At 36.9% G+C, this 288,358-nt stretch overlaps 2 protein-coding genes across 2 annotated transcripts; one reads left to right on the forward strand and one right to left on the reverse strand.

The window, feature by feature from the left end:
• Window positions 1-21,975: 21,975 nt before the first annotated feature.
• SPATA17 (spermatogenesis associated 17) lies at window positions 21,976-107,600 on the reverse strand. The gene is made up of 10 exons (XM_005523326.2): window positions 107,533-107,600; window positions 103,801-103,890; window positions 101,565-101,646; window positions 96,009-96,059; window positions 90,310-90,413; window positions 72,766-72,889; window positions 55,461-55,661; window positions 50,174-50,325; window positions 41,758-41,896; window positions 21,976-22,056 (listed from the first exon to the last, which is right to left on the reverse strand). Exons 1-10 carry the CDS (start codon window positions 107,598-107,600, stop codon window positions 21,976-21,978), a joined length of 1,092 nt encoding a protein of 363 aa, XP_005523383.1.
• Window positions 107,601-107,779: 179 nt separating this feature from the next.
• GPATCH2 (G-patch domain containing 2) lies at window positions 107,780-229,142 on the forward strand. Its single transcript, XM_005523327.3, has 10 exons — window positions 107,780-108,085; window positions 116,933-117,646; window positions 122,171-122,232; window positions 129,333-129,515; window positions 130,629-130,708; window positions 194,093-194,157; window positions 196,784-196,823; window positions 199,615-199,685; window positions 213,473-213,555; window positions 225,471-229,142. The coding sequence occupies exons 1-10, from the start codon at window positions 108,030-108,032 to the stop codon at window positions 225,638-225,640; spliced, it is 1,524 nt and encodes a 507-aa protein (XP_005523384.1). The 5' UTR covers window positions 107,780-108,029; the 3' UTR covers window positions 225,641-229,142.
• The last annotated feature ends 59,216 nt before the right edge of the window (window positions 229,143-288,358 follow it).

Genomic DNA, 288,358 nt, shown 5'->3' on the forward strand with positions numbered 1-288,358 from the left:
AGAGATCCTTCCTGAACAGTAGTATAAAGGATAAATATACTTTGGTGCAAACAAGTTGGGAGGGTTTCTATTCTCAAAGTACAAGAGAATACGTAATAACAGTCATACAATTCCCAAAAAGTGATGAGACACTATTAGTTCCAGTCTAATAACAATAATGTAGTCAATATTAGAACAAGTATTACTGTTTGAAAATAGGCAGGGTGATTTTGACATAAATGTGTACATTTGCAAACCAATGAAATACAATTTTTTAAAATAATAATAATTCCTTGTTTTTTCTTATATAATAACTTCCTGGACTGATATATCGGTGTTTGATTGTTTTTCCAACCAAAGAAGGACCATACAATGCTTTTCAAACCTTGGACAAGAAATATAACTATACAGCTGTCCATAGATTATAGCATCAGAGCACATAAGGAGTTAGAATCGGGAATTACAGCTAACTTCAGACTGATTCAATCAATATGTCAGATCATAAAGTACCCTGATATCAAAATCATACTCATATTGTGGATCAAGTTACTAAGAAAAGGGTATTAAATAAAAAATCATTATTAAAATCCTGTTGGCAGATATGAAAATGGCCAGTCATCAGATGTCTTTGTTTTCCAGCTCCATACCAGTTCAAAGTCACATTTGTCTGTCTCCACAGGAAAAGCAGAAGTCAAAGAACCACCTTGGATGGCAGCACTTTTACTCCCTTTTGACCTTCTTTTTTTGTTTTTTTTTTCCAGTTCCAGGCTGTTGTTCAAATGAGATTGGCCTGCTGACTGGAGAACAATGCTGGTGAGTCTTCTGCCTCTTCTGCATTTTGCCTGTAAGGCTACTTGAGTTCAGCACTGTCAAGTTTTCCTCAGCAGCTTCCTTAGCTGAGTGTGTAGATATGTGAGCATGTGCCTCGGGAACATGTCCTTAGTATTAGATTCTGCTAATGGAACCAACAATTTCTAACCCAAAGAAAGACTTTCCCTATTTGCCAAATGAATAAAATGTTCCTCCACGTGATCACACACGAAGCCCCCACAGAGCTGAAAAATCATCCCTTATGATATCAACCCTCCTCCTTCATATCTTCAGCTCTTACCACCATGCCAGGCTCAAAACAGTTTCAGTTCTTTCAATCAGCTCCCCAACAACTGCAACCTCAGCATCTGAGTTCTTTCTTAGCAGCTATTCTGTATGCCTGAGCCCAAATGCCTATTCTTGAAAAGTTACACTGCTATGCATGTTACTCAATACAATAGTTACTCAGCACTATTAGCTGAGGTATCCACAGGTAACCCATCTATTGGCTTATGACTTTCAGTGGCAGAACTCAAATGAGTAAATTGGAATGAGCAAATATTGCTAGCAGAAGGGAAAAAACTTTGGTCATGAAGTAAACTTACTATATGTACACATTGAAAAGGTCTTTCCTAAAGCTTGGTTCTAAAAGAATCCTACATTGACAAGACCCTTTTCCCAACAAAATACAACCTGAGGTAATTACCTCAGCCTGGGTGCACATAAAAAATATGAGGCCTTTCAGGAAAGGAAAAATTGACTGGGTGTCATGAAATTGGATTTGCCAGATAGAGACACTGTTTCAGCCTGGAAACTCACTGATGTGGAACTAAAAGCAGTTATTTTTTAAATTTCTGCACCTATGGGCTGGTCAGGGGCCACATTTGTATAATTCACATAATGTTTATGAAGGCATTTCAATTTTTGGTTTTATTTTTTTTATATGTATACAGGCAAAAAAACTATATCAATTTGTATTTTTTTCCTTTCATCTTCTTCTATTCCTCCCACCTACATTTTGGGGCTTTCATTGCAGTGTTGGGACAGTGAAATGAAGTGATGTAAACAGGTGACCATAGGTTGACACCCTTTCCTCAGCACCAATCTTGACATTGCTCTTGCCACCATGGTCTATTCTATTGTATGAAGGTCCATTTTAGCTATTTCTGAGAATTTCAGCAATTCCAGCATATCTCATGGGAGGCTGCTTGGCCACATAACAGATTTTTCCAATAAGAATTTTTCCCTGATGTGCCCAATCTAAATTTTCAATTTCTTATTTTCATTCCAGTAGTCCTTATTGCACTTTAGTGTACTTTTCTGTAAATCTTTATTCCTTTTGTTTTTTTCCATCCTACAGACCATTGCAAACTGTTAGCTCATCCTGCCTTACTTGTTGTTTAGCCAAGATTTCACTTTGTATCATCAGACCTTTCAACCTTAGTTTCAGTGAAGAGCTACTAACATTTCAAATATTGACTTTGCAAATATAATAGTTCTTTCATAATGAGTTACTCCACACATAGCAGTTTGCATGAAAATTTAATAATGATGCTTTATCTTCTATTCAGAAAAACAGTCACAGTCAAAGAATATTTTTATCAAACTATAACAGGCTATTTTGTAATTTGGAAGAGAGCATAACTTTCCAGGAATACAATGAAATGAGTTTGAGGTTTTTATTCTTGAGTCTGAGATTTTTGTTCTATGTTGTTCTCTTGGAAATCTGAATGCTATTGATTACTTGTCTGATTTGTAGTATTTCCTGTTTCTTATCAGACAAACAAGGTTAGCACTCCAGACAATCTCCCCTCTTACAGTTAGGCACTTAAAGTCTAATCCTTTGAGTCTTTCTCCATGCACAGAAAGCTAGGGGATGCTCTGTGCAGCACCTTCCTCTATGAACAGACCTCACTGCCCTAAGAGACAATGCATGAATGCTGATGCATTCTTCAGAAAGGACAGTTCTCCATTCCTCTTTGGTACTGGTCTATGTTCACCTTTCTTTCCTGTGGTGATGCACATTTTTGGAGTATCTACAGTACATCTAAGAGAAGTCCTTGGTGTCAGGGTGAGCTCTGGAGCTGTCAGATCCACTGAACTCAGTGAAACCTAGTGCTGAACAGAGAGAAGGCAGAAATTACTCTGAGCTGAAGATGAAGCTCAGGTGAAGTTCCTTCCTAAACAACCTACAGTATTCAGGTTCTGACCCAAAGCTTCTGGAAATCAGACTGCTTTCCTTTTTGATGTTGTTATTATCTGTGGCAGCACAGGAACTCCAGTCCTGAACCAAGGCACAGGCAGAAAGAGACTAACTGTACCTAAATTACCTTCTCTGTACTTAATTTATGCTGATGCTAAAGTTTGTTCTCCCAGGACCTTCCAAATATAGACATGAACCCCTGTTTCCTTTGGAAAGCTGAGAATGTCTCCCCTCCAGAAGGTTAGTGCTCCAGTTTATAACCTTGATATATTGTCTGATCCTAACCTTGTTATTTAATTAAGTCTGGGCTACGGAGCAGTGCAATTCCAAGGTGCTAAGACTGTATTCAGTGAAGATGGGGACATTGCTCTGGCTTTTTCAAGAGAAAGTAGCAGCGTAAGGATGAGTGTTTAAACCCACTGCTAATTATCAGCCACAGGAATTACTTTTAGTATTATAAAGCCTTTTATTCTTCTTTGCTTCCCATAAAGAAAGATTCAGCTAATTTAGGAACCTACACAATTATTTTTAGCAGTGATTAATGGATTAATCTAACCATATGGAATTAGCGTATTAGTCTCAATATTGCATCAGATGTCAGATTATTTTTCTGGTTTAGGGCTTGGAGAGTTCATAGAACTGTTCTGGGGAGGAGGGAGGGGTTTTTCCCCCTTTTCTTTCCTGCTTTTGTTGTCATTATTTTTTGTTTTGGCTTTGGATTTTCTTTTTTAGTACAGAGTACTATTTTTGGATCATTCTGCAAGCCTTACCTCTCCTCTCAGTCTCATCATAGAGATTTTTCCAGGAACAGTGAGATCCCTGTTAAGAGCTACAGGAAGGCCTTTTCACATATTTTTCCACTCTTTTTTTGTCATTTATGGCCCTTTAAAATGACATGAAATAAGTTAGCTGAAGGTTGCTGACATATCCAGCATTTACTACATTTACATTACACGTTTAGACAAACCTGTTTTATGTATAGTGGCAAGTTGCTTTGTCGTTTTTTTAAGGGAGCTATTCCATGTTGATCAGATCTTTTAAATGATAGAAGTGGTCCCACTGGAGATGGATTAGTAAGCAGAGGGTAGATGAGGCAGTCAAAAGCGCAAACTGCAATTTACCACATGGTCTGTGTAATTTATCACACAAACGTCTCTGACACATACATGGTACGTGTGTATCCTACAAGTTTGATTGTGTTGTGCTTATCTACTTACTGAAGATGTTAGCCAGCCCTCTCCCAATCCTGGAAAAAGGCTAAGTTGTACTAGAAGTTTGTTACTATTTGGTCTACAAAGCACAGTGTAATAATAAAAATATTTAAAACAGAAATTCTTTCTGCTGAGGATCACCACAAAATTTATATTAAGACAGATGCTGAAAATAAGGCTCACCCTCAGGTTAGATACGAATGCACAAGAAAGAAAAATATAACCTTAAGAACCTGACACAGGTTAATTTAATCAGAAAATACTCAGTGTGTGTCTACACAACCTAAAGGCAGTACTGCATAGAGGTATCTGTGCTAGCTAATGCATAGAGATGTATTTTTCATGGTCTGCAGATAACTGCATGGATATTAATGAGATTCAGTCATTTCTGCTAGAGGCAACATTTCTCCTAGATCATTTTATTTGTTCCATATTGTTATCTAGTGCTGCATCAAAAGGGTTTAGTTTGCTGGAGTTTCTTCAAAAATTACAGTGTGAAAATAGTGCAGGCATCATGCTGTGTGCACCTGATAATGTTCTGCACCATCAGTAATTCCTACAACACTTTGTGTTATTATGAAAACACTGAACCAGAATCAATGCTTTCATAGAAAGAGCCTATTGTTTAAAAAAATAACACATATATTCTATTTGTTTTTCTACTGTGACTATAGATCCCATATAGCTCCTTCAACAATGAGAATACTACCAGTAAATTGTGAATAGTCACTGCTACTTGCTTACATTTAAATGAAAAATAAATTCTATACGTGTTAAGACAACACTGTTCACATGAAAATAAACATGAGAATAAGATACTAGTTTAAAGACAGATTTTTAGTGATAACTTAGAAAAGGATTCATAATATTTTGCTATTTGTTAACATTGTTCGATTATTGATTGAAAATGTTTTTATGTGCAGCAAGGAGGAAATCCAAGTTCTAGGATGAAAAATACAAAAGATTTTTATTGTCTGACGTTTGACTAAAGGGATAATACCCAAGACAGATCAAAATTAAATTGCTTGAAAAAGGCATGGGTTATTGCAATTCTTTAAATACTTAAAAATACAGTAGCCAAACAGAGGATGACTCCAAAAACCTCAGTTGAAATAACCAACAGGATTTGTTACTCCTACCTGTATGTATGTGAGCAATAAATTATTTACCATTCCAACTAAATTGCTGGTGAAAAACGGATTAAACACTGCACCTTGTTCTATTTTGAAGGAAGTACATTTCACATAATCCTCATATTCAATGTTGCAAACCATGGAAAAGTTGGATTTTAGGACAAATTTCAGAATTCAGATGAGTTTTGTTTTGTGGAGTGTTACGAAAATGATGTGTACCAGTCACCATATGGATTCAACTCAAGGTTTCTGCATAAACCAAAAGATAGGTTCCTTTATGAAAATACTTTTTATTAATAATTGTACAGCTTGAGCTGGCTGCTTCTCCAGATGAGCCCCCCCCCAAAATAAACAACCCTGGGTAATTCTACCTTTACAATCCAAGTTCCTTGCCTCTCATGCAGTAATTTATGGATGAATAGTAATATTAAGGTCTAGTCTTATATTTGCTGTTTCGTTACTAAGGTGTTCTGTAGTTACCTATTCAGTTGCAGTATGGTTGCTGATGAACTGGTACTTAAGAAACCAACTAGAGTTGCCAGAGGAAGCTTGTGACATGCTGTAAGTTTAATTATGTTCAATTCATTAACACAATTAGAGCTGTAAACAAATCTATCGACACAGCCAGAATCACTTAGAAACAGCTAGTAAGTCATAGATTACAGGGACTTGTTCTCCATCCCTACATGTTGAGCATGATTCCCTGGCAAAATGCAGCAGTCAGTCATTTGGGAACACAGATTTGATGACAGAGGTTTCCTCTTTTCCCTGGATCAGATTAGTCATGTTTCAGGAGAAAGGCCTAATAATGAAAAAGTACCTGAAAGCAAAGTCCTTTACATGCACTGACATCATGTAGTTGTGAATGATTCCTTTGCTGGATTTACCTAATGATCTGTTTGTTGATAAGGGGGAGATATATTTCAGGTACAGAACTTGATCAAAATTAGAATTCATGTATATTTTGTGGGACCCCCCTCTGAGAGCTTTAGTTTCCTTCTGAGCATGCATTTGTAACAAAGTCAGAGAAGTGACTGATAGGAGATTCAAGGAGAAATGTATAGGAGAGGTCTAAGGAGAAAAACAAAAAAGCTTCCTGAAATTTCTGCTCACTAAATTTGCCACAGCACCAATCCACTCCCAAAACTCCCAAGAATTTCTGCAAGGTCAGAATACTCCTTGTGAAAGCCTTTTGATGCCATTGAAACTTCAGCTACTTCCCAGCAACCTGACTGCACTTGGGCAGGATTGCTTATAAATCCCCTGGTTGTTTTCCCAGGCACACTGTGATAAGTGAATCAAGCAGATGGAAGGAACTTACATGAAGTATTTTTGGGCTGCCTTCCCCTGTCTGTAACTTCATTTTTCTGCTCTTCCTCCACCTCACAGGTTAGGAAATTTAAGGAAGTGAGCTAAGGTGGCAAGTGTATCTCCACTTTTGACTGTGAGAAGCTTGTGTGAAGGGTCCCTTCTAATCACACGTTTGGGAAATAAGTTCAGGTCAAGTCTGGGTAGTGCCAAGTTATTCCTAAAGATTGTTGAATGGTCCCAGCTTTGTAACTTACAGATGATGAAAGAATAGTGTCTTTTATTTTCTTTAATATAGTTTTAAAAGCTTTCACCTGAGCTTCAGGGACTGGAATAGTCAGAGATAAAATAGTAAGTTTCACACAAGTTTGCTTCTATCAGGCAGCTAGGAACAGCCTAAAATTCATTGCCACTGGGAAATCTACTTACAGAGGTGTGTAGTGAGGCTTTTCAGGTGTAAAAATCATATAAACCTTTTGTAGGCACTTAAAATATGCTAATTTCAGACATATATATAATAATATAGTAGAACTGTCTGATCTACCTTAATTGCACTATTAAAAAACATATATACTGTACATACACTATTTCACCAGCAATCCATAGAGCATCTGAGGGCTTTTAATAGCTATCATAAAAATAATAATAAAATATGTAAAGGATAAGCTACCATGAAAATTGCAGAGTAAAATGATGAGCTATGTATTTTTGTATTTTGAGATTAAGTATCTTACATGTATGTTATGGTGTTACATTCACTGAACAGGATGTATTCAAGGGTTAGGTAACCTGGTGAGTTAATGCACAGGCTTTCACATCAGAAGCTGAAGCCAAATTTAATTTTGGTTGTAAGTGATTTGCGTTTTGGTAGGTTCCACTTCTTAATGAATCTTTCAAGCAGCATAAGTATGATGAAGTTTGGTATAATTCATCAGAATTAATCTTTCCTGCATGGGAAGAATCCAGGGTAAGTGTATCTGAGGCCATGAAAGAGGTTGCAATGGAAAAGCTGAACTGCAGTGTGACCAATTATGCCTTTAATGTTATTAAGCAAATAAAAAATAATTCACTGAGTTGCTGCTATGAGTATTATTCCAGATCCAGTAATGGCCTGGTGGTAACAGGCAGCCCTGTTTTAGCATGAACGGAGAGACTGAAGAATATGATTATCTGTAATTACTCACACATCTCACTGTGCAGCTCCAGGAAGAGGTCCCAGGCCAACCCCAGGCCTGGGGTTAACCCAGTTAGTTAGTTAGTCAGTTAGTTAGTTAGTTAGTTAGTTAGTTAAACCCAGCACTTTTAGGTACATATACTCTAGTGCAGGTTCATGTGTCCAGTCTGGGAAGCAAAGCCACACTCTGACTATACCATCTCTGTTTTGCACTGCACTGCACTGTCCTTTGTTGGACACATCTTCCTGATTTGCTCATCTTCAGGAATTCCTTCTACAGCACTGAAATGCACCAGCATAAATCAGTGATGACTCCAGAAACCGATTTACCTGGTTTCTTTAAAAACCAGAAAGCTAAAAATACTTCACATTTGTAAACAAACCAAAGCTTTCAATCTGTCATTATGCTTTTCAGTGTGTTAACCCTAATATTTTTCTTCCCATTCACTTTGTGCATCAATCTGCCAGTGCATAACAACAGAAAGTCACTGTCGATCTCCCATTGCCATAACTGTGGCATGAAACCTCCCTCTCACGATCAGGGATACAGCTCTGCCCCTGGCTGCCCAAATTCAGGCTAACCAGGCTAACTTCTTGCCTACAGCAAAAGAACTGTGTCCGCTTGAAGTTTGCATCAGCAGAGTGGCTGAGACCAACTCACATGCAAAGAAGCTGATTGATGAAGCATGATGCATCCCTTAATTAAGCAGAAGCTACTAATAAAAATGAACTTACTGGATGATTTGTGTGATTCTTGCAAGGCAGCCATATGTGCTGCACACTGGTAGTGGGAAAGGGTGGTATGCAGCTGATGCTGGGAAAGTACAAAAGAGGAAACTTGTTAAGGGAGGCAGTTTGGGTGCTGTCACTATTCAGGGCAGTTTGTAATTAATGCCCTCCTCGCTTATCCTTGTTTCTGTGATAAGTTGTCCTTTCCTCTCTCTCTGCACCCTCTCAGCATTAGTCCTTGCCATTGCTGCTGCTCCCACATCTATTTTTACTTCTTCTTTAGCTGTGACTGCAGCATTTGGGGGGATAAAATTCCTTGAATCTGCACATCTGTTCCCCTTTCCGTGAGCCATAAGCATGTGTGTGTTTGTCTCAGCAAACCTTCACAACAGTCGGGGTCCAGATGCCTCTTCCTGTGCTTTTCTACAATACTTCACTACAGCATTTTCCAAGGGAGCTGGAATGGGAGCACACTTGAAGCATGGAGGAGGAGGCTGCTGGAAGTCCTTCTCTGTACCATTGGCCACCTGCAGTTGCTTTTCCCAAGTATGCTGTTCACCTCTAAGATCCAAAGTGGTTGCAGTAAGATGGTACAACCTCGTAGGGTTGTATTGCCAACTAATCAACTAAATAACAGCCTAGAGGTCAGGATGTTGTAAAAACATGGCAACACTTCCTTGGTTACTGTCCATGATCCGCAAGAATTCCTGCTGCGCACCAGAGATACGAGCACAGAATTTAAAGGGAGAAGTGATGTGTGACGCTTGTATCCTCAAGCTCCCCACTCCATATGTCTGAGAATTAAAATATTCCTTCCAGATGTGCATTCCTTTAACAGGCTGAAGAAAACTGACTCTTTCACCTCATTTGCTTGGGGGACATGATAACATCTTCATGCAAATACTCTTTTTCTGCAATTGTCTGCAGTAAAAAACAGCAAAGAAATCCCTTCTTCAATATAGTCAATCCACTTTTATTAAAGGCAAGCTAGAAATGAGTGGCGAGAGCTGTGTAGGAAAAGAATGTGAATTTAGCACAAAACAAGAAATACTGTCCTTAACACATGTGATAACAGGCCTTTCATTCTGCAGGGCACAGCTAAGAGCGCAGCTGTGATGTTCAGTTTCCAATGCCATGTTTGAGAGAGATGTGACCCTAGCAAAGGGAAACCAAATGGCCTGAAATCTAAATGGCAGCAAAATGAAAGAACTGGGCTTCTTTGGTCTAAAGAAAATTTTAAAAATAGGAGGGATATATAGGAATCATCTTTCTATTTGTAAAAGGCACCTGATTAAAAAAAAAAAAAAAAGAATTAACTTTTTTCCATGTCCTTGGTCTATAGAACAAAAAAATAGTAAGATTGGATTGGAGCAGTGTTGATTCAGAGTTAAGCATTAGGAAAAACTTTCAAACAACAAGGATAGTTAAACACCAGAATAGATTGCCTAGGGATGTTTTGGAATCTCTGTGATTGGAGCTTTATAAGAACAGGTTAGACAAACATCTGTCAGGAATGATTTAGGTATAGTTGATCTTGCCTTGGGGTAGGGGGATGAACTAGACGACCTCTAAAGGTTCCTTTCAACCCTCTTATGATTCTATAAAAAAACTACAGGAAATGATTGCATGTAGAATTGAGTTTGGCACCTTTTAGTAAATCTCATTGTTTCTGCTTTTCTGTTGTTCGCTTTGCAGCTCAGCCATGCTGAGGACTCCAGGTTCCAACAAGAATCTTAAAAGGCTGTTTGATGCCAAGTAGTGCTCTGGTTCTTTTACACCGTTACATTTAATTAGGGTTTCTAATTAATCTTCTCTGTGTATTACATTGTATCTAGCCATCAATGTTAATAAAATCTTTGCTTAGTTTAAAGATTCTCTGAAAGTTTTCATTTGGAAAGTGAGACCATCTGGCCTCTCTACCTCACTAGGATTAGATTCTGGGTAAGGCATACTCCATCTGTTTCTGAGATTCATGTACATATTACACAGGAATGTGTTTTGGGGTGAGGCTAAGGAGGGATTTCATTGCAAAGATAACTAAGATACAGTCAGATCTGTCTAGAGAATCTCTTTGATATTCTTGATGCAAAAAATAGGAAAACTTCCTTTTCAAAATGTTCTCAACATCTCTTCAGAGAAGGTCTATTTATTACTTCCCATTGTATGAGGTGAAGTTCTCCACTGAGGATATACTTCAATCCTGAACATATGTAGCACAAAATATTGAAATGGTAACCACTGAGGTTCCCAGGAAAGATTCCTCAGCCTACCCTGACGAGTCCCTGACAGACTGGGAGCTGTGTAACTGTGCTCCTGGCCAACAGTACAGCGGTGAAAACAAGCCCATATATTTAGTTTGTGAGCTGGGATGAGCCTGACTCCACCTCCTTCTTCATTCCTTCAGATCTTAGCACCCACATATATGGTCTGGCATTTTTTAAATAGTCAAATCAAATGCCTTGGTTTACTAAAAGAATCCTATATCTGATTTGGTATTGAACCACAGATTATACATTGATATATAACAGGAATATCTCTTTTCCAGGTCTTCTTTATTCAAATTTGTTTGCCACATTCTATAGCCTGTATTGTCAGAAAAAGGCCACATCCTGTTGGATTCTCATACTTCTTGACTGGAACCCACTGAGAGAAGAGCTTTTCAAAATAAAACCACTTCATTAAAAATTGCTGTGAGTATGTGGAATTTCTTTTTTTTGTGTGTCCTGGTTTTCTTCATGTGCAGTTTACCAAACAACACAGCCAACAAGTAAACAAAAATGAAACAAGATGCAGAAGAGTTTTGAAAGGGGAGAGTATGACAATTTAGCTCCTGGATGCAAAGAATCATTATCTACGGCTTAGCTTCCTTAGCATGGCCATTTAGAACCTCAGTAGATAACAGTGACTTTCATTGATACTGGCAGATTTATGGGGCCATCATTAAAAAAGAGCAAAGTGGCCTTGATCAATGTTTTCAATGGATGAGGTACATACTTGCTTTCCATCAATATCAGACATGCATCACTACTTTTCCTGCCTGTTCTTTTTTTTTTTGAGAAAAGATATAAATTGTGACCAAGGGAAGACTAGATCTTTTCTTGAGGCTCTGTGCTATAGTTTTTCAGTGGAAAAGACAGAGATCCACACAACAAAAATTTGCTCTGCTCTGCATGTAATTCTTTTCTGACAGGTTCCACTTCAGGTCCCCAAGTAAAGATTCAGATTATTTGGGCATTGATAATGGTATTTTATATTTTGGAAAAAATAAACAAGATTATTATCTTTGATGCGTAAGAACAGAGAGGGTATCTGTCTTAGAATCCTTCACTGACTAACAAATACAAGCAGGCTTCATTATCAGAAGGGGCATCATTGGGATCTCAAGAATAAATAAAGTTATTTTCAGCTTCTGATTGCAGCTGACATAGAAATAACTTTTCCCTTTCTATAATGTTGGGTTTTAGGTTTACTTTTTTTAAAGTCAGTTCCATCAAAAAATTGCAAAATGTTAAGAATATCCAATTTTGCAAACAGTTTCAGCAACCCATCAAAGTATTATGATGGAGAGTTGCAAAACACACGCCGGCTCCCTCTGAGGTTTGAGGAGTGGTTAATAGCAAAGGGCAGCAAAGAGTGTCTGAATAGCCCAATAAACCAAGGCAACCATTGCATCAGGCCCACAGACAGGACCCTGACCAGGGTTAGCCCCATCACTCTGACCTCCCTTCTCAGCTGGATTTTAAATCTCTCTTGTAAAGCCGTTTTTTTCCTACTTATAAAACTTTGAGTAAAATAAAAATAAATGTTGAGCAAAATCCTTTTGCCATCTTTAACTTTCTCTTGTTAGAGAATATTACTCAGTTGTTTCTAAGAATATTCATTTAAAAATTCTGCATAGATAGTGCCAAGACTGATCCCTCCAGTCCTTGCTTCTGACTCCTAGATAGCAATAAAATACTTAATATTTGAATTGATTTGCTAATTCTATGTGACAATCTGAGTAACAGATGTATCAGCTAAATGTGTTCTTGCTGTGAAGAGACAGTTTATCAACATATTTTGAGAAAACAGCATGGCCAGACTCCTTTTATCAGTGTAAAAACTGGGGCAGCCTACTAGTTCTCAAGCTCAGCAGAAGGTTAGTAGTGACTTGTTCAAGGTGAATCTTCTCTCCATCTATCTTTATGTGCACATAATGAGGAGAAAATCTGAGACTTCCAAATTTCAGCTGTTTATATGAGCTCTTCATATTTATAATAGAATCTGAGATTCCCCAGAAGAAAGAATTCTCAAGAATCATTGGCACACACATTTTATTTTCTTCCCAGGTGGACATAAACCTACAATTATATTAAAAAAATAAATTATTATTTCTGCCTAGCTGCTGGACTTTGAGATAAATCTATGAGTAACAAAATTATATCAAACATTCACAAGACTGAAACACAAGTCTCACTTTGTTCTAATTTCTTAAATTATCAGAACAATTTTTTCACCCACGAATAGATTAATAGATTAATAGAATCAGCTTTGTAAATAAATACTTTTACGCTCTTTGCCAATTCTGTATCTGCTCTTTAAAAACACCTATGCTGTAAGACCTTGTTTTTCCAGCTTGAGTGCTCTCAACAAGGATAGCTGTGAAAATCTTTTGCATCTGACCACCTTTACAAGTTTGTCTATATCAGTCAGATTTCTGCAGAGCAGGAGCAAAGATCAGTGAGAGGTGAGGAGGTACTGTTAAAATCTTTTGATATTTGGAGCAATCATTATTGAAGAAGAAACAAACAAGTGAAAGAAAATTAAAGGGGCCAGAAATAAAGATACTCAAATGAGCCAGATTTTATATTTGTCATTTGTGGGGATCTCAAGATGGTATCATGGGAGAGATTTTCAAAAATTGCAGTACTGTCTGAATTCAAGCAAATTGTTAATGTTAAAGCCCTCACATATGCCTGCCCTTACTCATAGCTTCTAAAACCTCCCACAAAAGGGCTATGCTTGCACAATGTGCTTCTTTGCATTTTTAGATATGTAGATAAGTAAACCTACCAGAAACATTTTAAGTCAGTGGAGACACTCTCCCAGCCCAGATGTGGTCAACTACCAGGCTGCTACTGAACATCAAATGAACTTTCCACATGCTATCCCTAACAAAGCTATGAATTTTTGAGTTCATGCATGGGGAAATATTGCAGCGCTCCTAATTCCCAGCTGGCCACAGATCTGTAACTTTTTCTTTGTTATCCTGACAGAGATGTAAATATGTTATACTCTGAATCAGCGAAAGCACCTTGTCCCTTTGGGTACAATTACACTGGAGAAGGAATCTCCACTGTAAAAATAGAATTTTTTTACTTCTCCACTGTAAAAATAAAATACTGAACAAAAATATGTACAATTGGAAATCTTTCAAACATCTCAAAGATAATTATTAAACTGATTATTATTGGGTGATTTCATCTCAACACAGGAGCTGTGATAAATTAAATAAGCATATTGATAGTTTTTATGATAAATTAAATACACCATCACTGTTTTAACATTTCTAGAATGTGCTGGTGGTTAAACAAAAATAAAAATTTCAGAGCAATGGGAGCAAGTATTCTTATTTTTTAACAAGAATCATAACTTATTGTAAACGATCACATCTCACCGTTTGATGATGCATTTGTATAGAGTCATCAAAAACCTTTCCTGATTCTTGGTGTTCAGCAACAGCTGTGAGATATATGACCATGAATAGAAATGAATGAGAGCTAAATCATGTGTTAATCATTGCCAGAAGTAGGTCAGACATAAGCTCTCTCTCGATGCTAACAGACACAGCTGTCTGTCACAGTCATCCTCCTCAACTGTCATTAGATGGCAAGTGACAAACTAACAAGTTGCAGGAGCTGTGGTACCCGGCAATGGAAAGTGGTCTCAGTCACAATTCCTGCCTTCTCATGGGCAGCATGACTTTACAGTGAATTCTTTACCACAGAGATCTGGCTTTGAGTCACTGTGCATAGATTAAGAACTATTGCCATTATTGCCTTGCACCAAGCACTCACTGCCCAGAACTGACATTTCTCTTCCATTTTCCTGGATAAAGTGAATAAGTGGATAAAATGAAGCTTGGATAAAGTGTTCCCAATATTTCCAATAAATGTCACTAGCTGGTCTACATGAGCAGGACGGTTTCTACAGTTCTTCCAGTCACTACTTTGCTCCTTTGCAATGGCTGTCAAATTTCTACTCTCTTTTCCCTTTGAATTACTTTCCTTTTTCTTTTAATATCAGAAACAGGAGCAGCAAACAAGAGGCTCTATTCTGAATAAGACACATGAACATTTGTGAAACTGTAGCAATGTTTATCCCTATAACAGATCCCTGCAAAAATGTAATGGGAGAGCTGTACAAGTGAGTATGGATATAAATACATATACACACATATAAGTTACTCTAAACCAAAACCATAGCCCTAGCCCTAACTCCCAGTATATCCCAGGTGCTCAGCATGCTCATTCCCAATCCTCCCAGTTGCCCCAGCATGTTTCCAGTAGCACCCAGTATGATCTCTTTCACTCCCAGTATAACCCAGCTGCCTCCAGTGCACACCCACCATTCCCAGTTGCTCCCAGTAGCACCCAGTATGGTCCCAGCCTCACAAACAAGTGTTTGAGCTCACTTAAAGGATCACCAGCAAGGAGATCAGTAATAACTTGATTTAATATTAAGTGACAGCACGACAGAGTTCATTGGCAAAGGTTTTCTCTGCTACTTATGAGATGGTTTAGGCACTCTGAGAGAAAAAAAAACCACAGTCAATCAAAACAGAAATAAACTGAGAACTCGGGTGGGGATGTGTTTAGGTGCATGTGACAAAAGGATAGAAAGGGCAAGGACAAAAAAGAATATAGCCTAAAGGCTTAAAGGCAATCAAAAGAACTTCAACTTGACTTATAATTTAAATTTAACAGTTTAGCAAAGGAACAACACTAGACAGCATATAACTTAATTTATAACTTAAATTAACTTACTTACAGGCCTAACTTAGATAACTAATTACTTGAAAAATAAAAGTAATCATCTGGACTAACTAGGATTTAGGATTATTCTTAATTTTAGAAAATATATTATAACATATGTTGATATATTCTGAGTGGGAGTAAGATATAAACATAGTCAGACTAAGAGTCCATAATGATTATGTTTATGGCACTGTCAAAGTTTTTTTTAAGAGACTGATGAAAGTCAGAGAGCCTCTTCTGTTTCAAATAAATGTCCAGGTTTTGCTTAGGAACTACACAGACTGCTTTAGAATACTCTAGTCGCTCTGCTGTCTAGAGCAAAAGATTGATGACAAACCAATTCTCTTTTCATCTGCAGATGACAACACTTGGTGGTGGAGGAGATAGAGGATGTTAAGAGAGAGAGAAATATTGCAAACACAAATATTGTTGTTCCATAGAACATTTTTTATGCCATTATTAGCATACCTAATGTACCTATGATGCAGGGGAAATGGATCCAGTGGGACGATAAAAGAAAAGCTCAAACAAAGAAAACCATGGGGTTTTCATTCCATGGAATGATTCTTAGATGGTACAGAGGAATCTCACCTATCTGATGATTTGAAAAATAGGAAAAATTAAGCCAGGAAATGCCTTCTGAACTAAAGAGAGATCCCTGTCAACAACTCTTTGGTCAGTGCCAAAACACAGGTGACTACTAGGCATGAGTGAGATTATTATTGCTGCAAAATCATAAAGTGTGAGCAGCCCATTTCCTTTTCTTTTTTACATGCTATGCCTATTTCCTCCTCTAACCAGTGATCCACTGGCCCAGATTTGGGCAAAAACACCAGTGAGGAAAACCAAGAACAATCCTACTCAGGCAAAAGAAACTACATTAAAGGCACATTCAAACAAAATTTAGCACCTGTTTTGTTTAGTTATGAGTGATCTCAGCTTCTCTCCCTCCCTCCCTCCCTCCCTTCCTTCCTCCCTTCCTCTCTTCCTCCCTCCCTTCCCTTCCTTCCTTTCTTCTCCTTTTCCATCTCTTTCTCATCTTTCTTTTCTTTCTTTCTTTCTTTATTTTCCTTCATTCTCTTTCTTTCTCTTTTCTTACTACTGAGTTGCTCAGACTTTATAAACCTGAAGAAAAGTTGATACAAATTGACAATAGAAAATGATCTGATGGAATCAAGTGAAGCATGTGGACAAGGAATCACCACTGTAACATGCTACAAACTTTGAATAAGTGAGAAGGTGACTAAACTTGGTCTCACCTTCTTCTCACAATAGTGCACAAGATATATCTCTCTCAAATTTATAAGCACTTTCTCTTCCTAAAAACTGAATCATTGTGAGCATGTCCAGACTGCAACTGCCCCTTATTTGTACCATGACATACAGAATGTAAAAGGTTGGGGTTTTGAGATTGTTGAGTATCTTCAGCCAAAACAGGAACATTAATTTTCACTAGACAGAAAAAAATAAATTAAGAAAGGGGGTTCAGTTTGGGATAATTCTGATCTAGTTTGTACATGTTATTAGCCGTTAAAATAATCTAAACTTGCATTTTGGGACATGACCATGTCATGTACAATAGCAACATTAAATGGATTATTTTTTAAACTAAATGTTATATATATGGAATCTCAAAATTTTTCTTGAAGTGGCTGAGTGATTTATCTCAAGAGATTTCTGCACTTAGGAGTTTTTTTTACTCAAAGATGCTCAAAGGAAGCAGTTTAATGCAAACTCTCAATATGTCACATTTTGGCATTGATTGCTTAATGCAGCAGCGCACAAATGAATTGCTCCACTGCATCCTCTGATCATGAATATGAATCGGAGTACTATAAACTGAACTCAATGTACTGCTAAGTGACTGCATCTGATTGTGCCAGCAGCCAGATGATTTTCTCATTAATGAGCTGAACTATTAAAAGATGGAAGAATATGAAGCCAAGCCAGCATTGCCTGAGCCTTTTTGCTGACATACTTCCAGGCCTACCAGAAAGCTTTGTCAACCAGTGAAAGAAAATTAATCCCAAAAAAAATTTTTATGAATGAAGACAAATAAAAGTTTCAAGGCTCAAATTGTGTTTCAGATTACATGGATGCGACTCCCTTGTAGTTGTAGTGTTTCTGTTTTAGTATGGGACAACCCAGATTTTGATATTAAGGAATTATGCCCCTCCTTTGCTTTTCAGTCTCTGCTATTCTGTGCATAAGAACCCATGGGTGCCTGGAAAAGACAGAGAACCTCATTCAACTAGGCAGAACTTCCAAATTCATTAAACCAAGAGCCACAGATTTATGGAAGGCATGTGGCAAACACACCCTTTGCAATAACAGTAAGCTGATTGTTATATCAGAAAAATATCAGAAATATTTTTAATTTGGATATTTTCAGAGCATTATTCAATGTCAACCATTGATGTGTAAAAATCCATTATTGTTTGCAAACATCACCATGATACTTTGCAGTTTAAATATGATCCCATCTCAGTTGGAAGCACCTGCAGTACAAGTCCAGAATGAGGCACGTAGATCAGAGTAGCAGAGCCCATAATATTTCTTAATCTCAGGTCCTATAGAAATGTGACATGTGGTTAACAACAACAACAAAAAAAAAATTAAAAATTTTAAAAAATTTAAAAACAAAAATTAAGAGCATATCTGCAGGCACCACCACTACTATGGCAAATCTGCCTCTAGAGGGCATTGCAAGCTAAATGTTTTCCCTGGCAAGTGTTGAGAACATCTTGGATCAGCCCAGAAGGCAGTTCTTAAATTGCCTAAATTAAGATATTCTGCTGTGTTTACAACATCAGCTATGTAGCAGTCAAAAAACTATTAGGCAGCAATATTGAAGGATCTTTAATCCGCTGAGCAATAGCAGATAGTTTTGGTAAAAATAGAAGTTACCAGACATTTTCTAATATACCTGAAGCTTCTCAGGATGAGACAGGTTGTGAACCAATTTTTGCACATAGCTGTTCCCTTTTAATGACTTTGCCTGCATCTTTCTATGAGCTCTGCCATCCCCACAGGTGGTTGAATCCAAAGATCATTGGTCGTTAGTAAGGAGGTGCAAAGAGGCTTTGAATGCTTTGCACCTGGCATGTAGGCCATGCACCTGATACAAACCAAATAACATTATAATTTGACTCTCTCAAGATCTATGATAAAATGAGAAATACAAATTTCTCAGATATAACTGCCATCAAAGTATTATGTTCCAGGCTTTTTGAGTGTAAGACAAAAATATCTAAGTGATACATCATGAGATGCTCTGATAGTGAGCTGTTAGGATGGGCTCTTCCCACTTCAGGCCGTTTTCTAGAGGTCTTTTTAAGCCTCTGCAGACATGCAGTAGGAAAAATCCAAACTCTGTTTTTTATTCTCCTCTCTACATGTGAACAAAGTCAGTTCAAATTACAAAAGCTACCTTTCTGCTGCTGAAAAGGAAGGAACATTCTTGTCTTGCTGCATGCTGAAGGCCATATTTTGTTGTTACAGACAACAGCAATCAGGTGCTTTGCTAGAGTTTGACTATGGATGTTTTACTATTCACATTTGTTTGACTACAATTAACTGAAATACATTCAGTACATTCTTTTTTTTCCAAGACTGACATTTGTCTATTTCCCTACCATCACAGTGATTCTTTTTGATTTTCAGGCACTGTTGTGAGAGTTCTGCTAAATGTCATAGCCAACAACATTTCTAAGAGGATACAAGTCTTGCAGGTTCTTCAAGGTTCAGGAGTCCCTTACAAGTTTTCAGAGTTCTCAGCTCATTTCTTGGTTCCTTATTTCCTGGTGCTATTCTGTGTGTTAAGATTTTGTACTTTAAGAATAGATTTTAATAATAAGATAGAAATGTCTTCTCTGAAGCATGTTATAAACCAACAGTTTTATTAATAAAGAAAACACAGAATATATAACATGTTAAAAATACAATATACTAGAAAAATATATTAGAAAAAGCAGTTTGGTAATTAAAACAGAAGAATAAACTATATCAGGAAGAAAGTTACACACGAGTAAAGTAAAACCACTCACACAATCAGTATTTATACTGACAGTTGGTTACACAGTGATACCATCAAATTTCTTCCTGTCTTGTTCATTATATTACTGCAGTGAACAGAAATGTAAAAATTTTAGCTTTAACTGGCTTTAGTTAAAATTCTAAGTTTGCAACATGCAAACATTTCTATTTAAGCAAAATAGTCCCTCTAGAATAATTATCAAGTGGTTTGTGTAAATGGAAGTGCTGAATGTATTTGATGAGAAATAAAAGGGTTCTGAGGTTATACTGTGGCCACACAAAATAATGTGGATGCTATAGGCCCATGAATGACAAATTTTGTTTGAACTCCAGATAAAGAAAATTGGATTCCTTGTGAAATGCAATTTGCAAAAGATGCCCAAAATCCAAACCCCACAGGTAATACGTTTGCTACTTTATTAGTTTTGTGGGTGTTTATTTATCTAATAAAGTAAGCATACCTGGTTTTGTGTAAGAATGTTTCTGGTTATCTGCTCAGAAATAGAAAAGTTTTGGGGTTTTTTTTGGTAAGATGAGGAAAGGTGTGTGTGTATCAAACAATTCCAACTGGAAGTGTTGGGTTTAATCTCCCCCTGTGCTCTGGTCCCTCAGCCACGTGCACCACCACCCTGCAGTACAGGCTGCGTGGGAGGCTTTGCTTTGTCCTGGGGTCAGAGATACTGAAAGGAAGAAAGAGAAAGAAAGATTAATCTGATAAAGGCATTGCCATTTCTAATCGGACTGATGGGAAACTGCAGTAGGAAGTTAAAGAGGCAACACAGGGTGAATTACTGTGATGAACTACTTGAAAGCTGAAGCAATCAAATAGATAGCTCTCACATATAAAAATTACTGTGCCATCTTTATTCATCAACAGTTTTGCACAAGTGTCTCATTGAAGTGTTCAGTCCCTTCCAGGGACAACTAAAGCACTCTGATACATTGGATCAGATTAAATCTTACCTAGAAAACTCAGCCACTGGGGTGGCTGCTTCCTGCTTCCCAGACTTAATTTCTCATAACAGAAATAAACTTTTAAAGCTTGAAAATAACAAACTCCAAAAAGTGATACCGGTACAGCTCTTGCAACCTGCTGGAATGGAATTGGAAGGGCTTTTACTCTGGTGTGTGGTAGCAGTAAAATCTTTTCACATAGGCTGAGAGATGAAAACCTATAGAAGGGAAATTTGTGACTCTTGGTTCATAGAATCAGAGTGGCTGGGGTTGCAAGAGATCTTAAAGATCATCCAGTTCCAACCTCCACACCATAAGCAGGCACATCTTCCACTAGACCAGGTTCAGAAAATATTCATACAAACAGACATTGAGGTTTTCTTCACATTTTTAGAGGCCAGAAGAATCCCATTTAAAAAAAAAAAACAACTAGTAATAAAAAAGCCTACTACTGAGTAAGAGATGAACAGACATATTTGCTTCAAATATAGTCAAATGATATAAAAAGCAAATACGGTATCATAGAAAATTCAGCATTAAATTCCTGTAAAGATTCTCTCACATGATTTTAAGAACCAGCTTATAATTTGATCTTTAGATATGCTGAGATCTTCCCATGATGCTGAATTCTCTGAGACTTGTGAAGTGGATGGGCTCTGAGGATACTCAATATTTTGTAGGACTGCTTGCTAATGGACAGAGGAAATAAGCATCAGTTTTGTGTCATCAAGTGTGTTCTTCTGACCAAGCATCATACTATTTTGTACTCAAGGCATATGGGATAGGAGTAAATGTGCAGGTACTGATAAAGAAAATTAAATAGAATTAGAGAAATTGACCTCGTAATAAAGGTATCTATGTTTTCAGAACTTTACCTTTTCAAAACTTAAGTTCTTTCACCCACAGAATTACTAACAGGCTTTTAAATAATATTTTCCACGTAAATACCTATTCTGCACTTCTGAAGTCATGGATCAGTCAAGGATACTAACACTGAAGATGAAGAACAGTGATGGACCAGATACATTTATAGTTGTGAGGAAAGAAAAGACAGATAAATTTTACACTTTTTTCTTTTTAGTGTTAACCTCACTTACAAACATGTAATAAATAAATGTGGTTCCAAGTATTTTATTTGATGACTCTGATTTTGCATCCCAAATTATTTATACTAAACAAAGTACAGCATTTGCAGAAATAATTTCCTTAAGATAATACTTTTTTTAAAAAAATTAATTTTTATAAATCTTGGAAGCCATATTGCCTAAATTTCAAGCAAAATCAATTAAAATTACTTCAGACAAAGTATACATCACACAAAGAGTATTTTTTGGAACATTCAGTCACCATGCTGCTGTGTATTTGCTGAAATAAATTTATTGACTACTTTTCATAGTCTTATAGTTTGTAGTTTTCTGGACATTTACACTATTTGTCCAGTGCTGGAATAAGTTTTTCCAAACTTTTCGAAGAGAACAATCGATGAAAACAGTGTTTCAAAGTCCTAAAGAAAAGAGACAAAAAAATGATGTTAGGCTTAAATGGGTTTGCCTTTTTTTTTTCTTTTTAAGATATTTTAGAGTCCTAAACGTTGTCTTCTAGTTACATTTCATTACATAAGATAGAATGCAAGTTATGCAAAATAGTGAATGTTAAATATACATTTTAACATTAAATTAATATTACCTTGAAGAGGACCAAAAGAATGGATTTAGTTGAAAGTAAATATGTATTTCAAACTCTCAGCAACTATAAGAACTGCAGAAATTTCCTGCTCTAGAAACTACATTTTACAGTCCTTGGTAAATCATGGTATGCAGAGGTTTATTCTCCTCCCTGGCAACCAGGCAGGTTAAAGAAAGCACAATAGCCTTGCTATATTTTAACTTTTCCACTCTGGTTAACACTGAAATAAATGTATTAAAACAGCTCCAAAAGAAATGGTAATAAAATGGTAACAAAACAAATATATATTAATTAAGTATTAGTGGCAACAAATTGATTAGGAGAAGCAGGGTGATTCCTGAACATGTTTTTTTTTCCCAGGTAAAATTCTTGCTTATCACATTAAATTTTTTAAGTGCAAATGCTTAAAAATCTAAATTGAATGAGGGAAACACAAGTGAAGCTGTGCCTTAAGAGTGCAATGTCAGTTCAGCCAACAAACAAGAATGTAAATCAAACTAAGTGTTCCAAACCATATTTTGATTTCTCTACTTACTAATAAATACTCATGGTAAATGATTAGCAAGTCCATCATATTTAAGGTAAGGTTTTAAAGCCTTCTTAATAAAATTATCTTCTTTGAACCTGAAGTACTGAAGATAGTATAAAAATAGAATATACTTGGTTTGTATTAAAATGGTTTTTACTTTTAGACAGTAACATGCCACACATAAATTCTCAGCTTTCTAGGATCTGATGATTCATTTTTAAGAAGTTGGTCTGAATACTTTGTACTGTTTTCTATTGCCAGCAAGTATCTCTGTGAAAGTGAATGAAATTGAATCGTCTTCATGGAATGTTTGAGGCCATGAGTGAATGAAAGCAAAAAAGTTTTATCTTTTCAACACATTTCCCAATTTGAAAAGTTTCATTTTCTCTTTAAGATAGAATGATTTTTTTAATTTTTTTTTTTAATGACATGAAACAGAATTATCATTCCCTGGACAATTTGGACTTGGCTACTTCACAGACCACAGTTCAGCTGTATCTCAGCAGAGCACCTCTGACTTCTAGTAAGCTTCATGCAAACACTTGTTGGGCCCACCTGCATTTAATCTGCATTGCATGTTGCCAAACTGAGACAATATCATTTCTTACATCTCATACTTAAATTGTTTATTATGATTCCTCCAAAATTCTGATGCATAAATCTTAAAATAATAAGGTAGACATACATTAAAAATAAAATAATCCATGTGTGCTGTGAAAGTGAGTACTATCCCATTCCTAAATGATTCACAAGATTTACTTTTTAATGTTTCTCTATGCCTTGTACTGGCCCATTTCTTATTCAACAGAAACAGCCTATTTGCATATTTTCATATTAAACTTTTAGAATGGCAAAATACTCTAATTTTCAGTGTCTGTTCCAAATCACCAGCACCTTCTTACCACAAGAAAAGTTGTCCATATAATTATTATAATAAATATTATGATATCTCCAATACAACTGCAAATGGTTTCCTTCTAAAGTGACGCTAGTTATATTTAATTCAGTAAATTAACCAGAATAATTCTGTTCATGGGAACGGAAAAATCAACAAACAAGCCCTAGTTGCTGAGAAAGCAAGCAGATAATCCAGCAATAATTTAGGATTAAGCAGTAATTCAGAGCAGAACATGATATCCATTGTTTTTAAACAGGAAGTATTTTTTTAATTAACATGCAGGACAGTTACATACAGCTTAAGAAATCATGAACAGTTTGACAAGTGGTGAACCTTGAGTGAGACAGGGAAACCAGTGAAACCTGTGCACCCCCCATATCAGGATAAAATCAGGAATGGGAAGGCTGAGCATTGCAGAGATCTTCATTTGCTGGAGCAGACGGCTTTTGCTATTAGGATTCCTGGCCAAACAAAAACAATTGGCTGCCAAAATTAGCTCCTTGGGACGATTTAGGAGCCTTTGAAGTGAACAGTGTTTTTGAGTTGGAACTAAGCCCAGGTCCAGCTTCAGACTCAAATCAAAATGACAAAGAGGAAATTTTTTGTGCCACACACCCCCTCAGTGTAAGATTACTTTGGTTTGGCAGCTGTACTGTTTATCTTGTTATTTAAAACTATTCCACTAGATACTCACAACTGAGCATTTAAACAACTGGCTCTGATTATGACGACAGCATTTATGTTTGACCACATTTAGGAAACATTACAGAGTCTGATGGATAAATAAAAGCATGCTGGCTTTAGAGTTACATGAATTAAAGAAATTTAGAATGTACACTAGGTAAAAATTGCATAGCATGCATATAAAATATAAATACCTTTTTGGGAAACAGATCTTGTTTCTATTTTTTCTGTACTTGAAGATAAAGATTTTAATTGGATTCCAACAGAGAGATAAAGTAAGGCCTGAAAACACCACCTGGCCTTGAAAGATCTACCTCACAGAATAAAGAGAAAGGAATTGGAAGCCAGGTTCTCACATCCATCTTACACGGTGGTGAAATGACCACTCAAAACATGCAGGGAACACAGTGATGCACTCCTCATTGATTCTGATAGGAATCATCTTGAATTTAAGCTGTTTGCTACATAGCATAGAAGTTATGAAGTTATGTAAATAATCCTTCTGAAGAACATAGGTTGTAAGTGGAGAAAAACAGGCTTCTTCAAAATTATTTTCACCATCAGTTACTCTCTATTGGTAGTTAAAATGAATAGACTTACAAATATGAAGTCACGCATATTGGTGAGATTGACCTTATAGTTTTGCACTCTCAAGACCACAGGAGCAAGGAGCTGAGATTTATGGAATTTTTCCACAATGCATTCTTAAATCATGCTATATAATTCTCAGCATCAGAGATCTGTAATTCTCAGCAATGAGACCTACTTTGAAATTCCCGAAGTTAATGTAACACTTCCTTTTTAAACTTGTCCAGCTTTGACTCCTTTCACTCTAGAAAATTGTAAGTGATTCAAGTTCAACTGACAGAGCTTAACAAGACCTATGGATCCTTTCAATATATTTGGCTACTTGAGCTTGTGAGCTCATCAGTTCAAAACAATGGAGTCAAAAAAGGTGGCATAAAGCCACCAAAGATTTGTCTCAATCAGCACTCTGATGTCATAGATTAGACTTGCCAAATGGTTACATAGTCTATATCTGGAATGTTATTAAAGCAAATTCCAAAGACATTTTTCATCTGACGATGCAGTCTTACATAAATACAGATCACGTACAAACACTGGCAAATGAACAAGACCTTGTAGACCTTCATATTGGTTTGGAGGCCTTTGAAAATGACTTCTGTGATATTCTAGAAACAAACTTGTACTAACAATGTTTCTTTCCAAGCAATTTTGAGAGTACTGCACGATATCCCGTAATGTAAAAATGCAGTTCAAAATGAGATAGGAATTACAATTGAGGATCTTGGAAATTTAATGAAGTAGAAAGTCAGCTGCCTCAGACCAAAGCAAGAACAGACAAACAGCAGTAGTGTATCTACTCTCAGATTTTAAGGCCAGAGAGCACTATTATTACCATTTATTCTCAGCTCCTGCATACACTCTTCAGGTAATTTCATATATCAAATCTCTGAAGTCCATAATAATTATGAAACTGTTAAGCATGTGATAAACCTGGAACAATAAGCATGCAATAAACTCACATTATCTGATTTACAGGATATAACAGTCTTTCCTTTCTCTGTAATGACAAAACTTGGGTTTGCTGAATAAGTACAGATTTGGTTGCATGAATTGAGATTAAATTTATGTTAGGTTGTACAAATATAGATTTCCTTCATGGGTTAGTAGAAGCAGTATGTGCAGAAGTTTCAAATAAGAATTGTGTAATGAAAAGTATATACTGAGATGCAAAGCATTCCATCAATTGAAGATATTCAGAGCAGTGAGTCCTCTTCTGAGTCAATGAAAAAGTACTAAAGACAGTGTATAAATGCATTATGTCAACCATGACACCATGTGCTGTGTAAAAGGAGAACAAATCCATGAAAAGTTTGCATCTCAGAAAAACTTTTGCAGTACTGGAATTGTAGCTGTTGCTCCCATAGAGACATTAGGCCTCTTCTATTCTTCTCTTTATAAAACACCTATTCTGAATTAATAAAATTAATTAACAGTAAATTCTGTTAGTTATTAATGGCAGAAGGAATAAGGAAAAATTGGCACAGCTGCTGGAATCATAATTCTATCTTCATGCTACTGAGTAGTAAAACCAGGAAACAATACTTTGAAACCAGTATCCACAGATACACACCAAGACCTTAGAGGGCACAGTGGGAAATTCTGCACAAATTTCCCAGCAGGAGGTATGCTCTTAGTATAAGCTAAGCCACTGAGCACTGTAGCTTTCCCGCAAAGCCAGGAGACATCCCATGTGCACAACTCCTTTGGAAACCAGGCAGCACTGCCAAGTGTCACTGCACAGCTCCAGTCCACAACCCCACCTGTTTAACACTAAGTGGTCATATTTAAGTGTTTCCTATGATCCTAATGCTTGTAATAGTAAAATTAAAGTTTTAAATTGAGCTGTCATAGAAAGTCTTCTGACCTGTTAATAGACACAGAGGTCTCTAACAAGGAAGCAAACCACAAACAGCAAGCTGTTAGACAAGTAAAATGTTGATCCAGCTAACTTTTATTCTCAGCAAATTTATCAATACTGGTTAACAATACTTCCAACTAGTACAGGGCCTTCTGACATGACAAAATGAGTGTAACAACCCATTCTGTCAATACAACACAAATGTCATTTCAAGTGCTCAAAACCCACTAAGCTACCCTAAAAAAGATTGATTTATCTGCTCCAGTGTTTCTTTGGGGCAAACTTTTCTCACAACTGAAACCAATTAGTGGGCCTGGCACTTGTAGTGCAAAATGTAGGTCAGCATCAAGTAATAAAAAAGTATTGACTTTTCTCTGTCTGTAAGCAGCATGAAAGGGGTGCCATGGCCTTGTCGTATATGAAAAGAGCTCCATTAATTTCACTTATTTCAACCAGGGCTGTCAAATACTAATGCTTCTATTGCACTTTTCACACAAAGTACATTGACACCAATCCTGGCACCAGTGTAACAAGTTTACAATATTTCAGTCAGCGAAAGGGGTACTATAATTTTTAATTCCCTGTAGTACATTTAGTCTCTTTAAGCAGCACTGCTCATAAGACATACTTAGAGATATGAGCTGGGACATTATTAACAGGTTCATACTTCTTCCCATGGGCAACAGAACCTATTCCTTGGCCACAGCTTCAAAAGCTAATTAGCCAGAAAGTTCAGGACAGAGTTGTTTGGCACAACTCTGTTTTTGTGGCTGGTGGGCACAGACTGCCAGCTTTACTTTCTGCTGTGGAGAAAAAAACCAAAATCTAGGAAGAGGTCTTCCATGACTTAAGGCTATAAAATTGAAAAGCTAATGTGTTAACCAATTGGGTCAACCAGCCCCTTCAAAAAAGAGATAATAACAAAAGCCTGGATCTTGCCTTAGGGACTGGATCTCATTGTGTCAGCATAGAGATATTGACTCCCAGGGAAAAAAATCAGAGTTCCCTGCCCACAGCTGACAAGTGACCACTGCTGTGATGAATGGGGTAGAATTGCACCTTTCTCTATTTAGCTTACCAACAGGATGCAGAGGAGAAGGAGGAACCAACATCTATCTCCTCATTCAACTGTCTACTACTGCTACCAATTTGAAAACCTCTACATTTTGTTCTTTCTGGTAGGAGCAATAAAGTTTTCCTGGAAGCACAGGATATTTTATGAGCTTCTCCATAATGTGGATAGACACAGAAGAGGTCAAACTGACTCAAAATGTTATGATCTTGTTTCCCTCTATTTTCTGCAATTTGCCTTCTAAACTGACTTTTCTTTTTTTCAAGTGAAGTTTATGGTTCTTGTTGACAAGCTTGAGGGCTCTGAGTGTGATGTCTAACTCATTCCCTAATTACCTCCTGCAAATGCAAACATCACCACCAACAATAAAACTCTTTGATTTAAAAAGACCGGGTGACTATGGTAGAAGGCAATTTTCTACTTGCTTTAATGACTTTGTAAGTCTTACCCTTTGAATCAACTTGCTATTAGATCTTAAAATAAAATGATATTGTATAGCCATAATAAAAGGAAACTTTATAACCTTCTGTGTTACGCTTACATCAGGCAAGTTTTTTTTCTATTTGTTAGTTTTAGTCTTTTATTGACATTATGATAATGTGTTGTAAAAAAGAATCAGGAAATTATGTTCACAGTAGGAAATTTAACAACACTATTTTAATATCCTATCTTCCAAACAGAAAGAGAAAACATTAATTGCTACTTAATTTATGTAACAAACATTTCATTATTTTTACACTTAATTTTTCATGGATATTTATGACTATCACTGACTCTTACATGTTTTATCTTTTATGAATTAAAAATGAGGAAGCCAAGCTCAAGCACTGCTTGTTAGGAATTATGAAAGATTTTTAATGATGGCTCATGAGTTTGTAAAACCACTGACTTGATAATCACATAGGTTTAGATACTTTCTGTGTGATGTGTCAAATATGAACAGCACAGCCATGTGTGCTCCCCTGGGACAGCCTAACATGGAAATTACTACTCCATTCCTCCATTTCTGGAGTATTTGGAGAATGAAGTGTTCTGCTACTCATTTGTGCTCACTGAAGTTTCCTTTCATAGCTCAACAGCTAATTGTGCTAATTTATTCTTTGGATATAGCCGGAGACAACTGACAGAAATGAAGCTCTAAAACTTCTTGTCCTCATCTGTGCAAGGAAGGAGACAAGGGGTTCCAGGCTTGAAAAGAACCTATTTTAGCTCTTGCATGGTTAGAAGCAGTTTGGACAAAGGAACAAAAGCATATCCCCTTTCATAGCTACACAAATTAAGCTATGACATGACAAAAAATAATTATGTTCTTGAGAATGCAATAGTTTGAGCCACTGTACAAGGAAAGCACAACTATTCCTAAACAAGTAAGATATTCTGTGATAGCCGTGTTCATTAAGGATTACAAATATGTCAACCCCTACTGTCGTTTCTCACATGCAAAATCAAATTATCTCTGGGCTTTGATGGAAGTTTTATACAAGGAAGGACAAAGGAAAAAAAGGAGAAGAATTTGGTCCAGTAAATTACTTTCTCCTGTAAGTATTGCCTCTGCAAAATTAACCTGGGATCTGAAACTAGGCTGTCTTTTTTGTCATGTGTAATATAACCAGCAATGAAGATTTGTGGTCCAAATTTGCATTTTTTACATTTACTTAGTACCCTGCAGTCATTGTGGTTGCCCAAGGGGAAGGAAGTGTGGAATTCCCAGCTGTACCCTGTATGTTCATTTATTCAATTTATTAATGATCTGCAAGCCAAGGCACTGTCTGGTCCTTCCTCTCAAACATGGACTAGCTGTACTATGCTTTAGAGAGAAATACATTCTCCCTTATAAATAAAAGTTCAGTTAATTAATTTCATTATGTGTATAAAGCTAATCTACAGGAGAATAAGTCACCTTGATGTAGACACTTTCCAGGTACTTTTAGACCTGTTCAGAGTCAGTATCAATATTACAAGTATAGCTTGCCACACAAAGTTACGGTGGGTGCTATACCACACTTTAGGCAATGTTATGAAACATCACCCAAGCTCTGTTCTGAATGTCTGTATATGAACCAAAACTGCCAAAGACAATACTCTGTTTTTTCAACTATGTAGCCTTTTTTTACAAGTAAATTAAATTAAGAAACCAATGTGAATTTCTCCACAAGCTATTTCATACTTGGATACCCTTGAACTTTACTGAATCTGGGCTAAAAAACAAATGTGCAGTTGAAATAGTTCAGTAAGTATTCAGAATCCCAAGAGGTGTTTATTTGCCATTGTCATGCAAATATCTCTTACAGTGTATTTTAACAAAATATTTTGGAAGAGGGGAGAAGAAGTCCATCTTAATCTATTTAAAATGTATAAATAACATTGTCAAAAATGAAAACACTCTAATGAGAAATATATAACCCTTTAAAGAAGTTATTAAATCTGAGGTGGAGACTAACACTACATTCCTGTGTACAAAGAACCCCACAGACTTAAAAAGCAGCTGATGAAAAAAAGTAAAGGACTTATTTTTAGGACAGTACTTGTATTTTTGAATTTGTATTTTCTTGTCCTGTCCATCACACACACTCTGCTAGCAACAGGACTTGAATTAAAAACTAGTGCACTTAGGGATAAACGTCTTGACTTAGGCCATTTGTAAGCTCCCCCTTCGTTGTCTAATCTGTTCAACTACCACATTCTCTTTCCAGCTGAAAATAAGCCAGTGCCAAGTGCTCACTGCCAAGACAAACTCTGAACCACTTTTAACCTGCTAGACTAATGCCAGAAAATGTTTAACCTGCCAAGATCAAGTTGCAACTCTCTCTAACTTGCCAAAATCATGCCACCAGGAGTTAAGAAGGAAAAATTCTGAGTTGAAATCATCAAATCCTTGAAAACATTTATCTTATTTGGCTTCTGATATGCAGCAAAACCATTACTTCAGTTAGATTTCATCTGGCTTCACATGGTTCTGGATGATACTTTCTAACCTGATTGTTTTCTGTGATGAAATTACTAGACATGCAGATCAAAGGAGAACAGTTGATGACACTGTCTGGCTGAGCTTTAACAAGGCTTTCACACAATCTCCCAGAGAATCCTTTTAACCAAGCTGGTAAATTATAGTCTAGATGTGCAGACTAATAGATGTAACAGCTGCCTGGAGTCTCAGGTTCAAAGAGTAGCAGTGAATGGCTTCTCCTTAACTGGAACCTTAGTACCAACATATTTTCTCAGGTGCTGTCTTGGGGCCTATCTTAATATCTTCCTCAGTGACCTAGAGATGGAGAAGGAATGCTCTCTCCTCAGGTTCCCAGATTCCACCAAAGTAATGGGTACCATGGAGACATTGGAGGGCTGTCACTCAGTGATGCAGACAGGCTGGAGGAATGGCCTGACAGAACTTTACAAAACACAGGATGGACAAATGCACAGATTCACTCCAGAGCAAAGCAGACTGAAGGCTAGCAGGCTGGGCAGCACCTCTGCAGAAGAGGACCTGGTGGTCCTTGTGGGCAACTGGCTAAACACCAGTCAGCAATGTCTCCTAGCACCGATGAAAGCTAAAGCAAAACCCGGTTTTCCTCTCCAGAAATACAAGCTACCTTCAGAAGAGACAGAAGTGATCAAACAGGAATATTTTCTCATTTTGCAGGCAGCTTACTTTGCAGATCAGCTAACCCCAGAGAAACTACTCATGTCCCATCCAGTGTTTACAAATGCTCTCATTAATCAATAAAATGGGAACAAGAGCTTTTAGACTAATAGCTATTGTTATTTTTTCTATGTGTCTTTACTCATATATGATAACATATCTTCTTTATGTGTCATGTTTTCAGTGGCACTTTTTCTTCTGTGTAAATCCACCAGTTCTTTGATACAGTTCAGGAATAGCACCAGCTACAGTGATTGCTCACTCAGGTGCCACAGATTTGTTTTGGCATTAGCACGAAGTTAGTTCTGACAAACTTGCTGATTAGAAGCTTTGGGGAGAAAAACAGCTGGTATTTATAGCCAAACATTTTTACAGATTCAACACTGTTCAGAAAAATGATATGGATTACACTTATTAGCACAAATTTTAAAAATAGATTGCTGAGCAATTCAAAACCTAAATCCATGCTGCATTGGTTCTGATATGAATACAAGTTATGTGTATAGTAAATGCAACAACTTATGTAGTGATATTCTGTAGTGCATAAACAAAAGTTTGTTTCATTTTTCAGATAGATAGCTTCTGAACTAAATTCAACACTCTGCTGGCCACATCGAGGAAAGAATTTAGCCTGAGACTTTAACATCTATGCCTTTAATGTCTATACAGAACTTTCAACGTATAGCTGAGTATGATTATATCTTATAAATTAAGAGGAAGTGGGAATTTCTGCAATGTTTTATATGCTAATTTATTCATTGACAGTGTAGTAGCAATATAAGTTATACTGTAAAGTTTCCCATACTTCTCTGAGGACTTCAGATTTAAACTGAAGTGTGGAAATTCTTTAAATAGCAATGCATTTTGGTCTTCCTTTTGCCAAAGCCTTGGGCATCTACAAAAACTACAAATCATGCCAAACTCTTTGAGTGATATATGGAGGACCACAATCCACTAGGAAATAAGCTGAGACGAAGTCATTCATTCCATTTGGGTCTTTCAGTGGGATTTGAACCATCCAGCCCACAAACCATGTCTCATGAGATTGCAGTGTACATCCAGCCCACAGTAATAATGATTCATATACATATATGTGTATATGTTTTATTGCTACTTTTAGCTGGATTAAAAGCAATATATCAAATTTTATATTTCTGCTTCTTTTATTAGCTTTCTAGTACTTGATCAGCTGATAGAGGCAGTAATGAAATGTTTTTTTATAAACTGGAGTTTGTAAGTCCTGTGCTGAGAATGTAATATTTCAAAAAATAGCCTAAGCTTTGGGGAAAAAACCAATTACAGAAACAGCATTAAAAATGCCAAGCACTGGGCAGAAGCAATTCTGGATCAGTTTAAAAAAGTGATTGATGAAACTCTAATCTGAGCTGAAGGAACAGTTTCACGACAAGCTGTGACCATTCCACACACTTCATTAGCTGCCATAATTAGCCTGGTGTTTCAATTTGTTAGAACTGGTGGGGACAATTTTACTCAGAATGCAAACATCAAAAAACAGGGTGCCTCAGACTTCAGAAGAGGCTGATGAGAAGCTTTTCTAGTCTCTGTTAACTAAAAGATTAATTACAGCTGATGGGAGGCTGTACTCTGATTGTCACTCTGTCTATGTGCATTACTTTTAGCATTAGAAGAAAGACACGGTTGACACTACACTGCTCAGTCAAGCAGCTTTGCATTAGTATACAAAGTCTGATAATATGTTCTGTTTTTATTGTTTCTCTTTTTTCCTTTTTCCCCTCTAAGTTTGAGACTCTCATATCTAAAAAGTTATTCTTTAAAAGAGCAGGGTGTCTGGTTGGTAATGGTAAGCACTTATCATATATGCTGTCATTCATTCACATGACTACAGGTCAGAAATTCTAACATGTCTCAAAGCTACAAGCTGGGAATAGTTTTAGTTCCTATTATTGCAGTCAAAATGTAAATTCCTACTAAAACAGTCTCATTATGAGAAACAAAACCAATACAGTTATGAAACTGGTACTGTGTCCTTCAGTCTTTGTACAGTACTCCTCTACCTGAGGTGTGGTTACCTCTATACATGAACTTATCAAAGCTTGTAAGGTTATTTAAATGGAAGTGAAGTTTGAATTTGAAGTGCAAATGTTAGTCCTGAATAATTCCATAACTTTCATTCTAGAACATTAAGACATTGCAAATCACCTGCTCATAAAAACACTCCTTATTTGGATATGCCTTTCACTTTCCTACATGGAAAAGTGAGATCAACATTGACTGTAAGAGATCAACAAAGACTGTATAAGAACAAATAATATAGCTTATCATGGTGGAATATCCTTTTAACCTGAGTTTGTAAAGGGCATGTTGAAACCAGCTCTTTATTGCATTAAATGAATAAACACTGAAGTGTATTCTAAAGTGAATATATCGTGATTTAAAATGGGAAAATGAGTCCAGAATTACTTAAAAAACATAAATTTTGAAGAAAGAAGCATTAGAAACTTACATCAAACCATTAAGACAACAAGCAGTCTGTACTACTTTCCATGTCTCATTCATTCTAACATAACTGCACAAAGCTTTTACTGTGGTTTTTCCAATTAAAGAAAGGTAGGTTACTCCAAAATATATTTTTCTGCACTGAAGTCTTACTGTTTTGAGAATAATGTACTTTTGCTCTCTGGAGAGAGCATCAAAACAAACAAAAACCTTTCTTTCAACTTGGGCTCATACCTGGCATAATATCTTGGAACACCTATGAGTGTTATTAGCATTTAAATTATGAAACTATACAATCACAATGAGTCAGTGTAGCAAAATCTCTAATTCAGACATCATTTCAAGATGCAACAGTCTGTAGTCCTGAGTGAACCTGTTGCAAGGAAGTCATCAAAATATGTGTCTCTGATCTTAGACATCAATTTTGCAAACTCACCAGCAATGTACATTTAAAGATGAGATTTAAAAAGTCTGTTCTTCTGAGAAAATGGGCAACACCATTTTTCCTAGAACATTATCTGAATGGTGTGTATTTAAATATGTATTATAATCATTATGGGCCAGATCCTTACCTGTTGCCAATTAGTCTAGATCCATGGATATATCTCAATTATGGTAGGTCTGAGGACCAACTCTCAAACCTGCAGTTTTCAACAGTTGTATGGCCCATGTAATTCTCAGAGGATTGTGTGAAAAGCTTTTGGTTACCTTAATTTCAACTCTATTTAACAAGCACAAACAAGGTCTTGGTGAGTATTATCAAATAATAAGTAGCTTGCTTTTGCAGGCAAGTTTTATAAAGAATTTCAAAATATAGCCTTTTTAATTTAATATTGCAGCAAATTGAATTGAGTTGAAATACATTATGTTTGACATACATATAAAAAAAATCCATTTAATTCCAAGAATACTGAACAGTACTGAGCAATACTGAATCAAAACTGATATGAAAAGGCAAGGCCATGGATTTCCCAGTTTAGTGTATGGATTTTGAATTCCAACAAACAAAATCATATCCAAATAGTCAACACCTAAAGGAATATAAACAAATTATGTGTAACTCCAGTATCTTCTGTTTCTAGATTAATTGAGGGGTTTTTTTGCAATTTAAAGCTGTGTCACTAATTACTGTAATGTACACTAAGCATGTATTGAAGGAATTGGGAAAGATACTCTATTTCTAAAGAGTTTCTGATTAAATAAGGGGCCTTAAAATGTTTAAGCAATGTGTACAAGAGGAATTATTTACAAAGCTTAAACATACATACTCACAGAAATACTGGTTAAAGTTAACTCTTACTAAAAAAGCAAGATTTTCTTTTATACCACTAAGATGCAAGTTACATTATTAAATGAGAAAGGTAGGCAAAGCAAGGCATTTATCATCCAACAGACAAATGACAGAGGATTCCTAGTTAGACAGTATAATAAGTGCCATCTAATTTTCTCTTTCGAATCAATTTATTCTTCAAAGCCTTGGATCATCATCAAGGGACTGCATTTTCCCACTGAGAAATTACAGAACTGAAAATCAGGTTTTATAAAATATTCAACTAGTTGCCCACAAACCCTTAAAAATAACCACTAGAATGGATTTTTTTAGACTAGTGGTGACAGTATCTCTTCTAATGCAAATAATTGAGTGGTTTGACTCTTCTCAGACACTACTTTGTAGCATTACTTCAAAATCAGACCCTGTGACTCATCAGTAACCACCAGAAAGTTTTTTCACCCTTCCAATTATCCACAGATTCTTTTCTGCGTTTAGTTGAACATTAGCCAAGGGTAAATTTTGCATGGTTTAATTTGATTCACAGTGTTTACCATCTTTCTACAACCAAGAAAATAATTTGAAAGCTCAGTGATTGTTAATAATAATTAATAATTGTATATCAAGCGTAGCATTTTTCAAAAGCAACCCAACAGTGGTGACCTAAAGGATTTTCTCAAAGAAAACAATCTACAGCTCAAAAACCTTTCCAGTGGAAGCACTGAAAGTGATCTTTATAAAAAAATGTAATTCTGTAAATATGACACAGTCATAAGGAACCTGGAAAGGTCATTATGTAAACTGTCAGAAGTTGGAATTGTCATTTTCTTTCCTGAAAAATGAAATGGGTTCATCTTAAAATATGAGATATTTCATTCTAGTCCTCTGAATTTGAGGTGTTCCATTTTTGGACACGGCATACTCCTGCTTTTCTTAATCAACAGAACATCATGACATTTGACAAAAAAAAAAAAACAAAACAAAAAACAAACAAACAAAAAAAAGATTAGAAGTTGCCAAAGTGACTTTAAGATACTTTTTGTTACCCAGTTTCAGAGACCACCTGCTGATTAAATTGTTCTGTGATATTAAATTGGGAAACACTGCTCTTTTTCTGTACTACCTAATCAGGTAGGCAAACACCTGAGCTCCAAGGAGCTCACAGCATTGAAGAGTAATGCTGTTCAGGGTATCAACCTATGTGAAGGCAGGGAATCATTCAGGTTGATTTTCAGGTGATGATACATGACCATTCTGACTCCAAGTGGTTCTTCTGAGAGCAGAAAATAAATGCTACAGGTTAGAAAATATATGTTACAGGGTACAGACAGACTTTTCATGAATAATATAGTAGATATTGTTGTAGGACTAGATCCTTGGATTTAAATGATTTGGTTTGGTGCAGGACTCAGGATAGAAAAAGAAGTGAGAGAAAGTAGTGTTTTTTTGGAAGCAGATAGTTGATAACTCAATCTAAGAGTTCAGTTGGAGCATCTGAATAGATACAACAAGTCATGCTAGCAGTAATAACCATTCAGGAACCATGTCATGGGCTGGGGATTGCTGGAGTGCATCCCATTTTGGCAACAAACCTTATTATCCCTGACTTGGCTCATGAGGAAACCAAGATTGGAACAAGCAAATTCTTACAACCCATCTAATAATTCCCTTATGACTGCTACATTATGTAAGATCTGTATTGTCTAGGAAAACACACTGAGGTTGGATTGGGGAATTAGGAATCTGATATTCCAAATATGTGCTAACACTTCTCATGTACATTAGTAACTTCTGTCACAAAGCACACTGGTAAATATGGGCTTTACAGTTTTAAAAAGTATTAAAGCTGACAGTTCAGATTAGCCAGTATCACAACATCTTATCTTGAATAATCTTCTTTTGTAATTAAAATGAAAACTAGCAAATTCCTTTGATAAAAATGAAATCACAGTCTGAGCGAGAAAGAATTTAAAACTTCACACAAATCATGCCTATGATCTCAAGTCAAATCATTGGAAGGTAAGAAAAATGGAGTTAAGGTGGAATTTAAGTAAATTTCAGTATAGTCAGGGATGGGAAAGCACAAATAGTGTATCAAAAATTCTGCCTCACAATGACATCATCCACTAGACATGACTGTTTTATGTGTTGAGATAGAACTAATTTTCAAACAGAAAAAATCTCTTCCCACCCCCAAGATTTTTTTCTGTTTTCTCTATTAACCCAGATTGAAAATCTGTCAGTTCTTGGACAAAGAGCCAAATTTATGCCTACTGTAAAGCAGTGCAACTATACTTTTCATTATACATATGTAACATTCTTTATATAAATTCTGGCTTGGAATATGTACTCATACTTGTTTTTGTCTGTTATGTATGTCATAATTTAATTAAATACTTCTGAAACTTCATGCAATCACAGTTAAAGGTAATCACTGTTGAACAAAAGCAACTGAAGCTGTTGATTGTGCCTTTATCTACACTGGCTGAATCCGAGCCTGTAATTCTCTGCCTCTGGTGACAAAGATGGAAGTGATATAATTTATATATGGAACAACTATTGCCTGCTACGCAGTACAGTGTGAAAATGCCAGCAGTGTTGACCAGAGTCCTGCTTCCACTGCTCCACCAAAAGAAGAAATGTGCTGGTGGTGAATTATGAGGGCTATTTTTCCTAGCCCAGGCAAGGCCATAATAATCAGAATTATTTGAAGTTGATATTTGATTAACGCTGGCAGTACTCTATAAGTGATTTCCACTAGTCAACATGTAATTATTTAATTATTTCCCATTATTAATGGAATGAAACAATTCAAAACAAACAGCTAGAATGACTGTTTTGCCAGAAGCTCATAAGCATCAATTCATACATGTAGAAATCTTACTAAAATTATATCAAGCTGGCCTGTTGAACTTGAAAGGCATATTTTATCCCAATCAATGCATGAAAGTAAAATTATCAATAGCTAAGGCATGTTTCTCTGCTGTACAGTTCAGCTGTAATGATCCTCACACACTGCACTTGCACATCAATTATGATAATCATAATCACGGTCGTTAAGCTGAATGTTCATTATTATCAGGATGCTGGTGACAGCAGATTCAATCATCGGGTGCAATGGGCAGGCAGTCACAGACCCACCCAAGTTTCTGCAGACAGCGTTGTGCCACATTAAATCTACGATGTGTTCCACATCCCACTCCATTCCAAAAGCTGTAGACGGTAAAGGTCAACTTTATGTTCTGTGCAATATGCTTAGGTTCTCTAAATTAATTCTTTGCAGTCCTGGGTATTTTTATGCTTTGTAGATAATAAAATCCTGTTTAGGGCCAAAATGCCTGTGCAAATAATGAAACTGTGATTCAGTTGTACTGTAATTCACCTATAATAAGGCATCAGAGAGAAGAATTTATCAGAATGGAACATCTTAAACTATCACTTCCTGAATTTTACAAATAAGAAAACATTAAATGCTGTCATTAAAGTCAGTTTTCTAAAATGCATATGCAAACTAATTCAAATACCGATTAAAGACTGTAAGCTTTCATTTCTGCCTCAGCAAATATGAACATATGTGAGTGTTTTGACAGCTGAAAGACTATAAAGACTATGGTTAGCTATTTGATCCCTTGACTGTCCACCTACATTGGAATCTATCACTGTAGATTAAATTCCTAGTGACTAGTACATTTTTTACATTGTAATTTCTCATATTAATTCTACCAAAGGCATTGAAAAGTATTTATATAGATAATGTAAAACTTAAAATATATAAGCATTTTTATGTTTTATACTGATTTACTGAGTAAACTAACTAGATTCAGCTTCACTAAAGGCAGTGTTTCCATTCCTTGTTTATTTATAATGAAGAATTAGAACAGAACACTTCTTCCCTTAACTCAAACTTCTTTGAAATGTAAACGGAGTGAGATAAAATTTTCAGATTATAACTAGATGAAAAAAAAAAAGAACTACTAACTTTTCCTCACATAGATATGGTAGTAATTATGTTTAGAGGAAGTCTGTGCTAATACTGCTTCATTTTCCAGAAGATATGTAACAAGGTAATATTTTTCATTGTTGCTCATTTTGCTTCTAAAGTAATTATATAATTTACATACTAATCTTTTTGTGACTTGAATTAAATTGCATAGCAATAAACACATGAAAACCTCAGGAAAATACAACTAGAACATGCTCGTGCACACACACACACAAAGAAACTTTTTGTATTTAATATTAAAAAAAGCCGGCTAATAACAGCTAACATCAAATAATACCTCAGCAGTTCAGGTGGGTCACTGATCCTCTGACCACTGACTTCACTCCTTGGAAGAACTTACACAGTCTTACCAGCAACAATACAAGAAACTTGTTTAGCATAAGACTGTCAGAAGCTGAGTAGAGATCAGTTTTATCAGCTACTCAGGTTGTAATAGAGGTGGCATCCACAAAAATATAACCTTGTGGTAAACTCAAAGGCGGGTTGTGTTTAGCAGACAAACTATTAAGCAAAGATCCATTTTTTTCTCAAAAGTATTTTTTAAATGCCCTTTTGTCTTGTGATTCATTAGAACAGATCATTTTTTTCATAGGACTGATGTATTCAAAGTTTTCATACAGTTTAGAAATAAGAAAGTGACATAGAGTTCTATCAAATTTAGCAGTTAGGAAAGTATGACCTCACACCTGCCTATAGGCCTTTTTCCATTAAATTGCCATGAGGAGCTTGAGGTTTTGTGGTTCTTTTCGAGTTTTTTCCTGATAATAATGACCCATTAAAGCAGTAGGTATGTCATAAATAGCCCTTTTCTCCTCTTATCTCTCTGCTAGGGTAAGTGGCTCCTAATGGAAGCTTCATATTGATTTAGAATTGGGGTTGGAAGGCTCTGTGTCATGTTGGGTTAATGTATACAGCTATTCACCTCCAGAGATTTAGGTTGATATCTATCCAAGAGCACAAGTGAGGTTTTTTTTTGCTAAGCCCATAGTTTATATATGTGTAATATGACATACATTATAAATATCTTTAGATTTTTGATATCATCATCTGAGCCTGAGCAAGAACTACTAAGAACTGGAAAACCAAGTCTTTACAGGACGAGTGCCAGAAATAAGACATAAAGATCTTTTTATACATCATACTTATGCTGTGGGTCTTCAGCCAGTCATATCTTCCACTCCTTGCTTTTGAAAGACAAATTCAGATCTTTTTGTTTGATTGTTGATATTACATTTGCAAGGAGATATCATTAATGCATACTGAAATACCAAAATTTTACTCTTAGCTAATTTTTAAACCTTAAAGTTTTGTGGAAAAATCTTTTTAAAATGTTCCTTTTCAAACTAAAATTCCTTGGAATTTGCTTTATATTTACAAAGGTTAAACAGCTTTCAAGGAAATAATTTATCATATCTTACAAAATCACAGAATTCTTTAGGTAAGAAGAGTCCTCTTGAGATCACCCTCTACAGCCTCCCTACTCAGCTAGAGCAGGTTGCCTAGACTATGGATATATCCAAGGATAAAGATTCTACAACCTCTTTGGGCAACCTGGGCCAGTGCTCTGTCAACCTCACACAAAAGAAGAAGAAGAAGAAGAAAAAAAAGTGTTTTCTTTTTTTTAGATGGAATTTCATGCACTCCACTTGTGTTCATTGACTCTTGTCCTGTCACTGGATACTACGGAGTCTGAGAAAAGTTTGGGGTCCTGTTCTTCCTTCAGTCTTATCAGGTGTTTATGCACTTTAATAGGCTCTCCCCTGTGCCTTCTCTTCTCCAGAATGACATGCTCCAGCTGTCTCAGCCTTTACTCCTACAAAAGATGCTTTAGTCCCCTAACTATATTGTAGAGAGTGCAGCACAGAGCCGAAGTCCATTATCCTTTTTGTACTCAGAAATTTTAAAGTGATTAAGATACCTAATACAAATAGAAGTAATGCAAACCCTACACAAACGCATGTTCTGAGAAAAATTACCTCTTGCAGCACTACAAAACCAGACATATATGAGATGCTCCTGACAAAGCAGGCAATTATGTCTTCTTAAAATAAAAAACAGCTATTCACTAGTTTTAAGATTTTTCTAAAGAGTGTGAGCAGTAAAATATTGTGTTGTTTTAATCAGGTTTTGCTATAATTTCCTGAAGGTTTACCCTAATGTGTAAGAGTAAATATACAAACTCTCTTAAATCAGAAAAGGCAAAACAAACAGAATGAAACCTAGCAAAATGTATGTAATGGGAGCTTTACTTAATCAGGATCTTAAAGCCTGATCTTGTAGGACCAACAGGTGTTGGGTTTCCTCAATTGAACCTGGCTGAATTTACCAGAGTCAAGGAAATCTCACATCTCATCACAGCTCTAACTACGTGATTTTATAACATGCTAGAAAGAATCCCATTGGACTGCATGATCTCTGGATCATACTGAAATTCACTTAGTTCTAATAAGATAGCAATCTAAAAAAGTAAATAAATCCTTGATTTTTGCAGTGACTTACTTTGTCTGCTATCCACTTCTTAGGATATACTTCTCTGAAATATTTAGTTCCATAGGCTTCTTGTCCATATTTGCCTGACTTACAAAGTGATGGCTCATACTTCTCATCATTTTTATGATATGAAGAAAATGGCAGAAATCTGAAATTCAAGAATATTTTAAAATCATTTATGCTCTTCTCTAGGTGCCACATGATTGATGTAAATCAATGCTGCAGGAGATGTCACAGACACATGTTGCTGATATTTTTCAGTATCTTATTAATGTTCCCTCTTAGTATTGTGAGAAAATTACTGCAATATCTCCTGCAGCTTCTTTCAGATTAAATTTGGAGCAAAGAGATAGTGAGTTTCAGCAGGATAAAATGAAGATTTTGTGTACAAGGTACTAACTTGGTTCACTGGCATGAGTGGATTATCACTTTGTCTGTATCTGCACTAAGAACTGGTGGGATGTGCAGGACGATCAGGGTGCTCCCTTTGCTGGGAGGTGCATGCTGATACCTCAGGTCCTAGCAGGCAGTGCAGCTTGTGCCAGCTGCCAGTGGCAGGCACCCCCCATGCACGAGGACAGAGATCACCTCTGGAGATAGACATCCTTTGGTATAACCAAAGCTAAATAAACCAAAATCTCATTTAACAGAGCAGAAACTTGCACATGCTTGTAAACCACAAAACTAAGAAATTGTTTCTTCAGAATTCACAGACTGTGTACTTCACTCTTAAGTTATAATTAAATCCTAAATAGTGATCTTTTTGAGACAGGTTCTTTCATTTTTGGTCATAATGATGATGGACTTGCTGCTTACATAGTGCTAGCGAGCAGTGAACCTGATGGAAGGGGTTTTCAGATGGATGTCCCTAACTGTCATGGACAACCACGGGGTTTTTGGGTAAGTTCCACAGCAAACTGTAGGAAGGAAGGTGAAAAACATCTTGTATATACAAGATTGGCAAGACACCCTAGAAACACATCTTAGTTCCTTCTATTTCAGTTTCCAGGAGAGTCATGAGAGCAAACAAGTACATTTTACTACAAAGTAAAACATGGGCAATTAAATTTATCATTGCTGGTATTCTGAAAAAATCAACATGTTTTCTTAATTCTAGAAGTGAAGGAAAAAATATATGTCAGTAAAATTAGAAAGATATGCTTCAGAAGTTTAAAACATCACTTTTAAATGCCATGACAAGAAGTGTAGTTAATTAGAACCCTTCCTTAGCTGAAAGCTTTTCAGAATCCAGAGTCACTATAAGAGTTAGGCAAACAAAATTTTGATTAAAATAAGGATTAAAATACCCTTTGTCTCTCAGCTGACACAGCTGATACAGTTATTTGACTAACTGATTTATCAGAAACTGTTTGAGTGGTTTTTAAAATTATTTTCTTTTCACCTCATAAAAAGAAATGGTTTTAGAATCTTTCCAGCTATATCAACTTCTATCACATGCCACAAACAAATGTCATATAAAATTAGTGAAAGGAAAACCCTGAGTTAGCAGACTTTTAAATAATAAAAAGCTATAGTAGTAGCATGTGTATACCCATGGGAAAGGACACCCTCACACAAGACAGATTAGGGTACTTGTAATGCTAATTTGCACATGGGATGGACATCACACACACACAAAAATTAATGTGGCCCCAGTGTCCCAGAAAATACATCGAAGGTGCTGTGAGCTGGCTGCTCCACTTGCAGTTTTTATCACCTCTGAATTGCATTTTAATAGTACATTTTTCTTTTGTTCAGACATTAAAGAAAATTGGCTTTCTCAGGGGATTGAATAGCTGAGAAGACAAGGCTTGCAGTTTTGGGATTTGCCCGTATATGCACAGAATTTAGTTGAGACATAGCATTTATAATTTAACATGAATACCATGTCTGTAAAATTTATACACAAAATTATTAAAAAACCTTGAGGACAGCAGAAATAAATTATTATAGTTTTCCTTAAGAAATTTCTATATAGAGGTTTTGATTTTACTGTGGGTCAGTTAATCTTTGTCTTTTTGCCAAGCAAATTCTCAGAGTAAGTTAGGTTCTACTATGATTCCAAAAAACCCTCCAAAATTAACACTTTGAGACACAGCTAGCAGTATGTTCTTTTAAATGAAAGAACAAAAATGTAATAAGGTGTAATACAAGCTTTTTCTTCCCTTTATACTTCTGCTCTCAGAGTCAGGGGGCATATCCTTAAAGTGATGATGCTGTAGCTACAAGAAAGGATCACATGCTTGCAAATTCAGTGTCTGCTTAAAGTGAGAATTTTTATTATGTGAATAAGTAATTAAAAAAATTACAACAATTTTTTGTGTTAAATAGGGTAACCAAATTAATGGGAGTAATACAAAAGTCATTACACGCCCCCAACCAATAATAATAGCAAGAAGTAATAGCACGGCAAAACACTTCAGTAACGGTTTTATGTTCTGTAGCTCTTTGTATACACCTGACACAGCTTTTCCCAAAATTAATAACAGTATGTGCTCTGCAAGTGATAGAAGAGAGTGATGGAAGAAGAAAGTTAAATTCAGGCAATGGCAGGATACCATTATCAACTGTACAAGTTTAGATTTCAATAGTTTAGATTTCAAAACATTCACTCATTATTCCTACATCTAGGTTTCAGCTTTTCCTTGTGATTTAAGTGTAAATTCAGAAATTCTTAAAGGTTTTCAGTAAACATGACAGAGGCAGAAGTACCAATCATAGAAGGATTAAATTCTGTATTGATGTTTTATTGTGCTGTAAGACAAAGTCAGTATAAGCTGAGACTACCCAAAATATTATTTAATGGAAGGTAAACTTTCCCCAAATAGATATATTGAAAAGTTTAAAAATATTTAATCTCAGCCTGAATGAGAGAGACGCCAAAGAATACATTCAAAGTGGGGAAAGGTTTGGAACCAAAAATGGGGAACCACAAGTGGCAGTATTACTCCTACATAACCTGAGAAGGACCAGGACCAAGGCTGGCTGTGTCACTGGGGATGAAGGCCAGCTGCACTGCTGCCAGGACCCCTCTGTATTGAACCTAATTAGCCTAAAAATACCTAGAAGCCTTTGCTTAGTAGCCAAACCAGGACCTGACAGCTGCTAGAGGTATTTAAATTTTAAAGACACCACAGATATTTATTGCTAACAAAAATAAACATTGTTTTATCTGTCATCCTTTGCTGGACCTTCCATCTACTATTAATTTCACCTTTCTAATCCTTTTGTCCCTCACACATTTACACTCCCCCTCCATGATTTTTGTTCCTGCATTCCTTACCTACCATTTCTTCCCTTTAGTCTGTCTCTTTTATTGCAATCTCTCTCACTATTTTGACAGGATTTGGAAGAGGCCTTTTAGATGCTGAATGTTTCCCAGTTGGGTTGACAGAGATGACAGAAGCAGCAGCAGGAGCTGGTTTCTCGTGTCTATGGCAGTGTGAGAGGAGCACAGCACCGCAAGCAGGAAAGACAATTTCACAGGTCCATCACCGACTGCTGGGCAGCAGTGTCTCAATCCTATATGGTACTTACCAATAGGACACAGGACAGAAGCAGGACTTTTTATTGAAATTTAAATGACAACAAAAAAACAGAGTGGTCCTTCAGCATATTCTCCAAACCTGCCCATGAAGCAGAATTCCAGCAGTCTAGTGGAGCAAGCAGGTGATACTGATCCCAGAAATGCTTCAAAACATACCCAGACTTCTAAGAACTGCCAGATCTGCTGGACTGACACACATGCTGCACTGCCAGGGCACAGTTAGAAATATAAAACAGAATACTGCTTATGTGGTTTTTCAAACTTCCATATTTTTATATACTGTACATTCTTGTAATTTAGTAGAAAAGATGCCAGCAAAATATTAACCCTATGATATTGTTAAATTTTTATCTAAAGTGTTTTTATACAATAGTAATTCAATTCCTTGTTGTCTTGATTTAATTCAAATAAGACTATTTTATCTCACTTTGAAGAACTCCATGACCAATTAGCTCCAAACAAGCCATGCTTCTCTATCAGGAATCTGTGAATATTTTATCTTCTTTTTTTTTGCATTCATAAAACATTACATCAGTTTTAAGCTTTCAAATTTGGATTATACCTGAAGTAATTTTTTTATCAAATCAAATAGTGTCTATCTTTTCACTTGGGGAACAAAGAAGGAAGCATAATGGTTTTCCATAGCAAAACAAGTGCAGCAGGGCAGACATTATTTAGTTTATAATGTGTGTATATTAAAATCAAAGTGTTAGACACAAGAATAAAGATTATATATTTTATTTAGCATATCAAGTGACATTATCTGTAGTGCACTGTTTTTGCTATGAGAAACCTACTTGGGTGCATCAGTACAAACACTGTTTCTGGTAATATACTAAATACATGGTTTATTGGAAAAGTATCGATTACTTTGATTGTAACATCACTAAATCTAAAAATCCTCTGGCCATTTTTATTTAACTCCTGTCTGCAAAAATGTAAAGTGGCAAATAAAAGCACAGTCTAGTTCTTGTAGGAAGTAAAAGAGATCCCTTCTACAGCAAATTCCAGAATTTCTTAATTATACACAGACTTATTATCTGTATCCCCAGTGCTATAAAGTACCAGAACTTCATTAGAAAAATTAAGATGGAAAAATGAAGGCACTACTTTGTAAACTTCCAGTGGAAATTAGCTGGAAGAAGCAGAGGAATACTGGATCAAAAGAGGGTAATCATGCTTAACTGTGCCCTAGAGCACCCGCATGTATAATACGATTTGCACAGTAACTACCTCTCCTATTACTGCTTGTTTGGAGTATTCTGTGTTAATGGGGTTAGCTAATTTAGTATTTTAACTTAAAAAGACTCTGCTGATTAATAAATGTTGCACACTGTGCTAGTAATTAAAATAAATGGAAGAGTTACAAATAGAAGTTGAATTGTTAAGAAAACATTATCTGAAAATATATGATAATCCCTGTTTATCATAATACAATAACAGTCCAGAAAATATGCAAATTGCTGAAGTTGCAAAGCATATAAGAAACTAAGTGCAATTTGAAAAAAGTTTTCAGATATGTTGTGTTTGTTTGACATAAAATGTACTAGCCATTTTCACTGCAGCTAAGTCAGTAAAATATTTTATAACTCTATAAATGAAAGATTTTTTTTTTTAAATTCTAAAACTTAAAGTGACCTGCATTTTAAGTTTTCTTACCATTAATACTAGGCAGCACAGCAGCACCTGAGCTGCTGTAATGAAAAGCACCATCTTGCTGAAAATAAGCCCATGAGGAACCGGGCGCTGCTGTATTCACATGGCACGGGAGAGACAGGATGTGCTAACATTGCTGCACATGAGTGAACCAGTGCGGCCAAGACCAGGCTGTGCATCTCCAGCACAGCACCGGGCACAGACAGAGCCAGAAGCTGGGATGATGTTTCTGATGTCACACCAGAAGACTACAAAAAATTAGGAAACTAAGCCTTACACAATTGCTATCACCACACTGCATCTCGTTCTGATGTTTGTTGACTTCATAAAGATGTTTATTAATATACTTTGAAGTATGAGGCATGTTATATGAGACAGATTTCATCAGAGTTAATGAAAATAATTTACATTTTTGTCCTCTGGAAAATTAGGCCAGCATGCGGCTGCACACAAGTGAGGAAAGAACTTCTTATGCTTTGTCTAAATCCACTGGACCCAGCAGTTGGTGTCTCAAACTAGACACTATATTAAGTGGCCATCCCAAAGGAATGCAATTGTCATTCCTATCCATGTGGAGGGGGAAATCACTTCATTTGTATGAAAAATAGCACAATAAGGTAGTAACAGCTTCAATTACATGAGAAAAGGGAATCATTCTTATTAGACTGGATTGCCCAGTTGCTTTTCCGTTATAGAATAGGAAATTCCAACAGTTGCTTTAAGCAAGCACAGGAATATTCTCTTTTGGTTTCATTTGTACTGCTTCTGCCTGCCTCACTCTCTCACAGCTTTTCCAAATTTTTTCTGCATTTTGTCAAAAGCAAGAACTTTCTTGCCATTTCTTTAAGAGCTTGCAGTACTCATCCTATCATCCTGTAAAAATTGCTTTTAAGAACCTTTATAATCAGAGGTGTGTGAGAATTCTGAATGTTGCTAAAAATTTCAGGTATACATGCCAACAATCTTTCTGTCTTAAGAGATCCCACACAGTAGTCATTCTAGAAATATACATATCAAGGATTCAGTCTGTCATTTCATGCAAACACAAGCTTTCTCAAAAAAATACCACATACTTCTGCTGCTCTTTCTCTACTTATTTTCTAAAACAGAAGAATAATCAGCATAGGAAGCACTACCAGGAAGAAATAAAGTCCCAAAGTACACAATTACATGGCAAGAAACAGAAATTTGTCAATTCATAATAGACACTGCTGAGAAAAAACTACTGTAGAATCTGAGTAACCCTTTGCTGGCTCCTCCCTGGAGACCAACATCCCACACAGCAGCTGCAGCATTGCTAGTGAGCATTAGTCCTGGTGATGACCTGCAGCTCTGTCATCACCTTTTCAAGGTTACAGATGTGACCCTTGCATGGTTGGTTGAATAAGAAGCACAAATGGAATGATCACAGCCTGAAAATGTATAATACACTTTGCATTTAGTGTGCATGAAGCTGAGAATCATTGATTGTTGGGACATTGCTTCTGTGCATTAAGGATGGAATTAAATGCTTCCTTAACCATAAGGTAAATAAAGACCCCACATCAAATAATATGTACCAAAGTTGGAGGCTCCAAATTTAAACTGTACAAGACCAAATCTTCACAATTCCCTCACTGAAGAGTCAGTGAAACATTTATTGCAAGGTCTGACCTTCTGAAAGTGTTGACAGTAATGTCTGGGGTAAACTTCATCAAATAAAGACTGGGCAATATAGTTATGCCTATAAATGAAGAACATCAGCTATCCTCAGTTGGAATGCATCAATCACAACTAATTCAAGGAAGAAAACATTTTAAATGAGAGGTAGTGTATTCATTACTACGTAGTGATAGGGGTTATTTTAAATTTCACCAGCAGAAATTAGATATAAAAATGAAAAGAAAAAAAGCACAAATTTAAGCTGAGATGTGAAAATTAAGCTGTTTCCTCCTCCTCACACCAATAAATGAAAGAATACAGAGAGAAATAGAAAAGAGAGTATATGTTTACTTGTAACTGAACTCCGTTATTATACTGGTATTAAAGGAATAAAAAGTGCTATCGCTCACTAAACAAACAAACAAAAAAAACCCACCAAAAACATTGTCCAAAAGTGAAAAAGTAGTCTAAATAAAATATTTTAATTTCAAAACCGTTTTTGAGTAGCATTTTCATTCAAAGATATTATTAATATTAAATTGGGGGAAATGGTCCAACAATAAAAACATAGAAGCTAAACCATGTAAACACAATTGATTCTGGCAGTCTTAAGTCCCAGTCTTGAAGTTTACACATAGCAATATGGAGCTGATAAAAAAGTGTGAAAGAGATCAAAGATAGCAAAACATCATGTGCCAATGAACATAGGCTGCTCATGAGGAAAAGTGATTCCCTTCTGTCCTGAATTCTGGTATTGAAGGGCCAAAGGATTGCCAAGAGCAATGAATTCAAGGGAAAGGTTGGCAAAACATAATTCTTTTTCTATTTAACTACAAAGCCAGAGAAAGGGACTTAGCAGGCTTTTATTATAACTGGACAAAACAGTGTTTAACAGTCCACCGTGCCAAAAAAAACAAAAACAAAAAAACAAATGTTTTGGCAATAACCTTAAATCATTTGGGACAGAAGCCTTAATCCTTTGGGATGGATTATGCCTGTATTTGAGATTTTATGGAAACTAACTGGCCTGTCTGACACTATTACAGCTGCTATGGCTTAAGAAATCAAACTGCTTCAAAGATGATTCCAGTTTTTGTATCATGTTCTAACATGCAACATATGCTCCCTCCCCTTCCAAGTGAGCTGTGGTACCCTTCTGGGAGTGAAAACAAGTCTCATTGGCATGCAACACCATTTTTCCTCCCATAACCAGTAAGTTCCCAGAATATAAAGACTGAAACAGTATTTTTTTCCTTGGCAAGATGCATGTGGCAAGACAGAAATTGCATTTATTTTCTTATTTCCCATTAAAGCCGTCTGTTGCATCACATATTATTATTATTGCAAGTACTTTTACAGATTCATAGATATAGATGGCACATGTCACACAATTACAAGATAGGGTCTCTGCCCTGAGCAGTTTATAATCTAAGGACACAGAATTTAGAAGTATATACATAAAATGTTTTCTAGTAAGCTGTCAGGTTTGACATTTCATTTTGTCAGGCATGAAAGGTTTCTGAAAGCAACGGAATAAAGAAAACATTCTCACAACAATATAAGAAAAACCAAAGAACTCACTCATTGTCATGTAAGGGATTTCTCCATTCCTCCCTTTGTGTTGCCTCTTTGGCCTTGGCTGGTGGTGAATACATTGATTCTCTTACTCGCAGAGTTGGTTCCAAAGGCTTGTAGCGCTGCTGCAACACTTCAGCAGGATTGCGGAAAGGCCCCTGAAAGTTGTAGGATAGTACAAGTATTTTATTTTGGGGTTACAATTCTTTCCTTTCTCTCTTTTATTCATGGCATATCATTGATGAAACACAACACAGAATGTTTGGGAAGTGTAGCAAGACTCTTCCTACAAAATAATTAAAGCACTTTGTTTTGGTAGAGACTTACATAAAGATTGATAACATACTCTAAGGCTTCAAAGAGAGTGAGAAATGTGCACTGCAAATTTATTTAACTACTAATAAAGACTTAGTATTTTAAAAAAATATGTTGTCAGAACTGATTAGGAAGATATTGTCTTTACTTAGAAAAACATATTGGTGAAATAAAAAACAAGCATTAACTATATCTAAATTCTACTTGAGCAGAAAACTTAAGTATTTCATTTGCATAGAAGAAACTTTAAAGAACATGCCCTTTTAACTATAAACCTACCTAGAAGGGAACTAAATGCACGGCTTAAGATACAATTCTTCTAACGTAATTCATTACTTCAGTATTATAGGTGTATAGTTCATTTCTGAAAAGTCTAATTTCACATTAACTCTGTAATTCTTAAAAATACATGTCTCTTTTTCCCAGAGTATAATGTTTAATAACTGATTGTATTGGTATCTACCATTTAACAACATGGACAAATAGCAGCAGGAAGTCGTCTCCCGTGCTGCTGAAGTGACATATCCTATATAACTCATTTCTAGCATTAACCCTTAAGAACTTACCTGGAATATAATTAGTGCCCTGTGCCACTCAGGACAGTTTAATGGCAACCCCAGACCTAAAACTATTACCAATTAATTTTTATTTTTGTCATTGTTGATCTTGCAATGAACTAATAAAATATTTTGAGTCTATGAACAGACAAAGAATCCTACTCACTGCCTTTATTCTTAAAGATATCCTTCTTTAAATAGGTTATCACTAACAAGTCACAGCTGGAGTTACTGCAAGCACTGAGTGAAGACTGTGGGGCTAATAAAAAGAAATGATTCACGCCTCATTTATGTTCACTTATGTTTTACATTAATAGAAACCAATAATAGGAACCAGTTACCATAAAAGTCATGGACCGTAAATAACACAAATGGCAAATAAGTATCATCTAGTACTTTTCACAGCTGGACAGGAGGATTGCTATATTTGAAAGTATTTAATGGATTTTTATTGGAATTTTACTTTTTAAAGGTGCAGCACCAAGATTTGGAGATCTTTTTGAAGGTCCCAGTAAGCAAATGAGCATAGTATTTACACTTCATGAAGATATTTTCTTGCTTCTATTTGATAAGTCTGGGTAAAAAAAAAATTCATTTAAAAAGAAAACAAAAGTCTTCAAAAAACAGAATGAAAAGTGAGAGGATAATCAATATTAGAATAGGCCACTAAAACTAGTCAACAATGTTCTAGTGATACATAACCTGATCATCAAGTTATAAAAAACTTCAAAATTCATTATAAAAAATTAATCTTCTTTTACAAGATGTTTGCATTAAGTGGATATATGGCAGAAGGAAGAAAGAAAAGTACTATTACCAAATAATATCAAGATGAATATATTTGCTCCTAAAAGTAGGCTTTCAGAATATTGTATTATTTCTTCACTGAAAAATATTGGCTCATATTCCTCCAGGATAAGTGCCAAATAAGATAGCCAAGCAAGGGGTTTTCTCCACCTTTAATTTCTACAACCTAACTAGAAGTTAGATACATACAAAAGCCCCCAGTCTATAGTTCAAATAAAATTACAACTTCTAATAGGAGAGGGGAAAATGATGTAACTAAGCAAAGGTCCCTCAAAACAAATCTGTGTCATCACTAATGAAAGCAGGGTGTATATAATAATACATAATAAATAAAAATAATTCTAAACATTCCCTGAAGATTTTTACATTTCTCTGAATAATGTATTTGAAGAAATTTACTTAGTAATAAGGACCTCAGGAATGTATCTTAAATTAAGACCTCTAAAAAATCCATGTGTCTATTTGCATTTTACAAGACTAAGACTTTCGGAAGCTGTGGTAGAATGATGCTTAGAAATGTTTTCAAATAGACAATTCTTGGAAGAATTTCAGGCATTCTGCTTCAAAGGGAAATCTTTCTGCGGAGGTCAAGGTAGGAAAGGAGGGGAAGGAGTCAACCAACAATTTTTACCCTGAAGGAAACTCATACAGCTCTAAGCTCTATGTTTGGAATTTGTACTGAGTAGCATAAATCTTGATACCAACTGATTTGCCAAATAAAGGTTAGCAGAACAGAATTACTATTTTATCATACCATCAGAAAGTCATGATAAAAAGTATGATCCACATGAAATTATGCATTCCTCACTGTCTCCATTCCACAACAGATAACAGCATGCAAAAAAATCTAAATGGTAATGTGCATTCTGTTACTAATGTCTTTTAATGAATAGATGACTGGTTTTTGCATTATCTGTGTTTCTATCAAACTATAATTCTAGTTAACTCAGTAAAAATGATAGATCTAATTCATGTAGAAGCATCACTAAAACGTTTCTTTTAAATATTCTACCTTACACACACAGAGCTTACCTACTAAACACTAAAAACCCATTTCCCTATGAGAAAACTGAAAATTATTTTTTTTTCTTTTAAACATATATTATTGACATCCTCATATAAAACATACAAACCTATGGGCAATAAAAATTTTAGATACCTGAAAGAAAGTAACAAGTGGCTCACAGTGAGCCAGACAGATATTAGAAAAAGAAGCTTGGTGATAAAAAGTGTCACCACAAAGAACTAGGACACAAGTATATCTAGTAATTAAATTTCTTATTGTCACACCAGACAACTTTCAGGAGGATGTGTTCTGATGGGTTTTCATTTCCAGCTGTTTCATCAGCTCAAACCAGTGTCCTTTTCTTAGACATACAACCCTAAATTGTCAAAGTGTTGTGCAGGGATTTAGCCGTGTGACTCCCATTAACATCAATAAGAGTCGGGCAGCTAAATCCACGCGCTGTGCTTTGAAAATTTACCCCACAGTGTACATCCCAGGGTGCTGAAAGGATTAAAGTATTATATAGTAAATTCCCTCTTTGAGGTGCAGAAAATAAACAGAACTCTTCTGGTTTGTTCTAAAAGGCTATCTGTGCATGACTGCTGTGCGTGCATCTGAACATAGAAAGGTCTATAAAATATTCCAAATCCAAGCAGAAGCTTGTAAGATACTTTGTATACAGTAAAGCAGTTTTGAAAGAGCAGCTTAACAATGGAAGAACTGTGACTTCCCTATTTATTTAAAAGCCTGATTCCTGTACCATGTCCACAAGGCAAAATCTTTCCTCTTTCCTGAGAGACAATGCAACCAGTCACATCCTGCTCAAGGACTCTTATAGCCCTCTTGGTCCCAGACGGTAAAGCTATAATGTCATGTTTATGTCAGCTCTAAACTCCCTGATCACCCAAACTGCTTGCTGGCTCACACTTTGTCTCAATTCTACTGTGAGTCAATGAGGTCATTCTATGAAGAAGCTCGAGCAGTCAAGGTAGGGAAGGAGGGACAAAGGTAGCCCTGAAGTTGATTCTTACTGTTATAAGCAGAGGGCTCACCTCTACTTCTCAGAGGTATTCTCACAGGCCTGCACCTTCTTAGAACCACAGAATCATAAAGGTTGGAAAAGACCTCAAAGATCATTGAGTCCAAACTTTGACCAAACACCTTGTCAAACTAAACCATAGCACTAAGTGCCATGTACACCCATTTCTTGAACATTTCTGGGGATAGTGACTCCACCAGCTCCCTGGTCATCCTGTTCTAATGCCTGACCACCCTTTCAGTGAAAAAAATTTTTCCTCATGTCCAGCCTGAAGCTTCCCTGGTACAGTTCGATGTTATGTCCTCTTGTTTTGTGACTGGCTCCCTGGGAAAAGAGACCAACCCTCACTTGGCTTACAGCCTCCTTTCAAAGAGTTGTATAGAGCAATATTGATTCAGAGGAGCAAAACACCATTAAAGATATACATACATTGCTTATTTCTCAAATTGTTACATTCCTGAAGATAAGGTAATAGCTTCACTGAAAGTTGCTATGAAGAACTCATTCAAAAGTATTTTCTTTCTAAGCAAGATACAGATAAGGAAATTTAAATATAGAATGGAGTACAAAAAGGGAAAATTTCAGAGGTTCTGAAGATGTTGTATCACTCAAAGTGAAATCAGCATGGAAAGTGCTTGTGTGAGCTAAGTAGGAGATTCAGTAGATTGGGAAAATTGAAAAATTTTTCAGAACAGAGGGAAAGACAGAGTATTTCTATCCCAAAAGTAAATGCATCAGGCACCTACTGGCAAAAGCTACATGTCATCATACTGTCATCAAGTGTGGAACACAAAGGTCTCAAAAGTTTTTCTGCTGTATATATTGGTCATGTTCCCAGCAGCTTTTGATAATAAGGTGGCAAAAACTGTTTTGCCATCTTGTGAGACATTCACTTTGGTGCATTATCTCAGAGATGTCCATTACTTTACAGAAAAGAAAAAAATCCACCTGGAAGATAAGGTGACACCAACTGAAGTTAAAATCGTGACCATGACAGTTAAGATTGGAAGCTGGGAAACTTGTCTGTGATGGAGCACAACATGTAGAAATCTTTGTAATTAGAGATGACACACACTTAGTGGACACAAGAGAGCAGCAACTATTCTGAACTGAGAGGGCGTCTCAGTCTTCATATGGAAAACAATTGCAAACTGAGGAAAAAGTTATCACAAGTGCTTTGTTTTTCCTATCACCTTTCATTTCTCTTTTTTGTTTTTTCATTATTTAAGATTGGAAATTAAGAATTCTAGCTCTAATGAATCCTAATATTGATAATTATATCAGGTCATACCTTTGAAATATCATAAATTACACTTTTCTTCCCAAAGGACAAAAACAACATATCAAGAATCATATTTGCCTGTTCCTACATAACACCTAGATTTCTTTTTCTTTAAGTCAAATCTGGATCAAAGACTTTATATCTTCAATGCAAGCACTAGGTTTATATTTTTTTAAAAAATCACAAAAGGGATTTTCAGACCTAGTGATCCATCTCAAGATATTCTGTGATAATCTATGATAAAAGATGTGAGCAAAAGCTGCCTCAGAGTCACTGGAAAATATTACCTGAGGTTTTTGTCTGTCAGCAGGTAGCAGAGGCAGTGCTGTGACAAAAGCTGGAGGCTTTTTACATGTTGGCCAGTCATAGAGCTCAGCAAAGGGACTCTTCACTTGCTGCTTTCTGTGGGTCAGTGGCTTTGACTTCCGTAGCAGCAGTTCCATTGGATCTGGGGATTTTTTGAATGGCGAATTGTAGATGCCTGGAATCTGAGCAGAAAATGGGATTATCTTTGACTTCAACTCATTTAAATTTCTACATACACTAGGAACAAAACCAGACAGTGGCACCTGCTGCACTTTCAAAAGTAAAACAGTCCTTGGTTAGGGAGAAATAGAAGAGAATTTATGGAATACCAAAACCAAATTGTTTTTTTCCCAACAAAATGTCCACAATAAATTCCTGAATAACTATTACAATGTGTTTAGTCTTAATAGCATAAAACATGTGAAAAACAAATATTTTGCACAATGACTTCTAAATTATTACTAAAATAGAAAGGTTCATTCATCACTGAATTTGATTTTTTTTTTTGCATCACTTATTGTATGACTAGTGTGGTATAATATAACAATTGCTAATATAAAACACACATTTCAAATTCTGTTTTAGTAATCTACATCATTAACAATCTGTGAATATCTGGCAAGTCAAAATTATATGACAGACTGTTTCCAAATCATACCTATATATGTAGGGATTTTATCAGTTGTATATAAACAATTCCCAAATAGACATATGTGAGTTTGCTAAATTAATTATGAAGTGTTAAATATGAGAAATCCTTTTCCATATTGCACAAAGCCAGTAAATTTCCTATAAAATAGATAACATATGACTGAAATACACATAAAATCATTCAGATACTTAGCTGCTTTAAAGATAATTATATTTTCTACAAAGATATACTAAAACTTTTAAAGGAGACTTGCTCAGTTAAAATATATTGTCTTTCGCTTTTATCATAATTCTAATTACTAATAAACCTTGAATAAAAGTAGTAGGAAAAGAAATTGGTTTCAAGATGTGGGGAAAGTTAAGGAAAAGAGTAAATGTTTAAAATCTTGTATTGCTCCATGAGGACCCATGAGAAAACTGTGTAAGGCATCAGACTCCTCATAAAGTATTAAACTCTTGGGGCTGAGAGGGCAGAAATAGCCCCAGTGAGATCTAGTGCATTTTTCATTAACATATCCTACTGGGAAATTCCAGTTTCTTGCATCAAAACAATTAAATAAGGCACATAAACATAGTGTCTAATAAACAAAAGTATTCAGAGATGCTAGCTTATTCAAAATAATGTTGGGCTACTCAAAATCTTAAAGGGTGCATTCTTCATCTCTAAGTTATATGGGTCTAATGACAATTTATTTTGGTCCTCTGTTATTTGTTCCCCTCTTAGAGTAAACCCTACAAGCTATTTCACTATTGGGCAAAATGTACAGTGGGGAAGAGGAGATGAATAGAGGTAAGTGGTAGAAACATATGTATGCTAAACAACCACTGGCTGTTCCTTCAGCTCTTCAGGATGCCAAATTAGAATGGCAGGGATCCATGCTTCAAACAGCAGGTAAGCAGAATCACTGGAGTGAATGTGAAATTTCAGGTCCATCTCTATGATCTGTAAAGTCCAGCTGCAACTTAATCTTTTGTTCTGCAAGTCTGGCTCTTATGTAAATATCTCATAAAGTTACAGATTCTCCTCATGCTGTTATTATTTTCATAGTACTTCATCATTGTTATATTGCAATTTTCTTATCAGCCCAGTAGAGTTTTGCCTGTGAACACTTGGTGATCTGCAAGTGCTACATAAAGATAAGTTCCATGTGTTGTCTTGGAATTTATTGCACTCTCCCACAATTACTGATTGCAGTTACACCATAAACATTTTGCACAAGTTCTCTCAAATATAAAATGCCACAGTCAACACAAATTCCATACAAATGGAATACATGAGATTCACACAAATTAGATCCCTTTCTGGAGATACACAAACCATCTCTATACCATGGTCATTATATCTCTTCACTCATTAGTCCTACCACAGCCTTTGGTAGCTGTGGTAGCTACCTTGCCTACATTATGACCAATTAATTTTTTGTCTTCACTAACAACTAATGTTGATAACAGTAAATAGAAAAGTAATAGCCTGCAACTACTCTTTTTTTACATATTGCACTGAACTGCTCATTATGTTGTTGATTCATTTTTCCACCCCTTCCTACACCATCCATACTCAGCTGTGGAGATTGTGTTCTAGCCATGCCACGAGCGTGCAGAAGTTCCCAGCTACAGGGGAGAGATACTGCTCTCATGGTAGGTCTGTGAAATGTATATTTTATAGAAAGCGACAATGGCACTGAAAATTTAAATATTATCCAGAAGAGGAACATCACCATGCTCATCACTGAGAATCAGGGAGATCTGAAAGAAAACACTAAAGCATAATAACAACTCTCTAAAGTTGGCAGGCATGGATTTGTTGATCAGTAGCAAATCCTGATCAGGCCTGTGTTTTCACAAAATTTACATCTCTTCTTAAGCCTTTTCTTAAAAAAAAAATAAAATTTAAAAAATGCTGAAGAGCAATTTGAGGAGGAAATATTTTAATTTTTTTAACTGAAAAAAATAAAGTATTAGATCTTTCAATCTACATAACACAGGTTTGGGGTTTGGGTTCTGTTGCTCCGAAGTGTAAAAATACAATAGCTGAAATAATTTCAATGTTATTCCTCTGAAAAATTAAATGCAAGGATAAATTTAAATCTATGTTCTGTCTAGGCACTTCCTTTAGTCACCCTGAGAGACAGTGTGTCTCCATGAGTAAAATGGCTTTCTGAAGCTACATTTTGCAATCTCTGTTAAAATACTGTGTATATTGTATTTTGTGCTTCTTTGATTAAATGTTTGGCAGTAATAAAAAACCATAGTTCATAAAGGGTTCAAGCAATGTGAAATGCTACAGAATATCTCCAGGAGCACTAATAAAATTGGCTTTTAGCACTTTTAATGAAATAAAATTAGCCATAATGAATGTGGAATCCATTGATTGAGTATCTTTGGAATTATTATTGCTGAAAAGGTGTCTTAACAAAGAGTCATCTTTTGTTGCACTTTTTTTACATACTCTCTAGTTAAATGCACACAGATATTATATCAACTATGAAAACAGATTTGTAATTTAGAGAGGCCAGCTGGATACTTTAGAAGTTTTTGCTTCTTCTACAGATGAAACTCTTTGTAAGATCTGGGTCAAAATTGATTACAAAGTGCATATTTAAATAATGACTTTTCAAGCAATCCTTGTTAATTACTTTACATTTTAATTATATATGTTCAAGTATTCAACAAGACACATAACAGAGCAACCAACAGAGTTAGTATCTAGACAGACAAAATTAATATTAATTTACTCTAAATTCCCCAAGGTTTGTGGAAAGGTTAGGCCTAGATTTAAAATTGGTAACGTTTCATAGGAAAGACAAGGGGATAAGTTTGAGTCTACCTTCTAGTTAGATGAAATTGCTTCCATTCTTTTTTAATAATATCTCTTCAAGTTTTAGTCTTGTTTTTTGGAATTTGTTGCACTGTGCAATGTGATAATGAATACCCTACTCACTCCTTCCTTTGCAGGGAGCTGGCAGAAATCTAAGAATTTGGGGGATCAAAGCCTTTGGTAGTTAATACATTTGCATATCTTCTTGAGACAAATACAATGAATTAAAAGCATTACTTCATTTCTTTCCCTACTTTAATAAAATATTCTCTCAACTACAAAACCATTGTACTTAATACTGCTTTTTCAACGGTAGAAAAGTATGTGTCTTGGATATTACTCCATACTATGATATCAATATTTTCCCCACATTTAGTCCATAAAAAAATATGTAATGCTCCAAAACATTACCATAGATTACAAAAATGTACCTCTAGTCTGCCAGGAAGATGACACATTTTTCTGTACCCATGATCTTCAACACTAAGAAGGGATTCTGTCAAAGCCAGCTTTCAGGACTTCATTTCCAGGAACAATTTTCCAAAGTGACAAACACTATGGGGAATTCTGTACTAACTGTTAAAAAACTTACAACTGAGTTATTTGCAATACTGTCATGCTAACTTTCACCTCAATGAGACCAAAGAAATCTCGGGAGGGGACTCTGCTAATAGCTTCCTACTGACCTCCTTACATCAGGCCCTTCTGGTGAACAGTGGCCCAGTGGTGAATATGGCAAATGAGGTGTGAAAGCAGAGATTTATTTTTTTTTAAGACTATGGTTCTGACTCGTCAGGAAAAAGAAAAAAAAAAATAAAAAAAAAGAGTGAGGGAGAGAAATGAGTTGTACAATAGATATATTTTTCCCCTAGAATTCTCTGCCTCAGACCTTCCATCATGGAAACCCAAGCATGACCTGGAATATTAATTGTGTCAGGTCAGGCATACTGGCAAATGTACCATTTGTTACCCAGTCATCCTTAACAATACATTAATATTTTGAATCATTTTGCATTTCTAACACTCTATCATTTTGTTTCCTCCCAATCATTTGCTTATCTTTATAATTAATGGTCAAATATAAAGGAAGAAAAAATCATAAGGAAGCAAATATTAATTTAATAAACATTAGCAAGGAAAAGGTTTGGGGATTTTATAGTCTGAATTGCTTCCACCACAAATGCTGTATTTACTCAGTGCTAAAGAATATCCATTTTTGGATCCCTCAAAGAAGACAAAATTTTTATTTTGTGATAAAAGATATTTTTATCATATAATAAAAGAATTTTATCATTTCAATACAGAGAGAAAGAGTTAATTTTCTTTCTGTCTAAATTAATTAATTAACTATTTTCAAAAATAAAAGAAGAAAATTATTAAGGAGTTGCCTTTAAAGCTAAACTATGAAGAAAGGCAGCAGCAAAAGAAATAGAAAGAAGGAAGAAAGAAGAGAAAAAGGGGCAGGTAGAAAGACAAGACTATGTTGACTATGCTGGACAGTTCCTCAGAAAAGATAGGTGACCCCAAGTGGTATAATAAATCCCGAACAGTTTAGATTCTGCAATATTTATTAATTAATTAATTATTTATTGGTCTTCTTTCCTACTTCTTTCTAAATCTATGCAAAAAAAGACCTTTTAAAGTCCATGTAAAAAATTTCAAACCAAATGTGTTCTAAGATACAGCATAGGTATTGTGCTGCAAATAATAACACACATGCAAAATTAAAAATTGACGAAGTTGAGCTGAAGATAAATTGAAAGCATTAAATCAATAGAAAGTGTATTCAGATATATTTACATATTTTTACTGTAACTTTAATAAGCAATAATAAAGATATGTTCTATATTAATTATTATTTCATATCAACTGTGAAAGACTGAAATAATCAACATATATCATGAATATAAATGTTTCATTTAACAGTCATTTAATCTTGAAAAAAACAGCTTTGAGAGAGGAAGCTTGTGCAAATGGTTGTCACAGTAAGAACCTAAATAAAGTGCTACTTTCTCACTCTGGTCTTTTAATGAGGAGTTAAATGAGAAAGAAAAGACTTCAACAAAATAGGGAGTTAATTTCAAAATACTTTCTTGCTCCATTGTTATTTGTAAAAAACCTAAGCAAGCTGTGAGGAGAGGTAAAAGATCTTTAAAAGCCATAAAAGTAAAAGCATGAAGGAGAGCTGTGAATGAAATATTTGCTAGAGATGGGATTGCTGAATCAACACTGACCAGTGCACTTCATCATAATTATCAGGACATACCACTGCCAGGGGATTTATAAAAATCCCACTCAGCAAATAATTGCCCTGCTGTTAGGAGATAGTCGGAGTGTTAACACACTGTCACAGTCCAACGTTTAGTAAGATATTCAACATTCAATTACTCTTGCTGAGAACTAAAAGGAAACATGATCATTTCTCAGCTACTGCAGTTATGCTTCCACATGAATTCCAGTGAACAATCCTGTTAATCCCCAGATATAGTTGCTCTAGGAGGGAAAAGAAATACCTTAAAACATTAATGATTCACAAAGAAGTAAGTGTTTATATAATGCTGCAAACATGTCTGCAAAAGAAAAGGAATATTGAACTTCTAAATAGCTAGCTTTTTACAGACTTTCAGTATATTTCATATTTAGTGAAAATAAAAGGACAAGATTTAATATGAGATTTATTTTAGAAAGAATATCTATGAAAAATATGGAAATACTGTTCTAGCAACAAGTATAATAAGACTATGTCCATGAACTCAAATTCCAAACATCAAAACATTTAAGCTACAATAGAATCTATTGTACTAGCAACAACCTGCAATTTTTTAACTAATGTGAACAGAGTTTTGTATTAACAATTAAGAAATACATTGCAAAGTTTATGCAGATGTTGGAAAAATACCATAGTATGGTTTAGCATTCTGGTTTTGAGATAAAACTTCTTTACCATGCCTGACAGTAGGAAAAATTTCACCCACCTTTATAAACATAGTTTCATCACTCACTGAGCTAATGCTACTCCTCAGGCCTGATCCTCTAATCCCTGAAAAGTATACTCTCAGGAATTTCATCTAAATAAGAACCAGAGGACCTAGCCTGTTGTTGCACCTAAGGTATTTTACCTTTCTTTGAGATACTGCTTTTATGGAGAGACTGAAGAATTCATAAATGAGTGATGAGTAGCATATTTTCTTTCAAGTGGGATTAATTACCTGTCTTCTGTTTAATATATATTCTGTTTAAACAGAGTAATAGAAACATTAATTATTGTTATTGTGCCTTCAGACTGTAAAGGCTCAGTCCTTTTCATCTGTGAAATGTTTGCTTGATATCGAAATAATAATGCAATCACTGTTTAAATGCACTTGTATAAGTAAGCCAAGAAGCAATTTTATGGACTATACAATGAGGTGTTAAGGAAATATTCAAATCCAGTATCCTGGCCACAGACTATAAAACCAACCTCTAAATATACAAGGCACTAAGTTCAATTGCAGGAAACAACACTGTAATTGAGTCTCCAAACAGGTACCATCTGCTTGGGCATTTAGGCACCAAGACAAAAGAGAAACATAATCTTCATTTACTGCATGAAACACTGAGGCACAATATCCAAAACACAGTGGACCAGAAGATGCAGAGGCATCCCAAAAATGCATCCACCTTTCATTGATAGTCTTTCTGAACGAGGTTTACTCTGTCAAATCTAATTGTAATGCAGGCTCTTGATGACTTGACTAGATCAGAGATAATAACTAGAATGAGTGAATGATGGCATGAGAAACAATATTCTTATGATGAAGATGCAACACAGGGACAGCACATTCAAAGTTCTCTTCCTGTCTTCTCACTCAACTACTAATTTCAACACAAGCAGAAAAATACAATTTAATTGCTGAATAGCTTTATTTTAAAAGCTGGAACAGGAAATTACATTACTGTTATCATTTTCTCTTTAAGAAGTGCTAGGCTGAATATGGGATATTATACAAATTATAAGAATCTCTGAAAAGAAACCTGTTATATCACCACCTTGAGTAAGTGAGAATTAAAGACCTTAGTCGGAAAAATAATCTCTGAAGGTGAACATATTCTGTGGCTCAATAACTGCCTATAAGCACAGCATTTTCTTCCTTTACAAAGATATTTTGAGACTAAAATTATTTATCCTATGAGAAGTTTTCAGAGCCTTAAAACACATACCCACATATGTGATATTACTTACATATTTAAAATTAAAATTCCATCCATTGTCATTGTCCTAATGGAAAATAATAGCTTTGTACAAAAAAAATCTACTTGAGATTCATTCTTTTTCTAACTGGATTAAGAAAAATCCTTATAATTATAGCACTTGGAATCTTTGAATTTGTAACACCAGAAGTTACCTGCAACAACAGATCAGAAGAGAGGAGAAGCTCTTTGTAACAGATACAGATAGAAATCATATGGAGATTTCCTTTGTCAAGGATATAATTGCTAAATAGAGAATTGTTTTACTCCTCAAAAATGCAAAACAATGTAATATTTCATTGCTTTTCCTTGTGCCTTATGTCTGTTGCATTGTGCTTACATGTGAGTATTCCCACACAGACATATATGCTGACAGATTTATTAAACAATTTGCTGTAGTAAACCTATTGGATTAGGCAATGAGTAAAAACTCAGAATGTGGTATAATGTTTAACAAAGCAGTCTGCAATCAGACCAATAAATGAGGGGAAGGTTTAATGAACAGTCATAGTATTGTATAGGGAAAGAATAATGAGGGACCAGAACCATGTTAGTATGATTAGTTAAAGGTAGTCAAAAATTAGTAGAAAAGAGTGATATAATCAGAAAGAAAAACCCCAAAGATAAAGACTTTACTTAGAGATTGTTGAAGTGGAAAAACTGAAAACAAAGCAAATAGATGTAAGGAGATGTACGCTGTTCATCTTGTCCCTTGCAGGACAGACACAATTCTCAAATTAACAGTATATATATTAGATACTAAACAAAAGCACTGAATATTGAACAAACAGTGTAAGGTAATGAAAGAACTTTACCATTATGCTATTCTATTGCCTAAGAGCTAAGAGCTGAAAAACAAAAGAAATGGTGTGTGCATCACTCATCTTGAAGTCTCATTAAAGCAAGGATACCATCAGTGCCATTTCTTAATCAACAGGAAGGTTTGCTGTTGGGACATGCATGGTATTTTATCTTCATGACTTCTCCCATGCCATTCCTAACCTCTCTCTTATGCAATTATCTCTTACTTAGCATGTACTTCTCCTAATATAACAGGAGAAAAAAATTACCTGAGCAAGACCATAGCTCATCCCAACTTGGTTAAATACCAGATGGACTACTATGCATCAAGCAAATTTATACCAATAACTATTTCAAGAATATCAGTTGAGTTACACCGTTTCTGAATGTGGTTTTGTGAACTGTTTAGCTGATGTTGTGCTGCATTGTGATTTCCTTGCAGTATAGATTCTTTTTTAAACATTTTTACCATATCATACACACAGCCAGCATTCAATATAAAACTCATTCTTACCAGTTTTCTGACCCTGCAGCAATCCAACCCTTTTGCCACCCCAATTGACAGTAATACACAAAATGTCGTCATGTTTTTCAAAGATCTCAGCATGCACACTTTTTAATAGATCACACAGCTTGTCCTTTAAACTCTGCCATTAATCCTACCCACAGGAATGGAGCACAAAGTTTGTTGTCTAAAAAAAATCCACACAAATAGAGATTATGCAATTTGATGCTGAAAAAGACAGTCTAAGTGCAGGGAACTTCTATCTGGTGGATTTTTAAATGACTAAGGCCAAAATGTTCAATGCTATAATACATGGTAGATGCAGAGATGTCACTATGCTATAATATCAAGCTTTGTGTGATATGGCTAGAAACAAGCTATTTAGAAGAAGCTCTGAGAAATATTGCCATGTCTACAGGGACATATCTTTAAAAACTAAGATTGCATAGGATCAATTAGAAAACAGCACCCAAACTTTACATTTTATTTTTGTTAAGCTCTTTCTAATGAGAGACGATTTTTTTGTGTAAATTCTCATTTCTTTGAACAGTTAACCAGTTATCAAAAAATCTAAAATTATTTTATAGCAGGCAGCCTTTAGGAAAAATAGTTCACAATATTGTCACAGATAATGCTTAAAAGTTGGTTCACTGACTTTCTTTAAGGAATAGGAAGTGAGCATCTTGTTTCCTGGGAAGTGGGACAAGAGGAGAAATTATTGATTTCTCTTGGAAATATTTTCACTTACCAGATGTGCTCGGCTGAGACTTAAGAGAAGACTGAATGGGACGGAAGTACTGTTCACTGACACCAGTGAACTGAAATAGTTCACATCCATGCATTTTTGCATAGGAAAAAGGTTATGGTGTCAGGAGATAGCACTTCCTTCATCCTCTAACCACAGTTACCCATTTCTGGTCATGAAGATCATGCTTACAATCTTAGTTTCGGCTTTGACTGTACTTTTCCACTCTAAGGAGCTAACGACTGTTTCCTAGAGAACAAAAATGTCTGATTGAAAAAAAATATATGAGCAAAACTGGAAAATCTATGGAAACTGTAAAGTTTGTCACTAAATTATTTTGGCAGTATGTGGACCAGATAGATTCTGGAGGTGTATTTTGGTTTTCAGCTATTTCCCTCTTTTTTACATCACCATGATACTGTGTTGAGTAGCAGAATTACAGTTCTGTGTCCTCAAGATGAGTTAGCCCAAAGGGCAAGAGCTGGACTCAAATTCCAAGAGAACTAGAGATTTTTGATTGTGTGTGCAAATCACTTAAAGGTCATTTCTGAAATTTAGAACTGGCATTCAGGCACAATGTCTTTCAGGATCACAAACAGCTCAGCTACTGGCTTCTTTCAGTTTACCTTATGTTGTCCTTCTTTCTGGCAGAAACATTAAGCAACATGAACTGAGATCCCTTCCAAGTGAACTGAGATGGTGTGGACAGCACCCCATGAAGCACAAGACTGGAATGATTTTCCTAGAGTGAATACCTGTAAATAGACTGATACATCTGGTTCCCAATGGGAAGTGAATACACAAGGAAAGCTTGCTGATCAAACATACCTGTCACAAGTACTGTCAGAAGGATGTAATGTAAATTTTGAACCCTTTGGAAATAATATTTTATAAAAACAGAATGCTGCAGCATGAAGTGCTTCACATACAAGTGCAATTTAAATATAGCTGCTAGCCCCTGCCTGAGAACTAAGAAAGCTCACTCTCCTCTTTAATTTAAATAGGATTTTTCACGGTACAAGCTTTAGAAAGTACTCAGAAACATCTGACTACTTGGCAGAGAAAAGATGAGTGGATATTAAACACCCATGGATAGGTGGGGATGTTCACTGATTGGGGCACCTAGAATAAAAAAAAATTGACTATTTTAGTTCATCTTCAGGAAGTATTAGTACTTATAATGAATGATAATTTCATCCCCTGAATGTTTTAGAGACAGGATAATAAAATTACTACAGTCAAGAGGGAGGAAATAAAATGTAAAAGGTAAGAGCTAATTCATTCTTCATGCTAGCTCAGTCCTTGGCCTTTTCTGAACAGACACTGCCAATAGTAACAAATTATGTATAATCATTTTGTGATGTGGACTGTTCACTCGGGACTAAGCTCAAATGACCAAACTTGCAGCCTTGTCTCTTAAACTGTGGATCTGAAGATCAAAGGCTAAGGCTTTATCCACTGAGTCCTCACCTTTATAAGAATAAAACTGCCAGCTGTCCAGAGACAGAGTGGATGTCAAACAGTGTCATTTTAGACCAATTGTTTTTCAAGTTCTTACAGGACAGCACATTAGGTTAGAAGCATATTAATCAGTTGTGTCTCCTGAATATTCATCAACCTGCTCCAGGAAGGATTTTGTGGCCTTTTTTCTTTCTCACTTAGAACATTAGACATTTAGACCTGAATAAGTGCAGTAACTTCAACAGAATTAACTCCTGAATTCCAGTAATGTGAAAAAGGGACAAAGGCAGTCAGTGTAATGTTTATGAATTGCCATCTCTGTTGACAGGAAAAAATCAAGAAAATAATACTTCAGCATTAAATACCATTTGAATTTAAAATATTTTACTCTAGGAACTGACAAATGCTAAATAAATATGGAAAAATGATAAATAAACATGGAAACAATTCATAGAAGTGACATTTTGAGATCTACAATAAATACAGCAAATCAAAATGAAACTGTTCTTAGAAACAAAAGACATTTTTTATTTCCTTTGTATTCAAAAGCCCTAATACTGGATCCAGAGAAGTTTGCTAAATGGTTCCATTAACCCACAATGGAATTGTTTATGGAGATATACAGAGAAAGTAAAATAGAAAAACTTGATTCTTGTTGCTGACATTAGAACTTTTCACTGTTACTCACTTGAGAGTAACTCACAGCAAACATTTCCTTCCTCCTCATAGAGGATTATTTTTAAGTTGGGGTTTTTGGTCCTTTTTTTTAATGTTTTCTATAGTGCTAATCTCTTAAAGGGTTACTTTCTCACATGTTTATGTCCCCCTGGAAAAGATCGTCTCAGTCAAGACTAGTTCCATTCAAAATACTTTCTTATTTTATAGCACCAGCTATAACATCCTTACAAGTAATACTTTACAAAGCATTATTTCAACAGGAATAAATGTGGGCCAGTATCAGCCACGTACCTAAGTGCATTAGCCATGACTCAACAGACAGATGGTGTCACAGTGAAGCAGACACTGAAAATTGAACTACTGTGATCCAGAGAGAGAACGTGTGTCTTGTTACTAAAAGGAATGTCATAGTTTCTAAAACTTCTGCAATGAAAACAGCCTGTTATTACACATGGACTTTGTTCTTCCCCTGCAGCTCTAAATTACCAGGGTCTTATGAGCAGTATCTGTTCACAAACTGTCCAAGGGCATCAGGAAAAACTGTCACCTTGATAAAGAGGGCTGAAAAGTGATGGACTTCAGTGTTGCTTGGAGTGGCAGAGGCAATCCCCAGAACCAGGTGAAATTGTGGAGAAAAACTAAGGCACTTTGCAATTACATATTCTCCTGTGAGAGAATATCAGAGACAGCAAAGCTGTGAAATGAACAAGCATAAGAAAAACAACACTGCAAGGAAAATGAGTGAACCTGGTCTTCCAAGGAAGCACAAATTCAGAGCTAGTGTTAGTGCTCTTAACCCACTCTCCCTTGTCTAGGTTGTTCCTTCTCTGGCTATCAAGAGAGGCAGGAATTGAAGAAATATGAAGGTAAAAAATAAACATCTAAATATTACAAAAATAGAAAGTTATACAACTAAAAACTACAATTCCTTCAACTAATGTTTTCTGGAAAATGAGAGAGTATTCTTGACAGTAATTGTATTGCCCCATTGCTCCATTTTATTCCTTTACCCTAGGCCATGCTGTTGGCCACTTGTCAAAGATAGGATGCTTGGCAGAGGAGCCTTCAGACTCAGGTCTCCTAATCAGTCAGGGGCTAACAGAAAGAAGATGCTATACAAAAGTCAAGAGTAGATATACACACATAACAGCCTAATTTTTCTAAGGTTTCGATTGTTAAAGCATTCAGATAGAACAAAAGCTCCCAGAGAACGGAGGACCAGTACTAGCTCATCTACTCTCAGCATGATTTATCACAGAGCAGGAGATCCAGGTTTAGAAATGAGGCTGTGACTCAGTCCACCAGCCATAGCAATGATAAGCTTAAGCAATGCATGTATAATATCCCAAAGTTAGCAAAGTACAAGTATGTCCTGCAGCTGTGTGACAAAACTCTCAAGATTTTGCAGATCCAAAGAAATTTGGCTTCCTGGACTAGATGTACAATTATTTTGTCTGACAAAAAGTAATTATCTGCTTAGAAACAGAAGACATGGAGAAAAGAGATTTAAAATTCTCTTTTACCTCACCCATTATTCTTTGGTATACAGTAAAAAACTATAAAGGGAAAAAATCTGTTCCTCTGCTGATTCTCCAATCCTCTCCTCAGTGACAGGAGAAACTGTAATAGCAGAAGGCCTTTTCAGCTGTGACACTTGGAACACTGTTTCCATAGGGCTCTTCTCCTGAACTCAACAGGTCACCACTTCTGCTCTCTATCTCAGCTACCACTAGCTTCTGCTCCCCATCCCACTGTGGACTTGCAGGTGCTGATGCACCAGCTCCCCCTCACAAAATCACCTCAGCATTGCTGCTTGCTCTGTCAGCAGATGCTGAAAGTAATACAGGTCTGCATTCTAACTCAGTACTGGATCTCTGGATTTAGACTAACATACTTTGAGTCTCGTCACCATTGTAAGACAAAGACCAACTACAAAATTTCTTGAAAGGCTGGAAAAACCAATGACAGGAATCATGCAACCATTTATTTCAACACAAGTGGGCTCTTTGTCCCCATTTCTGCAAAGTGCCATGAATGTATTCAGTGCTTTCCTCTGTCGTTGACTTTAAAGGTCATTTGTCAGCACTTGGCAGGGGATGGCCCTCACTACAAATGTTGGCCTTGAAAACATGACAAAGAGCAAAAGTAAGAACCTATTCAACTATAGTGAAGGTTGTTAATACAGAAAGAGGAACTACAGGGATATAGAATAATAATCTGCCTAAGTAAACATGTTTATAATGGAAATTATAACCACATTTAATAAGTAGTTCATTTATTAATGACAATTTGGGAAAAAAGGGATTACTATCACTGTAGTGGAAATAGCATACTGTGATTCTGGACTAAGAAGAAAGACTTAATTATTGTAAGTTTCATGTCTCAAGAAATCATAATTCAGTTCATGATAAAACAGACAAAAATGGTGAAAACAAATTGTGTTATCAATAGGAAATTGTAAGAAATATTCTTAGCAAAGACTTGTTAAATATATAATTTTTATTTTGTTCATCATAAAGTCAAAATGCATCAGGCTGATAAGGTAAAAAATACATAAGGAAAGGATTGTGTTATATAAAAATTTTAAGACCTGAAATACAGAGAACTCTATTTTTAAAATTGAGTTTGGTTTGGAAGTCCCAAAGTTGTGACCTCACAGATCTATTTCTTGCTGTATTTTACACTGGAATCGCTTGCACTAAGCAACTAGAAAGTGGTTTTTCTTTATAAAGTAACAGTTTATGAAAGAAATAAATGCTTGAATAGCAAGTTAATTCATGAAAAGGACAAAACACTAAATTAATCATAGGACTTGCTATTACATCTGTACCAGATACCCCTGTACATTCCTGACACTCACATTCTCCAGCTTTACTTCTTAAAACAATGTTAGCAATTAGGAATGGGAGCACCTTGTATATAGATAAACATATAGATAAACACAGATATAGGTAAAGATACAGACATACATACAGACATTGATATATAAATGCACTTCTGAAATGTTGTTGTGGGCTTCAGCTTAAGAGAGAATGAAGATTGTCACACCTTTCTTAGCAAAAATTGAGGAGCAACAATGCCTTAATTCTTTTCTGTCAATAAATAAACACCCTTTTCTCAATCTTTTTGCCTGTATTAAAACAAAAACATTCCAAACTATTGGATATATTTGAAACAATTATTGCATATACAGATTTTTCAGTGCTGTCCATATAGCCTTCCTGAACACCTAAATCCTTGATGCATGAGGTGGCTCACCTCCATGACTGAGCCGCATTGCATATGAGGAAGGGGAGGAGAACCAAACTTTGACACTTACTGGGCTTTAGGTAATGCATGACTCTACATTAAATCCAGCTCATCAATGTCCTGTTTTCATTTGCTATGTGCCCTGCTTACAGATGATATGTTTTCTTAACTCACTCAAAAGTGTTGACTTTTGCTGCCTGTTTCTACTGAGACATGAATGGTCCTTGCTTATTATTCCAATTAACTGTTCTTTGAAAACAGCAAGATGTAGCTGTAATCAGATCAGAAGACCAAACATTTAGAGAGCAAAATGTCAGGCACAGAGAAATAAACCAGTAAATTCTGCATGGAAATAACTGGCCCTGTATCTTAGCAAGATACCAAGTTCTGCAACTATGTGGAGTTGTGGAATACAGACTTTGCAATAAGTAGCTAATTTCAAATATATCTCTGCTGGTTTTTAAATTGTCTGTAGGTTTTGCATTGATTTACATTTACTTCTGTTTTGAAATACTTCCTGCAAAAGAAGACAGCTCTTGGAGCTCAGTTCTCTGATAAAGAAAAGCTTCTGTAGACTCTGAGCCTCAGTATTCACAAACCATCTCAGCAAGCAAAACCAAGAATTTTTCTTTTTGTTCTGCTAGCTAAAACCACTGCTAGCTAAATTCTAATTCTGTAAAATTAATAAGCCAAATTCATCAGAACATAACAGTTACTGCTGCCCTCTACCAGCAGTCCTTCATGGCTGAAATGAGGAACTACTTGACATTCCTTAGAAAGTGTTACAGTTTGCTAAGCCTGTGTCATTGGAGGTGAGCTGAGCTTACTAAAATCTTACTAGACCACAAGTCACTCAATGTCTCCAACCTGATAATTTTTGTATTCCAGGTAAGCATATTAATTTTTATGCATGTGTTTATATTAATTGCATTGTTTAAAACAGGAATTCTCAATTTTCTACAGTTTAAAACAATGTAAAATACTGTGCAGATTATTCTTAATATCCTAAATCTACATATGGAAAAATAAATTATGATTTCAGTCATTAACTACCTTCTTTGCCTAATAGCCACTGAGAAAACTTTTTATGCTATCTTTTACTTATATTATACTATGCTTTAAAAAAAATTACATTAACTTAATTTACACATCAAGTTTTCATAACTCATATCCAGTTAATCAAATCACACTTCTATCTACAGGATATATAACAAATAATTCCCAAACAAAAGGGAAGATTAAACATCTTTCCATCAAGAGTAATGGTATTTTTTTCCTGCATTCTATAGGATTAGCAGTTCTTAAACTCAGATTATAATTAACAATTTACAAAAAGCAAGCATTTAGTTAATACTAATATTTCACATTAATTCCTTATCTGTATGAAGAACGATCAGTCACCAAACACTCATGGTGACAAAATCCTTTCATTTTTTTTATGAAAGTTTACAAGAGGGGATTAAAAAAATAGCAAACCCACAAGCTTTACCAATCATATCAAATCTATGTAAGCTATATCTACTGGCATATTTACCTGTCTGTTTAAAGCACCTTGCATAAGAAAGCTTGGAATAATATACCAGTAATATTGATACAAAACTAATTAATAATAAATATTTAAAATTTATGAGGCATTTTTGAGTGAAAACAATCATGCTAAATAAGCTGTTTCAGGGAGTTCTAAGAAAAGCTTTAGCTGAAAACCCACATTTACAATCTATCCCAAAAACAAGCAGAACACTGCACCAACCCAAGCATTAGCTCAATTAAAAAAGGGGGAAAAAATGAAATCCCTTCTCAGCTTAATAACTTGTTAGTTCTTGACAAGTGCAACAACACAACAATAAGCCAGTCAAAATGAGTTTTTAAAGCGAGGTTATGCCCTTCATGTTGTGTTATCACAGTGCCAGATCAAACTGCTGACTTGGACTCTTTCTGCCAGCAGTGCTGATGCTGCCTCTATGAGCTACTGTCACAGAATAGTCATGGTACCTGCTCTTGCCTATAGAAAAGCACTAAATTGAACTCGAAGTAGTGTCTTTGTGATATCTTTTCAACAAGTCATGTCCCATTCAGCCTGCTAGTTTATCTCTGTCAGGCTAGGGGCCCAAGTGGTTTGCATGAGCTGTCAGGGACAGGTCTACCAACCTGCTCAGTGCTAAGGAGGTAATGCATCTTTCGGGCTTGGTATTTCTTTTCCTTTTCTTTCTTTTCTAGGTCTTTCATTTTCTTTTCATTTTCCTTCATTTCTGCATACTCTTGAAGTTCACTCCTGTAATAAAATAAGTGTGCTGACTATATTATAACAACAAAAGACATGCTACTCTCCTATTTTACTTTAACCCTTTCATAGCTTCACAGTGTTTTGTTCTTATATATTAGCAGTATACTGACACCACAGGAAAGCAAAATTACTGTTCTGTCAGTTCCACAGCAGTAGGATATTACATGGATATAACTATGAAGAAACAGGATTAAAGTAATGAAAAGTAGGAGCAGAATATAGGTCCACATTGCTTACAGCTTGATAAAATAGTATTCATGTAAGTAATTTTATCTGCCTTTAAGTGTCATTTTACTTTGAATTTCTCTAAGTGGAAGCTATTACAGTATAAATAAAGGTTGTTCATTTATGTTTGAGCTAGTGCCTTGCAACACCTCCTGATCCGCAGACAGGGGAGATTTTATGGAATAAGAGAGGACAGCAGACATGGGATAAGAGATGATATTCACTCATTGATCCTTGAGCCCTTTGTGAGGTTGAGAAAGTAGGCACAGAGGAAAACTGGATGGGAACCTTCCATGCATACATTGCCCTTAGGAGGAGATTCCGTGGCATTGGGCTTCTTGCACAGGTCATTTCTGCTATGCTTTGATGAGAGCTGAAGAGGCCACCATGAGAACCCAGAACTGAACTGCTTCATGAAGCACTGCACAACAGAGGTGTGCAAACAAACAGAGTCATCTAAATATGTGATTCTGTGCAGAAAACTCTTTCATCATAAACGAAATATGGAACTATACCTAAGACCAGGTTTCAAAGAATGGAGAAAATTCATGATTTTAACCGAATGTTTAGAGAAAAACTTGAACAGAAAACGGGCATAAATTTCCACCTCAATGGTTTGTTGGGATTTTTTTTGTTTTTTTCACAGAGCCAGGCTTGCCATAAATTATGCAAACAGTAGAGTGAATTAATGTTATATAAGAAACAAAATTTTGTGCTATTGTGCACAGTGCACGTGTATGGAATTTTTTGACCCAGTTAAAAAAGGTTAGTTTGATTAACATTTGTTATTTTTGTTATAACAAAATGGCTAGTTCAAATTAACCTGTGTGCCAAATACACCAAGCATATTCAGTCAAGCATTTAGATTGCTAAAAAGTCAATTAGGTGAGTGAATTCTAATCTTTATGTTTTTTGGTATGTGTATATATGATAAAATAAAAAGGAAAAAAGTATTTTTCACATAACTGGACAATTCAAATACTCGTGCAAAACAGATTATTTCGAGAGATCCACATTAATTGTCCCAGTTGTTTCAATGAATACCAAGACACTGCGAGGACATAGGTCAAATTGTTTCAAAATACTCACATGGGTAAGTTTGCTGATATGAATAATCCCAAGGAAAAGTCATATTGCTCCCAAAAGCATTTTTTTAAGATTGTGACTCAGACTTACTCTTAATATTTTAATTATCATTAAATTAGTTCATCAAAATATGTGAAAGAGCAATAATTGCTTTATAAATATGAACACTATGAAATCACATTCTTAAATACAAGTTGCAGTGTAGAACTTATTTGTTTCATGCTATCTTTCAGGATTTTATCAATTAAAATACGTAAAGTATTAAGTAATTAAATGTATGATTTTAATTGTAAAAGAAAAATAGAATAAAAGGAAATACAGAGCAGAAAAGATGCACAGGTATTTTTGAATCTCTGAAAATATGTTTTGTTGCAGTTTACTGTTAAAGGCTGCTAATACAATATTTCATACAAGGTTACTTATGAAGCACACTGACGTTTAAAAATCACCATGCTATGCTTTTGCAGCAGTGTAATTTTTTTCCAACATAAGATTAAATTGCAAAATAAATGAATTACTTAGAGTGGCATGGCCCCCATTTTGCCACCCTTCTCTTGAAAATTGCTTATTAATATGAAAAAAGAAGTTGGAAAATAGCCTGTTTTACTTTATGCATAGCATTCTGGGGCCTCAAAGCCTGCAGAGCCGGAGTAGCTGCACATTTTAGATTGTGTTGGCAAGCAGGGACGATGACCTTTCTGACCTGCATCTCAAGGCTATTATTAATCGCTAAGTAACCTGGTAAAGCCAAACAAATTTGTTTCCATTGAAAGGATCTCTATCTGTGTCTGAGAATTTGTGCTGTACCAAACAAACCTCATTAACTGTGTCCATTTTTGACAAAGAACTAGGAGTTGGAGAGATTGGCGACCTTTCTTTGTCCTCAAGGTACAGATTTCAGAGTCACTACATGTAGGTACATAAGCATTTTTTACTAGGAAACTCTTTGTTCTATATCCATCAATCACAAACAAATGAATAAATAGACAATACATATGGTATCAACTTTGTTCTTTTATTTTATGCCTCTTTACCTTCAATATCAGAGTGTATGATCTGTGGTTTACATATTTAATACTATTCCTTTTTGATTACAGAGCTCTCTATTCAGCTTTAGTACCCCTATCTACAACTTAATGAAATAATAACATATTACTAAAGTCAATTCGTGTTCTTATATACTGAGGTGCTTCTTTCTAACAGTGAATATGGAAGGTTTTTGATTTAGAAGACAACTGGTGGTAAAAAAGCCACAAACAATGTCAAAAATATAGATCTGTATTCCAAAAAAAAATGATAACAGGATGCAAAATGTTTCCTGTTGTCATCAATGGGAATTTATCAGATTGCTTTGAATGAATGATTAATAATCATTACTTCCTGAAGTTAAATGAAGTCTAAAATACTTGTTGAAGTTCAATGTAATTCATGATGTTTTTAGACAGTGTTATTATCATGATCATTCCTGATTATCACACACCTTCAGTAATACTTGTACCATAATCCATGTAAAAGTTTGAGATTTTTAAGCAGTTACAAATAATTTTCAGCATAGTTTTGCAGCCGACACATTTTGTTCTAAAATATCTCTATCACTCTACTGCCCTGTACAGTTGTACAGATCATGCAAACGATTTTGTCACAGGGATAATAGCTCCCAGAATGGTTCTCTCCTGAGAGGCAGTACAAAATAAGTGATATGTAGCAGTCCAAACATTGCTTGACTGGAAACACAGATATTTTAGCCTAAATATCGATTTATTTTAAAGCTATTTGAACCTGAAGCTTTCATCTCTTTTACCATACTTTCAAGCATTTGAAAAGGAGCAACAAAAGCAGAGAATCTAAAGCAGTTAGATATGAATATACTATTTCACACATTAGCAGATTAATACTAACATGCCATGCACGGTGCATGGGTTTCACTGTTACCATACAGAATAATGTGTAGAAGGATAAGTGATATTAACAACATAAACTTAACCTTCCAAATGCAGCCAGAGTTCCACATAACTTACAAGGAAATGTGTTCACTGGGAAGTTTCATGCTTGGGATCTTCTACATATATGCCTTCCCAAAGAAAATAAATCCAAATTCTATTAAAGTCAGCAGGAAATCAGTTGAAATGAAATGATTTTTGGATTAAATCAGTACTCTTCCTGCCAGTCTGTTCACAAATTTGATAGGTTCATTGAGCAATCTTTTCTTGGGATATATGGGTATCATCTCTGTGACATTATGGATACTAGCTGTAATGCATGACACTCTGTGGATTCTGGACCAATTTTGCTTCAGGATGAACCTTTTCTGGTTCATTGTGAAGTGGAAAATAATTTGGCTTACTTTTTTAAAGCTTCAATAAATTTTGCAGGAGAAAAAAAATTCTGTAAATGCAAAATATGTTTTAGTTTATTTGATAATCTTGTTCTATTTTTGTAAGTGATCTGTCTGTTGTATGGTTCGTAGATGGGAAAGTATTGCTTATTAAAATGTTATAACTCAAAAATTTGCTAATTATTTTAGCACATATTATTTCCCTTATCTTAAAGCCTATCTCAACGTATTAACAGCATCTTTTGCATCTTCCTACAAACCTGGCTTTCCATATAAGTTTAGTCCAATCAGACTTTCTCCCACACACATTTTTATTGAGTAGCTTTGTAGGAGAATTATTTGGATATTTTAACAAATGATCATGATCTGAAAATTATTAAACAAATCAGAATAATATAAATGTTTACTATGGCAAGTTTAGGATGCTTTTTTTTTACTAAAAACATGAATATACTGGCTAACACAAAGTGTGATGTCCTTGTCATAGGGAATGTTTCATGCATTGGAAAACAGTCATAGGATTATCAACATATGTGCTCAAAACTCACAATTAAAAATGATCTTGTGTAACAAATCTGTTAAGTAGCTACAGAATTGTTAATGATAAAATTACTTGCTCTATATAGTTTGAAAATAAAAAAAAATCATCTGACAAGGTAACTCATTGTTATTCTGATTCTTCATTATGCAGTAGGCAATGGTGTTGGTTCCTGCTATGAGATGCAAATTCAGTTGACAGTGCTCCTGCTGTCTGTATAAAGGTTAAAAATACACATATAATATTGTTCCTGGCACTTTTGGAAAGGTCTTCAAGTGATGATTTCAGTAATATACAGATTTTAATAATTCTGCATAGAACTTCATCATTTTACAAATTCACACTGACCTATGTTTATTAATTTTATCAAACTATTGCATTCTGTTCGCATTTCCACTGGCATTCTGTGGTCCTTTGGCCAAATGATATTGCAAAATGATTATATTAACTGAAGGAAAGGGCATCCAATAAAAACCAATAATTAGTATAGTTGCCCAGAGTATCCAGAAAAAGTAGTAAGTTATTGTGATTTTAAACAGTTCAGATACCAAATCATAAAATTCCTGCAACAGAAGCAGTAGGCAACCTTAGCATACGAGGAGATAACCTAAATCTATTTAATCTTCCTGACTATATATCATTCCCCCTGCTCAAATACAGAATATGGAAGGTAAAATAAAATTAGTGAGACAATAATTTTTGGTATACCACTGTATGCCACTTGATTTTACATCACATTGGTGTAGGTGAGAATGGAATATAACCTGCCATGATAATATTGTTTGACTTAATCGATTAAATTTGGGAAAACAATGAAATATATCTATAGACCACCCTAGGATGTAAAATAGTTTAGAGAACTCTGTACTTTGAAGTCAAAGTTTTAACAGAACACACATACTACATACTTCAGTTAGCTATGTACTGTCAGACAGCTTGCTCATCCTCAACATTTTTCTCATTTTTTAAATTAACCCCTTCAGATTTAGTAAGCAAAACAGGGCAGCTATGTAACTCTCTTTTCCTCTCTAATATGATGTATAGTCCTGTGTGTATCCTGACAGAGTTCCTTGACCAAAATATTTGATCTCAAGCTGCAGTTAGATAGATGCTCAAAATGGCAATCAATTATTAGTGGTACAAGGTATCTTATCTTACTGCCTACAAGATCTACCACAAATAGATGTCAAAAATTCTTACTAATTTTAAAGGTGAATGTTTGCATGAATCCATTCAACAAATTAATCATGACACTCTTTTCAAGATATTTAGGAGGAATATTATTGCTCTGCAGTGGATGTCACTGCAGTGCAGTGAACAGGAAATATGACTCCATAATATGAAAAAGGTAAAATAAAGTCAATGTGTAGGTATATGAAAACACTCTGTACTTCCTATTGTTAATAATTTTACAGAAAGAAATTCATACCTTAAAATCCCATTATAATTTGTGCATAGTAGGACATAGTCTGTCCATCTCCCCTTAATCACATAGTGTACTGTGCCAATGGAATTAAGTGACACACCAGTTCCACTGTCAAGGTCCACAGTTTGATCAATACACAACGTTGGAAATGTGATGAACATGGTGGTGAAGGGCACACAGTGAATGAATACCTTGTGCAGATCAGGAGATCAGGGCACAGCATGTACCAGACGATAGGGAAGAACAGACGGATTCATCCTTCTTATCCTTCCAATTTCCACTGCTGCACAGTTACTCAAGAGAGTGCAACAGCCTTTCAAGCTACTGATTGCAGAGGCAGCTTAGAACTAAAACCAGAGTATTTTCCTAATCCATTATGCAGAATCTTCTAATTAAGTTTTCAATAACAACTCATATGGAATTTTTTCTCACATATACTGAAACCCTGAATTTTTTCATATCCAGTCTCTTAAGATTATTCTATTTTCTCAAAACATGCAAACTTCTTGGTTCAAATGTTTTTCCCTTGTGTGTATATATCCTTAAGGCAAATTTATCCTCATTGGCAGGAGAAAATGCTGTGAAGTTAAAAAAAAAAATTGTAAAAGTTCCAATCTAAACAATGATTTTTCAGCTTAATTATTTTGATTTAATTAAATTGTAAACCCCTCTTATTATGGATGTGGTATAAGAGCATCTCAACACCAAAGCTTCTGTTGGCAGAGGAACCAGATCCAAGTATAGTGATTCAGCTTTATTTATGCCCAGGTCTATACTGAAAAGCCTAACAAAAGGAAAAATGTTTTCACTCAATGTCTGTTTGCTATTGACCCTTTCATGAAAAATCAGCCTGATTGATTAGCTTTAATAGTGAAATTAGTATTTGGTGATTAGCTTAAACAGTGAAATTAGTATTTGAGTGTAACATAGCTGATCTGGCCCAGAATGGATAACAAAGCCCCAACACAATTTATTCTGACAGCAATTTAGCAGCAGTGGTCATTTTTAGCACAGTGTTAGTGCTAAGCTGCTAAGAGAGCAGTCATGTTCCTAATTTTTCCTGCAACATATAAAAGAGGATGTCTAACCACAGCCAAATACCATTGGAAGTTTTCTAGTGAATGTCATGTGAAAGTATCTGTTATCTTTTGGCACGGCAAATCCCAGAAGACTATATATGCTACCATCTGCACAGTAATAACTAGAGGAAAGCTCACTGCTATGTTTTGCTACAGTTAAGCTGTTCCCAGTACTAGAATGAACTCATTTAAGCTAACTGTTATCTCTCTGCTGCAGTGCAGTACAATGTAGACCTATCTGTACTTCTTTTACTTTAATATATGGAACTTGGCAACATTTACAATATTCAACATTATGTGATTTAGAAAGCAAACATGATGTTATAGCTTCTAAAGGTCATCAGCTAAGTTGATTTTCCTTCTCAGAGTATTTTGAAACAATTTGACTGAGGTCTACGCAGTAACTCATATCCTTCACTTACCTTCACATAAAAGTCTGCATACATTGATAAATAAAATGGTACACTTTGTCTACATTAAACAGGTTTTACAACAGCAAGGCAGGGAGAGCTTTTATGCAATGACCCATTACGTATAGCAGAGCAGCAATGCCAAGACTCACAACTTCATAGTGACTTTTGTGGTACCTCATGATTTTCTCATTTTCATATTCATGGAATGGTGTCACCACTTGAGCATCTATGATGTCATTTTTATTGAAGCATAAAACATGAAAGACACAGTAAATGAATATTTTTATTACATAGCAATTGTAATAATTTTGGGAGAGACCTGACACAACTTTTTTAATACAGAAGTGATACTTGTAAGTATGTGATTTCACAGTGGTGGTTCGTTGCCAAACTGAAAATATCAACTAGATCCTGATTTTCAGAATTGTTAGGAAATCTTATCTCTTACTGTCTTGAAAATTTTGAAGAAATCAACACCAGGGAAAAAAAAAATCAGGCATTTTTACTATACCATGCCAAAAACTACACTCAGAATTAAAGTATATTTTCTGAAATGTCGGTTCTACCTAATAAATGCAACTACACTTAATTATAGATTTCAACATCCAATTAGGCATGTCTAAAGAGTACATCTAATAGATTCTATTGTCTTTACCCATGCACATAAACTTCTGGTCAGGGTACTAAATCTTTCCTGAGGGGCCAAACACAATGTTGTAGATGGTTGTGGGGCCCCTCACCACTAAGTACAAGTAGGTAAATGAGTGCTGCATCATTTTGGGTGCCAAGCTGAAAGACCAAATCAGTTTGTTAGACGAGGCTGTAAACATTTAGCAAACCATTAGTTAATTGGACAAGAAAAGAATAGCCTACTTGGAGAAGAGAGAAGGAGAATGTTGCTCTCTTGAAACACTTTCGTTTTTGATTTGAAGGTAGCAGGAATTGCGAAGTTCAAGGTAAAACATTGGGATTTAGCTCCACTGTCAAGGCTGAACCCCTGTAATTATCCCTACAAGGTGAAGAGTCTGAGGAATTTGAAAGGGGTACAATAAGTAAAATTTTCTCACAGTTTAAGGAAAGTCATGCTCAAAATATGAATACAAATTATGGCTTTTAAAGAAGGTATTCCAAGCAGGATTCATAGACATGAAGAAGTCCTTTCATGTGATAGAAAGCATTAATACAAATGAATGCACAAACTGACAGAAGAAAAATTATATTTTTTAAAATTTCCTAGTCATCATAACTGTGCTGAGTTCTCATGCTGATAGTATTTTAAAGGACATTTGAAGGTCTGTCTAAAATGGTGATAAAAATTATTTTAAGCAGAGACAACATCTTTCAATGATCTCTATTGTCTATGTCTAGCACAGAGTTTTCAGTCTAGTAGAGCTGCATATAACAAGTAATGGTTCAAAGATAAAGTAAAACTGTTTCAGCAGGGAACTATGGGACATTGAACACCAAAGGTAATTAACTCCTGGATTAGATTAAAAAGGGTATTTATTATATTTTGATGTTATTAAATCAAGACTAGATTGTTCAGTCAAAGCTTAATAGGCTTTTTATAGATAGTGCTATAAACTGGGTATTGATAAACATCACATTGGTGATAGATCTGAAGTCAGACAAGATCATCTGATTCCAAATAACATTGTTTTCATTATTACTAGAATAAAAACCCCACTTTTTTGTAACTATTCACTACTGTTCTAGACTGTAAAAATAGAAGACAAATAGTCCTTCTGTTTTCTTCTCTGAGTGACCACTTCAGAGACATAGCTCTCCTTAGATAACAGAAAAGTCTATTTATAATGATTCAGAGAATTAAAAAACTATTAAGTAAGACAACTTTTTGATTCCCTATTTTCTCCATTTTGGACATTTTTCCTTTAAAACAAAATGAAAATGTGCTCACAACACACTGTATACTGCTTTTCATCTCCTGTAATTCCATGATATCTCATGGAGCATTATAGGATACACCAATATAAAGCAATGGATTGTAATTTTAGATTGTAAAAAAAAAAATCTGAAATGCCAAAGAAAGATCAATAAGCCTTCATGTCCTCAGACAAAAATTAAATCACGAACTTGGAAAAAAGCAGTGCATAGTCACCACACTTATGATAACAAAAACAACTGTGATGTGGCTCATTTTAAAGGTCTTCACTGCTGTAGTCTGTATTTCTCCGACATAAATGGGAAATGATAAAGGAAGTCTAATCTCAAAAGCCTTTAACTGGGAAGAGCAGTGCCAAAGAACACTTTATTTTGTTTGGCCTTAACATTTTGCTACCTCAGAGCATTTTTCTGAATTGTGAGGAAGGCTACTTGTTTGATAAAGAGTTAGAAAATATGGGAGCAGTAACTGGCAACTTTCCAGCAGCACTCAGACACAGTATCTTACATTATGATTAAAACAAAATAGTGATGTTAGATCAAATATGCTGTTGTGTGCCAAATAAGAAAAATAACATTAATGTGTTTTGATTTTTTTTGTTTCTTTTTTTTTTTATTTGGTTTGGTTTGGTTTTGTTTCTTTGAAGATCTCAAAAAATATACCATATGACAGCATGTTCTGGAAAATCCATATGTGTAAATTAAGTACTCACTGATGTACTTGCAGATACATATGAGCTGGAATACATGGGTAGCAAAGAGCAAACTTAGTTATATAATTGTATATAAAGTGCTCCTACAAATAAAAGAAATATCTAATTTTCTTATGTAACACATAAATTAATGCATTTAAATTTTATGTTTCATTATTAAGCATAAATAATTGAAAATAGCACAACAAAAAGAACCATCACCTTATTTTAATAACAATAGAACTGCTTTAAGTGAGTTGAGTAAATGGCACATAATATTTGTCATAGTTCTAATGACCTAAACAGCTGAAGTGACTATGGCACATGAAAAATATTTATATATCTCTTCAGGAGACTTTAGTCTTCAAGTGGTAGAGCCCTTGCCTGATAACCTCGTATAGTCTCTATATAGATGGCCTGTCATGTCTCTACAATTAGATAAACCAGAACTGCTATAATGTAATCAGTTACAACCTGAAAATTATATTTTGAAAATCAAGTTTATTAATATGTAATCTTTAGGTAATCTTATTTATCCTCCTAATTTACCCAATATTTATGATAGTCTACATGTCCTTGAAATAGGGAACAGGGACACTACAATATGAAAAAGTGGTCTAGCTGCTGGAGTTCATAAATTTTGTTCAGCTTTGGATGAGTTCAAAGAATTGCCATGTAAGAAAAGCCTTACAGAGGGAATTTATCTGATTATGGCAGTAATAATTACCCAGCTGTTTATTGCAGATAGAGAAATAATTCATGTAGGCAATAGGCCGTGGTGGCAATGACACTCCGCATTTAGTAAATATGCAAACTGTTCATTTCTAATTAACCAAGCTAGAGGATGCCCTTATTAAATGTATAAACTAAAAGTGCCTTCCTGACAAGTGATGAATTGTTACATTGCACAAACTCTTGCCACAGAATTACTGGAGTGAACTTGGGGCTTAACTTCATTAAGAGATCTTGTGGGATAGTTAAATGAGGATGGACAGCATAACAAGACCTACCTGACAGTCAATGATATGTTAGAGCTTAATGAAACTGCACTTCTTCCCCTTTTCTACTTATTTTACAGTGAAGATCGTACTTCAGACAAAATAGAAGACTGTGAAGTCTGTCTCTATGAGACAGTTTAAAAGGCCAAGATTAGTCAGTCTTCGTCCACAGAAAATGTTTTATGAGCTGTCAGTAATTCTAAGAGACCTTTTACAAAATAAAAAATCTATTCAGACACTACAGCACCTTCAAAACTCACAGGTATAGAACTATTGTTATCCTACAATACTGTCTTGTCACACCTGTTTTATTCTACCTTCATCAAAACTAATTATTTACACCACAGACTATTTGGTCCAATAAATGTACACAGGATCTCAGATTTCTATATACACATTCAGATAAAAAAAAAATTTCTTTGGATACAAGTGAAATTAAGCTTCATGTTTAATCTGTTGACCCTAATGGTGTGTTTAGTGCTATATGAAAGTAACGAGAAAATATTGCCTTCGTGTCATTGAAGACTTCAGTTTAAGCAGCTACTTGAGTTACAGTGTTCATATTTATTGCAAAACTTCGGCTATTTACACAGAACTAGCTAAAAACATGGTAGGGTGCTTCCACTCCTTGTTCAAGAAAGACATGGACAGAATAAAGCTCATGAGGCATGTGAGCTGAATATGTGTTGGAAATTCAGCTTACTGTGTAAGCATAATTGTTCCTACCTTAACCTCACTGTATTCAGGAAGTGCTTTCCCACGGAGTTAAAACAGCCCATTGACTGCTCTGTAACTTTAGACAATTTGCTTCAATTTCATGATCAACCCCAAAAGCTCATTTTTTATATCTTACCTATCCTAGCAGCATCAGGTTTGTGGCTACAGAAGTACTCTGGGATCCTCAGTAAATTACAGTTTTAAGATTCTTAGAAATCTAACAGTTATGCCTAAAATCCTCTGGAAAAGGCACAGATGTCTTAAGTTATGTGAACTACTACTCCAAATTAATATTTAAATATGAGAAAGCATACTTGGCACTTTTCTCTATTTCTGACGCTCACAGAAAAAGCTCACAGGGTAAGTTTATACCCAGAAAATTCAAATTACAGATAAGTTTAAAAGCATAATGTATTTCCTCTCCATATCTTTGAAGATGAGTAAAAAAAGATGGGTTGAAGATAAAGTAGCTAATTAAACATCAAGTGAAAGACAACATTACAAAAATGAGGGGTTTATTGTTGCAAGAATTCTAAGGAGCTGTCTGAAAGGCTTTGGCACTAATTGAAAATAAACTACAGATCAATTGCTTCTGCAGTCAATGATGAGGAACATTTTAATTGAATTATAAGACAATATATACATTCTTCCAAACACTTTGACACCTGAGAAAATGGCTAGCACCTGGATTTATCTTTATCAAAAAGGAACAGACAGGTGGAGGCTGAGGAAGTTTTCCTCATATTTTTATGACAAAGAATGATTTATTTCAAGCCCACTCCATGGAAAAATAGCTATATCTTAGAAGGTTTAAGAAGCCATGTACGTGCCATGTTAAAAGAAAATGCACTTCAGAAATGGTATAGTAATATAGAATAAGATAATCTTACTTTTTTCCATATTGCATTCTCAGGCATATTTACAGAATAGCTAAACATTGGATTAGATCACCAGCAGCATGTAAGTACTCTTTCATTTCACTCTTCATTAGGGCTATAAAAAATAAAGCTGCACAAATGATTTGTGAATATACATACTGCCAAGAAAGTGATTTTTATTGTTTCATATTATCTATTTCCCTGACGTGTCTTGAAGACCTGGAAGTTTTAATGATGACTGTGAAACTACATCTGCTGATAGAACAGCTAGGCAAACTTGGATCCAAGCCACACTCTCTACTCACTTCTAATGCCAACAATGGAAAGAATAATTTGGTGTTGACCCTGCAAATGTGTGAAATGCCTGATTTTTAAACTCAACAATGTTTATGTAAGCTATGATTCTAATTAAAGGTAGACTCAGGCCTTAGTTTGCTACTTTTAAGTCAGTGTTTATTCAGTAGCCAAGAAAGCTGAACTATCTGCCTTGATTACATAAGAACCCCAATGCCAGTACTTTGCCACTGCTTTGTTAGTTTTCTGATACTGCTATCTTTACCCAGTTCTGTGCCTCAGGAAAAATTTAAATGGTGCCATTCATCAGTAAATGGAGCAATACATCCCAAAATCTTATCTCTACTTGCACACCTGACATATAGCAAAGTTCCTTTACTATAGTTTAAAGGCCAGTGTGTAGATAACCTTAGGCAAAGAACCACAAGTTAATCACACAGTTGGGCAACTGACATCATCCATAAATTCTTCGGATATAATGGCACCAGCATGCTAATTTATGTGAAGTGATGTCCATTTGCTTATCATGGACTGGAAACTGTTTCACATAAAACAAAATTCCAATGCATCATATGGAGTTATAGCCTATGCTAATTGCTTTTGGCATATTTCCCCTTGTAACTATTTAGCCAGCTCTTGGAGATGGTAAATGCAGCTTTAAGAATGTTTCAAATGAAAGTATAGAAAGTATTTTCTCCTAAAATTAAATACACTAACTGCACTGAGAAGTAATGAAATTTACTTTCATGCATATATTTATAAATTAAACCAACCAACTAATCCATATTGAGATAGAATATAGTATATATTGGTACTTAAATAAAATTGGGTGCTACAGATGAAGATTTATTACTAAAATCTAAGTAACAAAATATAGTAAAATAAAAATTTAAGAACAAGTTTCTTACTTGCTTAATTAAGAACTTCCTATATATTTTAGGCAAAAAAGAACTCAAGATTAACAAACCCATTTCATCACTACACTGAAGTTAAACTGTACAAATGTTAAGAAAAATATAAATACGTCCTTCTGAATACAGAGTTTAGGGTTCAAATTTGTTTTTTTCCATCTCTGAAGGGATTCTTTCAAGCATTTCTCAATGTAACTCCTAGGGACTCTACTGGGGACACCAGCAGCCATCAGACCTAGTGGTTCTGTAGCAGTGGGAAGAGATAGGAATGCTGGAGGAATTTAGCCAGTCTGGGAGCTAAAGCTGAGAGTTATTTTCCATTTGTACAAAGGCAGTGCCTTAAGTCTGTTAAGTCTAACAGTACCATAACCAGTCTGTTAAGTGAGTGAAAACTCACACATAATATGACTATTATTATTTAATTATATTTAGGTCAATTTCTGTTAAATCAATTTCTGTTAAACTTAATTACATTCCTCTATAGCTTTAAGCTGGGGCAGCTTCTATTAAGTTTACTTTCTCCTGGGGTTTTCACACTAAAGACAAATGATAAAGGTCTGGCTACCAAATGAGGGCACCTATTAAATAAGGACAGTTTGTATTAAAGCTGAATGGTAAAGACGTGGCTACTGGTTGAGAAAACCACTTAGTACAACAAGTGTTGTTTATTTTTAAAAAAATTAGGGTAAAGGTGGAATGAGAAGGAAACAAACTTTAGTCAATTACTCTTTTAAGATATATATTAAGACACAGTCTCAAGCTGCACCAAGGAAATATATTGGATATTAGGAATATTGGGTTGGATACTAGGAAAGTTCTTCAAAGAAAGAGTGATAAAGTACTGGAATGATTTGTGCGGGTAGGTGGTGGAGTCACCATCCCCAGATGTGTTTAAAAAAGACTGGATGTGGCACTTGATGACATGGTTTAGTTGAGGTGTTAGGGCATAGGTTGGACTCTGTGATCTTGAAGGTCTCTTCTAACCTAATGATTCTATGATTCTGTGATTTTGTGTTATAAGAAACTTAACAGAATGTCCAAATTTTCATGAGACCTTCCTCTGAAGTTTCTCTTAGAGTGAGGAATGATTTGATATAGGCTCCTCCTTAATGAAAGAGGAGAAAATTAGGCACAAATCTTGGCTCTGGTGTCCAAAAAATAAGAGGACTTGCAATGTGATTTTAGATAGGTGTTGACAAATTAAAATTCTGCCAGTGTTACTCTAGAATAGATAAGACAGAGAACTGTACAGTGTAGTTCAATTCAGAATTACATCATAATTCTAGAAAGAACAAATTGTAAACAAATTTTTGAAATTAAAATTTTGAAATTAAAAATATCTTTTGCTTTCTTTGTGGGGGAGGCAGGGGTCAATTTCATGTATTTACTGGCATTATTTCATGTTCCACATTGTGTTGCTTAATGTTGTTCTAAAGATGTGAAACACTCAAAGGCAGTCTAATATGAGTGCACAAGTGTATCAAACTCTCTCCCCATCAACAAGTCAATTTCCATAATGTTGATGTTTTAATAAAACACAGCCATTTCATAAATGCATTCCTTCTATTCTGACAATTCCTTGTGTTTCTTACAGTGCACAGCTGCAATAATTTTTATATGCAAAAATGTTTATGAACAGTGAGGATATACTTGTCCAGAGCCAATGTAATGGCTAATGAAAATATGAGGAGAATCTTTCCTCCACCTGGCTCAATATTCCATGTAAGAAACACTGTGGGCCACCTTGGGGCCAAAGTAGTTGGCAGCAACTTAGCCCAATGACAGGAAAAATCTGTTTGGCTGAGGGCCTACACCTAATCCTCACTAAACATCTGTTAGATTTCATAAGAAGAATGTTGAAGGTGATATACATATTAGTTTTCAAATGTACCCCAGTAAAGGGATTACTGCAGTGATTCTTGATTGCACTTGGGAACTCATGCATTTTTAAAACTGAAACAATAAGATCCATTTGTCCAAATTATCTCAAAAATTAATTTTTAAGTTTTTTTAACTTCAAAGATGTTGTTTTTTTTTTCACCCTGAAAGACAGGTATTTCTGTGAACTCTTGAATGCAGAACTCAAGTTAGCAAAATATCAATATATCAGTTCCCAGGTAACAGCTCACACAGACTTGCTTTGACACATTTTGATGTACCTGAAGTCATACTGCTCATCTTACCTGTTAAAAAGCACAGAAGCATTTCTTGATTAAAATATCTATGCAGTGCACAGGCTTTATGGTTTTTAATAACCTACACTAAACACTAGGGAATGTGATCAACATGTCAAAGTACTGAAAACCAAATATTTTTGTAGCCTTCTGAAGTTAGGTATACTCAGCAGAGATCTATTGTGGGTGTGGGGAAATAAACACAGAGCTCCAGCCATTCCATGTCCACAGTGCAGCAGGAATACCACTTGCTATCCTGTTTTGTTGGCACATATCAAAGGTCAATCTAAGCAACAAGTTATGAGCCATGGTCTAAGTTTAGGCAGGGAATGGAGAAGAGTGATAGAATGACTATGAACAGAGAAACAGAGAAGCAGATTATGGTTTTGCAGTTTATCCAGTGATATGGATTTTAAAACAGAGAAGTTATGGTTTCACTTATTTTCTAAGATGTGATCAAGTCTTCCTAGAGTTCTACCTTTTCAAGAAGAAAGAATATTTCAAGGATTTCAGATCAAGAAAATACCATTGAAGCCATAACAGAATGTTTAAGTCTGATTTTGCTGAGTTGTGACCTAACTTTCTGCACAGAATACACTTGAATAATGATGAGAGATAATGAGAGTAGGTGACTATCAGTATGGTTCATTATAGGTAACAATGTAATGCACAAAAATTAATGTTATGACAAAGAGGATGTAGCACCAGCTGTACTGTGGAAGAATAATATCATTAATAACTAGCATACAAAGAAGTTGGGTTTTTTTCATATATATCCTGGGTTTTTTTCATATATAACTTGCATATGGTGCTCTATGTAACATATAATCCATGTAATTATGTAACATGCAATCCATGTGATTTTTACAAGATTTCTAGAAACACTGGTTTACTAGACTCCCTTATATTTCTGTGCCTGGGAAAGCAAAGATTTGTCTCAAACATTGTGAATGGCAAACACTGCATGGATTTTGTCCAACAGCTTTCATTTACACTGAGAGAGTAATGATCATGGTCACCCAGCATTTCATCTGTTTGTTTCCACTGTTATCTGAGTAATGGTCATGGATGAGGATATCAAATCCACTAGAGGGAAATAATTACCTCTATTTTAGAGAGGTTTCAGCTTAAGTACAGGAAAGACAATGGATGGATACGAGAAATAGAGTAAGAACATAGAGCAACAACAGTTCTAGACAGAAATCTGACTGGCTATTGGTTCTCTTCTGTAACTACAGAAAGAATCTGCTTCACTGTATCCACACAAGTATCTTTCCCTGTTAATATTCATAGTATGGCTCATGCATCCAAATTTGCCCTTGCATTCACTGTCAATAATCCACATTCAAAACAAATTATAAAAATACATTTTTGGTTAGCTTGTGTATACTGGGGAAAAAAAATTAGTTCAACAAACCCTAAACACAAAAATTTAGGACATAATAACCTATGAGTTGTGAGCATAGGTGAAGAGACAAATCCGTTTTTATTAAACTAGTACAAACCCAGAGCACACCTAATTAATTCAAAGAAATTATTCTGAATTCATAACAGTGAAAATGAGAACAGAATGCAGTGCAACATGAATAGACATAGGATAAAGAGAATGATGACTGATAGATACATACATTTGATAATGGAGGGGAACTTATACTCAAAGAGTTTAATTAGTGCCACAAAGTTTCTACAAATAAAAGAAGAACAAGTGAATGCTTTACCATATGGAGCTTTTATCTTTACCTGACAAGCTCGTTATTCACAGAAACAGCTTTCAGGTATTTCTTCAGTACATAAAAATTATGGATATACTTCCGAACATAATAGCCTCGCCATATTTTCTGGATCTGGAGGAAATAAATATTTGTTTAGTATATTTCAAATCAAAAGTTTTCATACATATCAAATATATGTACCATATCCCAAGTACTTCTTTCCTTTAAAAGTGATACCAAGTAGAAACACCTATAAGTTTCAGTGAAGAAAATGAGTATAGGTTGTAACGTCTTGTAGCACTGAGTCACCACCTCACCTACATCTTCTGCTACACTTTCACCTTCATGCCCTGCAAAGGTGTAAACTGAATAAAGCCTTCCCAGGAACCCAATGAATCTGTCTTTCTGGGAAATTCACTTATAAATTGCAATTTTTTCATCTCAAATGTAAAATGATTCATGTCAATTATTGTTCCACATTAATTTAATTGTTCTCAAGAAATACTATTCTCTTGCATAACAGAGAAAGCCTAACCTAGAGGAAGTTTAACCTGGAGGAGAAAAGCTCTTTATCTGTAGCTAGTTATAAAATTGTATTATAAATAGAAATTAGGTAGCATCCTCCACCAAAAAGGGTTAATATTTTGGTGCATTTTGAAAAGCATCAGTTAAAAAAAAAAAATAAAAGAGAGAAAGAAGAAAATAAAAGAGAAGGGGAAAAAAACCTACTTAGTTTACCCAACTTCCCCTAAGAACTGATTTCAACAATTGTGTTTAAATCTCTGATACTTGAAAATTCTAATAATGAAATTTCTGAAATCCTTGCCTGTTGTTACTATCTGTTTTTTGGCATGGCAAAGTAAGCATTAAGAATGGACAATTAAGCATTGGAATGGGCTGCCCAGGAAAGTGGTGGAGTCACCATTCCTGAAAGAGTTTGAGAAACAAATGAACATGACACTTAGTGCCATGGTCTAGTTGACAGGTGGTGATCAGTCAAAGGTTGGACAAAATGCCTTTAGAGGCCTTTCACAAACGAAATTATTCTGTAATTCTGTGATTCTGTAATTAGGTAAAAAGCTAGCAGGACTGCCATTTGGTGAGTTATATTTATCCTTATGGCAGGACATGAAGAGGTGAAAAATGTAACTTGCTCTATTCAGTCATGCTGAGGGCTGCTCTTGCACCTGATTTTCCTTGCCGTCAGAGGTCAGTGTACCCTGGATCTCTACATCTGAAAAAGAGTAACCATCTTTTCCTCTCTTCTCAGGGTGTAGTTCCTCCATCGTTAAATTCTTCCATCCTTGAACTTATTATGAATTTTCCTGCAAAATATTCTTTACTTCCTAAATTGCATTTTTTCTCCTTTTTTCCTCAGTATTTTTCTACTTTAATCTCCCAATTTCTATCTTCTAGTCAGCAGTAGCTTCATTTGCTCCAACATCCATCTCTTTGACCTTTATAGGTTTGAAATCTTAAAAGACAGCTGAAAAGCAGAATCTAGATTTAAAAAGCAGGAAGTTGGAGGTTTTACTCTCCAGAAGCTACTCCCCTTATTTAAATGCATAGAAGAGTAAAATGTTGCAATGTACTAAGAGCTCTCCTTTTCCTGTGGGCCCCTAGCTGCCAAACTTCTCAAGAATTTAAACACATCGGTGTATCTATAAGGAACTTTTTTTTTTTTCTTTACATCAACATTTCTCTTTCCAGAACCAAGGGACGACTTTTTAAGTGGAGTGAAATCCATGTGTTTGTGCTATTTGGCTTTTTTTTCTTAGCCTACCTCTTTCAGATAAATATATATTTTTTTTGAAAAAAAAGGGGGAGGGGGAGAGAATGTCATGCATTTTGTGTTTGATTCAGGAAGAAGACAAATTTTAAAAAGCTGCCAATTGCAGTAACCATTGCACTCAGTAATTTCAGAATCTTTATCATCAAGTCTTGTGAGTGCTCTTCAGTAACAGGCAAAATTCTCTACTCCTACCAGTTCCAGTGCAGTGCAATTCTGTACCACTGTGACAACTGACAAAAGTTTTTGCAATTTTTCCACTTCCAGATTTTAATGGACATATAAGAGGAGACCAACTAAAGCAGGGCTGAATATTTCATAGTTTGTCACCATTTTTGCATTCAAAAACTCCCAAACACTACTCTTCAAAGTAAAAATCAACATTTGGCCTCAACTGATGACACCTTGGGGTACAGTTATGATTGCCTTTTTATGTGAGATTCAACAAGAAAATAAGAATCACAGAAAAGCTTTCAGTAATTCTTTCAGGTATGTGTTAGTTATTAAGAATAAGAGGATACTAACTTCCCAAGTTAATATATTCTCCTATTTCCCCTTTGTGTATCAGCATGGATTTTTCCTCCCTTCCAAAATAAGACTTGAAACTAGTTTGAAAAGATGTATTTTTTTTTAACTACATGTTGTTATTTGTTTGTGACTTTTTTTGTTTTGTTCTTGTTGTTTTTGTTGTTATTGTTTTGGTTTGGGTTTTTTTGTGGGGTTGTTTATTTTGTTTTGTTTTTGTTTGTTTTTGTTGTTTTGGTTTTTTTTAAATGAAAAGGGTTTGGACCTCTAGATATTATTGAGATATGAATAAATAAGAGTTGTGGGAAAAAGAAAGATTCTAGACATGCTGCTTTGCAGTAGGTGATGGTAAATTTCATATTATTTCCAACACTGCTTCTCATACACAAGCTTATTGAGTTAAAAAGGAATAGAGAAAGAGCAGAGAATGAGTATGCCTTCAGAGATCTGGGATTAAGCAAAATCCTTTGCATGTGAATAAGGATCTTAGCTTTGTTTTTCTGTTTGGCTTCAAAATTTCTCAACAAGAGCAACTTGGCTCCCATATAGCCATGCACTCATTAATGCAGGATTATGGTCCCTTTGAAACTCTTTCTGACAGTTTTCACCTCACAGTTATAAATGCAGAACTGGATATTTCTGGGTTAAATGATCAAAACTCAAACTGAAAGACAAAAGGCTCAAATAGTATAAAGCTATAATTACCTCCAATGGGCTCAGTGTACCAATTAAAAGATGCACTCTACCTTTATGTACACCGCTTTTCTGTTCAGAATGAACTCACTGATTTCAACTGAATGAAACATAAGTAAGAAAAACTGCACTGTGACTCAAATTATTTTATGCCTGATTTCTGTTTCCCTAATACTGTATGTCAGCGATCCCAAAACTGAAGATTAATCTTTTTAGGAAAGACCATTTTATAAAAAGCTTCTAATGACGCTCATATTTTCAATGTGAAAATTCTGAATGTTTGCTTTTATAAAGAAGTATAATGTTACGACTGCATTTCTTTTTAATTCCAAGGTGAATGTTTAAAAAATTCTTGAAAAAGAAGAGACAAGTGTGTGTATGCCCTTCAAAGTAATTAGCAAGTTTCAACAGTGATTGTTACAAAACAATTATTGTCATTGATCAGCACTGAACAGATAATTTTAAACAAAGTCATTGTGTGCTCAGCAGATTACAGCTTGTTAACGGGCAAGTTCTAAATGACCTCTTAAGCTAGTCAAATCAATGATGCATATTCCTCATTAAGTAACATCAAAATGTAAGTGGTCTTATAAATAATGTTTATTTTAAGCACTAAAACAAATGGCAAAACCTTGATATATCAAAAGCCATCTGCTCATGGATTTTTTTTGCCATAGGATTATTTTTGTTGGTGAAAATTTACAGCAACCTTAAACCTTTGAAGAGAGAGAATCATATTTTGCCTCAAAACTGAAACAGATTTAAACAAGATCTCTGATTTAATTTTAAAAGGTAAAACTAATAGCTCTGATTCCAATGAAATGCAATCCAGAAGGACAAGATATGTAAACTGGCATCAAAACTATGATCGTGTGAATGCTCTCAATAATACTTCAAATGTCAAAACTGAAACTGCCTTTCTGTAGAGTGACTATAAACTGAAATAAAGAGTTAATAATACCATGAGACAAAACTAAGTGGTTAAATGGAGAAACATACACAGTTATTTCTATATTTTTAGAACACTGAGTTATATTAATCATTAATCAAGCTCATGATGTGTGAATATAAGGAACTGTTGGCTTAGGATGCCTAAAGTATGAGCAGACATCATCTATGCAGAAATTCAACAGGCCTGATTTGCTATTGGACCTTGGTTAGTTCTTCAAGAAACACATGACAGAAAAAAACCCAAAGGCATTAAGCGTTTCAGATTGGTAGCATTTTAAGTCTGCTCTGGAGATATGGCTGCACAATATTTAGATAGAGGAGAATCAGATTCTGACATCTGCAACTAAATAAAGATCTGTTCTATTGTTTTCTACTGATTTAAATTTCCATTAAAGAAAAGGACATGACTGAAAAAATGGTACTTTGAAGATTTATATCACCTAATGATTCAACATTATATTTCCATTACAAATGAATGGGAGCACATTCAATTTCTTTTAAAAATTAAAGACCAAATGCAAAACTCCATTTGACTAGAATACATAATTACCTCCGAAATTTGGTCTTCAAATGTCTTCTGGAAGTACAGAGGCAACTTTTAAGAGCTGACTTACATCTTATGTTCCCCCACTTATCTCAGCAGCATGAGTAAACAGCATTTATCCACTGCAGAATACTTTCAAACTAGCTAAGTAAGGAATCAACTATAACAAAAAGGTACATTTTTGAGGTACTAAACTGCTGTTAAATACCTTCAGTTCTTTAATATACACCAAACCTAAGGCTACTTTGTGCCTTTTAGAGAATCAAAACTCAGCAAAACACCTGATGAGTACAGAGCTCTTGACTGAGTTATTTTGGACTCAGAAGGGCCACAAAATTAAAATCCATTCTGAGAATCTTCTTACTCTACACAAGTTTCCCTGGGTTAATCCCTGGGTTAATCTCCATTGTCACCATATTCATACATTTGATAGAATTCAAAAGGTAAGGTGCCTGGCCTAAAAAGATACAGGCCTACAAAGTAAAGCGGTTTTGTATCACAAAATGAAAGAAATATATAACATAAAAGGACTTAACCCTAAAAATTATTTTATGTTTTACCCATACTTGTTTTACATATTTTTTCAAGTTCAGTATCAAAGTTCAAAATAAAATAAAAAATAAACTAGCTTCTAATTAAATACATTTTGCAGTTTCACCCACAACAAACTTCATCATTGAAGTTCAAGGTCTGTTTATACTCTTCTTCATTAGGAAAAATTCACTGATAATATCATCAATGAGATCAGTTCAGTTCCACCTCTGTGTTTAAGAGACGAAATTGTCCTGTGCTCTCTAACTCTTGAGATCCAGTACATCAAATGTCATGTACTAACAAGAGAAAAAGCACAGTTACATCAACAAGCTTAAAAGCCCTGTAGTTTGTCAGAACTATAAATATGTGTCTACATTAGTAGAGCAAATGTTCTTACACTTGTAGGAACACTGGCAGATAGAATGTTTGGGGGTTTTATCAGCATCATACATGATAAGGTCCAATGGAGATTTAAATGGGGCAAGACGCATTCAGATACCTCAAATTCAGTTAGTTTTCAAACACAACCGGACTACTCAGTGTAACTTTAATTTTTAACTATGTAGTACGTCCTGCTGTTGCCATCAGCATATCAATCAAATGTATATTATTCTGCTTTGCTCATTTTATTAAAAGCAAATTCGGAGCACAATTGACTTTTCATTTGTTTAACAAGTGAAGAAATATTTACCCTGACAGCCATTTCATTGTAGAATTTCAGCTTCTTAATAAAATATGCTCTCTGTGAAGCAAAAAAAAAAAAAAGATGGCATATATTTCAGTTACACAAAGACAGTCCTGCTATTTTTACATATAAAAGATAGGAATCTTTATACATAATACATAATAAGAGTTCTAGGCTTAGAGAGAATAAAATCAAACTTTGTATTGAAGAGATAGGCTTCCTAATACATAATGCAGGCTTAACCAGAAAAATCTATGGTAGTCAAACTAGGAGCTAATGGAGATATATGATCATAAAATGCTCTCCGCTGAGTTTGATAATCAATGGTGCTCTACTGAGAGTAGAATAACAAAGCAGAAATATTCACAAGTGCTGGTGACATGTAGTATTGTATGATTTATTCACTGGGGTTCTTTTAGCCAAAACTCACAGAAACATAAAAGGAATTCATATTTCAAGATGTCTGGTTTAATGAAAAATTCAGAGAAATGCTGTCTTCAGTCGAAATCGTTCAAGGATACGGATGCAGTGATGGAGCAAAATTGTGCCTTCCAACCATCTGTACTAAATGTTATGTACTTAGCTGCCTCCCGAGTAATCGTTGGGAATTTTGTTTCATTTAATATTCATTTTAACATCATAAAATCATAAATACAATGATACCATGTTACAGTGAATCCCCTGATATAGAAAACATTTCCTGAAGTCCTGGTTTCCTTCCAATAAAGTAGAATTCCTCTCTTAGTGAACGAATCCCCTATTATACTAAGCAATCACTTGGCAGCATAGGTTATTTTAATGGATACATCACTTTAAACTAAGCTTTCACATCTGTTCCGCCCTCTAATTACAAATGCAAAATGAACATAATTCACAATTGTATCATAAAAAGTAAAATATAAGTACTTTGAATGCAAGAGTATGTCCTTTATTTAGCACAACATGCAGCTTTTATGTGTTTCTCATGTTTTAGACACAAATCAAAGGCAAAAGTGCTTTCCCCTGATATAGTGATTTTCTCCCCCATGGCAAACAGGAATTCACTATAAAAGGGTTTCACTGTAATTAGTGTTATTTGAATTGCCTAGTCTGATCCAAAGCAAATTGTCTGTGGAGAGCAGCAGGACTGGATTATTTATCAACAGTCTGGGCAATTAAGAAACAGTTGGCTGCAATATGTTATTTACAAATGAACACAATGATGCTACTTCATTTTAAATTCTCTTTCTTCATTACATCAAGCAAGGCATAATTCCTGCAGTTTAATTAAGGTGCATTTTAAATGCTCACTTTAATATCATACCAATCTACTAATAATGGAAACAGTACAAAAGATATTTCTTATGTGAAAGAAAATTGCAAAGTTGTTAAAGTTCAAAGAAGTTTCACACGTACATGTGAATGTGTATACATACACATAGATATATACATATATATATTCAAGGGAAAATCTACCTCAAATGTACAAATTAGAATAAATGATGGACTGTCTCTCTCCTCCTTATTCTCCATAAGTATTTACTGAGCAATACTAACTGTAGATAGCTAATAATGGATTGAAATAATGGTTGCCTGACTTAAGCATATCCCTAAAATGCTCAACCAAATGGATAAAATTTTGGGTTGCAGCTCATCTTTTCTTTCTTTGGAAGGGAACATAAGAGTTACCACATCACCAAATAGATAAAATGCATTTTAATGGAAGCTTAACATGTTCCTAAACTTAAAAATATTCATCAGATTTCTGTCCATCAGTGATTAAACTAAACAATTTTACACCTTTTTGTTTATTCATCTCATTTGAAGGCTGTGAGCACTTAGGTCTGAATTCATCCCATTTAATTGAAGAACATAAATTTGAGACCTAACATCATTAATGTTCGTTATGTCATCCATACTGAGAGATAATGTGGGACCACTTTTACTCTGAGCTTGGCCAAGTATTGAAGAACTCTGTCTACTATTCAGAGAGAGAGTCAATGTGCGGCACCTAAGGTCTGATCTTGCACACCCCACTAAGGTGTGAGGAATCCAGGCCTTACCCTACCACCACTTAACAGGGTCACTCAAAACAAGAAGGAAGTTACACATTCCTGCCATAACTCAACTCTTGTTCTAAATCACAAGTCTCCCAAATAAAGAACTGCTCATGCAACTGTCTTACAACTTCATTCTTTCACAAAAAGCCAAAGGCTGTCTCACCATCTAGGTTCCTTTGCAAATGTATTTGCCCTTTGTTTTCTAATCCTGATTAGAAAGTTTTACTATTAAAAATGATGGAGAAGGTGTTCATTGCTATTCACAAAAGCAGAGTCATAATTTAGTGCTTCAATCCAAGTCTACATTTACATGGCCTCCTAATAAACAAAAGATTCTTTCCTGAACTGGGTCCTGCTTGTCCAGAAAACTCTTTTTTTTTGCTTAAGTGGAAATTCATGCAGTTCAGCCCATGCCCATTGGATGCCCTTAATTTTTCCACTAAATGCCTATTCAAGGGTGACACTACCAGGTTGACTCTCTAGAAATAATTACTTTCTCATCTCATCCATGTACCACCTCTACCACCTCATGTACCACAAAGCCAGGATGTCTTTGTCATGAAGTCTGACATTAATAATGTATTAATGTACAGGCCTTCCTACCAGCTTACCTTAAGTGCAGGTTTTTAGAACATATTTGAAGCCTTATATATATAAACTTTTGTATTACTTTCTCCTTTTGTATTTAAAAACATGCTTGGGGATCATCTACAAATGTGCTCTGATTGGTGTCTTCTTTTGCTTTGAAGAGTTAATACAAAATAAATTCAAAGAGAAGCAGGAATGTGACTGAGTTTGAGAGTGAGATTGAGGTTGAGAGAAGGAAGCAACACATACTCTAAATTGTGAATGGGGTAATGGTGTATTTTGGGGGGTTTTGTAGAGTAAATAGGCATTTGCCTAATTTCTATTGGACTGGAACTATTTAAAACTGGTTGTTGACTTAAAGCTAAATTACTTAGGGTGGTGTCAAACTACATAACATAAATATTCACTTTTCTCAACTGCATCTCCTTCCAAAGTAAACTGAAAACATGGCCATCATGCATAACAGCTTCATAAAATAATGAAGAGTTACAATTCCCCTTGCTTTAGCAAATGATTCTTTGACTATGGGAAAATAGTAATAAAGAAACAATGATACACATATTCTGGTGTTTGCCTCATTCTAAAACTCATACCTTCCTGTAGGTTATTAAAACTTTCAGAATCCGACACAATCAATGTAACCAACCTATTAAGAAAACTGTTGGAGAGCAGTTCTTAATTTTAGCATGAGATTAATTAGGAAACAAAGCTTTCTATCAAACCACCAATATTTAGAGTAGAAAGGCACATAACTTTAATCATATAAATGCCATCAATAGTTGTTCATTTTTTTTAGGATTTTACCTATTTTTAAAATAATTATCTTAACAATCAAAGGCACTAGAGGAGAAGCAAATGAAATACTAGTGGTGATGCACATATGGACAGCCAATCTGATGAGCCTCTGCCTTTGTTATTTTCCGCATCAGTACCATTCACATTTCACAATTTTGAATATAATCATTAAAATGATTTATTATCAAGCAATCATGGGTATTTTGTGCATATGCTTTGCCTTGTTTGCTGGCAGCAGATACCAATGCAATCATTATCAGCAGACAAATTTAAAAGTGACCAGTGTATTTAAGGAACTATCATGCCAAATGCATCATTGTGTTTCATAGTCAGGAGTCATTACAACAGTTATTGGCAAGAGTTCATTAAAAAAAAAAAATCAACAAAAAACATTGCCTGGTCCTTTAACTTGAATGTTATGTTAAGTTGCTGGGATTTGGCTTTTTACAAATTCCAAGTTGAGCCATTAATTGAGTAAAGATAGTAAAACAATATAAGGACTTTATATTTAAGCCCACCCCAAAACACACTGAATATAGTGGTCCAAAGGCAGCAGAATGTGCCTTTTTATCTGATACTCTTGTGGTACTCAGCTTGGCTTCCAATCAAGCTGTCCTGTTTAGTCTTCTCCAATCAAAGAGACGGCAAGAACAAAATGTAGTATTTGAGGGAAAAAGATAATTTCCTGTGCTGATTGCTGTAAAATTTGTAAGCTTTCTGATGAGATTGTCTTTGAGCCCTGGCTAACACTGAATAAGTTCTGGAATCCAGAAATTGGATGAATTAATGATCTGATTTAGAATGTATGTATTAAGTTGCAGAGTTTTTTGTCCTACATTGTTCCATAGACTTCAGATTTGGCAAGTTTTTCAGTTATGTCTATTTGAAGAACTAAGTATGCACAAGGCTTTATTGATTAAAGACTATTTTATTTTACTTTTCAGAATTATATTCAAGAACAGAAAGCTGAGGGGAGTTAGCTGTCTCAGGTTTGTGATTACAGGAAATCTGATCACGCTGATTCCTTCCTTCCTTTGTCCCAGCAATTGCAGAGATTCTTTCTTTTCATTAACAAATTTTAAGATAGATTATCATATCTCTCTTCTACAGAAGCTTTACTAGATTAAACAAACCTTCCTTAAACTCAGGAACAATATTCAGCTGAAGTCCTACTTTTTTCAAAAAAGAACCCAATGCAACCATGCAGCTATCTGTTCTGTATTCAGGAATTACTGTTAGAAGACGAGTGAAAACCACACACCTTCAGAATGGCTCATCATTTATAAATTAAGCCAGTTAGTAAGTTGGAAGAGAGAAAATCTTTACATAGATTACTGATAGACTTGGGGAAAAAACAAATGATCTTTCAGGTACACAAGTCCTGTTAGTTGAAAACATAGTTTAGTAGGGAGTATGAACTCAGGTCTATAATATATGATTTATTATAGCTCTTTTTTTACTTTCTGAATTGTCTGTTTTGACTTAAAAACAGCAATTTAACAAACTTAATCAAGAATAAATGACTAATGAGTTTAACATTCCTGTAAAATATTTACATAAATTGATAAATTAGTAAACCACATATTTTATGTTAAATTATTTTCTTCTTAGTTCCATAAACCTGTTAACAGAGGTTTTAGCTTATGTGCTATCACACACTTTCACTCTCTTCGGGAATTAGATTGACTGCTGTGTGCCTTAAGGCAAAACCTCAAATACTTCAAGGTTCATTAAGTAAGAAATTTGTACCACTAAAACATAAAATAGCAATGTGTAGACAAATTGGCTTATTTTACTTTCAAAATTAAAAGTTCTGCAATAGAAAAAAAAAAAAAAAAAGCATCTTGTAAAGCTCCAATCCCACAACTAGTATCATGTGAGTAGACTTCTGCATGAGCAGATCTCATTGCTGGTTTGGGGACCAATATTCCAGAGCTGCAAACACTTAAACACTGACTTAACTTGACTGTTATGAGTAGGCTTTCTGAAATTAATGGTGCTTTTCATTACAGTAAAGTTAAGTGTGTGTCTGTGTGTATAGAGGATTGAGTTTCGGCTTTTTAATTTCATGATGAGTGAATGAATTATTCATACGTATTCTACAAATAACCAAACAAAAATTTAAAGAGTAGTTTTCTACCTCCACTATTTCTCTGAAGTTTTTTCTTCTTAGATATCCTCTCCACCACTTCTGTATCAAAATCACCATTCTGCTCAGATGTCTAAAATGAAACACATTAGGAAAATAATTAGTTTTTCAGACTTCAGATCTATTAGCTTGTCATAATAATAAAAATAACATACAGTGTATTATGCATCATAAAAATTACCACTACAAGCATACTATATATACATATACATACATACATACGCTTGCACACACACACACACACACACACACACATATACCATTATATACACATATTTCTTCATACACACATATTTTGTTTTTGGAGAATGTGGGTTACTGCAAACTTGCCTGTATACAATTAGAAAAGTTTAATGAAAAACTATTAGAAATTTAATTTGCATAATAAATTGGGTTTTTTTCATGGTTTTAACCAACAAATCTGACCAGACCAGAATTTTTTCTGTCACGTGCAACATTTTCACAGCTGTACCATTTTTAACTATTTGACAAAACTTACTGATAACTTGAATTTCTAAATATTTTATTCACTTGTAGATACCTTTTTGCTTTTATAAAATTACACCTAGCTTAATAGTGAATATTTACTTTGTCACTTATTAATTTATTAATTAATTTATTTATAGACATATATGTTGCTACTAAAAATTTCATAATTTATGTCACATAAATTTTTGCAGAAAACTATAGAATCATTACTTTGGGACTGCCTAGAAAAAGCTGTAAAGGGCATCATTCATACCACCTACCTATGGACATCAAACTTTTAAGTCTTACACTCCATTCAACGAAGGCAGTCTCTGGGTAGTTCAGAATATTGAGAACTGGCTACATTGAGTCTGTACTCCTAAGTAAGCCAGAGACAATCACAAAATTATAGAATCAATCAAGGTTGGAAGAAAGCTTCAAGATGATCTAGTCCAACTGTCCACCCTGCAGCACCATATCACCTCTAAATCATATTTCCAAATGCCACATCCAGATACATGTTGAAATTCAGGAGGTGGTGTCTCTGACCACCATCTTCCCAAGCAACTCACTGCAATGCCTAATCAATCTTTGATTTAATTTTTTTTTTCTAATATCTCATCTGAACCTCCTCTGATGCAGCTTGATTACATTTATTATAAGTGTACACAATGACTGCAGCCTATCTTCCTATGAGGGACATACTGGGCATTGAGTAGTAAATGTTATTTAAGCTAATAATTCTTTAGGTTTTGACCTTGCAACAGGCAAGAGGTCAAACTAGAAGACCTCTCCCTCTGCTGCCCTGTTTTATGAAGATACAGAAGCTTGAGCAGATGAACTTGAGCAGTTGAGCGTGTGACATAAAAAATGGAAGAGGGTTTTTTGGGAGAATGAACCAACCACAGTTTCCAGGAAATATGTAACAATGTTATAAAATCATAGAATCACTGAGGTTGGAAACAACCTCCCAGATCAAGTCCAGAATTGATACAGCATTTCCCAGAACAAAGCTGGTGAAGGGCCTTGAGGGGAAGCCACACTAGAAGCAGCTGAGGTCACTTGGTCTGTTCAGCTTGAAGGAGACTGAAGTGAGACTTCAGTGCAGTCTACACCTTCCTCACAAGGGGAAGCAGAGAGGCAAGCACTGATCTCTTCTCTCTGGTGACCAGTGACAAGACCCGAGGGAGTGGCCTGAAGCTGTGTTGGGAGGATTTATGTTGGGTATTAGAAAAAGTTTTTTCACTCAGAGGGTGTTTAAGCACCGGAGCAGGCTTCCCAGAGAAGCTTGGTCACAGCTCAAGCCTGCCAGAGTTCAAGAAGCATTTGGACACTGCTCTCATGCACATGGTGTGACTCTTGGGATTGTCCTGTGCAGGGCCAGGAGTTGGACTTGGAAGATACTTGTGGGCCCTTCTAACTTGTGGGCCCTTCCTTGTATCCAAGGGACATCTAGTTGTTTCTTTTTTGTCCAGTCATAACAAGATTTCTTAAACAACACTATCTATTCTGAAGATAATTTCCTTGCTTTCTAATATAACACCTTTTTAATTGTACACAGTTCTGAAAGTCAAAACTTATTATTTCTTATAGTGCCACAGCATATATTTAATTCTGTTGAAAAACTGGGTAACAGTTATTACCTTCTTTTTTTTTTTTTCCAAATGCTCCAATTTTATTAAAAGCAAGTAATACCATGAGAAATTTTGAGGAAAAATTCAACACTGAAACATGGATTAAGAAAAGCTTAATATACTACCTCAGATAGGCTCGGACCCTGCATGCTCGAAACCAGCGCTGGATCTTGACAGCAGCTTTGTACTTTGTTTTTCTGTCTTCATCTATAGCTCTGAAAATATAAAAGTAGTAATACTTCTCAGCATGGTAACATATAAAAAAAGCAAAAATATTATTCTATATATGTTTTATTGTTGCAGCTTGGGATTTTTATCACCAGGTTTTTCACTTTTAATTCTACATAATTCAATGGTAGCGCAGAAAAGTATAATTTACATTAGTTGCATAGTATGAAGGTAACAAAGGATATTGTAGCTTGTAGAGGATGTAAGCTTTGGGAGTGGATATTTCTTATTCCCCTACAATACTTAGATACATGTCAGCATGTCACATGGACATCTTCCATTGTAGGTGAAAAATGTGCATAATGCTTTAATAATTAGACCCGAGTTACAAAAAACATCACACAACTGTATAAAATTGCGAAGCTACAGTGTTTGCGACAAAGCTAAAAGTCATGTTAGGAAAACATGAATCTAAAAGAGATTAGAGGAAAATATTATTAGTCTGGAGGAGACTTTACAGAGAGTTCAGGAAGAAATCATTACCATTATGAGTTTCAGTGCTGAGGTATGAGATCACCTCTAGCTTTTATTCTTTTTTTGTTTGTTTCAAAATGTCAGTAACTGTCAAGTCTGTGAACTTAAATTTTAATTTCCATGGATTTTTATTCTTTCCCACTTTTATTAGGAACATATTCACCAAATTCTTTAATTTGTTACACGTGACAAAAAAATAATGATTAGGTTACTGTTAGTTTTCTTAATTAGCTCTCTTAATAAAGTTTCATGTCAACATTAATTGTCTCAGTAAATACCAACAAGATTATTGTTCATCTGATAAGTTAGGATTATCCTCATTATATTTCTGAAAATTAAATGAATTGCAGATTTACTACCAGAGATCAAGAAACATTACCTCCACTCATTCTGTATCATCTGGTGCAGCATGTGCTCTCAAATCACATTAAATGGGCACAAATTTTCACTATCTGACATGAATCAGAAATTCTCAGGGCCTGAAAACTCTGGGAAACAGGCTTTTTTACCTAAAATCACAAAATTAATAGTTTTCAAAACTGACTAGAGAGTTTTCTTGCTCCTTTCCTGTGCAGCTTCCCAGTCTTCACAGGAAGCAGACACATCCAGAATACTTTTACTTAGAGGAAAATTATTTTGATCAAAAGGGTATGAGCGATTTGGCCCTGGGCAGGCAGCCACAAATACAGCTTGGAAATGAAGGGGATGTGGGATTGGTTGTGTCAGAGGTGCCAGCTCCAAACCCAGCCCTACCCACTTGGCAATGACAAGAGTCTCCTAGAAGAGCAGAAGCCTTCTCCTTCCTTACTCCCTGATAGTTTTTTTTCTCTAGTTGGCATTTAGTTTGGCCTGGCCAGGATGGAATAGGAGTCCTTGTAGAGATTATTGAAGCGAACCAACAGACTTGTTTTTCTCATAGGATAGTTCCACAAACACTTTCAGTTGCCCTTGCCAGCAGAACTGTTTCAAGGTGTAAGTTTCTCAGGCAGGTATCTGCCCTTTTGATCAGATTGCACAGTAGTCATACTGATTGAATTAAGCTCTGAGAGACACAGATATTTCTCCAAGGCTGTAATGAAAGTTAAAAAGGCCTACACAAGCACCTGACACACAGATACTACAGTAAATAAAAGTAGGTTCTTGAACAAGTAGAGTGATAAAACTGTGTAACACTTAAGAGAATGAATTAATAGATCTTGTATATTCTAATCCTCATACTGAGGGTATTTCTCAAAATGCAGGAAATGCTTACGGTATTCTTGCATTGTGGTATCATTGGGCAAGTTCTTTCCTAGAAAGGTGCTTTCCCTGAAAAGCCAGTTTAGGACACCTCATATCTCTCACATAAACAGAGTTCTGCATAAAGCACAACAGGAATATTATTAAGAACATAAAAATATGATTAAGACTTGTTGCTGCACTGGGCTCTTTGAATCCTCTCATTCGCATTCTGAACTGCAAATCTGAATTTTCTGAAACGGATGGATCATAGCTCATTCTTAGAAGGGAAACAATTCATTTTTGGAGAGCCCTGCCAAAAAAAAAATCCCCAAACATCAAACATGCTGCCCTCCGATGGATTTCCAAGTCTGGCTCAGGCTACTCTTTCTAACCTGAAATATGTGAAATACAAGCATAGCCTCCTGTAACTGATGTTTGTTTAGTGAACTGCTGTGTGTACAGCCACAAGAGCATGAGCGAAAGTTCAGGCAAAGAACAGAAAAACACAACACTTTACATGCAGGCAGGACTTGATCTCTGTAACTTTTTGCAATGTTCAGGAGCTTTGCTATTCATGCTAATGATGCTGTAATTAGATTCCAAAATAAATGATTCATTAATTAGTGAAGACAAAAATCACAACTATGCTAAACATGTTTGGTGGTTTTTTATGTTTGAGCTTTTGCATTACACATACAGCAACAGTGCAGCCGAATAAAAGGATTTATAGGACAAATCTCTGCAATATTTAAGCGAGTCTTACAACTTTTAATTTTCTAAAATCTGGTCTTGAAAAGTTGGCCGCCTCCATTCTGGGAGTCAGAAAACTCTGCACAAACCATCCCAATTGGTGAGGACAAGGACAACATATCTGATCTGATCTCTTTCAATTAACTTTAAAAAAATTAAATAAAATTTAAAATAAAATAAAAAAGAAGTAGTGTCCTTGCAAAGGTCAAACATCAAGGCAGTCACAAATGTGAGCCATGAGAGCGGGGAGTCGGGGCTGGCGTGCCGCATCTTGAGGGATGCTCAGGGAATAACAGCGCCTCTAGGACGGGACACAGGAGGCTCCAGAAGCAGGACCGGGGAGAGGAGGTCGGCTCCCGAGGGGGGAGAGAGCGGAACTTGCGAGGCTCAAGCGCGTTTCAGGAGTTTCCAGAGGCTCCTTTCCCCTCAAAATTAGCAGGGGGGCGAGGGAAGAGCGGGACACTCAGTATTTTCAGTGCATAAACAGGCCCCTTAAAGGCCCACCAGATCTCCTCAGATCGCTGTGGCAAAGCTGGGGAACAAGGCGGTGGGTTGGTGCTCTCGGGAGGGATTTGAAAGCGAAACAGTTTCACAGAATCGCATAATCACAGAGTGCGTCAGGTTGGAAGGGACCACAGTGGGTCATCTGGTCCAACCTCCCTGCTCAAGCAGGGTCATCCCAGAGCACAGGACTGTGTCTAAACGGTTCCTGAATATTTCCACTAAGGGAGACTCCACACTCTTTCTGGACAATCTGTTCCAGTGTTCGGTCACTGCACAGTAAAGTTCTTACTCATATTTAGATTGAACTTGCAGTATACCAGTTTCTACCCATTACCATTCGTCCTACTGCTTGGCACCACCGAGAAGAGCCTGGCCCATCCTCGTCACACCCTCCCTTCAGACACGGATGAGGTTCTCTTCCACTCTTCGCTTTCCGAGGCTGAACAGGCCCAGCTCCCTCAGCCTTTCCTCGTAGGAGGGATGCTCCAGTTCCTTAATCGTCTTTACAGCCTTCCACAGGAGCTCCGTGTTTCTCTTGTACTGAGGAGCCCAGAACTGGACAGTTTCCAGGGGGGCTGCCTCCATTTCGTTGCCGGCGGAGAGCGGGGCTGGCCCAGCTGTCCGGCCCAGCCCAGCGTAAGGCGGTGTATCCCGCCCCACCTCCAGTACGGCCCAAGTACCTGTTCGTAAGGAAATACTCCTCCCGGAGTCCCTCCAGCCTCTCCTGAAGCCGGGCCAGAGCGGCCATGCTTCCTCCTTCCTCCCGCCCTCAAGACGCTGCCGCCATGGCAACGGGACCGTCCCAGTGCGCCCGGGCGCGGGGGTGTCGCTGCTCCCGGCGGCCCCGCAGCCCGGCACGGGCAGCGCTCCGGGGGCAGCGGGAGCTCCTCGGAGCTGTACCGAACCCGAAGCGGGGGTGCCGAAGGGGACGCGGCGTTCCTAGGCAGCGGCCCGGCGAGAGAAGGGAGGAGGCGAGGTGGTCGCGTCCGGCTTCCTCCGGTGCCGCGGCTGCTTCCGGGCTCTCATCATGGGGGACTGAGGAGCAGCGCCGGCCGCCCGCGCCCTCCCCGCCCGGCCCGAGCCCTCCGGCCCTCGGTCCCCGCCCGCCTCCCCTCGCCCAGTCTCTGCGAAGCGGCGCCAGCCTCCTCGGGGAGCGGCCGGGGGAGGCGCCGGGTTCATGTTCCGGGTCGCTGAACATACCCCGACCCGAGCTCAGGCGGCGAGGAAGAGCTGGTAAGCCCGGAGGTGACACACGTGCCCGCCGCCCCTGCCCGGCTGCGGGGCTGCTGCCTGCGGGAGGGGCCCGGACACTATCTCCGAGCCACGCGTGGGGCGTGGGAACCTGGGGGCGAGTGGTGGCCCCCGGCCGGGCCCTTTTCGCTGGGGGGAAGGTGATGGAGCTCGCCCCAGGCCCCCGGAGGACGAGGGGCTGGAGGTCCAAGATGTGCCACTGTCGTGTCTCGGCGGCTGGACGCGTTTATGAGCGAGCAGTGGGCTGGAGGAAGAAACTTCCACGTCTTGTTGAAAAAGGGACAGTAGGCGAAAGATAAATTAAAACTTTTGTCCCAAGCTTATTTAGGTTTTCCTGTCTGTGGTTTTCCAGTAGTCGCAGACTCTCTAAGGCCTAAAGCCCTTGCAGCGTGTGTAGCTGAACATCCAGTGCGGTGTGTGTTTCCTGCTTTAAAGCTTTTCTGCTGCAAGAATCAACAAGTGCTGCTGTAGCCATCGAGCGGGGAAAGTATGGGTAGTTCTCCTGCAAAAAAAGTTCATAGATTTACTGTTTTATGTAATACTTTATGCTAGCATAGTGACCTCAAAGGCCACATTATTTTTATTGTACTGCTGTAAGGAAGGGAGGCTGAGTAATAGAATAGAAAAGGTCAGTTCTGTTAGTAGGCCGTGGAGATATAAGGACTGGTAGTGGAGAGAGCTGATGGAAACAAGATGTTCCAAGCAACCAGCTGGGAAGCCTTTAATTTTCTTTCTGAAATGTTTGGTATCTTGTGATATGTCTGGTGTCAATTGGTGTGTGTAGGTTCTCACTTGTTTCACTTATTAATGGAAGCATGGAGGATTGTGATGGGGTTTTGTTTGTAGGGTTTTTTTCAAAAGTTCATAAACATCTTTTAGAGTCTATGTTAAATATACAGACACCTGCTGGTAGATTTCCCAGCTGAAATAGATTTGAAATAGATTTTCTTTCATCTTTTTCTTTGTTTCTTTTCTGGAGATGGGGAGGAAGAGGAATGGAATGGTTTAGTGCTTTGTTTCTCCTCCATTTTTGCTGATACCATCATTTTTTTCCCCTTATGGGTATTTTTTCTCTACATTTTTCTAAATGAGAATACTCTCAAAAAGAGATTTTATTTCCCCAGCTGATAATTATTTGCTAGAACAAGTTTTCAGGTGTTGCTAGGCATCCAAATTTGCCTGGTGTAAATATAACAACTTCTGTTGGTGTAATTCAGAATGTTTCAGAGAATGAGGTATACTCAGAGGCACAAGTGTTTTTATCTGAGTATTAATGCTGCATACAGCAGAAGCATTGCCTCAGACATTTCCAACATGTATCTGTGTTCTGTCAAATACTTCACTATTTATTTGACCTGTTATTTGTCTTTTAATTTTAATATTTCATGTCTACATAAAATAATTTAGTTCCAGAGGCTTCTAGAGTAGCCCTCAGCAACATGAGGTGGAGGCATATTTTTCTGTAATTGTCATCAGACAGTAAAGATTTTGCTTATGCTAGTACACCGCTCAGAGGAATTCAATACAGAGGAAAATAATGAAATGTTGTCCATTAAAAATCTGACCACTCCTCAGAGCTGCTGTCTTATTCTTCTACACAAGTTATTTCAGAAGCTGTCTATTAAAGGAGGCCCGTTTGAGTGGGATGCAGGAAAATACTTTTTACAGTGTCTAATACTCAATGTAGAAAATTAAGAAGTTGTGCTTTCTAAAAACATTAAGATCCTAAACAGGTGAGTAGCTTTAGAGCTGGCACAGAGTAAAATTTTTCACTTTTTGGAGTGGTAAAGCTCCTCCAAAGCAGAATGTTTTCATTTAAATTGTGAATTCATGTGACAATTTAAGAATAGTTTGTTTGTTGGGCATTCTGATTCTTTTGATAATGACTGTGGTGCTTTAGCATATTACCATGATTTGACAGCTCATGTGATTCTGCACCTTGACAATTAATTAATGAAGTCATACTTCTGAAAAGGGCAAGCATATCAGTAAATGGCAGCAATGGGATTGCAAGAATTGCCCTCTCTCATGACAAGTTGCTCCAAATCTCATTGCTGGCTGACCAATTCATTTGTGTTAGAGCCTTGTTAAATGTAGTTCATGTCAACATCTTTTTGACTGTATGCCATTGCTCTGTACTGAACACTTTTTCACAGATAAATGTGAGTAGACTGATAGTATTTATTGTTGTGCCTTCTTAGATAACCAGCAGTTTTAGAAAAGTCAGATGTACTTACTGCGAATTAGCCTGGTCCTAATTTTTAGGGGAATCAGCAATATAATAGGTGATAAAATTACATCATTCCTGAAATACTTTTTATTGTACAGGACAGAATTACAGAAATGCTCAGGCTGGAAGGAACCACGGTGGGCCAATCTCCCTGCTCAAGCAGGGTCATCCCAGAGCACATGGCACAGGATTGCATCCAGATGGGTCTTCAATATCCCTGATGAGGGAGACTCCACACTCTGGTCAACCTGTTCCAGTGTTTGGTCACCTGCACAGTAAGGAGGTTCTTCCTTATGTCAGGAAAATCCACAAATGCCAGAGTTGATGTCCAAAAAGGAGACAGGAGTCCTGCACCTTTATTCAAATAAAGAGAGAGAATCCACTGGGGCACACACCTGTGGTGTTTTCTCACTCAAGGTTTTGGAGGGCGCAGCATCCTTTTATCCTAAGCTCCCGGCCATACCTTGCCCTCTTCCTTTCCCCATTGGCTGGGGTACTAGGAAGGTACAGCCTTCCCGAACTGCCTACCACATACTCTCCCCTTGAACCTACTCTTTTACCCCAAAGCTCAGAAGTTCAGGCTTGTGCAGACCCCCATTTGTTTGTTTCAGGAGCCGAGCTGTCTGGGCTCTGCAGGGAGCCTGCTGCCCAAAGTTAGTAGAGACATAAAGACCTATTTCAAAAATGTTAACACCCACACCTTCACTCATCAAATTGTTTATCAAGACATTAGCTTTCCTCTCAACTCCTCCTCTATTTCTCAATTTGTCTTCACAAACCCTAGTTAATATTAACTTAACCCTTTAACAATAAGGAACATTTGAAACACACCCTCCTGACATTTCTGATCCCTGCACCAGGTGTGGCAAATAAATACAGAGAATAAAGTAGACAGTGGACAGTTCCTGTTAGTCCATTAATCACTAGAGGTCCTTGTCCATGGCTGCTGATAGCCAAAGTCTCCCATCCTTTTCCTTCAGCTGAGAAGTCCAAACCTCCAGGGCATTAGAGACTTTGGCCTGAGTATGATGGGTCCACCTGTCCTGGCTGCTATCTCTGCAGTCCTGGTTGGAGGTTATGAACAACAAAGTCTGAAGGCAGCATCTGTGCTAACTGGGCTTCTTGTTCAAGGAACCCCAAAATTTATGATTAGAGGAATAAAATGTTGATAGTGAATGTATGCATTCAAATATATAGGAGCTGCATATTTGATACAGAAGTTTGTAGACATTTCTAGACAGTGAAATAACTGTCTTTAATTGAGGAACAGTCACTTCCATAAATGTTCATTTTTTTTCAAAATTCTCATATACTTTTATTATTTTGTCAAACTTGTTTACGTACGTAACAGATGACAAAAAAAGGCGAGTTGGCATACCTTGAAGAATGAAAATAGCCTGGGATCTGGGAGTTGGTTTTCTCTTTTCATATATAGATGTGCTCCAGCATGATATTCTGGTTTGTCTCAAGAGTCTTTATCTTTTATAACTGTCCATCCTATCTCATATGAAAGTCAAAACCATTCAATTTCTCTAAGTGTCTCTTCTGATACTGTCACATGAAAATCACATTTTTATTAAGTCTCCTTGGCCTACAGGTCAGATTTACTTTGAACGTGTTGCCAATGTGTTGGATCTTAGTCTTTACAAGAATGAGGATCCTCAGAAGGTGCAAAGTGTGGAGCTTTTTGGGAAGGTAGCTCTTATGCCCTGCAGTGATGGTTGTGGGATGGAGGGGATGGCTTGTGGTGTAGCTTTGCATACCTGTGGTCCAGCAGATAGTGCCAAATGACATAACTATGTGTGGATGTGGAACTGGAGGCTTTGTCCACCTCTTAGTGATGGCTTTTTAATGGCAGGGAGTTTAGATAGTTTAGGCACAGCTTCAGTTTCTGCTCATAGAATTGTTAAGTTTAGAAAGACCCTCTGAGGCAGAGTCTGACTATCCCAGCACTTCCACGTTCACCACTAAACTGGTGGTTTATTACCTGGTGCAACATCTACATGTTTTTTGAACACTTTCACCAGTGCTGCCACCACTTCTTCAGGCAGTTTGGTTCAATACCTGACCATTCTTTCCTAATATTTTTCTTCCTAATGAAGAATTTTTTCACAATATATATTTCTTCTAAACCCCCCCCTGGTGCAGCTCAAGGCCATTTCCTCATCTTGTTACCTGGGAAGAAGGGAAACAAAAGCTTCTGTGTAACAGAGGTTTATCAGTGATTTCCTGATCTACTGTAGTCTCTTGCTAGCTTTTTAATAATTTTTACTTAATTGTGCTGCTTTGTTTTGCTTCCCCCTTTGTGTGTCCCAAGAACCATGATAGTTCTCTTTTTTGAATCTGTAAATTGTTCAAGGCAGTGAGATTTATCATGTGCTGTTCTCTCCCAAATAATTGCACCTCTTCAATCCAAATTTCAGTCACACTCATTAATAAAGCAGAGCTCTCCAAACGAGTGCTTCTAAGGCTTTGTGAAAATAATTTCTGAGGTGGAGAAATGGGATTCAAGTTAGTACCTATCTGAAAATAAAGGTACTCTGTGGGTACAACTGTGTTACAAGACATCAGAGAATCCATATGGGAAAAGATTATAGGAGTCAGGTTTTATAATCCCGATGTTGAAGGAACTATTTGGTTTTGCTTTTGCTTTTAGCTTGTGATCAAGATGGTTTGAGAAGGAAGTAAAACTCATGGTTCTTTTTGGAATTGATGAAGCACAAATGCAGCATAAATTTAGCTGCAAGATGCCCCAGTCCTATTTAACAGGAAAAGGTATAGAACTAGAAGATAAATGTAAGTGCAGCTGTTGGCTTGGCAAGAGACAATGCCTCTCCTTAAGAGTTGTACAACTAAATTAACATCACTGTGCGTTTGTTAAATATCTTGTGAGCAGTCAGAGCTCTATATTGTTATGTGCTTTAGGTGAAAGGTGAACAAAAATGATACTTAATTTTCACTGAAAAAGTGTCTATTATTTCCATTAGGATTTTCAGTTTGAATATTAATACTGAACAGAAGCTGTGTGATTTGTTTTGGAGCAGGTGAAAGCACTTATGCTGTTTCCTGCAAACAGGACTTATACGGTCTGTTCTGTTAAGGGTTAGAGAGGAAATGGATCAGCCTTTGGTGAACTACATTAAAATTGCTTCAGATAAATGTAAAGGTCAGTGTAGGCAAACTAGATGTTCTTGTAGTAAAGTAGGATCCTCTCCTAGTGAGGACATTACAGTTTATTGCTAGCTGTGGGCTGTTGCTCTAACAGCTTTTTTATAGCCTTACATGAGTCATGCTAAACTGTGGCTCATCTTAATATTTTATGTACCTCAATATGTTGTTCTACATTCATTGTTACAACCTTTGAAATTTCTTATCTTACTGAACACTGCTGATACTCACTGCTAATGTCCTTAATACTTCTTGTAGTTATTTTTCAACTTGTTTCAAATGCAAATATTTTTGTTACAGTTCCATCTGCAGCAATGATTAAAATTTCTTCATAGGTTTGGAACACAAGCTTGACAGCTGGTTGCAAACAATAGAGAGTTTCAAAACTGAGTTTGTCTGATAAATAATGCTATAATAGAGATATGCTCCTGAATTTTGAAGATAGAACAGTTAATCTGAAATCTATCTGGCTGCTGCTACCTTTGGGGATTTTTTTTCTTCAATTATGGCAGGAGAAATGAGAGCACCAATAAAATTAAGCAAAAGAGTTTCTTTTCTTATTTTTTCAGGTTTTCAGGAGAAGGAGTTTTAATGTGGACCACTGACATGTTGAAAGTGCAGTGTGAATAGAAAGCTGAAGTGGTTTGTGTTTGTGTTCTCAATCTATTGCAAAGGAGCTTGCACTGTCCCAAACTGATTAAGTAATTCTCATAATCATTTTGAAATAAATAAAATATTAATTTGTCTGATCTGCATAGGAGGTGATGCAGTTAATGATAGTTATATTATACATTGGACCATGGCTACAATTTTTAGGGCAAATAAGGTCACTGCCCTTTACAAATCTTTATTCAGGAGTTGCAATGAAGAGACTTGATATTCAGTAGAAAAGATTAATTGCAGGACTGTGTAATATTCAAAGTCATAGTCTGCTGGAAATTAAGTCACATTACTTAGCACAGAGTCATTTAAGTATCTTGTTATCCCTTTACTTCAAAAACACTTGAGGATGTTCACTTTTCTTGAGCTTTGTCTTTTGATCTGGCACCATCTGTATTGCAGTATTTTGGGAGGAATTCAGGGCAAGTTTCATTCGGGTTTAAAATTCAGAGCTGGGTATATTGTGTTTGATCTTGAAATATTTTGGAATTAAGGCAATTTTACCACTGTACTTGTGCCATTATCTGGAGTAAATTGGTATGTCCACTCTAGGAGCTACATTGATTTTAGTGATACAGTTACCCATACAGATTAGGGATACTGAATTGAAGGAATTAATCATAAACTGTGGTGCGAGGCATTAATGTCCCTGTCTCCTCTTTCCCTTTTACTTTGTGCAGCAGGATCACTAAGAGAATAGGCTGCAAGAGATTTATGCAAGCTAGTTCATATTCTGGCAGGTTAGCAGAAATCTGTTGATTTGGAAAGCTAAATCTGGGTTTAAGCCTACAAATTCAAGTTTTGATGCCGTTTGCCATAGATGCAAAAGTGTGTGGCAGGAAGGCCTGGGAAAGTGTTTGAGGGAATTGGTGTCTCAAATTAAGTGAAATGTGCTGCAGTTTGTTCAAGTGTTATGGCTTCTGTCAAATGAGTGCAGAAAAGCCCCTTACATCTCAAGGGCATCTCATTTCTGATACATGCACTTCTGGGGATGCCTGTCCTCAAGGGAGTTTAACAGGAAGGCTAAAAGGGTGAGTGCCCTCCCACTGCAGCTATAACTGTGGGGAAACATGCATCTACTCGATGCATCTGCTTAAGCATCTTGTGAACCAAATAGATTAAGGAGAAAGTGTAGCACTTTTCCAGAGATGTCTTGCCATTTACAAGACGATATAATTCTGCTGTACTAAGAGTGAAAGAAAACATTAAGAGGGAGTAATATGGCTAGAGGTTATATCAGGACAGAAAAAGAGGTATGGGAAATAAATGGAAGTGACACAGCAGTTTCAAGAATTCAAAATTAGCTTGTATTTCTACCACTTTCTGTGCTTTTATTGTTCTTGCAATTGAAATGTTTAGAGTAAGTATTTCTGAAAATGGTTTAAAAGGAGAATATATAACTTCTTTAGGTAAGATATTTCATTTGGATTTCTTCTTAATCATGTTCTTCAGTTCCTCCATTAATATTTAAGACTGCCCATTCAACCATCACCATTAGGTACCTTTGATGTTGGAGTTTGTGCTAAGTGGCGGAGGGAAGCTGTCTGTGATCTGTCTAGGTTTTCTCCATGTCTCCAGCACTGACCATGTGTAGAAAACTTGTTATAGGTTTCTCCAGCTATTTATATTGTAAAAGAAAGTAAAGAGTTTTGCTTTTAAATGTCCTCTGCATAATTTACTGAATGTACATCTTCCATATGTATAATTTTGTGCAACGTAGTAGCAAGCATGAAAATTGTTCTTTGCTTTACCTCAAGGAAGGGGGTCTTCTGATGTTTTTGTATGAGAGTCTGATTGCTGTGTTTATGGAGAAGGTTCACAGCCTTCAGAGAAGGATTAGAGTCCAGCAGCAATCATTTAATGTTTTTGTAATTACGTTCATGTAATGCACAGGTGAACTTACTGAAGCATATTGAGTTAAAGGCATGCTAAATGCTAGTGAAATTTGAAGAGGAAGGAGCAAAACATTTAAAAGGGAAAGGCCTTAATTTGACTCTGTGTGTTTAGGGATCTTTTTCCTTATGCAAGCATGGGATTCTATGGATGCAAGTGCCTACATGTGGTAGGAAACTTTGCATTTAATACTCTAGAATTATCTGTAGTTGGGTATTCTCTCAATATAACCGCACTGAATAATTTTTATTTTTTTTTTATTGAATAGATATCAGCCATTTGGAAAGACAGAATTAGTTGCTATTAGGAAAAAAAGTCATATTATCCAAGAGTTGCTGTCTTAAATTCATTTTGGCACTTAGACAGCATTAAGAGATAATCATCCTTAAAAATATTTTATCATAATGAAAGTCTTAAGCAGAACTCATTAATGTACATCAAGGAGAATATTATGTATTCCGTTTCCCATTCCTAAATTTAAAATGTGCTCCTTACCTGCAGTTAGAGTGAATGCTCTTTGTTGATGCTCTTGCCATGCATCATCGTATAAATGTGATGAGATTAATTAAAACCAAGCAATAACAGTGAGGCCAGAAACAAATGGGGGAACCTCCTGTCTGCCTCTTCTTTCCAAGACAGAAGTTTGGGAAGATACTTTTTAAAAGGAACTTATTTATGCTGATGTGCTTCAAATTTTGTAGGACTGGTTGGCAAGGATTTTATCTCTTGGTAGAAAGAGTCAATGGCCATCCTATAAAGATTATTCTACCTTGCCTAAAGGGACTAAAATGATTTTGCCAAATGAAGTTGTTGTACTTAGCACTTTTAATTCATTTGTTGTTTTCTTGTATTTTTTTTTTTTCCTTTGAAATCTGTAGGCATTTCAGTAGGACTATGGAGGAGCTGGTTCATGATCTGGTCTCAGCATTGGAAGAAAGTTCAGAGCAAGCCAGAGGAGGTTTTGCTGATACTGGAGATCATTCTCGAAGCGTGTCTTGTCTTCTAAAGAGACAGGCAAGGAAAAGGAGGGGACGGAAAAGACGTTCATTTACCACCCATCATCCCTGGGAGACTGGTCACTGCCTAAGTGAAGGCTCCGATTCCAGTTTAGAGGAATCAAACAAAGACTACAGGGAGAATCATGCTACCAAGAAAGACCACAGTGATTCTGATGATCAGCTGTTGGTTGCTAAACGTAGGCCTTCCTCAAACTTGAATAATATCAGAGGCAAAAGACCTCTGTGGCATGAACCAGATTTGGCTGTGGACAGTTTGGGAAACAGAACTTTGCGCAGGAGGAGAAAGGTGAAACGCATGGCAATAGATCTGCCATCAGAAGTCTCTAATGCACTGACAATAACTCAACAGCAGGATAACAGCAGAGATCAAGAAATGGACAATAACAATAAATCATACCAGCACCAAGAGTTTTCCAAGAGCAAAGTGAAAAAAAGAAAAGTATCTGCAGCTCGGCAAGGTCCAGAAATCTTGGATGAAGGAGTAGTTATAGAAAATGAAGAAGTGAATCAAGCAAATAAGGACAAAATGGAATATGAGGAGCAAAAAGGCTCAGATGAAAACATGAGTGACAGGTTATTCTTTCCTTTTCTTTTTGCAGAAACTTTGGATAATATTTATTTGCTTTTATTACTGTTGCTTGTATTGGGAATCGTCAGATTTCTTGTTGATTCCAGAGATAAAATTCTAGCATCAATAATACCTGTTTTAACAAATTACTCTTAGTTTTTTAACATCTACTGTTCTTTGTGTATTAGTTGCCCAGGTTAAGGAATTCAGCAAAAAATAGAGAGTGATTTAGAAGAGGAATAACCAAGAAAACAGTTTTGTGAAATAATACGTTCTAGTTGTTTCAAGATTAAGAATGACAAAATACACATACAAATAACATGGGATTTTCTGGCTATTTCAACTGGTAACAGTTGTCAGATAAGAATTTAGTGTTTTTCCAATTGCTAGTCATTGGTGCTTTGATTGTTATCTCTATTTGTCAGAAAAGTTGTCAGTGTTTAGAGTCACCATTTAGACAGTATGTTCTGGTGTGTCATGGACATAAAAAGTCTGCAGGTTGCCAAGGATATAGATCATTTACGAAATGCAAAAACCAATTTACAGTTCAGAAACACCTGAGCTTGCCATTAGAAAAATGGAGGAATGATGACCCTTTGGCAGTGCACCTCATCCATCCATTCCAGACAGCAGTCATACTGCAATGGTAATTGTTTCCAAAGTACTATTTTGACAACACAGTAAGGTGTAAGTCATTTTTCCACCATACACAGGGGATGTTAACTGCAGGGCCTGGTAAGCCTGGTTTTGTTTTATTCCACATGCCAGGTTCTGAATGCCAAAGTGTCAGCAAGACAATCACCTCTTGTAAGACAAAATTTTGATCAGTTCCTTGATGGCACTGGGTTTCCCTGGGTTTTTTTGTAGGCATTTTATCTATTAAGCCTTTTCCTTACTGGACAGGTAGAATCAAGATGCAGAGAGTTGTTTTGACCAGAGCAGTCAGGTTGGTTACTGTAGTAATAGCAGTGTTGGTAAGTGCCTACTTCCAGTTACAGTCAGAAAAGTCCTAAGTCTTTTTGTTACATGCTAGCTCTGTCCCTCACTGGTGAGCAAGGAGCAGCTGGAAGAGCTAAATAAATCCCAAGCCTTAAACATTTTTCCTTACATGTTAATTACTAGAGCAGAACTCATCTTTCAGGGCAGCCAGTGTAACTTTAAACATTTCCCTTTAACATGCAAGTTAGGAGTCTGTGCTGTCATGAACCCTTTTAGAAAACTTCTCTTTTCTTTGATGATACTTTGAGTCTGTTCTTCCAAGTCTGGGACCTGGGACCTAAAGATGTTTAAAAATTTCCTTCAAACTAGGAACCATTGCATAGTTTTTCATATCTCCATGGCCTTGTGTTTTTTATTTGTAAAAGACTTTCTATTATGTTACAAGGGTAACAGTTCTTCAACTCAAAAGTTCTGTAGCTAATTTTTGGGTGGAGAGAAGAGCGATCAATAAGGATATTCTCTTGTAGACTCCCAGAACTGAGCTAATCAGGTCAGTCTGAATCTTCTTTCTCAATATAAACATTATTGTTTTAAAAGTTGATTGTCCTCTTCAAAATTCTTAATGTTTTGTTACCCCCAAGTACTTGAGCTGCTTTTGCTCAAGTCGTACTCCAAATACTTGTCTGTGGCCCCAGTAAAAAGTCTTTAAAACCATTCTCATCTTCATAGGGTTTTCCACTCATGCACACAGTAGAGTGATGGCCTGTCATTCTACTGAATTTCTTTCAATGACCAGCTGTACCAGAAAGCTTGGAAATCACTGAATTAGAAAACCTACATTTCGTTGTGTGGTTAGAAATCTGTATCTAAGCATCTCAGGTGATACTGTGTCAGAATATTTTGTATGTGCATAATTTTAACTTGTTTTAATCTAACTTTAACTTTATTTAGATGCATTAGTGTCTTTATTAGAGATCGTTTAGCTAGAAGAATTTGAAAGGACCAACAAACTCCTTAAGAAGAGTATGTTCTGAAATAGAAAGCTTTTATTTGAAAAGTGAAGATGGGATTTTACAAGATACAAAGAGGTAACAAAGCATCTTGGATAACACTTGCACTTCAGCAACACTTGCTGGAAGAGGAAGAATAAAAAGTATACAAAGTTGCTTTTGTTTTGTATGCAGTAATGTGTGCAGTGGTATATTCAGTGCAATAATTCGGTAATTCTTAAAAAAAAGACTAATTTTTTAGAAGTTTGTTTTTAAAAACAAAACAAAGCTGATATTTTTTAATGGGAGTTAAATTGCTTGGCTCTAAAACCAGTCAGAAGTTTTCAGTGTATACATGACATTATTTGAAAATAATGTGGTTTTGAAGTGCACATTAAAAATGTTAAGTGAGACTTCTTTTGCAGGCTTTTGTCTGTGCATGTGAGTGTTCAAACACCAAACAGCAATAACCAGTTTTTAAGTGCATGATTCAGAAGTTGGAGGAGGAGTCTTCAAACTCCTGAAATGTCAGCATCTAAATGATCCCAAATATGAATTCCTAGGAGGATTGTTTTAAGCACTGGGAATGACATTTTTTTGATCAGGGCTTATCCATCCTTATCCTCAATGCACAGCTTTTGGTCAGTTTAAGCCAAATTCAGCAGCCTGTGATACTCTGGGTGCTATTTAATTCCCACAAGCTTTGTCGCGTGTTTGTGCTGGAAGTCACTAAAGAGAGGTGAAATCTCAGTTGCCTGTTTTGAAAGAGTAGCAGCAGTGAAGCTCGGAGGCACCACCCATTGTGGCCATGGGGGAAAACAGGAGCTGGTCAGGTCCTGGGGATGGCACAAAGCTCCCATGTGTCATACACAAAACCAAGGCACCAGACAACTTGTTAGTCATAGGAACTGTGAATGACAAGTGTTCTTTTTTTCCATAAGTGTAGAAATAAAGATGTGAAAGCTTTTTGGATAGCCTAGCTGTTGCTTCCAAATTTTTCTTGTGCACACTATTTTGTAGGACTAGAATGAGTCTGTGGGTTTTTGCTTTTTCATGGAAGTCTTGTTGGGAGTGGAATTTTCATTACAAAGCAAAGGAATTGCAATACACTTCAAAATTATATTAAAACTGGAAATATACTCCATCATAGCAGCTTTCATGTACTTAGATATTAATGTATTCATTCCAGAGGTTTTGAATTTATTCAGTGAAATGACTGCCATGTAGCAATTATCTCAGCTGTAATCCTTGCCCAATGTGACTGTGGCCTGAGGAGAGTGAACACTGTGGCTGCCATGGCTAAACACGCTAAACATAGCTAACACATGCTAGTCTTAGTTTGAATTTTTTAATTTTTTTTAAATTTTTCAAATATTTCAAGTGGTTATGTTTTCATGTGCTGACTAGTCCTTCAATGAGAATTATTTCATAATTGAAATATCTTATTTTAAAAAGGGAAGGAGGCTGTTCTCAAAATTGGAAATTTTGGTAGAGAAAGTGGCTGAAATATCAGGGTTGAAAGGATTTTCTGATGTTATAATTATAACAATTAATAAATAAGCAAGAAGAATCTATGATGAAGGGATGTTTTTTCCTTTGAAATGGATGATGTAGAATTGTGCACAATGAAACCTATGGGACAGTAAAGCCATCTGTGTTACAATAAAAGTGAGGATGGGATGCTTGCTAAAAGGACTTGCAATATTAGAGAGTTCAAGGCTTGGTCTCTCTCACGAAGATGGTTCCATTCTCATTGCATGCACATCACCTTTCTTCTGTTTAGGGCAATTGTGCGAGTGCTTAAGTCTGTTCTGATTATATTATGTATATTATATTATGTATAAGATATAGTGTAAGTGCTGCTTATGCATCAAGAATTTGGATCAGCCTGAGATACAGCAAGGATTAAGACAATCTTCAAACACAGATATGTCTTACCTAGATATCTATATATATATATGTATATGCTTTTAAAAACCCAATCACTGCTTTGTGTCACCTGCTACCATGTTGTGTTTCAAATCCTGTTGGGATGCCTCCCAAAGGAAGATAAAAACATATATATGCTTATAATTAAATATGAATTAGATTAATTTTATATAATTCATATACTCAAGTGAACTACATAAAAAACCAGAGACTTTTGTGAGAAATTAGAATTTAAAAGGAAATAATTTTCAGACTCTTCTATTTCATGTGCTGAAGGAAGGCTTAGTCTGCTTTTGATTGAGACTTTTCCTATTTTATTGAGCAGTGCTGTTCCAAGATCAAGCTGAATTGCACAGCATAAGAAAGGAGCAGTGAGCATTTGATGGAAGCAGATAATAAAATGCATCAATTGTGTCAGCACCTCGTTGCAGTCACATCTGGCTTACTGTCAGGGTACCATTAGATTCCTATGGTTTTATGTGCCAAAAATAATACGCTTTGTAGTTAATGGAACTGGGATATTTGCAGTTTGATTAAAAAAAAATCATTCTATTTTCTCTCCGATCTCTGTTGGGCTTAAGTTCAATCTGAGCACAGCCTTGTCTCCTTAAAATTTTACGACTGAAAGATCAATTGTTCTTTTGATCTGTTTCTTTCTTTCTCTTATTACAGTGAATCCAGCAGTCTGAGCAGCAGTGATGCTGGTTTGTTTACCAATGATGAGGGAAGACAAGGTATTGAAACAATCTTTCCCTTCTCCACCCCTCAAACCACATCAGTTGAAATTCTGTAAGCGTTACAAGTTATTTCATAGGTTAATTATTGTATTTCAGTTTCTATTACAGTTTTACTAAGTGGAAATACAGCTTGCTTTCCTTTTTTTTTTTTATGTTATCAGAGGGTGTCTTGACTTAGTCAAAAGCTATATTGAGAAACAGCCTCTGTAATATGAAAAAGTTACTTAAAACTTGAGCATCTCCTAAAAATCATCTATATTAATTGCTCAATTCCTCCAATGTTCTGACATGACTCTGATTGTAGTACTGCAGCTCTTGAGGTGGTTTTTTTCTTTCTTTTCCTCCAAACTGGTAGGGCAGGATTTTATAGTTAATTTTGATTCACTGATTTCTTTAAAAAGTAATTTCAAACAAACTACTTTTTCTGCAGTCCAGGACTGGGATTAGAGCTGTTTAACATTTCCCCTCTGAAAAAAACTTTTTAATCTGAAATGCAGTGAAGATTGAAACTTTTCTTTTAGTATGAACAATGTTCACACATGTTTTTCTGTGATAAAACTATTGAGGATGGAAATAAAAGGTTGGTGTTTTTATCTGCTTTAGTCTTTATTGCAACACATTTACCTATATTATGCTATGATGGAGTAGGAACTCACTATCTTTGACAGGATACAAAAATGAGACAAAAATAGTCTCTCAGGTATTTAAGACTTGCTTTTCTGTTGGAAATTTTGAGTTAATGGTAATGGAGGGTATTTTCTTACACAGTTTGCAAAAAGCTACTTGAGTGTGTGCAAGAGAACAAATTCTGACCTATTCCACAAAACTAGATTAAAGGAAAGTCTGGGTTTCTTTATTTTTTAATTTCTAATTCTACCTGTTTTTGTGAGGGTTGGGGTTATCTTCAGTAGGGAGAGGATTTTTCCTACTTAAAACAGGAGTGTTACCCTTCTTGTTCAAAGGTAACTTGTGCTACACAAACTGTACCTCCCAGCCTGAGTATCTGTTTTCAGTTGTGCTAACATGTTTTTTTAAGAGTTAAGGTTTCCTTACAAAATTTCGATTGATTTAAGTTTTCTAATAATGCTGATAGTAATTTGTACTCTCCTTAAGTAAGGTGAGGTTGTCTCTGTGAGTTAATTTGTAGCTGAACTGAGACACATACAAAATTGACAGGAATGAAGGAAAGAGAAAGTCAATCTGAAAGAAGCAAAGGGAAAGCCTAGGTATGAAAAACAAAGAAGAGGAAGAAGCTGGAAGAGGACAGGATGAAAATGTATTAAGGGAAGAAATGGCTGGTTTTGTTTTGTAGTTTTAAATCTAGACTCTAGTTTCTGTCTTACCAGTGTCCCTCCTCCAGGATATCTATATATCATCTCTATCTATATCTTTAACATCCATATATAGGTATATCTATGTTAAGAGCATCAGCATCTTGACCTCATTTATGGTTCAAATTTTCTGCACTTCTGACTTCAGGTTTCTGCTAAGTCAAGTGGAGAAACAGAGATTGATTAATGTTGCCCGGTGAAATATTTGGTTTAAATGATGTACCTGCCATCACTTAGAAGTTTGGGTAGCAGAGGACAAGAGGTTCCTGTTCTTCTGGGCAACCTTTGTTAGTTTTGTATTTCTGAGATCAAGAACCACATCTCATTTATTGCAGAAAAATAGTATTTATAAAACTTGAATAAATTCCCAAAGCATATTCATCCTTTGGGACACACATTCTAGACAGGAAAGTGAGTAAAGCAGAACTTTCTTGGAGCATTTGGCCAGTAAATTAAATAGTTGAATATTTGTAAACTTTAGAATGCCTGATTTTGTGACCTTGAATATATTCCAAATTTTTTCAGAAAGGATATGGAAATAAATTCTGTTACAATACTTACTCTTCTGTGGACAGAATCTCAGAAGAGTTTCAGTTTTTATAATTTGATCTAAGAAAACCAGGTGTAGCTTTAATTGGGATAGTTCTAGATACATTTTAATTCTCATCAATTGTTATGATAAAATTGTTGAGACTTGAAAGTCCTCTGTTCAGCTTCTAATATGCGCTAATATGCATCTAATGTTTTTTAAAACTTCTGTACTCTTTTCCTTTCCCTGTTCCAGTCTTACGGCTTTGTTTGATTTGTTTGGTTCCCATGAAGTCCTTATCTGAGCCCAGCCTTGTTTGCCCTCCTTTTCCAAGTTATCCAAGTGCTAGCATTAGGTCATGTGAGAGGGCACAGGCAGCACTCCTGCTGTGCTCTGTCCCACTCTGGTAATTCCTTCTGGCAGAAGTAATTGATGCTAAATTTTGCCAGGCCCAGTGTGGCAAATGTTTTTATTCTGTGAAACATTGCAAACCCTGAAGAGTTAGTCAACTGTTAAGATCATGAAAAATTATTAATGACAGTACAGTCAGGGAAGAAGGTAGCTGCTAAACTATTTACAAACCTCGAGTGACTTTTTGTGGGTTTTGTTTTCTTCAGAGGTTTTCAAATTGGGCAGTTTGGGGGTAAGATGTAATAGTTAGGGAAAAACTCAAAATACTGTGATTCTGTCAGGCTCTTAAGTATGGAGCTAGGGAGACTGCCAACAAAGTAAGTGAAAGACATGAAGCTTATGGATGAGAAATCCTTATGACTTCCCTTTTTCTTCTTTTTTTTTGTTTTGTTCCAAGTAGTATTTTCTTGTTGTTTCGCAATTATTAAAAACATTAATGATAAGCAGTATTATGCCTGGTGAAGGAAAATTTTACAAGAATTTTGAATCAAAATGTCTAGTTTTGCATTGCAGCATGAAATAACAACTCTGTGATAGGCCTAACTAGTAGGGACTCCTGCAGTTTCAAGGCACTTCACAGGTCAAAGGTACTTTGCAAGTTAAGCTTTCAACACAGTGTTAACAAAACTATTGTTATTCAGACACTACTGGAAGATACCCTGTTTTGGAGGAAGAAATAGTTAAATTGCAAGAATGTTCTTTAATGAGCTTTAGAGCTTGGGTATAGCAAATAAAACATATTGTGTGTTCCTGGTTCATCTATACTTGTACACTTGGGGAAATTCAAAGTTGACTTACGGCTTCTTAAATCATGGCATGCAGCACTTGAAATGTCCTTTAATATCTAAGCAAGTAGGAAGGAATATTATGTTAATAAAGCGTTAAACAGTTAAAATTGGAGAAGGTCAGGGAATGTCAGAGTTCCACTGTGGATGTGGCTAAGCATTTAAAGATAGCTGTTCATGATTTTACAATTAAACATATATTCATTACTGTGTCCTTTATGAAGATGACCCAGTACTGATTCAATAGAAGAATTCTAGTGAGGAACTAATTTGGGCCTTGCATAGGATGTCAGTAGCTGCAGGTGACAGGGTGTGTTTCTCCATATATAGAAGAGAAATGGAGTGAGCAAAGCAAACTGAAATCACACCAGGTTTGAACTCCTATGGCAAATAAATTTATAGTCTTTGCAGATGAAAAAGAAACAATATGAAGTTGTTGCATATGACCTGAATAGTTGAAATCCTAAATATTTATATATTCTTTATATGTGTCTTTTGTCAAGGTAGCTCTGTAAAGTATAGAGAACAAGATGCAATGTTCCTCTGTGAATGGGTTACTTCAGCTTCTGCTCTCCTGAAACTCTTGAGACGCATTACAGTGAATATCCTGATATCTCCAAATGACAATTACAGCTGTTAGCAGTGGGGTTTTTTTCCCTAGAAAGAGATACACTGGTCCTGGAAATGAGTCTGAATCCTGTGGCATTCACAGACCCTGTGCTCTTGCTCTCCGTGTGTGGGTTGGTGGATAACGGAGCAGCACAGTATCACGTGCTGTTTGTAGGACACTGATGCCAAACTTTTCACAGTAACCTCTCCAAGTATGTTGTGGTTGTTCTAGGCAGCTACATGTTGAGCCTGATCTGGTCATTTTTTAATAAAACAGGAAGAGGGATAAAACTATTTCTTAGTGTGCAGTGGAAAGTTTGTTTAAAACTGCACTGCTTTAGCTAAACCAAGATTCACATGAAGCTTTTCTGAACATATAACTGATGGGATGCAGAAGGTGTCTGTGTCCATAGAGAAACCACCAGAAGCTCACATAAAATAAATTTCTAAACTTCTTAGAGAGGAAGGCAAGGAATTTAACATGGAGCAGCAGCTAGATAAATATGTAGACAAAATAATATAGAGTGAAATTTAGGCTAAGAGTAATTGGAGGGAGGGGATGGCCTAAAAATAACTCAAAAAAAAAATAAATTAAGCCACAAGTTAGCCTGGAAATTTTAGGACTGAATTTGATGTTTCTGAGCGTTAAATTGACTCTGTTGGGCTCATCAGTGCAGTTATAATACAATGTAAATTACTTTGAAGTTATTCCTTGAAGCATTAACCTTACACATAAACAAGTTTGATGTATTTTAAAAATGTGTTTAGGAGGATGCATGGGCTCTATTTTTGGAGATTGGGAGGTTTTTCTACCTCTCCTGTACCTTGGAAAAATGTCATAATTTGCTGTAGGCCTGTGCTGAATCAGCATCCTAGGAGGAGAGGACAGTGTAGTGAATCTTTGAAAATCAAAAATATTGCTTTGAGCTTTTAGTATTCCTAAGATCACATTTGCTATGAATACTGTGCTGCCTTTTGAGAGCTGCAAATTAAGTAGGATAAAATCCAAGTGTTTGGTTACCAAACTCTTGAGTGGGGAGGCTCTGTGTTTTATTGCCTTTATGTATGAGATAGGGGATGGATTAAATGCAGTGATCTTCCTTGGCTCTGAAAGTGGCATCCCTTCAGGGTGGAGCAATTGGTAAGCAAAATGCCTGTGAGTGCTCTCACCTGGATAAGAATAGTAGTAATAGGCTTACCCTTCCCTCAAGGTGATAATATGATTTAAAATATTCAGAGGATCCAGAGTTGTTTAATTTCACAGACAAGGAAGATAATAAAACAAGTATATCTGGATCCTGCTGTCATGTGGAAAAAGACTAAGAAGTTCAGATCTGAAGTCTGCCTTTGGCTGTAAACAATGTAAGTGCTTAGGGAAGTGTATAATAGCATAAAAATTAAGGTATCTTAACAGATAATTGCTTAACATACTAATATTCCTGTTGCACAAAAAGGAAAAGTAATTTTTTTTTTTTTCCCCAAAGGACTGCTGCTGGGTATATAGCAAAGATACCAGTTTCCTTCCATAGCTGCTCTTTGCCTTATTGCATATTTCACCAACTCAGTCTTATACTGTAGCTTTCTTCCAAGACTGCACTGCCTGCCTCTTACAGCTTCTGTCCCTGAACTCATCATGGAACCCCATTTCAGAATTCTGTGCTTACCTCCATGGATGAATTATGTGTAAGAAGACTACTTTTGAGCTCCTGATAGTATTTCTTGTTAGTGAAGGTGTCTGGAGCTCTCATGACAAAATAGAGAGACAAAGTTTAACAAACATAAAAATTGGGAAAGTGTTTCCAAACATAAAAGTTAGGAAAATCAAAACAAAGGATTTCAACCTTAACTCCAAACCAGAGACCAAACTAATTAAAAGATGTCATTCTCCTTCCACCACCATCAGTGTCCCTATTAAGTATTCTTAGAGTTGCTCCAAAAAGCCCACACCTGGCAGTAACAAAAGGAGGATAGAATTAATGGTGAATGCCTCTGTGAAATGTCATAACTATAAATGAGGATTAGGGTGAATCAGGAGAGAAGGCCAAAATGCTTCAAGAATGCAATGAAATTTAAATCTTATTTTGACCTATGTATTTCTTTTCACCCTTTTTTCCCCCTTCTTTCATCTGAAAGTTCCTGTTTTGTAGCCTCTGCTAATTTTCTTGTAGTAGTGATCATTAAAGATGTAAGGATCCCATTTCACCTGCAACTGACCAGTGAAGAGCTTTAATTATTCTATATTTTCTAGAAGTACTTGTCATTAATGAATGTTTACAGATATTTTCACTTGTGCTTGATCTCAAATATTCTTCATATTGCAACAGTTTATTTGGGAAAAGTGTGCTGGATTTTATTTTTCACAGAATTTTGGCTTTGGTTTTCCAAAATGTGTGTTTCTCCACTATGCCATTGAGTGACAACGAAATTTTGCATAAATGCTTTTTTATTCCTGAAATCTGTGTCACACAAACCTCACATTTGTTTCTTGCTTAATTTATCTTCAAATAAAAATGGAAATGTCAAACAGTTAATTTTTGTGCAGAAGTAATGAAACATGGTTTCGATAGTTTGAAATAGAATAAAATATGCAGCACGTACCTAATCTAAGTTTTGGGTGGAAGAAAGGAAATTTCCTATGTCTTTTGCAGATATTTCCTGTTCTTTTGAAATTAGATGGTGTGTATGAAAGGACATGCTTTGAAACAAACATAAAAATTTATTTTTAGTTGCCAGTGTTTATGAGCTAATTTTAAGATCAGATTTTTTGTCTTGTATTTTCAGTCTTGGCTTATTTCTTAGTTTAAATCGAAGTATTTAGATTCTACAAAGATAAATACTGTCAGTAAAAATGACCAGCTTTGGGTTATAATGGAGTATAATTCTCAATCATGTGATACTGTCAGTTTTCATTTAAAATCAACTTTTTCAAAACTTATTTCTAAATGAACTTAATCAGATTAACTTCATTTAGTCACATCTGTTCATGATTGTTTTCCCCTTTTACTAGCCATACAAATCATGAAATTAAGCTAATTATATACCATTATCAGCTGCAAAGAACCAGTTTCAGTTTTATACCTTTTAATTCCCTGCAGGAGATTAAGGCTTGTTTTTTTGTTAATATGTAAAGTGCAGTAACTTAAATGGATTTCCCCACAGTTATTGCCAAAAGGATTAACTAGTTTATTATTGTTTTCACTATTGTAAATTGGTTTTAAAACATTACATTTTATGATGTTTCATTGATGGCAATGCTTGTCTTGCTATTGAAAAACATTTTCCAAATAAAACTGCTATATAAGAGTAATTGTTATACAGCTATAAAGCAAAAGAATAATCCTGTCAGAGTATTTATTGATGGTAACATCTGATTTTTATCTTCTCTGCTCCTCCCTCTTTTTTGGGGGATTTGGGGACCCTGCCCTCACACAGGTGATGATGAACAGAGTGATTGGTTTCATGAAAACGAATCAGGTGGAGCATGTGGAATTACTGGCATCATTCCATGGTGGGAGCAAGAAGACTCCACAGAGCTGGAGAGAGAATTGCCTGACCCAGTCTTTGAAAGTATCTTAACTGGCACTTTCCCTCTTATGTCCCGCTCAGGGAGGAGAGGTAAGTAGCAATCAAGCAAATGCAAGGTGTAGAATCACTTGGGTACAGTAGAAAGGTATCTGTGGATTATATGAAATATGTAAGATGTGGACAGGATCTTGGAGTTACCCATTTGTTTCCTTGAACTGTTAAATTTTTAAGATATCATTAGAGAGAGATAACTCAGTTATTAGAAAACTCAGAAAGTGGAAAACAGCTCATTTTGGTGGCCCACTCTTTCATTTGTTTCAGTGTTTGCATTGAGAATTTTTCAACATTATTGAAAATGAAACTTGATGTTCCATTTTGTTCCAGGCTTCTGCTGTAATGTATAGAATTCTGTAGAAGTTCATTCATTTAAAGGCTGGAAAGACTAATGTGACTATCTGCTTTGCTTTGTGGTCAGGCCATGTTGTTTGTATATAAGAGGAAAGGGTCTCTTTAGAGCATGGAATGAGATTGTAACCTAGAAAGTACCCTTTTTATTTCTAAAATACTTTCAACTACTGTGGATCCAGTGTAACCAAAGGTAAACTCTACCGGTGTTGGATTGCATTTACAGCTAGGAACCCACTCTTGTCCAAAAACTGAAGCTGTTGTCAGACCTCGGCTTGCTGCCAAAGAATTTTGTTGTACCTTCCTCTGCCACAAGGATCTCCTTTCCATTCAAATACAAATCTTCTATGTGAGCAGTGGTCAAATCACTTTTAAACTACTTCACACACTGAATGTATTGAATCATTTTAGGTGGCTTATTCTCTAGATGCTTGGAATTGTTTTGAAGGACTTGGTGTCTGCAGATTAGCCAGATTCAATATTTCCTAGTGACAAGGAAGTTGTAAGTGATGGAAAAATCACTTTCATACTATAGTTCAGTACATTCTGCTTGTGCTGCCAACTGTGTGTAAATCTAGGCTAGCAGTAAGAATAGCTGCTGAAATGTTAATTTTCATGACAATTCATTCTTTCTCTCACTTTTCCCATTCTGTTCTCCATATTTCCACCAGTACAATGTTTGCCAATAAGATGGTTTTGTTAAACAGAGTTTATGTTGATAGATTGATATGTAATGGTGAATTTTATTTGTTCTATGGTAGGTAAAATATTCTTTAATCAATTTCTACTGTTTTTTAGGTTTCCAGAGTAGATGTAGTCATCTTCATGGAATGCCAGCAAGAAACATAAAAAAGGCTTCAGGAAACCAGAATGCTTTGGTAGGTGTTTTCATTTTTGTAAGCTCATGTGCACTTTTCTGAGAGGTTTTTAAAAAGGCGAATTCTTCTCATGCTTGTTCCCTGATACTGTAGATGGGTAAGGGAACTATAACACTTGGTGCTGCTGAGTGTGGCACTGCCTGTGTGTTTGCTCTTTTTGAATACTTTGACTCATCCTTCTGCAAAAGAAAGAGTCTGATACTGTTTCTCAGAATCTGTTTTGAAGTGATCGAAGGAAAAGGTTTTCAGTGCAGGTGTGTGTATGTATAAGTTACCATTCTCAGTATATATTTTATGTCTATATGGAAACATATTTCACTTTTGTGATGAAAATCAAACCAATTTATTTTCTGATAATAAAAGAATTTCAGGATGCATTGTGGTACAGTTCAGGTCACTTTTTATCCCAAAAATCTGCTTTGAAAAATACATCCTTGTTCTCTTATGTTTGGTTTACACCTGGTTAGGTGAAAAGGTTGTATACAAATATGAAGTAGGTTATCCATGCACCTGCCATAGACATCATGCATTTCTTTGGACTGAGCCTGTTCTAAGCTGGAGCTACAACTGGGATGTTTGGGGTTTTTTAGTACCTACAGCCCTACGGGCAATGTTTATGAGTGGAGGAAAAAATTTCACCTGTCTTTGCATTTCTGTGTAGTGTAATCCTTGGATTGTCCCACAGTTTTTGTCTAAAGTAATTTTCTAATAGTATTTTTTCTTTTTAATTATTCTTTGGAGGAGGGCATAAATGAGAAGTTTGACTTTTTAAATTTAAATGTTAAAATGTATTAATTATAGCTCAGTCTCTTCCTTTCTTATACGAAAAAATGTTTGAAGAGGAAGAGAATGTGGGAGATCCTTTTTCCAGTGTTATAAACATAGGCCAGGACAATAAATACTGGAACATGGATATTTTTTATTATTTGACAACATTAAGTGTTTTCAAATTTAAGTTGCCTAAACAACATAAGTTGCTTCTGAGAAATGCAAGAGTTATTATATGTGGACAGAATAGAAAGGAACTGCTAGAAATTTAACTTGTTTTGAAGAGGCAAGGTTTTTGTAATTGAAGTTCCTGTCCAATAATTGCCATTTGGAGCTGAATAAGATGCTTTAAAACCTTGGCCTGTGATCTCTGCTGTTAGTGGTCATGAATTAGATGAATGCTGTCTACTTCTTGGTTTCCTATCTACCTATTTTTATTTTTGGTTCAGTGCTTGCTTGAGCATATCTGGGATTTGTAGCCCATTTTCTAGGCTTATTGCAATTTCACTCTGGTATTTTATAGGAGCTATTATAACTGATAGGTTAGCTTCATGGTACTGATGATACATGGCTTAACTACCCTAAAACCTGCCTTTTCCTCTAAATTGTGAAAAGGTGATTAAATTTCAGTTGATGAAGATATACTGTGAATGCATATATATAATAAAAAAATCCTAATGTTTATTTTCTGCTACGCTTTCTGGATTGTCCTTAGGAGCCCATTTTGTCTTCCAGTCATGATATCCCATATATAATGATGGTACCTTTATAACAAAAATCCAGGCCAATCTATAAAGACTGATAATTCAGTTTCCTCCAGTTATTAAATATATCATTTGCATGATGTTGTGGAAGAAGTTTGGCATGTGAATGTAGCTTCTGAGTCACTATGTTTATGTAGGAGTCACAGATAGAAGGGATGTGCTGTTTGCTCTGCAGATGCCATTTTCTGACCTCCTTAATGACTATTTATGTTTGTGGGCACATCTGCTGCATCTGTCTTTGCAAACATGGCTATATAAACCAGAGCTCTTTGTCAGTGATTGCTTCTTAAAGAAAATCTTCTTTAGATACTTCAATCCAGTGACAAAAAAAAAGTCATTTAATACCTGTGACATCTGATAACACAGAACAAGAAGTAATTACTGCTATTAGGTGGTAACAGTGAAGAAGAGCAAGAATGCTTTTAGAAAGATTAATATCCTGAGAAAAGAACACTGCAGACTCAAGTTATTGAGCAGAATTGTGGTGTGGATGAATCCTTCTTTAACAGCAAGGAGTCTGATCACTGCCTTTACACAGACCTGAAAGGGAGGCAATGTTAGGAAAAAAAAAGAGAAATACACTACCTGAAAGACACACATTGTATCTTGTGTTCAGTCTAAGCATGTGTAATTTGTATCTAAGGAATGTGAGCCTACAGTTGGCCTTTTGCATGCAATCAAGGCTTAAGCTTTTTTGAAAAGCTTGGTTGAAGGTTCACAATTATAGCAGCCAGCAAAACCTGGGTGAGATCACAGGTTTGGGGAAGGCAGAATGAAGAGTTATGATAATTCTTTGATACACCCTCATCCTCTCTCAGGTGTTTAATGCCCAACTGTTTGGGTGTTTTCTTGTAAGAGAAATAACAGGCTGAGAGTGTGACTGTTGCTTGGTGTGGACCAAGACCTGCTCACATCATGTTCACAGCAGAGTGGGAGCTGAGGATTAGAGGGAGAATGCTGCTCTTTATGGACCAGGTAGTAAACATGAAGTAGCCACAGCTGGCACTTACCTTCTCTCCTGAAGCTCTTCCTTTGTTTCATGGATGAGTTGGTTAATTTGAGCTAACTCATGGGTCTTTGTTTTATCAGGTGTACAGCCTTTGAGTCAAAACACTTCTTTACTTATCACACAATACTGGACAAGAAAGAGAGAAGTAAAAAGGTAGCATGCACTTACTTTGAAAATCCTTATCTAATCCAATGTGAAGATTGCATGAGTTATCATACAGCAGATGACAACTGAAAAGGCCAAGCAAGAAAATTAAAAAAAAAAGTAAATATTCAGTACAAGTGTCTTGTAGCCTTTCAATTGTCCAGTTCATTTAAGATACAGGCACGTTTATAATGGAATCTGTAATTTAGTAGTTTGTCACATATATTTGTGTTGCAACAATAATGGTGGCTTTTCATATCTTCATTACTTTTGTCTTGTGACAGCATCAACTGTAACTATATTTGAAATGAAATAGAAAAGCATGTGGTTTCTCTAATACCATGCCAAGTTGGTAGTAGTAGCTTTGTAGTTAAAATGAGGAAAATTACCCATTTGCTTTCATATTTAATGTACTCTTTATTAAGGTGTATATTGCATGAAATTTTACTGTGGTTAAGTTGAATTGATTGAATTCTGAAGTTATATATGACGCGATCAAGTAGTCCCAAGCCTCACGTTGCTTTATGTTAGGCAAAGGCAAAAGTCCTACAATTTAGAGGTAGTGTTCTATGATTGGAACACTCATTTCTTAGAAGGAAAGAACCTTTTTCTTCTGATCTTTGTATGTTTATATACTTGGCACTTACCTAGTGACATATAGTTTTTATACATGTCACTTTTCTAATACTCCATCTGTGCTCTTTCTAGCAAATTGCATGTGCAGCTTTGTTATTTCATAGAATAAAATCTAAAATCTAATATTTAGATTTAGTGTTGTAACTGTAAAAGTTTATTTCTAAAATGTGGACTACAAAATTGCCTCTTTACCTACAATGAGTAAGGTTGTCATTTTTTTCTCAGATGGATTCCTGAGTAGAGCATAAAACCCTTATTAAAGAAAATAAGAGTTAATTATAGACAGTGAAAACATAACATGGCTATTTTCTTATTCTCTTCAAAATGTTTTGCCCAACTTAGTAATCAACTGAAAATTTTGACTTTTGTTCACTACTCCTCCATACAAATAAGTGAAAATAGTTTTAATAAATTTTAAAAATGAGTGCTACTGTTTTAGCTATTCCTTGTGTGGTTCTAGGCACTGTTTCTTCTCTGAGACAGAGAGAAACATTGCAGGGTTTTGTTTGAGAGCTCTTCTGTGTCGTCTGTTCCTGCTTGTATTCCCTGTCTAGGCTGAAAGCTGGTAAGTGATTTCACTGAGCTAAAGTGCAAAAAACATGACCAATAAAAAAGATGCTTTCTTTTGACTCTGACAGTGTTTCCTTCCATCACCTTTGTGTCATGGGCTTTGGTTTCATTATATTAAATACAGCTTGTATTAAGTGTTGCACTCCTAGACCGATTTGTTTTTTTGCACAGCTGTACTACTGAGGTTGACTACACACAGCTGTAATTATTCAAAATATACTTAAAGGATGAAAGCTGTATTTCCAGATCCTGTTATCTTTTCAGATTCAGACAGGTATTTCTGTCAAATCCTGTGACTTTTTTTCAAAAGTTCAAAGATAAAAGCTTTTCTCAAAGAATTCATTGGCAGATTAACAGTCTGTTGACATTAGGAGAAAAGATGCATTGAGCATTCGTGCTGTTTTAAACAGCTTTCAAAATGTAAAATCAAATCAAGCATTTCTGCTTCTAAATTCTTTCTAACTGAAGAATAGCCAGGTGTTTTCAGGAGCATTTTTTTCCTATCAAAATATTTTGTAAATGAAGTGTTACTGGGTAAGAAACCTTGCTATAGATCCAAGGAATATTTCCTTAAAGAATAATTTGGGCACTCTTCTTACAGTATTGGTCAGAATGCTCTTTGTGGATACTCTGAAACTTTTGGAAGAACATTGCTTCTCAAGTTAAGATGTATTTGGTGGTTTGGAGAATTTGTTTACATTAGATGAGTGGTATACAGTCGGATAAAATAATACAGTATCAGCAAAGTGCATGAAAGAATTTATCTGTGGTGTGTTAATTATTCAGTTAATGATTTTCTGTCATTTGGAGTGATAGTCTCTGTCTGTGAAAATGTGATGGTACTGGATTATAACAAAACTAAACTCTTGTTGGATTTTACACTTTGATTCATTCATGATGGGGAATATTAGGCGTCTGAGAGTAACACTTTGAAACCTTATGCTCCTAAAACTGCAAATGAATTTACCTTTAAATGAGAAGGGTAGGGTGTTTTTGGTTTTGTAATGTAAACCATTGTAATGGCTACTTTTTTCCACAAATTAATTTTCCAGTGCATTTTTGCTAAAGCCTTTACTTACACTGGTGCAAGCCTAATGTAACTTCCATCTGCCATGGGAAGCACCTGATGAAGGACTAAAGCTGCTTAGTGACTTTCATAATAGCTTAGCATACTTCCTCATTGAAAGATTCCTAATTACACGTGTATAATTTTTCATGGTAGGTCAGTTCTCAAAGTGGTTCTCATCACTAATAGCACCAGCAGTGGTATCCATATGTAAGGCACCATTGCTTTGTATTTTGATTGTTCAAGACAGAGCACTACAATTAATTAATAAGTCAGGTTTGTCAGTGTTGATGTCATTGTTATGAAGGGTTGTGATTTCTACCTATCATGAGATTTACAGTTAAATGAAGTCTGCCTCACAAACTATTTGCTTCAAGTGAGAGTGATTTTACCTGAAATAGTCTAATGAAAATCTTCAATTATCATGGTGTCATCAAATCAGCAAAGAGGCACAAATAATACCACAGCATTTGTCTCACTTGAAGCTGCAGTTCATTAGGCAGAAAAGAGTTACAGGTGAAGGTGAGTTCTGTGTGATTTTTATTTCTTCTTCTGTACCACCTACCTTGTAAATTAGAGTGTAGTCTTGAATTGTGTCCTACCTTGATTCTTACAAAATATGTGACTATCAAGAAAAAAAGTAGTTTACATGCATCAGGCAATTAATAGCTTGTGGAGATAACAATTGTACTTCATCAACAAAACGTAAGTATCTTTTAGGTGTAACCACTAAAAGAGATACTCTGTGTCACAAATCTCACAGTGGTTTTTTCTCGGTATAATTGACCTGCGGTAACAGTCAAAGCATACTCTTAAACTATCAAAGATTAACTTCTGTCTAACTGAAGTGAATGTGGTGGCTTAGTCTCTTCTTGGACTCTCCATATAGTGTCAAATCCAGCATCCCACTTCAGCAAAATAGTTGCCCTCCAGCATTAGTCTCAGAAATGCCAAATGCATTGCTTAGTTTTTCAGATGCGTTCTGTGGTTTATTCATGGTGACAAGTGCTATGAACTGGTAGGCTAAGCAATATTTCTTGTAATTCACCTCAACCCAACCACTCCAATGATTGTCATCTACAATTTCACTTAAGTTGATTTTAAAGCAGGACAAATAGCATTATGATATCCCTTTCTTCAGTTAGTGTTTGCCTTGAAAACACATTTAACACAGTTTTACAGCAGTCTTTGCAGATAATAATGATTTTTAAAACCTGTGACCTCAAAATACAGAGCAATGTGATTATTCCTCTTGTTTTCTTCAGCTTTAAAAGAAGTCTCACTTTTTGGTGTGTGGCTGCATGAAATGTTTCTTCTGTAGACATTAGGAATTTTGCTTATTTTGACTTCCCAAGTGCATATGAGTTCTTATAAATTTTATGTTTTAGTGTAGTTCTAATGTAAAAAATAAGTCCTTTAAATGTAATTGCATTTAGTATCTTTTTCCACAAGAACTTTTCTCAGTTGTGTCTCTTTTAGAAACTTCTTAATGCCTCAAGAGCAGCACTTCAAACAATTAATGGTAGAACAGCATCTTGTATCCAGAGTCAGGTTAGAAGCTGGTCTTCCTTGAGCTTGATGGGGGCGTTGATCCTTTAATGCTGAGAACAGATAGAAAAATACATGTAATAGGCAAGAAATACTTGCACAGATACTGTGGTTTACCTGATAAGCAGCATCTTGTTTATGCTGTAGTAACATCATAAATGTAAAGTAAACCATGAAAATCATGCCAGTGATTTCAGCTAACACAGTGTTTATAATTTTTTAACCAAAAGCAAGTACAAGGTCAACTGCAGCTCCTAAACACTCAGAAGTTTCGTGCTAATTCAACCCACTTTAACTCATTCATATGAATAGGTTTTTCCATCAGGCCTGCTGATAGGTGGAACAACTTGAAAATAGTCCCATATATTTTTTTATGTTGCCTTTCATATGGTGGTCATCTGTAATGAATACAGCCACTTTAGATGTCTAGAGATAAGCAGAGTATTTCCTTTAGATGTCTAGGTTAAGCCTATTAGATGACCTTCTAGTTTTTTCTAAGATAAGCAGTTTATATTCATGTGCATTAATTTGTTCTGAGATAAGCAGTTTATATTCAGGTGCACTCTTTTTTTTTTCTTCATTGCTTCTGTTAGTATTAGTTTATGTAATACATATTCCAAAAATCTTGTGTAAAGTGATGGATACCATTAGCAGCTTATCTTTCTAATCATTACTATAAGAAAATGATGAGGAATTAGAATATTTTAATCTTGTTTGATTTTTAACAAAAGCAAAAATACAAATCCAAATTTAAAATGGGGGGGGTGGGGCATATGTTCTGTTTGAGTTCATATGGCTTGTACCCTGCATAAGAAGTACTGCAAAAATAGTAAATTAAACTGGATCTGTAGTACTCTCTCCAGCAATTCATCATGGCAGTGCATGTATCAAATTACTTCAAAATGCAGGACAGAAAATAAAGTAGGAAACATATATGATATATTGTGCTGAAGTTGAGTCGACCAAGAAAATTACTCTGCTTCTTTTCTGATGTGAGAGATTATACAGGAATGTATTCTCTTTGATTCCTCTGACTTCAGTTAGATGTAAAAAGTGTTCAATAATGTGTTAAACATGACCAGAAAGGAGTGAAGCAAACCACAGTTGTTGAACCTAACTTACTTCTGACTCAGCTGTAAAAAAGGCAGGCTTGCTACCGTTTCGTTTCTTGGAATAAGAAAATTAAAAGTACATATTGAGAGCGTAGTTTTGAGAAGGCAAAAATGACTAAAGTTTCTCAGGGATTGCCTCTTCCGACAGTTACCACATAGCATTTACAGCAAATTAGCACTTAACTGAATGCAGAACCTTTTCTTTGCAGGAATGTTGGCTTTGTTTATGTTTCTGCAACACGTTCAATTTGAAGATCTGTTGAAAGTGAACACTTGATAATACGTGTTTATCCAGCATTAGACACAGCAGTGCTGACTTTAAATAAAATGGTGGTAAACAATCTTAGAATGGAAAGGTCATTCCAGAGATAATCAGTACTTTCAAAAAACTGAGTTGTGAGACGAATCACAGAAAAACTCAAAGCTCCTAATTTTTGTAGGCTCTTGATGTTGTGGGAAAGCCCTAGATAAAACATTGCTCTGATGTTTTCAAAAGCATAATAATTACTGGTCTTTGTGTACTTAAACCTTTTGCCCAGGTGCCAATTTACATAGAGTATCTAGGATTAAAGTGGACAGCAAGAAAAGGTTTATTAACATTAGCACTTGCAGCTGGAGTGGTTCAAGAGTGTATTAGTCCTTGCTTGTTAATTACTGTCCCTTCAGCCGCAATACAGCAGGTGCTTTTTTAGATTCTTTTTGAAGTGAAGTGTAAATGCTTATAACTGATCAAGTGAACCCTTCCAGTCCAACAGTTTTGGTAATAGCCCAAAATGTGTACCATTTAGCCCCTTGCAATTAGACTCAGCAGACTCTTCTACTTGCTCCTGATCTGATTTTTGCTGTGAATAGTTTTTCCTTTTCTCACTACTAACTTTGGATAGGTGGTCTGACAGGTGGTTTTAAACACCTGCATTCACAAGTAGGAGACTTTCTCATTCTGTTACTTCTCAGCTTTGACTTAGTGTTCCTGAGGATTATGGTTTTAAAGGTCAAGGAAGAAAATTCTCAGTTCAGAGAACTGAAAGTTTTTTAGGGAGTCAGTCTTTCCTTATTGTTAGCTGATGGGCAAACTGTGTTGCAGCTGTCTTGCTTTAGATGTATGTATCTTTAAACACTCGTGTAGTTCACTTTAAAGAGCTTTTTAGAGAAAGTGTGCTCCATTTTCCCTTTACCCTGACCTGTTTGCTTTGGACAGGGCATTTAAAAGCCTTATTTTACAAAGACCTAAACAGATACATACAGTATGTTCACAGTAGGTTGTATTTTTATTCTCTGTAGAATATGTTCAAATTGGAGAAAACCCTTTTTCCCATTTTCTGTCACACTATTAGGCTATGGAAAAGAAAGCATTGCACATGTGGCAATTGAGATTTTGTTGCAATACTGCAACTCTTAGTTGTGTTTTTTAAAAATCTGGAATTTACATGTTGGTGTAGGTCTAAGGCAATTTAAGACTATTTGCAGTACCTAAAAGAACTCTAAGAACTGCCTCTTAAAAGTTATTCTAAGCTCACTATTCCATGCAGCAATTTATGGCATTTAAGCAAAACATAGGAAATGATTTCATAAAAAAGAGGAGGGGGAGCATTTGCATAAATAGAAGCTACCATTTCAGTGTAAGTTGGGCATAAATATTATAAAATATACTGTTATGCCTTATTCAGGAGAACATTTACCTGCATTTTTTCTGATTGAGAGTAAGTATTAGATATTATGTGACTATCGAATTTAAAAACTCTGAAGGTTTTATTAAAGTTTTCTTTGTACACAAAGCAGTATCATTATAAAATTAATTGCCCTATATCAGTCATGCAGATGCCTATTTTCTTTAGTATTTAATGTGGGGCATTTTTTGTTTCAGGAAAACAACTTCATTTATATAGGATGTTTTGCTGAATCTTGTATTAAATATTACTAGAATGTGAAAAATATTTTTAAAGTATTTGGGGGTTGATGGATTGGTACTCTTCAAAGGGAAACAAAACACTAAATATTTCTAATCCTGCATTATTTACCGCATGGGTGGTTAAATGCTACTTTAAGCCCCATAAAATTAAAAGGGAGAAATCTGCCAACTGTAGCAGGAATTGGATTTAGGAAGAGTGGTACAGAGCCAAAATATTGCTACAGAATTAAATGTCAAAAATCTTCTTTAATAGTAGATATATAGTTCACAGTGTCTGGTTATGATTAATACATTTAATCTAAATCACTGAAAGTTGCTCTCTCCTTTTCCATAAAATACAATAGGACACAAATCAGTTTTACTGTAGGTGGATAACAATTGGAAAATAATGCATCTTCCCGCCCAATAAATTGTCAGTTATACGTTTTAACTAAAATCGATTCATCTTTCCAAAATTTATTACGATTTCTAATAATAAATCTTTTCAAATGTTTATTCATTTGCTTTTTGATACATTTGTGCCACTTTTGCTATGGTCTAATGTTTTTTCTTTTGATTCATTGTAAATTAGAAAATCTATTTTGAGTCAATTTTCTAGTTAAGAAGTTAAAATCTATAACCCAGCCATTTTTTCATAGTCTCCTTTGCACATTTTAATACCCTTGAACTTAGATCCAATCCAGTAAATTCTGATCAGAAGGTGATTAAAAGACTTTTCACTGCAACTTCTTGACTGAGGGCCAGATTCGTAAAACAAGTACTTATGAGATTGTTAGCTGGGTTTTTCGTGCACATCTCTCTGAGTCAAAGAGGAGGACTGAAACAATTATAGGAGATGGGTAGATACATAGGTTTTGGTCAAAGATTTTTAATATGAGCAGTCAGAATTGCCCTTGGGAGTGAGAACCCAAAGATGGTGTGATAGAAGCCTCCTTTTGTTGCCCCCTTATCAGAGTAATACAGTGGCAGTAGTGGTGATTGCTAAAGCATACTCTGTGCCCTGTTATTTGGGGTGCCTGTAATTATCCAGTGCCAGCCTCTTCAAGTATGGTCACCTGCCATGGAGTGTTCTTACAAGTAATACTTTTTTTAAGAAGAAAGTATTTTAAAAGAAATTTCTCTAATGATTGATATTCTAATCTGCATTGTGAAATTGTGTTCACTGTTCAGCAGTTTCCTGCTCTGTATATAATAAAATGTGTCAGAGAGGGATAGTCTTATTTTTTTTAAAATCTCCCAATAAGCGTGTTTCCTGTTATGATCCAGTTAAAAATGTGATCTTAATCAGATTTCTGACAAGAATTATATATGAGGAGGTTAATCTAGTATGTAGCTGTCTCAAATTTCTTAAAGGCACAAATACGTTTTGTTTATAATAGAAATGTGAACATTGGCAGAATAGAGGAAGAATGCTGGAAAATGTTTGAAACATAACTATAAGAAAATTACAGTCTTAACTTGAACTTGATCTACAGTATCACTTTTTGGTAAATACGTGTAGCTGAAAGCATCTTGGGCTTTAAAGTGATTGATTTCAAAGTTTAAAAAATAATTTGTTTGGATGGATTGGAATTCATTAATTTTAGTAATTACACAGTGAAGAAAACAGATGTTTTCTCAGGCAAAGATCAAGCTTTAATTACAGGTCTTATGTGCTTATCTAAAAATAGTGTCAATATGTTCATGTCTCTCTCTCAAAGTTAATTTCTTATTTTTCTATGGAAGTATCTTTTTTCACATTTTAAACCTTACTCTAATTATGTACAAATACAAATCTAATACTCAGAGTACTTATTGAGGGATACATATGTCATAATCATGTATTAACATTCTTCGAGAATAATTTGGGTGAAAGATGTCTCTTTAAATTGCCAAAAGTCAGAACCACCCAGTGCTACTCTATTTCTGATTGTAAAAATGTGTTAAAAAGGAATCAAAACCATTTGCAACAAAGCTGAGTTTCCAGCAGTGATGTAAGTCTGTGTGATCTCCCCTTAGGACTTCCTGCTCTGAGGTATGTAGTGGGTAGGACTACAGTCTACAAAAGGCAAAGAAAGCTGCCATAGAACTAGAGGAACAATAGAGGGTTTGTGTATGCTTGTTTTGTGCTTTAGCCAATCACTATAAATGTTGTCTGTTTTAATTGCTTTAAATATGTATTTGGCGCTACCATGGGGAAGTGAAAATTACTTAACTAGTTCTAATAATTGGCAAGATCCAGAAAGACATGGTCTTTGAAAGGAGCATTTGCAACTAAAGATGTATGATGTATTACAGGAATAATTTTTTTTTGCCACATTTTTCTGTGATTGGAAGAAGCACATGAGCAAACAAGCATCATTAAGTGTAAGTGTAACTGGTATCATGAATATTTAATGGTGTAAACTGATGCAAAGCTGTAAATTAACTCTGATATGTAACAATTGTCAAATTAGAATCATGTGATCATTTTATACATTGTGTGAACACTTTCAAACTCCAAAACATAATTTTCTCAGAACTACATTCATACTGTTGTTTTTCAGGGTTTATTTTTGCCAGGATGCATTAGTTATTTCAGAAAGTGCATATGTTGCATGGAAGAGAATTCTCATGTCTTTTCAGAAGAAATGTGTTTTCTTCCAAATTAGATCAGTGAGCACAACTTCTAAAAAAAAAAAAGTATTGAAATGTGTGTACTATGAAGCAACACAAAATAACAAAACATAAGTAGAGTCAATAATAATAATAATAATGCATTAGTAGGAAACTCTGGTGTTTGTGCAGATGTTCCATGACAATCTTCTCTTCATTTTTGATGTTATGTAGTGGGAAAAGGTACTTTCTAAAAATCAGTGTGCTTTCAAGGTTTTGGTCAGGGGGATTATTTTTGGGTTTTCTTATTCTTTTTCTGTGGAGGAAGGTTTGTACCTCATTTGCTTATTTCAGGGGAGTTACTACTGCAGGTGGTATGATGAGAGCTCTTCAGCAGTCTTAGAGGGCAGCAGGCCCAAAATCTGTCATGAGCATGGAAAACTTCATTATGAGTACCTGTGTCTAGTTGTGGTGCCATATTGAGTCATTGAGGGACCTTGGAGAAGTAGGTCCTTAATTATTTAGTGGTCTTTTAATTCTAGGTTAATAGATGTGAAACTGCTGTATTTTGGTAGATTGCATCTGTTTTATCTATGCTCTGCTAGTTTGTCATGTAGTGATGAGGGAGTAGAAAATATATTCCAAGCTTTCAGTAAAATTATCCAGTATTGTTACTGACAATCGATACAGCCTTTGTTGATGGTTCTTTGGGAGAAATTTGTGATCTTTCAGTTAGTGTTATTGTGTGTTTTTTCTGTTGAAAAACTTCTAATTTCTTTTGGATGTGTTTCTTCTACAGTTTTTCCACTAAATTAGTAAAGCGAAGAAACTTAATCTCAATATAATTGAAATGCCAATATTGCAATGGGGAGAATGCACTTGAATGAATAGCCACAAATAGTATTTGTGGTAGCTAACTGTTTTCATGGGATTCTGAACGTTGTTACACCAATCGCTTTTAAGTTTTGCCTTTGCCATGGAGATCAACTGTACAAGGATTATTTTTGAAAGGAGATTAAGTCTTGCCTCCTGTGCATGGAAGTGTTTAGGGAACAGGTGACTATTTAGACGCTCTTGCTTTGGAAGGTAAATAATATCCTTGAGGTATTGTACACCATGGCTTTCAAAGTGTGTTACCAAGCGCAACTATTTCTTTCACCTTCAGAAGAAAATAAACAGGCACTTGTGTCTACCTTAACCTAAAGGGAGACAGAAAAATGCCTGGAGATTTAGGTAGGTACATCTGGTGTCCCCTTTATTCTTGCTGTTTTGCTGGAGGAGCTGGAAGTGGCCAGCCGTGCTGTCAGCCTCCACATAGCCCAGAGGTCTCAAATGGCCTTGACTTGTGTAAAACAGATTATTTCAGTAGGGTGACAGAGCTGGTCGGCTGTTAAGAGAGCTAATCAAAGCAGACACAAACCCAAGTATAATACTGGTTATTAGAAACTCGGCTGGCATCAGACTAATTAAATGTAAACACCTAAAGCATTCATTTATTTCATTATCAAAATTATCAAACTGGTGAAGTGCCCACAGCTGGGGAAAGCTGGGACTTTTTGACCTCACTTAACCTCTCTAGTATAACTAAGAGGATTTGTCTTGGCAGCCCCCTCTCCAAGGGGAGATCATCAAAACCATTAATGATCTTTCTTTTGGCAAAATGCCTGACACAAATTCTGTCAGAGCAGACTTTTTAAAGCTTTGTGTGCTTTCCTTAGCATACATCTTCTAACTGAACATTCTGAGGAAGCTTGTCCACGTTTGTACATCAAATTAAAATTTTGATGGTTGTGTGCTTTATAGAGATCAGTCTTCTTGATCCGTGTGTCCAGTGTTGTTTAGTATGATCTAGATGTTGTGTGGCCTGGAAAACTGTATTACTTGTTGTTCGAGCAGCAGCACCTATGCACTTCAGAACTTGTCTGACGAGCAGATTGGAGAAGGCTGGCTAACCCCAGACACTTTGAGTTTTCTCTCACAAAAGTGATAACCCAAACCAGCAATCCTCATCAATGAAGCCAAAACGGAAATCTTCATCAGTTCTCTCAGTTTCAATTATTCCTGATCAAGGGTCTCCTGATGTTTGGCAGTGTCTCGCCTACTGTGCAGCAATGGCTAAACTTAAAGATATCAAACCAAAGAGGTGCGATACAGAGGGGGTTCTGGCAGGCACTGCCGTAAGTTTTTGTCATGTGCAGCAGGATGGTGGGTTGTGAAAGGCTGGGGAGAACCCCTTTGAGATTTTCCCATGTCTTGCCATGCGCTTTCTTTATCATTTTTTTAGCCTCTTTCAAGTGGAGCAAGTTGACCTAAGGGCTATGGATTATACCAGTCTTTAGCTTGTTATGTTTGTGATTCTTTGTCTTCCAAGAGATGTTCTGGCTAGGTATCGGTAATTTGTGTACTCTCCTGGCTGTGGATGTCTCTGAATTCTGTATGTATTCTTGTTTCTACTGGGAAGCACTGGCTTGTTTTTGTCAGTTGGAGTGTTTACTGTGTTAAATTTCACATGGCAGACTTTGAATGTACATTTTCAACAAGTTGAAGATTGAATTTAATGCCATGTTTGCCTGTTGGCAATATACAAAATGCAGTTAGCAAATACAGCTATTCTTGACCATCTCAAAGAACTTTAGTTTCTTAAGGATTTTCTTCTGCTGCCTTTTGTCAAAATTTTTTGGCTACAGGAACTTTTATTCCCTGTCCCATTTTTTACCTGACTCAGTCTTTTTTCTGTTCCTGATGATATCCACAGTTGCCTTTCCATAGCTATTTAAACCTGCATACAAGTATACAACATCATAACTGAACTGCCTGTTTGAAGAGGGGCAGTGTATGATGCAAATTGTTCCAGGCTCCACATGTGACTTGGCTGAGTCTGTGGTGGTGTCTCCCAAAACACAGCTTCAAGTGCCTGATTTCTCTATGGATATGGAGGGATTGAAGTTCCTCCTCCTAAAGAGAATCAATTGATGAAGCTAAACAGCCACAAGTCTATGTAACCTGATGACCCATATCCCAGGAATGGGGGAGCTGACTGATACTGTTGCCAAGCCACTCTATATCATATTTGAGAAGTCATGGCTATCAGGCAAAATCTCCACTGACTGGGAAAAGGGAAACATTGTCCTATTTTTAAAAAGAGGAGAAAGGAGGATCTGGGGAACTACAGACCTCTGGGTCTCTGTTTAGCATTTATCCCCTTCTGGCATCTCCTTTCTGCATCCTCTTGTGTGTGTCTCCTTTTGGCTTTTGCCTCCCATTCCCAAATACTCTTTTCACAGAAGCATCAGGGATTCCTGGTTCCATTTTGGTGCACAGTGGTTTTGTCCATCACGGACCCAACTGGTACCAGATGTGACTGGCACAGGCCAGTCCCTGACCACTACCTACAGTCTACTGAGACAGTTAACCACATTCATAGAAGTTAAATTTAATTTTCTAAATTAAGTCAAAGCCTAATCTTGTCTAATAGTTAGGTATCTCTGAGTAATTAAAGCTAATAAAGTCTAAGGAACAGAGACTTGGGTGAGTTTACACTCCGTAAATCTGGATTTATCTCAATGTGGGTTTTTCATATATCTGTCTTAATAGCTAATAACATCCTGCCTTCTGTTTGATAGGCATGCAAGAAGAAAATGCATAGCAAGTTGAAATGAATGTGTTTTAGGGTATGGATTATAAACATGGAATCATGTAACTTCTTTTATTAATTTTAACTATTTCTGTTAATTTCCATTAGTATTTGTCGTGGTTTAGGGCAAATTCGGGAGGAAAACAGACGACTGGGGATACAAGCATCATAAAGTCACCCCAGGACAATAGAACCAACTTCTTAGTACTGTTTGCATGGGTGGCAACAAGCTCTGTTGAAGTTCTTGATGAAATGTATATGCTTTTAAGCTTTGATTTGTGGTAGTTTGTGAATTTACTAAAAAGGGCTCAAATAGCATCTTGGAAAAAGTGTGATACTGGAATACTGTCAGAAGAACCTTGAAATTGAATTACAGCTTTAATATTCAAACTGGGGCATGTATTGTTATTTGTAGTATATGTAAAATGACTTTTATAGATGAAATTTAAAATCGGTGGCGCAGAATAGGGTTTATAGTGCATGGTCTTTAAGAAGAACCGGGAAGGATCTTTGATGTAGAGCATGTAGAAGAAAGATGCATATTTATTAAATAAAGGAATTTTTAAATGGGGGTATGGCAAGAGAAAAGGTTGTTCTTGCTGATGTGTTAGTCAGATTATAGTATTCATTGCCAAAAATAAATGCGAAGTGTTTCTCTGTGCTTAAATATTTATTAAATAAGTGATATGTAGGTTTACTAAAACTAAACAGATATTGTAAAATATTTATTTTGTAAAACAATGAGAGCATTTTCAAATCTTAGTGCCTGAGACTCATTTCTAGGAATCTGATTCTTTGTGCTGCACTGTCAGTATCACCTGCATTTCCAGGGAGGTGCCATGCTTTCTTGCCATCCTTGGCATTCTCTCTGAATTGCCATAATTGGCCAGTTAGGCCTGCCTCTGTCTCAGATGTGTGAACTCCAGATACCACAGGAAAGCTGTGTAGTATTACTTAGGACTCAGGAGACACAGGCATGAGTAGAAGCAAGTATTGGGAGAGGCACTGCATGAAGTGGCAGTTTGCTGGCCTCATCGTGATCTGTCTGGTTCCTATCCTGTAACCCATGGCATGCATTAATCACCCCAGACCATTAAGCTTCATATATTTAATGAGTATGTTAACAGTTCTGTGTGGTCCAAATATAAGCTAAAAATGTCTTGTGTAATTGTCTTACTTAAGGCAAAAAATAAACCAGAACCTCCCTTCTCTCTTGCATCAGTCTTGCCTGGGACTGCCACTTAGTGTCACTGCAAGGGCAGATCTGGAAGAGGATACAGGGAAAGCCACCTGCTGTATTGTCATATATATTGTTTCCTGGACTCTCATTTCCCAGAAATGTTTAATGGCATTTTCTCTTTGTGTTTTTTCCTTTGGCATTTTCATGGCATTTTCTCTTGGGTCTTTCTGACAGTATTCTTTATTCAACATTTCCTTCCTTACCACATTGTTTGTTCTGGTTTTGGTAGTCATTTTAAATGAATTTATTTGTCACAGTAAACCTAATACTTACTTCTGCATTGCCATTGAAGAGTGGTGACAGCAGAGACTGAAAAGCAGTAATAGGCCTTGCTTGGCCATGAATTAATACTGAAAACAACACTTCAGCTGCTTAGGAGCATTATGAACTCTGGCCTTGAAGAGACTAATTCAAGGCAGTCATCCCAGCAGAAGGAATTTACTCAGATTGCAAGGCATGGAGTATTGTAACCAGCAACCCTCTTTCATTCAAAGGGGAAAATTCTAAATACTTTGATAAAAATCCTTGGCAGTTTACCAGATCTTTTTTCCACTACTCAAATTACTTCAAAAACTGGGATGGTTATACAGGCTGAGAGAGGAATGTGGTTTTGAAGATAGAACCCAAATAATCAGGAAAACAGTGCATTTGTTTTAAATATACTTTTGATATTTTGCATTTTTCACTTCAATGGTAAGAATAAGATAAATATTCTTTCTGAATAATTTAATCCTCTATTCAACCTAAAATGTCATGAGAAACCTTTTTAAAGAACAATCATGATATATTAAATGTATTTCTCACTGTCTTGCTCAGGGGTATCAAATTGGCTTGCTGGGAAGTTATAACAATCTGAAATTCTATTAATTGACAAGTATATTTGGGGATTTTCATGTTCCAGTGGAATTAAGAGGTATTCTAAAACCTTTTCATTTTGTTATCCACAATCATTTCCCAGAAGCCATTTATGAATTTAGACTTTACCTTTGGATAGGGGTTAGCTATTAGACATTAATGTATTACTGATTGCTGTTTATAGAAAATGGGGAGGAAGAGAAATGAGAAATATTTTTGCATTCTTTTTAAGATCCTAATTGTTTAAATCCACTTTGAATGATTTGTGCTGGCTCTTGTTTCCAATGTTCTCTGACTGTAGTTACAAGTAAAATAATAATCAGTCTTTTACTATTCATCACAAATCTAGCATAGCACCATGGTGAATGAACAGTTGGCCTTATTATCACTAATTTGTTATGATCAAAGTTGTAGTCCAATTTCAGATTACTACAAACTTGATGAATTCATTTGCAGAAACAGCTGAAACTTCGATTATATTCTAGGCTGTAGCAAGTAGGGCAAACAAAGAAGAGCAGTAGCACTGCCAAGAAACATGTCAGTCTGTCCAAGTGTATGCAGTGAAGGTGACATCATTGTGTCTAACATATGCAATTATAACTTTATAAATTTAAGACTATTCTAAAATAATCTCTGCAATTTTTTCCTTTTTTTCAGGCTGGTTTGTCTGCCTTTATCAGTATTACCTTTTCCATTGTGATGAACATAAAATGAGAATCATAAATAACTATTATGGAAGTCATTAATTAACACTTCTTTAACTTGAGAAGCTTTAGACTGTCCCAATTTGCCTGCTCCTTCTCAAATAATTACTCTGTCAATACATAGTTAATAGAATCCTACCTTATCCCCTTCTAGTAAGGATTTCCCACCAAACTTTTATTTTGAAATGTGCTGAAAGTATATTTTGCAGACTTGAAAATAAACTGCTATTCTACTGTAGTATGTTTTTTAATAATAATAATGATGATAATAATAATAGTACCTGGGGTTTTTTTCACAGTTTGGCATACTTTGGTTCATGTTAAAACGTGAAATTGAGTAATGGGTTTTAGATTTGTATGTTTTTATTGAAAGTTTTTTAAACTTAGTTAATCTAAGAGACAATGATTAGGAAAGGTGGTGAGGCAGTTCTGAAGTAGCATGGGGAGAATGTGTGGGGGCAGTATTATACCATGGGAAAGAAAGAAGGAGTCTTTATTTACACTTCAGACTTTCAGATTTTTTTTTTTGTAACACATTTTCTTTTCTCATTCTGACATTCATTTTGCTGAGAGCTGCCAGTGTCTGTTACTTTATGACAGTAACAAGTAGTTGGAATATATTGCAAAACAGAAAACTGAGAGTTTTTCCACGGTGTATTTTCTTTGACTTCATTAAGTAAATTCAAGCTAATGGTAGTAGAGTTCGTTTCAACACGTTCCTACTTTTAGCTAGTATATTTTTCAAAATATTTGTGATGTTACTTGCATCTGAGCTTTGCATACCATCTTGTCTTATCTTGTCAAAATACCCAACAAGCAAACCCCTCTGATTTGTATGTGCTAAGTGCATAGATTTACTGCTGCAGTTTGAACATTTTTAAATTAAAATATATTGCTTGTTCCAAGTGTATTGATTTACACATCTCTTTGTCAATATTAAGTACAGCAACTTTTCCAATAAGTTAAAAAACATCTGGCAAGACAGGTTGCATTTACTGGATTGGTTGAAGTTTATATTTCTGCATTCTACTTGTTTGTGTGTTCTTGCTCTTTTGCCCTTTATTCTCAATCACTGTTACAGATATTTGTAATGTCCCTTAACTAAGAAGAGATGCTGCCAGTTGCACTCTGAATTCATACAAAGTTGCAGTCATTTAAATGTGACCCTTCTCTATGCTTTCCATTCCTAGAAGTGCTTAAATACAAAGGTTCTACCTGAGGCTGGATTTTTTTTAAACACCTGAAAGATCCTAAGTCGGAATCAAAGCTCTTGAGCTTAATGGTGGTGTAATGGTAGTGAATTATGAGAATGGCTGTTTTTACTTTAAGTGCACTTCAGAGCAATGTTTCAGTTGTACCTGTTTGAGAAGGCTTTGAAATCACCTTTTTTGTCCACTTCTAGTCATCAGCCAGCTACTTGAGCAATAGTAACTTATTTTTAGAATATGTGTATGAGTTACTAATGCAAGCAATCTTGCTGCTGCTCCCTCATCTCAGTTCTCTTGCACCTGAATGTGTCCTAAGTAAGCAAATCAGCAAATGTGTAGTAGTTGATAGGCTATAGGAGCATCCTCTGACTTACTTTGTTAAAACTTTTCTCCATTTCTCTGTCTGCTCAGCCTATTCTGATGATTGCTGATCTGAAAAAGAGCTGAGATGTAGAGCTGGACAATAACATCTAGTGGGTATAAGCTTGCTAGTGGAACATCAGCCTGGTGCAGATCAAGAGAAGATAAATTTGAGTGGTTGTTTGTCTATAGACTGAGGTCACACTTAAGTTAATAAAAATCTTTTCCAATGTCAGGTAGCTCCACCTGGGGGCTGGCCAGTTCTCTAAAAACTGTTGTGATGATTTTTGCTTTTAAGTACTGTCATTCCAGTTCCTTGACCTCTAGGAAGTCACTAAGAGATTCTTTTTAGGAGTGATGGGTGCTGAAAAAAAAATCAGAAGTCATTTTCTCTCTCAGTGTGGTCTGCCTAGTGTGTATCTATTGGTATTAGACATGAACGTAATCCAGCAAGTGCCTGTTTAAATACAGTACTAATTTTTAATCTGAATACTTGCAACAAGTTGAAAGAATGGATTATGATAGCAGATGGTTTGTTGAAGTGGAAATAGATTAAGGAAGAAAAGAAAAATTGTAGAAACATTTTCATGAACTGTTCAGAACATCTTTTGAGTGACAGTGGGCAGCCAGCGTTGTAGAGATGTGTAGGAAAACTGGGTATTTAGTTTCTGTTTAGGGTTAAGTTGAGAGTGATTGCCAGAGCCCCACAGCAGTGGAACATGTGAGGTGCATGCTGTGAGATCTGTGGTATGTGTTCTGTACATAGGGGAAAAAAAAAAGTTTGTCTAGAGCTGCTTTATATCAGTAGAGTTAATATAGCATAGGAAAAAAAAAGCAATAAATTTCTTTGTCTCTCTAAATGACATTACTTTGAACTTCTAGGCATCTTATCTTAGATTTTCTATAATAATTGAAATGTGCATCTAGATTTGTATAACCTCTGTTGTTGATGATACATTCTGTGGAGCTGGTACCTCTATTTTTTCCAGTGTAATAAATCTGTTTTGTCAAGAAGAGGGAGAGAGGTGTTGTATCCATTGTCATTCTCTAGTGGAAAGCCAATTTTTTAATGCCTTTTTTTACTTGGGTTTTCTATGCAAGTGATGTGAGCTGTCATCACTTTTCTTTCTTCCTTCTTGCCTCATCCTAATACCTTCAGGAAATTCCAAATTAATTTGACAATCCACTTAAATGTGACAGTCGTTCAGATGTAAATGATTATTAAATACCTCGAGTTTTGTGCAAAGAAGTAGCCAGCTTAAGTGACAAACCTAAATTTATTAACTCCCTTGAGGAAAGGCTTTTGGCATAAACTTAGATATTAGCATGAGAGAAACCCATGCAGGAGTAACCTTATAAATGCTTCAACATTTGATCAGAGTTTGTGCCTTTGTTACCCCTCAAAGTCACTTAAATGTCAGATGTAAAGCTATAAGAAACCAGGTAGAGTTGCTTGATTTTTTTTTTTTGGGGGGGGGGGTTTGCCCATTTTGCTTTATCTCCCTTCAGAATCTATCATGAACAGGTAGAGATAGAATAGAAACTTAAAAGCACTGATTTTATTGATTTGTTGGCCAGGTCATTTATGTTTAGTAATTAGTATCTTCTGTTATCCTTAATTATTTTAGACAATGTTATTTATATATCAGTTAATTATACTCGAAGCTTTTTTCTGAACAGAAACCATGCTGAATTTTGTTTTTTGTCTAGATCTGTGGTTGTAATGACCTCTAAGACTTACCTTAACTTTCGTCTGAATATTCTAAAAATGTTGTGTTTTCCTGTTTTAATAGTGTCTAAGGTTAAATTTCCCTGAGGTACTGATAAAAGATAATGCCAAGAAAATTCTTGGCAAATTTTCAAGAAGGGCAGGTCCCTTGAGTTCCAAGAATGATGGGTCAAGGTGAAAGCAGACGTGTGCTTTCTGGTAGCCCAGAATAAGGGAAAGCAGACGTTTGCTTTCTGGTAGCCCAGAATAAGAATTGGATCTCTGCTAAGTTTAGTCAAGTGAAGCACGAACAGAAGTGACAGCAGACTGATTCTTTGGATTTGAACTGTATACACAGCACATTTACATCCAAGAGCACTAATAACTAATAAATAACTACTGTGCATGCATCTCCATGCTACCTATTTTTGTGTCACTTGGAATTTTAATCTCCAGAAGTTTGGTGATTTCATTCCTTCTGCTTTCCTATTCCCTTGTATTATGTCAGCTGCCAATCTTGATGTTTACTTGAACTAGATAAGCAAACTGATTGTTACAATGCTAAAAAGTTGCTTGAATATGTTAAGTTTCTTCCTTTGGTTTGCATAGACGTAGAGTTCATGGTTCAGTATTTCTGATTGTGGAGAAAGACTGTGTTATAACAGTGTAATTCTGTAGGAATTTACCACTTTTGCTGGAAATAAATGCTTTTCATTATTTAAAAATAATGCTATTCAGAGATAATAAGGGTTTTACTCAAGAGAAAATTTGACACAATCTGTGGTTTTTTTCCCTATATTTTTCAGTGTTACTTGCCTCCTTAGTTAGAATTGCAAACAATTAAAATTTATATTACCTTCACACAGCTTCAGTATCATTCATTCACACTGATTGCCTTATGTGCTTTATATTGCATTAAAGAAGCTGAGTGTTTGGGCAATTCAGATCACAGGAGGAAGTTGTTTGCTAAGTTTTTGTGTAATATTTGTTCCATATAGAAATATGTCTGTGTTTAAAAAGAAATTAATGGGGATTGTAGCCAATGCTAAAGCAAAATTGCAGCCTGATAGGTGTATCAGCCAAAATAAATAATCAGTAAGAATATCAGGTCTGCCCTTTCTCCCACTGCTTGGAGTATTTAAAAAGATTTACAAAATAGCTGTGAAGTTAGCTTCTTAAATGTCAGAAGTCCACTGATTTCACAAAGACTGCTTCATTTAACTGAGAAATTTTTATGGTTTCATTTATTACACTGAAACAGTTCTTAAGAGCTAAGAAAAATACCTCTGACATAATTTAATTGCATTACTTTGTGGCATTCAGATAATTGAGGTTGAAGTGAGTTGTCAAGTTAATGTCATGTCAAACTCTTGCCTTAGTGGACTCCAATACTGAATTTGGGGTTTGGCCTGGTTTTGTGATTGGCTGGAAGGCTAATGTATATAACTGCTACTTCAGGACATGATCAGAGTTACAACACTGGATTCTGTATAGTATATTCCTTTCCCATCTGAGGGGTTTTTAAGGCTTTCTGTAGGGGCGGGGGGGGGGGGGGGCGGGAAACAAACCAGAACAGCAATGCTCGCTGTATGCTCTGTCATCTGCTTAATCCTTATCCCCTTCACATTGTCAATACTCATCTAATTCCACTTTAACAACAGTAATTGGCTGATGGAGTAGCAGATATAGATTTATTTTCCTGATGACTCCTTGACTTTTTTCCTCTGGTAATACTAATAGAATTCCAAATCCTTACTGGTGTGATCATGTCATGAGTAGGTCAACAGTCATGTCAAGGTCCTATTGGAAACTTCATAGCCAACATCTTAATTTAGACTTAGCTATCTTTTTCTCTTGTATGTGCAATTGTAAGCAATTCTTTCAAGTATCACACTCATTCCATTATAACACAATTCGTTTGATGCAAAGGGAGGCAGTTCTGCATGTGAATTGTTTACTGAGTGGTAGTGGGTCACACAGGCTCAGTAAGCCTCTTCCAGGTGTGATGCATTATCTGAATTATGTGGGAAGCTTGAAGGAAACTAAATACTGCTTGTTTGTTTTCAAAGTTCTTTCAGTCTTTCAGTTAATGAGAATTGAAATGGATATTGTGGCTTTCTAATATTTAAGGAAAACATGTCTGAAAATGTGAAATGTCAGGTCGCTGGGGTACCTGAGTTGATCCAGTGGTTTCCAGCCTCTGGAAGGCAAAGGCTTGCTTTGTTTCTTGCATTTTTTAACTCTGTCCTAGCTCTTCACCTACCTGCCTTAAGCCATGTGGTTCCTTCCTGTTCTGCATTTTACCAGAGCTCTGAATTACCACTGACTTCTGAGTTGCCTCAATCCACTATAGCAAATGATAGCAAAAAAAAAGACTTTTCTTTTGAGGTTGATTTTGTCATCTTAGTGAGGTGGAAGTGATCTGGAGAAGAGGAGAAACACTCCCTTTGACACACGAATGTGGAAGAGGGTATGCAGGAAAGCCCATTTTAACAGAAATGTGTTATTTAGGACAAACTGCTTCCTGGTGGGATTTTTACCTTTAGTTTTTGATTAAGCTAAAATTGAGAAATAAGACTATCAAGTTGTTTGGAAACTTGTCTAGGTTTGATGGACTAATAAAACTATGGTTTGATAGCCATCTTTCATATCATCATCTGAATTTGCTTTGTGTTTCCTATTTGTCTTAACCTTCCTGGGTTTTTTTGGCACCAGTGTGTATCTGGTCTGGAAATGGGAAGTATGCTGTGCTACCTTTCCTGGACTTGAAATAATTTTGCAGAAGTTTTGAGGATTGACTTGAGTAAGAACAGAGTAGAGTGCATATACTCAAGCTGTCAGAAAAATCCGTAACAACTGATTAAACACCTTTTGTCTCTTAAAGCATGTCAGACTTAATTGAGTGGTTAAGAACCACTTTTGGCAGAGACTTAATCTCACTTAGTCTTTTGGCTAACTGAACAGTACTCAATATTGAAAGGGTGCATGCAGTCTCTTGATAGAGATTTATGCACTTGACCAAGTGCTTAAATTTTACAGGGAAACATTTAAATTCAAGTGCTTTGGTAGTCCTACATCAGAAGCAATGCCTATCTTGGGAATTACCACTATTAAATCAGCAAGGAGTATTAACCACAGTCTACAGCCTGGCTTGACTGCCTTATCAAAGCTACTCTTTTTATCCTCTGTCCAAAACCTTTATTCTGTGAAGCTGTTGACCAGTTATAGGGAACTCATCCATTAACAGTGTCTCTGCCTAGCGCATTAGCTTGGCCTCTTAATGTTTCTGTAAGAGTGATAGGTAGAAAGCAGAAAGGAGCAGAGATGAGAAGAAATACCCGCAAACAGAGCATTTCCTGTTTAGCAGGGAAGTTATCTTCAGTGTAAAGCTTCTTGTTGCCAAGCCATGCTGCTGTTTAACTTCCACTTTAAAGTAAGGGGAGGTCCCAGAATTATAACACCTTCTAAGAACCTGATCTAATATATGAAATGTGCTTATGGAAATATTCCTTTAGTTTAAAAAAACAAGACTGCTTTGCTGTAGATAAAAAATGTGTATTTTTTTTTTTTTAATTTTTGATTATATCTATTTGCTTCTTCTGGAAAAAAAAGCCCAGAAAGCATAAGTAATAATCTACACTTAACTACATGTTTATTAAGTTTTCCCCTGATCTGTAACTGAAGAAAAACCCAGTAGTTTAGGATGTTAATCTGTAGTTTTAAAAATATAAATTGCTTCAATATCTAAACTCATAATAACAGTAGTACTGTGTTATGCTAAATTCTTGTACTGAAATATTTTCATTTTATAATGTTGTATATGTAATAGCATATATTCTTAATTTATGAGCTAGTGGAACTTCAGAATTTTTTGGAAGTATTGGCAAGTGCTACATCCTTGCTCCATTCTCTTTTTAATACACATTCAACTCCCTTGTTAAATTAATTTCATCCAGTCAGTTGTCAGATGGACGAGAAAATGTAACTGGGGCCTTGATAAAGTGACCAAACATGTCTTTAGTGCATATAATTTATTTGTATTTCCTCATTGCAAGTAAGTAAAAAAATAATATTTTTTAAAGTTTGGCTTTGTTTTCCTTTAAAATGACCATCTTTCTGTCAGTATATTCTATAAAGTTATTTATTATATGTGAGGTTCTTAAAAAAATTACTTTGAAATATAGTTTCAAATTAATAATGCCAATAGTGTAAAAGATTTGAAAACTTTCAGTATAGTAATTCATCTAAACTAATTTATAATGACATTCTTAAGGGAATGTTTCCTTTCTTTAAGGGATATGTTATCTTGGATTCTTTTCCCTAACATATATTTGGTTTTCTTGTGGTTATGCTTTTTGGCTTTTAGATTTTATTTCCATCTTTTTTTTTGTTCAAGGTAGAATAGGTTAAGTTAGCAGCATAGGATTTGTTTCATTAAAGAATTTGAAACATTATTCTATTGTAATCTCCCCCTACCAGCACCCTGAAGGTTAACAATTTCTTCAGTATCCTAAGAAGTTAAATGGAACAGCCAAATTGGCTTAAAACAGCTTGCAGTTCCTAAAGAAGGGGAGGATAAGAGGATGCGCACCCTTGGTTGATCCTGCTCTTTTCCACCTAATGAAGTAGTTGCGCATTTCACTGAAATTTCTCAACTTGGATTTGTCCACTTGATTGCACCATTCCATCCCACTTGTCAGCATTTGAGTGGGTTCAATCATCACTAAAAAAATAATTGAAAATTACAAAGCAGAGCTAGACCTAGCACAGACTATAAAAGATAACAAAGACATTGGCAGATTTAATTTTTACTATTTTAATTGTAGTTTATAAGTCATTATAAACAACTTAGGATTTTTGTTCCTTGTGGACTTACGTCTCATGTGCTTATACTTGTTTTCTGTTATTCTCGCAAAGTAATAGATACTTTCCAAATGTAAAAAACACTGTTCCTGCCACAAGGCGGTAAAAACAAACATGCAGAGGAGATTGAGGGAAATAGTATGGCAGGATGTGACTGTTGGCTGGTAAATAAGAATAAGCTGTTCTGTTGGGGTTTTTAATTAACTTGTCAGTATAAATCAGCTGGATTTCCCATGGGCAGCATGGCAGATGAGGGTCTTCCAAAGGGAATTAACTGGAGGACGGGTGAAAGCTGTACAGATGAGTTTGTGAAAAATGTTCTGTGCACAAGAGACAGGAAGAAGTCAGAGAACTGCTAATGCTAGAAGCATTAAAAAAATAGTAAAAAAATAAAATTAAAAATTGTGGAATCTGCTTTCTCTAGCAAGGGAGGCGGAGATGGCATGAAATAAAGTGGATAAAAATGTCTGAGGGGTGTGAAAAAATGTGGAAGGCTTGAATTAGATTTCTTGATACTGATGGTAGAATTCAACTAATAATGCAGTCTTCAGATCTTAAACCTGAACTTTTAAGGTGAGAATAGCAGGCAAAGAAGGAAGATTGGGCCATCAGTATCACTGCTACTCACAGTTCTCTAGGGTTATTAAGACAGGAACAAGAAACAGGTGATTTGGGGTTTGGTTTGTTCTTTTAGAACTGTGTTAGTATTACACTGACACTGAGACATTAGTGTGAGGCTTCAGGAAAGGAGTTGGGATGGGTTTTAGGTGAAAGCTAACTGCTGGAAGATGAGCACACTTGAGAATCATCAACCTGTATGCTCTACACTGCAGAACTTCAGCTTCCTCTGTTTTTCAGGTTGCAGAGCTAAATCCAGTATGCAGGCCTAGCTTGATGTAAATCCAGAAGATTCTTGGAGTACTTCTCCATTTTATTGCACTGCAACAGAGAGCAGCAAACGCACTGTTCTGAGAGAATTTTGCTTGTGTCATTGAAATTACCTCCCATTTCAATCAGGCAGAACACAGGACCAGTCATGGGAAGACAGTGTGTCTCCAAGACTTTCTGCCTTCGAGGAAGTTCAAAGACAATGGGTGTTTGGAGGTCTCTGTGACAGAGAAGTCCAGATTGTTTTATGATGTACACAGCTATGCTTTATTAACTGCATTGGAGATGGTGTACAGCAGTAGTTGAGGAGCTGGTTCTGAGGAGGTTGTTTCATAGGGTCTAACTCTCAAGAATTCAACTCTGGAACCTCAACCCTTAAGCACTTGGTAGGTAGAGGGATTCTTAGAGTGGCCCACAGCACTGTATGTTTCAGCAATTTCCTTTCTGTGTCACCATTCTAACGCAAACAAACTTGCCTCTGTTGGTAAGGGCTCTACATTCTCTATACAAGTAGATAATAATGATATAAAATACAGCTCTTACGTTTTTGAAACAATTCTATTTGGTTTACAATATTAAGATACCAGCATGACCAATTTCACTTTGCATGTATTTTTCAGTTACTCTATTGAAAGCTTAAGTTTCTGTGAAGCTGAGTCTTACAATCAAGTGAGTTTAGGAGCTTGCTTGGTTGCTTAAGCCTGAATTTGGTATTTCCTTCGGAAATCTCTTTATGGGCTTTCATACTGTCACAACATTATTCTGATTTCAAGCCCGATTTTTATGGTGGTATAATTAACAGACAGAGTATGTTGATACAAAAAAAGACATCTACTGGTTTTGACACTGAGAATTAATTATGAAATAAAAGACAGATTTGTGCTCAGGCTAGCATTAGCCTAACAGTTCAAAATATAAGCAGTCACCTTGGAATCATGTAACAAAAAGTGACACCCTTTCTTTTACTATAGGCTAAATATATCTTGTGAACTTTAGTTAGATAAATCATCTGTGTGTCAGTTCTATTTGTTATTCTATTTAATTAATTTGGAAAACGGTTGCTTTCCTTTGACAAGCAGAGAGTTCATGTTTGTTAAATACTTTTAAAAAATGGGTATGCTTTTTGTAGTGGTTTAGATTATTATCAGAGGTTGTTCATTCTTACTAGAAAAAGGTGACATTCAGCATATCATTGGTAGCCAATTTTAAATGAAGTTTCAAAAGACTACCTATAATACCGTTTTTCAATCCCTTTAATTAGTTTTTGCATGGAATACGTTGCATGAAGTGCTGGCATCATCTTTTACACTTGTTCCCTGCAAGTGAATGCAATTTGGATGCCTCTAATGCAACTTCCCTTATTTTATGGCAACAAAGACTCCTCCAAATATTTCATGCTGGTTAATACAGAAAAAAACATTGTGTTAGTGTGTTAATCTTGGGCACACAAAGAACCACTGGAGGATAAGAGGAGGGCATCTGTTGGATAAGCTTTCAATATGATGGGAATGATAACAGACTACAACTGGTGCAAAAAACAGCTAATCTTTTACAGTATGTGATTAACATCAGCGCATATCTCCTCAAAATTTGTTTATTGATGCAGGGGGGAATAGTAGACAAAGAAGGACCTTATTTTTGAGAAATCTGGCCATTCCAAGCTGCTACAATTTGTACTTGCTGCAGTGACCATTTCAAGTTTTTAGGCCTATATGTTCTGGGTGGGTTATTTTTGTGATGGATTGTCACTGTGATGGACGATCCTCTACTCCCTCCTCTATGTATTTGTCAGTACAATTGTAGTTGTAGTAGGTTTTAGGTTTTTATATTAAGAATTCTTGGGAAGATCGAGGAATTATAAATCATCTTAGAGTTTTGCATAACTAATTAAAAAGCTTCTTTTACTGCAATGGAAGTGTGGTTATGAGGAAGAAAATGAAGATGCTGAGAAATCGGCTTTGGAAGTCTGTAATTAATGTCGTCATTTCCTTCTGAATAACAGGACAGACAGTCCTTTGTGCATTTTCTGGTTCCAATGTAATTGACATTCTGATGCAGATTAGACTTTTTTTAAAAAAGATTTAGAAAATATTTCAAACCATTCATGTTGCTTTCAGAAAAGGGTTTGGCAATTGTGTCCCTTTTAAAGATGATCAGCAATTGCAGTATTTACAAAATGGTATGTAATAATACGTAAACACCTTCCTAGGCCACGAAGTATGGCAATTTTCAGACATTTATACTACCTTCTGCTTAGTTGGCAGTGAAGCCACCAGCAGGTGATTGTTGATTATTCTCCAGACTTACAGAAACCACATGTAGAGCTAACTGATAGCAGCCAGGAAGGGTGTTCTTAAGTTTTGTATGTGAATGTTTAGTGCATGCCTTAAGGAGCTCTTCAAAGTTTTATTTGAATGCTATCTCTTCCTATAGTTAGGCAATAATTAAGGTAAGTCTAGAAATTAAGTTAGTGTACATCCAAGTTTGTGGGAAGTTAGTTCTGGCCCACAGTCCCTTCTTAAATGCCATTTAAGTTGCATGCATTAAAAACAAAATTATTGTGTGTATATGTTTTCTGAACAGTAACCAACAATAGACATGACAATCTGGGTTGAAGGTATCAGTTTTGGGCACAATCATCTGTTCTATTTAATAATGCTTCCATTTAGCAGTGTGTAACATTTTAGCTACCAGTGCTGCTGAAGTTTCATTTGGACTTAACAGATACATGTGAATTCACATATTTTTCATAAAACAAAGGAAATTGGTGGTTCTGGTGTCAACTACAGTACTGAAATGAACATGTAAAGGAATCAGGTCCTTGCTCATTAAATTCAAAAAGACCTGCTATATTATTATTTGGCTGTAAACCAAAAAAAGAATGGTTTAGTTAAAGCTGAGGGGAGGGGGGAAATCACTTAATCAAATTTATACAGCTTTCAGAAAGTTACTGGAACTAAAGTAGTTGGTGATGTAATGTATGAAGTCAAAGAGTGTTTTGCTATGCTGGAGAAAACTAATGGAAACATTCACTTGGGGTAAGACAAATGGTATTAAATGAGAAAACACACCATGAATTGCAAATGGAGCTGAGTTAATTTGTTGCTACAGTAGTGTTGCCCTACTGTTAAATGAAGGCTGTGTAATTATCTTGCTGGCAGAGATAATGTCAAAACCTCATTTCTCCTTACATGCCTCATTTTTACATGAGGGCTAATTGAGCTGCAAGGTGACAACTGATTATATATAGCTATCATCAGGTCCTCTTGCTCAATTTGCAAATAATGTTATCTTTTTTAAGTGATGATTTTTATCACATGTCAAATTAAGGCATTAAAAAAACTTTTTAAGGCTATTTTAGTAATTTGTAGCATTGCATTTCTGTCACCATTTTATTTATATTTTTAGCATTTTATTTTTACTTTTTAACATTTTTATTATATTTTTATATTTCATCCTTCCTTCAAGATTCTTGACATCCATTTGCTTACTGCCCCTTTATTTAAAGCAGAGAGACGTGTGCTTGTCACTTTTCCGTGCCACTTGATCATCGTGAATGAAAGGGCACTTCATAATCCCAAATAGATGGTTTTCTTAAACCTTTCTATTGTGTTTTCTTAAACATTTCTATTGTGTTTTCTTAAACATTTCTGTTGTGTTTTCTTGTTTATTGGAAGTGCTGCTGAATAGTTTTTGTTAATAAATTTCAGACTTAACAGATATCTATCTTTTCCTTATGCCTAAAGAAGCCCAACAATACTGTGTTAAATAGCAGCCCTATTAGCTGTTTTGACACAAAATCACAGAGTGGTTCACGTCAGGAGGATCCACAGTGGGTCATCTGGTTCAACCTCCCTGCTTAATCAGGATCATCCCAGAGGACATGGTACAGGATTGTGTCCAGCTGGTTCCTCAACATCTCCAGTGAGAGGCTCTCCACAGCCTCTCTGGACAATCCGTTCTAGTGCTCACTCACCCACTGCAAAGAATTTCTTTATCGTATTCAGGTGGAACTTACTGTGCGTCAGTTTCTGCCCATTGCCTCTTGTCCAGTTGCTTGGCACCATCAACAAGAGCCTGGCTTCTTCTTCTTGGTACCCTCCCTTCAGATACTGACAGACATTGATGAGTTCTGCTCTCAGTCATCTCCTTCTAAGGCTGAACAGGCCCTGCTCCCTCAGCCTTTCTTTGTAAGAGAAATGCTTCAGTCCCTTAATCATCTCTGTAGCCCTCCACTGGATTTGTTCCATGTTTGTCTTGCCAAGGAGCCCACAACTGGACACAGCATTGCAGGCCTCATTGGGGCTAGTAGAGGGGGAGGATCGCTTCCCTCAATCTGCTGGCAATGTTCTTCCTGAGGCACCCCGGGACTCTGTTTGCCTTCTTGAAGATGGGCATTGCTGGCTCAGGGACAGCTTGTTTTCCACCAGGACCCCCAACATCCCTCTCTGCAGAGCTGCTTCCCAGCAGGTCTGCCCCAGCCCGTGCTGGTGCCTGGGGTTATTCCTCCCCAGGTTACAGGACTCTAAGGATGATATGAGAGACAATGTCAAAAGCCTTGAGATCAAGGTAGGAAATATCCTCTGCTCTCCCCTCATCCATCCAGGTATTTTTCATTATAGAAGGCAATCAGGTTGGTCAAGCTTCATGATGATCAAGGCGACTCTTCACTTAGTGCAGAACTAAAGCCTAATGTCATTTGTCCTGATGTTGTTTCTTGGTCTGTTTAGTCTTGGTCTTTGCCTTACCTGTAGATGCAGTGCAGTCTCTTTGCAAGATCTTAAAGTTTCATGCCTCTAGCTACATTCACAAGAGCTCAAATACAAACAGTTAATTTTGCATTCCACATATATAAAGGAGCCAATCTGGATTTCCATGTTCTTGCCTAACAGTGCTGAACTACAGAAGCAGTATGTGAAACAAGCCTTAAGACCACGACTGGAAAAAAGAGAACTTCCAAAACCTGGCACTAATGCTGAAAAATAAACCATTTTTGCAACCCTTCATAAACTTCTTGCATTTTTTGGAAGTACTGTTCCTAAGGTATTTATGACATATCTGAAAAATAGACAAGTCTGAAATTATCTTACTATATTTCCTCACTTTCCCCTTGCACATACAATTTATATTGAAGTGGGACTGGAATGTTTGATATCTCTATGACTGTCTTGTGATTCAGAGTAGTCAGACTCCTACCAGGGGGTTGATTGTAGTCTAAATAGTATTTAAGAACAAATTTAAAACAGGAAACTATTTTCATTGAAAAATATAAAAATAGGCTAGTTTGTGTTGCATTAAATACATCTCAAAAATAAAACATCATAACTTCTAGCTGGTTGAAGCTTAATAATTTGGGACTATCTTACTTGCTAAGGCCCTGTACTTAATCAGGATTCTCAGATCTTTTATTAAACTTAAATATGTGGCTTTATATTTTAAGTGGATGTACTTCTTCATTGGACATGAAGTTCAGCCATGACTTTGCTTTTAAACAAATTATATAATTATGCAAAACTAGCTAAAGTCTTTCATTTTACTGTATACTTGATAGTAAGAGAATAAAACTTCACTTTGAGATGAAAAAATACTTTCTTATTCTGACACTTTTTTACAGATTATTTGCATCTTGTAGGGTAGGAAAGATATCCTTCTTTATTGAAAACCTCATGACTGAGACCTTAAATCATTTTACTTTATTAGATTGTTCTGCATTTGAAAATTAAATGATGCTGCTTAAAAAAAGAAATTACTCCAAGAAAATTCTGTCTTGCTTGTCTGACATCAGGGGAAAGGGAAGAAAAAGAAATCATAGGGCTTCTCCTGGATGAAAGGAGTTACTTGAAAGTGAAATGTGCAAATCCATCAGTGATATTTTAATAATGCTGGGTCATGTTGAGTTCTGAATAATTTAATCATTTGGTGTATGTTTGCACTTCTGTATGAGACTTTGTCGGAAAATACCTTTTTAATGACTGACTTGAATCCTGAACTATTTTTTTAATAACCTCAATGTTCATGTGATAGTTTTATAAATCTGAGTGTATAGTAAATTTATACTTATTAAATTTTTCATAAATATAGCACAGTTCCCCCTCATGCAGTATAGCTATCATATGAAGGATACTGCTGGTCTAACAATACCAGAAAAGTTTGGTTTTTATTGGGTGTAGGCAACATATGTAACCATTTACCAAGTCACATTTTATTTTTTTGCAAGTTGCACTTTTTGAATGACTTCTAGGTAGAAACAATTCTGCTGTGTTTGTATAGTACTTACCGTGAGGTTTTGGTTAACTCTCTTTACTGATGACCTTCAGCCCAGTTTAAGCCAGAAAAGAATTTTTGGTTTTTTCCTTCATCAAGCCAGTCGACTAAAAGCTTGAATTTTTCCCTCCTGCCATAAATGACTGCCTGTAATGAGCAGCAGGAGCATTACTCTTGGTTTCCATATATTGCATTCTAAGGGGTTTAAAATACTGCGGACATCAGAAAAAATGTCAGATTTCTAAATATATTCATGATTGCTAATAGAAAATAAATTCATGATTTGCAAGATTTTCACTTTAGATAAAGGTAATTGTTTTTAATATATGAAAAGGAGAATTGAGAATATTATAATAAAACCAGGAAATATTTTAGACAGCATTTGTCTATTTGAATAATTACCAATACTGAAGAAAACATCAGCAGTGAGTAACCACTTTCCCCTTTTAAAATATTTATGTAATAAGAAACCTGTGGTAAAAGTACATGATTCTTTGCACGGCATTATTTTCTTAAGCCACGTTGCTCATCATATTCTTTTGTAGCCTGTCTGAAAGGTACACTCCCACTGTACTTACGTTAAAATTATTTCTTTATGGGTGCATAAAGTAAATATTAGTTTACAAGTACAGAAGAGTTCCATCACTGACTCACTGGATTCTCAAGCAGGTATAAAGTTTTGCTATGCTGTTAAAGAATTAGAGAACTTTGAGGTTGCTCTGAGGCACAAGTATTCCATAACCACAAGCTAAGTCTGATATTCCAAAACATCCAAGATACCTCCTAATATAGCAGGAGTAAAATTGGTGGTATTCTCTGCTGGTGCTGAAGAGGGACTTGCAGAGCTCTGAGGATGTGAGGTCACCTCACTGGTGACCTCATAATTTCCAGAAGCAGGTGGAGGTGGCAATTATAGCTATGGCCACTATCTTGAACCTTCTGTAGTAGGTGATGAATTGTAAATGGCTAGACCCGGTGCACAACAATAAACTCAAATAAATCTTCAATGTGTAATAATGACAAGACTGAAAGACTGGCAGTTATAACAAGGCTGCTGTTGTCACCCACTTTACTGTAGCCTTGATATCCATCATTATCAGCTGGAGCTAGCTCAAGAGTCGGACAAGAAGGTCTGAAGAAGGATGAGTTGTTTGCGCTGAAGCGTCCAGTAGGTCCCATCTGGCAGAGAGTAAATGGGATTTTTTTGCCTGTTCACTGGGCCAGAGCTGTCCATCATTTTGGGCAGATATCTGATCACTTCATGCTGTGGGACAATATGGCTTTGTGCTGTTTGGTACAGCAATGACAATTAAAATAACAAAATTTTTCATTCATTTCAAGCTTTTGTTTTGCTAGCCAAAAGTGATCCTAAGAGGGGATCGTTACATTAGAAGAGCTTTTTATTTCTTTGATTCAGGAGGTCAAGTGAGACCAGTCAGTGCCAAGTTACTGAAAACTTTAAGGTGGTAATGCAAAAGGATTTATAAATCCATGCACAATGGACTTTTTTGTCTGTGTTTTCCTAGTCATATTCTTAAGTGTACCTGAAAATATCAGAACACAGAAACTGGCAGGAATGCAAAATCATCTTAAATGCTTATACAGAAGTAGCAGGGTTGCTTAGCCCCTGGCAAGTTTCTTGTAATTACTATAAATCCTAATTGTCTTAATGCATCTTAACTTGATACTTTTCTCTATTAAGTACAATTCTGCTGGGTTTACATCACATGAGTAGCTTTCAAATGAATTTATCAGACAAGCATGAAGGATTATTCCCAAAAATGTCATACACAAGAAATAAAATGTGAAAACTGAATACTGCTTAGTTTAACATGGCAGCTTTTCTAATATTCGTTTGATCTTTAGACTTTTCAATCAGATCATAAGATTAATCAACATAACATGTTAATCAGCAAATCCCAGATTGATTCGCCCTGCCTTAGAGGTATAACACGTCTTCAACAGAAGACAGTTTAGTTTATTGAATATTAATTTATGAAGTCAATATAAGTGCACTTTGTAAATTTGTTTTGTACTTTTGTTTTAAGATACTTAGTTGCCAGAAAAAAATCAGATGTCATAATTTTAAAATGAAGGTGATTTTACTAGAGGTTAGAATTTTATAGTATCTAGATTGCAAGCTGCTTAACAGCAGTTTGTTCTGTAAAGCTGTGTTATTTTGCATTCAGGGTCCTTCTTACAAAGCTTAATCCTGGCTTTAAAAGATTCAGAGTTGTGAAGTGATGCATTATAGATATGTAGATCAGGTGTTCTTTTAATTTTAAAAGTATTAAGTGTGATGGGAAAGTGTTTTTCAAGCTTGTATGTTTTTGTTTATATTTCATAAGTGTTAAATTTTATACAGCCTCAGCTGCATGATAATGGTTATTTTACAAACATTTTAATGTCTGGGATGATTAAGAGAATATAATGCAGGTTCAGTAACTGATGTCCAGGCCAACTGGCATACCATCATTCATTTTTTCTTTGTTTCATAATAAATCTTGAAGCCTGAAGGCATTAGACCCATGCAGATTTTTCTGCATTTTAGTGTCTTGACAGAATAACAACTTTCAAATTTGAAGTAGTGGCATATTGTATTCCATCTCTATAGACTTAGCTCAAAACAGCGGTAGCCACATGAAAATATATGTCAAGAACACTGTTTTCTCATATTAGAATTTAGGCAATTTGTTTTCAGTCAGAGAGCTGTTTCTAACCTATTTTTGGAGCCCCTCTGTGGCCTGACCATACGTTCTAACATAATTTATGGTGGCACTGTAACATATGGACTTTTCATCATTGTCCAGCTGAAATCCTCTGTTGGACATGGATGCAACCCCATACACAGGCTCCCAAGGCAGGTATTTTAGAGTACTATTTAGTTTTGTGTAAGCTGAATTCATCAGTGTGTCTAGCATGCTGTCAGGGTTGTTTAGTGCTCTTTCTTTTTAACAGTAGTAAGAATATTTCTTGTGTGCTTTATCTACAAATTGTCAATTAAATTTGGAATTTTTAGCAAATAAGGTAATTCCTGATTAGCATAAGCATCACGAGACCCCAAAACTTGAGTTTCTTATTGGGCTGGGCAATGCAGAAATAGAAAGCAAAAACAGTCCTAGATCCAGGGAGCTTTGCAGTTTTAAATACCCAAAACACTAGAATCAGGAAGCAAAAATGTTAACACCAAATACTGATACCTTGTGACTGAAACAATATTGTGTTTGTTATGGATGTGGGGTTTTTCTATTGCTTTTTGGATGGGAGAGCATAAATTAAATGGAGGAGGAAAGACAGTAAGAGACTGCTGTGGGAAAAACAAGGGACAGTAAAATAAAATTGTAGAAATTTGGAGACAGTCACTGAATATAAAAAATTGAAAGACAGAAGGGAAGGTCTTAAGTGCTTTTGATATTCTTGCATGTAGGAGCTGATACTAAGACTTGACAGGAGCTGGGAACTGTGAAGTGATATAAATATTAATAATAAAGTAATACTACTATTGTCTAATAGTTGGCTTCTAAAAATTGTTTAAAAATCTTCCTCCATATACCTGTGCTTCTTAAAATCTGTGTCAAATCAAACAGAAGAACAGATTAATTGATTAAATGAATAACTTGTATTTACAGAAGGGTAGTTCTCTTAAGTCCGTTCTTTTTTCTTTGTGTCTTCTTTGTTTTCCATATCTAATAAATCTTAATTGTGCTAATTAGAAGATGAAGAAAGGAGGGTTTTATCGAGTGTGTGTCTCAAAAAGATGAGTTTATTTTTATTTTAACTAAAGACAGACTCATTTACCAAGAGGATATTAAGCCAAAGATGTCAACACCTACGAACTACACTTCAGTAGAAACTTAGCTGGCTTCTGCTTGCTACAGGAAAACAGACCATTTTTTCTTTTAAATCATTTGTTCTGTTCTCTAGTGTCATATTCAGTGCATGTGTTGATCATTGGGCATTTCAGTGCCAGGTCAAAAAGAAATCACGTGCAGCAGTGTATAGAATTAGCAAATGTACAGGTATGACTGAAACCCATTTTTTTCTGCTGAGATTAGCCATTTGAGTTAGGATTGTGGGCAAGTTCTGTCTCTTGCTGTTGATGTGTCACCAAGCAGAATGGTAAGTAGGATCTGCAGGCAGGAATCAAAGCAAGCAAGGATGTAAACTTTAAACTCTTAGATTTCTGTTCTTGAAATTCTTCAGGGTTCATTTCCAATCACTATTGTAATGTGCCCCGACTGTTTGTACATTTATATACATAAATTTGTACTGAATTTATGCTTGGGTAAATAAATATGTTTTTATAAATATTTCAGTTTTGCACACTAATTCAAAAATTGGAAGGGGTCTGTGTAGCTGCAGAAGATCTGGCTTATGATCATGGAGGTGTGAAAATTTGCGATGGGAGGAAATTCCCAAGTTCTTTTCCAACTAAGCTTTGAACACACTTCATATCAAATATGAGAAATAAAAGTAGTCTGGATTAATACCCTTAAAGGAATTGCAAGCTTTCCTATAGCTAGTGCTCTGATAACTCTGCACCTTTTTACCTGCCTAGGTTTTCTCTTTTAAAAAAACGAAACAAAAAACCCCAAAAGCCTACAAACAGAAAAAACATCTCTAAAATACTGTAATTTGTCATCAGAGCACTGAACTGTAGTACTGTTTATTAATTGAATCAGTGAGTGTATTTAATTTGTTGTGAAGTTGTCTTGTTAACACAGTGGAGTTGAGATACTGCAGTGATGGATTTGAAAACCTGTATGTAAAGTGTCAGTATTGTCAGGATCAGACCAGTACTGGTGGTTGTAGTAATGTGTTTATCACCTGTTGTACTAGAATGATGTTTTTCTCTCTCATGCAACTGCAGTTAGCTGGCTTTTCACACAGCAGGTCTTTTATTGTGTAAAGAATTAGTACAAGAAAACCTTATGAATTCATAATTTTGTTCATAGAAACCTACCGTGTAACAAAAGTTGCAGTGGAACCAAAAGTCTTTTTAGTCTGTTCTTGGTGGTACAAGATACATATGTAAACACTGTCAAGCTTGTAGCAATTGCCTCATTTTTTTTCAACTGTTCCCTGCTTGATCATCATACTGTAAAAAAAATAAAATTTACACAGGGCTTTGAAATGTGATAACCATCATACCAATCTGAGAATCTTCAAACAGATGCTTCTTGCTTTCTTTGTTTACTTTGTTCCAGTAGTGTTTATCTTTAGAAAGCTAATAATTCTAACCAAAGAATATATAGAAAGCGTTATCATACTTCGTTTGGTCCAGTTTGTACAGATGTATTGCAGCTCACCTTAGTTTTTCTTTAATATGGTAAAGCAATATCTCTACAATGGGAACTGTCTTGAAAATCTGAGCTAGTCTTATTATAAAGCTCAGACTACTTACTCAGATATCATTGCTGGTATTTTTAATTTCATAACTGCTCTGCAGTTTCTACTGTTAGCATTTGCAGACAGTTTATTCTAGAGAAAAAAACATTCCATGATTTAAATCTGTGATAGGAGCAGATTATTTGGATGTAATCCAGAAGATAAATTCTGAAAGACTCTGGAATCTCTTAAAATGGTCATTCATCATTTTGAGGAAGATTTTTAGAAAGCCTGTGTAATTACAGGGTAGTTGTATAATTGCACACCTTAATTATTATATTTCTTACTTAACAAGTTATATATATTTGCACTAATTATGCTACCAAAATGTTTAATTACTAAATTACAGTTGCACGTGGAGGAGACTCTAATCTGCCAGCTGAAGACAAGTTTGTAGCTTATATTCTGCAGGCAAAGTTTTGTTCAAAATAAATATATCTTACCAAAACAAAAAAAAAAGATTGTATACTATTGTCATGTTCTCAGGTTGAACAGAAATAACAAATGGTTGTCTGAGAGAAGTATTCATAATGCTGGAGCTGAAGACAGAATAGGGATTACCAGCAGATGGAATAACAGAATTTAGTATGTTGAATTGGTGTTTAATTATTATAGCAAAGAACAAGGAAAACCTGTTTTACAACAAGGCGTTGTCTATAATGACCATCGATACTCACATCACAGTCCTTCATTCTCACCTCTAGTATTTCAGTATCCCATCTGGACTGTCATTACTTTATTTTATTTTTTTAAATATATATGGCACTCGCTTATTTAATCACTGTGGAGAATGCTCCCAGCCTTTGTCATATCAGTCAATAGTCAGTGTCAGCTTTGACTTAGCTTTCTTTCTAAATCGTGTTATTTGGCTGTCTTGCTAAAGAAACAACCTTTCTTTTTCTGTCTTTCTACGCAATTTTAATCTTTTGCTCAGGCTCCCATTTTTCTGTATTTTCTGTTACAGTTTGTTGTCTAGCCTTGACAAAATCTTTTTGCCTGTTTATATCTATTTAGAATGTGGTGACAAAGATGGCTTTCTTAGCTGAATGTTTTTTCATTATTATTCTTCTACTGCCTTCCCTTTCCCAATTTTTTTCCAAATTTAAGATGCTTTTCTTTTTCATAAGATCCTTTCAGGTTTGTTTATTATAGTCAACACTCCAGTACAGAAAGGTTTCTGAGCTTAAAATGTAATTTAAAATTCATACCTTGCTTGTAGGGCTTTTGTATGGGGTTTGTTTCTTTTGTTGTTCTCTTATCAATTGTATTGTGTACCTCGATGTACAAGGTATTAAGATTATAATTTCATTTTCCTACATTTTTTTTCATCAGTTACCCCTAATAATGAAAGTAGTCAAACTGAAAACTTAATGCAAAAGCAAAAACAGTTCCTCCAATATAATGATCAGTCATACATCTTTGTGTCACTTTAGCTTAATTTTCAAAATAAAACAGTCAGTTTTTGAGTATTTTTCTGTAAAACTGAAAGACCTCCATCGTACAGTCTCCCTATGCATTTTGCCATATGGTCCATGATCTTATCCGAGGAAAGTTGTTTTTCATGTGTCAAAATCTACCTTCTTGCAATCCTGAATTTATTACATTAATAGAGAATAAAGTTTACATGGTTTCTTACTGTGTTTGAAGGCCTCTGTGTCATTCTTTCCCTCTGTTTTCTTCACGCTGAGCCACCAATATAGTGTGTGAGGAAGTTGTGATACGAGGAACCAAAGTCCTTTCACCACTGTTCAGTCAGTGTGTTCCCAGAGCACAGAATGGGTCAGGTTGGAAGGGACCACAGTGGGTCATCTGGTCCAACCTCCCTGTTCAGGGAGTGTCATCGTAGAGGGATGTCCTCTTCATGAATTTATCAGTTGTTTCATCGCACACAACTTCCACTGCTTTTTATAAGAAACGAAAGGCTGGAGGAAGCCCTCATGGGGGTAGTTTTACAAATGTCAGTCCATAGCCTTGAACAGGGTTTTGATAAACCAGTGTTCTCTCAGGAGGGGAGATGGGAGTTTAACAAAGTAATTCAGTCACCAAAACGCAGCAGCCTCTTTGAAAAGGACGGCTTTAGAGCTGTGAAAGCTTGATCTGTCTGCACTTGCCACAGTTAGATTGCCTGTGTGCTAGTTGCTGTAACTTATTGGGGGTTTTTTGAAGCTTTGCATTCTTAGCTTTTTGTTGTTCAGTATCTTAATCAGGCTCTTTGTGGAGCGCTGCTAGGAATATGTCTATTGGAAAAAGATTCTCCATCTGTAATTATTTTTGAAGATGATCAGCTGTGATCTTAATCCATTATATATACTATGTGGTGTATTGATTTTTGACTAATGATAACTTTTAATAGACCTGTCATGGAGTATCAAGTCAGATTCTTTAGAGAATTCTTTAGGCTTAGCTGTACTTCATAACCTCTCTATGATGCAGCAAGTGTAGTCACCTTAAAACAGTTGTGTTATCTCAGTTGATGAGACTTAAGACATTCTTCCAAGCATGTCAGGAGGATCACTGTCATAGTTCTGTTTGTTACCTAAGAGATGGTGTCTCGCACCAAAACCAAACAATAAGCCTCACTTTATTTTTTCCACAGACACCATTTAGTATCAGTAATGCTGTGTCTGATGATGAGTTTGCTTAATTTGTTTAATTAACACCTAAGAGAATTTGGAGTCAGATAAAGAAGAGGTTTGGTTTTTTTCCAGAGAGATGTGTATCTGTTACGTGAGAATAGGAGACTTCTGAGTAGGGGAAGTGAACAAATGATCAGTTTTATTTATCTCTCAGCTTCACTGAATGGATGTAGACAAGTGTCCTCATAGCGAGATCCTTGGTCACAGTTTCCATGGATGAATTCTTGGTTCTTCCTGTACAATCATTGCTGAGACCTGCTTAGTCTTAATTTCTCTGAAAAAGTATTCTTCCTTCAGTTCCTAAAGTAGGGTCTATTTTCACTCTGCTACATAATTGTATGTTTATGGAAGATGTTCTCTGACACAATTCTTAAATATCTCAGTTTGTAAATACTGTAAAGGAAGATGTTGTTACAGCTTTGAGTGGTTAGGCAGTTACCCGATTATTATCAAGAAAACTCTAAGGGACTTGAAAAAAAATACCCTTTTGTACTTAAGTATTTCCTCTTATGATTGCTGACATTTTTGTTTGTTTTTATGATTGCATGTTCCAGTTTTCAACTGAAATAATTTTTGTCTAAAAATAATCTTGTTCATAAGAAATATGACATACTTTACAGCTGAAGAGATGCTTTCAGAAAAAAAGAACCTTTCTTTTAAGACAAAAAATACAAAAAGATATATACACACTTTGTGCACAAACATTTAATTTATTTTTATTTTTTTTACAGTTAACTGAAGTAACATCCTGGTATATGAAACAATGCAAGTCTCAATATATGAGATTTTTGTTAAATTCACAAGTTTTTATCAAGGCCATATTTTGTGGAGGATGCAAATCTGAAATAGAATGTTAGAAAAACATTGGGAAACTCTTCAGATACATTGTGCTTTAATTTATAATGTATAATCTATACATACTGTATAAACTATATAAAGAATCAAGCAATCATGTCTTTCTGTGTTATCTATTGCCATCATTCCCCATGCATTGAGGCTCTCACTATAGCTATTACTATAAAACGTTCCCTAAGTACATAAAGGCTCTAATCGTTAAGATTTTTATTACCAGCCACACATACAGAGCTGCAAATTGCCTTGTTTCAGATTTATTATGTATTACTCTAGAAATTCTATAAAGATCAAAAGAACTGATTACAATGTTGACCTTTGCATTAACTCATCTGAATTTAAATTCAAGTGTTTGATTTGGGAAAATAAGTCCATTTATCATAGGTCTGCTACTGAGGGGATTGTGCAGCCCTGATTGGGAGTGCTGAGACCAAATTTATTTATTGAGCATGGGCTTGAAAATTGTTTGTAGGACAAGAGGAACGAAAGTTTGACCTGCCATTGTGTCACACCCAGGGAACAATGTGGCAGCTACCCTTTTCAAATATCTAGCAGTTTGTTTTTGCTGAAGAGCAAACAGATATTTATCATTTAAATACATTTAACTACTTAAAAAAAGGAAGCCAGTAAGCCTTTTCTCCTCATGAAATAATTAACTATTAAATACAAATATTGAAGTCTAGCAATGTGGAAGGAGATGTGGCATTCTAGATCTTGGCATTTCCTTTTTCAAGTTTTGAAAAATTTTAACACTTTTGCAGTTTGCTGTTTTGGACATATAAATATTTATGAGCGTACATTTTAGAATTAACTCCTTAGCTAGTAGAAGGATGATAGCTTTATCAATTAATTAATTGTAGCTTATTTAATGTGCATCTCTATATCAGCTGAAAGGCCAGTCCCTTCAGAAAAGTAAATAAGTGAAAGAAATTTGAACTAACAAAGCTGGAATCATGTATCCATACTACTCTCTGTAGTGTGTAGTAGTGTTCGCTTTCTTAGGTGAACTGCTAAATGTGAAGATTTTGTCCAAAAACTGCAACTTACACATTACAATGTTGGAGGTGGCATTTTTGTGGGCTTAGTCTGAGGTATTACTGTGTGAGAAACATAATTTACAACTTAAAGATTTCGCCCCTCTGTTTTGGAACAAACTTGTTAAATTTAATGCAAAATTAAAGCAATTAAATTCTGATAAAATGTAAGTCCTTACTTGTTGATCTGGTAGCAACAACACATGTACAGACAGGGTGCCATGATGGAAGAAGTTGTTTGTAAAACAAGACATTTTTTTGTTTGCATGCTTGCATTTTTACTCTAAAGCTGGTAAATGCACTGATGCCACAGTGATAATGCTGGTATGTTTATAACTCTTTTACTTGGTTTTTTTTTTCAGTTTAATCTTAAGGAAAATATACATTATAATCAATTATTTCATCAGAAAATGCTTTGGTTGAAATTTCAGTATGACTGTGTTGATGTCCCACCTCACTCAAACTATTCAGTTAAAAGAGACAAGTGGAGATGAAATACCATTTCTGGTATGAAAAGAAGCTTGTCTTGATGTGTGAGTTGCAACACTTCATACTAAAGTCACTCCAGACAGCCAGCAGGAGGGGTAGGTTTGAAAAAATAAAGGTAGTATTATTTCCACTCCTAAAATGATACATCCAGATCTGCTTAAGATGCCTAACAAAGTCTCTTTTAGGAAACTGCTGTTCAATTGAGGCATTTTTATTTATGGATCTGAGTCATATGGCTGAGAAATTAAATATTCTTAGTGGAATTGCGTTTTTTGTCTATTAGGAGCAATCAGGCTATTAAGATACGTATATATTGTTTTATATATATGTATATATCATTATATCATTAACTAAAAGTGACACTGCTGCTTAGGGTTCCTAGGGCTTTCCATTTTCAAGTACTTTAACTCTGTTATTCTGTTGCTGCATGGCATCTTTAGAACTTTTAAAACTTCATGTTTTGAACTTCAGATTTTCACTTCTAAGAGCCAAATATGAGTGATGATCCAATAATAGATGAGAACTGCTTTAATGCATGCAAAGGATTGTAAGCACATCCTGTCCTAACCAGCCTCAAGTTTTAGAGGTTCTGAAGTCAGCAAACTTTAAAAACAATTGTGAAGGATGTTGTCTCATCTCCTGTGTTTATTCTCTTTTAGACACCTAGTGAAAACCTAAGTGCTCTATTAAAATAAATGGCTGCGTCCTTGTGGAAATTAGTGGGGGTTTTGTTTGGGATTTTCTAGGTCTTTTTAGTCTACTGCACTATGTGTTATCTGCACCATTGTCTGTAGGTTTATGTTCTTGCTATGTGAGGAAATGTACTCCAAAGTTGAAAGGAAAGAGCTCCATTGTATTAGGGGTAAGATTTCATTCTGCTCAAAAGTTGATAGACATTTATTTAATGAGAGTTCCTGAGGTACTGCGCAAACTTGAACTTTTAAGAGCTTCTTTTCCAAAATTGTTAAACTGGGAGGCAGTAGGAAATTTCTTTACTTAGGTCCCATATTTGTAACTTTTTACTTTATTTTATCAGTAGAAATTTTGTAACTCTGCCATAGATCTCTTACAGCATTTTACATGGTTTAAAAAAAAAATAAATAGCTTTTAATAGAGACCAAAGCCTTTTGAGAGGATGCAAAAAAGGCTCTGTAGTTCTGTACTGATCAGAATCCTAAAGCACTTCTGGGAGAAAATATTCTTCATACAGAGAAAAGTATTCTTTTGGCATGAAGGCATTCATTGGTTGACTCTGTCAGATGAAGGAGAACACTAAAATGTTTGGGTTTTGAAAGTGGCTCCTCATTTAAACTGGAGTAATTTCCAAGTATAGTTTGAACTATACCTATATACCACATATACCTGCAGAGTCAAAATAGAATTCCTTGGTCCTTCTCACCCTTGCTACCAACCCTTGGTCTTTTAAATTTTAAAATGGTAAGCCTGTTGGCATGATAAAGAAAACATACTCCAGTTGTCTGAGGTTGTTCTGGGAGGATGTCATGTGTCAGTCTTCATGTAATCAAGGGTTTTTTTCCCCTGCTCTTCTCTGTTTCTGTGTTTACCATTTGACTTCACTTAACCTTGAAGACAGAATAATTCTGAAATATTTCTAAATTGCAGAAATAGCACAAATATTCAGGTTTAACAAACCACAATGTTACAGAATTATTTAATCAATACAGGGCACTGCATTGTGTTGTTTATTTTTCATACCTTTTAGTAGATATGATTTTTGCATAGTAAACTGTGATCTTACCTAAAGATGAATGAAGCTTGTTCAAAGAATTCCAGGAGTATGGAAGAATCCCACAATAAAAAGGAGGAATTTTTCATCACAGTAAAGTGGTGCTATAATTGTGGATCATACAAAATTATAGGAAATAGCTGAGATTTTAAGGTAAGATACAAATGGAAAATGTATGTTTGCTAATTTAGTCACAAAGTATCTCTTTACTGAATAGTTTCATATGAAAGCTTCTGTAACTGATAGACTTTCACTTTGAATCAATGAAAACAGTAGTACAATCCCCATATCTTATGATAGAAGTAAGTAGGTATTTGGTTAGAGCAGAAGCTTCCAGAAGTGATCCCTCAGATCTGCAAGTGAAAGTAGGAAATAACTCTGAATTCCTGTAGTAGACTGAAGATAAATACAATTCTGGAAAAGGTTTCATGGGAATAGTAATTAACCCTGTACCAGAGATAAAGTACGTGTGTCAAGTTAGATGACTATGAAATTCTCAGGGTTCAGGACACTTCATCGTGTCTGAACCTCATTTAGTTGATGTTATAGATGATAAGCCAGGCAAAGGATGTATGTCTGCATCCCCAGATTTCAGAATTGGAAAGATTTTTAAATTTTTTTTCCTAAAGTTTATCACGTGTGAATGTTGCATTTCCAGGAGGGTGCCTTGAACCATGTGACTAATGCCATATTTTACCCCACCCCACAGAACAGGAACTCCTTCAGTATGCACCATCTTTTGATGGGCAGATAACCTCTAATTTAGTAATAAGATGTTTCATTCCTTATGAATATGAATGACTTTGATAACTTTCCAGAATTTTCTGTAAGTTTTCTTTTTTTCATTCAATATTTTCCTTAGTACGTGGCTATATGCTGGAAGACCTTGAAAATGTTCCCAAATATTTCATGGCACTTACGGCACCTTTTCAGTGAGCATCTCTTTCTTGCCAACAGCATTCTGGTTAATATATCACTGTATTTTTATTATTTTTTAAATAGTTTATAAAATGTCAAAGTTTATTTTGTTTTGTGCTGCTTAAATATTTGTGGGTCATAATACCCAATTCAAATGACTGTTTCCCTAATTTTTTCTTTTTGGCAGCCTACACAATTTAATGCTATCAAGCATATGATATGTACAACAGAGTTTTCTGACAATATATGCAATTTATTGAATGCTGCCATCAAATGTAATTTCATAAGAGATTCAGCCAAAGTTGTGGATGTTCCTTGGGTTTTTTTCCCATTAATTGAGCTATTTATAAATTCTTTATACGGAGTTCTACCTCTTCATAAATGTTACCATTTCCAGTTAACTTTGTGGAATGCATTATTTATGGTGTTGGTGTCCAGTTAGTAAGTGAATAGATGAGCAGCAATTTTGATTTGTTGGGGTTTTTTTGAGAAATCTGGGGATCATATCAACAGTTTGGAGCATGTCATGTTTCCTATTGTTGAGCCTGACTGCAAACTAAAACAGCATTAATAATGTGCCAAGTTACCTCAACTTAGCCTCTATTCTGCTGTTCAAACTTTTGGGTGTTTGGTAGGAAATGGAATAGTCTATCAACATAGTGTTGCTTCAGTAGCTAAATTAAAGGTGCTGATGCTGAATGCTGCATTTAGTGAGCAGACATCATAGGTATGCTTTGGCAGCAAATGAAAACTTAGTAACTCACTTCAAAAATTTTGTACCGCAACCAACTTGAATGGCAAGCAGCGGGTTCAGCAAGGCTTTGTGTTCGTGGTATTTACTCAGCCATCTTGGGAACGGTAGAGAACATGAATCTGGTTATATTGACTTGATGCCTTTGACCCTTGAACAAAGCAGAGATTCAAAGAATTCCTCAAGCACCATTTATAAAGAGATTGTTATTGTTATCTTTTGACAGTCTATTAGTGTTTATCATGCAGAAAAATTCTGTAAAGGTGTACTTTTCCAAATACTGACATTATTTGTAGTAATATTTGCACAAGAATTTCATTCTGGCTAATTTTCCTATTCCTTCCCTCCTGCACTAAAATAAAATACATATTCCAGCCTCCCATAGGACAATGCTTATTTTTTTTGTACTGGTAGTAAAAATACTTCCCTTAACTAAAAGTGAAGTTTGCATCACAGAGATCATCAGATTATACCGTGAATAGTCTATGAAAACCTCTGAACACATAAATTTTAAGCAGCAGGGCTGTGTCGCTCTGAAAACTCAGCTTCTGAGCTTGCTAACATAGTTTTCTAAGGACTTTCCCAGGACAGTAAATGTAAACATAGATATGTGTACATTCTTTCTGTTACACATCTTCTGATGGGCATTTCTCATGGCCAGTGCAGTGAGAAAGTGTTATCCTGACCATCCAATCCCTGGCCATGGTAAGAAGCCTATAAATCCTGGGAGGAAAAATAAACTCTGCTCTTTCCTTCACCACACCTCAACCTGTGTTCGCGTGATCAATTGATCTTCAGCGGTAACAGGGCTGTCACTCATAAATAGCTGGTGAACACAATTTACTTCCATTTCCCTGTCTTGGGATGTTGTTTTGGTGAGTCATGTCATACTGTTATACAAGCTGTAAGTTTTATGGACAATTTGTCTTTATTAGGGACTAAGTTAGTTCTAGGTGTTTCTGTAATAACATGACCATAAAAATGTAAAATTTTGGGGTTTGGTTCAAGATCTTCTCTGTGTCAAAGACCCTCTCTTTGGCTGCTCTGATTTTTTTTGTCCTTTAATAGTAGAGAAAATAGTCTTCCACCTCCTCAAGAGAAACTTAGGTTTTCCTCGAAGTTTCGCTAGGAGTTGCTGATAACCAAAGGCCAGAATTCTATCATGTATGATGTCTGCCCTGAGGTGGGTAGAAAGTCAGTCTTCTCCCAGACCTGGCAAAATGTGCTCTACTCTTTTGTGTCTGAAAATCAGTGCTATTCTCTGTGCCCTGCAAACATGAAACACTTGCAACAAAGAGAAAAATGTTCTTTACTTGATCCTCTATATGATCAGGATCCAACGAACCAGGTACTCCTTTTGTTCTTGTTTCTACAGTAATGTTTTGTAAGTAGAAGATATGGTTTTGGTAGGAAAACATTTCCTGTACATGGTTTTATCAGCAGTTTCAGAAGCCTGAGGCAACTGATGCATTGTAGAGTCACCAAAACCTATTTTCATGGATCTGGCCAGAAAAGTAAAATTGATGCTGCCAGAGTCATCAGGGAGAGAGAATTGTCTTTCCTCCGTGTAATTTCCAGGAACAGAAGAGCCTGTAAATGAGAACAGTGCCCTGATTTCTGTCCTGCAGCAGAGGTAGCCACTTTCCTCACTCACACAGACACGCATCTCGGGAGTGCTTAAACTCTGTTTTCTGTACATTGTTTTAAATTTTCCAAGAGAGCAAAAGTTTTTCTCATACTGAGCACAAATTTCTGACAGAAACACTGTAAAACTCCATTTACTTGATGGCACAAAACCAGCAGTGCTACTTCATCTTGCTGGAGGAGAGGAGAGCAAATAGAAGCAGCATTCTGCTCCTGGAACACAGGCTTCCCTTCCTTTTTGAATGAATGTTTTGGGATAATTATCACTGTAAAGCATTACAGGTTTAAGTTACTGTAAGGAACTCTAGGCTCATCTTAAGATCATACTGTGATGTTTTCCATCTTACAGGGCTTCACACCATACAAAGAGAACTTCAGAGTACTCATACTGATAAGGAGGGATTTGAGAGTAAGATAATACAACTTAGTCTTCAAATCGAAGTTGATGATGACTTTGCACAATCCATTCATGAGCTTAGCAATCAGTAGGATACATCCTTGGAGTCCGCATTTTGTTAGTAATTAAGAAATGCAGTGCAACCTTACTCAGTGTCAATATCCCAGTGTGGCACTGCTATTAAACCTTTAAAGCTTTAGAGTTTATTTTAAAATGTATGAGTAGCATTCCCACTTTTGAGGGTTTTTTTTCCTATTAGAACCTCCTTGTTTCCATTTTTCTATAGTAGAAGTTATGAATTATTTATATTTGAAGACAAGGTGATGGAAAAGCTAGAGAACGTCTTGATAAGAAGAATTATATTTATTGTAATATGTTTTAAAATACATTTTATTTCTATGTCATATTGCTTGGGAAGAAAATTTGAAAATATATCTTAAGCCGGAATTTAGCTTGACCTTAAAAATACCCAATGAAAAGTTGATTTCTGAGCTTCTTTCTGTTCATCTCTACTTGTGTTTACAATCTGAAACAATGGTTATAGTTGTATATTAGAAGTTTAGATGGCAGAAAAGTAGCAAATACAGAAGGATTCCTAAAATCTATTAGTCGTGTAAGCTTGTAGTGTGAAACATTTATGTACAGATCAGTTCAAAATAATGAGAAATGTCATCCACATACACACTGTCAATAGTGAAACTGTCCAAGTTTGTGAATGAGGCTCCCCTACAGCCTTTTTTCTGTTGTTTTACCACTGTTGTGAGCCCTTCTGGTGAGAATTTCACCTGAAATGAAGAAAAATTGTTTTGTGAGCACTAATTATTTAAATGTCATCTAACCTAAAGGATAAAAGGTCATGCTTTTATTTTAGCAGTTCAAATGTGTAAATTTCATAACATCTGTTATTGATCAAACTGTATGGATTTTGAAAAGGCTTTTATTCCAAATCTTAGCAAAGTGCAACCTTTTAATTCACAATCTTCTGATAACTGTTTTCTTCACATGGGAAATTTTTAGGTACACTGCTATCAAGCATTCTTGTGTGCTCGGTCTTCATATAATCGCCTTCTCCTGATAATAGTTCAAGTTCTGCCTGGTTTTTGTTGTCCAGGCTGTAATACAGCTCACTGGGTTCCCCTTGGAAAAAAAAACAAGGTATTGAGTTTTTCATGCAGATGGTACTCTAACAGTTCAAGACTTTAAACCCAGGCAGGACTGCAAGTGTTATGATAGGAAACCATTTGGTGGCTGAGAGGAAGAGGAGAATTATCCTAGCAGATCTGTCATGGGTTACTAATTCTCACCAGTTTCCCAGTCACTCTAAGTACAGTGGTATGGAAAAGGTGGAATCTCACTGTTCTTCTGTTTGCTACATGCTACAAGTCCTTTTTCAGGACGACTCTGGGCTTCAGTGCAAAACTGTCAGTGGGGCATTCTGTTTAATTGCAGTGATTGACCATTTAATTTTCATTTCATTTATAGACTAAAATCCTGCGTCTTTTTTTGTAAATAAAAAGGCATTACTTGCAGGCTGCATTCTCGTCAGTATTTTTCATGTTTTCTGATGATAGAATCTAACATTAATATGTCTATGTCTAAATATATTCATGAGTGTATGGATTAATGGAATTCATGTCAGCATGTTTAAAGTGAGTTTTAATGTGTAAGTAAAATGGAAAGATTTTAAAGCAAATTATTTGGCTCAAAGCTCCATTTATATGGTGTATGTTTCAAGCTAATAATCAGGGCTTACTGTGGGTCAGCATGTCATATCCCAGTGGTGTCTGTTGAGATGGAGGGTTATCTTCTATGTCAGCTAGATAACCCTGTGAACAATTTGGAACAGTGGAGATAATGGGAATGAATTCTGAAATGAGGTGGAACTCTGGGATGGGGCAGAATTCAGAACAGGAGCTGGAAATATCAGGAAATGCAGGGCTGCGTGTGAGCACCGTGTGGCTGCTCATGAAGGCAATCACCTTTTGGCATCAGTAGTCACTTGTATTTGACAATAATCCTTCTTGATAAGCTGCAATTAAAAAGTGGGAGAATGGCAAATCAGGTACATACCCGTAGAAAAAAGAAAGGTGAAGTTAAAAAAAACACTTCCTTGCTACTGACACTATTTTTATTTATCTAATTTTTTTTTTTTAATTTTGATATAGACATTGCGTAATAATCTAATAAGTGTTTTTGCCGTGTTTTGGACAGCTTTTCTCCAGGCTGTGTAGTCTACAATTATTGTGGTTTAAAGAAAAAAAAAAATTAGTTTTTGGGGGTTTTTTTTGTTTTGTTTTTTTCTTTAGAAAATATACTTTTTATGTACTTGGAAGAAATTGTAGGTGTTCTTTGTGGCAATAGACACATTTTCATCCTTCAGGTTTTTTAATTTCTTTTTATTTCACCGTATTTTACTGATTCTAATTTTATATATAAGGAAAAGACCAAATCTGTTTCACATTCCTGAAAAGGCTATGTGGTCTCTGGGTTCACACATCTCAGATACTGCAGCAAGCTTTCTGTTTGTGCATCTGAATCAAACTGCAGATACTGCAATTGAGCTAATTCACTCTTCATACAAAACATGTAACTTACGTGAACAGATTATACACTACTTGAGTTTCGGGTTTGTGTCCACCTTAAGAGCTAGCACAGTACATCCTGCTAAGTTCCATTGTCATTTTGGAAACTGGACTACTGCATGTATCTGTAGCATGCATTTGGAGAAATCTCAGGAGCACTGGTATTAAAGGCATTTTCCCTTCTCACTGTTGTATAACTCATCTTGTGTTTGCTGTTCATTTTTAGCGACAACCTGAGTGAATAATGTAGCACTGACAAGCATATTCCTTCTGTTCCATTTCTTTCCACACTGGATAACCTCAGCTGTAACTCAGAGCAAAAGCTTGGTGACTCCTGTAGCCTTTGGTCAGCCAGTAGAGGCCACTCACAGCTTGCAACTGAGGCTGGGCGGCGACTTGGAACTGGGGCTTTTGTTGTGTGCTTGGGTTTGAATCCACACCGAGCCAGCTCAGGCTGCCATGAGCTGCCATTGTACAACTGGTACCTGCAAAGGGCTCTGTTAGGAGCAATTCTGCTCAGATACATAAATGCATTTAATATTGATGTTTTTCTGTGTCCTCTAATAAGTCCCATGGCAGCAGGGAAAAAAAATCACCTTCTGTGCTTCAAGCAGTCTCAAAGCAAATGCTTTGGTGACGTCCTTTGTTGCTGGTACGTAATAACATCTTTGCTGTCATTATATTTAACAAAGTAAGGAAATACTTTTACAGATCACTTTTGGGGGAACGGAAAGGAGGGTCTTGTTTAAATGTTTTTTCCTGTTTTTCCCAAATGGAATCTGCATCTCCCAGATCAAGGCTAGTAGCTAATAATCTCCCAGATCAAGGCTAGATGCTCTGCTACTTCTGCCTCCCTGTATTACTGTATGGGTAACTTACTTATTGATAATAATTTTACAAGATAAAACATTATTTCAGCTTTTTAGATTATTCTTAACTAATAAGGGCATAGTCCCAGCACTACTGAAATCAAAATCCCATTGATTTAGTGAAGATTTCACCTAAGAATAAATTTCATAGCTAAGGAGACAGATAGAATATCATTATAGAGATTTTATATATATATACATATATATATATATATTTATGCAGCATATTATTGGGGCACTTAATTAGTAGCTCCATTTCCCAAATGAGGTAAATCTGGCTTAATTAAAATTAAATTTGTTAAACACTAGCTATTTACAGTGTACTGAAATAACAAACTTTTGCCCATTGTTTTGTTTCACAGCTGCCTTGAATATTTCCCCTTTCCTAATATAAAATATTGAAATAGTGGTGCTGTTTGGTGTGTTTTTGCAGTCAGTAGAATCTTACATTTGCCTTTTTTTAAGGAGCTTGTATTTAAATTTATATATAATTAATAATAAATATAATAACATAAAGAATATAATAAATGTATATTTAATTTAAATACAAGAACTAATATTTTCTGGTTTATATTTTCTTCTTGAGACTTTTAAGTCAGTCCATTTTTTGCAGTGTTGTGAGCTGTTATTGGAGGCATAGTGCCACACAGTACTATTTTGTATTAACATGAACCTCAGAAGAATCTCTCCTACTGACTTTCTTGAAGATGGGAGACTTAAAATTCTCAGTTTACCTGATGCTTCCCCACAGACCAGGTTTTTTGTTATGTTATATATTAGTATTATTTCCTCTAATAGCTCCTCCAGCATTACTGTATTACACACTTAAAGACAGCAGGAATGCACTAATATATATATGAATATTATATATATATTATTACAGTGCATCATTAAACTTACTCTGCCTATTCTATAGTATGTAAAAACTGGTCCCTTTGACAAAGATTTAAGACAAAACATGGTGTGGGATATTTTCTGCTACTGTTACAATTAAAAACAAACAGAAAATGTTATACCCAGGCCAGTCTACTTTCAAAAAAGTACTTTTTTGTTTTAAATTTATATTTGTTTAACTTCAAACTCAGGCTTTGTCTTAAAAATAGCAGAGAAAAATTGTGAAATAACAAAAGTTTACAAAGAAATTCCATTCTTTGCTTTTATACGTGGGATTTAAATTTTCCATTTTTCTCTGAAGTAGCTAGGTTCTTCTTTTCTTCTTTTGGTCTCTGATATTCTCATGGTATTCCTTTTCCATCTGTTAATCATTCAGTTGAAAGCTGTATATCAAGAGATAGAGGCAGTTTGATCAGTTGTGTGAAAAGAAATGTAGAGAAAACTCTTAACTGTGTGAAATCACTGGAGAAATTGGGGAGCTGGGACATATTCTGTCACGCCAAGAAATTTACTGATTCCTATTTTCTCTGTTTTTAAAAATACCTTAAGAGAAAATGGTAAAACATGTACAGGGAGATGCCTGTTTGCTTTAGGATTAATATCCATGTCTTTTGGCTTATTTTTCTTACAGTTTTTACCTTTCCCTATCATTTGCATGTATTTTGCAAGCAGAATTATCAGATCCATTGATTTTTGCAACACTGTGTTAGTAAGAGTTTAATTTTAAATAAATGTGACTAGAGTAGCAAGAAACTGGTATAGAACTATTCTGCTAGTGAGCCATGGCTTCATAGAGACTTTGCTGAGTTTGAGCATCACTTAAAGGTGATCTGTACATTAAAGAGATGCTTCTCTGGAATGGTCACTTTGGACCCTTCAGTGAGAGTGTGCTTTCAGAGGGAATAACAATGTAATGATAATGTCAAACAAGGATTATGTTCCAGTAATGTATACTGTGAGAGCTATTCTTGTTTGCATAGTTTTCTGTATTGCTCCAGGTCAAATGTGCTTCTGTATTTTTCAAAGATGCATTTTAAATCCAGAACTTTGTTTAGTGCATGTACTTTCCGAAGTTGCTAGTGGAGAAGTTATAAATAGAGTAATACTAAATAGGTGCTGAAAATAATAAGGTATTACTTTTAATCAGTTCAATAAAATATGGAGAATAGATTTTTCTCTATTTCTTCCCTTGACATAGTTTAATTTCCTATAAATTGACAGTTGCAGATCTATGAATTATGAATTTAACATTGTCATGCTGCAATTTCCTGCAAAATCCTCTTCTCCATGATTTGATTTCAGTTGCATTTCATTTTGGAAAACAACTTCTTTGCAGACAATCCTGCCTGAGAAAATGGGATTTGCTATGGAACTTTTTAAGTTGTAGTTGATCATAGCAGTTAATTTATAGAGCAGAAAAAAGGAACCTGTACTTTCATTTAGGGAAGCAGTTAGCTTATTTGTGTAATTAGTGTCCAGCAAAATTTTACTGAAATTTTGCTGGTTTTTCCTGCTATGAATGTGGCATATTGTGATGGTTAAGCTAAGCTTTCAAGTCAAATGCTTTCGTAATTATTTATGTGGCTTTTTAAAGCACATCATAGACTCATTTAGATTAGAAAGGACCTGTAAGAAAGATCAAGTCCAGCCATAAACCCAGCACTGCCAAATCCACCAAATCATAGCAAGGAAATAACATCCTGTAAAAAATGAGCTCAGTAGTATCTTTTCATTGCACATGCTATGGAGTGCTTGGCGTAAAATCTAATTCAAAAAGCAAAAATATCACTTTCAGTGTTTAAAAACTACTTAATCTGTAAGAAACTTTCTTTTTCAGTAATGGAAAATATATCTGAGGAACAATTATGAATAGGATATAGTCTGTTTTTTCAAAAATATTATGCCTTAAGATAAAACATAAATTATGAACAGGGAATGTATTTGCTCACATGACTATGTGATAACATGGGAAGAAAGGGACAAGAAGTATGGATGAGTATGCATATTGTGGTTGTTTATATTATTTTAAATAGTAAGAAAATATTGAGTCTTGAACACGTCCATACTTGGGAGCTTTGTATCATAGGTGTCTTAAAATAATTGATGGTTTTTCATGGGGTATTAACTGAATGTAACTGAACATTAAAATATACTTCAAATGAGAAATAAGAATTGTTATGCAAGTGTAGCATATTTTTGTCTTGCATTAATGTGTTGTGTGTTTTTCTTGGCACATGGTAGTAGATTTTCTTTAAACTACAGCACATGTAAATTAAAATAGCACTATCATACTTAATTAGAAGATGCATAAATTGATCCACTAAATAGATCCTTTTTTTATTTCTCCAGTCTTGGACACTCCTTAGCCTGTTCATATGAAATAAGTGGTGGTGTTCAAGCACCCTGTGACTGAGCTGTGGACACTTTGCTCCCTGTCCCTCGGTGGTGTGAGCCACTCAAAAGTGGTGATGATCTCACAATATCCAGCACTGGTGCAGCCTCCCCTCCAGTGTGTGTGCAGTTCTGGGCTGCACAGATGAAGAAAGATATGAAGGTCCTTGAAAGTGTCCAGAGGAGAGAGCAAGGCTGTTGACAGCACTGGGAGGCATGTCCTATGAGCTGTGGCTGAGGGCTCCAGGCTTGTCTGGTTTGGAGGAAAGGAGACTGGGGGGTGACCTCTTACAGCTTCCTGAGGAGGGGAAATAGTGATGGCCTGATCTCTTATCCCTGGAACACAGAGATACGAATGTGGGAAGGGTGCAAAGCTGCACAAGGGGAGGTTCAGACTGGACATCAGGAAGCATTTACTTACCAAGGACGTGTTCAAACACTAAAGCAGGACTGAGAGACATGGCTGATGCCCCAAACTTGTTGGTGTTTTTGGACAATGCCTTTAACAGCACACTTTGAATTGGTCAGACAGTTGGTCGAGATGATCACTGTAGGTTCCTTCCAGCTGAAATGCTCTTTTCTCTGTTAATGGCGTTTTAAAACGACAGTTGAGGTGCTCAATATTATTATTACTATTATTATTATTAATCCTCTGACTTGTCCTTTTTCTGTTTAATCCCACTGTCTTTCCTTATGTCATTTCTGAAGTTTGTCATATGTAGTATCTTGCCAGGGAGGATCAGGTTGGATATTAGGAAAAATTTCTTCACTGAAAGTGGTTAATAATTAGAATAGGCTGCCCAGGAAAATGGTGGAATTGCCATCCCAGGAGGTGTTCAATGAACAGATGTGTTGCAATGAACAGAATGAACAGACATGTCACTTTTTGATATGGCTTAGTGGACATGGTGATACTCAGTTGAAGACTGGACTTGAAAATCCTGGCGGTCTTTTCCAGCTGTGATTTTGGGCAGCAGTATATGGTGTTGTGTATTCTGAGGCAATACCCTTTAGTGTTGAATATTTTTTCATCTTTCTGTGTCCATTAGTTTAGGTCATAATTTCTCAGGCAAAGCTGTCTTTGCAAATCAGGAATACTTTTTCTCTGAGTTGGAGAACCTGTGTCTCAGACATTCTATGAACAGATGCAGCCGTAACATGTCATCTTATTCAAGTAGTGGTGAAAGGACTTGTAGCCAGAAGAGACTAGAAGTTCCAAAAATGACCCTAAACTTTATTAATATTTTTATTAAGATTTTTGTAACAGTGAGGTAGCAGATGAAGGGGAGTGAGGTTTGGTTTAGATTTTTGCACCCTAGGTAAATTTTGCGAGCAGGAATTAATTTGCAGCAACATACTGTGAATCTTACAGTAATCAGCAGTGAATTTTAGGCAAAGGTCTGTACGTGTGTACCTTGGGTGTTTAGTTTTATAAACATTCTGTGGCTGTGTTGTAGCTGAAGCCTTCTGGGGTGTGCAGGAGTGTTAAAGCTGAAGATCAATTGATCACGCGGACACAGGTCGAGGTGTGGTGCAAGAAAGAGCAGGGTTTATTTTTCCTCCCAGGATTTATAGGCTTCTGACCATGGCCAGGGATTGGATGGTCAGGATAACACTTTCTCACTGCACTGGCCGTGAGAGATGCCCATTACAAGACGTGTAACAGAAAGAATGTACACATATCTATGTTTATAGTTACTGTCCTGGGAAAGTCCTTAGAAAACTATGTTAGCAAGCTCAGAAGCTGAGTTTTCAAGGCAACATCTCACCCTTTTTGGTTTAACAAAAAGAAAAGAAAAAAGAAAAATGAACAAAGAAACTAGCAACATTATAAACAATCAAAAAATAAATTATAGAAAAATACAATACTCCATACAATCAGAAGGCTGTAATTTCAGGGTGCTATCTCACCCTTTCGTTATTACAAAAAAAAAACAAAACAAACAAAAACCAGAAAAACAACAGACCCCAAAATAAATGAAACAAATGTCCAACATCAACACCTGCTTATGGATGGCTCTCAATTTGGTCATGGAGGCAGAATCCATGGCCAAATTGAAAGGTGCCTGGGAAAACCTATGAAATGCTATGACAGCAGTCTGTAATTCTATCAGTTGGGCTGATCCAGCCTCATGACTCTCTAAAAAAAACCCAAAAAAAAAACAAACCCAAAAAACAAACCAGCGACATCAATGGAAAGATTAATGTAATAAACTTGAGGAGCAGAAACTGCTCGCAGAACCTCCTCCAGCATCTACTGTGCCTCTAGGGTCAGTGTCAGAGGTGACTTTAAAATCAGAGTCCCCCTTTAATAGACCAAACAAGGGAGACAGTTCTGTCATGGTCAGTCCCATGTAAGGACACAACCATGTAAAAGTCCATTAATATTTGGACATCATTCATGCAGTGTCTGCACTGAATGCAAAAAAAAAATAATTGCACCTCCAAATGCAGGACTGTTTGTCCCAATATCATTTTGACCCTCAAATAATTTCAGGGAGGTTGTAGAGACGAGCAGCAGGAAACTGCTCACAAACTCCAGAGAGGGCTAGAGCCCCATATCATCGGCAAATGCCGGCAAATTTTGCATGCCTTACAGCAAAATCTCCATTGATATCTCTGTGTGGGCTCAGCATTAATGACAGCTGGCACCAAAAAGACAAATTTCGGTCTGTCGTCGGGATGCAAAGGAATTGCAAAAACAATCCTTCAGATTCATGATGAGGACTGGCCAATCAGCAAGAAGCATGGCAGGTGAAGGCATGCTAGCCTGCAACATCCCCATGCTTTCCATCATAGCAGTAACTTTCTGGAGGTATTACAGCAACCCCCATTTCCCAGACTTCTTGATACAGAAAACAGGAATGTCCCAGGGATTGATTGAAACTCCAGATCACCGTGATCCAACTGTTCTTGCATCAAGTCACGGAGGGTGACTAGTCTATCATGAGAGAAGACAACAGAAAATGCTGAACAAAGAGTCAGTCTCAAGTTCTTCTTTGTGTTGAATGTGTCAGCATCGGGTCCATCAGCAAACTTAACAATCGTGATGTCCATGCCAGTGTCAAAACCCACAGAAGCTAGTCTCTGACAGCATCTCACCAAGGATGGACGGGGTGCAGACCCGTTCAGGATGACCCCTGGCTGTCAGAACAGCAGTCCGTGAACCCAGGGAGGTCCAGGGAACCCGAAGCCACCATCTCCCCGCAGCTGGGTCTCAGCTCTGCGAACATAAAACTCAAAAGGCACAAGGTGAGCAAATCCAGGTCCTGCAGGGATAGAAACAGGAGGCAGGAGTGTGGAACTCATGGCAGAAATGCACCCCAGGAAATCCAAATCAACATCCCCTAGGTGAGCAATGGTGCCTTGGGCAGTGACATTCAACCACGCCACAAGAAGAGCACTCATGGCCTCACCCACCGGACCAAAGCATTTGGAAGCACATGGAATGCCTGATACGCTCAGCTGCACAGTCATTTTACAGGAGGACAAAGTCCACAGGCCAGCCGAAGAGGCTCCAGCAGCCTGGGACCCCTGGCCCGTCAAGGCCACTGGCTCCGTCCCCGCGGCATTACCACCCGAGCCAGTGGTAAACAGCTCAGGACCTTGGTCTGCCACAGCCGCAGGAGGCGACGGGGGAGGGCCGGCCCCAGCCACAGGCTCGGGTGATGCCTGGGAACCCGAGGCGGGGGGGTTTGGAAGCAGCTCGGCACAGCCCACTCCCAGTGTGGGGGGGGCAGCGCTCGGAACCGCCCCTAACAGTGGTTCCTCAGGGGTGAAAGGTCCAAGAAGCGGTGCCGGCTGCTCCTGCAGTGGAACAGCGTGCGCGGCTGCCGGCGTGGGGCCTGGGCCCGGCCCGTCCCCCACCACGGGGCAGGGCACGGCCCAGCCGCAGCAGGGACACGGGATAGACCCTGAGGCATCCCCCAGAGGCAGCGCCGCCCCCGGTTCAAGCACCCCCCCATCGGTCTGTGCCGGGAGGGCACGCGGAGGCGGGGGCCCCGCCCCGGGCTTCCCCCGCCGGGGCGCAGGCCGAGGCGGCGTTACACCCCCCGGGTCCGCGGCGCCCCGGACAGCCTGCGGGCAGGAATCCAAGGCCACCTCAGGCTTACACCGCCGCGGCGCTGGCCGAGGCGGGGTCACGCCCACCGGTCCCGCGGCACCCCTGTTCAACCTGCTGGGGGCCCCGGCGATCCCGGGGGAGCCGACCTCGGGACCCGACCTCAGAAAGCCGCACCTTCGCCAGATCCCGAGCAGCCGGAGCAGCCGGGGCTGATAACCGACCAGCAGAGCCTCGATCAGGGAATCGCCTAAAGCCTCCCAAGCTGACTGCGAAAAAATCGCTTCAACCACAGGGAAAAACCCCTCAGTTCTCCCATACTCACACAATTGCTGAAAGTCAGCATACAAAACATCAATCCCTCTTTGATCATGCACTGCACGCCATATCTCCAGAACCAGGCCCTCCGTAAGAGAAAGCCCAAAACCACCCATAGCCACAGGCTAGACAGTACCCTGTAACACACGTGCAAGATACGTCGGGGTTCACCAGTTGTTACTGCTGAAGATCAATTGATCACGCGGACACAGGTCGAGGTGTGGTGCAAGAAAGAGCAGAGTTTATTTTTCCTCCCAGGATTTATAGGCTTCTGACCATGGCCAGGGATTGGATGGTCAGAATAACACTTTCTCACTGCACTGGCCATGAGAGATGCCCATTACAAGACGTGTAACAGAAAGAATGTACACATATCTATGTTTACAGTTACTGTCCTGGGAAAGTCCTTAGAAAACTATGTTAGCAAGCTCAGAAGCTGAGTTTTTAGGGCGACACAGGAGAAACCTGAACACTGTACTTTGTGATCAGTTGTAACTGTATTCCAAGCAAGTTCATATTCTCATAGAAATTGGTGGAAAAACCTACTTCTGTGGTTTCTATATTATTTTAAAACTGCCAATTTATCAAGTGAATTTTCTTGAAATTTCCATGCTTATTAAATTTCAGATTATGTATTTTGAGTAAGCTGGAAACTTAAACTTGTTTCCATAAGTATTGCTGCAGGTAAACAACCAATTTTAGTCCAGAAAATAGCTTTTGCTTCTGTCAACATGTTGTTTATTTTCTCCCTGAGATAAAAAGTTCGGTTTTCTGATATTTGTACCAAGATAAAGTCTGTAAACAAGATTAATATAGTGTGGAAAAGGTTGTCAGCAGCCCTGGCAAAGGAAATAAGTTGCCTGTACACAGAACATACTGTAAACTGAATAAAAGTGTCAGGTCCACCATGAGATAATGTGATCATGAACCTCTAACAAAGCATGACATAGGCACAGTCTGCTTTTCTTATAGCCACAGTGTAGAAAATGGATTACTGTATTCCAGGGATACCCACTGGAATAGCATGAAAACCTCATTTTGAGATTAATGCAGGATATAACTCTCAAGAGCTGAGCTGCATGCTTACTTGTAGTTTTAAAGTAACAGTTTAGTTATTAATCTTAAAATTTGGAAATTATATATTAAAATATTGGCTTATATTTCCAGGTCTGTCTTTGTGAATGGCCATTTCTCAGTTTTATTATTAGATGAACTATGACATTGAAACAGTAGCATTTGGTCAGTGTTTTATTATCCTGTGGCTGTGTAAGGCCTTGATCAGTCTAGTAAAACAGTAAATTCCAACTGGGAATAAAGCAATGGGTGCTGTTCTCCCATGTAGCTGCTGTGATTTCCTCTACTATGATTTGTATGTTTGCATAGATTTTTCAGAGGTAAGGTATTACCAATTCTTTTCAATCCACATCAGCCAGAAAAGTGACAACACTTTATTGTTTCTCAATTCAGCACTGAGTGACATCATTCTTGAGGTCAAAGAAGCAGATTTTGGTCAAATACTTTAACCATGTGGGGCTTTCAAATTACTCAGTGAGCACTCTTTGAAAGCCTTCCAGACTTGGAGCTCTGACTGCCCTGCCTTTTCTCCATTACAACACCAAATTAATAGGTTTTACTTAGAGCGTTGAGCTCACTGTTCTTCTAATAATGAGTAGGCTGCTTTTCTCCATGAATCTCCAGCTTATGTACTTTTGGCAAGCCTGAGTCATATAAATGTATTACCACTGAGTTTTTGTGGTCTCCTGAAAAAACTGGAAGAACATCTGACTTCATTCCCACCTCTGGTTATCTCCTCACTATAAAATTATCTCCATGGAATGGAAAGTTTGTTCCTTCATTATTTCCATCAGGAATAGTTTGCCTGCTGCTCTGCTTCCTTGAGCACGTCTGTCATGAGTTGTCTCTTGTTCTTCTGCTTTTACCAATCTACATATGCACATGAATTAAGCATTTTGCAAAAATAAAAGCAAAGCTGTTTGAATTCATTCTTGAACAATATCAGAATGTCTTCATCTGCAAAAGTCTGCGTGTGCTTTCATGCATTCTGAAGATCATTCTTCAATTGAGGATATTGTGTATTTTAGGTTTCAGTGTATGTAAAGCCATAAGAGAAGGACGACAGTATAGTTTGGTAAAAACTAATTTTACCTTTGCTTTCTAGCTCACGTCAACGTGAATTTCAAAAGCTTTGTGTTGGGAGGTGTTTCATTTAATAAATGCATTGCTGTATGAGCCATAAATAAGGACAGTATGTTGTCTATGATTTTCAAAATATCTAACTTTCCTTTTTTGGAGGTAAAGTACTTCATGGACTTGACAGAAAGGTAGCTTAGGTCCTGGAAATCTGTAAATGTCTTTATGTCTGACATCCAATCAGAACTGCACATAAAGGATTTTCCTTCATCTCATATAGCACTTTTTGCTCTCAGACTTTACTTAAAAATTGCAGATATTGCTAATTACATTTACTCTATCTAGTATACTGTCTCTATTTTTTATTTAGTGTTTGTGATGTATTTTCTTAATAAGCAATTAGTTAAAGACTTATTTTTTTCCTTCATGTTTCCATTAGATAACTCCAGGACCAGGCAGTAGCAGGAAAACAGTTCACTTGTCCCAGGATTCTCTTCATCATGAGTGAGTATCAGTGACAGGAGTTACAACTTTTTTGTTATTATTTGCTTTACAATGGTACGTCTGCCCCAAAGCCACATTTTACAACTGCACAAACATGTGATGAGAGCCTCAGCTCAGTAACATGATGGTCTTTATTTAATAATAAATATTTATTCAATAAGAGTACTTACAGTCCTTTTTATTTCATTTTCTATTTCTTAAGGAAACATAAAATTCAGTGCTTTGTAAATGTGTTTTTATTAACTTTCTTAGTATCCTTTCCTAAAATACAAACTTAAGGCTGGATAGCAAAAATGGGATGCGTGAAAATACTTAAGCATCACATCTTTGAGTCTTTCATGTGATGTATCATGTGAGGAAGAAGTTTATCATAATTTTCACAAAAAGATATTGAATTCATTTTTTTAACACATGTAAATAATAGAAAGTGTAATTAACTTTGTTTAGTTACTCTAGTGTGTCATTACTGTAAACTTTTATTCTCTTCAGCTGACAACACTTAACAGCATTATTTATTAGTTACCTCTTTGGAATGCTTAGAAGATTACATTTTCCTTTCTTTTTCAAAGCAAAACTAAAACACAGACATACAGGATGAGGAAATAGTTTATTTGGAGATTGATTTATGTGTTTTGACTGCTACTAGATACATCATCCACAGTTTATAACAAAACTTGCCAAAGCACAGATACTACAGCTCCTCAGTACCAACTGTTTTACACCACTAATCCACCTGTTTCATCTCATAACTTGATAATGTGTGTGTAAATTCAAGAGGTTTTGATTTCATTAGTTTTTTCTACCAGTAATTTAACTGTTACATTATGGGCTTTACTTTTGCTTGTTTTAAAAGAAACAAGCAAACAAATAGTGCTGTAATTAAGGGAATTGACAAAAAGGTAAAAATCAGTGTGATGTATCACTTTTGCATTAAAAAAGGTCTTATTCTTTTTGAAGGGTTTTTAATATCTAAATATGAGATGCATTCAACTTACTCTGATGTATTTTTTCACTAGAAATATGCTTTACTGATTGTTTAGTCTGTAATTAACTGGTTTGCCATGACCCACAAGAGTTTTTGTGGAGGATAGCCCAGTTTGCTGCTGCTCCTTGAGCATTGGCTGTTCACACTGGTCAGATACAAGACACTAATCTATTAGATTTTAAATTTAAATCTAACCCATTATATTTCTAATTTTTATCAGCTCCTGGATGTTTGTGACTTTATTTGTTGAATCACTTGCAAATGTGATTCACTACCAGCATCAAAGTTGTGTGTAGATAAAATCTCCCAGTTTTCACCAGATTTTGAACTTTGAATGCAGTTGATGAATATTTTGTGTCCAAAATATATAGATATCTGCCTTGTCTCAAGGTTTACTTTTGACTTTATTGCTGTCATCTCTTTTTCATTTCCAACTCCTTTTCCTTAATCACCAAGTAGAAAAAGTAGTATGGATGTTTTGGTGACAGCTTGTCTTTTATGCAAGAATGGTTGACTGCTTATTATCAAACTCAGAAAAGCTAAGTGACAAAAAGCCACAAAACTTTCAGATTTGTGACTTGAAAATAAAAGGGATTTAAACCAGACAATTTCATGGAATCAGAATCTTTTCAATATACTAATTGAAATAAAAATTTAAATGGCTGCTTGGGGGAGAATATGGGACTAAGTTATATTGAATGGAATCGTTTAAGAAGAAGCATAGAGAGGTTAAGCTGTGATCTTTGGTTACACTTCTAGAGGAACATGCAAGCACAGTAGCAGACAGTGGGATGCTCTTTTTTTGTGCAATATTGCAATGGATGGAATTATTTTATTCTTTGACCGAAGCCTATTGCTTGCTTATGCAAATAGTATGTAGATACTACATGTAACTCGAGATCCCCCTTGTTGTAGGGTTTTTTTTTCTTTCTTCTTTTCCTTTTGCAAGTGTGCAGATTTGTATGATGCTTGCTCCAGCTCCATTCAGATGGTAATTCAGTTCTTTGTGACTACAGTGTGTATGTGAATCAGCATTGTCATGCTTTTACTGCTGTTGAGGGAAGAGGCACATTGTTACACCCCTGTGTGTCAAAATCTTACTCCAAATTTCCATCTCTGTGAAATAAGGCCATCACTAGTCACAATTTTGCAGTTGTATGGAGTGGAGATACTCACTGGGTTTTCAGACTTGGCATTTCACTTTAGATTCAAAGTCTGACCTCATTTTTTGAAATAATACATTAACAACAATCAGGTAGTCCAAACTACTTTAAAGTCTTTTCAGCTATAACCATCAATAAGTATTACTTCAGTACTAAATAAGGAATTATTCTAATTTATGGCATGTGCATTGTAGTATATTAAAATACCATCATTTATGTATTATTTTAGCTTGTTTGACAAAATATAATTACCTATAAAGCCAGCAGCTACTCAGAAGTGAAATCTGTGATGCATTCTTCCGGAACTGTTACAAACTTTTGAGTTCAATAAAAATACCCCATTAAAATAAACCATGGCCAAAGGCTTTATTTTCCTGGCAGGCAATAAAATACCCAAAAGCACGCACAGACTGGTCATATGACGGCATGTGCTTTGTTAGTTATATTGTTAAACCTGTCTTTTCTTTTTCTCCCACAGTCACTGGTTTAGCCCTGGGGCTAGGAAGGAACATAGCCAGGTAAGAACTGCTTTGATCAAGAACAGTTTACTTGAGATGTATAAAGAACTTTAACTACCTCTGCTCCAGAGGTAGTGGGCTAATACTTTAAGAAATTGTAAATAGAGCAACTATAATTTCATATCTGCTTGGAAGCAAGCATATTAACAGCAGTGCATTTCCAAAATTCTCTTGATTAAAACTCTTTAATTAGTCACTTAATTTCACTTAAGTATTCTTGAGGTTTTAACATTCAAATGAAAATTCTGTTTTGTTGGGTTTTTTTTTAATCATTTTGTCAATTGTGGTATCTCCAAAGGTTACCTTTCTCAAAATGCTGGAAAGCAAAACATTTCACTCCCAAAATCAAGAAATGCAGAACTAGTTACACAAGTGGGGAGGCTTCTACATCAAGATCTTCAATTCCATTTTTCTGCATTTCATTGGTTATAATGACTACAGCAGTAAAAAAAAAGGAGCTGTTAAATCTTCATCGTGATTCAGATATTGGTAAAAATACCTTATGTTTGTCTGCTGAGCCCCTGAAGTGCAGTCCCTGGGAGATCCAAGCCTATAGATATGGTTGCATGAGTGTGAAGCCATATTTAATATTTGATTAGTAGCATGGCACTTAGTTCTTTAGCTTGTCTTCAGACATGGAGGATAAATGTCTTTATGGATGGAAGTATGGTCTAAGCAGAACTTACTGTCCAAGACTATAAAATGTGAAAATAAATCTAGTGTATACTTAACTTCAGCTATTCAGGAAAAGTAGCTGAATGTATCATCAATGCATTGAATTTTAACACAAATGTTCCATTTCTTTAAGTAGGAAGAAATCGCTATAACAGTTGATTTCCTTAGATCTGTGCCAGTTTTCTGGTACTTTTGCAAATGTAAATAGATTTGAAACTTAAAAAGGAAATAAAATCTAAAGAGTCTTTGGACTGTTCATTTTAGGATGATCCATTTTGAACACTTGTAGCTCCTGTAAGTCATATTTTAAATCTTTCCTGTTCCCTCCCCTTTCTTTTTAACTCCAGAGCAAGCAATACTGCTTACCCAAAAAAGCCAGAGTAGATAAAACAATGTAGTTTTAGCTGTAAATTGTGAGATTCCAGCATGTTACAATAAGCAGACTGATACTTAACCTCTAAGTAGACAGCTTTATATAATTCATATTTAATGGTCATTATTTTGAAATAAATTTCCTAGTGGAAGAAAAACCTAAAAAAGCATTAGATTACTATGAGTTTGAGTAATTTTTTTTAAATATATTTAAAATATTGATCGTCTCGTGTAACAGGGTTAATTGAAGTCATACTGTTTACTTCCTAAAAGATTCTAAGCCAAAAAATAAGGAAATTTCCACAATGAGGAGTACCTTAATGTAAATCATACATGCCAGCACTGTATTTCAGCCTAGAAGATGAGAAATGTCTGCTTAGCTGGTATAAAATTACTTAATCAGTTTTTCCCAGAAAATAGTAAATTTGAATTAATTTTGTATTTTACATGGAGTTTTTCATCTTTCCTAAGAGCTGTTTTCAGAGCTTATTGGAAGTTAACTGAATTTGTAACTTACAGATTACTAAGGAATTGTGAAGTAAAGTTAATGTCGCAAATTACAGATGTTACTGTGCTTAATGGGTTTGAGATTTTTTTTTAAATCAGAAGAAGAAAAGAAATGAATGTGATGGTGTAATGTAATTTTGACAACCAATGAAATTCTCACGAAATTTATTTATATGATAAATTATTTTACTGCATCTGTGAGCTAGGTAGTTGAAGTGACAAGAAACATTCCTTGTACAAGAGGGAAGCTGTAGAGAGTTAGGAAAAAATGGTTCAGTTTTTCAGATTGGTGGCATTTTTTCGAGTCTGTTCTCATTTACCACATTAAGGTGTGGTTGGCCAAGTCTTAAAGTTGATAATTTACTAATTTCCACGGGATTTTTAGGTGTCTTTGCTGTGAATATTAGGTCCATTTACCTCTAATTTGATTCTAAACAGTCTTTCATTCTATTTTTTCTTCAATATATGAGACATTTCCAGCAACATTTGTGGGGATTTTATACTGTCCAGTTTTAATTTCTGTAGTATAGCATTCTGATGGTTGTTTTTTACTTAGCACATCCTGACTCATCTGACAAATATAATGCTGGGAATGCACTTTTGAGTGTTGGAGATAATGTGAATGAAAAGTCTTACTTGTCTAAAAATAAAAATAAATGACAACTTGTTTCAGGAGCTGAGTCACCATTTCAGTTAAACAAATCCTTCGCTACTCCTACGTCCTCACTATTACAGGAAACTTTAATACTGTTTTTTTTGTTGATTCTGCAGCTTGCAAATTACTAAAGCTCCTGGGGCTTAGAAGAGTTTATAACTTTTTAATAACTGCTTAGACACAAGTGCTAACCTGAGTAGTTTTTTTGTAAATTAAGTGTCCTCCAACACTTCCAATTATACAACTTCAAAAATTCAAATTGAAATTCTGAAAATTATAAAATTTTACATATAAGTTAATTGTGAAATTGTGAATTGCATAACTTTCTATTATGCTTTGAAAATGCTTTAATTTTTACATTTTCAATTATTTAGGCATTTTAAATTTGTGGATATATATATATTTACATATTAACTACTATTGTAAAATTCTATTAATACTCATCTCAAAAGTCATGAGTGAAAGCTATCAACACATTACTCAAGAGAGGAAATAACTTCACTGTCTGGATAGAAATTCTAAAATGCAAATAAAAGCCATTGTTTGTGAGACTCTTCTGAACTTTTTTTTTTTTTTTAACAGCTTCAGCTCTTGCGAGACAACCGCTCAGAGAGGGGACACAAGAAGAACAGCTCTGTAAAAACAGCCAGCAGGTAAGTTAATATGGCATTTGCCTTTAGTACAGTTTATGAATTTGTTGATTCCTCAAATCTTTATATAAAATTTACGCTATTCTTTTGGAGTATTTTCAAAGGTGGTCTGGGTTTTTTTGTGACTTACTTTCAAGAATTTTTTTGCATGGCATAATCTTTGCCATATATATGAGTATTAGACCTTTTTTGGTGGCTATGCAACTGCACTTACCAACATTAATCACTTTAGAATATCAGAATTAAATCAATGCCAAAGTGAGGTTTGTGCTTCTGGCATGTAAATTAAGCACTGAAAACATATAAAATTACATTATGCATATCTGAAATCAAGAAGATAACTCAAATACTATTAAACTTAAATTGTTCTTATATTTTGACAATAAACATTTCATTGTGAAGACGTAATGAAAAAATAAATCTAGTTCTATTCTCCATCTTCTTTCCTTCCCCTCAAAAGACAAAAGATGCAAGACTGAACTTACTGATCTAGGAGTCTCTTTCTAGAGAGGTTTTTTATGTACAAGTTGCCTGCTGAATGTAGTCTACCAAACAGTTATTTTAATTCTAGCTTTTTTTTCAAATCAGAAACTACAGAAATGTTTCTCTTCTATGCACAACACCTTACACAATTTTTATGTTGTCCTGTAAAGATGGCAGTGTGCTACCAAATTGCTTTCTTCAAAAAGTTGTAATACATTTATATGAGTGTGTAATTCTGTTGTACCACTTGAGATAATTTTCTGTCAGTCAGTTGACTTTTGGTATATATGTGGTCACCCCAATCAAAGTTTTTAATATTCTTTGCTACTTACCTTGCTGATTATCTGGAAAAGGAGACCAATATTTTTTTAAAATGTGCATATTAAATAGGAATCTATTTCATTGTGTACTAGTGCTGGTTACATGCTCTCAAACATAGATTACAGAAGTGTCAGCCATTCATCTATAGAAATTTTGATTATCTTAACCTATCAAGCCTTTTATATTAAAATTCTTAAAATTTCTGCACAGATTTTCTGGCAAGTTTACTTATTAAATGATAATTTTCACTCTGAATTTTAGAATGAATTCACTTTAGATAGAATTTTCACCATAAATGCACTCTTACTAGCAGACTGCTCACACAAAACTGAGAGTTTAAAGTGAGTATAAAGTGAGCAGTTAGAATATATTCAGAGTCATTTTAGCATCTTTTTTTGCTGTAGCAAAGTAAAGCAGAGTTTGAGGAACTCAGAATCATAAGTTATATTTGTTATCCCGACCAATGAAGCTCTTTGGAACTCATATTTACTAGTACAGGCAGTTAGAATCAAGATTTATAAAATGGCATTGAAAACCTGAAGTAATCTTCAACTGCTTTTCTTATCCAGTCAACAGTACCTTGATAGACTGTTATCCCAATAAACACGTGGCAGATTTGTGTAGAAGTAATAGGTGGCAAAACCAAGACTGAAGCTTAGCATTTTCCAAAAATTATCTGTATTGTTCAAGTAGTGCTTACATAAACTAATATTGCAATGCATTACAATGTACATAAAAGCCACAGTCTAGATTCATCCAAATGAGCCGGGTTATTTTAAAATTGTTTGTGCTCTTTCAGAAAATCACTATTCTCTCTGTCTACCATAGAAACTTGAAGTGACTTAAAAGAAAAATTTCAAACGACAACAAAAGTCATATTTTTAATAGGCTGTCTTAGAATCTGAAAGCATGCAGTCTTGTTTACAAGATATATAATAAAAATATTGGGACACTACAAGTTAATACAGATGAGTTGTCCCCTTAAAAAGATGCATACAAAAAGTAGTGGCTGCGACCTTTTATTTCCTTATTCTTTGTTGCTAAATGCAGTGAGAGTACAGCAATAGTGGACAGCTTTTGGACATTCTATAAAATTATTGTAGTTATCCAGAATATAGTCTAATCTGGGTTTTTTTTGGTTGGTTGGTTGTTTTGGTTTTTTTTGCAAGACTGAATTTCTCTGGATCTTTTTTGTATAGTTTTCAAGTATCTGTATTTCTTCTTTGTTTGCCATTCTGAAGAGCTTGTTTCTGTTATTCGTATGTTTGTTGAGATGTGTAATTTTCCTATGCTTGCCTTGACTTTTCTTACCCCTTTTGGATGACTGAACACAATTCTTTTCTCAGCATGTAGACAATATGTAAATACCCTTATTACATTAGATCAGTGACTTGTGGAGTAATTTACTTTGTAAATACATCAGAAAGGTGTGGAGCTCTAAGCATAGCAGTGGTCTGCAGCTGTCTCGTTGTGGTGGAATCATACTGTCTGGGATGAGCTTTATTGTACTGGGTTTAATGTCTTAGGTTTCTTCTGTCAAAATTAATGATAATTATCTAATACAGTACAAACTAACATGAACTTTGGCTAGTGGCAAGATAATCAGATTGTAGACAGCTGTTGATATGGCTACTGATGGACCAGATGTTAAGGAGGGGGACAGTCCTGCACCACAAAACTTAGAATCAGGATGGATTATATTACATTGTTATATTACAGTTAATTATATCTGTCTGTTAATGCTACCTATACAGGTAAGATTTAATCTGCAGATACAAAGTTTTTCCATTCATTATTTAAATTATTAACAGTACTGAAAAATACTTTTTTAAAAAGCTGTGTTTCCTTTTGTAAAGCCTTGAAAAAGTTCTCTGTTTACATTATCTCTCTGCATTAGGATGGGAAGTGTCTCCTCCACAAAATCAGCTACACTGCTTAAAGGTGGTAGATAATTCTTCCAGCTGCTTGTTTTCACCCCCTATTCTTTTGTCAGTAGAGAAGGTTTTTTTTTTTCTGAATTTTTTAATACACTTTGGGCAAAAACAGCCTGGTTAGCTCTACTCACCTATTTAAATTAAATTGGCTGGTTTTGAACAAACCATATTAAGGCATGCTTTCTTCCTCCAGCAGAGCTGTGGAGATGATAATCTCCAGCAGATGTGTGATAACAAATAGCTTGGGATAGTAATGTCTTCATCTGGCACAGTTGTTAGCAGACCAAATGTCTGTCTGTAGCCCGAGGCTCTGGGCAAACAATTGCACATGATTGAGTTACGGGGAGTTAACAAGTTGCTGCTTGGCAGCTGAACTGCCAGAGCTGATCATGGGCTCTTTGCCTGCTTCCCTCATAAGGTAAAATACATTTTCTTAGGTCACTTCCTTAAAATTTTACCGAAAAAAAAAAAATTACCTAAAGGAGATTCCCCATGGCTAAGAGATTCCTTTGATCAGCAGTGGGGACAGTGTTGAAGGATATTTTGCTGAACTGCTGTAATGTGATTTTGAACGTGTGATTGCATTGTTAACTTTGGGGGGGGCGGGGAGCCTCCATCACACAACTATCTCCCTGTCTTTAAATACATAATGTACTTATCCTCACACTACCCTTATGAAGAGGGGAAGTACCTTTGTCCTCATTTGACAGAACAACCAGAATATTTAACCAACTTAATATTTTGCCTTTGGTCATACATGCCATAACTAGGTAATTTATGCTGTAGTCTGGAAGCAAGAGAATTGCAGGTTAGGAAAACCATGGACGCTGAATAAGTTACTCTCTTGTAATTATTTCCTTTACAGAGAGGTCTTGTGTCATATTTCTTTTGTAGTGTGCTCCTGTTAAGTACCATGAGTTATTTCATCTACATATTTATTTTTTTCTTACTGTACTGTAACTAAAATTTGATACATGCCTGAATTGAGAAACTGGAAGGAAAATACCACCCAAATTTTTACCACTTAGTAATTTTTTGGGGTTGAATCTTGATAATTCTGTATTGGCTTTACACATGCCAATGTTCCCCCATAGGCCTCTAAAGGGGGAAGGGGGAAAAAAAAAATCTACTTTTAGTTCCTATGCAGTTGAGTCCTGGCTTGAAAGAAGGCTAAGTTATTCTTATGAAAGTGGTTTCAAGGTGGAGTAGAATTTTACATGTCAGGTTTCAGCTACCTAACTGAGGCGGTGTTAAGAATTTAATCAATGTGTACCAGTCCTCAGAGATCACCTGAACTGGCCAGAAGTCTTTGAAGTCTTCTCCTGCCATGGTGAACAACACAGACTGAAATTCCCTGTGTTTTTTGCAACCCTCGCTTTCCCTCCTTTCCCTAATTGTTCTCAGTCCAGTTTAAATTTGTGCCTTGCGCTGATACACAAGGATGACTCTTGCATGCTTTCACTTCTTTTAACTGTGTCCTCTGTTAATTAGTATTTATAGAAAGCTTGTAAGAGAAAAAATTACACCAAACCTGAGGAGAGCTTTTTAAAAGTGCGTCATTGTTTTGGCTAAAATTGCAACTTTCTTTCTGTCACGGTTTTAATGGATAAACCTTATTTGTGCATTTGTACAGCACTTGTTCATCTCCATCTGATGATACGGAACATGGTACTTTTTTACACAGATGTGACAAATAACATTGCAGCTGCTCTTTATTTGATCATCTAAAGAGACAAAGATGTGCAAGGATTCTGTCTGCTCCCTCTTTCCCATCGTGTCATCTGTTGTTTGGGAAAGACTCCTAATTTGCAACAGATACAAAACTATTTGTCGAGGTGCAGGTTTGCCAAAAATAAATGAAACCATTAATTACTACATTTTTTGAGCAGCTGTTAATGGATTGGGATAAGAAAACTGTATATTAGACCACTGGTTAATTACAAGAACTGTAATTGTTTAATGTGGCTTTTGTGGAATGAAATTACAATACCAGAGGAGGTAAATTCAGCCAGTTTTTGGAAATTATACACAAACACATGCACATACTTACACTTCAGAAAAGCAAAGGAATGCATAGCTGTTTTATTAGGTGATCTGCTTCTGCCATCACATGAACACACATTCTCAACAAAAATACTTTAAAATAAAGTAATATTTAAACACACCTTTTAATTCAAGTGTAAAATTATTAAAGGTAGTAAGTTAATGTCTTGTAACCCCAGAGCTCATAATGCAGGAGATTCAGATACAACATTAAAATCCAAATGTGTTTACTTCATTAGAAATTAACAACTAAGCAGTTTTATCTCCTCTTTGGAGTGCCATGAAGCAGTAACTGTGCTGTTATGATTGCTGCTTAATAATATTTGCAGTTCCAGATTAAATTATGTGAATGTTTGAGGACACATTGCTTCCCTCCCTTGCTGTCACCCTCAGGGACAATATTATTCCATCAGTTTGGTATTTTTCTTCTCTGGAAAGGATAAAAGATGGTGCCGTTTTGGGAGAGGGCAATTACTGATTGAGTTTTCTCTACCATGGTGTCTTATTTTTAAGGTGCTGAGAAGATTTTCACTTGGGAGAGGAGGACAGGGTGATGACAGTTGAATTGTTGTTCCAACATGTAGCCAGTGTGTGATGCTTTAATTTTATGGAAATCTTCAAGCCTCAGTAGTGGTTCATGGCTAGATTTAAAGTACCTATTGAATAAATGCTGATTAGTCACCTAATGCCTTGAAAGTATTACCTTTTAACTTGCATAATGAGATATTTTGTAAAAATAGCAGAAATTTTAAACTGTGCTCTGTTTTGCAAATACATTTTTCCATGTAATCTGTGCAGATTTTTTTTCCAGCTTTAATGTAAAACTACAAGCTGAATTTTGTTGTTTTTGACTAGGATCTAATATACTTTATAAGGTACATAAACAAGCTATTACATGGTAATGAAAATTTGTCATTTTAAATTGAATTCCAGATAGGAGAGTACGTTAACTAACAGGCAGTTATGTTTTCCTGATTTTAAAAACATATAAAGTAAAAAGAAAAATCAGATAACCTCTAGAAATTATGTACCTCTGGATCCTCCTGATGTACTATCTGGAATGAATTTTTCACCTGAATGAACTGATAGCAAATTTCTCACTTTGAAGTAACCAAATTGTAGCGCATGTTGTGCTTGTTTCTCACCTTCAGCTGCATTAGATGCTGTATCTTGCTCTCTTTTTGCATAAGTTTGTGCTCCACAGCTCAAACTTTGTTTGTCTCATCTTACCTATTAAAGTGCTAATGGCAAAAGGATAATTTGTGCTTCAGAGGTCTGAAGACCCTTCCTGCTGTGTAAGGTCTGAGGAGGAGCTGTGCATGGGGGCTTGCACTGTCATTCCACAAACTCTTTAACTGGTTTAACTGTGGTTAAGCAGCTCTGCAATGAAGGAGGTTGTTTTGCACTCTGGTTTTCCACCAGTCAATTGTCCCATCATCTCCCCACCATGAGAAATTTGGTTTTATCTCTGTGTTTCTTCACAGAGACACATGAAAGCTGGATGTTACAAGGATGAAGATGAATAGCTGTGCATGAAGGAAGGGTGGGTTTCCCTCTTTCTGGCTTTATTGCACATTAAATTGTGCAATTTTTACATCAGGTTCCTGCTAATCTCAAAAGGATCTCTGAATATCATATGTGTAAATCAGTATCCCCTGGTGCACATTAACTAAAATTCTGAGGTATAAGCGCACTAACTTCTATTTAAGCTGTGATTTTGTGTAGTGAGATAAAGAGTTTAGAAGAAAATTTGGATAGTTTGCTTCAAGTTACATAAAACTTTAATCTTTTTTCTTTCATTTTTGAGCTACTGTATTACACATGTGGATTTTTAGTGTTGCTTCTTATTCCTTCCCTATTTTAAAAGATTTTGAACACAACACTAATGCTTGCAGTAATTTAACCTAACTCTATATGACTATAATCCAGAACTTTAAAATGTGTTTTTTTTAAAATCTGTTCAAAAAAATACATTTGTTCTGTACTAAGCTTATTTAGTGAATATCATTCTTGGTAAACAAACATGTATCCAGAAATATCTGGAAGAAATAGTGTAGCTGAGTACATTATCAAGTCCTTCCATTAAAGTATCTGTTCAGATCCATGTTTACTGCTCAAGTCACAAAGATATTTTCTAAATCACTTCAGAGCTGGATTGAGGCCCATCTCTCTCAAATAGCAACAAGGTTGTTGCAAGATGAAGAAGCAACCAAAGAATATTTGTTTTAGAATTTGTAGAACAATATTTTCCTGTAACAGGATGACATTCTATTACTGACCTATTTTCAAACTACATTTCACCATTGCACAAATATGAGCTTTATTGTTATCATGTATTTCTTCACACAAAACAGTAATGGAACTTGCCATCAAAAATGTTTAGAAATATTCTAAATTAATATGAAATTTATATTCTAAGTTAGTATAAATATTAACTTCCTGTACTGAAAATGTGAAATCATGTCATTTGTTGAAGAAAGCTTAAAGTTTTTGCTACCTAATTCTTGACAGAAGTCTATTTTTTGGGTTTATTCCTTCAGTGTTCCTTGGTGACTTGTTTGTACACCAAGATATTGGTTTGGATTTGCCTTTGTGTAATTCATATACTTTTGATCAATTCCAACTCATGCCCAATTATATTACACTAAATTAACATAATTCAACAGATGTTGATATTTAAATGTTTTCTGGCATTCACATCTTGGACAGCTGTCTTAGAGCTTGGGGAAAAGGCAAACATTTAGAGTTAAATGCTGAACATATGCTTAAATTACTAATTAGAACCAAGAAAAAACAATGCATTATCCTTTTTGAGGGCAGTAGGCCTCTACTACTGAACTATTATTTTAGGGTGTCTTTTCACAAATAAAGTGAATAAGTGACTTGAGTATGGGTGCCAAATCATACATAGTGATGCTGGTTTTTATTTTCCATCATATACGCTAAAATTATGCCAGTGTGGAGTTGAATGTGTTGATTTGTAGTGTTCAGATAAATTTTGGACAATTACTGTGTCTGAATTACTAAAGTGCTGCTAAAGATGACAGCAAGGAGTGTGTTAGGATATAGTATTTATTAAGTGATGAGAGAATCTCATGGGCCGGGGAAAAATCGTATTCTAGTCATTATAGGATTGCACCAGGACCTTCAATAATACAGGTATGTCACCCTTATGCTTGAAGTTATGTTGTGAAGAGATTGGCATTGTATGGAAGGAGTTTGATAGAGTTACATGGGTTTATCACATCATTTTAAGATGTAATAAAAGGGAAATAAAGTGCATAGCTCTTCTGGTTAATGTAATGGTTTTCACACTTGCAGAAGTAGGTGTAGCCATCTGTCATACAGATGATGTAATTCTTTAGACAAGTTTGAAGAAAAGCTTTCCTGTTTGTAAAGGATGAGGAGGAATCAAACATGGAACTGATTTCACCTGAATGTTGTCTGAGAGGAGTGGCAAGAAAGCAAAAGTGCAAAAGAAGGCAGGTGAACAAGGAACCATCCCTCTCTAACTGTCCATGGGACACGTGCACTACTGCACATGCCACCCATCTTTGGGTGTTCAAGCAGACACCAGGGGCTGCATTCATGTTTTAACAAGCTATGTACCATGAAGGAAAGGGGATGTCTTTCCTTATAAATTTCCTTAACCATTATTTTTCATATATTTTTCCTCAGAAATAAACGTGCCTTGCATATTTCAGTGTGATATTATGAAATCATCATGCACCTGTTCTGTGGTTATATTGATACACATGCCAGAGGCAAAGATTAAGTATTCATTATACCTAGATAATACAGAATAGTCTTCCCAAATTTACAGCCCCAGTTGCTTAGTACGTGTATTTGGAGTGATACATTTTAATTTAATCCTTACTTCTGGAGATTCAATCAAATGGAAATGTCGAATTTTATGTTTGTCTTAATTTAATTAACTATTAGTGTTATGAGGTGTTTAGAAAGACATTTTTAATAGGGTTTTAATGGTGTTTACTTCTAAACGTAGCCTAAGCTGTTCCGTTGACTTGGATGCTCTTGAAGCCATTGTCTTCCACTTGTGGTAATTTAGGAATGATCAGTAAGAGTTAAAGTTCCTCCAGGCTCCCTTATTTAAGCAGCGTTAACGGATGTGTTCCACTGGCCACCAGATACAGCAGTGTCTGCATTTTAGCCATATAAAAACAAGAGGCTGTACTACAGGTCCATTCTGTGTAAGGAGAGTCATTTAAGTGATATTTTTGTGTAAAAGGTACTTAAATAATGGGAGGTTTGCTCAGAGTATTATTTGGTTTTTATAAAGTTGAGCTGTTCCACACATTCCTTTTTTTAATCATTTTTTAATTTATTATTATTTATTAATATTATTGTTTCCCTCAGCTCCACAATTGGGTTGTTTTCTCCATCCTTAGCTGCTGCTGTGAACATTGCTTCACAGCTCTTCTCCCTGCTCTATTTCAGTTTGTAGGAAATTGTCCAGTAATTTCAAGCTTAAAGTAAGTCATCCCTACTGCATTCTCTCTATAATCATATCCATATGAATATCTATTTTTTACCCATGTTTTAAGAGTGAGAACTGACAGTTTCAGTTAGATTTCCGTTCAAAAAAATTCTCTCAAAAAAATTCTCCCTTCTAAAATACAAACTAGTTAACTTTTTCCTTTTTGTGATGTCTTGTGAAAGAAGTTTATTTAAAAACTTTCATCAAGCCTCTCCATTAGCTGAGGCATTCAGTGGTGATAAACTTGCAGAGTTCTACAGCCATCTGCAGGAATGCACTGATACTGTGGCAGAACAGGGTGTCACTGTTTACTGTGTGTTTCTTCCTCAGGTGAGAGATGTTAATAGCATTATAATGGATAGGCATGTATTGATCATTACCAATTCATATAATTATGGAATAGAAATCAGTCTTCTTGAAAACATTATTGCAACATAATAATATGCTGTATCAGAGTTTTCAAGTTAGTGTACACAAATTTGATAAATACTGTTAAACAAAATATGTTCCTCCATACCTGCCTTCATTAATAAATTTTGTTTTGTTTTTTTACACCGGGGATGATAGTGAGTACAGAAGCAGGTAATAAACCAGAGAACTAGAACACATGTTCAGGAGTATCTGCTGTCCTACAGGCATTTTATTGTGTTTTTCTTCTCGGTGACTGGTGAACTTTTAACTCTGATAGGGGCAAGGGTGAAAACTACCAGTGAAAGAGTGAAGAACCCGTTGGGTCCTCAGTTGCTCAGTAGGTTTATTGCATTTAAAGCAGTTTAGCTGTAGGTTCCCATGCAGAACAAGATGTTTATTTGGAGAATGTAACCACATGACCCATGGACTGCAGAGGTCAGGGTAGATAAAAATCTGACATGGCCTGTTACAAAAGTCTTGGAGAGGTGAATGTGTGTGACTGCTGAAAAGGCATTCGTCAAAAATATTTGCCTGTGGAGCTATGAAAATTATGGAAAAACATTGTGTTGTATAGGCAGGTATATAAATGTTTGGGGAGCTTAAAGAGACAATTCTAGACATGTTACCATGGTAAGGGCAATTACCTTAATTACCTTGAGAAAAAGAAATTATAAAGAGACTGCCGCTATTTAAGGAGGAAATAGCAAAGTTTCCATCAGAGGGAATGTTTCACAAAAATGCATAGATGCTTGTGAATTGCTTAATCGTTTGCATGTCATTGCTTCTATAAAAGTGTTTGTTGTATCAAATCTGTGGGGTTTATGGGATTTAATAACTAAACTTTGTGGGTTTTATTTATTATTTCAGTAGCTTTTTTCTGTTATTTTTATCACTGCCCTCCCAGTCTGTCTTCATTTTTGAGACTCTTATTTACCACGTAGAAAGGAGAATCTAAACACTGTGTGCAAAATGAAGAATGAATAAAAATTGACAGCAGCTTTTCCAGCGTTTTGTCTAATACATTGAGGCATGACACAACAACAACAACAACAAAAATTCTTGGCGTGCTAGTGTAAGTTCACACCAGCCTGGCTTTTGCAGCCCTCTTATTTCCCTCTGCCACAACTTTGCCGCTGCTATGACACTTGCAGGCCTGCTCGGCCGTGGTGCAGCTGATGCCCTGTCCATGCTCATATTTTTCTTATTGACAGTGAGTGTTCTTGCCAAACGCCAGGGACCATAGTCACATCTGTTTGTCTCCTAAGCTTGTCTGAGGCTGCTTGGGAACACTTTTTATCCAGAGGGCAGCTTTAACTAGGCCTAATACTCTGAAAAGCCTCTATTTGTAAATGCATACAATGAGGCGACAAGTTCCTGTTGTCTTTCCTTAAAAATTATTCCATTTGACATTGCTTGCTTTAGTCCCTGTCACCAGCACGTCAAAAGCCAGGTTTTCAGGCAAGGTGGTCTTAACAAGTTTTATTTTTTCCCTAATAAAATGCCTAGCTTCCCTCCAGAGCACTATTTATAAATGATAGCTAGAAGCAAACTAGGGGTAAGTAGAGAGAAGGCAGGCAAATAGCTTTCTTTCTTTCTGTAATCCACGCTCTTCTGATTTAATGCTAAGAAACATAATGCTGAACCTAGCCTGATTGAGGGTCAGAGTTCTCCCTACTTTGTAATACCCCCATTAGAGACATTTCAAAATGTACTCTGCAGCTTCACAACTCTGCTTCTCTTTGTCTAACCTGCCAGTTCCAGAGCATTAATAGTTCTTGTCTGATGCTCTCTAAATAAATAAATAAATAAGAGCTTTTTGTTTTGCTGTGATTTGCACTGGCAGAGCATATCAAATGTTAAGCCCTGGTGAAGACAAATGCAGCTTTACAATCGCAAGTTGGCTGAACATTCGATGGTAGTGGCCATCAAACTGGGTTTGACAAAGCTTAATTGGTGCTCCAGCATATTGTTATTTATTTGCGGTGTAGGGAATTTTTGACGACAACAAAGAAATACCCACTCTCACCTTGGCTGGTGAAGGGGTTGTTGTGATCGGCAAAGGCAAATGATTCATTTCTGCTGAAGGAACAAGGCTGCCTTTCAGACATTCATTGATTTTAAATTAAAAAGTAACTGCTGTGTTCTACATGAAGGGTGACAACAATAACAAAGTAGTCCTTACTTAGTGTTATTTGTTGCAACTCCATTCCCCGTGCCTGGAGGAAAAGTGGGGAGACCCCAGTACCATAATCTTACAGATCAATAATCTAGATATCTCAATGTAGTGTAACAGATAATCAATTCTGGTAAAATAACTCAAATGCTGCTCACTGTTACTGCTGTGGCTCAGGTCTTCAAGTTCAATTGCCTGACTTTATTAATTTTTATCTTTCATCCTACTTGTATTCCTGGAGACTTTCTCCTTTTTTCATTCAGAAAACAAGAGTTTAACACTGTAGAACGTATAGTTTATCACATGATTTATTCTGCATGTTTGATACTAATGTTAAATACTGATCTATTGGTGATCAGACATCTCAAATATCTTTTCTCTAATTACAGTTTCCCCATATTGTATCTAAATATTCATTTTCTTTATTATACAATCAGTTATGAAAGGGTTACACTTCTTTATTTCTTTCTAAATTCAGAACTGAAAATTATCATCCTGGTAGTTTACTAGTTCAACTGTGTTGAGTTTCTGGATATTAAAATAGGATAAAATTTCATGTTGGAATTGCAAGGAGAGTGTGTGTTAAAACAGAGGTAAAAAAGTGTTTAAATAAAGGTTCACTGGGTGAAGCTAGAGTGCACTTCTCAGTGAAACATAAGTTTCTTGGAATATTTTATTATTTAAACACAGCACTGTGGTACTTGTTAATTTACTGTATCTTTTTGGAAGAAAAATGAAGAGGATTTTACATTGTCATCTTATTCATCAAGGCATTGTTGTCATTCTTTTACATTATTGAGCAGATCTGAGGTCTCTCAACAGTATATGACCATTTGTTATTCATTTAGAAGCAGCCCAGCTTTAAAAAGTTTATAAATGCCGTAAAGGGTAAGTCATATATCCACACTGAAACCAGATCCCATGAGTGACAGTGTTACTATGCTGCAGTGGATTGTCAGATGCAATTTTCAGCTTGTAACTTTATCAAAATTCACTACACTTATGTGGAAGAAACACATTTCTCAGTAACATTTATAGATATATATTAAAATTGTGCAGTTCAGAATTTACTGCATTTTCCCCCACTTCTGTTCTGGTTCTTTAAAAAAAAAAAAAAAGTCAGCTACAGATATTCAATTCTGCGGGCATTATGTATTACTTTAAGAAAAATAATGACTGTAATTGTCCTTTGAGATACTTTTCCAAAAGTCAATAACTGAAAATTCTGAATTTACCATTTTCTGCCATACTGACTTCTGTTAGCTGGGTTTAATGCAATAGCATTTGCTTGTTTGCCATCCTCTGCATCTCCATCAATTTTCCAGTCTCCAAGTGGAACCTCAGTTGTTCAAGCAGCCTACCAGATACTGTGCTTCTGTGGTCTTCTCACAATTTGCCAGTGAATTAGAAGAGGATAAATTTTTATGCTACAAGTTTTTTTCATGCACCCTTGAAGAGTTTACTGTTTCATGTTTTCTCATTCATTCTTCATCTTACCTTAAAAAAAAATTATAATATTTTCCATGTAATAAATGCTGCTCTGACAGTCAAGCATTACCAGCCAATTGATAACCTACAAACAGCATTGTGATCTCTTTAGATAATTAATCTTAGCTATTTTCCTGTCAGGAGCAACAGTGTTTTTGTTTTATGTTGAGCTAGAAAGATTGCCAGTTTTGAAAATTAAAAAGCATTCCCTTTATATTTATATTTATTCATCCCAGTAACAATTTATGATGCTGCATTTAGATACTGAGAGCTTGTCAACAAACATGATTATGTTTCGATATAAACAAGATTGGTGGCTTGACTGTGCAGCTTCATCTTGGTTGAGAATGTTTTGATATAGGTTCAGATTATACAAGCTGTGTATTTATGTGGCAGTTTTCTTCCTTTGTTAATAGTTTTCTCCTATAATTACTTGCAGGCAAACCAGTGTACATTTAGGATCATTGTGCATGGGAGACATCAAGCGAAGAAGGAAAGCTGCTCCCCTGCCAGGACCCACAGGTAACCAATTTTCCTGGGACAGAGCACAAACCACAAGATGTTAAATCTCTAAATACAAAGCAGTAGGTCAGTGACATGGGGAAAAGCTTGATAAATTCAGTAACTTCCCATATAACTTCAGATATATTCTAGCTGTATTTATTAATAAAGATTAAGAAATAAGTAGGCTCCCTCCATTCTCCCACAATCATTGCCAATTTCCAGTCCTTTGTAGCGCAGCACTTCTGTAAAGACAGTAAATCTTTTTTCATATACTGAGACAGCAAAGATTACTGCTTATGTCTCTTCAAACATTACAAGGAAAGAGACCTGAGGCGTCTTGTTTTCTGCATATGAATGCTCTAAAAACCCTGCACAATAAAGTTAGGATGTGAATTCTTGGGTAAACAATTGAAAATGTGGTGATAAAGCTGTGAAGCACAGCTTCAAATTTAGTGCTGTAGATTAAACAGGAAGCACTTGGAAACACATTTCTGAAAGATTTTTACAGATGTGAGGTCACAACCATTGGATGCATTTTGCTGATGTCACATCTGTGAAATGACTTTTTCAATACTTAGCAGTGATTTATAGGACTCTAATCAGTTTGTTGTATTAATTATATATGTGCATACTGGAAGGATTAGGTTGTATGTGTGCCTATGTGAGCTTTTATATATATTACTAATACAGAAATCTGGATTTCATGTCCTAGTCATACATAAATTACTGAAGCAACATTTGCAGCACGTAGAATTTTCAAATATAATTCAAGTAGATGTCTTTAGAGAAGCCTAACTTGTATTCTAACTGAATTCCCCCTCCTGAAACTTCTTTGTTTCAAACCTCAGTGGCAGAAACAGACCAGGAATAATATTGAAAATGTTATAAAAGCACCTTAGTGGCAGCAATATGAAAAAAAAGAGAATCTATGGGTCAGCTTCTAAGACTCTGAACATATGTGAACCAAGAAAGAAAAATACTTAATGGCTGAAGAGAGAATAATGTAATTATTTCTACAAGGTGATTTTCACTTCACAACTTTCAAGTACTAGAGGATGTCATTTTGTACTGAGAGGTTATCAAGTATCATGGAATTAATTTTATTATTCACTTTACCTTGGACTTTCAGCATTCAGAATTTTATTTTACAAGCTGTCTCCTCTGCATAGCTTCGCAAAGCCAATATTTTGATGCTAAGGCAAATATGTGGTCATTCAATATTATGTGTCTATGTGTGCATGAACTCACAGTTTTGGCAATTGTTTTGCCCCAAAGTTTGCCTTTATATGAAGAGCAACAGAGAATAACAGTGGATTAAGGTATCACATGAAGTACCTTTTAACTGATGTGCCTTCTTTTCTTTTCAAGTTCAAGGTAATTTTTTCAATTTTGTTGTGATCAGGAGGATTGAGAATTTTTTTTTATAGTCTTAGGAAAGTTTTTCTACACTTCATCCCTGTGAGTTTTTGAGCTAATAGAACCTTTGGTAAACATTGAATAAGCTTGTATCTATGTGTAGGTAATGTATAGCATTCTAGAGATTATTGCCATTTTCTCAGAGGCTAGCCTTCCTACAGCTGAATTGTTGTTTATCCATCACAGGCCTTGTTTTTTGTCAGTGTTCCATAGGATTTTATGAAAGAAGTGGGGTTTTCTTTTAGAATTAATATACATCTGGAAATTTGGATTAAAATAAGAGATTGCTTATTTGATTCTTCTTTTTTTGGTAGTTTTAGTTAGCTAAGATATGGGAATAGAAGGGTTTGATTTTATGTAGAAGAATTTGTGAACTTCTTTCTTGAAAGAAAAAAAGGACAGAAGTTGTTAACATTAACAGAAGCTGGAAACGAAAAAAACATTATCCTAACAATTATTCATATTTAATATCATTGCAAAACCTGAAAGGCTGTCTATAAATGGTTCATGTACTGCAAATGTTTTCTTTACATGGACTGCAAAGTTTGATCTGAATCAATGTGTTGGTAAGAGTATTTTCTAAATTCTCATCTGCATTTGGAAAAAAATATGCTGGTAAATTAACTCTTGTAAAAATCTGCACAGTGCTGAAAATGGTCATTTATGCGTTCCCTGGGTTTGAGTCTCACAAGGGTAGCACCTGCTACTTTCAGACACCTTACAAAGCCACAGACTTCTGTAGCAAACAGTGTGATTGGTCAAACATTTATTAATTGTGACAAGAACACCCAATTTATTTCAGTACTCCAGCTTATTTACTGCTCTTTCACCTTTGTATTTCTTATTGAAAAAGTAAAATGAATATTGATAGAGTTAGATATTGATTTCTAAATTTATAGCCTGTTCTCAGCCTGCAGTCAAAGTCACATACCAAAAGGTTTGTTTATATTAGTAACAAAGGATGTAGCTTTACTTGTACAGCATTGAGAAACTATTGAAGCACGAAAGTTTGAGCAGCACAGAGCATTTTATAGTTTCAAAAATGTCATTTGTAAAGGTGAAAAGATGTGTTGAATAGCAGTGAAGAAAATTTGAGATAATATAAGCATGGATGGTTAGGAACTGACAATATTGATACAGAAGTGTCATATTCCATCTTTTTTCCTAGGATAAATTTTCTATTTTGTGGATGTTTCATATATCCCATATGTGTATTGTGGAACCTAAATAGTTAATTAATCAACTAAAAACTGGTACTAGTAAAAATTGATTACTTCCCACAATTGAAGTATGAGGTGTTGTACATTTTAAATGCTCTTTTTGCATTACTTCTTCCACGAAACCAGTATTATTCCAGTGATTCTGTTCACATGTGAGAACAGGTCATTCTCAACGACCTTCTGCCCCCTGTGACTACCTGAGTGGTAGAGCTGTTTCATGTGACACCCTGACATATTTCACTGCTGCAATACAGTGCTCTCAAATTTGTATAAGGACCTTTTAGACAAACTAATCCATTGTCATGGAAATAACCCTACCAATACTGGGTCCAGTTTAATGAAAATAATAACAAAAATAGCAACCACAACAACAGCAACTAAAATTTGCTAGAGAAAGAACATTCTTTGCAAGGTAGTGTTATTCTTGAAACACATGTACTGGGAATATTTGCAGTAATTTCAGTCTTAGATTATCTAGTTTAAGTCTCATATCAAACCAATAGGTGCTATGGAATTTTAGATACCATACACTGAATATGCATTTATGACAGTTCCTTTCTAATTGACTTTTCTGTACAGGATTTTTTGATTTTTATCATTTCCTGTTAAACCCCTGAGATATTTTAGATTTTTTTTTTTTTTTAATAACAAACCTCTAAGTCTTAAGTGTTGGGGAAAAGATCAAATTCTGCTTCACATCTTGTATGTGTATGCCTTGTGAAAATTAATCTATTTCTATTTCTAAACAATCTTTTTACTTTGGTGTTGCATGGTGTGGTGTACAGTTTGGAGCAGTGTTAAAAACCTTAAAAAGTCAATTATATGAAGAGAAAGCTATTTTGTATTTAACATGTAGAAAATGTTTATATAAAATAGATAAATTACTATGTGTGTAATGGGCACTTTAATACTTACCTTTTGCAAAAACAAATTTCAGATGTCATATTCTTTATCTAGTTGGCATGTTGCATGCACATGCTACACTTCAGTCTGGTCCTGATTGAAATGACCAAGTTAAAAGTCTCATTTTAAAGAATGTGTTTTAATGAAAAATATGACAGTTTCTTAATTACAGCAGAAATACTGAGCACTGCTATAATGCCATCATGACTCACTTTAACAAGGTAATCAAAAGGGTACATGTTTTCATTCCTTTTTAAAAATTGCCAGTGGAACAGCTAAGCAAACTATTTTGCTGATGCTTAATATGTCAGTGATTAAAAATCAGACCTGAATATCTGCAGAACCAAAATGATGATTTGAAAAAGATTGTGATTACAGTGTGATAACAGAGGTGGCTGAGGCTAAGTTTGTGGTGAAGGTCAACTTAGTGTGATAGCTTCAGAGGAAAGGTAAACTTTTGGGTACTTGGATCAACGGACCATAAATTTCCAAAACTTTGGACAAACTACTATAAACCTATTTTCTTTTTAACTTGATTCACTGCTTTTCTGCCTACCAACTGTACAGCTCTGTAGGGAGAAATCCCTTGTCACAGGGCAATACAAAATTGTCATGTTGTGAATTCTTTCATTGCACTATTTCTTACCCTTTGTCTGCCAAAGTCCTTCCTGGCATACACTTCATGCCTGCTTGTGTGTCCAGCCCACAGACACTCATTTTTCTTTGGTTGGTATCTGCAGCAAGTTAAATTTTAGAGACTTTTTTTGTGTTTCTTTCGTTTCTTCTACCAAATTGTCTCACTAAACTAGAAGTTAAAAGATTGCAGAGTGCCATCCAATATTGAAACCTGCTGTCCCTTCACAGCAAAAGGCTTTCTGTGTTGAGCTTGAGAGGGCTAATTCGGGCAAAGCATCTTACATATAAGCACCAGAGTTCAGAAAGTTCACTAACAAACTTCAGAAGACCTACAATTCAACCAGGACAAGCTTATCTTGGAAAGTTGCTGATGGGTTTCTTGTGATCTAAAGAGAAGACTATATTCTACAGGCTGTACACACAGCCACTATAAAGTCAAGAAGAAACATTCAGATTGATAAGGATGACTGTACCTGTCTTTTCTAAATGCTGTTGTTTTCTGAAATGTGGAAGCTTCAAAAATAATTCCCTGAATTACTCTGGGAGTCTTTCCTAAGATAGCTGTTTCTGGTTATGGAAACCATTCAAATTGCTTCTCCTGGGAGCTGAACTTCATGATCCTTATGGGTCCCTTCCAACTTGAGATGTTCTGTGATTCTGTGTCTTTTTTGGTTTCATTTTCAAGAACCGTAAACCAGCTGACCAGAGAATATAACCAATGAGAGCACCCTTAGTATAGTGGAAATTCTGGGGTGGGGAAAAAAGGCTAAACCAGGCATTATTTTCAAGTTTCAAAGGTATGTTTCATTAAGCAGTTGTACACTTGAGGACTATCTTTGAGTGAAACAAAGATGTCAGTAGGGAGGTTTATCCTCAAGGGCAGTTATATGCTCTGCAAGTTCTGCACATTCTCTGCCAGATATCATAATAAAATGGAGCCACCTCCTTTTTATGTGCAGTTTGTTAGAACATCTCCTTCCTCAGATGGGCAAATGTGGCTTTCCTAGAACTCAACCAATAAAAAAAGTACCTGATGTTTTTGTCTGTCAGTTTTAGGTTGGTAATTACAAAGGATTTTTGTTAAAATATGGTTTGGCAGTTAAAATGTGTATTTTTTCCTCAGTCAAGATAATTTCTTATCCCAGCTCTCCACAACAACCTCTCAGTTGCTGGTGACTAGGTTTTCTTTCTTCTGGGAGAATAGGGAGCACCTCTGCAAAAAGTCCCTGGTAGAGACTGAAAAAAAACACTTTTCTTAAAGGTTTTTTCAGCATATGTTTCACTTTTTGAATAAGGAAGGAGGTCTGTGCCTAAACCTGATAGCTTTATGCAGAAGGTTTTGGCACTTCGGAGGAATAAAAATATCTGTTTACCATGTGAGAAAATAAAATTCATTGATCAGGTTTCTAGTGCAGGCAAGATTTCTGTCTTTCTGTAAAAGCCTTGCAATTGGTGCAAAAGATAAGAGAAATAAAACCTATTGTACATATTCTGGATTTCACAAAGAAAATTTTTGCTCTGGATTTCCACTGGGTTTCATTGTAAGGCTGCAAGTCTTTCTGTGAAAACAAGGGAATGCTTATCAGATGGGATTCATTTTGATGAATTCTGTGAGGTTTAAACAGAACTTTGGAATGTCCCCCAGTGAGAATGCTTCTTCCAAAGTGCCTTCCAGTGACAGTGTTTCTGTCATCAAAGACAAAGCATAAAACAAAGACGTTCTTCGGGCTGAAGTGAAAAGACAGTTCTGGGTATTCAAGAGATTCCCCTTGCAGAGGAATAAATGGCACTCTAAAAATACCAACTCTTCCAACCAATTTTATAGCAGCAAAAACTGAATGGGGAAGAAGTTTCACTCCACACCCAGTGTAATCCAATTAGGAATGAAAGGAGAAGAGGCCCTGGAAATCCAATTCCAAGTGATCTATGTTTCTGGATAACCAGTTGTACCTAAAATTCAGTGTCACAATCTTCATTGGTGCGTGAATTTATGTTTATATGTTCAGGAGAGCTGAAAAGAGATCTAAATCTAGAGTCTGTGCTTCCATATAAGGTGTGTTTACCCAGGCCATATTTAATAACCCTTGAGATGGGGTAGTAGGAATGAAACTATGGCAGGGCAGACATCAACAAAACTCTGCTGTGTTTATACGGGATAAACAGGGGCTTCCAGCACCTGCTGAAGTCATAGCTATGTCCTCTCTGCTATTCTTAGCTCTCTGTTAGCTAGAATAAAATTCAATGCAAGCAGACTCACCTGAATATAATAATTCTAAGATTATTCTTTAGACAGTCTTAGATAGTTCAGTGAGAGGGATGTGTAAAAGTCTGGTGAAATAATGCAGTCTCTAATATTAGCTAAATAATTTTCATACAATTCTCAAAGCTGAGTCGTTTTAGTTTTGGTTTGGTGTTTTGTGTTTTTTTAGTAGGTACACAGCCATATGTACTGAATTTTGAAAACCACTGTGGGTAGTGAGTTTTAAAATCACCATACAGCTGTTGGCTGTGCTTCTGAAGCTGTGTCTGTGCAATTACCCAAAACAATTTTAAGAACATAAACATCTAGGCACTCTGATTCCCATTTTGCTAGTTAGAGAAAGCTGGCATAAAAAGATAGACTACAGCAATGTATTATTCTGATTACTTTCCTTATGTATCAGGATCAGTCCCTACTGGTCTGAGCTCATTTGTCTGGTGAGGAGTCAGAAAAGAAAAAGAATAGATGAAATATTAAATGCTTTCAGAAAATGAGGGGGGAAGTACACCAGCTTTTAAAGAGAATCAGCATGTATCATTTCTGCTTCCATTGGCTGTTTATCCAACATCAATACAACACTTTAGGAGCCAAATTACTAAACAAGCTGCCAATTAGGCTTGCAGTCAGCTGGATAGATTAGTGGCTAAGAGAGGCAGATACAAGATTTTCATCTCTTGAGCCAATTACGCAAGTGAATTACCATCCACAATGCTCCTTGGAAGATTTGAGGTAGAAAGACTGACTCTGCTGTGATAGACATAAGTGGGATCCAGGGTAGGGGGTAAGGGTTAGCAGGCCATGTATTGCAAAAATTACCCAAGCAAAAAGAGATCCTTCTAGGAAAGGATTTAAAGGATTTAAGGCTGCTGGGAGCGATAGAAGAGGAAATAATAGTTGTGGTATGCTCTGTGAAGGCATTGCTGCTGTTCTGCTCACAAGTCTTAATCATACCAAAGCAAGATGAAAGGGCAAGACTGTATTTATGTACAGTGTCATTTTCTCAGAACTGTTTAAAACCCCGTTTTCTTAACATCAAGAAATAGTTTGGTGGCCAGAGATGAAATTACTTCACTATGCCTTCATTTGTTTCTTACAGCTTTGGGGGGGTTCAGAGGGAAAAAAAGAAGCACAACAAAAAACCCACACATTTTCTTAAATAAGGGTTATCTGAGAGCTTGATCCTAGCTGTATTCTGGTTTTATTCAGCCCAATATAAGCCAAACATGCTTGATGTTAGTCTTATCCAGAAGCTGGACATACAAATAAATACTGTCACAATAGTGGTTTATGAGGTCACAGCTCCTTTATTATTCTATAATAAATTATAACTTCAGTGATGAGCTTTGAATTTATAGAAGCATTTTGCAAATAAAATGGGTCTGTCGAATCAAAACTGTTCATAGGCTCATTTGTTTCCTGCTGACAATGTTGTACACTGGTGTAACATTGTTTCTTAAATATGAAACAAATTTAAAAGCTGAACTTTTGCAAGCTGCTGTATTCAAAAATGATTAAACAGATGTGGAGCCTGCAGCAGCATTAGACCTCTGATCTGATTTTAGCTTACAGATGGAATTAAATTAATTCATGGCAATCACTGTAAAATCAAGGGTATGGCACTGAATGCTAGTGTACTGTTTAACCAGGACATACCTGTCTCAACAGCTGTTTAGAAAAAATTACATATCTTTATTTTTCACTGAAACCTGTCTTTAATGCCATCATAAGTATCATACCAAAATTAAACAAATGTGATGAGTTTTTTGCTTTTCACTTCCCAGTTTTGTCACTTACTACTCACAGATTTCATATTCCATGTATGTAAGGTCATATGCATAAAAAATGTAGACCTTGAAGTGTGTCTATTCTTATACACAAAAATTTTAGGACTGTCCTTTTTTTCTTTCAGCTGGCAGTATTGCAGAGAGAAGGAACATAAGCTGAGGGTATTTTACAGTGCTGTCTTTTCAAACAAATTACTGTACCTTAATGTTTGTTCCTCCCTCATATAATGGCAGCCTCTTCTACATGCAGACACTCATCTGGTAGATCAGGAACCAGTTGTTAGGGTTTCTAAAAACATTTTTAGTCTGGCGAGAACAAAAGGTGTACTGCACATGAGATTCCTACAAATTATTAGTGCAGAGACATCCTTGTAACTCTTGGAAACCTCATACAGCAATAAAATTAGAAAAGCAAATCCTCGCTTTTTTTAAAAAACTTCTTTTTTTTTTCAATAATCTGATTCTGCATAGTTATTTTTTGTGGGACAGCACAATGGATTGGTTTTGCTCTTGCTCCTGGGTGGGTCAAGACTGAACACGTCCCAGAGGTAGCACAGCCCTTTTCAAGGCCATGTGCTTGGACCATTCTCTCTAACAGGCCCTACCGGCTAGTCCAAGAAGTGCCATAGGCATGAATTAAAAACTGAACTTGAAGATGAATATTGCAAGGACAATTACTGCTTTTAATTAGAAAATAAAAGCCCAAAGCACAGGAATGGGGGTCAGGGGAATAGCACACAGTGTAACGTGATTTTTAAGAGCTCTCCCCCACCATGCAGTCTATCAGCAATGCAAATGTTGGGGGGGTTTTTCCAACCTGCTGATTGCACGTGAAATTGAGAGAGGGCAATACCACTATCCGTATTCTTTGGATTCAAGCAAAATATGTTGCATTACAGATAAATTTTTCAAATGATGGGTGAAAAATTGCAGGAATGTTAAAGGCAGACAGACATAGATAGTATTCATATAAAAACTAACTATACTGCAATAGAATGGCCAGGGTATATTAAATATTTGCCACAATTCAAATAAAAGCAATCTGTATTCACCTCATTTACGAGAAGGAGTAATTAGTCAATTAGTAATAGAGGCAAGATGGGTGGGGTTTTTGTTTTGCTTTATTCTTACTGCAGTACAAAGCCTCCAAACACATTATCTTTTGGACACTCTATGTTGTTTGATTGTTTGTCCAAAAGTAGGTTGTGAAACCCAAGTTTATGGTGGCTTCTCTTTTCTTTCTTTTTCTTTTTTCTCCTTTTTTTTTTTTACTTGATGATATACAAGAGTGAAACAGGGCTCTTAGGGAGAGCATGTGTTTTAATAGGAGATAGAAAAGTACGTACAGTGGAGGGGAAAATAGTTACCGCATACACATTCTAGAAGTACTTGTATGGCTTTAATAACAAATTATTCCAATTATGCTGTCATGGAAAAACAACACTGAACTGCTTCAAAAGGTATCAAAAATAGAAGCACCAGTTTACTAAATAACGTGTCTGGGTACAGAGTGTCCTTTCATATATTTTCTTTGTGAGGTTCCTCTGGCTGTCTCATGAATTGAAATTCATATAGAAAGATACAACTGTTACAGGAAGAGGTCTGTGGGTTTTTCCCCTGAATAGACTAAAATGAAAAAGCTGTTTATGTTGTCTCAGGCTAGACCTTGCTTACTCTTCCAGCAGCATTGCTGCCTCTGCCTAGAGGTGGCATGAACGGTTTCATGTTTCCAGGTTTTAGGTGTCATAAAATACACTCTTGTGCTTGCTCTTTCCTGCTTGGCAGGTCTGTTGGATCTCTCTTCCCCTTGAAGTTTTCCCCTTAATTGTTCCACAAACATTTACTGGAATGGTTCTTCATTTCTTACCATCACTTCTTACAAAAAGTGGGCCAAAACACACTTCCAGGGTTTTACCTGCGAAGCGTACCAGAACTTTTGTTGAACAGTACCCTTTCTTCTTTCCCTTTTTTTTTCTCTTGAGCTATAAAGTATAACTGGGAAGGTTGCAAAGCCTGTGTTGTGTATGCCAGGCAGTGCCAGGGACTCGTTTGTATGAAAATTGCCTCTGCCTCTGGGGGTCTGAAAAGAAAGGAAGTCTTGGACCTTGAATTTTGTGCTGGTCAGTTCAAGAGAAACCCTCTTGGGACTGGAAGCTGCTGACTTAAAAGCCTCTATTTTAAGCCTAGCATTAAGCATAGCTTCAAACCAGTATTAAAGGATGCCTTCCCTCAATGCACTCCTTTTTTTCTTTGACTCAGGGACTGAGATACTAGAAAGCAGTCTGCCTTTTATGTAGCTAGTATTTTACTGAGTATGAACAGCTCTATAGTGGATAATGTTGAAGTACTGTAAATTCATCATCACAGTCATCATGAGGTTTTTAATGTGCACCTCTCATTTTCAATTTCTGTCTGTGCAGGCAGTTTCCAATGTGGGACCTTGCTTTTTGTGTGTGTGTGATAAATAAGGCTTTTTAGAAGCTCATGTTCAACTTTTAAGTTAATATAATGATAAGGCAGCTGCTTGTCAATGTAAGTTCTTGGCTGAAGATATTATAGTCTCCAAAAACTCAAAATCACAGTCTTTTAATACAGTATTTTTCAAAAAGTAGCAGGCATAATAAATAGGTAGAAAATGAAGCAGATAGTTTTGAAGGTATCTGTTGGCACATTGAGGGGTTTTTTATTTGTTATTGGGGCAGGGAGATATTGAATAATGCTGAAAACAAAATCCAGCTATCTATGTGCAACTGCTTGTGTTCAAAAACTTCAGTCCTTTTTAAAATTGTTTGTATGGTGGGAGTTGATAAATTTTAACACATATTCTTGAAATAAATATCCCTTGCACAAGATGCTTATATTTAGAAGGCTTATCAAACTCTGGCTTGGGGAGTTTGGTTGATGAAGGGGAAAAAGCTGCTTTGCTATTTTGACTTCACTTTTTTTTTTTTTTTTTTTAATGATGCATTAATGGGGGAAAAAAAGCCCTTTCTTTTTAAAAAAAACTGTTATACAAAAAAATATATACTAACACTTTGAATATTGGCGCTCTTTTCTGTGGTATGTGTGCAGCTTTTCTCAAAGATTTCGATGCTAAGAAGAAGAGAATGTAACCAACACTTAGCAAAATTGAAAACACTAAAAGTAACCTTGTACATATCAAATCTCACAATGTTCAATAAATGAGAAACTAAGTAAAAGTACTGCTGAATTTGAGTGGTTGACCACCTGCCTGTAGTGTTTCTATAACAGCTATAATTGTTTAATCAGAACTTATTTATGGGGTTTTCTTGAAGGAGATCATTGATAAATATTACTAATAACAGAGTGATGGTCATGTTACTATGATGTATCTCAGTAACTGCATAGGACTAGAAATTCATGTGATCTTGACAGTGTACTGGTAGACATCTGCAGGTGATTAATATTCTTTGAGGCTGATGTGAAATCCATAGTATTGGAATATAATATGGCAATATTTGTCATACGTAAAAACAGAATGAACCTTCAAAAGCATTAAAAATAAAAGCATAAGACTGTATTATTTAGAATCATATACAGTCAAGAGGTCAACATGCACAAAGACAGCCTGTTCTAGAAACCTGTTAGATGAATTAGGAGAATAAGAAGGTTTAAAGGTTTATGGGAGATTATCCTGCTCTTCTCCACATGACAGGCAGTGCTGATTAATGCTGTGTATTTCTTTAATCTCAGGGTTTGTAGGTGAAAACACCCAACCAATCCCAGAAAACAACATTGGGAACAGAATGCTTCAGAGTATGGGCTGGACCCCAGGCACGGGCCTTGGACCAGACGGCAAAGGGATAGCAGAGCCCATACGAGCCATCCAGAGACCCAAAGGACTTGGACTTGGATTTAGCTGACAGAGACAAAAATAAAGCTCAAAATTAATTTAAAAAGGAAAAAAAAAAAAGAAAAGAAAGAAATGGCAAACATATTATTTGTTGTGATCGGCAAATCCAGATTTTCTTCTCTCTAAGATGGCTGAAGCTTCACACCAAGATCCACCAGCTGCAAGGTACAGCCGCAGTGACAGAACCGGCATTCGAGTCTAACTTCATAATGGTGCTAAAATGTACAAAAACCTCTACTTTTTTATTTTCTGTGGTCTTAAGGTTTGTATTAAGCATAAAATTGCATAAAATTCAGTATATTCACTTTTTTTGTAAAAGCTTCTGACACAGGAGGTTTTAGTATATAAGTAAATTTTGTTTTGTAAGTGTAATTTCATCTCAAGAGCCTTGATAAGATTTGTTGAGGAAAATGGAATTTTTACAGCTATTTTGGCTTCCCCCCTTTCAGGCAAAGTTTCCAAACCTGGTATTTATAGTGTTTAACAATATTTGAGTATAAGCTGTCATGATGGCCATACTACACACGTTTCCCACTGGAAGGTGATATGGTACGCAATTTTGTCTAAGAGCATGAAGAACAGCTTTGTTGTCATAGGAATGCCATTCCAACGCCATTTTCTGGCAATGTATTACTGCCTTCCACATTCAAGCTGAAAAGAAATGTTTTTATACTTGTTTTTACATTTATGAAATTATCTTTCCTCAGCAAATATTGTACAAAGTTAAAGTTTACTCTGACTTTGGCTTTCCCTTCATATTAATAATCCTCAGTGTTGCCACATTTAAGAATAGTTTGAGCTTTGAAACAGGAAATTGTATTTTAGGGATGACTGTTTCAGTGTTTTTCTGGGGTTTGGCAGATTTTAAACAATGCAGTGTTCAACATGGTGTTAATGTTTGGCTTGTGACAGTGCTGTTGCCAATGAGCCACAACCTTTAAGGATCATGAACAGAAAAAGGGCAAGGAGAAGCAGGATTAGGATGGAGGAAAGGAAGGAAAAAGATACTTTGATGGCATCTCACAAATCTAAGCTAGCAATTTAAAATCAAGAGGGATCATTAAGTGTTTTAATCAGTATCCTAATGTATCTAATGTCAGCAGAAGCAATTTCATTAAGCACCAACCAATCAAGCTCCTAGGGTACTTATTAGTGTGCTGGATAAAACAAATTCCACTTTAAAATTAAATGATAGGGCTGAAGGAAAATGTTTTTCAGATGGACTGAGGAGAAAATCCTGCCCCTCTCACCACCCATGCCTGTAGTAGCTGGCAATATTTGCCCTCACTGCAGAAAGAACAGGATTTGATTCTCTAGTCTTTTTTTCTTCAGGAGGATGATCTCCCTTCCACAGCTCCCACGCTGCAGAGAAAAATACTTAGTTCCAGATGCTTGCAAAGATATTTCTTTAGGATAAAAAGAGCACAGCTTTGTTCATGCAACTGTGAAATACAGTGATTAATTTTAAGACGTGTTTTTATTACTTTCCTTTTTCTCGCAGCTTCACCCATTTTTCCAAGAAAATAGTAGCAGGAAGAGAAATACCAGCAGCATTATGGCATTAAATTTTCTTAAAAGAAATGTTCATACTTTCCAGTGTGATTACTGTCAGTTTGGGGACGTTGTTTCACTGTACCACCATAGTGTAGAGATTACAGACTAGCACCTAATGTTGTTTTTATGTTAGTTGAATGTACATGTTCTCTGAGTTTCAGGAAGACTATTTATTGCTGTTTAAATACTTTATATGATTGTGTGGTTTGACTTTTTAAAATTATAGGAAATTTTAAACATAATTGGGATTTATACAGCAAAACATACACTTTTTATTGTAAAGTTTTGGGGCATAGTATGATGTGAGTTCAAATATCTCTTGCACAACTGAACTTGGTTAAATACATTCCATATCCGAAGAATTTCAAGGCCACATAAGTGCAAAGGGACAAGAGCCTGGAATTCCATAGGTGGCAGAGGTACCCACTTGTGTGTTACTACAAATAATGAGTTTCTGTGGCTTGCACCTGTTTTGTCAGTGCCATGCACTCCTGAGAGCAAGTGAACTCTGACAACTTTTTTGTTTTGTACACTACAATCAGAAATCCCTTTAAATCATTTTCAACATGTGAATTGCATAAGTGAATCTTTTAAGATCTGTTTGTTGTAGCTCTGTCTGAAGAACTGTGAAGGAATACTCAGTCTGTTAAAATTCCACTGTTTTGCTTTAGTTCCAACACCTGCATGTCTTGGACTGGAAGATTGGCACCTATAACACTTCTTTGAAGTATTTCTGTGCAATTTACCGTAGCAGTAGTTTCTCAAGAAATAAGTGTAGAGCTCCAAAAGTACTTTAAAGTGTTTCCTGTTTTTCAAAGGTAAGAGGGAAATAATGGATACATGTTGAGGGAAAACATCTTTAGCTCATTCAGCTCTTTTTTCATGCATTCCTACAGGTGCAGTGAAGCAGCCAGCCTAGTAGACAGTCATAATGGAAGAGCTATGTAATCAGAAAATCTTACAGGTTTTTGCTTTAAATCAGCCTTTTAGTGAGAATCTACTAGACATTAAGTTTAGTTAAACTGGTTTTGATATAGATACACTTTGTTTTTCCCAGGTATTATCAATAGATGCCACAGCTGACAGTATACTTCATTTGCTAGAAGCTGTAGAACAAAGTAATTTATTAAAATATCTTAATGTAGTGTTTTGAGATATTTTCTGTGCAGTAAAAATTCTCATTCTGACTCACACTGTGATTTTGTTTTCATTTTTCCACATCTCACAGGATTGGTTTTAAAGATACACCAGTAGTGTAATTTTGCATAGTTAAAGCTAGTGTTAAGAAACAAAACAGAAATTAATTACAGGGTTTATTTCTTTTTTTTCTAAGACATTGCAATGTTATTTGGCTTTGAAACAGGTCAAAATACTTGGATTTACTGTTAGTTTTCTTCAGATATTTCTATGTCTAACCTGCAGTCATACTATGATACCTGCTATAAAGCTGGCACACATTATTTTAAAATACATATACAAGTTTTTTCTTAAATAATAATTCTTCATGCCTGTGACACTGAAGTTTTTTGCCTACATAAATAAATATGGGATCATCTTGTATCTAAAAGTTGTCATCCATAACTTGCCAGATTCTTTCCATTTAAATATTTGAATCAGTAGCTCAGCTGTTGCCATAATATTCTTCCTCTGAAGAATGTTTAGTGAAGAGACATTGCCTATTATCAGCACTGCGTTTTGCTACATGTTCCATGGTGTCTCAAAGTTCTGTGAATTGAGCCATTAAATGTTAATAAAAGAAACCCATGAGCAGTATCTTATTTCTATATAAATATTTGTCGAAGTCAAAGAAGCATTATCAATATGCTTGTTTTAACAAGTTTGTCCCTTCATTTGTCTTTCTGCAATTAGGTCGATAATGGGTGTAGAACATCAGTAAATAGCTAAATTGTATGTATAGAACGCTTTGCTTTAACAACACAAATGCAAGATGAAATAAAATAAATAGACTCAATTCCTCGTGGGCTTTGTATGTTTTCTTTAAACTGCCCTTTTCAGTAGTGTTGTTATTGCACAGGTGAGTACAAAAATGTGCTGTTTCTGGAAATATAATTAAAGTGGCTAATGTAGTGTACCAAGCAAAGGCATACTATGTTAAGCTTTTACACTGCCTTTTATGTACCTTTTTACTAGTACTTCTTTCCTAGCTTATTATCCTGCTGAAGAGGTTACACCACAATGTCAGGAAATGCCTCGTTTAAAATGTTTGTTATCATATTCTTCTAAGACTTCTAAGTACAAGTTCCCTTCACTCCTTAAGTATGTGTATACTTTGATAACCATGGCAGGTCCTTGTGCTTTCTCTTCAAACAATTCTCCAGAATTGTTCCTCCAAGGAAAACTCACACCACCTTTGTTTTATTTTCCCTCTCCCCATGCTCCCGGGGCGCTTTCAGTAAAGGCATATCAGAAGTGGGAATCCTTCCCCTCTTAGTCAAGAAACTTTCTAATTAGACTTCCATCCCTAGCAGAGTTTTCAGGAGCAGTGGGGTAGCTGCAAAAGGGTTACCACCTTGCAACTGAGCACACTAAGTTGTTTGGGTTTCGTAATAGTTCTCTTCTGTCCTACAACAAAACAGATATTGGAGCTATTTTGACCATGTCACTTGTATTTGAATATTCAATCATTAAGTAAAAGGCTGAATATCACTGAGATTATGTAAGCTTGATCTCCCCCACCAATGAGAACTGTTTTTTAATAGCTATAAAAAGTGGTTTAAATAAATATAAGGTATTCCATCTATAGAAAGTTGGTATTTTGACCTATTCATAACATTGCTATGATGAGTGTAAGTATTGGGAAGTTTGACTTCTGAAACTGTGAGTATAAGTCATTAGCCTCTGAGGGATGTATGTGTTACTGTAATACATTTGCACTGATTAAAAACATGACCTTATTGAAATATCATTCAGAATATTTCATCATAGATATACTCATTTAAGTTGTGCCTTGTCCATAGCATTGTCTTGCCTCCTTAATACTTGTCTGTTTTTCTGAAAAACTGCAGCCCTGTGTGTTTTTAAGTGGTAATACCCAGTGTTTCTTCTCTTGAAGCATTATCTCTTGTATGTGCCAGGTGATGCCAATCAAGATTTTCTGTAGTTTCTGCTACTCTACAGAAGTTGCTTTTCCAGCCCCTCCCTAAGCCAGATTCCTGAAGGGCCACCTGTTGCTTTCATTAGTTGTTGGAGATTTTGACACTGAGAACTTGAGATTTCTTTGTCCTTGGCCAGGCTGTTGTGTTGGTCCCTCTCCTTCTGGTGGCCCCAGGTCAGCAAGAGATTTGTAATTCTTTGTGCACCCATCTGCCATTGGCTTCAAAATGTGAAATACTACTTAAGTCTAAAAATAAGCAGCATGGGAGAATTTGCAGACTGGGGCTGTGACTTTCTTCCTTGTGAAAGATACAGGTCCTAAATTTTCCATGGCATCAGAGTTCCCTCAGATCCCAGCTGCCTGTTTCCATCCAACAGGATGTTTCTGGCCCACCTTCGGTACTGAGCTCTTCTAGAGCTGCTGGAATGTACAGGTTAGCTGGTGGTCATGTCAATCCTTGCAGTACCCAGGGCAATACATCCCAGCAGTGTGAGGAGTCAGGCTGCCATGGCAGCCTGGAATATCTTGATTTTGCACAGTTCAAAATTCTGTAGGTGTGATAGGGTCAATTCAAAAGGATTTTTTGTCAATTCAAAAAGGATATAGCAGGAAAGTAAGAATTGCAGATATCAGAAGGGAACAAAAATCACTTTTGAAGCTGTGATACAATGAGAAGTTTGAAATTTCTTAAATTTGGGGGCAGATGAGTAAGGGGAGTCGGATACTCACAGAAAGAAAACATAAATGTTCCAAGTAATATTTTCTTTAATTTACAAGTAGGGTGTCAGTGTTTGCCAAAACAGGCTCAATATTTTGACCCACCACTGAAGAATGCTGAAGCGGTTTTAATGCCTGAGGTAAGTTAAACTTGTCAGACATCTACTCTTGAATCCTACAAACTTTCTCTGAGAGTCAGCTTATTCTACACCTGTCCACACTCAAACTTTCTCCATCTTCTCAAGCTGCTTTATTGTTGATGTTGGACCTCAGATTGCTCCCTGCATATCCATTCCCATGAGTTTTGTTTTTTAATGAGGTGTGATTTTTTTTTAATCCACTTCTTTGCAAGTTACCTATAATGTTGCTTCAACTTACTGTCCTACAAGGTAGATTTGAGTAGTTCAAGGAGATTCTTTGAAGAATCAGCACAAATGAGTTCTAATTTTTCCTCCCATAAAATCTTTATGCATTTTTTTGATGTCTTTGAAGACCACTGCTGCTGCTCATCATTGCTTTCTCTCTTGCACAAACTTGGTTGTTTTCTTACAGAATACTGTGGTGTAGGGCACAATAATTTTTCTGATTGCATTTGCAGGTGTGCAGATTTTCAATTTCATGCTTTTGGTTTCAAGTCCCCAGAACTGAGTTCGAAATCCACATGTTGCTTTATTTGCTCTGAAAATTCCATGTTATCTCGATGTCCTGCCTATTGTGAAGAAAGTGGAGTGTTTATCTAAAATTTTCTAGATGCCAGACTCTCAGTAAATGTGGTGCTGGCCCTCACACTTCCCTTAGTATCAAATATGATCTGCAACACGAACCATGCATATGTAAATACAAGGTGCAAAAAACTGTTGAATGAGAATGCCAGTGATACACAGTATGTTAATTTGGATTAAACTCAAATAGTTCCACAGTCTGGAAGAGCAGTTTACAGACTTCTTTTTTGTATGCTGTGGTATGCCTTATTACTGAAATAAAAGATTTTAAGAGTGAGCCAGTAATGATTTTAAGGGGTTTGCTAATGTGATGTAAATAATAAGTAATTACCTAGTTGCCTTTATGTTCACTGTAGTGTATAAGCTGATTTATTTTTCATCTTCTTTTGTCAGTGAGCATGTGAATTACAGTTCTTACTGACTGAATTTAGGTAGTTTCTATCCATTGCCCATGAAGATAGGTCAGCTACTACTAAACAGTAGCTCTTGCCCAGGAATTTTTTAGAAAAGAGATCTGGACAGAAATTATGCCACTGGCAAAAGTGTTGGAATAGAGAAGACCAACTTTCAACCTCTATGTTGTACCTACCTGCAGTTTTCCCAGTAAGTACTGGGTCTTCCTTGGTAAAGGTTCATAGAGAAATGGTGTAGGGAGTCTCAAGATTTGATACCTGTTCTACTGTTATTGCTAACATTAGAAGTATTCCTCTAATAAAAATTTAAACTTTTATTGTGTCAGATAATGTTTATTCAGCAAAATCTACTGGTTTGTGGAATTTTCTAATAAACAGCTGCCAAGACACAGTTATTATTACTTGGGTTAGTCAGAAACTAAACTACCCCCGTCTTCAGTTCTGGGTTACCAGTCCTTCTCCATAGGCTCAGATACAGTCTCCCTTCTGGAAAATGAAAGAACCTGGAAGCCTTAACAGTTTGAGGCCCCTGAAACCTTCTGGCTTCAGGCCCTGCAGGGAAGGATCCCTCAAAATCTCTCCAAACTTGAATGCTCCCCACCATAGAGCAAAGAACTAGAAAACCTGAAATGACCTTGTGGCTTTTGTAGTTCTAGTATGGGTCAATCATTGGAGGCTGCCCTTACAGTAGTTTCCATGCTTCCAGCTCAGGAGGATGTGTTTTGGGAGGCTGGTGAGGCAGGGATGGCCAGGCTTCCTGCAGGGGAGCTGCAGACTGGGCAGGTCTAGAGGCTGCAAGCACACAGCAAGGAGCACCAGCTCAATAAAGTGTGATTTGGACAACACATTCTTGCTCCTCAGCTTCCTTTGGAATCGTTGGAGTGTCCTGTGAAGAACAGCATCCAAGACAACTTTCACTTAAAACTTTAATTTAAAGAAGGGCCAACACATCTTGGTTTCTGAGAGCACTCTGAATTAGCAGTAATGTCCTGGTAAATGAATGATAACTACAGGTTTGGACTTCCCAGAAGGGTCAAATGTGATCCTGGAGTTTGTAGCCACTGCTGTGGGACTTTGTTCCAGGCACAGGCTGCCATTTCACCATAGAGGTCTATGCACTTCATCTGAGAGGTTTATACACTTCAGTGCAGGATTGGTTATAGATGCAGAATTTTAGGCAGCAGTTTGAGAAGATCACTACCAGACTTAATTGTACTGGACCATGACAAAAAGGTTACAATGTCATAGCCAGGGAAGTATTCTGTAATGATTTTTGTCACCTTCCAGGATAGTGTATCTTTGAATATTTTTGGCCAGAACCATAGTGCTTTGCTGTCCTTGCACCTGGTGGGTCAAAAAAGAAAACCTTAAACAACCCTTTTTTAAAAAAGGGTTTACTGTGAAGTTGAGAAAAATATTTGCCCACACACATCTACACAAACAATCACACATGCATGCATGCATGGAGGTGTAGATCTGCAAAGAACAATGTCAAAATAATGGAAACAGTAATTATCTACTGGGCCATTTGGTACGTGGCCACCCCATGAACCTCACAGAAGTGTGACAAAATCTCTGGTTTTGCTGGGCCTGACTTACTTAAAGGGGGTGTGTTGCTTCCACAGAAGTCGATAAATCTGCAATGTATTGTTTCATATTGTCTTTATGTAAACCTAGCCAGGTTTTTTAGTTGTCTTCTTCCTAATCAGTGGTAAAGTGCATTTAATAGCTCACTTAAGGTGTCATCCATTACTATGAGTTACTGTTAGAACTAATTAATAGAGCTGAAATTATTTTGTAATGAGAAATTGAAGTAATGCAGTGTTGAAAAAAAATTACCATTCATAGCTAATTAACGTTTAACAATGCAAATAAGCTGATAATTATTTTTCAAACCATAGAAAAATTCTGTGACATTTTATGTACTACCTTTGTGATCTTAATTGTTTCTGAAAAATACCTGTAGAAATAAATAGTCTGAAGAAATTTCCCAGGATAAAAGACACATTCTGAAGTTCACAATGAATGAAAGCTCTCCTTTTGTTCGTGTGGGGCTGCATTCAGCATCTGTTTCTCCCTGGATACACTGATGAAGTGAAGGAAAAATTAAGGGTTCCAAAGTCAGATGGAAGAAGAAATTATATGGGGTCTTTGAGAAAACTTCCTGGTTGCTCCAAATCAGCCATTCTTCTCTTTGGCTGCTGTAGACTCCTTAAATGTGGCCCTGGTGGGCTGAGAACTTTTGGATCCTTCATGAGAGAAGATGGTGAGAAGTGAACACAAAATTCACAACTGTTTTTAGATCATGTAAGTGTTAAAGGAATGCAGAAACAAAACAGAGAACTCAGAGAAAACTGAGTCTGACCTTGTATGGCAGCATGTGGCATGTCACACAGAAATGGAGATGTTGGTTCTTCCCAAATTTCATCACTTGGGATGCTACTTGGAGCAGGAATTTTCAAAGGAAACATTGAATTGTCACTGTTAATCTTGATAAATTAAATATACTCTTACTGTGCCCTGACTTTTATCCTAACTTCATAAACTTTTTTTGTATTTTAGTATGTCAGTTTAATGCAACAAAAACTTTATCACAAGTTTTCCTGAAAGTGTTCAGGGTTTGGTGGTGGTTTTTTTTTGAGTCAGCTGGCAATAAATACTGTTTTATTTAGCAGATAATATATAATCAGCTGGCAAGTGAATCACAGAGGCTCCCGATTGTGTCCTACTAAACACACACATTACACACCTGGTGTTTTATTTAAGAGTATCCCAATTTCTCTTCAAGCAAGATAGTATCACCACCTACCAAGGGTGGTGGTCTACTCTTGCCAATTTTTTACCTTTTTCTCCATACATTAGAGTAATCTCCTGCCTTCAAGCTGTCAAATACCATAAATCATCCAGGCACCACTCACACTGCCACAGAAGAGTATTCCTTAACAGTTTTTAAATTTTCCACAGCAGAACACGGGGTGGTTATTGTCATCCTGCTCTCAGATGCTGCTTCTTTGTCCATTGTGAACCTTTTCTCCAAGACTGTCTACCACTGCTTTTTTTAATGTTGAACTGGTATCAACCCATCTTCCTTAGAAATGGATTTAAATTTTCCTGTCGGTTTAGACCTCAGATAAGGCCTTGTGGTCATACCCTGTATAATCTGGAAATTTTCTGTAATACCAGAAATATTGCTGAAAGCCACCATTTCTGTTTGTGTATTATCCTGCAAAGTTTTTGCCTGGAAAATGTCACCCAATTGTCTGGTGTTCCTGTGCCAGAGGAAAGGGAAAAAAACAGTGAAGGTAATGTTTTATTTTATTATTTTGTTTAATTATTTTAAATAGAAGCTATTGATTAATGAAAGACAAGTTCTGAGTCAAGACTTCCAAAAGTTTAGTGTTGACAGAATTGAGCCTGTGAACTAGGTTCACCCTCAGTTTGGCATGTGAGTCATGTAACCTCTTAAAACAGGGAAGATGCTTTTAGGCCAGCAGCAGGTTATTGTGCCAAGGTTTTCCTGACATCAGAAATGTTTGGAACGGCACTTGAAGATGTTTTCATCATTCTGTATTTTGAGTTAATAATTAAAATACTAAACTCATTCCATAGGTAAGCCTGTCTTTGGTCAGTATTTTATACAAGTTCACATTAAATTTTTAATAGCTGGTGTGGTTGAAGGGTGTGACTTTAAGGATTCTGTTGCCAACTTTGATTGATGTTATTATGAGCTCCTTCCTGGGTAGTTTCCATATCCATTGAGTCATCCCAAGTCCTGCTTTTTGTTCCCTCCAGGACCAAGCACAGGCTTGTTGGCCACCTCTGATAATCATTTTCCCTGCTTGGCTCAGAACAGTTGTTAATGATAGTTTGAACACCTCTTGGTGTAAAATTTGTGGGTACTTCACAATTATTTTTTTTTTCATATTTCAATAGATATTTGAGAAATGTAGCATGAGAAGTAGTGTTTTCAGCAGTTTTATTCTCATCAGTCTCTTGTTGCGTTTATCACCTTGCAATAATGGTGTCTGAAACCTTCCCCCACGTGTTACAAAGCAGTGAAGCAATTTAGAGAGGAAAGCTTTCAGGGTAGTTCACAGCTGAAGTACCCAAATCTTTGCATCTTGCATCTCTATTGCATCCCTAGGATAGCAAACGTCTTAAGGTGTGGGTTTAACTGCCACAACTCTGAGTGCACACCACAGAGCATGGATGCCTTCAAACACTTTAATTCCTGAAGACCTCGATAAAAAAAGGTGGGGGAAGGCTGAGCAGCTTTCCTGCAGCGTCTCTCACGCCACTTGTGTTTCTCCATCACGCCCGTTAACAACTACACAAGAGAAACAAGCAGCAGATTTTTTTTCCACTCCGCGAGTAATTGTCTGCACAGCAGTGACAGATGTGCAATATAGCAGCTTCTTCAGGAAAAAATTAACAGTTTGTCCAGCATGTCAGCTTGCTCTTTTTAGTGCTTCGGAGGTCTTGGCCCCATTATGGATGATTTAGAAATTGAGGCAAGCTAAGACCAGCTGCCTGGGTTGAAAGCCTTAGTTAGTAGCCCTCATCTGCATTCCAGTATTCACTTACATCTAGAAATTGGTAGGGCCCCTCTGGCCACAAGATGAGTATGGGCTGACAATGCCTTGATTTGTTGAGAGAGAGAATAAATGGGTTTTTCAGAAGATGAGGAAATATCACCATTACTGGCCAATTTACAGCATTTTATCTGTTCTTCAAACTTGTCACTTTTGTTATTGTTGCATGGTAATTACATAGTGAAACGGAAAGAAAACAAATTCTGGTTACATATTCAGATGGATTGCAAAATCATATAATCCTGATAAATGCCCATTTATGATACACACGGATGAAAGGTTCATTTTAATTTTGAATAGCTAGCACAGCCATAAATAGGATATAGGATTAGATCCCACAGAATCTGATTACCTAAAAGCAAATAGTATTTTTCTTCACTTTTTTCCATAACCAGGAAATTCAGTGTGTGCAGGCTATTTAAATAAGCATGTTTTCCACTAAAATATATGAAGTATATAGTTCAACAATTTCTATATTTTAAATATAATAATTTAGGACTATTCGGCTAAGTCTTTTCTGAAGTACTTGTTCGTAAAAAGACATCAACCCACCAATACTGCTGAGAAAGATATCTCACAGCTGTACCCTGTTGCAAGCTGTACATTTATGTGAAATAGAAGAAGCTTTGCTTCTCAGGTATATAGTGCAACAAAACAAAATATGGTCAGTATTGGGCATTTATAGGAATGGCAAATGTTAGACCTTCATAGTTGCTTTAAACAAAGTTTCCAGGCAAATCATGACAAAACACCAGGCAGCTGCAATTTTGGCAGTAGCTTTTCTACATGAAATTAAATAAAATATGGGAAGCTCCATTTTCCCCAATGGAAAGGCACAAGGAAAAGAGTGCTGTGAAAACACATACAAAGATTAAGAGAAATCTATGCAATTGATTCCTGTTCACTAAAGAAAAGAATCTGCCTTGTAAAGCTATTTGCTTCATAGATCATTGGTGTTCCAATTATCTTCATGAGACGAGACTTTGTTTTCCCAGCTTTAGGGAGGTTTTACTACTGATTCAAGAGTAGGGGTGGCAGGTAAGTTCTTATCTAATCCCCTGCCCATGAAAGGCATCTCTGCCCCTGAAGGGAAGCCAACCTCAGGGCATCCTGGCAGGTGTGGCACAGGCTGCCTGAACCACCTGGAGTGACCTTCCTTGCAGCAATGACCACTACAGCTTGCATGTGCTTCCAAGAGAAGAAAGATATGAAAGCTTCAGGTTTGGACATGTCTGAAGTACAGTGGTGCCAGGCCAGTCTTCATGTTACAGGTTATGTTCTGCAGCAGAGAGTTAATGAAGATGGTTAATCAAGAGGAATATCATTAGGCCCCTACTAAATGTTTACATGTAGCAAAGTCTAGCCAGATTTGTTTTCAGCTCTTTTTATTCAAATACATCAGAAGTGTAAATAGATACCAGCAGTCTGAGGAAACAGACCTCAATTGGATCTGGTCTCAACTGATTAAATTTTATCTGCCTAAACATGTAATCATTTAAAGGTTTATAGTTTGGGATCAGTTGTTACAGTTCAGTTTATGACTGAAATAAGCCTGATGTTATCACAGGTAAATATTACTTAAATTACTGGTATTTTTGTCTTCCTCAGCCTCACACTGTATTTGTAATAATCTATCTTTTCTCTTCCTTTCTCTTGGCAAGTCCTTAATCTATATATAGCTATTGACAAGGCAGGTACCAATGGAAGATTTCAAAAGGCAACTTTACTCTGGGTCAGACTTTCTGATAGTGGGAGTCAGGATATATAAAACGCCTAAATAGTTGGTCATCACCTCTAAAAAGACCATAGTTTTTCCATAAGCAAAAAATATGAAGAAATCCTTCTTTATTATTATTATAATCTTGAATTTTGTAGTGTGCCTGAACCTTCCATAATATTCAGCCATCTGGAACAATTGCTTCCAAATACAGCCTTACATTTGATTGTAGTGTCTGGAATATCAGCCTGTAGGAATATTCTGCTAAAAGCATCTTCCCTTATTGTCTGATGTGAAACAAATATAGGATGTTGCAGTTTATTCAAAAGCCCTGGGTTTTTTATATCTTAGACATATTCATAATTGGTGGGATTGTGTAGGTGGGATTACCCCAAGAAGGCAAGGAGAAAGCCACACTGAATTCCAATAAAGCACTGTAAGGATGTGGATGCAGTTCATATATAATTAAGATGAAGTGCAGTTATCTCAAGGGTACTTTAAACCACTTGTTGATTTTAAAAAAAACAAGAAAACACAACTCTTTTACTGGGAACTGGTATAAGGTCACTAAAATGAGGTTCAGCAGCAGGAGTTTAAACTTTAGCATCTTCATGTTAGCAACAGAATAGCAGTAGTCAGCTTTCCAACCTCTGCCAGGTCCTGTAGAGAGAGGTCTGGAGCAGGCAGAAGAAATACAAGGCTGGTACAGTCCCCAAAGCTGGGCAGCATTGATTCTGCCTCTGCTCCTCAACCTCTGCAGCAGGACAGGGATGCTGCTATGTCCTCCAACCCTTCCCCTGCAGCAGCATTCTTGGAGCAGGTTGGGAATATATCCATATGTACTGGTAAAAGGCACTTGTCTACAGAATCATTTCTCTCTGTGTAATGCCCAAGGAGTAGCCAAGCTCACAGCATATAAGGATTTGCATTCCTGTTCTCAAAGCCATGCAAAATCATTTTTGCATGGGTATCATTGTATTTAAGGCACTGTTCTTGAGATTTAGTTAGAGATGACACCAGGCTTTCCCTGGCACCTTAGCAAAGGCATTCAGTCTCTCTTTGATACTATTCTTCCAGATAACACCCAGATTATTCCTCTGTGCTTTTTGTCTGTATATCTATTTGTGTCTCATTTTCTGTGACAGCTTCAAGGTGCGGCCTCAATCCTGCCCAAATACAAGAGCAGTCCATGGCTTTAGGTCAACCCTGCATTCCATTCTCCCCTTAATATTTTCCTTTGTATCTGTCAGCATGAAGATGCTTAGGAGTAGATGTATCTTTGCAGAAGCCAAGAACATGATGGTCTAAAGGAACTGGCTACATATACTGTTCATCACAGATGCTTCAGCCAGGTAAGGGGTTAATGGTTAGTCCTGAAGTCACAGTTTGTTTTGTTTGGAACCCACATGTTCAACCTGCCAATTACTCTTCATTTCCTCTGATATTGTACTTTCACAGTTAGTCAATAGGGCAGTTTTTAAGGCAAAGCCATTTTCATAAATTATGTGGTTAATCCAGTGTAATATATAAAAAATATAAAAATACATAATATATCATATATCAATATTAAATATTAATATATAAAAATACATGTAAAATACAAAACAGACCAGAGAAATAGAAGTGCTGTTAAAATAGACTAGATCACTGTGCAGCATGGTTCCCAAGTCCTACATGCCTTGTACCAGCACCCAGACCCTTGAAAAGTACTGTCATCAGCTTTGAACAAAGACAGCTATTTTCTCCCAAGGCTTGGACTTTACATCCATAGCTGGGATTAGTTTGGTTGCCCTGCATGCTACTCTTGTTCCTTATGTGAAATGTTTTGGTTAGCAGTGTCACCTGCTATTGAGTATGAGACCTAATACCCTTCAGCCACAGAAGGAAAGATAAAATAAACCTTCAGAGGTCCCAGAACCTGCCAGGTGATCTCACCTTAGAGACAAAATAACAAACAACACTCCTGGGATCTCTGTGCACTCGTGGAGCTGCTGCAGTTGCAGATTTTTATCTCTGCTGCTGTGCAGCTGGGGGGATGTCCTCACGGGAAGCCCCAGCTCAGTGGCACTCCTGTGGCAGAGCGAAAAGAGGGTGCTGGCAGAGGGGGGCTCCTGTCAGCCTCACTGTGAGCACTCACTGATGGAGACAGCATGGAGACAGCTCAGCAGCATCAGGTACTATTTAAAGAATAAATGCTGCAGGCTTGGATTTAAAGGACCTGGTGGCTGGAAGAACCCCGTTCTCTTTCCATAACAGCAGTCATCAGTGCTGGTGACAGATCACAAAACTGAGTATAAGCAACAGCTATTTTTCAGTGTCCTCTGCCATTCCTTCCTGTAAATAGCAGGGCCCTGTATGTTAATGTTTCTATTGTTTTAATATTCTTGTTTTCCTCATTCATATTCGAAGGTATTATTGTTAGTGCCAACTCACTTGATTTATTATTTAGAGCAAGCATTTGTTCGAAAAGTCGGTGCTGGATATTAAATGGTGATTGCTTGCAATGAATTTCTTCTTAACATCTGCAAAGACAATTTTTTCCTTTTCTTCTTCCACTTAACTCTAAATGAGAGATCTTAAGCATAGTTAAATAGGATTCATAATATCATGCTGACTGAAAATCATCTTGAAGTGGAAAGAATGAAGGCAAAAAGTCCTCTTCCCTCTGAATTTTAAAATGAGAAGTAAGGGCAGGGTGTTTGCTCTGGTTATACACTGCTATTCCTGGTTATGGATGTAGTGAAGAGAGAGGAAACTCCAGGGTCAAGGCCACGGGTGTACTGGAGATGCAGGTCAGAACCACTGGCATCCTGTCCTTTTCCCCAGCTCTCAGGCAGTTGTATATAATGCTTTAGTGTGTGATTAGCAATGGGGAAAGCAATCCATGAAATAATGCAAGTATTTTTTTATCCTCTTAACTTACAGGCTACCTAAAAATACAGCTAAAGCCCAGTGCATTCAGGAAACATTTCCCACTGATTTGTGTAAATGCTGTATCATGTTAACATTCAGTCAAAAAAATTTTGTCATTATGATTTTTTGGCCCAGAGAGTAACATCTCAGTAACTTTTTTATTAGCATTAGCATCATGGTAAAGAAGTAAGATAATGCCACTATATTAATTATCATATTAATTATAATTTTTACAAAGCTTCTTTAAAAATTCTTGTGCAAGCTGACCTGCTGAAGGCACTTAATTTCATTATCCTTGAGAAACAAACATGAAAGTAGCTGTAAATAAAGGTGCAGTTTAGATGTTCACTGCTACTAGACTGGTTAAAAAGCTGGACAAAATGAAAAAAAATATAATTAAATTACAGATTTAATTAAAGATTACCATCGAGGAGGCTGGTAAAACAAACAAGTATGGTATTTTATAAATGACCTAACCTGAAATGTATGAAGAGACTGAACATTTTAGCAACACTTTTGGTATTTTGGGGGGTTTTTTAATACAACTATTTTTCCACAAATGGGAAAATACTCGTGGATAGCAACTGGGCACACTGATGTTGTATTTTTCCATAGGGGAAAATTTAAAAAGCAGCTTTGGTTGAAAATAGTTGATTCCTTTAAAACATACAGCCACGATGAAACACTGAAGCAGAAAATAGTTTCTGGCATAGGATGCAGGATTGTATTTCTGAATATATTATTATGAAGCTAATTGTCACAGAATTATGTTTGAATTTTATGACACATCCTAACAACAGTGACATGAGATGCAGCGCAGGCATTTCTTGCATAAATATTTTGCCCCCTTTCCCTTTAGACTGTGACAAACAGTAAAAATAAATCCAGCTACAACACACTAGGAAGCCACAAACAGATTGTGCTCGCACTTTAAATCTTGTAGTTTGAATACCTTGCCCTTCTGCTAAATCTTACACATCTGCTAGAGAGGGGGAAACATCATCATACAAATTGATTTGATACTTGCTAATTATAAAGGAATCAAGAAGGGCACAATAATAGAATATTAGTTTAATTTTTTCTCATTTTATTCATAAGATGTAGTTATTTTATTAAGTACCAGCATGCTTGATAGTGCGATGTGACCTAAAGTTTCTTTCAGCATTCATTAGACATGGTTTTCTTACCAAGAGAAGAATTCAGACTTAAACCTGCCACCTATGTCTTTCTTTTCTGAACCATTATGTATTCCACGTAGGCCACACAGGTTGCGGAATATTATTCTGCAAACAAATTATTCTGTTGCACTGGGTTTTTTTACATGTCTCTTCATACTCCAGTTTGCCTTATTTTTTAAAGGCCATATTATGGGTTTTGAAGAAGATAAATTGATAACTAATGTATTTTAGAAGTCTCAGTGATTACTTTGGAATGGGTAATTTTCAAGACTATATGTAAATGTGTATGTGAATATAATTCTTCTTATCCTGATTTCTAGAGAAATTTTTAAATGGTGAAGGGCTGTCATTGGGACAGATGGTAACAGGCCTATGTTTAAATCTCAGTGACTTCAGCTTAAATATGTGCCCATTAACATTGTTCTCAGCAGGAATACTTACCTGACCTAGGACGGTGTGGAAAAGATGCTTTAGAAGATAGAGGCACATAACAGGGCATGTTTATGCACCTGCGCCCTTGGGACTTGGATTTGAATCCTTGGCCCGAGGTAAGGCCTTGGAACATGCCATGGTGGGATGGTGCAGCTGGCTGCCCCTGAAAGCACCAGTGCAAATTCTGCCCAAGGCAGGGCAGTGCTGGGAAGGGCTGGGCAAGGCTGCCAGCCTGGAATGGGAGCAAACCATGAGGTTTGGTAAGGCTCCTGGGCGCTGAGCTGGGGCAAGGGTGCACAGTGATGCTGCCGGGGAGCCTCTCTCACGTGGGGGACACCAACGATGATTATTGATCCAATGGGCTATAATGGCTCTTTCTGAGCCAGCAGACATCTGATGTATAGATGGAATTGGAGACCCTTAAATAAACTCTGAGAATCACCTGACAGACTAAAACTGTTTCCAAAGTGATGCTGCAGCTGGTGGTGTAAATTCATGGCTTTCAGATAGCTGAGCATCACCTCAGAGACTGCTGTGCACACCACACCTTAGAGCTGAAAACATCAGTGTTAGTGCTAGGATTTGTGATTCCTTAGTTCATGTCACTGTCATCACACTTTTTAAACCTCTTTTTTTATGGTCAACCAACAGCTACCAAATTAAAGAATGGAAGCCAGCTGGAGACTTTTTGTCACAGGAAAAAAAGAAAGGCTTCAGAAACCAGTAAGCCCTTTACTCGTGTTCTGTAATTTAAAATTGCTGTGTACACAAGTTCCTTCTTTCTTTTTTTCTCATTTTTTTTCTTTTCTTTTTTCTTTTTTTTCTTTTTTTTTTTTTTTCTGTCTGTTTTTTCCCTCCTGTAGTGCTTCTGGATTACATCTTTGCATATGAAATTTCAGCCTAGAGCTAATTGTTACAGTTGATGAATTATAAACTGCTTTAAAATAGGTTATAAAGAAATTCTGGCATGTTCTTGAGTACAGTAGTATGATCTTGCTTTCCTGGTACCAAAATAAGTCGAATTTTTTTCCTTAAATAAGTTCTGTTAAGTCATACACAGTTTTCAAATCCTCATTCATTTCTTTCATGATTCCCCTGTGGAGTTATCCTTGTGGTTTTGAAAAGGATAGTCTCAAGTCTGAGCCTGTACTTCCAAGTCCTGCTCTCTGTTGCCTTAGGAGTATACAAAGGTTTAGATTGCATCTTTTCAATGCATTATGGCACTGCAGCCTAAAGCCAATGCTTGTTTTTTAACTGGCAACCTGCCTGTACGAATGGAGGAAGCAGATTGCCTCTTTGCTGAACACTTAGACAAGGTACTGATTTAACAACAGTGGACAAGCAGCTGGGAGCTGGGCTGTCAGCCTGTCACACACTGACAAATCTGTTGTTCATATTCAGGCAGGATGTTCCAGTTAGATTGCCATCAGTATCATCCATCTACCACAGGCGTGCGAGGCGCACCGGCGTCTCCTGCATACCCACAGACCAAATGCTGGTTATTCAGCTTTCTGGGGGAACCTCAGGAAAGCAGCTAATTACCCCCCTTTTTTTTTTCCTTTTTTTACCTCACAGTGGTCTCCTGCAATAAGACCAGGAAGGCAGCAGATTCAATTTTAGGCTCTCTCTTTGTTCCCTCATTTGGTATGCTGGAATTATGTGTGCAAATTGTTGGTTGCTCCAATTTCATGTCTCAGGCATGAAAGGTAAACCCCTGAATGGAGCCTTCCCACTTTTGATAAAGCCACGAAAGCTTTTTCAAAAGCCAATTCAATAAAATGCAGTCTAACTAAACCAGAAATAATAAAACCAAAAATGGTGATTAATAAAGATACGCTAAAATTACATTGTTCTGGTACTAATATTTAACGTATTTTCATACAGCTGCTAGATTTGTAACCCTAAAATAATACAAACTCCAGAACTGTTTCATTCTCACAGTCGGGCTTAGTCTGTGGGTGAACTCTGGGCTCAAACCTGTCTGTTTTCTGTCTCTAAATTCACGTTAGTCAGTTGAAGTTAATCTCTATTGGCTTTGTGTGTAAGAGTGGGTGTGGGGAGGGGGTGTTTAATCAAAGCTGTAGAACATGTGCTGTAATGATTTTATCACAGACCTATACTTGCCTTTTTCTTTTTTAATTTGGAAAAGCTGCTTTTAAATATTCTGATTATATATTCAACAGATTATAGTTTTATATTATCTGTCCTTATGTCAGAGTTACCCAATTTGTGGCCCTGTGTGCCCTTCTGTTCCAGCTCCAGATCTGTAATCCCAGAGCCCACAAAAAGAACTCCTGAATTTAGCTAGGGGGGGAAAAACTGCTACATCTGTATAATTTCATCTGAATTCGTCATCTGATTTTACTGCTGCCTGTTCATCACCTCTGAGTGATAGAAATAACCCACAGCTTTCTCAAGGAGGTGACAGAGGAAGGACTCCAGTTAACTTGCTACTTATTCTCACAGTGGTATAGATAATTTTACATTTTTAGACCAGCACTGGTGTAATTTTAAACAGTAATGGCTCTGAAAAGTGGTTAATACTAATTCTTAGTATTAATCTATGTCTCTTAGCATGTTACCTCAGTAAAAATCAGAATGTGATGTACATTTATGTAGTGTGTAATTTAATGAGCTAAGGTCTCCAAGTGCTCTTCCCAACCTCTTCAATGTAATACCGTTTCTGGTCAAGAAAGCCATTTACCTTCACTGTATTTCCCCCAGTACAGTTGAAGATCTTCTGGAAAACACCAAGTTTGTGAAGATTAGTAAAGTGATCTGACTAAAAGGGAAAGAATCTTGCCATTTTTTGCTGCTTTTGTTTTGTTTTTTAAGTATATCTGTCAACAAGAAAACTTGCACATAGAAAATCGTGTAGTACAGATGGCAGTAAATTTTCACACAGAGCTCAGAAAAATATAAAAAGTAGTAAAAATGTGCATAAAGAGGGCAGGTGACAATAATCTATATTTTTATTTGGTATGCTGTTGATTCATTATTTTTATAATTAGTTAATTTTATGTAATTTTTCTTCCCTCCTTAAAAAGAATCTCAATTATTATTCCATATATATATATATATATATATATATATACAAGATGTGTTCCCAAATATGAACACTGGAAAGATTTTCCAGGTGAAGATGCTTTTCAATTCATTAAATTTGGTCTTGCTTTCAGTCATATTGAGATGAATAAACTACATAGCAGATTTTCCAAATGGTGAGCTACAGCATTTTTTTAATTTGTTGAAGTCTACTGCTTGTTCTTCTGAAGCAGCCCTACAAAATCATCAGGCAGCAAGAGCAAAAGTATTTTAAATTCATTTAAAAAAAAATTTAAAAATCTGAGGGAATTAAGCTGCTCTTATGGTAGAACATGAATAAAAAACACTCTTTAAAGTCTTTTGTACATGGCCACAGGTTAAGACAAAGCTCCTGCTTTTCATACACAAAGGTAACAATATCAGTTCCTTATGTTTACAAAATCTCTGGCTGTTCTTTGCTCAGAAACCTCTGTGATTTTTGATTGACAGAAAGATTACCTAATAAACCTTCACCACAAACTAATTAATCTCTGTGAATACAACACTGAATTGGCAAGTATAAAAAAGCAAATGAGATGGGTGTTAAAGACCGATTTCAAATGACCTTAGTTAAAAACCAAGTACAGAGTGTTGAAAGCATCAATAATACTGCACTGCTGGTAAACTTCCCTCTTTACCAGAGCTGCCTGCTTACAGGAGGCATGTCAGGCTGAGATACTGAGTTGCACCATTCACGACTGCACAAACCCAAACACGTTTTGCTCGTTGGGACCACAGTAAAAATGGGCATCACCTCTGCTGAAAGGACATGGGCAGGGTGGGGATCTGGTTTCCAGCTCTTCTGCACTCCACTTGCAATTATTGTTTGCAAATATTTTTCTTGAAGAAAATATATTATTGTAGTAGTTATCCTGATGTAGAAATGTCACTGCATCCTTGAGCCAAGCTTTAATTTTACTGGACAAGGGTGGCACATGGGCATTGCAGCAAGTAGGGATCCTCTGGTCACAGTGGCTCCTGCAAGCTGTGAGAATGCATCTTCCCTGTGCACAAGTTTCACAAAGATAAAGTCACCACAAAGTGATATTGCTGACAAGTTTATCTAAGTCTGAGGCTTAGGTCAATATAAGATCTTAGTTCTCTGCTTTCTTTTTTCTTTTCTGATGACTGAATACCACCACAGTCTTATTTATGGCTCAGGTACAGGGTATACTAGCATCACCACAGGAAATACACTTGTCAATTTTTTAAGCCTTGAAATTAAAGACAGGAGAAAGCTCTGATGGGTTTTTTTCTTACTCAGATTGTTCCCTCTGTTCAGGGAGGCTAATATCAGGGATTTTGTTCTGGCAGTCCCTGCCAAGGTTGAGATACACAACCCCCCCAGGAATACATTGCCTTTGATAGAACAGCTACCTCTGCTGCTAGTTCACTTCCCTGTGGAGAGGTGCCTTGGCTAACGGGGGCAGAGGGGACAGCAGCACCAGCAAGAGGGGTAGAAAGAAGCTGGGCTGCAGGAAGGGATTGTAAAGCCCCTCAGACACTTAAAAGCGTGAAGGAACCAAAAAGAGAAAAAAAATTGGAAGTAAATTAAGAAAACCAAAATAGTGGAACGGGTGCTGTGGGGTTTTTGGCAGATGAGGGAAGCAGGAGTCATGTTTCTGTCATGTTTTTACCTATAATTGCAGCCTGTTAACCTCTGTTTCTGTATCCCTTCAGCTGGGTTCTGCTGCATACCCCATCTTAACATCAGTGTTGTATCGCATTAGGGTGCTGGTTTACCCATTCATCTTAAGAGAGGGTGAAATAGGCTTTCTTTCCTGCAGTTTTCCAACCAGTAGCTGCACAGCATCTCAGTGGCTTGCTAACTTTTTGGTTGTTATCTTCTTCTTCTTCAATTCTTATGTAAACTAATAGAGAATGTTTCTGCGTGCCATCTGTCTGTGAGCACACCAGTGCAGTGACTAACTGCAATCCAGCTGGTACCTCTGCATTTCCCATTCATCCACTTTACTGGAACTCTGATTAAAATAATAATTTCAGATAGGTGGACTTGGGTTTTGGTGGTCTTTTTCTTGCTAAGGCTTTGGTTCATGGTTTACCTGACTTGTAAATTTTTTATTTCATATGTTAAGCTAAAATCCTAAGTAGGTTGGTGTTAAGGGAATAGATAATCAAAGAGTCATAGAATGGTTTGAATTGGAGGGAACCTTAAAGACCACCTAGTTCCATCCCCCCTGGTATGGGCAGGGACACCTTCCACTGGACCAGGTTGCTCAGAGCTCCATCCAGCCTGGCCTGGAACACTTCCAGGGATGGGACATCCACATTGGACAATCTGTTCCGGGGCCTCACCACCCCCACAGTAAAGAATTTCTTCCTCATATCTCATCTAAACCATTCTTCACTTCAAAGCCATTCCCCCTTGCCCTATCACTACATGCCTTTCCAAAAAGTCCCTCTCCACTTTTCTTGTAGCCCTCTTTAGGTACTGGAAGATGCTATAAAGTCTCCCGTGGGCTCCTTCATCTCATGGTGCCCTAATGCACACAAATCCCTCTGGTCTCCAACCTCCCAGCATGCCGAAGCTCAGCCCTGTACCTGCTCTGTCTCAGGAGCTAAAGAATGAAGCCGATTTCCAACACTGTAAATATCCAGTTCAGTTTTGGTATGCTTCAAACCAGCTCAAAAGGAATGGTGTGCAATGGATTGCAAGGTTGAAGCCAGGGAGAAATTTTTAAGCTGGGTCCAAACAAGCATCAACCAGAGCTGGACTGGCAGTTTTCCTAACAGCATTTTCATCTTTTGTCCCCTCCCAGTTGTCCACGTTGTTTTTATGGGAGTACAGGGGAAATTTGTGCCCCCACTTGCCCTGGCAGTGGCGGCTGCCTCCCGGGAGCGGGGTGGTGTGTTCCTCACCCAGGATGGGTGGGAAATGCCTGCTCAGCTCCCGACCTGCCTGCCGAGCTCCAAACACACACTTGGCCTTTCCCAACAAGCAGCAGACACCGCTGCTTCCAGGGATTTTAATGAATTGGCCGCTTTTCTCCAATCCACTTATTTGCCTCCTGCAGCCCCCCACCTCCCTCTGCCGGGTCTCCTCCCTCCCCGCTCCCATCCTGGCTGCTCCCAGGCAGAGGGAGAGAGGAATTATTTATTGTGTGCCTGTTGAAAATGAAAGGCTTTTACATTTTAATGAGCACTAAATAGGAGCGAGGAAATATTGTTCATTAGCTGTAATCTGTGGAATTGCTTGAGTGAACTTCCTTTGGAGGCCGCTTTAAACGGTTCACTCAAGTAAAGCAGTTTGTATGGTAATTAAGGGAGCATTTTTCTGTCAACATCTGTGCTGCTATTTATAACGCCAAAGGTATCTTATTACTCCACCAGAGAAACATTAAAAGAGGTGGGCAGAGGGGAGGTTGTATTTTATATATATATAAGTGTGTGTATATATATAATATTACTGTTTTCTCTCTTCAAAACCCCTCCCTTTTCCTTGTTTCCCTTTTTGCTTTCTTACTTTGTTCTTACTCTTTCCACCACCCCCTAATTTGCCAAGGGAAAAAAAAATCCTGTCCACTATTTCCTGATAGTAAGGATTATCATTCTGACATCTTTTCATTAATCACACTCTCTGCTCAGCAGCCAGGCAGGACATTCAGCTGCTTGGCAAAAACAAGAGGCCTGTGTCTTGGGAAACCATTCCTCGTCCCGCTTCTCTCCAGAGGGAAATAGATGCCTTTTGGCCGGGCTGTGGCACTGTCCCCAGAGGGGTAACACAGACTCACCTCTGTCCTCCTGGCATCCCTCAGGTAGCCCTGGTGCACTAAAGCCAGCCCAGGCTCCTGGAGTTCTTCAGTGAGGGTTATGAGAGGACAGGGAGGGATGGGGTAAATAATCTTTAGCATACCCAGCCTTGTTCTGCTGTTTAAAGTTTGAAGTTGGTGTTTTGACTTTGTTGCTCTGAGGAAATGGATTTGGGTTTAATGACAGAACCCTGGGTTTGCATGCAAAAATAGAAGGATTCTTATTTGTTTGCTTTCATTTGTTTAACCCCCATCATTTTAACCCTGACCAGCTACACTGTGCTAGGGCAAAAAGAAGCCATCACCAGATGTAGTTTTACCCTTACTTTTTCCCTCTTTGATTTCTGCTGTACTAATAATAATGATGTTTGCACCCTGCAGTTCATCACCTAGGGATATGGGAAATATGTCCTTTAAGAGCTGTAATTGCTGAAGAAGAAGATAATCACCTTACCCAACATTGCCCAGCAGCTTCTCCCAGCCCTCATGGCTCTGGGTGATTTCCAAAGACCTGCAAGCCATCTTCCATCATGGATATGTACAGTTCTCACTTTTCCAAATCTTTCCCATATCATATCTTCTTCCCTCCCTTTCTCATGTTATGAATGTTTCATTTATGCTTCTGCTGGTTTAATTCTCCCTTTAAACATATGATTTTCACCCTCACTTTAGTCCACCTTTAGACTGAACTAAATCCAAAGCTGGGGTGCTTTGGATGGGCTTTTCATTGGCATTGAAAATATGCTGTGAAGATTTTACCCTTTTTACTGTAAGGAATCTCACAGTGCATGTGGAAAAATGCACAAGGAGAAGCACGAAGTAGTGTTAAGCTTGCTTGAGTGCCCCAGACACTTGGCTCTACAGCATGTACAGAATTAAGTATGCTGTGCCAGAGCCAATAACTTGTATAGATTTTTCTCTACCTGTAATGAAGGAAAAACATAAATGACTATCATAAAAAGTAAACATTAGAGATAGAAAATCCCTTTTACAGCATTCAGTCCATCTTTCTGCCAATAACAAGTTGTTCCCTGTAGTATATTTTTCCAGTGATTCCTCCAGTCTAGTGTTAAACATTTCAAGTGATGGGCCTCCCTGTTCCCCTGAAAGATGAGCTGAAAGCTTAGTGCATTTCAATGTCAGGAAGTTTTTCTTGGCAACTTAAATTTTCTCTGTCTGTATTTCTCCCTATTGGTCTTGGGACATCCCTATAATTACATATATTCTTTTGAATTTTCTGGCTGGTGCTGTTTTGGAGTTTTCTGTATCATCATTTCATTACCCTGAAGCAAATATTCCAACTCCACATTTATTTTTCATTCTTGGCTTAGAGTTTAATGAATCAGTAAAGTTTCCTTAATGTCTGCATGGCATTTATAGTAAAGAGAGGTTATCATATCACCAGGCTCACTATCACTGTTCTTTTATTTTAAAGGGTAACCAAATCATGAGACCCTGACATCTGCTATTTTTGGTAAGGGGCCAGAATTAGTTTTGGAATCAGGAAAGGGCTTCCAAAGAGAAAAATTTCAAGTAGACAGAGAAAAAAATAATGGAGGGCAAAACTGTAAAAGTATAAACAATATTAAAAAACTGTAAAAAAAAAAGAATAAAAAGAGGTCAAAGAAGAAAGGGAGAGGCTTTTCAGAAGAAAGCAGGTGAGTGGAGGCCTCTGGTACAGAAATCAGTGATCTGCCTGGGGACAGTGAAGATTTTGTAGTCAAGGAGAAATAGAAGTGTTCCTGGGCCCATTCTGCAAGGGTTACATCACACCTGGTGTGCACCCACCCATCGAGGCGATCAGAGGGGCTGCCAGCACTCAGGTGTACACCCTCCTGCAAACTGGGGTCACAGCAAGCAGCTGGGGCCCATCCATGGGGCTGAGCAATTTGCTCAGGAGTTGGAGCCTTTCCATTAAACCACTGGCAGGAAAGGTAGGGGCTTTTTGTTGTGGTCCTTGTGAATATAGAACTGCATCTTCCAGATATGGCAAGAGGGGAAATGCAGTCCACATTGTGACATATCAGAGGGCTTGAAAAATTAGGACTTTCTCTGGACTTCCATATGTCTAATTAACTGTGTGAAATGCTGGAATAGGGATCCCGAAAATTTTGTCTGTTTCTTGTTAACATTTGGAATCTACATGAAAGGCCTATTTCTGAGGCAGTTGTGTTTGGAACATCATCTCTCCCAGAGCATCCAAAATCCCAACAGACACAGTTATATTAGAGGTAGCACTGGGAAGAGACTTTTTAAATGTATAGGTTGGACACAAATGTTGAAACACAAAATGTTTCAGGGCCCAGCCACCTTCAGATGGATGTGATGCTGCAATTGTATGATCAGCCATTAAAGGACTAAGAAAGAAATGTTCCTAGTAACTAGTTACTCATAGCTCTTACAAGATGCATTTTAGTTATTTTTAATAGGTAATTTGTTTGGTCCAGTTGTCTGAGAGGCCTCTCGGGGAAATAAAATAGCATAGTCACAAAAAGCAGGAGAGGAAGAACATCATCTGTGCAGTAATTGTTAATATTCCCCTCAATTATATTTTTAGATGAGATGCCAAGTGAAAAAACAACTTACAGCATATAAAATATTCCTATTTTTTGCTTTTATTAAAGTAAGCACACTTGTATGATGCATTTTAGAACCATCTTCCTTTCTTACTTGTCACCAACTTGTTTTTCCCAGTTCTGTAATGTGTAGCATTCCTTGGCATCATGTAAAAGGCAGCTTTACAGACAACTGGTTCTGCAGCCTCAGTGCATTTCCTTCCAGCAAGAAGCTCACACATGTGCTTATCTTTAGAAACATGTAACTTCTGCTGGAGCTCAGTGGAATTTAAGCACATGGAGAAACTGTAATGCTTTGCTGAATGGGAGTACATTTTAGTTTATGCTAAAGTATTTTTCTCAAGAGGCTTATCTATGCATAAGACTTCTTGAAAGGCCCTTCTGAGTTAAAAATATCTGCAGTTCTTTCTAATGAGGATCTATAGCATTGTGCTCTAGGTAATCAAGGCTCACAAAATCTTGTCTTTCAAAGTCCTTATTATGAAAGAATAAAAAAGAGTTGCAATAGATAAAATAAGCACAGGTTAGAGTGAAAGATAAAAATGGAGGAGGGAAATAGTAGAGCAGAAATGTGTAGGCATCTCTTCTGAACTTCTTCCTTCATAACCTTTCTTAAGCTACACTCTATTTACCAATAATCTCTTTAAGGCAAGGATTCATCATCCTGCAGGTACGTGAGAGGTTATTCATATTATTCAGGGTGCAATTTAATATTTAAAAACAGATCATTTTTTACAGATTTTATGGAGTTTATTTGCTCTAACACCATTGTGTTATTTATTGAATATCTGAACAACACAATAAGCACAGACAGGCAATTAATCATAATATTATGCAAAACTCAAAAACATTCTCCTCGATTTTTTGGAAGTTATTTCAGAGGCTTTCCAGGTAGTGCACCATTGTAATATGGTATTAACAGGTGACAGGACATCTTTCAGAGGTTCACTAATACATACTATGGATGTGCAGCCTCATGGATTCAGTCACCAGAGGGGGAGTATTAATGGACCATTAAAACATACCCAGGAGTGTCTTAATGCTATTACAGTATGGCTCTACAAATTTTAATTCAACTTTTATATAAAACAATTCTTTTCAAAAATACCTTTTTTACTATACTGTGAAATCTATTCAGAGAAAAAAAATTGTCACATATTAATACAGGAGGACATGGATTTAAAAACCGTTTTTGCTACCATTTTAATACATTCTCTTTTGGTTTTATATTGTTTTATAAATAGCATAGTCCTACAGCCTGATTCCCTTTTTTTTGCTGACCTACCTTTCCACTTCTCAGGAAGGGTAAAGGAGTTTTAAAGTGCCATAAATGTAAACCACACCCCCAGACTACTTAGCTTGGTTACTAATTTCAATAGACGTTTCTGGGTTTCTAGGTGAGTAAGACGTTAAAGCAGCTTTGGATTTTTGTTGAGGAAGCAAAACTAGAAATCCAAGCAGTTTTCCAAGTTCTGTGCTAAAAGGCTAGAACTAGGGGTCTGTCACAGGAGGTCCTACTCTTTATACCCTCAGTAAAACTTTGTAACTGGCTATATCAGTGTCACAGCTAATTCTCAATTTAAATAATTCTGTAAAATCATGTTATCATTCAGTACTTTAATTTTATTTCAGTTGTATAACAGTAATACAGAAGATATTGTTATGCTAATACAGCAAACAATCATCCATGATTTCATACTAAACCCTGTGTGAGCACATATTGCAGGTTGTGACAGAAAACTTATTCTTCTATGTCACCATCTTATTTAAAAGTCAGGAGCAGCATAAAGAGCTTGGAAGTGCTTGAGCCTGCCTAGAGAAGATGTCTTTAATCATAGTGCTTTGGAGGAAGGCCACAAACCACACTTCAAAAAATTTGCTATCTGCCTCAAAATAAAATGCTGTCTCAGGTTAATCAAAAAATTGCATTTTGTTTTTGCCTTTATTTATTTATCTATTTTACTCCATGCCATTACACATAGCTGAAGGCCACAGTCATTTTGAAATGGAACATTGCTGCACATTGTTCAGAAGAGATTGTAATTAGGTATCAAAGCCTAATTTTTCTCTGTTTCTTCCTAAAAACTATTTAAGGAAATTCTTTGCCTCTTTCTGAATTATTTTTCTGATAGAAAGCACGGCAGTGGAGCTCAGCATTTAGACTAGCATCGCTCAGGGCTGTGTATTAATCATCATTATCATAATAACAGCATTACGCTGTTATTGCATATTACTCCTCCTCTGAAGTGTAGAAGGTACAGTGAGCTGTAATTTGTACATACCAGCGCTGCTTCAGCTGCATTTCTCATTTGCAGTGCTGCAGGAGGAGCACCAGAATGACGCCAGGTTTGGGTGCAGCAGCACCATCTCAGAGCATCAGGTCCTCAGCCCTAAGTCCTGGCTGCTGATCTGTGCTAGGGTGGAAGGTCTGGAAGGGTACATGGCTGGTCAGAGAGTGGGTTCATCTGGGACTCTTCCTGCTGTTTTTCTGAGAGAGCTGTGGTCCCTGTCAGCCTCAGAGCAGGAGGATCTGCTCAATGTGACTAGTTTGATAATTTAGAGCACTGTAACAATCGGTTGGATTTCAGAGCTTTTTCTCTGTTCGTCCTGATTTCATCCACTGCACTGATTTCAGCTGTGGGGAGGGAAAACCCTTTTTTAAGAAGCTCCTTTGAAAGGAGGAAGAAGGGATGAGAGGGCACTTGTGTTTAGGTTTTGGGGGTTAGGGAGATTTGACTGGATGCACTGCTGAGTTCCTGTGTCTGCAAACACAAAGAAAGGAAGCTATTATTGATATCCTCGCCCATGAACATACCCTGTATATTCATAACCCAGTGATGATGATTTAGGTCTTACCAGGACTGATAGGGTCTGTGTCTTGTTGTGGTGCTCAGTAGCCATGGCAGTGCTGCTGTTCAGTATTGTTTTCCAAGAGGAGCTTGTAACTTTCCTTGTAATTAGATTTTCCAGTTGTAAAGGAATCCCTCAAAACTACAAAAGTGCTGGAATGAACCATATTGCATGTTTTCTTTTAGGTTGAAATCATATATATGTATCATCTCCAAATGCCTTTGAATTGTTTGATCCAATTAGAGCAAGATATATGGTTTGGACCAGGAACTAAAGACAGTCCTAGTTAGGCACTGCAGTTTTTAACTTTGAAGCCAGTGGCTGCCAGAGTTTAATCTAATTCAGCAGTTAAACGCTCATCTTCCTCGATAGTTTAGGTCATATGCTCCCAAACTGTTATCCAAAAAGTGAGAGCCTAGAGTGAGAAATCCATTAGATATAGCCAGTAAGCAAAGAGCTGTCTAAATTTATGACACATTTGCTTTAGGGCTCTTCATGGGTGTGAAAGAAGGACTAGGATGTAGTGCTGAACCTGATTATGCGAGGAGAATGGGACTGAGAAAAGGAATCTAAACAGAGAAGAGCAGAATAGGGAAAAGGAGAGTCTAGTCAAGCTTGGGGCAGACATGCAGAAGCATGGATCCATTATTGCCTGCTTTCCTCCTCTGCCCACAAGGGCCTGGATTTTTACCTTTTCTGTTATATTTTTATGTGTTTTATGTCTTTTACAGTTATGTATTGGATTGTATATTTATTGGATAATTTTATATTCTATTATTATTTTAATCTCATGCATTACTTAAAAGAGGGCCGTTACTATTTATAGTCAGGACTCCAGGATCCATCTGTGATTTATAGCTTATACAACCTTAAATTACTCCTTACAGCCTGAAAAGTATGTACAATGTGGTTTTACCATAACTAGTACAGTAATGCTGCTTCCAATATATGACTTTATGGAGACTGCTGTTCCCCTCCTGTTAGGCAGCTTGTGCAAGTGTCAGCTTTTAAGATATCTGGAGTTACATATAAAATAAATGAGGAGAATATAATGCATTTATTGGTCCTGATGAAGTCAGGTCATAATTATTGTCATCAGTAATGGAATAAACAAATATTTGTTCAGCACTTTGGAAAAATCAAGACGCATGGAAGTGCTCTGTACAGCTAAGTACTGGGTTTAGTATTATGATAAATGATGCAGGTATGACACCCCTCAGCAAGTGCCAATCATCTCTAGAGTTGTTTGAGAATTACTTTTCTAGGCATGTCAGGAAAGAGAAGCTTTTGTATAGTATGACACAGAAGATACCACTGCACTTATAGATACTGTGCTACCAGTTCAGCTGGCTTTTCACCACATGGCTTCCTCCAAAATGGTCCCACATGAGCTGCACTGCAGTATTGAGACTGAGGCAAATATTCTGATAAAGTCTTCTGTAAAAAAAGCAGTAATATCTAAAATATGGCATTGATCAAAATAATGGGGTTTATTTTAATATATAAAGGCAATTCTGAAGAAAAATCAGATTCCTGCCCTGAGCTAGCATTGACTTTTAATTTTCCAAAAGCAACTTTCCAGAGAAAGCACATTTGTTCCAAGTCCTGTTTTAATCAAAACAAGATTATGATAGGTTAATTAGCCAGCACGGGTACTTTTCAGAAATTCTGCAGCTTTTTCAGATTTTTTCAGATGAGGGGGCAGAAATTTCCAGATAGTTGCATTGAAATTGTTTTTCCTACCCAGTTTTGTGTCAGTTTCTGTCATGATAGAAGATGAGGGGGAAGGGCATTCAAGTTGTGCTTACAAAAAGTCACATTAAAATTTTTCTAAAATAATGCCCCATGATGTGCTCAGAGATGGACGTATGATGGTAATGATGCATAGAACAGCTCCTAACTTTTTCTCTCAAAGACTCTGTGATTGCCTCTTACTGGGAGAACAATGTCTCTGATACAGATTGAGGTCCCTCCTGGCAAGCAGTAATAGCAGCTACTTCAGGTATGGACATGACAGATTGAAAGGAAGGGATCCACACCTCAACAGGATTGCCCTGAACATCACTCTGATGGAAAGTTTCAAACAAAATCATATCACATTGCTTGAAATAGCATCATACTGTGATATACATGCTTTCATAGCAATGCCTTCATGAAGAAGTCATTAATTTAGTCATTTGCTGAAAACACTTTACCCCATTTTAAGCAAGACAATAACAAAAATCATCTTTCTTAAAAAATGCATCACTAGAAGATGGATGTGTGGGCAGGAGAATAAAACTAGACTGCAGAGTGTTTAATGAATTATCTTGGATGTAGCACTGCTGTGGCTGTGGTAGCATTAAAATCCTGCAAGGTGTTCCTGGGAAATTCCTTCTCTGGCATGGCTTTAACCTGCATGAAATGACCTCATGATGGACACTGCCACTTAAGCAGCAAATACTAACGGAGACGAGATGGGTTGTGAGAAGGGAAATCAGAGTATCAATGCACAAATGCTGACTGCCATCTGGCACAGATGTCATTTACTGCTGTTCATGAATCAGGAACCAGTTAAATTGAACAGATTTAGCAGCCCATCTATCCTGGTGCAATACTGGGTAATACAATAGTTATTCTTCGAAATCACAAATTATACAGTTCATTATTTTGTGAACAGAAAATCTGGAGTTTTTTAGTTAACATAGTTTTAGAGTAATGTTCTAAATACTCAGCATACAAAATCCAATAGCAACATAAATATTTAAGAGTCATCTTTCATCTGTAGAATGTGTGTGTTTCAAGACCACTTTTTGAAAGAGCTATGAGGATTTCTAGCTGAAGGGGGAACTGCTGAATAGGCAGGGTTTTTGATTCACTGCATTAAAAATGAAAGTTTTGGGCTTCATTTTTTTAGAAAAACTCATGTAAATTATTTTTTTTTTCTAAGAAATGTGGTTATTTTGCCGAGTGTCTCTGAATAAAGCTTTATATAAGGCATTATATAGCCATACATAGATCTTTAAAATAGATTACATTACATAGCACTAAAAAATCCATAACATAATTTCAAATACACTAGGGTGTTTGCATTTTATTTTTTTAAGAATATTTAGATGTTTACAACATTGCATAATTGAGTTAAATGTCCTCTGTCCGTCATTTCCTTATAATAGCAAAGCTGAACTCCTGAGCTCTTTACAAGCTGCAAATTAATATTTTGAGGAATCATCATTAATAATGACAGCCAGTCTATTTTGCTTATATGTTGGGTACCAAAAAACAGCCTATGCAGGTGAAAAAAATATATTCTTTTTATTGAAGCTTTAGAAATTTCTGCCATCAGCCCCTTGGACTATTAAAATTTGATGTTGTAACTAGGTGAGACAAAGGTGCTTTCAGAAGTTGGCCTTGGCAGTCAAAGGCTTACAAACAAAATGACAACGTTATTCAAAAGAAAACTGAAAATGCGCTTTAAACAGAGAGTTCTGTCCTGCAGGTGAGATACTGGCAAAAAACAGGGAAGAGGGGAAGGAGTGAAAGCAAAGGGGAACAGAGCCACCACACCAGTTATAAAGGCTTTTTAAAACATGGTTGCTTCTAGAATCTGATAGCATTAACTACTCTGCTAAATGTAATTTCAGAGCAGCTTGGCTATGCTGGGACCAATAATGTTTCAGCAGATGTTAACAGTGAGGGAATTTAAAGATTACAGAGTTTCATGGGTGTAGTAAAGCTGCAGTGGGAGCAGAAATATTGCAGTAGCTGTTATGTTCTGAGTGCACCACATTTACTGACAAGTAATACATGAGTGATAGTGAGGACCATGGGAACAGAACTTTATACTTACTGGTCAGCAGCCTATAAATTCTATAAATTAAACAAAGTTTTATGTATTTTTCATTTCTTTTCAGAATGATCTTCTCTAAGGGCCTCTGCTTCATGTTAATTCCATCGACAAAGCGTAGCTCTGTCTTTGAGCTTTTTTCATAAGGGTATTTCCCCACATGCATGTTCCTTTTTCCTCCTCCCACTACCCTCCACTCGAAGGCTTTCCCAAGCAGCCCTTTTTCCCCAGTGATCCTCAGTGGGCCAAGCCTTGACAGTGAGCTGAAGAGCCACAGAGAGCAGCTTCTGTAGGAGGGAGGTCCCAGACAGACAAAATGGGGCCAGCCATCCCGTGCATGACTTCTGCCCGCAGTCTCCAGGCTGGGAAACAATCACCATGACCTACTGAGACAGCTAGATATTTATAGAGATTACAAAGTTCATACCTTTTGATTTGCCTCTCTGCAGTATTAAAGTTGCAAGCCTCAGATAAGCAAGGCAAGCTAGAAAGGTTGTGGGACCATGTAACAACATCCCCCTGCAGTACAAGCAGCAAGTGGAGAGTGGGGACAAATGAACGGGCCAAACACATCAGACACAAGGTGCATGTTGGCTTGTGGATCTAGCGAGAGAGAGTACAAGCCAGGTGGGCATTTCAGAGACCTAAATGTGTGGAAAGCATGGACTGCTCTATCCAGGCTTAACTATCTAAGTAAGATTAATTAAATAGTTATGTTTAGTTGATATTTAGCTGGTATTCAGCTTCTCATGATCATGCTACTCAACAACAGAATGGCTTACCATGCAAAGAAAAAGAAACCAGGCTGTTCAGAGAAACAACGAAAAGGAATAAAATTTATGCTGCTTTCTATCAAAAAATAAACCAGATTATAGTTTAGGGTGAATGTTAGCTGTGTAGAAATGAGGTCAGGAGAAGATAATGAATATATTATTATAATTAATATAGTCATATTTTAAAGGCACACTCTCACAGAGTCACAGCAGTGCCTGCTGACCTCTTTCTTACTTTCAGGTTGGTCATCAGTAGGAAAGGAATGCCCTTTTGTCAGCTCTTTCCATCTCAGTGTTCACTAGAAGGCACCACTGCTGTAAAAGTTGCCTTTCCATCCTGCTGACTGTGCAGAGCCCACTGCCAGTGTTGATCCTGCCCCAGACCTTTCCCTCAGTGATTTGGATGTGAAAGGGAGCAACACAGCCCCAGTACGATGCTCATCGGGGTAGGAGATGCCAATACAAGACAAGACAGTGAAAGCCTTTTTATTTTGATGGCAGCCTTTCACTGTCTATCATAAACTTAGTGAAGCAGGCTTTCTCCATCCAGCTCTCCTTTTATTGGGCACAAATCACCGCTGACAGGAAGTTTTATGCCTAAATCCGTTTACTGTCCTTGTTGGTAGTCTTTAAATTAATATTTATAAGCTGAGAGAAGCCTAAAAGGATGCAGCAGTAAAATATCTAAATGCTTCAGTTTGGCTTGAGTTGAATTTTCTCCCTCTCGACCACTGACATTCCTTAATTACTACTGACCCAGGCATACATTGTCTTGGCTGCTCCGAGCCTACAAATCACTGCCCTCCACAGCGTTGTGGCTGACAAAAGGGGAGGTTCAAAGCAGACTAGTTTGTGTGATATATGGAAAGAATAGAAGTGGGGACAGGCTGGAGAGAGAAAACGAAGTAACCTCAGACAAATGCCTTAAGAAAAGTAACTTTGAGCTGGAATGAATGACTTGGCTTTGAGAAAGAATGAAAAATGTTTCAATTGGCAAAAGCTGCAGATTTAGCTGCTGTAATTTTTTTTTTAAAAAAAAAGTGAAAACAAACCAGAAACAAACCAGAGGGCATACTGATCTCAAAATAAAACAACTCAGTTGAGCATATTCACATCTTAACTGGATGATACATAGCACACCCTCAGCAAAATGACCATTTTCATTAAATCAGTATGAAGGACAGTTCTTTTGCATATTAAAAACTGTTGGGCAAGCTGAAATTAGAAGAAAGCTGATGAAAAGTAAAATTTTGTTGCATCCAGTCTTTTCCTCTTTTTTGTCACTCTTTTGGTCATTTTGTTCCCTGGTATCTTATTTCTATTAAAGTAGGCACAGGGTGTGCAACAGGAAAAAAGCAAATATAATAAAAAACAAAGCAGCTGCCACCACCTTAGTCCAAAAACACTTAAAAATGAGGCTAGATAGACTGAAAAAATGTAGCGATAACAAATGGTGGGGTCCTTTCAAAATGCTATTCCAGGGGAAAAAAACCCAACCTGTAAAGGAGGAGAGGTACTAAGGATTCTAACCTGCAAAATGTGAATCTGCACTCTCTTGCTGATGCAGTTCGAGTTTTGGCACATGAATCATTTTAGGATTGCATAGGAGGATTCCCAAACAAGAGCAGATAGTTGTCCATGGCAAGATGTAATAGGCCCAAATCACCAGTGTCTGTAGATTGCATGAAATCTTTTTCATAAGGAATGAATGAGACTTTCATGTACCCCAGCTAACAGAGAAAAAACTGAATGGTTTATAATAGAATCACTGAAAGATGCAATAACAATCTTCGTAATCTACTACTCATGTCTTTGGAGCAATTAGATCTCTGCCAAAAAGGAAGGTCTAAAAGATGGGCTAATGCATAATTGTTTCAATTTGGGAGTGAAGCCATGCATCATCCTATTTTATTTACTATGAAAAGACTAATTTGAGGACATAAATGATACTTATTTTGCTTAAAACCTCCGTAGACTCTTTCATGTATTTGCCGATTTGATTTATTACACTTGGCCAAACTTTCTCCTCCATCCCTGACTGCTGAACCTCTGAACCCCTGTGCTGGTGAGTCTTTCAACACCTCTCTTCTCAGGAGTGCTATACTTCATTCATACCACATTCACACATTACAATAGGATACATCTGATGCACAGAAAGAAGACTGGGAAATAAGCCACTAATTCTGTAGTGCCTCAAAACCGCCGTTCTTTTGTGTTCAGAGGGTTAAGCTGCCTCAGGCAGTCTTCAAACTTCTTTATAAAAAGTGCTCCTGGAAGCTGAGATGGCTAATGAATGTAACAAGCCTACTCTCACAATTATAAAACGGGCACGATTATCTGTTCTATTAGAATGACTCAGATTCCCCCTAAATCCTATTCTTCCCAAGCAAGATAAAATTATGAGACTTGTAGAATATGCTGATTGTCTGCTAATGGCAACTAATTCCCATATAAGTCTCCCTGCTCTTGGGTAATCAAGCATCCAAAGTGATTCATTCTAGAGCTTAAAGGGAGTTGGCATTTTGACACCTGGGCCGCTATCCTGAAACTCCAGATGCAGACACACACATGAAACTTGAGGCAGGACATACATGATGGCATATGTGTGACTGTAGAAAGAGAGACATGAAGAGCAGGATGATGCCAGACAACAAATGTAAACTAAAGAAGTGATAAATCTGCTCATTAACTCACTACTTTCCAACCTCACTTATCCTCTTTGTAAGAGCACAAATAAGCAATGATAGATAAGGTTGAAAATTTTCCTTTTTCTTGAGTTTTACTTTGGACCCTTTCAAAAAGGTATGTCATGAGCAGAGGGGTATCTTTTCTCTCTGTCAGTGGTTCTCTGTGCCTGCAATGAGCCATCCAACCTTCCTGGACACGGTGCCTCCATTCTAGTGAGCCATAGTGACCACTTATCAGGGCTTAATATCTCCTTGGGCCTTACAAAAATCATAGATTTAGCCTCCTTTAGTTCAGATGTTCATTCCTAGGTCAGATCAGTGGATTGTCCAAATTCAAACAATTTATTGATGCTCTGCTTTTTCAACATCTTTAGACTTATTTATCTGGCGGGTTTTGTTCAAGCTCTTTATGAAAGATAAACATGTAACTGGAGCACTAAGGCAGTTTATAAATACTTGGAGAAAAAAAACAGGTCTAAGTGCCTTCATTTTATTCTAGCTGTTCAGCAGTTAAAATAACACTGTTAATAAGTACACAGTACGTTCTTTCCATCATCAGGACCGAAGGCACAAATTCCTCAGTCGTGTTTCCTGAGGCTGGCCTGACAGCCACTAAACAGCACAGCAGTAACTAACAGCTCTTACATATTCAGAATTGCTTTTGTTTCATTTTTTTTTGGTATGAGGAGATGCCTGTGTGGAAGTTTACCACTGAAACTTCACTAAAACTCCTTGCCTTTTAGTGGTGTTTTTCCTTCAAGCTGGATGAAGATTAGGCGCACACACAAGCGAGTGTTTGTTGAGGGAATCTGTGCCTATGGCTGAGGGATGCCTGCTAAATGGACTGTCATGCTTTCTAAATGCACTTTCCCTGGTGTCTCGACCTGAAACAAAGCCCCATGGCAATCATTTTCCATAGCTGAGAGACCTTTAAATTGAAATGTTTGGAAGTTGCCTTTCCATTGGCTCCAACCCATTGTTCTCAATAGCCCATTTACTGTAACTTCCAGCTGTCCTAATAGGGATGGAATAGTCAGCTTCCCCTTCCGTGCTGTGCTATCAAATGCCTCCCTGTGTCCTGGTGTGCAAGCTTTGCTCCTTTTGGGGAAAATCCTTTAGAAATTGAGTATTTCTGGTCTGCACACCAGCATGCTGAATGTCTTAGCCAAGATGTAAATTTTCTGTTAACTTATTTAGGCTAGCAAGGAAACAGCTGTGTCTGGGCTTTGCACTGGGAATCCTGGATGCTAAGCCTGATGTTATGGAAAGTACAAGAAAGGCTTTTTTCCTTTTATTTACTGTTCTGCTATGTCTCTGCAGGTGGCTTGTTGTTATCTTGTCTCGGTTCTGTTCATTTCCCATTGCTCTTCCTCTGCTTTTCCACTCACTTCTACCCAGAACTGGATAGAAGTGTCTTTTTGGACTGGATACAATCCCTTTCTTTCACTTCTCCACATGTATCTTTCCAACTCTTTTACCTCAGAGCCTTAATGCCACCTCCCTGTCTTCCCTCCCTCTCATTTCCCTAATAAATTTTCTGGCAGGGGAGGAAATCACGGTAACGGGACTCATTCCTATGACCTCAGATAAGGCAATATTTATTACCAGTTTCATATGGCCTGCCTGAAAAAGAATTTTCTTCAGATCAGGGAGTGCTTTAGAGAGGGGGTGGGATTTAGGCACTTAGATGCCTTGAAGTCTGATCCTCCATTTCTTCTTCCCCTGGGCTAAGAGATGAAATCTTGTGGTACTTTGCCCAGCGTGGTCTCAGTACCAAGGCTGATGCTGTCCTCAGAGTCTGAGAGAATTACAGCCATCTGTGTTTGGCCAGAGTTATGAAGGGCTGGATGGTAAAGATGCTAGAAATAAAAGGAAAAGCAAGAATTCTTCAGGCTGCAAGAAGGCTTTGGATGTCCACATCCAATCTGTTCTCTAACCAAACTCCTCTGAGGGTTAAAACCATAAATAAGGAGCTCTGAGCTGCCGCACAGGACTTCAGTGCTGCCACATCAACAGCTGTAAATCTGCTCTCGAGCTCTTCTTGCTTACCCTGTAGGGGAAGCACAATTCTGTCTGGATGAGGCAGGAGCATTTGGTGGCAGCACTCTGGCAAACAGATTTCCAGATGTTTGATGAGAATGACAGCCTCAGAGTGGGAGTGCTTGAGTGTGTGCATGCGTGCCACTTTTTAAAATTCAAGGCTAGCTTGCAGCATTATCAGGGAGTGAAAATGTCAAAAGAAGACAGTGTTCATAGCAGGCATCGCATTTCAGCCCTTAGGAAAAAAAAAAAAAAGAGGAAAGACAGCACTGAAGCAATTTAGAACATAAAGAAGGGGGGAGGGGGGGTTGTAGTAGTTAGAATAAGTCTGTGAAATGTGGAGCACACTGTTACCCCCAGTCCAAACCCATCTGCCAGCACTTGTCTGGCCTCACTGTGCAGTATTTCTGATCTCTGTGCCCCATCACATATATTTGGTTCCCACAGACCCTTTCCAGAACCCATTTCCTGCTACATTGCACTCAGGAAATGGGGCTCTATGTTCTTCCTTACAATGTCTGGCTCTTGCCTCTGACCTTCTCATGACTTCTTCAACAAACGTCCTTCACTGCCATGCTATTCCTGCAGTCCCCTCTCATGCTTCTGGGATTTTTGCTTTCCATATGTCCCAGTTTCCTCTATCCCTGAGGTTGTCTGTCTTACTACCATCCATCACCTGCAAAGTCAATGCCATTGCACAGCACACTCATACACCGTATCCTGTTCTCTCATCCTTTGTCTGTTTGGCCTATATATGTTGTATGTATAATTGCAATATGTTAACCTGATCTGATTTCTTTTTCCTTTTTCCCATTTTCTGGAATGTTATATTAGATTTCCCTGGTTTATTACACACCTGAGTGAAAAAATGCATAGATGAGAAAATTTAAGTAGCATTATAATTTCCCAAACATTTTTTCCCCATGTTAGAGAGCTAACCACGTTTTTGAGTATCTCAGTGGCTGTCATTTCCATATTGGTTTATTTCCTTCTGATGAAAGCTTATGAAAATCACATACTGAGACCACAAGTATTTACTTGTAAAAATTATCCTGCATTCTCATTTGGATATGGCCCCTTCCATGTGGAATTCCAGCTTTCCAAACTACCTCATGTATTTTTCTCATTGCACTAGTGATCTTTGCAAGTCTATGCATTGTAAATACTAGTTTTGCTATCCCTGCAGAAAGACAAATCTTTTGCTTCACAAATAACTATATTACCATCTCCTTTCTTTTTCTTCCACTTGAATGTAAATCTCCTGTAATATGACCTAGATAGTGCAAAGAGAAGAATCTTGGTTTGCTCTTGTTTGGAAAGAGATTTCAGGTGGATATGGCGGTGTTGGGAAAGACATCTAAGGGTCACACTGGCCAAGTGCAGTGATTGCACCTTCTCTGTGAGCCATGCTGAAACACAGGTTTTGACAAAGTACTCGTACATGGTTCTGATAACCAACTGCTCTTCGTGTGAAGTATCCACACCGCGCTGCTGAGGGGAAGGGAGCTCATGGCTCAGTGCACTGCTCTTATTCCAAAGCCTCTGCCGTCTTCCCTAAATAAACACCAAGGACTGATGCTTTCCCTGGTGTAACACCACTGACCTCTCCAAAATTACACCAGGCATGAATTTGATCAGATTTGTCATCAAATACATTTTGTACCAGCAGGAGAACAGACGAGTGAGGCGAGCCATCCCGCAAGTCCCATCCAGGGCTTTTCTGTTGCCCCTGCTATTACCCCAGGCTCCTTCCTCACCTTAGGCTGAAGGGAATGATAAGGTCCAACTTGTCAGGACTTATTACTTATTCACAAAACTATCACACCTTTGACACATCTGTCAGTTTTTATACAAAAAACGAATGAGCAAGGATGCTGAAGTTTCCTTTCAGCACACTGGAGGGCAGTCCTTTTTACCACACCCTTAAGGCTTTCATGTCAGGGCTTAGTTGCAATGACAGTGCAGTGTGAGAGAGCTATCATTTCGTCTGGCCATACTGTGCTTTCCTCTGGACAGATTATACTTGCCCCCTGGTAGTCAAGAGAATTAAGCTTTCATCCTTTACATAAAATATAAATAAATAAATGTGGTACGCAATTGTTATAAATATCTAACATCAAACATCCAATTTACATTAGTTAGGGATTAGATGAAGATGTATCTTTTTTCTTTTTTCAACACTTCCTAAAATAAATTTGGCTCATTGCTACATCATAGAGATCAGTCTAGAGATCAGTGTTTTTACAAGAGCAGTGGCAATTTCTTTTCTTTTCTTCTTCGTCTTCTTTTTTTTTTTTTTTGATAAAAATATGAAATCAAGACAAGTGGAGCACAGAATAGAGCAGTATATTTTCTAATGAGTTTGTGGTCAGATCTGTAATTTAAACTTGACAGTAGAATCACAGAATTCAGATTAATACTGAAGCCACCAGGGATCTTAGGAAACATTATGTTCGATAGAGTGTATGGCTAATGGTTACAAAGTACAAAGGATATGGATAAGCATGGCTGATTTATGAAAATTCTGTCTGTATACCGAATGTATTTATTCCAGCATTTGGGCTTTGGTTGCATTTAAAATGAAAAGGAAGGCTGCTTATTAATTTTACATGAGCTTTTTTGGCTATCCTATTCAAGGCCAAGTTCCAAGCGATTTGCTGCATCCTCCTCTGCACACAGTCATTACATGGCCTGAACTTCAAAAGTGGTTCTAAGTTTCCAATGGTTTGATAATCCTGTTTTCAACAGTTCCTATTTTCTGAAAATCACCCATAACTAGGAACAATGCCTTTTAATGCTTCAAATCATTAACATCCCTGCAGAACAGAAAGGAAAGGGCCATGTATGACAAAGTTCTTCAGTGCCAGCATGCACTTCACTGTAGTCTGAGCTTTTCTTCATTATCCATAATGCGTTCCAAACCACCAAACTTCACAGACTTGACTTCATGGCATGTTCCCATGCTGGCAGTGAGTTTGTCATTTCTCATTGAGCTCATTTGGCTTATCTCTGTCGCAGTTCTCATGAGTGTTGGTGACTTCTCCTTTACAAGAGAGGATGCCAAAAAAGGGCAAGGATTAAATGATAGTGTTTTCCCATTGCTTTTACATGTTATGAAAATAAATATCTACTGCTGTTATATACAATTGGGAGCCACCTTTTGTAAAGGGGTAAGGCTTATTCAGTCACAGTTTGCATGTTTGTGAATGTAGTGTATTTTAACATACATTTTAGCATGCATGTAGTTTAATCTATTCAGGTTTTAATCTCTTTGGTGCTTTCAGGCAAATTTGGCAGCGCAGACATCTTTAAGATTAAAATAAAATTCTGTACTTGTTGTGGAAGGATGGAAGGAGGAGGATGGTGAAAAAAAGACACCCGATAAGGAGCCTGCCTAACAACAAGACTACAGAGTGAGTTCATGCATTATTAACCATAAAGAATCCACACAGTATATCTATCTATATATTTCTCAGAGAGTGTGAGAGATGGACCATATGTGCCCCACCCCTGGGAAAAGCTTCAACTGTAGCTCACAATTAATTATGAGGCACAAAGCTGTAGGAAACAGGGCTTCATTAGTTCTGTTCTTGCAAAACTACTTATTTATGTTTTTATTTTCCTTCCATGGCATTTCTGAACATAGAAAATGTGACACTTCAAAGTACCCCAGGACTTCTTTAGCGAGTTATTTTGCTACCACTTTTCAATCTGTGGTAAAAAAGAATGAGCACATACGTCAAATAATACAGAGTTATTCTTCCTTGTGCACCTATTGCTCTCTTTGTCCATATCACCTCTCTAGCAGTAGTAGTAATAGTAATAATAACAATCATTTTAAAACCCATAGGTTCTCCTCAGTGATGTCAGAGGAAGACAAGTTGTTCCAAATATTAAAGCTAGCAAAAGCCGATTCAGGGAAAATAAAGTGGACTGACCTGCCCACACAGCATTTCTCAATTTGTATCTGTGTATTAGCACTTAAACATGATTCTCATCATCATCCTTAACATTAACGAAATTGAACAGCCTTCCTGACTCTCACTGGTGGGTGGGTGTGGATATGGAGAGGGGAAAGGGTGGCAATTGCAATAAGGAACATCTTCAAATGAGCCGGAAACATTGTGTGAAACAAGCTCTTCTCCCTGCTTTGTATTCTACCTTCATTTCCCACTTATTGGAGAGATGAATGAAAGCAGTACACAGCAAGAATAACAAAATGATTGTAAAACAATTACATCATCAAAACTAACATCATATGCTATCTCCTAGCTGCTTGAAATGTCGTGGTCCAGAAATTATGTTTCAGTTCCTTCCTCAAAGTATCCCAACTGCAGCTGAAGTTGGATCAAATTTTGAATCAGCTTTGAATCAGTAACCTCGTTACTGTGCTTTTGTTGGAAACAAACCTTCCCACTGCACTGCTTTTCCCATTCTTAGACAACTCAGTCCATGTACTACTGCAACGCATCTGGAGCGTGGTCCTGACCAAGCTCCCACAGGAGACCACAGCAGGACTCAGCCTGACTTAAATGGCTGATGGATCCAAAGTGGAATGGAAATGAGCAGATATGTTCTGGATGTCTAAGGAATGTATTGACTCCCAGGCATTGGTTTGGCACAAAGCAAAAGGGAGTTAAACAATGGCAAAATAACAATTGTTGTTTTGAAAAGAAGAGAGAAATGGGTGAGATAAAAGAGCAGCTCTCTTTCTAATTATATGACAGACATAGCAGGATGCAGAAGTGTGTGATGAGGCCCTGCTACAGCAACGCAGCTAAGCATAGGCTTAAAATTAAGCATTTATTTAAGGCTTTTGCTGAATAAGGATGAGGTCATTCACATACTTAAAGTTAAATGTATGCTTAAGTGCTTTGCTGAATCTGGGCCCAGATACATAAACCATTAAACAGTCACTTTAAGAAAGCAGTGGAAAGCTGTTATACAATTTCTAGAACTTTTAAGTCACTTCTCTTACATTTCCCCCTACCTGTCTCTTACCAGCTCAAGGAGGAGGTTTATAAAGCTCCAGTTCCCCCAAAAAGATAATGTTCATTGCTACCTGATTGTAATTCAAATTGCTTCTTGCAGCCCCAAGCATGTGTTCATACAACTATAATCAAGCAAACAGGAGACCTGAGACTTGCCAGTTGGAATACTGTCGGTCACAGATGCCACATTTTTTGTTGTTGCTTTATTTTTTTTTTGTGGTGGTGGTGGTGGGGTTTTTTTTTGTTTGTTTTGGGTTGTTTTGTTTTCTATTTTTGGGGTGGATTTGTTTGTTTTAAGAATAAATAAGGATGGGTAGAGAGATTGATAAAAGCTGGCTTTTGCTGTCCATTTTTGGCACTCTGTTCCTGTCGCTGGGGTTATTTGGGTACATGTTGCTTTATGTCTGTGAGGGCTCTTTTTTCCCCCCTCTCTCTCTCTCCCCTGGTCAGAGAAGCTGTACTCATCACCTGGAGTGAAGGCTGACAGGAATGAACATAGGCAGGAAGCAGCGTGACACACACATTGTCATGCATGACTGACCAGCAGCCATCAACAGCAATTAAACATTGAGAGCACTGGATCCTTTTGGACAGGTTCAAGTTTCCTGGCACTGCTGTGATTAGATGTTTTGCACTGTTTCCCTGTAGTCAGTATGTGACACATTCCCTTTTGCTTGCTCTTTTCTGATATTTATTTTTGCACTGTCCTGGTGTTAGCATCTTCTCATGGAAAATTAATCACTTAGAAAGGGATCATTTTGAAGGAGACTTGTGAGGTGTTTGAAAGAGCAATTTGATATAAAAAAAATCAGCTGGGTTTTTATTTAAAGACAAAATTCCCCGCCTTAGGTTGAACATTATAGTGTTTAAGCCTTTTTGAGTAACTAAGGTGTGCATGAGAGAAAACTCTGTGAATGGAAGAAACCAGCAAAGAACAACATGGGCCTTTGGGTTTACCCAGCTGACTGCAATTTCTCTGTAATTTAAGACGACAAAACACAATGTGCTTAAAGGCAAGACTGAAGTAAAGAGCAGCTGCAGTTGTGCTGGGCTGTCACTCGCTTGCCCTCATTTCAGGCTGAGATCCAGAGCAGTCCAACTACCCGGCGTTTAACGCCGGCCCAGACTTCCAGGGCAAGGTCTGTGGCTTGGCACGAGGTGCCGCAGCTCCGGAGGCTGGGGCGAAAGGCCTTTTGGCACGCAGCGAGGTCTCGTGCCTAATTGAATAGTCACAGGGTCTAGGGCCAGAAGGGCTCATTAAGGCTCTATTCTGACCTCGTGGATTGTCGTCCTCTCCATTCCCCCGGATTGAGTCCAGCAGCTTACATGTGAGTAATTAATTGCTTCTGTTAATTTGTACTCTCCTAGTCTCTGCAAGGACCAGGGAGGTCCACTAATAAGTTGTAAGGAACTGCTGGACTTCTATGTAGGAAACCTTCGTGCCTACACCCTTTCCATCTTTCATCTCCTGTGTGCAAGACATGCTCCAAACCCTGTTTTGACCAGTTGGAGTAATCAAATGAATGAAGTGATCAAAAGTAGCATGGTTTCAGCATTCTGCAAGGATTAACATGAGAAGGCAGTGTCATTTAAATGGGCTGTGCTCTGCTCTGGTGCCACCATCAGCCCAGCCAGGGTTTGGAGGCAGTCAATGTAGGTTAGGCTTTTTCCCTGATGGATCCCTCTCACACAGTTAATGGGGGTTGCTCTGGCCATGCACCTGAGTTACCTTTTTACTTTTGTACTAGCATTTAGAGGCCAAAGCAACCCTGGGGCTTTGATACTACTGCTTTTCATTGATAATACTACTCTTTAAGAGCTTTTTTCCTCAGATAGATGCCTGGGATGGTGAGGGCAGGTCTAAGAACTGCTATGAGAACTGGTTTCTGAATTTGTTGCTCTCAACAGTCATTCCAGATTTACATATTTGTTAAAGTAATTCCACTATTTTGTGAAGCATTGTGTATTGATAAGACTAAATAAGCTTCTGAACTGTGTGAAGCAGAAAATGTAATTATTATTTCTGTAATGCAGATACAGAAACAAAAGTAGAAAAGGGTTGAGTGACTTGCCCAAGGTCATACAGTGAATCAGAAATGTAAGTATGCCAGAACCCCAGCCACGTCTCATTTCGTTATGATGTGGGTATAGTCAGGAAAAAACAGCTGACTTGATTCCATGATCTTTTACAGTCTTTCAATGGCTTTCTACCTTTTCTTCGTAGGCTTCCAGACTGTCCTGATAGGCACTTCTGTAGACTAAGGAAAGAACATTGGGTGGTAAACTCATGCTTGAATTTCTGTTCTCAAAGCAGGTCTCAATCAAATGGACTGGGCACCCAAGCCTGGGATATCTTCTTTACCCAGGAATCAGATTTTGGACCTCCTGCCAATGTCTTGGCAAACTAACTGTGGTATTAACAACGAGGCTTTGGATTTTCAGCCTAGGGAAGCCATTGCACAGGTTCATAGACAACTGTCCAAACATAAATGACGATGAGCATGAAAAGAGTGTGAAAAATTGAATATGCGCTGGAGAGACAGCACTTAATTCATTAAGTAACTTCAGCATTGACTTCTTTAGCTCTATGAGTAAATCCATTAAATCACAGCTGAGATGCATCAGGTTTTGCTCTAAGAATTGGAACAAAGATATATAAGAACACAGCAAACCAGAAGATTAAAAAGTAGTACTGCATAAGTCAACTGCTAGTTGCTGACATCAATAAAATATTGTCCTTTATTATAGTCATTAGGGAACCTTTTAACAGTCATTAAAATTTCTTAATGCTGTAGTAAAATTTTTAGCTGTTACCTGGAAAAAAGAAGGTACTCTGAACTATATGGCATACAAATATTTCAAACAAATGCTGTCATATGATGGAGGCATTAACAACTGCTTCTTAGAGCTGATGGGCTGTTTTTGGAAGACACTCAGGAAAAAATATATATTAATATATATTATATTTAATACAAGAACACTGAAATTTTTCTGGCAACGAAATAGAAATAAATTATTTAAGGCTTTTAAGAGGGAGCTGAAACCTATTAATTACGTAGTTCTGATACATACTGACTGGGATTTGGTGTTAGTTTCAGGTCCTAGTTACTGTCTTCCTTTTTTCTTCTGCATTCTGTTTGAAAAATGTGAAACCATGAAATTAAACTGAAAAGTTTCACAAGCTACAGGAACCGTATGATGATGGCACTCAACAGGGTAATAGTATAGGAGCATGGCTATTGATTAGGAATGTCTTGGAAAAGTGGTGGTTTAAGTAGATAGAAGGAATTTTTAATTATTATTTAATTAATTTTTTGAAATAGAATAAACTGATATTCTGTGCTCCCTATATAATGTTTGCACTTCAAGTGCAGGCACACTGAGCCAGGACCATACTCTTAATACGTAATGACAGGACTGTTTTTCTACTTTGACTGAAGTCCCATTTGTATGAGCTTGGCACTGGATGTGTGAGACCCACCATATGATTTTTTTGATTCAGAAAGGCAAAGAGCTTAGAGAAACTTCCTACCTGCTCTGTGTGCTGCAAGCAGCCCACCGTGACTATAAAACTGGGTCATATTCTGATGTATTTTAAATCACAACTGGTAGGAGAAGGCAGGGGAAGCACATCACATCCAACGGCACTAGCAAGGACTAAGGCAAACAGCATAAAGCAGCACGTTGGCTGGGAAGAGGGGTAATGTCTTGAGCCTGGTAACATCCTCTGAGACCTTTTACAGCCTTAAGGTTAAATACCATGAGAAAGAGAGCACATCTGGAGCTGCAGTGCCCCACAGAACGGAGTGAGAGGACTGATGAGAGGGAAGACTGACCAGCGGCTGCAGAGTTGTCAGCAGGTAATTCCTTACCTGGGAGTACAGAGAATCTCTGCTCATTGCTCACAGCTTTAATTGCAGAGGGGTCTGGTCCAGACACTCTCAAACTTGCAGTGTCTGTTTAACAAGGCTAATTTCTGGTATTACTTTTAATCTTACCTGGAATCTAAAGCATTTAGTAAAAATTATATCAAATACATTTCCTTTCTCATAGCAAAACATTTTTATTTGAATTCACAATCCACAGATTTTCTCGGTTCTGAAAAATCTCTGTGATTATTCAGATCTGAAGTAAAAAAAACCATTTGAGGGAGGAATTCTCATGACACCCTTAAAGAAACAGGTGACATCCAAGAATTATTTTGTCACTTTGCATGAATGTTCAGTGATGTCCAATCTGAGTGTGATATACCTGGTTTCAATCACTGTTATCCAATACTTAAGTTTCATCAACTTTTTGGGGCAGCCAAAACTTTCAAAATGTAAGGTTCTGGTTGTATCTGCAGCACAGCTTGATGCAAGATAAACAGGTGCAGGAGGACCAGTGCTCTTCTACGGATCAGAGAATTGGATAGGGATTTATTAAAGTTGGAGTAAGCATAGGGTTTTAAAATGTACTATGTCCAACAAAATTTATGTATCAGCGTGTCCTGGGAGTTCATCCTGCCCTTTGCAGTGTTCTGTGAATGTGTGTTACAGTAGTGTTTTTTCAGGGGATTTTCAGGAGAAACTTCCTGGTTTGTCTTTCTCACAGTTAGGACCTTATAGCTGTGATTTTTCTTTAATAACCAGGAAAGTCGCTGTGAAAATTGCTAGGGCGGAAATTTCCAGAATATCAGATGAAAAATTTAAGAAAAGTGAATAGGGTTGAAGGATGCACTGCCTGTTTCTTATCACTTTAACTCTGTTTCATATCCTCATGGTACATTTCACCCTGAAAGAATACTCTGGGCAACATGGAGGATCACAGTGCTCAAGTGAGGAAAAAGGAAATTGCTACCCATGGGCAGAGAAAAGAGAAATTTAACTTAGGTCAGTGTTAGTGATCAGCAGTGTTTTGTCCACATCTGGCTCACCAGTAACCTCCATTTGCTGCCTGTTGATGCTTGGCCTGTCCCTTCTTCTGCCATCATGAGCGAGTCTGTTACAGATGAGAGGAACATGGATAAGATTATTTCTTCTTTACTCCTTCCACACTGCACATAACTGAGAACGGCAGTGGGGCTGTGGTGCGGACGAGGATCCCTTTCAGCTCCGAGGGCCGCCTTTCCGGAGTGTGCTCTGTTACTACCTAGTTTAATTAACATCTGTGCCAATCAGAGCAGCTGCCTATAAGATAGAGAAGGTTAGCCGAGCATTCAGGAAGATAAATGAGACAAGGGGTTGCCAAGGGGATGGTGTGTCAGACACGTGCCGTGGCTGCAGCAAGCATACACACCCCTGTTAGCTGTACTGCTCTCAAGTCTGGGGGCAGAGCTAAGGCTTTGAGGCAGGGATGATACATACTTTAACTTCACGTGTTTTATCTTTAAAAATGGGAATACAGATGTATTGGTGATTCTGAACAGGGTATGCAACCCCATCAGCCAACTTTAACCCTGTATGAATAGAGCACTTTAGCGGCTAATAGAAACAATTAAACATTTGACATCTGAGAAAGATTTCAGGACTAGGTATGGTGTTCTCCTCAGGAGCTCTAGGAATACTAGAGCTACCTATGTTCAAATGCCACAGTATCTCAAAAATAGAACATTTAGAATATCTTGCAAATTATGGTTCCCCACCCCAACTGCATGCATCCTATTCCAGAGTCACATAACCCAACTGGTGCTATAATAATATGGAAGAGTCTGAGCTTATGTGCCTTACTAAATCGGAGTGCCCTTCCCAGACCTTAACAACCTTCAGTATTGTTTTTGGATTTTTCAGTTCTTTTTATCTGTTTTTCCTTTTAAATTTATTGGGAAAACAAGCTACACTGAGATCATCGTATCTGGACATATTAGCTTCAGAATGATTGCAGTAAAATCTTTATGCCCCAGCACCCTGACAGCATTGTAATGCAATCGTCAGAGGGGCTAGGCATACAGTGGAATAGTTTTACCATCACGATCTTGCATCCAAATGGCCTGATAAGACAATCCCTGTAGACAAGCAATGAAATCCTTTCCTCCAGTGACAGCATCACAAACTCTAATTGTTAGGCATTATTCTTTCTTTGACATTGACGTGAAATCTGTACTACAGAACACAGATCTCATGCAGGTTTACATTGCATTAGCACACTCTATTATTTACCTATGTACTAATTATTCTTCAGTTACACTGAACTTAAACAAATGCTTTGGCTTCTCAGTGTTTTCTTGGCCTAGGTACATTACAATGGTTTTATAGGGAAGAAAGCCTGTTGCTCTAGGTTTGAATAGGGAATGCTAGCACTGGTCTTGAAAGCATTCAAGCAAATGGTTTGCAGTTCTACAATAGAAAATTGTTTCTCCTTCCCCCCCCCCTCCCCCCCTCACCCTCAGAAATCTAAATTGTTCATAAAGCAAGTAATCTCAAGTTTACTTACTGCAGGATTTGCATTCTATTTTTGTCCATACCCTTTCATAATGAAATCCTTTACAAGGTACCTGTCTACAGTAAGGTAAGACCTACTGTGTACTTCTCTGAAGCTTTTTCTGAACTTACAAAGATTAACTCCTACTTTCACTTATGCATCTGCAGCAGCAATACATTCACAATAATTTATAAATGTGTGGGTTTTTTTAGAGTATTTCTAATTACCTCTCAGCATTTCCTCATGAGCAGATGACTGGTCTTGGAAGCTGAAGCACACAGAAGGTATTAGTGTGCTTAGTTCTACTGTTGATTTTCAGTATAGTCACCTTGCTTCAGCAAATGCTGGGTACCTCTGTGGTGAGGAGCACAGGCCTCTGAGGAGACAGACGATGTATGCACAGAAGTGGGCAAAGAAAGATGTTTGTTCTTTTACAGCAGATGTGCAGTCTAAGACAATGCTATCTAAGGATAAAAGCTGAATGGAAGAGCCATCATGACATAACATGATATAACATTTATGATATCACGACATAACATGACATAACATTTATGTCATGTTATTTATTTATTTATTTATAGCATTATGTCAAAACATAAAATCCTTCCTTTGTTGGCACTCTCATCTGCTTTTGTGTGTGTGCTCCCATCCCAAAAGGGAGCAAGGTTGGGAGCCATCCTAGCTGCACAGGGCAACCTGAAGTGGAGAAAATCTCCTCTGAGTATCCCAGGGCACCTTGATTGGTACCTTGGAGAAGACCAGGGGGCAAACATTCATCATAATAATTTCTCACGGGTGAAAAAATTAACCTTGTCCTGGGAGTGGCATCTAGTAGGTATTAGATGCAGAAAGTGGGAAATCACCCTGGCACCTCTGTAAAACCTGGGCAAGGCAAGAGTGTCTGGAGATGTTTGCTTAATACCTGCAGGATGCTGGTGGCCAGCAGTGCAGCTCCTCATTGCCACACCTTCCATGGGGGAAACATGAGGATGCTTTGCTCTAATGCAAGATTTTGCCTTTCTGTAGACTTCCATGCACATAAATCAAAGAGATGTTCACACACTGTCTGTGTGGTGTAAGCTGTAGGCAACGGAGATGGTCCAAAAAATTTTGCTGACATCTGGGCTACATTTTATTGGGCCATGCCACCAAAGGTTGTCTTGCTATCTGTCATGGTTTTAAGGCGTTAGCTAAAAAATCACTAGAAAACTTATTTTTTGCTGTGAAATATGGATTAGAACAAGAGCAAAACAGGCTTAAAACTTAAAAGGAACAAAGAAAGTTTATTAACAAAACTACAAGAATAAGAAACCAGAATAAAACTTCCAGAACTCCTTTTTCCCCACTACCTAACCATTCTCTCATTCACATGAAAACATAGAGACAAAAAAACCTTGGTGGTTAAAACAGTCTCAACTTTGCTATAGTCTCTTCATCAGTCTTTGTAGAGAAAAAGTTCTCTTCTGCTAATCTATGGAGTTTTTCACAAGAAAACCATTTTCCTATGGTTTTCTATTTCTCTGATGCCAGCCACCTGGAAAACTCTGTCATCAGTTCTCTCCTCCCATTTTACATCACTCTGAGGTGTATTATGAGTCATGGGCCAAGGGGTGTCATTTTAAGGATGAGTTATTCAAAGGCAAAAGTTCTCTTCATCTGTCTCTGTGAGCATCTCTGGAAACAGAAGGTTTCTCTTTGCTTCTTAAGGCCACAAATTTTCAACAACTCTCACTTCTCTGTTTCTGTTCCAGCATTACATAAGATCACAACTACTTCACCATTTGCTTAAATCTACACTTTGAAATACTCTATTCCCCCCAAAATACTCTTTCATGAATTAAAGGAGTTTTTCAGAACACTATTGTCCATCTCCATAGTTTTAGCAAAAGAATATTTCAGCTTATTAAAGCATCTCCTTATTTCTCTCCCCATCTGAAGCTTAATTCCTTTCCTCACTGTCTTTGATAGTTTATGTTGTCTCTTTACATGTTGATCACTCTCTCTCTTCTTCTCTCTCTGGAAAAAAGGATTTCTCTGCAAGTCTCATCTGGGTAGTGAAAGAGTTAAAGTGTTGCCCAGGTTTTGAAGATGGTTCTGTGATCTCTGCCGGAGCAGCAGCTGGAGTTGTCTGTGATGGAAGATTCTTCATGGCTTCTCTGGAGAGTGTGGTCACTGTCTCAGCCCACTGCAGGTCAATGGCTTTCCCTCTCCTTACTCGTCAGTCTCTGATGAATTCAGTCACAGCAAAACCTGCAGCCGAGCCAGGGACCGGCCTGGCCCGGCCAGAGCCCGGGGCAAGCCCCGCAGGCCCCATCTCCCGGCCGGGAGCCGCGGCAGGCCCAGCCCAGCCCCTGCCCCACAGGGCCGCATGGCCTGGGCAGGGGAACGGGAGGCCAGCCGGAGCTCTGTTACCTTTCACAGCCAGGAAACAAAGAGACAAAGAAATTCCCAGGTTTAGGTCTTAAGGTGGTGTTCACAGGTTGATCTCACTTTACAATGGTCAAAACTACTGTCAATTCTCAGAAGTGGCCAGTTATTGGCCAGGAGAAAAACTCCCATCAGCCTCCAGCAGTTTTAACTTACTTAGGTGTTTCTCTTTGTTTCCTTAAATGGCGGTCTATCGCACTATCAAAGGTTGTGCCACCAGCTAATCTAGGTTTAAAACACTTTGCAGACACTGATAGAAATCAAAATGCAAGCCTGTTTTTAACTACCAAAAGAGAGTGTGGGTATTCCACCAAGTCCACTCCACACTTGAGCATTGTTGTTGATTTCACTTGCAAGGCGCTACTCCAGCAGTGCTGAGCAAGCAGTACAAACCCTCTAATAAAATGTTCTAATAAAGAAAAGTTCCAGTGAGTGGCAGGCACTTAGGCTGAAATGGGAGTATTGGTCACATGGGAGTATACGGTTGAAACAACGGTGTTGGCAGATGAAGATAAGAGACAGTGCCACCACTCTCATGGTGAAAACAGTGTGTTTTTATCTCAGAATAAGGCTACTCTGAAGGTTTTGCATTTGAATATTTTCACCCACATAGAGGAAAAGAAGTCTTTTCATTAAAGAGTCCCCATGTATTTTAAAAATGCTTTGGTACCTTACTCTAAATTTAATGATGCGAGTACATTTGCAGTGCACTCATTTGGTGCATGCATGCATACTTTGTGGATAATGAAGTCATCAGCAGTTGCTTGGCATTACTGGATAACTAAATAGGTACTACAGCATTGTTGTGAAGAAGCTAAAACAGCCTGAGGCAGCCCTATTTTATGCATCTGAGTTTTCCCAAACTAATTCTGCATTCATGAACTGTTGCTATTTGTATCTGGAAGGATGAAGCTTCCAATTTTTTACCCTTTTCTCAGCCTCTCTGGAAAATTTCCCCATTTCCTCTGTTCAAATAAATGAAGTGGGAGTTACCCTTCATATGAAGATGCAGGGAGGAGATGATGTAGACGTGAGCACAAAGAGTCCCTCAAAGGGCAAATCACTTCTCAATCTGTCTTATGGTAGAAGCACTTTTCAGATGAATCATTACTAAAATACAGCTTCTCATGTATCAGAGTAACTCAGTTGTTTAATTCACTAATGTATCCACTTGATGTCACTGTCACTGCCCTGTAGAATTGTTAATGTCAAAGGGTTTTCTGGTCACAAAGACTTTGCACCAATAAGTGACTGAGCTGCACAGACAGCCACCTTTTGGACCCTTCCAGGTAGCTCCATCAATGTGACAGTCCATTTTGTTGATGTGGACACTTCTACTTCCTGATCCTCTTCATTCATGTTTTGCATATCCCTGAAATACAAGTACTCGTTTTTCAAGGTTGTGTTTTCCTGCACAGAAAGGTTCAATCATTTTATTTTTCTTGTAAGTACGGAAAAATCTTGTAGCATTACTTTAATGGTCTGTTATTACTCATTTTGTAAGGATAATGACAACTTCTCAGAAGTCAGTGAATGGCATTTAGTTAATTATTTATTAATGTCAGGAAGCTGAATCGGGGCAGGTTTAGGCTGCATATCAGGAAAAGGTTTTTCACCCAGAGGATGGCTGGGCATTGGCACAGGCTCCCCAGGGAAGTGGTCACAGCACCAAACCTCACAGAGTTCAAGAAGAGTTTAGACAATGCTCTCAGGCTCATGGTGTGACTTTGGGGCTGCCCTGTGCAGGAGTTGGATTCAATGATCCTGATGGGTCTTTTCCTATGCAGCATGTTATGTGATTCTGTGTTGCATCTCCTTGTACTCTTGTCATCATTAGAATTCTTAATTTTACAATGAATGAACTAGATTTTGCAGTTTTCCTTTCTTTCGCATTCCAGCATGCTTTTTTGTCTTCCTGCCATCTCCCATAATTTTGTTTGCCATCAAAGAAGCAAGATTGTGATGTACATCTATTGCCTCTATATTTCTTTTCATAATGAAAAAAGATGTTTAAAAAAAAAACAAACTATTTTTTAGTTATTTTTGCATCCCTTTCTCCTAGATATATCGGACTGAGAGATCATCATGTGAGGGGGAGTAGAGCATTTAACCACTTTAAGCTGGGATTTAGGCAATCATCCACAGCAAAACACAGCTATTGCATGTGAACTGCTCCTTGCCAAAGCCCATTGGCCAGGATCGAGTTCTCCGGGGACAGCTGTATCCTGGTTTAACAGGCCTTGATCCTTTCACTGTTGTCTTCTTGCTGCTCAGGTCATAAACACTTTCTGTCAGTCTGTAGTTCTGTCTTCAGTGCCAGAATAAAGATCTGACCTGACAAAACATTTCAGTATGTTCTTTGCTCCTTGTTCTGGGTGTCAGCATCTTATCTGTCCTCCTGCCCCCTCTCTAATACCACTCTGTTGGAGCCCTTGGAAGGGCTGGAAAGCTAAAGAACTGGCATGTGGGTCTGCATATTTGTACACAGAACGTTATTATTTTTGTGCACATAGGTATTATTGTGGGGGCTGGAAAAGAAGATTGTAAGCATTTCATGGAAACATGCACTCAGAGCCAAATCCTCATTAAAAACTGCCTTAGCATCCAGGCCAGGAGAGAATTGCAAGCACAAAGATTATTTGTGTATACTGCACTTTCAGAGGGTTACTGAGATTCATGTTCCTTTCTACAACATCTCAGACAGTCAAGCTTTGCTCTAAGAGGAATAGTCAAGATTTTCCCCTGTGGAGCTACAACAGCTTTACACTGCTCCAGAAGACCAAAGCAACCTTAAAACTGGTGAAGCAGGAAATAAGAGGATTACATTATTTCGAGAGACAACTTGGAGATGGCATTCTCAAAATCAACACCTCACTTTGCTGCCAAAACAGGATGCATGGCAATGGTGCTGCTCGCCCCAGTTCACAGTGCACAGCTCTTGCACTGCTGCCCTCCAGGCTGTTGGTTGCTGGTGTTATTTAGAGCCATCCTTATGCTTGGACTGCAGAGCACTTGCTTGGCATGCAGCCACTCAGGGCTCTGAAGATAGCAGAAGCCAATGCTTCTGCCCTCAGCCGTGAGCTCAGGCCCTAGCAAATGATCAAGATCAAAGGTTTTGTCTTTTTTTTTTTTTTTTCCAAGCTTGGGGGCTAAACTCTTTCTTGTGCGAGGACTCCCTTCAATATATTCTTAAGGGCTGTGTTAAAGGCATTTCGCTCCCTCCTGTGGATAACAGTAATTACCGAGTTGTGCTGAACTGTAATTTTGGAATAGATCCTTAATGGATGACTGTAGCAGTATACCACCATTCCCAAAATTTACCCTCCATCCCACAATGTGAATAAGAGAAGGACCCACATGAAAGAAAATCAAGTCTGGCAGGCTTAGGGTGAGTGTGATCTCCTTTCTTCCTTCAATATCTTAATTCTTTATAAGCTATTTGTGGCCTTATTAGCATCCCTTTGCACTATGTGAGCAGCACAAGGAAGCTGGAACTAGGGAGAGTCTGGTTCGTTGCCATGAACAGGGCAGCAGATGTAGCACTGTCCTCACAGCAATCTGCCTTGCTGCCATGTCAGCCAGTAGCAGCTGCAAAGATGGCAATTCTCCATGTTTCACTCTATTCCTCACTGAGGTGTGAACTTGCACACCCAGATAATGCTGTTAAAATGTTAGTAATGATAGGGTTGGGATTTATTCCATTACTCTTGTGTCTACAGTCTTTTTTTGTTGGACTGAGGGTAAAAAAAGAGGTGAAATCTGAAAAGAGGAGAACTTATTTTTGAACATTATAGAGAAGAAAGAAAGAATTAATCAGTTTTAAAATCTTATCCATGCAGGAGAATGAAACTTCTTAACACAAGTCAAAAGCCAGTTGTACACCAAATTTTATAGACGACGTGTTACGTCTAGTTCATCCATTACAGGTTTCTGCATGACCTGCCTCACTGTGCTTCCAATGCAAAGGTTCTGACTCATAAGACAAATCTTCCTCCATGGAAAGTAAATTCTTCAAGGCTTCATCTGCTCTGCAAGGCCTGGAATATATCAAGGAATAACAGACAGGTTTTGAAAGGTATGCTTATAGAGGTGCATCACATAATGTTTTCTGAACACTGTCAATTTATTTTAAGGATTCGTTAGGTTTTTCTTCCCTGCATTGATGGGATTTCAGAATACCCTGCTAACAATGCCTTGGCTGTCCCCAAGGTCTGACAAAAGCAGTTTCACTCTTAGCCTGATCTTAGAGACAAAATAATGAGTTTAAAATGTTATGAGAAAAATGAGTTTTATACATATTTGGGTAGAAAAGATTAAGTTGGATGTTAACACACTTTAACAGCACATTGTCTCTACTGACCCCAGCAGAGGGAATGGCTGCTATTAAAAGCTGGCCATAGAGATGGGGTGTGTTCTTCTGTGCCTGCTGGAAAAGTTTCTCAATGGAAGGGGTTGTCAAGCACAGGAACAGGCTGCCTAGGGAAGTGGTTGAGTCACCAGCCCTGGAGGTATTTAAAAGACATTTAGATATGGCACTTTGGGACAAGGTTTAGAGTTGGCCTTGGCAGTGCTGGGTTAATGGTTGGGCACAATGTTCTTACAAGTCTTTTCCAACCTAAATGATTCAGTTTAACTGACTCTCTCCATAAATAACACCAGCTAGTCTTTTAGCTATCTCTTGCATGTTTATCTCAGACTTCCTTGGTGCTGTGTAACCACCAAATATTTCCCTCCAGGTGTTTAGAGTTAGAAAGGACACTCATAAAACCACCTTCAAAAATCTGAAGGGGGAGTAGCTAGAACAATTTTGTTCATTTTTTCCCCCTCATGCTTTTGTGTGAGAAATGAGCTGCAAGGGGCAGCTAGGAGCATACATAAACATAGTCTTGAAGAAGTGATCAGAAATCTTTTTTTCTAAATTATAAAAAAGTTGTGACCAAGCTATTGATCAGTCTTTCACCAGTTCAGATGTAATTCTGGGTCCTAAACTGGTCAGCAGCTTTATGAAAGCAGCAGCTGAGGTGCTTTCTTTCAGCCAAGAGCAGCGTCAGGAGCTGCAGATCTCTCCAGCTTACAGCTGCTTCCATGTAGATTTTATTTGTTCCCTGAAGAACAAATAAAACTGAATCCGTTTCTTGTTTCTTGTTCTGTGAAACAGCAAAGGTCTGTGTGCTGCAGCATTAGGCATACCATGAGGAGAAGAGGAATTTCTGCTTCTAAAAAGCAAATGCTTGTGAGTATCTGAGCCAGGCCAGAGAGAGGTCACTCAGATCTTCAGGTTTTCCAAACTCTCACATGCCCTACAGCCTCTGGCACCAGAGAATGCAGCAGTGTAATGCAGCATGAAGGGACTGTGAGACTTTAAGAACCAGTGAGGCAAAACAAGAGTGTGAGGGGGGCAAGCTCACACCGTACCTTCTGCTGGGTGCTGGCACTTGAACTCTCAGCAGGAAGGACAGACATTCCTTCATAGGGAGCCCCCTCTGATGTCACTTGTAGTTACAAGTAAGTTACAAGCAAGACCAGGCAGCACTTCTTGGAGTACATCTGTCAGGTGGGCAGTGCCCTCCTGGGTGACTGCACAGCCCCTCAGTGGCTCTGGGAAGGCTCAGATGAGCTCTCCTCACTGCCCAGGCCTGGCCAGTCCTTATAAACTCTCACATAGCTCTGCCCTCCTGCAGGAGCTCTTTTCCCACGTGCCTTCCCAGGACAGCTCTTCCCGTTAGGCAGAGCCAAGCAGCTGCACCTTCAGCAAGCTGCTTCCCGGCCACCTGCTGCCCCTTTTGGTGGTCCAGCTGGTGAGCATTCCTAGGCTTTCACCCCATCGGCCTCTCCTTACCCCCGAGGTGGTGATATGTTCTCAGAGGGGGCCTCAGACCCATGGCTAATGAAGCAAATTGCTCTTGGAACTATTTCCTGAATATTGGCAGCCTTGTTCCTTTGCATCTTAAAAACAAACCCAGATTTTTAATATCACTGAGCACCGTTTTTAAACTTGGGACAGTTCTTGCATGTCAAAAATAGTCATGCTACTACTGTATGACACAATGATTGTTTCTTAAATCCCCAGAATATACTGCAGCTCCCTAGTTTGTTTTAAAACCCCTTCTTTTTGTCTCAATGCCCTTACCAAAGCATCTAAACAGTGGCTAAGCCCTTTCCAAGGTAATTCCTTTCCCAATTTCCAGAAAGCAGACGTGAAGACCTCCCACCCTGTAGCCATTATCCCCACGCCAACCAGCGTGACCCCATGGCACAGCCACTGCTCCTCATAAGGGAGCTCACCCTGGAGGCTGCTCACTGCCCACACTTTAAATACATGCTCTGGTCATTTCCATTTTTCACATACAGCCTCAGTACCACCTAACTGCTCTGGCTGAGAGGTGGCTGCAAATCAGGGCTAAAATTATTTTGGATGTTTCAACACTGGGAGGTAAATGTTTATAACCTTCAGCCTGCTTTTCTTTATCCTGATCAGGTGCTGTTTAATGAGGAAGGAAAGCCCTTCTGGTCAAGCTGAGCCATCCAGGGTGGAACCCCTCTCCTGCCAGCAAGTTAAGCTTCTCCTGAAAGTATTCTCCCAGTCTCCTCAGAATGAACCACCACACTAAGGACAACCCATTGTGGCCAGGCTGGTTAATTGAGTTGTGATGAGCTTGTATTTTGACAAGGTCATTAAGGTAAGCAGAATGGCTGGAGATTTTTCTTTATCTTGTAGTCAAATTTGGGGAAGTCTATTTAAAAACCTTGGTTGTTTTCCTTGCTCCCCCCTGTTAAGGGAGAAATGTGTGTCCCCTTTGGGACATGTTGTGAGGGTTTGGATATTTTGCTGTGGTTTTAATATGGAAAATCCAAGGCTGGAAAACAGTATGCTTGACTCTAGAAATTTTGGCTTATGCTTTTATCAGAAAATATATTGTTGTGCTGAATTCTCTGACAATATACAAATACTGTAAACGTTTTTTTCTTGGTTAGCAACTATGTTTGTGTCGCTAAGTAGCAGGACCACAGATGAAATCCTGGAAAACATTGTGAATGATTAGGAAAAGAAATAAAATTTATTTTTCCCAAGATACCCAAAAGCAAGGATTTATTTAATTTTTACCTTCCAGTTTTGTGGTTAATCTGAGCTTTCTGGCTGACTTTTTATCTTAGTTGTGCTGATCTGTTCTGGGTTGTTTGGGTTTTGTTCTATTATATTTTTAGTTGCTGCTTGGGCATATTCAACCTCTAGCATAAATCACTTATTGTATTTTGAAAGTTGGATAATGTGTTTAATGCACCCAACATTGGACATACACATCTGTTTTGATGTTAGGTGCATCATGGCAGTAAATAGTGTCATTTATCTTAATACTTTTCGCTTCATATATAAATGAGTAATGAGTTTACATCCATAGAGGCATTTGTAAGCAGCAAGATTTGGTGGTGGTTTTCTTTTTTTTTTTTCTTCTGGGTTTTTACAGCACACTGTAATATATTTTTAGTGTTTTTTTAAAAATTTCTGGGGATTCATTAGATTATCTCTGCTTTTCCCCTGATGAAATGTCTCCACCCTGCCTCCAGTCAGGCTGCACTTTATACTTCGTGCCTAGCACAGATGTTTCTGTGGTTTGTGGTGCTGCATTCTTAGCGTTCATCACCAATTGAACTTACTCTGTCCCTGGCCTGTCTGAGCCCAGAGCTGCCATGTATGTGTGTCTGCTGAGGGGGGAGGATGAGGGCAGCTATCCTGCTTTCCACTTCTTAGCTGATGCCAGTTCAGCGTGGGAAGGGAATGCAACAATCTAGTTATTGGGTTAAGTACCAAAGCTGCAATTTTTATTGAAATACAATAATTCAGGCATCAGTGGCGCCTGGCAGATAATAGACCCTGTGGTAGTGAGTGTTCATAAAGCTTGAGGCCACCACATGCCCTGGGCTGCAAAGCAAAGTGACCCTCAAGAACCCTGCCCCTTGCTGCCCTTCTGTCTCCCAAACCACAATATTCTTGTCAAGCTGTTTAACAAGAATCATATTTTCTCATGGTAAATTGTACCCATGCACTATTTTACACTCTTCCTCCTTCTCCCTTTGTCGGGATAAAGGGCTAGAAGAAAGCTCTTGGCTTCTGAAACGGTCTGTACTATCATAGGTGTCTATTTAATATAGTTTGAAAATATAATGAAACCACATTATAAGATGGAAAGAAAATTGTGTTGCTTGCTCTCTTACAGGATTCCTAGATTTCTGAGTCTCAGGTACTTGGCTCCAGTTTGCAGACTGAAGTTATTTGGCCCATCACCCATTTCTTAATATATGAACACTGGCCTCCAGCTTAATCAAATCTTTTGTCTCCTTGGTGTCTACTAACAATGACATGTTAGGAAACATTCTTTTTTTCCACCCTTGTTCTCTTTCTACTAAACATACCAAGACCTTTAATTCCCACAAAGTGTCCCTGCTGTATAAAACTGAGTAAGAGGTTTGTGGAGTCAGGCAGCACCTGGCCTATCATCATCATCACATCCTTTTAATTTAATTTCTGGCTTCTGCAGTACTGAGGAAGGTGTTCCTTCAGCTCGTAATCTACTGCTAGCAGATAAATTCCTTGATAATGAGAATCTTCATCCTACTTTCAAAGATGATTGTGAATGCCTCTCCCTGCAGAGGTAGTCCTCTCAGATCATAAACCAGATGTGATGCTAAAGGCACCATTTGATGTTGGTACCAACCCAACCATTACTATTTGCTTTCTAATTTTGGTTTTTACACACTGTCAGATTTGCATCTCTAATTGTCACTAAATTAAGAAAATTAAATTAACAGCACCAGACTGTGTGGGAAGGGAAAATAGGAATAGGATATGTTCTATGTCTCTTTTCAGTTGGCTTCTATTTTCTTGTAATTAATCACTCAGATTGTGGTGACACTCCTGGAGACCATCCCATATTTTATATAGTTTTTATATATATTTACATATGTGTGTGTATTTTTCTTATTTTATATATATAAAATAAATGTGTGAATATGTATAGGGGGAATTAGAAGCTATCTCTCTGACATCAGTACCTTACCACATGTAGCTCATGGTTCATAGTAGATGAATTAGAATTATATAATTTTCTGTCACAGAGACTGAACAGCACTTGACAGTCTCAGTTCTATCCCTGTTTTCCCTGTACATTTTTGGGATATGCCATGTGGCAGTGGCATCATCCCAGAGAATCCATAAGTGCTTCTGTTGGGCCAACAGACATCATACAGAGCAGATTTGTCATTACAGCCAAACATTTTCATTTTTTTAACAGCTCAGTGTCAACATTTCAGGAAGGTTGTACCAATGAACCAGCATAGAGCTCCAGAGTATCCTGAAAATGGGTAAATGTCAAGCTTATCTTTTTGGTTAAACTTTAAGGGGTGCTGTGCTCCCATGGGTTGGTGTTTCCGGCCACTCAGGTACTTGCATCTCAGACCAGCTGAATTCAGGGGAGTGCAAACCACCCTGACACGATGGATGTGCAAGCTCCCAGATGAAATGAGTTTGGATAACCTTGGTCCCATATTGTACATTCAATAAAACAGCAGTGCACTGGCACCAGCTTCTCACTTCCAGCTGTAAGAGGCCCACAGTGCAGAGGGAGAAGAAAGAAATCTCTCTCAGGGGCCAGCAGTGGGTAGTGGCCCAAGTGTGATGCTCAGCAATGGGATGTATCGGTGGATGTTATGACAGGCTCATTATGCAGCTGCTCTCACTCTTTCTAGTGTACCCAAAGAGAAGAGGGGGAAAAGACTTATGTAGGTGTTATTGAATGGCACCTCTTGGTAGTGTCAGTGACTGTGAGATCTGCTCCTGCAGCCAGCAGCGTGTAGGCAACTGATGACCCTCTGCCTGGAGCCACAGAGAAGTGCATGGGCTTCAGTGTGGGCAAAGCAGCCTGGCCATGGAGTATCAATTTCAGGACCAGAGCCT

The sequence above is a fragment of the Pseudopodoces humilis genome, chromosome 3 (assembly GCF_049639895.1).
Source record: "Pseudopodoces humilis isolate 2021_Gansu_Grassland_sample_001 chromosome 3, ASM4963989v1, whole genome shotgun sequence".
NCBI classification, from domain to species: Eukaryota; Metazoa; Chordata; class Aves; order Passeriformes; family Paridae; genus Pseudopodoces; species Pseudopodoces humilis.

Coding starts and splice junctions, on each gene's coding strand:
- SPATA17 (XM_005523326.2), bottom strand. CDS start 107,600: ATGGCCGCTCTGGCCCGGCTTCAGGAGAGGCTGGAGGGACTCCGGGAG. Junction 96,060..101,564: donor ACTTCAGAGAAATAGTGGAG/GTAGAAAACTAC, acceptor TTTGCTTCACAG/AGAGCATATTTTATTAAGAA. Junction 41,897..50,173: donor AATCCCTTACATGACAATGA/GTGAGTTCTTTG, acceptor CTTGAATTTCAG/ATTTCTGCCATTTTCTTCAT.
- GPATCH2 (XM_005523327.3), top strand. CDS start 108,030: ATGTTCCGGGTCGCTGAACATACCCCGACCCGAGCTCAGGCGGCGAGG. Junction 117,647..122,170: donor GATGAAAACATGAGTGACAG/GTTATTCTTTCC, acceptor CTCTTATTACAG/TGAATCCAGCAGTCTGAGCA. Junction 194,158..196,783: donor CAGGATTCTCTTCATCATGA/GTGAGTATCAGT, acceptor TTTCTCCCACAG/TCACTGGTTTAGCCCTGGGG.